Source organism: Muntiacus reevesi, chromosome 2 (assembly GCF_963930625.1).
Source record: "Muntiacus reevesi chromosome 2, mMunRee1.1, whole genome shotgun sequence".
Taxonomy (NCBI): domain Eukaryota; kingdom Metazoa; phylum Chordata; class Mammalia; order Artiodactyla; family Cervidae; genus Muntiacus; species Muntiacus reevesi.
Genome location: NC_089250.1, coordinates 120,316,107 through 120,532,623, shown reverse-complemented (window position 1 = coordinate 120,532,623; position 216,517 = coordinate 120,316,107). Strand labels below are relative to the sequence as shown.

Sequence of the window (216,517 nt, the reverse complement as noted above, 5' to 3'; positions counted from 1 at the left end):
GTGTGTGTGTGTGTGTATGCCTAGGCTTCCCAGGTGGTTCAGGGCCATGCAGTGAAAATCAACTGAGAATAAACTGCCATGCAGGAAACACAGGTTCAACCCCTGGGTCAGGAAGATCCCCTGAAGAAGGAAATGAAAACCCACTCTAGTATTATCACCAGGAAAAGCCAATGGACAGAAACCTGGTGGGCTACAGTCCATGGGGTACAAAAAAGTCAGACGTAGCATGGCAACCAAACGGTATATGGAAGAGAGATGTAAACGATACTCAATATCCTGTAACACGAGTCAGAACTGCCATCATCTAAAAGTCGACACATAATAAATGTTGGAGAGTATGTGGAGAAAAGGAAACCACCTTACACTGTTAGTGGGCTTATAAATTGGTTTAGACATTATAGAAAACTGGAAGTTACTCAAAAAAACTAGAGGTACCATATGGTCCAGAAATCTGTCTCTTGGGCATGTATCCAAACAAATCTCTAGTTCAAAATGATACACGGATCCCTATGTTCACAGCAGCATAACAGAGTAGCCAGAATATGAAAACAACCTCAACGTCCTTTGACACATGAGTGGATAAAGAAGATGTGGTATATATAATGGAACATTACTCAGCCATACAGAAGAATGAAATAATGCCGTTTGTAGCAACATGGATGAAACTTGAAGTTACCATAGTAGTGAAGTAAATCAGAAGAAGACAAATACCACACGGTATCACTTATGTGGAAGCTAAAATACAACAAATGTACATATCTACCAAACAAGAAGACTCAGAGAACAGATTTGTGGTTGCCAAGGGAGAGGGAAGTAGGGGAGGGAAGGACTGGGAGTTTTGGATTAGCATATGTGATTGAGTATATAGGATGGATAAACAAGGCCCTACTGTATAACACGGAACTATATTCATCATCCTATAATAAACCATAATGAAAAAGTATATGTATAACTGAATACATATACACTCTCCTGTATACCAGAAACTAACACAGCATTATAAGTCAACTATTCTTCAATTTAAAAAAATACCCCTCAGTAACAAAGACACAAAAGTATTCAGAAACCATATCCAATAGCACGTAAGTATATACATCATACATACATCATGATCATGTAGGATTTATCCCAGGAATGCAAGGATGGATCAACATAAGAAATCTGAAATCTTTTTTTATGAATGAAGATGGCGCCAGAGGTGGAGAAAGAAGCTGCTGCCCCTCTTAAAGCCAAGGCTACAGTGAAGGCTTTAAAGCCAACAAAGCAGTGTTCAAAGGCATCCACAGCCGCAAAAAAAAAGATCTGGACATCACACACATTCTGACAGCCCAAAACACTATGACTCAAGGCAGCCCGAATATCCTTAGCAGAGCACCCGTAACAGAAACAAGTTTGACCACTATGCCATCATCAAGCTCCGCCTCCCCACTGAGTCAGCGGCGAAGGAAATAGACAACACACTGGTATTCATTGTGGATGTCAAGGCCAACAAGCGCTAGATTAAACATGCTGTGACTATGATGTTGACATGGCTAAGGTCAACACCCTAATCAGAACTGATGAAGGCATATGTTTAACTGGCTCCTAACTACAATAATGAGTCCAACTGGCTAATTCTAAATATAAAAGTTTTCACTGTATAAAAATGAAGAAATCAATCTAATAAACCCCATTAACTGAACAAAGGGGAGAGGGGACACAACCTCAATTGCTGTGGGAAAAGCACTTGACAAAATTCAAGATCATTTCTAAACATAAACATTTATGAAAAACCCACAGCTAATATTATACTCATTGGTGAAAAATAGAAAGCTTTCCCTGAAGAACAATGTTCTTGTTTTCACCCTGTTATTCTACATTATACTGGAAGTCCTAGCCAGAGCAATTAGGCAAAAAAAAAAAAAAATAAATAAAGCCATCTGAATTGGAAAACAAGAGAAACTGTTTACAGATGACATGACTCTATATATAGAAAATCCCATAGAACATACATATACACACACACACACACATTCTACTGGAACTAATAAATGAACTAAGCAAAGTTGCAGGGCACAAGACCAACACTCAAAAATCAGTTTTCCTATGCATCAGCAAAGAGCAATCTGTAAAGGAAATTAAGAAAACAATTTCACTTACAATAACACCCAGATGAATAAAATGTCTCGGAGGAAATAAATTTAACCAAGGAGGTGAAAGCCTTATAAAGCTATAGACCAATGGAATAGAATTGAGAGTCCAGAAACTTCTTTGGTCAACTGATTTTTTTTTAACATTAGTGCCAACATTATTTGTATTAGTGTCCCAAGGCTGCCTTAAAGTACCACAAATTGGATGGCTTAAAACCACAGAACTTTTGGGACTTCCCTGGTGGTCCAGTGGTTAAGAATCCACCTTCCAAAGCAGGGGATGTGGGTTTGATCCTTGGTTGGGGACTAAGTCTGGGTCACAACTACTGAGCCATGTGCCACAGCTAGCAAAGCCTACGTGCCACAACAAAAGATCACACATACTTAACGAAGATCCCATATACCACAGCAACTAAGACCCACCACAGCCAAAAATAAATAGCTTATCAAACATTTTTTAATATACACATGGAACTTTATTGTCTTGTAGTTTGGGCTGCAATAAATTGAGGTGTCAGCAGGACCATGCTTTCCCTGAAGCCCAAAGGGAAGAACTTCTTACCTTTTTCTAGCTTTTAGTGGTGGCCATCCAGTCATGGCATTCTTTGGCTTGCAGCTGTATCACTCCAATCTCTGCTTCTGTTGTCACATGGCCATCGTCCCTCTGTGTGTGTCTTCTTATAGGGACACCAGTTATACTGGACTAAATGTCTACCTTACTCCAGTATGACCTCATCTTAACTAGTTACATCTGCAAAGACTGTTTCCAAATAAGGTTACATTCTCAGGTACTGGAGGTTAGGACTCAGACATATCTTTTGCAGCGGGACTCAATTCAACACATAACACCATCCAAAGGAATAAGAAGAAACACTTCCAACAAAAGGCATTAGGACAACTGTATATCTACGCACAAAGGAACAAATTATGACTTCTTCCTCACTCCATGTATAAAAATTAACTCAAAATGGATCAAAGACCTAAGTACAAGAGAGAACACTGTAAAGCTATAAGAAGAAACCATATTGATAAATCTTCACGGCCTTGAATTTGGTAATTAATTCTCATTTTTTACTTAATTTCATTCTATTTCATTCCTTTTTTATAACTTCTATTTGTATTCTCTATTTGATATTAATCTCATACCTTCCTTTAGTTCTTTAGATCTGATTTCTTTTAGCTCTTCAAACATGTTTAAAATAGTTGAAGTCTTTGTCTAGTAAGTCCATTTTCTGGGCAGCTTTAGGCACAGTTTCCATCCCACACACACACTTTAAACCAATCATAATTTCTTTCCTTGCATACCTTTGTTTTGTTTTTGCTGAAAACTAGACATGTTAAAAGATATAAAGTGGGAACTCTGGAAATCAGATTTCACACTCCTCCCCCCAGACTTGCTGTTGTTGAGTGGTTAGTGACCTTTCTGAACTAATTCTAAACAGTCAGTTTTCGGTGTTGCGTGGAGCCACTGAAATTTCTCCTCAGTTAGCTTAGTGGTCAGCTAATGACTGGACAGAGATTTCTTCAAGGACCTAGAATCAATAGGTCTCCTATCTTTGCCAAGACTCTGTGCATGCTGGGCCTCACCTTCCACACTAGGCCAGGCAATTTACAAGCTGGCCTTGGTCCTCACGTCCTGCCTGCACAAATCCTCAGGGTTAAAGATGAGAACCGAACCTCAGGCCCTCTCAGGACTTCACTGAACTATGGCCTCACACTTGTGCATGGCCTCACACGTGTGCATGGCCTACATTCCCAGCAGTATGTTGGGAATCTTCAAAGTATGTTGGGAATTTTCAAAGTCCCGAAAGGACATTTTAGCCCCCAGTTTTTCCTTTTAAACTGATTAAAAAAAAAAAAAATTTTTGCTTAAACTGTTATTTACCACCTCATACTGCCTCAAGTCCAAGGGAGCCCCTAATCCTTCTCATTCACCAGAGTCTTTCTTTCTTTCTACCACTAAGAGGCTCTGTTTTACTGTTTTTCTTGTGTTTTAGTATAGAGCCCCAGTGGTGACTTACTGACAAAGATAGTGGTTTTGTTTTGCATCTTCTTTCTTTTGTTGTTCCTTGTTGAACACTTTAAAAGCAACATCTACCAATTAAAAAGGGTTCATTCCAAATATCTAATCTTTGCAACTTTCTCACAATATCTGAGGCACTTTGTCCCCACCTCTACAAAAAACGTTAAATTTGCCATTCTAATGTTTTCGGGGGCCTTGGGATCTGCATTAGTGTGACATCTCTAAACCTGACAAGTCCTTTCTAAAAATTCAGAGAGGTCTTCATTTGTTTTGCTGAATTTCTTGAAACCCTTTTTGTTTTGGTTCTCCTTTATAATGTTTTGCCAAGATGCATTCATTTTCTAATAAGGGCATTCTTCTTTCACCTGGGTCCCAATTTGGTTCAGCTGAGGGTACTGCCAAGTGGGCTTTGGGCGTAGAGGATCCTCCCTATTAAGGAAGGCTGCAATCTCTCCACTTAAATAAGCCTGAGAAACCCCGTGGGCTAATCATTTGCACTTAGGCTCCCTATGAGATCAGGCTTCCCTGGTGGCTCAGACAGTAAAGCGTCTGCCTGCAATGCCAGAGACCTGGGTTCGATCCCTGGGTCAGGAAGATCCCCTGGAGATGGGAATGGTAACCCTACTCGGCTACTCTTGCCTGGAAAATGCCATGGATGGAGGAGCCTGGTGGGCTACAGTCCACAGGGTCTCAAAGAGTGGGACGTTACTGATCGACTTCACTTTCACTTTCCCTATGAGATAATGGGGAAGGGAAACTGTCTTCCCCTGGGAGTGGCTTCTGGCCCAAACTGAGGGCCTGTCAGATCTTCCATGACACCAGACCAAATACTTGTGCCCAAAACCTAACACGGGATTTCCTAATTGACCCCTATTAGGAAGGGAAGTCGTGAGCCCCAGTGCCAGAAATTGGGGCTGGATAGGAATGATAGGTGCTAGAGGGTTGGATATAATTGGCATAATGGCCAGAATGGCTGGGACAGCTAGCTCAGCCAGAGGAGTTAAGGTTTGAAGCAACATATACTCACTCTCATTTCCTTCATTTTCCCTGATGTAATAGCACAAATGCTTTGCACACAAAGGATTTCATCCCTCTTCTCCACTTCTTCACAAAATAGCTATAGAATCATTCGAAAGTCATTGTGGAGATGAAGTAAGAGATGAGGGTTCAAACCCTGGGTCAGGAAAATCCCCTGGATGAGGGTATGGCAACAAACCCCAGTATTCTTGCCTAGAGAAACCCATGGACAGAGAAGTCTGGCAGGCCACAGTTCATGGGGTCACAAAGAATCAGACACAACTGAAGCGACTTAGTACACACTCATACACGCACCAGAATTTTAGGAGTTCCATATAATTTCTAGAACATGTATGTTACTCATCTTTACACATGATGTAAATGTGGTTTTTTTTTTTTTCCCCAGCATTACCATGCTTATTTTTTAAGGAGTTCTGAGAAAAAAATTGTTCAAAGTACCGCTGTGGACATCATTTACATATGATACACTGCAAGAATTTTTATCACCCCTTATTTGACAATGCTTCCCACATAATTTAACATACCAAATAAGCCTAATTAGTTTAATATTCCTCTGAGACGGAGAGAAAACAAATAATTTGAGATGTTACAATCCTCAGGAAAACCTCAAAGTTAACTAGTTTCAAATGAACTTCATTTAGAATTTGATCTTTGGGAAGTTTATCAAAAGTATCAAAAGTTTTAACCAGCGATAAAAGATCTCAAAAAAAAAAAAAGAAAAGATCTCAGTAGCAAATACAGATCACTTAAAGAAACAATTACCAAAAGGATTTTATTACTTTAAGAAAACTTTGTCCTCTTAGAGAACCAAATTCAGGTTTTGCACCACTTTACCTTTAAACTCTGCTTTCTTAAATTCTATCTTAGCTAATCCCAATCACACACAAAAAACTTTCAGCGTTCTACCTCCAAAAACCTTACACAATATTCTATATGCATATTAATCTGTCCCTCACTTTTTCCATTCAGAACAAGCTCTAGAACAAAATCACATTTTTCCCTTTAACAAAATACACTTTCATGCCTCATACCTTTTTTGCTAAACACACACACCCTACATCTTACATACTGAAATACTCTCCTTACAGTTCTTAACCTTAAAACCTTAATCTCCAGTGAAAACCCAGGAAGTAAGTGTAAAACTGTCAAATCAGCATTTCCTGATTGATGCACTTACGCTTCAGTCTTTCTCTTCTAAGAAGGCAAAAGTTGGTAAATTTAGACATGCCTGGCAATTAATGTTCTAATATTTTATCCTATTTGAAATGAGCTAGATAGTCAATGATCCTCTTCATTTAACTTAGTTTCAAGTTACAAAAATCGAGAGAGACTATTTCAGGTAGACATTCCCCAAATATAATCATCCCTATGCTCTGTGCTGTGTGTGGTAAGGCGCCTCAGTCACGTCTGACTCTTTGTGACCCCATGGACTGTAGCTTACCTGGCTCCTCTTCCATGGGATTCTCCAGGCAGGAATACTGGAGTGGGGTGCCATGCGCTCCTCCAGAGGATCTTTGCAACCCAGGGATTGAATCCTCCTCTCTTATGTCTCCTACATTGGCAGGTGGGTTATTTACCACTAGCGCCACCAGGGAAGCCCAATTATTCCTCTAGAATTTACCTAAAACTTTTACTTCATATACCTCTATTTTATTTACTTAAAAGCTTTGTCATTTGTTATTTTTCTTGCTGACAAACTCTGTAGCAAGAACAGGTCTTCTTTGATTTCTAATAAACTTAGGTACAATAAAAGTAATATACTTAATGTTGATGACTCTAAGCACAAATCCATATAAATCAAACCGACAAGCTTACACAAACTTTCATACCAGATGTTAATTCAATACTGAATATTTCCTAGATCATATGAACCCAAAATTCATTCTAGCTAGTTTCTTTTATATTTGAGTATTTATGTAAGTGCTTAATTTCCTTTAAGCTAATTCAATAGATGAACTTCCCAGGTTGGTAGGTGCCCAATATGCCAATGGAGATCAGTGGAGAAAAAACTTAAGAATGAAGGGATGGAGCCAAAGCAAAAACAACAACCAGTTATGGATGGGACTGATGAAAGAAGCAAGGTTCGATGCTGTAAAGAGCAATATTGCATAGGAACCTGGAATGTTAGGTCCATGAATCAAAGCAAATTGAAAGTGGTCAAACAGGAGATTATTGCAAGAGTGAACATCGACATTCCAGGAATCAGAGAACCAAGATGACTGGAATGGGTGAATTTAATTCATATGACCATTATATCTACTACTGTGGGCAGGAATTCCTTAGAAGAAATGGAGTAGCCATTATAGTCAACAAAAGAGTCCAAAATGCAGCACTCAATCTCAAAAACGACAGAATGATCTCTGTTCATTTCCAAGGCAAACCACTCAATATCACGGTAACCCAAGTCTATGGCCCAAACAGTAACACTGAAGAAGCTGAAGTTGAACGGTTCTATGAAGACTTACAAGACCTTCTAGAATGAACACCCAAAAAAGATGTCCTTTTCATTATAGGGGACTGGAATGCAAAAGTAGGAAGTCAAGAAACACCTTGGGCAAACTTGGCCTTGGAGTACAGAATGAAGCAGGGTAAAGGGTAATAGAGTTCTGCCAAGAGAACACACTGGTCATAGCAAACACGTTCTTCCAACAACACAAGAGAAGACTCTACACATGGACATCACCAGACGGTCAACACCGAAATCAGACTGATTATATTCTTTGCAGCCGAAGACGGAGAAGCTCTATACAGTCAACAAAAACAACACCAGGAGCTGACTGTGGCTCAGATCATGAACTCCTTATTGCCAAATTCAGACTGAAATTGAAGAAAGTAGAGAAAACCACTAGACCATCCAGGTATGAGTAAATCAAATCCCTTATGACTAAACAGTGAAAGTGAGAAATAGATTTAAGGGACTAGATCTGATAGAGTGCCTGATGAACTATGGACGGAGGTTCGTGACACTGTACAGGAGACAGGAATCAAGACCAACCCCAAGAAAAAGAAATGCAAAAAAGCAAAATGGCTGTCTGAGGAGGCCTTACAAATAGCTGTGAAAAGAAGAGAAGCGAAAGGCAAAGGAGAAAAGGAAAGATATACCCATTTGAATGCAGAGTTCCAAAGAATAGCAAGGAGAGATTAGAAAGCCTTCCTTAGCGATCAATGCAAAGAAATAGAGTAAAACAATAGAACAAGAAAGACTAGAGATCTCTTTAAGAAAATTAGAGATACCAGGGGAACATTTCATGCAAAGATGGGCTCAATAAAGGACAGAAACAGTATGGACCTAACAGAAGCAGAAGATATTAAAAAAAAACTGGCAAGAATACACAGAACTGAAAAAAAAAAAAAAAGAATACACAGAACTGTACAAAAAAGATCTTCACAACCCAGATAATCACAATGGTGTGATCACTCACCTATAGCCAGACATCCTGGAATGTGAAGTCAAGTGGGCCTTAGGAAGCATCACTATGAACAACGCTAGTGGAGCTGGTGGAATTCCAGTTGAACTATTTCAAATCCTGAAAGATGATGCTGTGAAAGTGCTGCACTCAATACGCCAACAAATTTGGAAAACTCAGCAGTGGCCACAGGACTGGAAAAGGTCAGTTTTCATTCCAATCCCAAAGAAAGGCAATCCCAAAGAATGCTCAAGTTACTGCACAATTGCACTCATCTCACATGCTAGTAAAGAAATGCTCAAAATTCTCCAAGCCAGGCTTCAGCAATACGTGAACCATGAACTTCCAGATGTTCAAGCTGGTTTTAGAAAAGGCAGAGGAACCAGAGATCAAATTGCCAACATCTGCTGGATCATCAAAAAAGCAAAATAGTTCCAGAAAAACATCTATTTCTGCTTTATTGACTATGCCAAAGCCTTTGACTGTGTGGATCACAATAAACTGGAAATTTTTGTTTGTTTGTTTTCATTTATTTTTATTAGTTGGAGGCTAATTACTTTACAATATTGTAGTGGCTTTTGCCATACATTGACATGAATCAGCCATGGATTTACATGTGTTCCCCATCCTAAACCCCCCTCCCACCTCCCTCCCCACCCCATTCCTCTGGGTCATCCCAGTGCACCAGCCCCGAGCACTTGTCTCATGCATCCAGCCTGGCTATCTGTTTCACACTTGATAATATACATGTTTCGATGCTGTTCTCTCAAATCATCCCACCCTCGCTTTCTCCCATAGAGTCCAAAAGTCTGTTCTATACATCTGTGTCTCTTTTTCTGTCTTGCATATAGGGTTATCGTTACCATCTTTCTAAATTCCATATATATGCATTACTATATTGTATTGGTGTTTATCTTTCTGGCTTACTTCACTCTGTTTAATGGGCTCCAGTTTCATCCATTTCATTAAAACTGATTCAAATGTATTCTTTTTAATGGCTGAGTAATATTCCACTGTGTATATGTACCACAGCTTTCTTATCCATTCATCTGCTGATGGGTATCTAGGTTGCTTCCATATCCTGGTTATGCTGCAATGAACATTGGGGTGCACGTGTCTCTTTCAGTTCTGGTTTCCTCGGTGTGTATGCCCAGGAGTGGGATTGCTGGGTCATATGGCAGTTCTACTTCCAGTTTTTTAAGGATAAACTGTGTAAAATTTTGAAAGAGATGGGAACACCTGACCTGCCTCTTGAGAAACCTGTATACAGGTCAAGAAGCAACAGTTAGAACCGAACATGGAACAACAGACTGGTTCCAAATCGAGAAAGGAGTACATCAAGGCTGTATATTGTCACCCTGCTTATTAAACTTATATGCAGAATACATCATGAGAAATGCCGGGCCAAATGAAGCACAAGCTGGAATCAAGATTGCTGAGAGAAATATCAATAACCTCAGATATGCAGATGACACCACCCTTATGGCAGAAAGTGAAGAAGAACTAAAAAGCCTCTTGATGAAAGTGAAAGAGGAGAGTGCAAAAGTTGGCTTAAAGCTCAACATTCAGAAAACTGAGATCATGGCATCCGGTTCCATCACTTCATGGCAAATAGATAGGGAAACAGTGGAAACAGTGACAGACTTTATTCTTTTTGGGCTCCAAAATCACTACAGATTGTGATTGCAGCCATGAAATTAAGAGATACTTACTCCTTGGAAGAAAAGTTATGACCAACCTAGACAGCATATTAAAAAGCAAAGACATTACTTTGCCAACAAAGGTCCGTCTAGTCAAGGCTATGGTTTTTCCAGTGGTCATGTATGGATGTGAGAGTTGGACTATAAAGAAAGCTGAGCGCAGAAGAATTGATGCTTTTGAACTGTGGTGTTGGAGAAGACTCTTGAGAGTCCCTTGGACTGTAAGGAGGTCCAACTAGTCCATCCTAAAGGAGATCAGTACTGGGTGTTGATTGGAAGGACTGATGCTGGAAGCTGAAACTCCAATACTTTGGCCACCTGATGGGAAGAGCTGACTCATTGGAAAAGATCCTGATGCTGGGAAAGATTGAGGACCGGAGGAGAAGGGGATGACAGGCAATGAGATGGTTGGATGGCATCACCAACTCAATGGGCATGGGTTTGGGTGGACTCCGGGAGTTGGTGATGGACAGGGAGGCCTGGCATGCTGCAGTTCGTGGGGTCACAAAGAGTCGGACACAACTCAGAGACTGAACTGAACTGAAATCAATAGAGCTCTTTTACTAAGTAATGCTGGCATTTCTACAGTCTATAACATATACAAACACACACACACACACACACACACAAGGATCTCACAGTTCCCACTCCAAAATTTCAGCCCTGAATCAGGTACAACAACGTAAAACCTATCAGTTACAAAAGAGGTTGGCTTTTGGCAAATGGGGCAAATCAACATCACTGGTATAGATGGCTAAACGCTTTTTACAAATATTTATTTTACTTCTATTTGTAACTTTTGGTGATTTTAGGAACGAAGTGGAACCTTTCTTCCTGAGAATGTCCCACTTTTAGACAAGAGGAGACAGGGTTGGGTTTCTTTTTTTCCTGTTCCTTTCCTCCATTTGACATGATTAAGAGTTTCAAATATCACAAAACTGATTTGGCTGTAAATAGAGAGACAGTACCAAACAAAATGAAATGACAAGCAGAAAATCCTAAGTAAACCTTCAAGTTTGGTCTTGGGGGTGTTGCATACGCCAACAACATAGTATACCATAAATGAAGTACTTAACACAGCATGGAGAGCAGTACATGGTACACAGGGTCCCAAGATAACCCTGCCTAAACCTCTTGTGGGGCTCCTAACAGGCACTGTGCTCACACACTGTTATCAGTATGATAAAATATGATCTTCCTCTCACCCAGGGGTTCATAGCTGTAATCAGATGACTTATCCAAAATGAGCTTCAGAGAACTTTCTTTAGGGTTAGTTCAAATATTCCCCAATTTTTTTTTCTTTCAATCTTGCAATTACATGTTTTTGTATTTATTTATTTTTAAAATCAATTTATTAATTGGAGGCTAATTACTTTACAATATTGTGGTGCTTTTTGCCATACTCCAACATGTGTCAGCCACGGGTGTATATGTGTCCCCCCCCACCCTGTCCTGAACCCCGCCACCTCCTTCCCTACCCCATCCCTCTGGGTTGTCCCAGAGCACCAGCTTTGAGTGCCCTGATTCATGCATCAAACTTGCACATTGAAACATCCATATTGCCATATGTAAAATATTCCCCATTTTTAAAGATGGAAACTCAACACAGACAAAACACAAACCTCACCCACAATGCTAGCATCCAAACGAGCAAAGGAGCTGGTTCACGTGTCCAGTAAAAGCCCAACATCTCTACACTTTCCAGCAGGGCACCCCACTCAAATATAAAACAAGTTGGCTTATTCCCAAGGAAAAGCCCCAAATGAAGAGGAAATAAAAGTTTCCGGCTGAACACACCAGAGCAACTTGCCCTACTGTGTGGATGGAGCTTGTCAACTCTTAAATGTTGATTTGTTGCTCCAACTGTCAAGTTCTGGGTAAGATGATGCTGCTTCGGGGAATTTTGAAGCCAAGATTCTCAGTTTAAGTGACCGGGCAATTGCTAGGGCCTTACCTGAAAACTCCCCAACAAGGGCTGGCTAGCCATGAGTAGCAAATCTTGAACTCTAACAAATTTTGGTGTAGCTCATGCTGCTCACCACACTATAGGCCGGTAAGTGGGGAAACGAGTTGTTGGGGCAAGGATTAACGGCTTTATTCAGAAAGCCAGCACACAAGAAGATGGTGGCCTCACATTCCAAAGAACCATCCTGCCGGAGGTAGGGTTCTTTTACACTAAAAGGGAAGGGAGTAAAGTCAAACACTTCCTGGTTCCCACCAGCCTCCAGGAGAGATGTGTTAACTTCCTCCTCCCTGCAGTCATTCACCGGTGTGCCTGGTCAGCATGTTCCCTGAGCGCTAAATAAAGGTATTTTAGCTTAATGCTCATTACCTGGGAGGCAGGTTTTCCAGAGATGGGCCCTTACCTCTAATTTAAGCTTACGGGCAATATCCCTTTAGTGATCAACTTGTAATAGAATACAAAGGTACTTCCCTATTACACTGGTTTTCAACTATGAAACCAGCAAACTTTAAGTAGCACTTAATTAGGAAGCAATCTTCAATAAGCTAGAATGTGGCCTCCATAACCACATTTCAAAATATATCTGTATTGGTTTTCTCTTAAATTCAAGCATCATTTACATTTATGTAATAGAAAAAGTGAAGATTCCTCATATGTTCAAAGAAACACAGTTAATACTTGACATATATATATATACATGGCTAACATTTGATACAAATATATACATATATATACTCTACCAGTTTTCTTCCATTCTGTTTGCTTTGAAAAAAATGAACTAGTTCTACATACATATTTCACAAATTACTAACTCATTTATACGTGTTCCCTAATGATTTATGTACATTTTTTTTCATTCTTAACAGCCACCAGAGATACCAAAACACTGCAGTGGGCGGCCTATCCCTTCTCCAGCGGATCTCCCCAACCCAGGAATCGAACCAGGGTCTCCTGCTTTGCAGGTGGATTCTTTACCAGCTGAGCTACCAGGGAAGCCCCTTAACAGCCACAGAGCATTCCATTTCATAGAAATGCAGTAATTGTTACCCAGTCCTTAGATGGCCATCTAAGCAAAAGTTCCATTTTTCATGCTAAGGCATTAAAAATACATTATAAGTAATAAATGTCAATTCTATAGTGTGTGTCAAACCTAATAAGCACAGTTAAGCTTGCCAACCAACTGATTTCTGATTATCATTTTAGGGTGTTTCCAATCTCGTATTATCACAAATATGTCAGGATGTATCCTCACCCTTTGGGCCTCTGTCTGTGCACCTGAAGAATCAAATACACTCTGCGAAGAGGAACTGCCATTCAAAGAGCCTGCTCTGACTGACACTAACACTCAGAATTCACATCCTTTTGAGCTTGGGTTTGGATTGGGAGAATTCAGGTGTCATCAGAAACCAAACCAAGATATAAGGTCCAGACCCAGCTGGACAGTAGCAAATGTTTCAAGCCAGGACACTGGATATTTCTGGGCCATTCAGAAACTTGTGAAGCCAATTCTGAAAGAGCATCAGAAATATGGTGAGCAACTAACTAGTTCCACAAAGCACCTTTTAGAGTACTGATTCATTCATGGCAGGAAGGAGGGAAGGCCAGGCTTTCTTGCCTACTACAGCCAATTTAAGCCTAACCCACGTCTCTGAGCAGTTGACAGAGGCTCCAACAGGGGGCAGATTCAGTTTCTCCATGACAGTCATGATTCTGTGACTATCCAGAAGAAACAGTTCTCTAAAGCCTCTCTGAGAACATGAAGCAGCTCAAACTGCCTGATCCTGCCCAGCTTAAGTTGGTCTGTTATCTTCCCCGACTTCTGTAAGAACATTTCAAAGAAAACCCAAAGAACACATAAGCTGAACTGCGGTCCTTTCTTGGGGTGTCCTTGAAGCACTGAGGTGTTTTTTAAAGCTTTGTACAGTTTCTGGGGAAACAGTCTTTTTAAGAGATGTAGCACAGACACTACCAGTCCTCAAGAGCTTCTTGCTGACATGAGAAATCATAAAGTGAGAGCAGCACATCTGATTAACCACGGGGAACTATGTGACCCTCAGTGGAAGCCAAGGTGCTGGCCTCTTGTCCCCGCAGAGGGGACACTCAGGACACAGGCAATGTTTCCATCCAAACAGGAACAAATCCAGGGCTCAGTGTACACATTTAATCTCAGCTTTTTATTGTGATTCAGGAAGAGCCTGATGGTGGCAGGCAAGCTCACTGTCCCAGTTTGCCCAGGCCTTCTGCTGCATGCGTGACAGCATTCGTGACTGTGTTGGTCACTGTCTCAGTGACTTCTTTTACCACTTTGTCCCCCGACTCGTGGGCCTTCTTTAAAGCATCAGCAATGGCTGTTGGGAAGGAAGAAGAAGAAGAATGTCCAGGTGAGCAAAGAAAGCAAGTCACTCGCTGGGCTGGTGTCACCTGGAGTGTCCTATGGGATGTGGCAGTCTTACTGGGTTGCACCCTGCAAGAGTTGTGGGACAGGGCATAGCGCAGCTCCTGGATGAAGGCATTCACACTCGCTTTTATTTCTCCAAACAGCCTGCATCTCTCCAGCTATTAGTGAGATAGGGCATCTGCTTGTGGGTGTACTGCCTACTCAGGCTTCATTTTTCTGTGAACTGTCTGTTTATATCTTTTGGTCATTTTTATATTGGGTTATCATTTCTACTACAAATATTTTTGTTCAGTTTGTGGTTTTTGATTTGACTTATGGTATTTTTTTTTCACTATGGAAATTTTTTAAGTTGTATACTGTCCAATTTAGGAGAAGGGAAAGGCAACCCACTCTAGTATTCTTGCCTGGAAAATCCCATGGACAGAGGAGCCTGGTGGGCTACAGTCCATGGGTTGCAAAGAGTCAGACACTACTGAGCGACTTCACTTCACTCACTTCATACTTTATCACTAGAGAAGGAAATGGCAACCCACTCCAGTATTCTTGCCTGGAGAATCCCATGGACAGAGGAGCCTGGTGGGCCATAGTCCATGGGGTCATAGAAAGTCAGACACGCCTGAAGTGACTGAGCACGTACTGTCCAATTTACCTAATATTTCCTTTATGGCCTTTGGAGTTTCTGTCATCATTAAAAAGATCTTCCACTCTCTGAGATTATGCCAAAATCTATGTTCTTTTCTATGAATTTAATAATTTCATGTATTTATATTTAAGTCCTAATCCATCTGCAAACTATTTTATCGTAAGGAGCGAGACATACACAAGCTTTGTATATTGTGATACAGAAACATATAAACAAACATATAAATATTTAAATAAATACATATTTGTACACATATAATTTATGTCTCCAATGTTTTGTGCCAGCACACTGCCACCTGATCTTTTGTGACACCATCCTATTAACATTCCACAGAGAGGACTATCAAGACGGCTCGTGCTTTAGCAAAGTGCAGTGTGAGAGCTCAGATGAGCGCAGATAATTGTACACCAACTGAAAGGAAGCAACATCGGGGTCAGGGTTTGACCTGATTAGGCAAGGAACAGGTGGCTGCCAGCACCCAGCTTCCCTCCTTCCCACCCCGAACTTGGCCTTACCTTTCTCTCCAGCCTCCTTAGCATGATCTATCACCTCCTTCACCACTCCCTCCACAACGTGAACTGAAAAGATGAGACAAGCCCAGAGTGAGAGCACAGTGTAAGCTGCCTGTCCTCACAGCAGGGCCCAGACAGCCCTGGGTATTCCCAAAGGGCCTCAGGGATGCTACTCCCCCCAGGACAGGACAAGCTGCTCACCAAGAACTCCCAGCTGGCTTCCTTCAGAGACTGGAGTGGGACCTGGCTGCTAGCAGCCAAGCTGTTGAGGGCACAGGGCTCTCCATGTCCCTCACCCAGCAAGGCCTAGAATGCTGACTATCAAGCCTTCCTGTAGCTGGGGACCTGAAGCTAAGGCTGGGCCTATTTCCCAAGTCACCACGCCTCTCAGGTGAGCTGCTGTTCTGTCTATGGCTGGATGGAGGCCGCAGCAGGAGGCTGAATGTCAAAGTTTCACCACCACCACCATCACTCCCCGCTCACGGCAACACCAAGTCCCCCAAAGCAATTCCTCCAATAAGACAAAACTCTCTGCCCTCCTAGGGTGGTAACCTGCTAGAACTGAAAGATGTTGGGTCAGAAGAACTATTTCAGATTCTAGCTCCTAGAATTAACTCCACTGTTTGGGTTCCCTTTGTCCATAGACTGGAAGTAACACAGCGCTCAGAGAGCTGCTCAAGATGAAAGTCGACTTTGCAACAGCAGGTGCAAAGCTAAAATGAAACACAGACATGTTTGCAGCCATTTAGAAAGAGAACAGCAAACTTGGGCACAAGCTGTTTTTCACAAAATGTCAAACGGGTAGGGCTTGGATCAGCTTCTCTGTATCCAAGGGCCTATGCACAAAAAAGAGTTTCTGGGGACTTTGAAGAAACTGAAAATGTCCTTTGTGTAAACTCTGGGGGCTGACTTTAAACACAATCAGACTTGGTGACTCTTAAGCAAGAAATCTTTGAAGCTTTAAAGTTATGGTGAAAAATTAAAATCCACCTTCCTTTTCCTATAGCACCTATAGGATACTTAGAATAAGCTCTTTTACCATGAAAGCCTCCCACCCCTTGCCAGTTTCCAGAGGCAAGGAGTCAAGTCACCAGCTGCTCACCCAGCATCTTGGCTCCCCTCCTGCTACCAGGGGCCTCCTCTGAGCTGCCGCCTCCGTCCCACAACCATAGACCCCAGGAATGCATCAAGCCCGGTGGGTGGGAGACAAAACAGGTCTGATCAGGAGGGTTGCTGGGGCAGTGGACCTCTCATGGCTCCTACTGGTTTAGCTTCTACAGTCCCCTACCTCCATCCCTATGGAGCTGATCATCCTTGGTTCTCCATGGGGTCAAAGCCTGCCCCAATCCTGTTCGGATCAGCTTTTCACTGGCCCAGTCAAGTCTATCTTGAGTCCTCCCAGTGGAAGGAACAGTGCAAGGGGGAAGGAGCCCCGGGGTCCTTACCAGCTTCCTCAGTGGCCTTCTCTGTGCGGTGGGCCAGGCCTTCAGCAGCTAGCTTCCCCAGGCCTCCCAGCATTGTGTGGCAACAGGTGGTAATCAAGCAGGATGCTGGGGCTTGGAGCAGTCTGCTTTTATAGATGCCTCTGATGCCTGGCCTGGATCCGGGACACAAGCCCTCACCCTGGTGGTGAGTCAGCACAGGCGGCAGAAGGAAGAAGCTGGGTGGGGCCACCCCAGTGCTGTGGCTGGGTAAGTGATCCTCTGGCAGCATGAGACCCCCACACCCCATAACCTGAGACCCTATGAGGGGCAGGGACCGGGGGCATGAGGCCGGACAGAGCTCGGTTCTCAGACATACCCCTCTCCCAAGGCAAGAGGCCTTAGTGCCCTGTGGGGTGAGAGGCATTTGGGGACCTCAGCCCTGCCAGTCCCCTGGACTCATGGCAGTCTGGGCACAGCTGTGTATCCAGACAAGGCCGAGAACTTTCAGCCCGCTGCCTACTATCCCTCGGGTGACCTAGTCAGGGTGTAGCATTTTGTGAGCCTGGGGACCCGGGCAGCCCCCAGGCCAGGAATACAAGTGGAGTGGAGGCTGCTGCTCTCCCTATTCCCAACAACTCAGCTCAGCAGAGTGGCCTTGCAGCCTCCACTGGACAGTCTGGGGGAGTAGGGAAAATGAGGGCCATGCCTGGCCCAAGGTAGAAAAGGTTGCAACGCTGACCAGAAGTCTAGTCATCCCTGACTTGCAGTTACCTGGTTCTCACTCATGGGAGCACCTGGGTGGCCCAGCACTGAGGCATCCTGCAGGTAAGTGAACCCAGTCTTCCTTGCACCTTGGGGCCTGGCCTCTTATGGAAGCCCTGTGAAGTCAGAAGTGCCCACCCAAGAGGTCCTAGGAGAGTAAATGGAGGACCCCACCACCATCTGGGGGTGTGCTTCTGACTCTAGCAAGAGTTCCCAGAAAGAAGCTCTACCAGTCCCTGAAACATTACACACTTAGGGAGCCAGACTGCCTTCCGAGTTACTCAGGGTGGAGAGAGATGCCTCAAACCATGTATCACATGCTGCTTCCCTTAGTCACTAGCCCAGCTGAGCCTCAGTTTCTTCATCTATAAAATGGGGGCAGCCATGCCTTCCTGGCCTTGTCACTGATAGTTGGTGGGGTCAGGCATGCAAACTCTTGGTAAACTTCCATTCCCACCCTCTTATCAGTGATGTGCTAGGGATGCTAGCTAGGTCCATGCTGCTTGGCAGGGAGCCCTGATCAACCAATGGGTGGAACAAAGAGTGGCAGGGGTATAAGGCTGCCTCGGAGTGAGAGGGCTTGGAGATGAGACACCCCCAACTGGCTAGGAGTCATGGAGGGAAGGCCCTTTCAAGGACTTGCTCATAAAGTCCAGGCCTGGGGCAGGAGTTTGAGGTTGCTCCCCCCATACCGGCTTCCTTACCCCTCAGAGGAGTCCAGAAGGGAGTGGCGGTGCCTAATTAGTGTTTACCTGACATAGGCTTAAGGAGTCGAGGCTCTCCCACATTCCTGAGTGGTGCTGGGAGGCCTTGGGCAGTGGCCAGCCCCCCCGGGTTGGGCAGTGGATGCTGTAGGCAGCAGGAACTCTGGGTCACAAGGCCATAGCCCCACACGTGCCATAAGCAGGAGTTGATCAGGTCTTAAACAATTTGGAGAGTCTCTTTAAGATAAAGAATATTACTACTAATGTGAATATATATACACACACACACACACACACATATATATATATATGTTTGATCCTGTGGACTCAGAAGGGGCCATGAAAGTGAGGGGCCCTGGAGTTTAAGCAGGTCTAGATGACTCTGGCCTCCCTGTTACATCCAAATCCCAGAGAGTTCTGCTCATGGTATTAGGACAACACTGCCAAGGGTGGGGGCACTTCTGGGACACGGTTGGCAGGAACTGGCCTGAGAGATCACAGGGACGTTCCCTGGGCCCATCAAAACCCCCTGCCTCTTTCCTCTGAGGCTGTGTGTGTCCTTCATCCCCATGTGGGTCCTTTCTGCTGGACCCATGGATGGATGGCGGTATCACCCACGAGTTCTGGGATGGCTCCCAGACCCCACAACCCCACCCCACCAGTGCTCACCCTTGGGTACTCTTCACTGTGGCTCCCTCCTTGGGAGCTCATCAGCTCCTTGACAGGCCCATCAGGGCTAGGCCACTCAGCAGGACTCTGGCCCCAGTCCCAGCTAGGAGCCCTCTGGCTACACTTTTCCTCCTCCCTGTCAGACTGCTGTTACCTTCACTACATCCCCCGGCCCATGGGACCCTCTCCTCCTTAATGCATGGCCCTGGTGTGAGCACCCACAGTCCAGTGACAACATATCATGCCCCAAATCTCCTGACAAGGCTGGGTTCAGGTACAGATCCCAAATGCAACAGAGAGAGGGAAGGCCTGGAGAGGCCAAGCTGCCCAAGACTGGATTTGGGCCCCAGACCTTGGTGCTCTGGCCCACTTCTAGTCCCACCAGCCTTCCCACTGTAGCTCTGAGCAGCTCCCTGGCCTCTCAACACAGCCCAGCCCATCCGGGCTCCCAGAGGATGGACTCCTTTCCAGCCCAAAGAACCTAGGACAGGCTCACACCCTGCTAAGAAGGATTCTGGTCTAAGGGGTTGGGCTTGGGCTACTCCTACCTGGATGAGGTTGGGGTGACTCAGGTAGGAACCACCCCATCTGGGAAGAAGCCTGTCATGATGGGTCCCAACAGAGCAGGCCTTGAACACAGGCAGCCAAGTCAGCCTGTCCTGAGTCAGAAGGTCAAGTCCTACACTCGGGGCTGTGAGAGTCGAGCTTTGACAAGAGTCAACTAATTCTTCAGATGGAATCTGCTCAACGACCTAGGTCTGGCAAAGGACCAGATGACTCCATCATCAAGTCAAGGAGAGCCAATTTTTCAAAAGCAATTTGCCAACTGAGCAATTAACAGTTCTGGGGGGAAAAAAAGTTTAAGCAGCTTAAGTATGCTTAAACACCTAGGGCTGTCTCACATCTGAAGCATGAAAAAATTTTTTTTTCCTGTGACTGCAAATGTCATGAACAGCAAGGGTTTTATAACTGTCATCCTACCTATGCTTTCTCCTACTTCTACTTCATGGATTTGATCTCCCAGTACCTACAGAGCCCATGTATCTTGTACACACAGACCCCTTCCAGTCACAGGGAAGCCAAGAAGAGATTCCCCGAGACTTGGTTTGTCAGTCACCAAAAGACTTCCCTAGCAACCCAGCTCTCATACACCCATGGGCAAAGGGCACATTCAAGGGGTAGCTGAGGAAATGGACAGTTCACAAAGGTGTGGGCAGACTTAAGGGAGCCAATGAGGGACGGTGAGGCTGCCAGGGACTTTGAGCAATGGGGGTTATTATATCCCTTCGCCTGGAGGGGCTGTAGACCCTGATGAGAGCTCCAGCCATAGGAGAGGGTCAGCAGACAGCAGCTGCCACCGTCAGCGGAGGAACAAGGCCACTGCCCAACCATGCCCAGCAAGAAAGGAGCAGGAGAAACAAACTCCTCTCTTCTCCATCTCCTATTGCTATCCCCTGCAGCTGAACCCAACAAGTCCCGAAGGTAAGGGAGCCTGAGTAATGTGGTTCAAGAAGCAAGTTCCCAGGGTGAGGGCAGGGAGTAAAAGGCAGAGAGTATGTGGATTCTCTATAAACAGAGAACACCAGCTTAGCCTGCCAGACTTCCAAGTCTGGAAGCAACAAGACAGCAGCTTAAATTCTAAATAGTCCCATTTCCCCTTCCTGAAACTCTCTGGGGCAACAAGAAACAACAACACAGCAACAAACACCCAGCCCAGCCATAAATAAATAAATATTTTTTAAAAAGAAGAAATTCCAGTGAAATAGAAATCAGACTTACAGGAATTATTCAATCTTCTGTGGCAGAAGGCACCGCAGCCATATCTAGAAGACACTCAAGGAAGAAACTGTGAGCTGAAAACTTCAAAGCCAGTTGAGGATAAAGTATAAAGGCTACAGACTAACATTTCCACACATATAGGAACACAGAATATGGTTCACATGAGGTCTTCTTTCTTAAAACTTTTTAACCTTTTTAAAAATAGAAAATGCCACACACAAAAAACAGAACACCATAAACCCTCATGGACACACTGCTATAACCCAAGGGGCCTAGCTATACAATTCTCCGTTCACATCCCAGACATCTTCTCAGTTCATCTGAAAATATTTCATTCTTAAGGAAACTTCTAGAAGACTAACTCCAACCAACCAAGAGATAATAGAAAATATCTCAGAAGACCAATGGCAGGCTGCTTCTAATATCTTCAGTTACAGATCTAAGACAAGAAAAAGGTGTGGAGGAATGGAATGTAAATGCTATGTATTTTCACAAAGTAGAAATGAGACAACTAACAACAAGCCAAAAAAAAAAAAAAAAAAGGAGAAAGGGAGAGAAGGTGGAAAGCAGAAAACTCTGCCCTTCTCATCTATAATTTGATGGGAATCAGAGCTAAAGTCCAAAATGTGATGTTAGTGACTTTGTGTTTGGCTAGTTCGGGAACTGGGATTTGGAGAATCAGGAACTACCTGAGGAACTGTTAATGGGAGAATTGTCTTTGGAGCCCTGACCAAGACCCAACAAGTGCAGTGGTCACAGCCTTCTTCTCCTCAGCCTATCTGGGTTTCACTAACTTCATGAACCTCATGGAGACAGGCCTGCGCTCCTACAGGCTCCCATGGCTCCCTAGCACCATGTCCACCTTGTCCCAGACACAGAGCCAAAGACAAGTCCAACCTGGCCCTATCCCCAGGGCTCGGTGTGGGGGAATCGAGGAATACAGAAACAGGCATCTGCACAGCGCACGGGAGCATCAGCCGCACAGGGGCAGAGGGACGTGGAAGGGGCTGCGCTGTAGAGATGGTCCTAGAGTGAACCCAGCAGGCCAACTCTGTCATCTGGGAGGAGAACCAACGGGCCATCAGCCCTGCTTTCATCCGGCAGATGTTGCCAGAGCCCCTCTCGAGGAACGGGGCGCGCACTAATCAGCACAGAGGACTCGGTTGCTGCCTGTGGACAACCATCACAGCCAAGCACACAGGAGAGCCACTCATTAGTATGCAAGTGTGGAAAAGTACACTGGCAGTGGCTGGACCCGTTCTGTGTATGTTGGGGCCGATCTGGGAAGCTGAGATCTGAAGGATGAAAGGGCAGAAGCCACCTAGACAAGGGTGATTTATGAGGAAGGATGGGCAGCATTCCAACGAGAAAAAAAACAGCACACACACAGACTGAGGTGAGCTGAAGCACGATGTCAAAGGGAATGAACAAAGGTTAACATGGCTGAGACTGAGAGCGAGGGGGTACTGAGGAAGAAGGCTGAGGAGGTGAATGAGACTGGCAAACGAAGGACCTTAGTATCACTGAGGTAACATCAGGATTTTAGCTTTTCTTTGTAATAGACACCTACATCACAGCAGCTTAAACGATGAGAAAACTGATCCTTTCGCCTAGTGTGTGGTAGGGGCAGGACTGGTTAAGTTAGGGACTCAATAAAATAACTTGGGATCTAGGTTCTTTTCATACTTCTGCTCTGCCCTAATCAGCAAGTTGGCTTTTCCCCAGGCTCCTTCCTCCTGAGGTTAGAAGTGGCTGCCAGAGTTCTAAGCATCATTTTCAGTCACAAAAATGTCCAGTGGAAGAGGAAGAAATGCTTCTTCGTCTTTTTTTTTTTTTTTTGAGGATGAAAAACCCTTTCCTAGAAGCCTCCTGGCCCTCAGACCCAACTCCTCCTCTCCTTGGTGTGAGATGGCTCACACGCTCATTCCTAAGGCCAACAACACTCAGAAGGAAAACAGGATTAGGAAGGATTGCTGGGCCAACTGGGATTCCTCCTGAGTCAGGCAGGGGAAGGTAGCCTACCAAAAAGGATCTGAGGGCTCTGATAGTTCAGCCCCACCCTCCTCTGGGTGTGGCCCCACATGATCTCTCCCATCCCTGGCATCCTCTTCTGGGGGCAGGGGCTCCTGGAGATGCTGGAAGCACCTCCACATTACTCCAGGTGTCTCTTCCAGGACCTTCCCTTTAGGTCTTGGCCCATTTTGTAGACCAGGTGAGGCCTTCTTTGGGGAAGTCAGAAACTGGAACAAACCATGAAACTGAGCTTGGCCCTGGGGTGAGGGTGAGAGACATTAAGGATTAGAGAGGAAATCTATTGCTTCCTTGGGAGGGATCGCGGATTGGAGAAATGAAAGGTCCCCTGGGCAGATGGTTACATACATACATAACCTGGGCTGGTGGGTGTGAAGGGGGTTGGGGGTGGACACGACATTGCCCCCTGCTGGCAGGTCGCCGAAGGCCTCTAGGAAAGCCGGTCTCGAGTGTGAAGCAAAGACGACTTTTTTTTCTGTCAGTCTCCCCTGAACTGGAAGTGCCTTGTAGCCAACATCTTGTAGCCAGAGGTGAAACGGCATGACTATGCATGTCCTCGTCCAGAAGAGAACAAGATCATACGGACGGAGGGAAAAGTGTGTGCAAAGGCGGGGAGGTGGGGAAAGAGAATGGGGCGTCACCAGCCAAGGTGTGGCAAGGGTTCGGATGAAGAGAGCCGCTAGCGCCCGGCGCCAGGGCTGGGCTTATCCTGTGGCAACGATGAGTCACCCACCCAGAGCTGGTATCGCGTGCATAAACACGTGGACACGTGCAGGGGAGGCTGGAGGGAATAAAGTTTACGCGAACTCTAGACCGTCTTGGGGATCTGCCCGACAAAAACGCCGGCCTCCACCCTAGGCCAGAAGATACTGGTGCATCCGGAACGGAAGGGGTGCCAACGGGAGTGGTCTAGCGCGCGCACGCACTCTGCCGGGTGCCTGCGCTTCACGCCCACGTGCACCGCGCTCACGTGCACCGCCCTGTGCGCCGCAGGGCCCTCCCGGGGGGCGTGTCATGGGCGGGGCTCTTGGCGGCCGCGCCAACCAAGTCAATCGGGCGGGGCCCAGGTCTTCGGGGCGTGTCCTCGCCTTCCGGGTCCCGCCCGGTGACTCACCGCTGGGTGCGGCAGTCGCACAAACACCGGACGGGCTGGTTAGAGTGGCTAGGGCCAGAAACACTCCCCTGCGTCCCCTGTCTTCCCCGAGAGTTCCTGCCGCGTGAAGTCCTCGCCGGCGCCCAGCTCTGGATTGCCTCGATGCTCCCAGCCTCCTGGCTCAGCTCACTGGGAGAAGTTCCCGAGGCCGTGGCCGCTGAGCCGCTGAGTTCCCCCGCCCAGAGCTGAGCTCCTGGAGGATCTGGGGATCGAGTATGCCCTTTCTAGGAAGGGCCGGGTTTCTGGAGCTGGGAGAGCGGTTTTGGAATCGGGAGCGGGGAGAGGCACGTACCTAAATGGGGTTTGAACTTAAAATAAGGGAGAGTGGGGATACGCGGTTGAGAAAAGGAAAAGGAGTTCTTGGACAATCAGTCTGGGTTTCCTCCGAATTTGGAATGCCAGGACTCTGTCTGGACTAGGGGCTGAGTTTCCGGGCTGAGGCTCTGCTCTAAGCGAGGGAGGGCTGGGCCCACTGTGGAAGGAGTCATGAAGTGGGCACAGGGTAGGAATATATGCTTTAATCAGGTGGCCCACCAAGAGCCTGCCAGAGCTCTGGGCCTCGAAGGGAGTCACCCATGTCTCCCTTCTGTCATTTCAGGAGGCCAAATTTTTTCCCAAAACCCGAGAAAGTTTCAGAGGCCTGGTTAGCAGTCTTGTCGATGGTTTCCTGGGTAGTCTTGGCAACCTGGTCCATGGCTGGGGAAGGAAGGAAAGAGCAGTTGAGGGCGGGACCCCGGGGAACCACAGCCATGCAGGGGTTAGCCTCCCCTGGGGCTCCCTCCCCAGGATGCAGTGAGGATAGAGGGTCTGCAGAGGAGAGTGTGTCTGGACAAGGGCTGGGTGGAGTATGGAGGTATGCTGGGGCTATCCACCCTCTTGCCCACCAGCCCCACCAGACCTTTCTGCCCTGCTTCTGTGGCCTGATCCACCACTTGCTGAGCCGCTGTTCCGGCCGAAGTCACTGGAACAGAGAGATGTGGGTTTTAGCTCTTGAGATACCATTAACCACAGGGGCTCCACCTGCCTACCTCATCTGTTCTCTAGAGTGGTCTGTCTTACATGCCCAAGGATGGATGCCATTAAGGTAAAGTCCTCTGACCAAGGCCGCTCAGTCAGTGAGGGGCATGAGCCCTTTCCATGACTCCAGGGTATTATTTTTGTTTATTTATAACTCTGGGCTCCTCCCCTCTGGCTTGCTTCCCTTGTGATCCTCAGGACTGCTGAGAAAATATCCAACAGAGGAAGGAAGGCAGGGCAGGGCCAGGCTGGAATTGGCATCTGGGCTGCGGCTGGGCATGGCCCAGGAAGAACCCTGCCCCCTTTAGCAACTTCTCCCCTAGAAGCTTGGCCCAAATGCCTGAATTCCCACCACTGGGACTTCTACTTTGCAAGGCATTCTCACTACCTCCTCTCTCTTGTGCCTCTCCCCAGAGGGCACACAAGCAATGATTGCCAGTTGCCTCTATGGGCAGGCAGCTTAAGGCATTAGGAAATGAAGTGCAGGAAATAGGTGAAACTTCCAAGGTCAGGCCATCTCCTCTATACCAGAGTTTATTCCTATGGAGAACAGGGTTTCCAGGAGCTCAGATGTGTCCCACCTGCTGGGTAGGCAGACAGGTGCTCTGGCCTTCAGCGATCTAACCCATCCTCGCTGCTAAACAGTAAAGGGCCTACCTTACCCAGACCCTGGGGGCTGGGTACACAGGGGTCAGGCAGGCCCTGGATCTGCTGCTCACAGAAGTCCCTGGGTTCCTTGTCTGACATAGCACAGTCAAGACCACAGGGAAGGAGCCTTTGCATTCAGCCTACAGATGGGAAAAGTGAGGCCCAGAAGGAAGGGTGCTGTAAACAGAGGCTTCTTGCTACCATTTTAGCCTAGGGGAGCAACTGTTCGCTTTCCTAGGGCACTGATGAAGGAAGGGGTGGGTTTAGGTGTTGTCTGCTGACTGGGATATGCATAGGACTGATTGGGAGCCAAGGGAGGCTGAGCTGGAACTGGAACAGGTGCTGCTGGTGTGCCCAGAGTCTCCTCACACCCCCTAATCCCCAGTCCATCTTCACCCCTTCCTGCCAGGTGTGTAACTCAGGTCTAAGGAGGAAAGAGCTGGGGACAGAGACTAAGACTAGTGACCTGCCTCGGCCGCTTGAGGGTGGGAAGATCCTCTGGGTGAGGACTTAAGAGGAAATTAGTACTGGGGGGAAGGGAGGAGTGCTCAAAACAGAGCCCAGTGGGAATCTGGAGCTGCTTCCCTCATCCCATCCTGGTTCTATGGGCCTCTGGGACCCTGGCGGGCAGAGATCCGCTGGGTGGCAGGAGTCCGATTTCCCTGTGGACTTTCTTCACTCTCCCCTAAGGGCCCAGGTGGGGCCACTCCCCGCCTTCACAGCCTCCTCGGATTGGCTCTGGCAATGCCCAATGCCTCACCCCGCCCAGGCACCGCTGTTCTCCCCCTTGCCTCAAGGCATCATTCCTGGGCTGGTCGGGGTGGGCGTCCTGCCAGGTCCCTGCAACTCCAGAGAGAGCCGTTCCTAGCCGGAGCCACCCCACCCCCTCGACTTTCCGGCTGCACAGTCCCCTGGCTTGCGCCCCCCAACCCCCGCCTCCATCGGGTGTGCCCGCATCGCGCTCTCTTCTCACCGGCTTCCTGGGCCGCCCCCTCCACTTGCTTCTTCAGGTCCTGCAAGCCCTTGCTGGCCATGGCTGCGGGGGGTCTGCGAGTGGTTAAGGGTAGCCGCAGCGACGTTGGATCCTGCTCAAAGAGGCTGCGACCCGAGCGCCAGCTCTGGTTTTTAAGGCGCCCCAGGGCCCGCCCCTCCCCGCATGAAGGGGGGTTGGAGGGGGCGCGGGGCGGTTCCCAGCACTCGGGCTCAGGGGAGTGACCGGGCCCTGCTCCAGTACCCTCCAGCCCGAAAGCACATCCTGGCCTCAGGCAGACCGTGATGGGAAAGCGGGGAGGTGTGCCAGCTAGTGTCTGAAGAGGGGCTCAGGGCTGCAGAGGGGCTGGATCAGGGATCGGGACAGTGGTTGGGGGCACAGGGGGCGCACCAATCTTCCTCCACCGGGTGGGCGCGACTTTTCCTCCCTGACCCTGAGGATTCCCCATCCTGGGAGGGGTGAGGGAGGTGGGGATCAGCACCAGGTGGAGTTGTAATTAATAGCAGCTGCTTTTTATTAAGTGTTTACTTTGTGCCTGGCGCTGAGCAAACGCTTCCTTTCTTGTGTAACCTTGACAACAAGCTCTTGGAATGGGAGTTGTTAGTAGTTTATAGGAAGAAGATGAGGCACAGAGGGTGATTTAGGTCTCACCAAAATTCACATGGCAGGGACTCAAGTCTGAGTCGGTGGGTTATAAACCCTAGGGCCCTGACCAAGGCCAAACCAGCGGGTCCCACGCACTCAGCCTGGACACTGCAGACTGGCAGATGCCATCGCCCAACTGCTGCTGGGACGGGGTGGGATGGGGGGGTAGTGCAGTGGGGAGACTGTGGAGTAAGTCCCACCTCCATCCATTGAGGCCAGTCACTGGAGACCACGTGGCGCTGATTGGGGACCACACAGCCCCAAGTGGAGGGGGAGTAACAGAAAGGGCCGTCCATGTGTGTCCAGCCCAGGCAAGGAAATCATTGTTGGTCACCAAAGCCCCAGGGCTTGAGCGGAAAGTACTCCAGACCAGTAAGGGAGCGGCCTAGCTGCAGGTTGCTCAAGTCAGTTTTCCCGGGACTGAGCGCGAGGGGCTGAGGGATGGCCGGAGGGCCTCGGAGGACGGAGGGCAGTTAGTGACTGGCGTGTCAGTAGGGCAGCCAGGGATCCCAGGGACAACAAAATGAATCCTGATGCTCAAGGCCGCAGGTCAGGCCACCACCCACCCAGCGCTCTTCCACTTGAGTTGGCCATTGGAGCCTGGAGGCCACCCCCTCAGCCTGTGGCTGGACCCTCTTTAAGGCTGCTCTCTGATTAACCCTTTCTGGGCCCGTCTCTGCACGTCTATCGGAGTCCCCCCTATTTTGGAGCTCTGGGAAGTCCCCGCTTACTCAGGTCCCCTCAACTGGCCCACACCCTGCCTCTAATAGGTAGGGAGGAGTGACTAGGTCATGGAGGGTCAGCCTCTGGTGTGGGGGTATCTGGAGAACACACACACATGAGAAATTGAATAATGGAGGATTTCTGGGCCAGAGGAAGGGGCAGGCCCTGAGATCTGGTTAGGGGGACGGAGATTTGGTGGGGGGAAGGGAAACCAAACACAGACTAACAAAGCAACTGCCCCGCCCTGTGCCCATCCCCCCCTGCTGGGAGCCTGGTCCAGCCCTGAGCTCTAAGGGTCAAGGCGCAGCGAGTCCACCTGACTCTTCTTCAGTATTCTGGAGAGCTCTCATCCAGCCCCTGCCCCAGGCCTGCCAGCCCTCCTGAAAAACCACCACTAATCCCTTTAGCCAGGAAGACCTTTTACACTGCTCCAAGTTAGCTCATTGCTGAGCTGCTGATGCTGTTTGGCACCAGGCCCTGTGGGCAAAGAATGAGACAGGCAGCAGCCTCTATGGGAGGCTGCCCAAGCAGGTGATAGGAGACAGCTGAGTGGTTCTAAAGCAGCAGGCACTGAAGTCAGACCCCTTGGTTCACATACGCGCTAGAGCAAGTTCCTTCATCTCTCTGAGCCTCAGTGTCTCAAGGTTGAGACTCATCAAGCCTCAATCCTTGATGGTGGGGGGCACAGTAACAGAATCTCCCCCAGGGTGTTATGGTGAGGATTAAATGGGCTGATGGATGCCTGACACTCAGCTGAGGGTCCATGGTTGGGGAGGGTGGGAATGGCGGGTCCTTTAATCTTGCTAATTCTTACTCATCGTTCCAGTTTCATCAAAAATATCACAACCCGGGAAGACTTCCCTATAACAGATTAAATGAAGCATCCCAGTTTGGGCCTTGTAGCACTCTGTATTTCCCTAACATGACACCATACTTCAGTGTCATTGCTTGTCAAATTCTCTCTCTTTCCTCTGCAGGGAAGCAAGATTTGCCACTCTAAAATGTCTCTTTGAAATGCAGGTTATTTCAAGCTAAAAACAATCAAAGCCCAAAAGACTCAGGAAGAAACTTTGACCTTTCCCCTTAGTTACCTAAAGAATTAAGTTACAGGATCTGTTACAGTAATAGAACTATCACCATGGATAACTAGAACATGAACTAGGTATGTAGACAGGCAGAAACTGATAAAAGTCAATTTGCTAAAAATCCTCTCTGTGTCCCATTGTCTGTACAAGGCCCAGCAAACATTTGTTTACCAAACACTTGCTTTCCATCTTCATGTCAAATGCCTTCCTCCCCAAACCACTAGCCCCAACACCGTCTTTTGTCTTTAGCTAAAGATGATATTTTAGGTGAAGGTTTCAGCCATTTTGATGAGTTACTCAGTTTTTTTTTGGTCTCTCATGTATACATGCTATTGAAATTTGATTTTCTCCTGTCAATCTGTCTCATGTCAGTTTAATTCTTTGACCAGCCAGAAGAACCTAGAAAGGTAAAGGAAGATTTATTCTTCCCCAACACCTCCAAGATTCTGGGCAATTGAAGAAACCATATCTAGTTTGCTTAGTTTGGTTCCTTAGAGTCAAACGCCTCACCTGATACATAGAAGATGACTGAAAAATCTGTTGTAGCAATGTTGGAGGAGGTCATCAAGAGGGTGTAACCACTGGCTGCCTTGTGAGCCGGACCTGCACAGTCAGCGGCTCCTCACCCTCTCCCCTGCCCTTGGAATGTATGTCCTGACTACAAATCCCACATTAGTGGCCATTTTTAGGACACAGTCTTGAGAGAGTAAGATGTTGTTGAAACCCTCTTGAATTGAATATATGACCGCATTCATGTGTGCTAAGTTGCTTAAGTCGTGTCTGACTCTTTGCTACCCTATGAACTGTAGCCTGCCAGGCTCCTCTGTCCATGGGATTTCCCAGGCAAGAATGCTGGAGTGGGTTGCCATTTCCTTCTCCAGGGGATCTTCCTGACCCAGGGATTGAATCTGTGTCTCTTGCATTGCAGGCAGGTTCTTTACCGATTTAGCCATCAGGGAAGCCCAAATATATGACTGACTCCAGTCAAGCCCTCTATTAACTTTTAAGATTCTGGCGGGTTGGGGCATAGGTCTATTCATCTTGTGGCGACTAAAACAAGTCTCATATGTGTGTTCTCTTATTACAATTGCCACCTACCAAGACAGGTCACCTGAGGCTTCTTGGAGGAGAGGGATGGGGAGAGAACAATTACTCCTCTAGGGAAGTCAGATACAGCCCCACAGAGCTCACAGCACATAACAGAGGGCTTAAAAGTAAAGCACACGGCAGGTGCTCATGGGATGGGGAAGAAGCTTCCTGGACCAGACAACTTCGTTGTTTGATCACAGGAACAGGTCCTAAATATGTGTCTGGGGGTGGAGGTGGGAGTTGGGACAAGCAGCAGGGACCCTTCCACGTTCCTTCAGTAGAGGAGAGGGTGTCGGGACCCCAGGAGCCCCATCTGGTATCCTTCTCCTGCAGTTACCTGAGAGGACCTGTCTCCTCCGCTTTCTCTCAGGCACACCCAGCCCCTCGGGCCTTCTTCCTGGGGCATGCACAGGCCTGCTGATGAGCAGTCTGAACCTGGGAGCAGGAACACCCTTGACCGCCCTGTGCCTCTCCAAGACCCTTCACTCCTCCCATGGTAGGGTTTGCACGGCTGGGAGACCAGCAGCTCACTGCTCCTTTCTGCCTCCTCAGCAGTGGATGCCCATGACTGGTGAACTGGGATACAATGAAGCTCAGCTGTCTGACTGGCTTTACAGCCCCCAGGGCTGCCCTTGACCTCTGCTCTCCACCACAGAGGGAGGATGAGCAGGTTAGGTATGGACTCAAGCTTCAGCGCCCCCAACCAGAGCTGGAGACCTGGGTGCTTTGGGCCCAAACTGGGTGTTAAAGGAGAAGGAACCCTGCTCTCCACTTAGCCACCTCTGAATGAGACTCCAGGGCATAATGTCCATAGTCTTTCATGTAGGACAACAACCACTCAGCTTGTTTTGAAATCTTGGAGATGGTGGCATCTGCTGTAAGGCCACTGCAGCCCACACGGTCTGGGTGGACGTAGCAGAGCATGCTGCGAATCAGCTGTGTGGCTCTGGGGTCAGGCCACCTGGCCTTCTGCCAGGCCCCAGCTTCCTAGCTCTGTGCCCTGCAGCAAGTTATTTAACCTCTCTGTTTCTTAGTTCAGTTTCGGTGAAACTAGGGACATGCTAACAATTAGTTTTGAGGATTAAAGGAGGTAAAGCACTTAGTACAGTATCCCACACCTGGGAGGAGCTCAACAAATATTTTGACTCTTTTTCTCTCTAGGCGGATGCTTCCGCTCCTGTCTCTCAATTGTTGTGTTTTCTTTTTTTTTTTTAATTTTGTATCTGTGGGTTTTTTCCCTTTTTTTTTTAAATTTTTTATTTTTTTTAAATTTTTTTTATTTTTCAGTGGGTTTTGTCATACATTGATATGAATCAGCCATAGAGTTACACGTATTCCCCATCCCGGTCCCCCATCCCACCTCCCTCTCCACCCGATTCCTCTGGGTCTTCCCAGCCCACCAGGCCCGAGCACTTGACTCATGCCTCCCACCTAGGCTGGTGGTCTATTTCACCACAGATAATATACATGCTGTTCTTTCGAAACATCCCACCCTCACCTTCTCCCACAGAGTTCAAAAGTCTGTTCTGTACTTCTGTGTTTTCTAATGATACTTGACAGGACTCTGCTGAAGGAAGGGAAAGCCCAGCTCCAACCTGGTAGGGAGCTCAAGGCTGGGTGGGGACAAGAGGGAGGAACTCTGGGTCGTGTCCCTCTTTGCCAAGGAGGATGCAAAAAGTCCTTGCTATGAGTTTAGACTTCACATCTTTGAAAGTTACTATCTGCTTCAGGGAGGGGTGCTAGGTGTCCCTGTTCCCAGAAGGACAACTGGCTTCAAGGACACACTCCAGGAGGACCCAGGAAGCCCATCCTCACCCCCTGTCATCAGTGGGGTCCATCCCTGGAGGGTGAGTCGAAGCTCAAAACCTGGGGCATCCTGGTCTCATGCTCCAGCAGACAGCATGTTCTTGAGGTTGTTTGCAGGATCCAAAAAGCAGGGCCGCCACCTCCATGTTAAAAGGCAATGGGGGGGGGGTGGCGGGTAGGGGAGTCTCTGAAGGCACTGTGTGCTCTCAGAAGGTGCTAGAAATGCCCAGTGTGTCCCTGTAGCATACCTGGCCCAGCTCCTGGGAGGGTCCAGGGGGCATCTTCATGAATAAGGCAGAACAGAAAGAAGAATGAGCAGGTATACAGTGGGGATTTGAGTTTTATTTGAAATCATTAAAATCATAAAAAAAAAAAATTCACAGCAGCATCTGTGGGGTCAGAAAGATCAGAGGGTGGTGGGCAGGGATAAGGTAGGGAGGTGAAGGCAGTGGTGGTGGTAGCATGGGAGGATGGGTCTGTGGGGAGCTGGAGGAGGGTGTGGGGAGCTGGCAGCTCTGTAGGTCATACTCCAGGACCAGACACTCCTTGTGCCAAGAGGGGATGGCATGCTCCTCAAGGCCTCTGCAGCTCATGGCAGCCTTCTAATCTCCCCCACTCTTGGTCTGGAAGAGACAGTGACTTTCACATATGGCTCTGGGGCTCCACATCTCAGTGGTTACCCTGGCTTGGGGAGGGGGGAGGAAGGGTGTCATCTATGCCCCTCTGCCCTGAGGAGGCTATTCATGAGGGGATCTCACACTCAGGCTCAGGGGGCTGAAGGTCAGGAGGCTCCCCTGTGGGTTCTGGGGCCCTGAGAGGGAAGCAACTTGCCCAGGGACTCCTGTGTTACCCCAGAGGTGCAGCTCCTACCTCCTCAGCCACTTGCTCTTCCACTGTGGCTGCCTCATCCTCCTGTGAGGGGACAGGTTTCTTCAGGGCCTCCTGTGGAAAAGCAAAGGGGATGTGGCACCAGGTGGAGGGTGCAGAGCTTCACCACTCTGACCTCAAAGAACAGAGGTCTTCATCACTGTACCTGGAGGGCCGGAGGGGAGGGAGGTGTGAAGGCCAGACGGGCCTTGGAGGTGATAGAACCTCATGTAAGGATTCCCAGTGGGGACTCTGTGTGATGATGCCAAGGCCTTCGGGGAGTATCAAGTATCCTTGAGCCCAGCCTCACCCCCAGAAGCTAACAGTGAGTCCTTGACAGTCCCTGATTGGTCCTCCTCCATGAGCAAGCCTAGTGATGTGGGTGGGGTGGGCAGTGGCCTCTGAAGCCCTAAGCCTGACCCCCCCCTCAGTGTTCCTGAATCACATGACCATACACCCTTCTCCTACTGTGATCCTCAAAGACCCCTGGAAGGAAGGGCATGTTACCACTGTTCACATGGGGACCCGGTGGCCAGAGAGGCCAGGTATTCAACTCAAAGCCTCAGAGATCAAAGCCGTGGGGCCTACAGGGATCAGGTCTAGCTTGCTCCAGGCCTAACCCTATCCACAGTAGCATGAGGGCCTCCCTCTTTCCTTCTCCCTGCCTCCTGAATGGGCAGTGGGCTCAGGCTGGTCCCTCAGGTGGGACCAGCAGGGGTTATATAATCCTCTCCCACTTCCTGTCTCCTTCTACCTACCTACACCCAACCAGACCCTTGCCTGAGATGGCGTCCTGCCTTGGGGCGGTCGTGTGATAACTGACAGCTGGGGCCAGACTGGGTGATCGGTTTGGACCCTGGGCTCAGCACCTACCTCTGAGGATCCTGCCACCTCAGTACTACCATGATGACATCCTGCCCTTTGGTGGACTGAGGCAGCCAGAATTGGGGCAGGCTCCTCAGACAAAGTACAGGTGGCCACGTATCTAGTCCTGCTGCCCCAGGGTGGGTGCATGAGGCCAGGGGCATGAGTAGTCAGACAGATGGGCAGTGCTGCATCCTTCTACAGTTCACTGGACAGTGAGTCATGGATGGTTTGGGGACGTCACCAGGATATATCTCCCTTGAGGTAGCCAAGGACTCACCAGCCCTCCTCCAAAGTCAGAGAGGAGTGCCCAGGCTTCTGCTCAGAGCCCTTGGGGGCAGCCTGGCCCCATTCTAAGGCCTCTTTTGCTGGGGGGTGGGTGAGGGAGGGGCCTGGGGTCTCCTGGGGGGTACATTTGGGTCCTACCTGGGGTCACTGATGATAATGATGATACAGTCACCTCCTTCTATTGTGTACTCGCCATAAGCGAGGTAAAGCTGCTTCACAGGGTCTGTTTCCCTGCATCATCACAGGCCAGTGGGATGGATACTCAGCACACGCCCCCAACAAGCATTTTACAGCTGATAAAATGGAGGCCCAGGGAAATTGAGTAGCTTCCCAAAGTCATATAGCTAATAAGAGCTGGGAACTAGGAGAGGAGGCACCTGCCTGCTCCTAGAGTCTGGCGATCCTATGACCTCGGTGCTGTCCCAAGCCAGAGGCAGGGTCACCACCTACCCTTCCACTAATCTACTCCAGGGATTCTTAGTGCTGGGTGCCTAGGACTCCACTGGCCCCTAGGGGCCTGTGCCAGTTGGGTGGAACTTTCTAAACGACATCTGCTTACACAGCTGGGAACAGCTCATCTCTGGAATAGGAAAACCTCCTGCCCCAAAAATGAACCGGCTCCCACCACAATCTCCTCCTGACTCTCACTCAGAGTCTCTCTTCAGAGCATAGACTTTGAAGCCAGGCTGCCCCAAAAAATTGCCCCTGTGCTCTCCGCTGCCCAGCACACACACACGTGAACTCAGACCAGGCACAGGCGCCCAGGCACGTACACATGCTCACAAAGACAGAGGCAGAGGGTGTGGTCAGAACCTCACTCTTTTCTCGTCACCAGGGGGCGCTGCTTCCCTGCACCTCCTTGCAGGAGGTGGCCCAGCTCAGCAGGCTCTGGAGGGAGGCTGGACTCTGGGTAGGTGGTGACTTGGCAGCTCTGATCTGGTGTCCACTGCCTGCGGGAGGCTGCCTGTCACGACATGGGGCTCACAGGACCCTGCTTTGGCTAGTAAAATGTGTCTCCTAAATGCTGAGCACCATCAGGTGGGTGTGGTTTTGAGCCTCACTTTCCAGTTGGGCTCCCCACTGCCCCACACACAGGGGTGCTTGCGAGGTTCCCGGGATGTGACAACACCAAGCATAGACCAGGGCCCCTAAGTCTCTGTTCCCCTGTACATTGCTGCTGCTGCTTAGTCGCTTCTGTCGTGTCTGACTCTGTGTGACTCCATAGACGGCAGCCCACCAGGCTCCCCCGTCCCTGGGATTCTCCAGGCAAGAACACTGGAGTGGGTTGCCATTTCCTTCTCCAATGCACGAAAGTGAAAAGTGAAAGTGAAGTAGCTCAGTTGTGTCCAACTTGTAGCGACCCCATGAACTGCAGCCCACCAGGCTCCCCCATCCGTGGGATTTTCCAGGCAAGAGTGCTGGAGTGGGGTGCCATGGCCTTCTCCGCCTTGTATGTTAGTGGGGTGATAATGCTTCTTCCCCAGCTGGCCTCCCTGGACCCCGGGCTAGGGGCCGGATCTCACCTTGCGCACCACTCCAGAGGTGACTGCAATGTTCTCCGCCTCCTCCACCGTCTTGGTGGCCACAGTGTTGACACTGGAGACCACGGCCTCACTCACGGCATTGGCCTGCTCCTTGGTCTTCTCAGCCACTGTGGGAGGAATCTGGCAGGCTTTGGCCCTGACCCCACCCAACCCGGTTCTGGCCTGCCCAAGTCAGGCCAGAGCACCCCTTTCCCTGGGCACTGAAAACTCTGGCTCTACTGGAGACCTAGGCTGTCCTCTTTCTGACTCCAGGGAAGCTCTGACAATGATCAGGTGGTCCACCCTGGGCCTACCTCCAGATTCTGGAGGTCTGGATCCTAGTACAACAAGGGGGGAAAGAGGGCTCCCGGCTTGGGCCTTTAGTAGACGGGTGCAAAAGTCTCTGGATGTCCCACCCTCCATGTCCCCTGGCCCTGGGTCACCTCACCTGAAGTCACACTCTGCACAACACCCTCTTTGGTCTTGACTCCTATGGAGGAAATGGAGGCGTCAGCCCAAGCCCACTCCAGGTGTTGGGAGGGGAGTGGTCAAGGCAAACACACCACAGAACAGCTGGACAAGCTGCAGAGTCGGTGGGGAGTAAGGATGGTGTCTGGGGGCCAGCCATCCTTTCAAAGGCCACTTCCTGCCGTGTCTGGAGGAAAGGGATGGATGGGAAGTGGACAGGACAGGATGCAGGGATGAGAGAGATCAGGCCTGAGGTAGGGTCTGGTGGATGGACCTCTAGTGGGTGTGGCCTGGGCCTTGGAGCCGGGCTTGATAGGGTCAAGAGCTGAGTCATCAGCTTGGCCTCCCCTTTGAAAGGAGCTGATGGGGGAGGGGGCTTGGGAGCCTGGCCAGGATGCTGAGGGTCGATCTCATCTCTCCTGAGGCACCCCTTCTTTCTAGGCAGGGCGGGGACCTATGGCCTGGCTGCTGAGTACCTGCTTGCTCAGCCCAGGGCTCCAGTGTGACTTTTTATCTGAGTCAAGAGGCTGTGGGTGATACTGGGGTGGGGGGTGCTGGTGTGTAGTGGTGTATGCATTTGTGTACGCACAAACAGGCGTGTCTGAGGGTTAAGTGCCTTTCCTGCTGTCCTGCCCCAGAGACCCCTCAACCCCAAAGAGGCCCAGACAGACAATGGGGTGTACAGGAGAGTGGGGGTCCTCTGGGCCCAGGAGTCCTCATCCCTCCCAAAAATGCCTCCCTGGGATCTGGGGATAAAGTCCAGTCCAGGAAACTGAGCGGCCACTAGGCTGCCCCTCCCTGCCGGGCTCTGCCACGCCCAAACTCACCCACATACATGACACCCTCCTTGGTCTTCTCAGCCGCCTCCGTCACCCCCTGCTTCGTCTTTTCCACGGCACCCACCACACCCTCCTTGGCAATAGAGAAGCCCTTCTTGAAGACGTCCATGGCGGCGGGCAGGGATGGGAGTCTGACTCCCCAGACGAACTGTGACTGGTGCTGGCTCGAGTGCTGCTGCAGCCGCTGTCCCTGTGGCTGCCTCTTATTGACGCCGATGAAATATTGATGATGCAGCAGCGGCTGATGGGAGCCTGGCCAGCCCAGGGGTGGGGGCGGGGAAGGAGGGAGGGAGGGAGCAGGCCTGTCCCCACCTTCTCCCAGGGTCCCCTGGGCCTATGCTGGCTCCAGCCTCCCCTCCTGTCCCCTGCCCTCCCTGGACGGGCCATAGCAGGTTGGACACATCCTTATCCATCACTGCCCCTCATTCATTTGCCACCCTGTGCACCTACAGGGGCGACCCTGACTAGGTGCTCCCAGGCCTGGGGCTGTTGTGTCTGTGTACTTCTGGGGCAGGGAGGGGTTGCAGGGGGGTAGACACAGAAAAGAAAGGCGCCCCTGCTACCAGGGTCCCAGGTAGGGCAGGGGCCAAGATCAAGCAGGCCTGTCAGGCATGAGTGGCCAACCTCCCGGACTGGCCTGGCCTGCCCAACTTCTCCCCAGCACCGTGAATGCCCCCATCCTGGGACTCGGGCAAGGCCAGGTGGAAGAACTGGGCCACAAAAGGCTAACCCACGGCCTGGGCCCAGCTACAGACTGTGTGACCCTAGGACAGCTCCCTTCTCCATCTGGGCCTCCACCCACCTGCTGGCTCCCACAGCCCAGCGGTGAGAGATGCTGAGTAGGCATGAGTGCCCCCCACGTCCTGGCCACCAACATGGATGGGCAGCAGGTTCCCTGAGGCTGATCTGACCACTTCCTCCTGACACGCTTCCTTCCATCTCAACACTGGCGCACTTCTTCTGATTCCCATGGGGACGGGCTTAGTGGGACCACCTCCCCCTGTGTCTCCCACACCCAGTGTCCCTGACCGAGTCCTCCTCGGCCACAGGAACTGGCCTACGTTGCTGGCTGCCCCTGTGGGGGCCAGGCCGAGGGTGAGCGGGGCCGGACGGGACTCACCGGGTGGGCCGGCCCAGGCCACTTCCTCTCTTTGTTGTCCCTGCTTTTTTTTTTTCCCCTTCTGAGACTTAACTTAAAGACGTCACCGGCACCGGCACTTTCTGGAGTCACTACAGAAGCTGAGTCTGCCGCAAGCCAGCATGATCCTGACACTGCTCATTGGCCTGGGGGGGCCCCTGGGCTGGGGGATGCTGGGGACCTGGGCGCAGGCCCCCGGTACCAGATTCTCTGATCCACACCGCCCTCAGCTCCCTGGGGTCTGGAAGGCAGAGGCTGAGGACACCGGCAGGGACCCTGTCAGACGGTAAGGAGGGCCTGGACCTGGGGGAGGATGTGGGACAGGATCTCAGTCCCAGCTCAGCCAAAGCAGGGGCTCTCGGGACCTCAGTTACTTGTATGTGAAATAGGTTTATACCATCTATCTGCTGAACCAGCTGTGAAGCTGAATGAGGCACTAGAGGTCATGTTCGCCTTTAGAAGATCACCCCCAGCCAGTCTGGACTGGGCACCCCAGTCCCCCAGGACCTAAGGACCACATGGAGTTCCCTGCCTGACCCATGGCAAGGAATGGGCCTGGAGGTTGGGCAGGGCAGGAGCACTTGACACCATCAAACACCAGCATGGGGGATGCTGAGGGGCTGTAGTTCCGGAAGTTTCCAGCTGGCCTGGGAGTGGTTCCTGTTCTTGGGAGTCAGTTCTGAAAGCTGAACCCGGGTGAGGCTGGCCTGGCCTAAGCGCTAGAAGACAGACACCCCTGGGGACCAAACTTGGATCTGAGTGCCTGGGGAGGGGCACGGACCCTCAGCCTGGCCCTAACAGCTAAGCAGTGAGCAGACAGGGTGCTCTGCTCTATTTCCAGAACAAAAAGGAGGCTGCGGCATCCAGCGAGCTCTGCTTCAGCACCCATCTGGAGATGGGGAGAATGGTCTTAGGACTAGACCGGAACACCATTTTCTAGTCTGTTTATTTGTCCAGGGTCAGGGATCTTCCTGCTGACAAGCTGCTGATTATGTGGGTCCCTCCTCAGGGTACCCCTCAGTCAGAGCAGCAGGTGCCATTTATCGAACCCATCTCTGGGCATCTTGCCAAGTGTTATCTCTGTTAATCCCCTCCTGATTATAGGGGAGCCTGAGGCTCAGAGAGGCTAAGCAACTGGCCCAAGATCACACAGCTGAGGAGAACTATAAGCAAGATCTGAGTCTGACTCCAGAGATCATACTCTGGTTCTGGTCCCAGGGATGTCTTTTCCCCCCCCTCCTCCATCCCCACCCCACTCTTCCCACCTCCACACACAAACCAGACTTGGTTGGGAGCATCCATGTGGATTTGGAGGGTGAGAGGGGCCAATTTACAGTCACCAGAGTCTCCTGGGCTGGCTGAGTTTCACTGTCATGTAGGCCTGGCCCATATCTGCCCAGGACAGCTCTCATATAGCTCTGATGCTTCAAGGTGAAAGTGTTTGTTGGACACTTTCCCAAAAGCAGACTGGACAGGGAGAGGCGGGAGGACCAGACTAAGCGAGTATGCACTGGCCTTCAGTGATGGGGGGGTGGCCACGTGGAAGGAGAGGGAAGAAGTTGGGCCTTGAGAGACCACCCCCCGCCCCATTCCCGGCTCTGCTCAGAGCTGGGAGTACAGGTGGCTCTTGGCAGGGGAACCCAGGCTCTGATTTCAGGACCAAGAATCCAAACTTCCCTCCCCAAAGCCATCAGCCCCTGTTTCTGAGCAGCCTACCTCCCCCTGATGAAAGGGAATATGAGGGGCTCAAGAGGATGGGAAGGACGGAGGAGATGTCTTCTTCTCTCCCACCCTCTCACCCGCACCGGGGCTATGGGGAAGGTCTGCGTTCCCTTAGGCCCATGGAGGGTGGGTCTCTGGACTGCTCAAGGCCTGAGGGAGTCACTCAGCCATGGTCCCAGTGGTGTGGGTGTGCACACAAGGGCACTCTGGCCCGGGAAATGCCCAGGCAGGAGTCTGAGGGCATCCCTGATCCCAGACCCTCCAGGAGCTCCCAGCAGGCCTGCTGGTCTCCTGCCCACAGTTCAGAAGCTGCAGGCCCCACAGGTCAAGCTGAGGTTGTCAAGGCCTCCGGAGGGGCTGGTGAGAAAGGAAGGAAGCACAGCACAGCTTCCTCAGACTGATTGCTTCCCGTGGTCCCACGAAGGGAGAGGCGGAAACGCAGCCCCAGCCCCGCTCCGGCCACAGGGGAAGGGGAGGCAGAACAGGCTCTCCGCACTCAAGCAGGGGCTCCACACCACCCAGCTCAAGCCTGTGGCTCTTCCCTCACAGCTGCTGGAGCCAATCTGCCCTGCATTTGTCTCTCCTACCTCTATCTGGGGCCTGGGGCCAGGGCAGGCATTGGACACAGACCCAGATGAGACCATTTGCAGGGAGAAGCTTGAACAAGTCAACCTGATGCCGGATCCCAGGATGAAGGAGGAACGAGGTTGGTGCTTCCTAGAGCCCCCAGGACCCAGTAGAGCTGGGCCCAGTGAGCCAGCGACCTGGGCATTTGGACATTGTGAGGAAGAGGGTTTCTCTTTGCTCCCAGGCTTTTGTAAAGCTGGGGAGAGCAAGAGGTTAGGATATGGGCTCCTCAGATGCAGGGCCACTTCCCAGGCAGGACTTGAGTCTGCTGTGGTGAGTGAGTGAAGTTCGCCCAGTTGTGTTCAACTCTTCGCGACATCATGGACTGTAGCCTGCCAGGCTCTTCTGTCCATGGAATTTTTCAGGCAAGAATACTGGAGTGGGGTGCCATTCCCTTCTTCCAGGGATCTTCCCAACCCAGGAATCGAACCCACTGCTGTGGGGACTGAGCCAAGACCCAGGAAAGGCATCCTATCCCTACATGGTATGGCAGTACTGCAAGGTTGCCACTCCACTTTAGATGCTGGGAGGCTCAGAGGGGTGGGGCTGCCACCTAGCGCTATATGACTGCGGTGGCTCAGATGATAAAGAATCTACCCGCATTGCCGGAGACCCAGGTTTGATCCCTAGGTCAGGAAGGTCCCCTAGAGAAGGGAATGGCTATCCACTCCAGTATTCTTCCACAGGGAAAAAAGAGTCGGACACAAAGAGTTGGATATGCCTGAGCAACTGACACTTTCACTTTCAGGCCTGCATTGGCTGGGCTGCAAATCCCAGGTGTCCTCAGTTTTGTCCTGTTTTGTCTCCTCTAAGGGGGGTGGGAGTCTAGGAGATGCTCCTCCCAGCAGCCCAGCTGGGCTAGTCACCAGTGTCAGTGTCGCCACAGGAAGTGTTTCCAATTGTTGCAGCTGGGAGCTTGTGGCCCAGAGAAGTCGTGCAGTCACACAGGAGCAGGGTGGAACCCTGACTCTGGTCTCTGGGCCATGGCTACGCCTTCCGCCCTTGTATCTGTTCTCCAAGGCACAGAGCCCTGGGCGCTAATAGGGAAGAGACTCACTGGCCTGAGCTATGCTCAAGGAATCCTGGCTCTGGCTGGACACCAAGTGGGCCTTGGGCTCCCCTGCTCAGGCCCCTGTGTGGCTCAGAGACCAAGCCTGGCAAAATTCTCCCCTGGAGTCATCACATTCACAGCTGCATTCAGGGCCTCAGAAAGCAAGAATGTTGAGAACACAACCTCCTTCACAGACAGGCTTAAGGGGCAGTTGGATGTGGGTTTTACTGGCCGGTTAAGAAGCACTTAAGTGCCCCAAAGGGCCACAACAGCAGCACATTTATAATTCAGGAGGCTTTGGCTAACAGCCATTTCCCTGCTTGAGGTTTTCTCTGCCTTCCTCAAAGCTTCCCCCTCACCCCACCCACCCCCGCCCCCAGGGAGGGGCTAGGAGTAGGAATCTTCTCCACATTTCCAGGATGGAGGAAGGGCCTTGCTCAAGGTCACCCTGAGTCCAAAGACAAGCAAGGGAGGAGAGTCCAGGACTCCCAGATCCAATTAAAAGCTCTAAGGGGGGCAGCAGACTCTCTCCTGCCTGGCTGGGGGCATCAGGTCAGGCCAGGTCAGAGGCCCAGGACAGGCCCAAACCAGGCTGGAGACCCCCCACACTCATTTCTAGGCTGGCACCTGCCTCTTGGTAGACCGCTGGGAGATGAGGGTGCCAAGAGGGCCCGGGCGCCCAGCCAGGAGGCAGTGAAAACAATGGGGCACTTCAGCGAGCAGGGCTGGGGGCTCAGTGGACCAGCGAGAAACTGCCAAGAGCTGTAGGAAACCAAAGCAAAGGTCAGGAATGTTCCCAGGGCTTCTGGGCCAGCAGCCTGTACTGTGCCAAGGGCATGGAGCTGCCAAGGGAGGGGAGTATGGGCAGGGAGAACAGTGGCCACTGGAGCCTGAGGTTTGGGCAGGTCTGGAGAGAAAGTTCCTGGGCAGGAAGGGTGGGCAGCACCGCTTCCAGTTCTAGGAACTTGAGGTGGAAAGTCCCGGTCACTCCCAGCCCAGGCTGGCCCAGACCCGGTGTTCTCAGGGTGCAGACCTTCTGGATCCTCTGCCGCAGTTCAGAGAGCATGTGAGAAGCAGGGCTTTGTTACAGTGGGTGTTTCTTAGCCTCCCACTATCGACATCTGGGGCTAGCTCTTTGTCGTGAGGGAAGGGGCTGTGGCCTCCTCCCACTAGATGCCAGGAGCATCCCCATTCCCAGAGCTGTGTCAACCATGTGTGTGTTATGCTCAGATGCTCAATCATATCTGACTCTTAGCCCGCCGGGCTCCTCTGTCCAAGGATCTCTAGACAAGAATACTGGAGTGGGTTGCCATTCCCTTCTCCAAGGGATCTTCCTGACCCGGGGATTGAACCTGTGTCTCCTGCACTGGCAGGCAGATTCTTTACCATTGTGCCGTGTTGCCAAATTCAAATGAGGCAGACCACTTCTCCTTCCAACCCATGTCCCACTGAGAACAGCTGGTTTATAGAAATACTTCTTCCTAGATCTGAGCATGTTCCAGGAATTTCCACAGGACCTTAAACAGGAGGTTTTAACAGGAGACCTTAAACAGGCGACCACCTTACTTCCACCCAGGTCCTGACCTCTGGGCCCAGCTCTTTCACAGTGCACAGTTTCTGTGTTGAGTGTGTACCCTTGCTTCCATCCTGATTTTCGTGTGCCCTTTCTACCATTTAATTGTCCCTTGGGGATTTACGGGCCCCTTCCCGATCTTTGATGTATCTTGTGCCAACATCCCACTGTTTTCTGGATTGATTTCATTTTATTGGTTGCACTGCGAGGCTTGTGAGATCTTAGTTCCCTGACCAGGGTTCAAACTCCTGGCCTTGGCATGGAAAACATGGAGTCTTAACCATTGGACCACTGGGCATTGGGCAATTGACATCCCATTGTTTTTATTCTTTGACATTAGAGTTGGTTGTGACAGTTAGAAAAGATACTCCTCACTCGTCTTCCAAGATGTTCTTACTTGTTCACCTGCATTTTGTCTTCCAGGTGGAAATTATTTTATTTATTTTTTTAGTGATATACACCCATAAGCAAGACTTAGAAAACTCTGGAATGGTGGGTCAAATCTGGGTCCCCAACTGCTTTAAAAATAAAGTTTGATTGGAATGCAGCCATCCCTGTTTATTTACATATAGTCGATATCCGCTTTCCTGCTACAACGGTACAACAGCCAAATTGAGTAGATGCAACAGAGTCTGTATGTCCTGGAAAGCCTATGCATCCTTCCCCCGCACAATTTTCATTTTTCCTGAAATAAGCAATTATCTTCATTTTTGTTTTAGTTTTGTCCTTTTGCTTAGTTTTCTGTGTCTTTGTCCTCATTCAGCTCCAGACTCTTGGCCAATTGTCCATGTCTGCCCTTCACTTTCATTCCATTCGGTGTTTGATCACTTATGTTCTCTTGGAAGGCCTCTCTCTCTCAGAGCTTCCAACCATGTTCCAGGTTGGACCATTGCTCACGCACCCGCTGCCTGTCACGTCCTGGGGTCTCCCTTCTCATTTCTGTGCCGGAACTCCTGTTTCCTGATGCTGTTCTCCCGTTTCTTGGTGTTCTCTCTTGTTTTGGTGAAGCACTTCTGGCAGAGTGGTCCTCAATCCTGGACTGTGCCTTAGAATGACCCATAGAGCTTTAAAATGGCGATGCCCAGGCCTTAATCCCAGAGAATTTCCTTTAACTGCCCTGAAGTGGGGCCTGTAGGGTCATTGTTTTAAACTGCCACAGGATGCTTCTGATGTGAAGATTTGATGGCAAGATTGCAAGCTACTGATCTAGTAGCTCTCTGATGAGGGTCCTGGGGCAAGGGGGAATGCTTTAAAATCTGGCTTGTGGAAAATATCTCCATTTTGTGCTCCTTAAATTGACAGTTAGGCTGAGTATAGGATTCTAAACTGGAAATAATTTTCCTTCAGTATTTTGAAGGTGATTCTTTACTATCTTTTAGTGTCTGGTATTGCTGTTGAGTAGAGGAGGAAATGGCAACCCACTCCAGTATTCTTACTTGGAGAATCACATGGACAGAGGAGCCTGGCAGGCTACAGTCCACGGGGTTGCAAAGAGTCAGACACGACTGAGTGGCTAACACACACACACTGATTGCTGTTGAGAGGTTCAAGGCTGTTCTAATTCCTGATGTGTATGGGAGTGGGGTGGAAGGGGGCTTGGAAAGTGTAGAATCATTCTCAGTCCTAGAGTTCCAAAATTTCACAATGATGTGTTTTGCTGTGCATTTATTTTCATTGTGTTGTGGTAACGGGTGGGCCCTTTGAATTTAAAATTCCAAGTCCTCTTCTGGAATATTCCTTCGGTTGTTTTTTGTTTTCATCAATGATTCCCTCCTTCTGTTCTCTATTTCTGGAACTCCTATTGTTCGGATGTTGGGTTCCCAACATGGGTTCTCTATTTTTCTGATCTTTTCTATCCTATTTTCCATATTTTCCACCTGTCTGTTTGCTCTTCTTTTAGGGAAATGTCTTTAACTTTATCCTCTAACTTGTCTATTGAATTTCTTTTGCCTTTCTACCATTATAATTTTAATTTCAAGTGTTCTTTTTTGGGGGGCTCTCAGTGTTTTGCCCCCATTTTTAAAGTAGCTTCCTATTCTTGTTTCTTGGATGCAATAAGTTCTTTTGTCAATCTTGGAATTAATGCAAATTTGGAGGAAGTTCTTTTCTTCCTGCAATGTTCTGGTTTTCTTCAAGCTGATTTTCTTCCACTTGCTTATTTTGACCTCCCTCTTTTGGAAGAGGTTTTCCTCAGGGGTCTTTCTTGGATGTCTGCCCACTGAAGAGCAGAAAGGTCAGGTAACTGACTGGAAGCTGGGTGGATGGGTGGGGCTCTGTGATCTGTTTTGATAGAGGATGCTCTGCTGGCTAGCTCACTGGGGGAAACCCCTGGTGTCAGTCTCTTTAGATCTTTCCCCTCGAGTGGGGAGGTCATTTTCCTGACAAGCCTTTTCAGTCTGTAGCCAAGAGGGTTCAGGCTGGCTGCACGGCTTCTGAGAGTCAGGTGGGAAAGCAGGCTCCAAATCAATATGTCGCCCCATCCCCCTACGCACCAAGACCCTGATGTAGCCACCTGTGTCTCGCCCCCTCCCACCCTTCTGCACCCAGGAACCAGGGTGGCTCTGGAATGTCACTTCCTGTTTCAGCTCCTCCATGGCTCCCCATGCCTTCAGGACAGAGCCCTGTCCTCAGCTGGCACTCAAAGCCTCCCCAGCCTGGCCTCTCCTTAGCAGCCCTTTCTCCATCCCCACAGCCAGATCTCCAGTGAGGAACAATGTCAGTGGCAATGGGAATGGGGGCCGGCTGCCAGGGCTGCCAGAAGGCGGCAGGACAGCAATGTTCACCAGGCAGCTGGGAGGAGGCAGGTACTTGTTACTCACTTGGAGGAGGGTGTTATGATCTCCATCCTATGATGGGAAACAAAAACTCCCTAAGTGCCTCACTCAAGGTCACACAACCAGAAAGTGTGAAGGATTCAAACCCAGGATGCTCTGGATTCAAACCCAGGAGCAGCAAGCACCACACTGCTTCCCTGGCACCAGCAGAAACAGGGAGAGCCCTTCCTGACTCCGGGGGTAACTCCATGATGTGGGGAGAGGCTCCTGAACCTCTCTGTGCTGACCTGGGAATTGGGGTGCTTCCTGGAAGGCAACGGAGCAGGTGCCCTTGAAGGCAGGATCCACAGGGCTTTTGCTCTGAAGCAGCAGGATGAATAATGCAGAGCCCTTCCTTCTCAGGCTAATGGATTCCAGAATCTCTGGGACTGAGTGGGGCACAGAGGCAGGGACTGGGCGCTCTGTTCTGGCTCCCTGCTGACCTCTAGGAAGTGTGGAGATCTGGCTGTGGCTCAGCAGCCCTCTCTTCTGGCTTTTTTTCCCCAGTAACTGGTGCCCCTACCAGAAGTCCAGACTGGTCACCTTCGTAGCTGCTTGCAAAACTGAGAAATTCCTCGTCCACTCACAGCAACCATGTCCGCAGGGGGCTCCAAACTGCCAGAAGGTCAAAGTCATGTGAGTGCGGTGGAGCAGGGTGGGCTACTCATCCAGGTTCTGTGCCGGCTCACCCTAGAGTCTCTGAGCTAGCCCTCTTCCCCCAGGTACCGCGTGGCGCACAAGCCGGTGTACCAGGTCAAGCAGAAGGTGCTGGCCTCCGTGGCCTGGAGATGCTGCCCGGGCTTTGCAGGCCCCAACTGCCAGCACCATGGTAGGGTTCCCTGTGGTCTCCCTCCCCCTTCGACCTCTGACCCAAGAGGTCATGCAGCCCCTCTAACCTCTGGAGTTAATATCTGATGTTTCTCTGCAGATCCCATGGCAACCCCTGAGCCTGAAGATCCAGGTGATAGCCTCCAGGAGTCTTGGGATGGGCCAGTTGACTTTGAATCTGGTATGTTGCTTTCCTGGAAGGTGCAGGAGGGACAGGTAGAAAGATCTCATGTGCCCAAGCCCGCTGTCCTCTGATAGGGCAGTGCCATTTCAGGGAAGCTCTGTCCCCGGAATCGGCAGGGGTTCCTCTGAGGCCCTGTGTCACCTCGCCCTCACACCAAAGCGGCAAGGTTCACACGGCCCTGAGTTACCTGCCTGCTGGCCAAACACATACCCTTTTCCTTGACCCTATTTTCTGGGCCCCTCCTTGCCCCCTGAATTTCATCAGCCCCCAAGGTCTGGAAGAAGCCTCCCTCCAGCCCCCCTAACCAGGGCCAGGAAGCCATGTTGTCCCTGGTCTTGAGTCAGCACAGCAGAACCACCTAGGGACACCATTTGTGAGGCCTTTCAAGGCTGGACCATGGATGGGAATGTTTCATCATGTGGTGAATGCCTGTCTATTGACAAGTGCTGCCTAGAATGATGTGGAGAAGCTGTGTCCCTAAGACTGAGGAGGAAAGTGAGCTTTGACGGATCAGTCATGTTTGAGGTCAGTGCAGGGGTCAGGGTGAGGGCTCACTTGCCATGCATCTGTCCTAGAGTTAAAGGCTTCTAAGCTCCTGCTCAGAGGATTTCAGGACACACATCCCTCCTTTCAATCCCCAAATTTCCTCTCTGCACCTCATGTTCTGCTCAGGCCAGGGAAGTCTGACACTTATGTGTATTCAGGTCATCCAGCTGCAGAGATCCGGAACACAGTGGAGCAGCAGGAACGCCGACTGAGAGATCTCCAGAATGACATCCACCAGATGGCAGACAGCCTCCCAGGCCTGTGGGAAGCCTGGGCAAGCAACCTCACAGTGGCAACAACTGAAGCAAATCAAACAGAGCTTGGTGAGTGGCAGGTTCCCAGGGCTGAGGAAGAGCCTGGTCATGTCCTAGGGGATGAGTGGAAGGGGAGGCAGGAAGGCCCAAACTTCAGAGGCCCCCCCCCCCCACACACACCCAGTCTCCCCCTGGGGAGGGTGCCTGCTCTTGTAGGGATTGTATGAACACATGAATCTGTTGCAGAGTTTCCAGCCAGATCCTTGGAGCAAGTGCTAGTGCCCCACATCAACACCTTCCTGCAAGGACATCTCAGCCCCATGTGGAGAAGCTTCAACCAAAGCCTGCACAGCCTCTCCCAGGTCGTAAGAAATTTATCTCTTGATGTGGAGGCCAACCGACAGGCCCTCAAGAGGGTCCAGGAGAGCTCTGTAGCCAGAGCTGACTTCCAGGAGCTTGGTACCAAATTTGAGACCAAGGTCCAGGAGAACGCCCAGAGGGTGGGCCAGCTGAGGCAGGAGGTGGAGGACCGCCTACATGCCCAGCGCCTGTCCATGCACCAGTCCCTCTCAGAGGTCCAGACCGATGTGGACATCAAGTTGAAGAAGCTCCTTAAGGCCCAGGAGTCTGCAGCGATCAATAGTAGCGTGGTCCTGGCAGTAGCAGGGGCAGCAGCAAGGCCGGAGCCAGAGAGCCTGAACGCCAGGCTGGGCCAGCTGCAGAGGAACCTCTCTGCCCTGCATGTGGTCACTGCCCAGAGGGAAGAGGCGTTACAGAGCACCCTGGCAGACATGAAGGCCACCCTGGCCCGGCACGTGGATGAGATCAAGGAGCTGTACTCGGAATCGGATGACACCTTCGATGAGATCAGCAAGGTGCAGCGGCAGGTGCAGGAGCTGGAGGTGAACCATACGGCGCTGCGAGAGCTGCGGGTGATCCTGATGGAGAAGTCACTGATCATGGAGGAGAACAAGGAGGACGTGGAGCGGCAGCTCCTGGAGCTCAACCTTACCCTCCAGCACCTACAGGGCGCCCACGCCGACCTCATCAAGTACGTCAAGGACTGCAACTGCCAGAAACTCTACTTTGACCTGGATGTCATCCGGGAGGACCAAAGGGACACCACGCGAGCCCTAGAGGAGACCCAGGTGAGCCTGGACGAGCGGCGCCAGCAGGACGGCTCCTCCCTGCAGGCCCTGAGCGACACGGTGGCCTCCCTATCGCTGGCCATGGACACGCACCAGGCAGAGAGTCAGCGGGCGCGGGCTGAGGCTGCACGGCTCCGGAGCCAGCTGCGTGCCCTGGGCGGCGAGGTGAGTGCGCTGCGGGCCAACGAGACCGAGATTCGCCGCGAGATCCGCCAGTTGCACAGCTCCTTCTCCGCCCTGCTAGAGGACGCGCTGCGGCACGAGGCCGTGCTGGCTGCTCTTTTTGGGGAGGAGGTGATGGAGGAGATGTCCGAGGAGGGGCCTGGCACGCTGCCCCTGCACTACGAACAGATCCGCGTCACCCTGATGGACGCGGCCAGCGGGCTGCGGGAGCAGGCTTTAGGCTGGGAGGCGTTGGCCGCCAGGGTGACTGCCTTGGAACAGGCCTCGGGGGCCAGCGGGCAAACCGCGCGTTTGGAGCCCAGCCGGGATGCTTCACTAGAGGAGGTCGGTGCGCTGGACCTGGCTGGGCTGGCGCAGGAGCTCCAGCGCCTGAGCTCGGACATGGAGCGTGTGGGTCGGTGCTGTGAGGCCTCCTGGGTCTCCTCCCTCAATAGCTCCCTCGAGGGCCTTCGCGGGGAGCTCTCCACGACTGAGCGCGGCTTGGAGAGGCACCAGCGCCTCTTCCACAGCCTCTTTGGGAACTTCCAAGGGCTCGTGGCAGCCAACGTCAGCCTGGACCTGGAGAAGCTGCAGGCCATGCTGAACAGGAAAGGGAAGAAGCAGCAGAAAGGCCTGGAAGCTCCCAAGAGGAGGGATAGGAAGCAAGTGGAATCTTTAGAGGATGCGCATGTCAAAGGGCCAGCGCTCTGGGAGGCAGGTGAGTTCCTAGGCCTGAGAGGAGGGTGGGGTCTAGGATTGCTATCTGCCAACAGCTCTTCCGCCTCAGAGGAGGCAGGGGTGAAGGAGAGCAGGATGACCCTCAGTCACCACTACTCAGGGCTGCTTTGCCTTTGACCTACCTTCCATTCAGAACTAGGCAGTATTAGGAGTATAAGCTACCTGCGGTATCAGGAGGTAGAAGTCACAAGACTGAACTGTCAGTGAGCAGGCCAAGCCCCACCACACAGACATCTGAAGCCCATTAAACACCAGCGGCTGCTTGCCACTCCAACAGTAGGGCTGGGGGTGGGGGTGTTTCTCTCTTCCATAAGTGAAAATGAAAGTCGCTCAGTTGTGTCAGACTGTGACCCCATGGAGCCTACTGGGCTCCTCTGTTCATGGAATTCTCCAAGCCAGAATATTGGAGTGGGTAGCTATCCCCTTCTCCAGGTTGATCTTCCCAACCCAGGGATCGAACCCAGGTCTCCTGCATTGCAGGCAGATTCTTTACTGTCTGAGCCACCAGAGAAGCTCTCTCCTCCATAACCACACCCTCAAACCCCTCAATCTCAGCCTTTCGCCCCATCCCACTGCACCCACCACATGTCTTTAAGCTTTCTCTTATGTACAAGTGAGTGTGTGGATAAGGTATGGTGTCATCTGCCAGGGGCAGCACCCCACAAGTACAGGGAAAGGCCTTGGGATCCAAAAGGAGCTCATCTGAGACAGCTCAGAGAAACCCAGTCCAGCTGTCTCTAGGGAGCTGGCTCTTGCCCTGTGAAAGGCCCTCAACGGGTCCCTACAGGGCCCTGGGAAACTTGGTTCTGAGGCTGAAGAGATGAGCAGCCAGCCTTCCTAGCCTCCCTGAGTATGGCCCTGGGAAGTGGACCCCTACTCAAGTGGCTCCCTTGCCAGAGAAGATGGCCTTAGGGCTACAGCTACCTCCTCACCTAAACACGGGGGTGAGGACGAAGCTGCCATCTAGGCTGTGTATGCCTGGTGAGGCCTGGCACGCGGGTAGTCTGAGGCTTCGTGGAGGCTCGTACCACAAGCCTGCCCCACTCCCACTCGCTCTCCACGACGGCCCCACAAGCCAGCATCTCCGTGGGAGCAGTGGACATATACAGCTTCTAGCACCACTTGCGTCTCAGTTTCTTCCTCTGTAAAAGGGAGAACCCCTACCTACAATAAAGGGTTGCCGGTAGGACTAGTAGATACATTTGACAAAAACCTAGCACAAGGCTGAAAATTTACTAGAAACATGTCAGTTTTCCCATTTCTCCAGTATTTTCATGGCTGTGGCTATGAGGTTACCCATCACACTCACATCTTTTACCCTCTTGTGCGTAGTGCAAGGCCTCAAACTGCCTGATAGTTTAAGTATCTTGAGTTTACCACTGAAATATTAAGTTTTTTCCTTAAAATTAAAAATTTCATATGGGGCGGCCATCGAGCTCGACCCTATGCTCTGCAGGGAAGCGCGCTGATTTCCCTTGCTGGCCAACAGTGAAGCACAACCCTTCCACTTCTAAGGAGCACATCCAGCCACTGGCTGGCTGGGGCCTCCAGCAGAGGGCATGCTAGGCTGGCCTTCCTTCAGCGGGGCAAGTGCGCCACCTGCTGGGTTCCGGGAGAACTACAGAGCCACCAGCAGCACGCAGACGGGAAAACTATTCTCTCAGAAAAATTTCCAGAACTAAAGAAAAGCAAAATTTTGTCATTTTGTTGCTGTTAGACCTAGAGGCTAAGTGCTGGGGCTGTCGTTCTGGGACTCAAGTCTTCTATGCAAATTCTTCCTGTTGGGCCATGGTTTTATCCCAAGAAATGGGGAGCTTGGTCTCCACAGAGGGGTGGAGGGGGCACAGAGCCCTTAGCTTAAGGGAACAACGATGGAGCATGTGAGGAACGTGACCTTATCAGTGTGGAGGCCAGGATGGCGGAGTCGAGGGGTACTGGGGAAATGAACACATTTTCAATAGGTTTCCCGTATTTTTCATTTGCTTCTTTTTGTCCCCCTTCTCTAAAAGGACAGTGTTTAAAAAAAATTAATGCACATTTAAAGCCCCCATCCACCAAGGCTTCCTCTGGCTCCAGGCCTCTTGTGTGTATTTTACCCTCCTCAGACTTATTAACTTGGTTCTTCAAGTGGAAGAACCCCAGAAGTCAGGAGACCCACAGCTAGCTCCTCCCAGTTTGGCCATTTATTAGTGTGTCGTCTGGAGCAAGCCTTGCCTTTCTGGGCCTGTTTCCCCTCCCTGGGTTCGGGTACAACATTTTGAAAATATTAACATGATCAGCTTGAAAGGACTTTTCTTGCCTGGACCCACCTTCTCTTTCCTTCTCTGTCAAGGGTTCTGTGATAAACATCTAGTAAGAACCACTCTTCATTCCTTAGTGATCTCACCAGGGTTAGCATTTGAGGAGAGGTAATATTTTCTTTCCCCTGGGATCTCAAGATCCCTTGAAGGTGGCAGGAATCTGGGAGTCAAGAGACCTAGGTTCCAGATCCAGTCTGTCATTGACAAAGCATATTGCCTTAGATGCCACTTACTCAGCTTCCTCATTCAGGGTACTTTTCTCTCAAGTATGTTGGAAAGAAGGATCAAACAAGAAAAAGCTTTGTTAAAATGTACACCAGTACAGACAACAGACTTGTATTTTCCTGTCAACTAGTGAAATGCTGAGAATTAGCCAGTTAAATCCCAAGATACACTGCTATTGGGAATATCTAGGTTATCTAGAAATAGTGATCTCTCTCTCATGTTAAGGTGAGGAAGGTAGGGCTCGGTATAATTTCCCACCTGAGGGAGCAAGGGACTGAATCACTGATGCTTTCCTCCTGTAATCCAGGCTCCCCTGTGGCCTTCTACGCCAGCTTTTCAGAAGGGACCACTGCTCTGCAGACAGTGAAGTTCAACACTGCTTACATCAACGTCGGCAGCAGCTACTTCCCTGAACATGGCTACTTCCGAGCCCCTGAGCGTGGGGTTTATCTGTTTGCAGTGAGCATTGAATTTGGTCCGGGACCAGGAGCCGGGCAGCTGGTGTTTGGAGGTCACCATCGGACCCCCGTCTATACCACTGAGGAGCAGAGGGGTGGGAGCCCAGCAACAACCTTTGCTATGGCTGAACTGCAAAAGGGAGAGAGAGTGTGGTTTGAGCTAACCCAGGGATCAATAATGAAGAGAAGCCCGCCAGGCACTGCATTCGGGGGCTTCCTGTTGTTCAAGACCTGAGTACCAAGCACAGCTCTGACCAGACACTGTGGACTTGTCCAGCTCTCCTTGGCCTGGGACTCAGGCCAGGGTTGGTCTGGAGACCATCCAGTTGGTCTAGCTTTTCCCTGGAAACCTTCTCCAAAGACAACGTGGTATTTGTGGCCGCTCTCTAGATGCACTGGGTCTGGCTGTTTCTTAATGAGAAAGACTGGAATGCTTCTCTCCGGGCAGGCCCTGGTCCGGGTGTGTGAGCCTTGGCTCGGTCTGCCTTCTGAGGCTGCACAGCTTGGACTCCAGTTCTTGGCCACACCTTTCTGCAGCTTCTTTGGTGTTTCGCTCCTCCTGTGGTTGGAAACTTACATACAATACTTTAAACCTTTCTCCTGCTTCCTCTTCATCTTATGCTAGAAAACCATTCTTTCCCAAAAATAATATGTTTAAATGGAAGTGACATTTGGGACAAAACTGGAAGCTACTCTCTACCTACTACCAAGCAGGAGGAGGAAACCAACTGTTTGGTGACTATCAGTCAAAAGTGGAGACAAAAGACCTGGTTGACTTAACCAAAGGAAACACACATTAGTATTTTTTCCTTAGTTTCAGTCCTTCCTTGAATTTACTTTGTAACTTTAACTTTACTCCCTTTTCTCCCTGCCTCACACAGGGTAAAGGCCAAGCCATGACAAACATGAACTAAAAGTGTATAGCCTTTACTTTTTTTGCTTTCTACAATAGCTTATGACCACCCTGGTTCTTATTATCATTTCTCAACAAGAAGGTAGCTGAGAGAAGAGAAGGAAGATGGTAAAATCCCCCTCAATGAATTATCAACTTTGGAATAAAGTGATGCCCTTCAGATCTGGTTGGTTTGCAAAGCAAACCAGTATGGAGAACAAAAAATTTGGTGAAGTAGTAGAAATATGGGGCAAAGTCAAACTATTTGGGATGTGACTTCACAATTTCAGTTAACACTACCTAAAACACTCAGAGGCCGCTGCAGTATCCACAGAATATTGAATTACAAAGTACAGCTTAGAGTTGTAGTTATTCCTACACTATTAATGTATGGTTTTCAGAAAGTTACAGATCCTGAAGAGAACAGGCTTGAGAAAGCAGTTATCTACTTGTCAGGAAACATTTTTATTTTGGGAGTAGGTATGTTATTTATTGGATATACCTTTGTCCATAAGAAAACCAGATTGGTCTGGGTGATGAAAAAGGACAGAGTTGCCTGTGAGGGTTAACAAGGTTCCCAGCCCCTCTCATTGTTTCCAGGGCTCCTGAATTCAAATAATTTGTCCCTCAGAATTTCTAAGCTTGGTGTGCTCAATGTGCTAAAATATCAGTGTTAAAAGGAACAATATGCCAGCTACATTGCCACTGACAGTTTGACCTTGGGGTAAATCACAACCACTCTTGAACTTTTTCACCTGTGTATGAGGTGGTCAGTCTAACAACTCTAAATGTTCTGGTGTTTTATTATCTTGACCACAGGTTTGACTCTAGATTCTTTTGTCCTTCATTCTGGCCAGGGCCTCCTGCTACTGCAGCTCAGCTGCAAGAGTAATCCTGACACCAGATATGACGTATTAGGGCCACTCCTGACCAAAGACTGGAAAGCCAGTACCAGGCCACCCTTGCTGCTAGGAAGACCATGCCGTGTCTTCTTTCTGTTCAGTCCTGCTGTTACTGGTCAGGCTGTGCTAATGACGAAGTGAGACATTTAGGGTAACACAATCTGATTTACAACTTTCATTTGGAATTTACTGCACATAATATGCAGAGTGGCTTATTATGAACTGACATCCTCTATAAGGGGCACATGTCCTTCAACCCGCATATGGCTGGTGCTATTTAACAGGGAAGTTATAAATGAAAAGTGCTAACTGGTAAACTCTTCCAGAATCATGGATAAACCACTCCTGAAGTTTCTGGGGTAAGAACTGGAAACAATGGTTCTTTCAAATAGAGCGCTTTCCATGCAAATTTCACAAAATCTTAATATCAAGTTTAAGTATAAATTTTGCTTAAATACTTCTATAACTAGGACCTCAGATTATCAAGAATTCTGAAGTTCAATGGATCTATTTTCTTTTTATGATTTTTTTTTAATGTGGACCATCTTTAAAGTCTTTATTGAATTTGTTACAATACTGTTTCTGTTTTTTGGGGGTCTTTTGTTGTTGTTGTTGGTTTTTTGGCCATGAGGCATATGGGATCTTAGCTCCCCAACCACGGACTAAACCTATACTCCTTGCTTTGGAAGGCAAAGTCTTAATCACTAGACTGCCAGGGAAGTCCCTAATGGATTTCTTATTTCTTCCATTAATGTCTCTGGGTAGAGAGTCTGTTTGAGTGCCCCCAAAGGAGACCCCCCATCACCCAGGCAAGTGTTAAAACACCCTTCATTTGTGGCATCCAGAACAAGACAATGACTCATGCACAGAGTGGTTATCAGAATTCCCTAAACCTGATGGTAAGAAAAATACACAAAAATATCATTGAAAACTAAGAATGGTACCGTAAACATATCAGGAAATCTTAGTTAACTCCTATAAAACAGGAAGTACAAGGGAGAAACTAAAAAAAGAAATAGCAATAGGAAGTCATAAATCAAAACACTTGAGAGACGGGAGTGATTTTGGGGGATCCCTGAACTCACACTCAGCCCTCCTTGGTCTGTGGAGGAGGGGTAGTTGCGGCAGCCTGAGCTAATAAGCAGCTGGCGACAGTGGCCTCCATCTGGAGCTGGAGCAGCGCCCGCCCGTCAGTCCCGAGAACAGTCACAGGGCGGCTACTGACACCTAGAGGCAAGAACCTCCCATACCCAGAGGATGCGTGTGACTTTATCACAGTCAAGACTGCTGGAGGAAATCCTGAGCTGTGTCTCCACAAACCACAACATGTCAAAATAACTCATTTCAGAAACATCATGAAGAGGATATATGGTCTATTAAAAATGTTGGTTAAAACTCCCTTTTCCTCTCATACTCTGAAGCTCCTCTCCTCTCCCATGATGTTTATCTTAAAAACTCCTCTCCCAGCTTCAGACTGAGCATCATTCCTCCATGAAGAAAGCTCCCCCAAACCTGGCCTGACAATGACAAAACTCTTTTCTGCTTGTAGAGGTAAACATGCAGAGCGGGGAAAGCCTGAATCCTCTTGAGTAGATTAAGAAGAGAGGAAAGGATTACTTATTTTTGCTCTAACAGAAAGTTCCATCACTCCGTGATAAAAGCAGGAACCCAAGGAACATAGAACTGGGTTCAGCAAGGATTCACAAATACACAGATGAGCAACAACCTCAAACTGCTTAACATAAGCGGAAATCCAGTGTCCTGAACGAGAGGTTTCAAACTCAACAAACTGAGAACTTTGGAATATATAAATCTCTATAAACAATACAGGAAATTGGAAATTCAGATTGATTATTTGCCACCTAGACCCTGGTTCCTAATTATCATCCTCCCTAAAAGGAACCAAAGAGAAATGGCTAACTCAATGGCAGGGGCAAGGAAAACACCAGATGAGCCCCAAAGTAAAAAGTGCTCAAAAACAATGGATATGCGTCAAAAGGACTCAAGCGCCACCTTGATGAACTCAGAGTAGCCAAGTCTGGGTCAATTTGAGCATCAAAACAAAAAATGACCTAACAGACTATAACTTATTGAATGAGAGTCCATACTGACAATAAAAAATAAACAAAAACAGAGGATTTATTCCTTGTTAACAGAATGCCAATCAATAAGTGTAAATGTAAAAATGGAATCAGAAAATCACCAGTCTGTAATCACTGATTCATGCAGAAGTTATCAATGGATGTTAAAATGCAGTCTCAAAGTATCTCTCACAACATGCTAAGTACAAAAGGAAAACAGGAAATTGACAGCAGGGAAACTAGGTGAGTAGCACCTTAAAAAGGGCTCATCAAGGACACCATCAATGAGATACTGATGCCATGGCATCCTGGTGGGATGCCCTGAGGACACAAACATCATGTCCACAAAATTGCAGGCCTTTATTCTGGAAAATCTTGGTGTCACAAGAGACAAAAGCTAGAGAACTATTTCAGATTAAAGAATAAGGAGACAGGACATTTAAATGCAATACAAGATCTTAGGCAACTTATGGACCAGGAAAATGTGCTAAAGGACTTCACTGGAACAACTAGCAAAACCTGAATAAGGTCTGCAGACTATGGTATTGCTGATAATCATTATGGTATAAATGTTAACTTTCCTGATTTTGAAAATTGTATATAATTGGCTATATATATAACAGAGTATCGCTGAAGGATTCAGGGGTAAAGAGGCATGACCTCTGTAATTTACTCCAAGTAGTTCAGAAAAAAGTATATGTGGATGTCTGTATACAGACATTCCAAGATGAGCCTCTGCAATTCTTGTATACATAAAGAATGGCAAAGCAGTAAGTGATTTGTGTGACAAATGTAACAAAACGTAAGTTTATAAATCTGGATGAAGTGTAAATGGCAACTTTACTTTACAAAGTTACTTTTGTAACTTTTCTTGAAGTTTGAAATTTTTTCAAAATACAAATAAAGTTGAAATAAAATGTGGTTGTTGAAATAAAACACTCAGTAGGTGGGCAGCAAAGCAAAAGGCAGGATGAAACATGAAAGACATGTAAGAAATATGGAAGCAACATCCATGGGACCTATTATTTGTCTAAAGCAGTTCTAGAAACAGGAAAGTAAAAGGGAAGGGACAGTAGAGAAGTGATGGAAGAAAAGTTCCTAAGGAAAGATTAACAGGACCCAATTAGTACTGAGAAACAGAATGAATATATCTAGACATGGCAAGTTTAAACTTTCAAACATCAAAAACAAAAATTAAACTGTGTTCCCTGAATGAAAAAGGTTAAGTTAAACCAGAAAGGACTGAATCAGACACGTATCAGACTTCTTACTGGCCACAGGGATGCTTGGAGATCATGCAGCAGAATCTTCCAAGTTAGAATCTCTCTTCAACAATACCACTAGCCAAGTGTGAAGGGACAGTCAATTATTAATAATAAAAACTGCTTTTAAAGTGCCTGATTGAAAAGATTTCCCCAATAATGTTGGTTCTTTTTTTTGCCACAGCTTTCCCCTTCCTTCTTCTGGTGGTTTTCAACACTTACTTAGACTTTAGTCACATAGGAGAGCACAGAGAATGGAGCAACAGCTGTGCTTCAACTTGATTCTAAAGCTGCTTTCAAAAAAGGCTTTCCCTACCTAAAAATAAAAGAGGCCCGAGTTCTTTCTTCCTCTTGCTTAAAAATACTCTGAATGTAAGAATTTCATATTGACTTTTAAAACAATGGTAACATTTCCTGTTCCCTGTTTAAAATCTAGGTCATTAAGTGTGGTGGGGGGTAGGGAGCACTGGGGCATCTAGAATCATTCTGAATTTCACTCTGAGCAAGTAACTGGACAAGAACCAGGAAGATAAAGTTCAGAGCAGTAGCAGGTAGGCCATACATACTGCATCTAAAAGAGAATAACAATTCAATAGCAATTCAAAAGATAATTAGGGATTAATCTTTCAGCTCTAGTCTCTGCTTCTATCTGAAATACTGTTTTTTACGTACCTTTGTACTTGAACTAAGTTTTTGCTTCCTGATTCCCAGCTTCAGGGTGACTTGCCCATCTGCTCTTACCATGAGCTCAGAGTGTTTAACTCCCCATGACTGCAACAGTAACACTGCCATTAGATGGCCTCTGCCTATACTTCTGGCCAGTCACCTGCAGTGAACTGTGTCCACTTTGGCTGTACTGCTCCAAGGGCTGAAGTCAGGGTTTTTTTTAGAAATATGCATCCAACTGAAGTATGAAGTACCAGAAATGGTTCATGTACTAGCAATAGGCAGGTAAATATTTCTCCCAGAGAATGAAGACTTAATGACTGAATTTGTGTCTGCTTAAAACTACCTATAAGGATTAGGCTCTTCCAGAAGAACAGTGTCTAAAACAATTTGGCTGAGCAGGATCTAAGTTGAAGCATACAAGCTCTTAGTTGCAGCATGTGGGATCTAGTTCCCTAACCAGGGATTGAACCCAGGCCCCCTGCATTGGGAGTGCAGTTGTGGCAACCAGACCAGCAGGGAAGTTCAAGTCAGCTTTTTAGAGATGGAAAAAAGGTTGGCATGTACTTGATAGGCCCCAGAAATCCCTGATTCTTCTTTATCAAGCTGCACAACATGCTATTATTTCAAGAAACTGTCTTACATTGACACTAAATGAGGATAAGGAGTCTGTAATAGGGTATCTCCCAACATATATATATTTTTTGTGGGGGGAGACATCAACTAGTCCCAAATCTCTTATGAGGATTTAACATGTTCAAATGCCGAAGAAAAGGCATCACAAGGCACACTGACTGAATTTACACACAGCTGAAACCAGCTCTGGTAGGTGGTGAGGCCAAGCGCAAGAAGGAAAATGACGCTGCTACAGGAGAGAAGGAAAGCTCCCTTTACTTCCCTGAAGTTTAAGCTTTAAAAAAACCATTTGCTGCAGCAGGAACACTAAGGTCAGATAAATGGACTCCACTACTCTTAAAAGAAGCTAGTTTCAGGCAAGAAATCAGGCACTCTATTAGCAGAAAGAGAAAAAACTTGCAAGAAATTACCTGGCTAGGTAGTGACATGAGCCCTCTTACACTGCTCTTGGAGAGTGTAAATGAGAAACCTTTCTGGACAGCAAGGTAGTGGTATTTATCAAGAATCTCAGATTTTTTTTTCATCTTGAAGAACTTTTGAAAGTTCACATCCATTGTTTCCACTTTTAAGAGTGTAACCTAAGAAAATAAGTATATGAAGATTTATATACAAGGATGTTCAATACATTGATTATATTTTCTCAAACAATGAAAATAACCCAAATATTCAACAGGGAATTATAAAAACAAATTGTTCCATCTACTTAGTGGAATGCTATGTAGTCAATTTTTTAAAAAATTATATTTTCAATTGATATGTAACCACACACTGTGACTTTAACATTGTAAGAAATATGCAGCAGCAAAAAAGATTGAAAAGAAACAATCAAATGTAAGTAGTGGCACAATCTGGCAATAGGATTTTGAATGATTTCATTTGTTTCTTTATTCTTTCCTAGGTTTTCTAAAATTTCTATAATGTGTACCTATTTTTAGAATTAGAAAATAAATTTTAAGGAAAATAACCCTCAGCTATAATAGGCTTGTAATTTATCTTATAATTTATCTACATAAAGGAAAGAGTGTGTGGTCACTTACCTGCCTGTGTCCCATACTGGGTTTCTGGTAGACACAATGCACATCTCAGGGACAACAGTATGTACGCTAACTTATTTGTTATTTCACCAGACACGTGGCTTCTGACACACAATATAGTCAAAGTAGAGTTTCACAAAACACATCACTAAAGTATACTAAAATAAGGTTATTTACTTAAAAATGATACATTGGATGTAATCTATATATAGAACAAAGCGATCAATGGTAAACTTAATAAGGCACCTTTTAAACCAGATGCTGTACAAAATACATTTAGTGTATTACATATCAAAGATGAATCTATATTTTTGGTGTTTTACAATTGCATAATAAAACTGCCTGTTTTTAACCCTTTTCAGTGTTTATGTACAACTTTCCTAATTAAGCTATAATGATACTTTCATTTTATACAATATATACTACATTTTAGTTTTTAAAATGGGCAAGGACAACAGTCACTAAATGGGCTTAAATAATTCCACTGAAAGCATAGTACAGAGCACAAGCTAAAATTACAATATATTTAATCCTTTGCAAAAGCAGTATTCACATACTTTCCTTATGGGACAATCATTACATGTAACTTCATGTGATGCTGCCCTAGATTTAATTTGATTTTTATGAATATGTCAACTCTCTCTGCAATTTTCACTGTGACTCTCATAACAGCACTGAGGCAAGAAGATAAACTGCTACATTACTATTTTAACATCTGACCCAAGCAAACAATAAATATTACCACTTTTAAACAGTACAAGAGCTGCAACAATTTTTTAAAAAATTAATTCATATTTCTGCTGTTGAAATTATCTTAGATATTTAGAAACATTTCAAAACAACATGAAACACAGGTAATTTAATTTATAAAATCTTGCCTGGAATAAATTATTCAAATTTGATCTTGGGCCAACTTAGAGATGCATGATTCTTTAAACACTGAGTTCCATTTTTGTTCTAAACAAAAGCAAAGCATCTGGGGGAAAATAGGTACCAAATTTTTTTTATACAGTGAATAAATTAAAAATCTGGCACATCTAGGAAAACATAATTTTCAAGAACCGTTAAGTCACTTTCTAAGGTCAAAAACACTCTTGAAATTGGAAAGGCAATATAAAATGGTGATTGCAGTATCTTTTATGAAAACAATTCCAGAAAAAACAGATTCAAATTTTATGCTTCAGAAACTTGTCCAATAAGAAACACAGGGAAAGCTCAGAATAGACACACTGCAGTCAATCCTAGTGTGCCTTTGATTCTAGAGATGTTTACCAGCAGAAAGAGAATTCATAAGGAGACTTTTCTTTGAGGGAAGATTAAGCTGTGTTGTATTCAGGTAGCTTTGGTTTTTTGTTTGTTTTTATGTTTTACTAAAAGGGATGAGAGACAGAAGTCACAAATTTTTAAGATGCTAAGTTGTAAGCAGGACCAAATAATGACTTCAAGGGTTTTACAAGTTATCTATGGTGCTATGAAATCCTTCCTCTTTTACTCTTTAAATATGAAGTCAGAAACTTAAGAATAAAAGAGGAGAGAAAAAAATAAGTTTCCTGCAGCTGTTTTGTAGGCTTCAGAATTTCAAATATGACATCATTTGCTCTTTAAAGATCATTAATATTAAAAAACATCTTTTGTTAGAAAATACTTTTATTGAACAAGTTTCTATAGTTAGTCCTTGATGTCATTTTTAATAGATCAATTTAATTAAAAAATTATAATGGTCATATATTACCTGGAATTTTTGCTTCCACATAATATTTTAACAATTCTAAGAATAGTTTGCCTTTCTTTACATTTTCCTTTATTAGGATGACAAATTATTTTCAAGATTTATAGTTATCAAATAAAAAATAAATCAAGGTTAACTTTAACTATATCAGAGCTCATAATTATTCTTAAATTACATGGCAAGTTAGATTAAAACATTTATATTTCTCAGTATAGTGATGGGGACAACATTCTCAAAGAGCAAGTTATTGGGTACTATCAATATATAAATTTACTTATCTTGATGAACACTCCAAACTTTAGTTATGTTAGATGGTAAACTATTAAACTTGGTCAAAACTGTTAAAGCAAATTTCAAATTTGTGAAATTTGACCAATATATCGAGTTTCATCCTTAAATGTTAATCACATTTTTGGTAATGGACAGATACGGGCTCTGATTCCTCCACTTTGAAGGTTTTTTTACTATGTTGTTATGATAATCACATTTATTTTATACAGTATTCAAGAAAATCCTCACTTTATGCATCCATGAGCTGTTTGTTCAGAGTAAGACAGCAATATTTAAAAGGCATTACAGAAATATAATTTTAATAAGTAGATCAGAGTTACTCCTTGGGAAAACAAGGCATCCATGAAATATGTATTATATTCAAATATGTTATTGAATAAGAGCTGTATGGTATAGATACAGGTACTGACTAGATATGGAACTTTTTGCCTGACCCTTCACTGTTTTCACAAACTTATGAAACTGAAATTATAAAACTAAAAATTTTAAATGATTTAAGTGTCTAAAATAGTTGATGACAAATGTGTATTAACTCGTGAGATAGAAATTTCTAATTTGAGGATCCTTTCATAAAGAGAACTGAGATGATGGCATCTTAATGAAAGTCTATACCTAAAGTTAAACAAAGTCCTAGATTTGATATACTGTTTTGAATTAATTGTGAAGATTTCACATGCAGTTTCTACTTTATATATTTTTCTGATGATCTTTTAATGTTTTTCCCTTAAGGATGGGATATGAGGTACACATGAGCTGATTTCTATAGTATTAATGTATGTACATGTATAAAATATGGTTGTAAAGGAGCAGGTATTTTGCAAGTAAAGCATATTACACACAAACTATAAATAACTTCCCTTTTAAAAGTTACTGAGAATAAAGAATACAGAACATGGTTATAGGCACTTACATTGCTATCAAATTCATTAATTAGTATTCACTTCAATAAGAAGTGTTTTCTTTAGAAGGTTTCATGGCATTGGAAGTTCCAACATTGGACAGGATGCTTTTCATGACAGTAATAACAATTAACAACAAAAAAAGTTTGTGGTGGGAGGAAAACAATCCAAATTTACATACACTTTTAACTCCTTTTGGCCTTTATATTAACTTTAATGTTAAAAAATAAAGTTGGTGGAGAAGCTAGCTCACTTGCAAGGTAAATGGCTTTTATGCGATTGGCAAATCTCGGTCAGATAATGCATTTTTAAAGCACAAAACCCACAGCCACCAATATCTTCCTGTGCATTCACAAATTATTTTCTTCTAATTCAAATGGCAGCAGAGGAACTCTGGTATGCACGTATGTACACAGACACACACACCATCATCAAGGCATGAGAAACTATCATAAACTAAGCAGTACTGTATCCCAAACAGACCATAATCCATAGGCTGTTTACAAAGGTAGAATACAAATAGATTAAATTTTTTTCAGGTAGAAGGCAAACGTGTATATTTCTCCATCTCTGCTGAATTCATTTATCTTCTCAAGGCTTTCACAGAAAGCACCATTTTATGAACAGGTAATTCAGTACCCAGAGTTTGACTGGAGACTTATTAATCAGGATTGAAGTCTTGATGCAGTTCATAAAAATCCAATAAAAAAAAGGCATCAAAAACCACATTTAAAATAAAGTTGTCCATATATAAAGAATGAAGTGTTTAGAAGTTCCCAGCTTGTATTCTACAGAGTACTGAAAGGTTTAATATTAGCAGCCTGTGAAGGTGTAGTGAGGAGAGTCTGAGAACCAAGTTAACATCCTCATTCTATTCTAACTCCACCCATTCCTTGGGTGAAAACAGTTCTTGCAGTCTAGAATTTCTCCTCATGATTTTTTATCTGTCAAATCTTTACATCTTGGGATTCAACCATCTTGGCAAGTGTCTTCTTGATTCTCAGAGCTGTAAGTCTGGAGGCTGGATTGTGAGCCCAGCATTCTGACATTAGCTTCAAAACTGCTCGTAGACACTGAAAAGTAAAGAGAATGTCATGACTGGGTAAGTGTTTTTGGCAACACTCAGCAATCACTTCCTGAGAGGACTGAATCCCACTTACTTCATCACTGTTCCATCGATTAGACACAATTGGCCGCAAACGTTTAACACACACAACCTCACGCATATCTTCGTATGACGGATCATTGGGTACCATGTTATAATATGGCAACTGGTACTCTTCTACTATTCCTGCAGTGAGTGAGAAAACAGTGGGCACAAAAATGGTGGCTGGAAAAAACACATCAATCCGTTCAGCACTTCTTACTGAACTAAGGAACTATGATTCCTCCATAAAGAAGAAAAGATAACTGAGTAGATGATTCACGTTTAACAGTAAATGTATGTTCTACTCTCCTTTTAAAATATCTGATTATTTTCTATATCACCACCATAGTTGTCCATACTGAACATACCAATATCCCTTAAAATAAGCAAAGTGAACCATTCAACCTAAATTTTTAGTCTTATTTTTTTATGTACACAGTTGCTTCTACTAATAAATGAGGTGTTTTTTTTTTTTTTTTTTTTGGTTTTTTTCCTGCAGTAGAAAGACAACGTATATGTAGAAATGAGTTAATAAAGCAGACCCGAAATTGCTATCTGTATAAAATGTCTGCTTACAAGATTGGCACTTAGCTGCTATCTGGGAACTTGCCTGGTAAACAGCTCTTTACTCATATAAATGAAAAGGGTGGCCTTTGTACCCAGACTATTTGTGCAAACAATATAATTTATGCTGACCACCTGCTTTCTTTCTAGAAGTTTGGAATTTTGATACATGCCAGGCAGAGGATGCCCATGTGACCAGCCTCCAAAAAAATCTCTGGGTACTAAATCTCTAATGACCTTCCCTAGGTGACAATATCTCACATTTTTACAGTTCACTGCTGGGGAATTAAGCACATCCTGAGTGACCCCACTGGGAAAGGACTTTCAGAAGCTTCTGCCCCGTTTCCTCTGAACTTTTGCCCCACGTGCCTTTTTTCTCCCTTCGCTGATTTTGATGTGTATCTTTTCAGTGTAACAAATCTTTGCTATGAAGACAACTGTACCCTGAATCCCGAGAGTCCTAATGCAATTACAGAACAGAGAGTGATCCTGGAGATCCCTGACACAGATGACATCTAAATTATACAACTGGAGCGGTTATTTTCTGAATGATGAGTATACAGACATAACCAGAGACATGCTACCTAAACTCCTACCTCCTGTGATACAACGACGAGCCATTTCCCAAATGATCAAGCCAAAGCTATAGATGTCAGCCATTATGTAGGGCTGGAAATGGTTTTTATTCAGGCTTTCATCTAGCACTTCTGGAGCCATGTAGCGTTTGGTACCCACCCTAGTATTCAAAGGTACATCAACTTCATTTGTGTCACTGAAACAGAAGACAGAAAATGTCCAGGTTGAGGGAAAAGAAGAAAATCGTTTCTCCTCTATTTTCGCTGCATTGTGTAACAGTCAGAATTTGTCTCTCTCTCTATGTGTATGTGTGTTCGTATACACAACTAAATAAAATGAAAATCTATCTAATGAGTCTACATTTCCTTATCAGTCAGTAATCTTTGGGGCTAGATGTATTTTGAAATTTAACATCTTTCAGATTTTAAAAAAGTATTATACTCTTTAAATATATGCTATATATTATATAACATCTCCAGCAGGGTCTGGAGCAGTACTGAATTAAAACCATTACTAATAAGTCCACAGTAAAAAACTAAGTATGAATATTCATAGTTAACTGAATAAATAAAGACAGTAAATACCTCAAATCAGTTCAGGCCAAGTTTTGTCACCAAGTAAGTTCTGTGTCTCTCTAAGGAAGAGAACAGTACTGAATATAAAATGTGGTAGATAATTATGTCCTAGGACAAGTGAATGTGAAAATTGAGAGGCATCATTTGCTTTTTTCATTCTCATGTGATCCTTTGTGATTTAGGATTACATTTTTTTCTTTATGGGTCCAATCAACTTAGTTCTATTGTGAGTCATGTTTACATAATCATATTGCAATATTTATCTTTTTTTTAAAATTTTGGGAGTATATTTTAGAGTTTGAAGACATGAATGACTTTTTTTTTAGGTTCCCAAATCTGTTAAGATTTTGGAAACTATTCTGAAATGGACATCAATATAAGGTACTTTATATTTTCTTAAATGGCATCTGATGAATACTTGAGCCAATAAAAACTCCCCTGAGAGAAAAAAACAATAGGATAGAAAACTGCAATAATGACAGAAGAAGATTAAATTTTTTGATGTTTGCTTTATTATGTACTTTAATTTTATGGCCTGACATGAATTTTAAAATGTGAAATGGCTGCTGTCCTCTAGAGTTATAACATTAAAACAATTTCAATGGTTTCCTAAAAATGTGGATATTCTTGTTGTTTAAAAATATTGACAATATCAAGTAGGGATGAAGCAATGGCATACATAAATCTTGTTTATGGGAGTATAAACTGATGCACATTTTCTAAAGGGAAAACCTATTAATATAGTTTAATATATACATACTCTCTGTCTAGCCCCTTCTGTAGAAATCCATTATGAGAAAATACTTTTACAAGTACTCTGGAATATTATATATGGATAAAATACAATATTCATTGAAGTACTTTTTAAATAATAGAACTGGAGGCAACTTTAATGTCCATCAGTTGGGTCATAGATGGGATAAATTATAGTAATCTATAAAATGGGAAACTTTCCATACTGCTGTTAAAAAGAGTAAAGATCTATATAAACTGAAGTAAATGTCTAAGACAATAAAAAGTAGGAAATCAAGAATTTTGTAGAGTAGGATGCAATTTTTGTAAAAAAACAAAAACCACAATGAGAACAAAACACTAAGACAAACCTCCCCCCAGAATCCTAATTTATAATTATATAAGCACAAATACATGCTTGGAGGGCCTCCCTGGTGGCTCAGATGGTAAAGAATTTGCCTGCAATGCGGGAGACCCAGGTTCAATCCCCGGGTTGGGAAGATCCGCCAGAGAATGGAATAGCAACCCACTCCAATATTCTTGTCTGGAGAATTCCATGGACAGAGGAGCCTGGCGGGCTACAGTCCATGGGGTCGCAAATAGTTGGATACAACTGAGTGACTAGCACATTCACTTTACTTTTTTTCACATGTTTGGAGTCCCACTGTCCTGAATACAAAAACAAACAGGTAAATATCTTTAGGAGACTAAAATAATTCCAAAACACCAGGCAAAGAACCACTCACCTGTTGAATTTAACAGCAAGGCCCAGGTCAGCAATACAGCAACTTCCATTTTTCTTGATGAGGATGTTTTTGCTCTTTAGGTCTCGATGAGCAATTGCAGGCTTTCCTTGAGTGCCATAAATTTCTGTGTGGAGATGGCACAGACCACAGGCAGCCGAATAAGCCAACTTAAGCAGGGCTCTGGTGTCTAGTGTAGCACATTTCAGGAAATCATAGAGAGATCCGTTTTCATGGTAGTCAGTAATCAAATAGAGCTGAGTCCAAGAACCTGTACCTTTAATGTCTGCTGCTATAAAACCTGTTCAATAAATGAGTTTAAAAGGTTAGTTATCAGAGGTGGCTAGGAAGAATAAAAGATGCTCATTCAGGATACTGAGAATAACTTGGGTATCATCTATAGATAATATAAATTTAACTTACCTGACAACATCTCTTGAATGTATTACCCAAATTTTTATCTGTCATTTACACATAAGTCTATACTTTTGTAATTAATTTAAATAATCTTAATCATAAAAATGATAATATGACTAAGAAAAAGATCACATATATAATAACCTGAGGGAATGCTGTTAATCTACATGATTCCCTAAGCATCAAGAGCTATGAAGAAGGAATGTGGAAGACGCTCTTCATTTCAAACTGAAAAGCGGACACATTAAAAAGTTCAGTTCAGTTAAGTTCAGTCACTCAGTCGTGTCCGACTCTTTGTGACCCCATGGACTGCAGCACTCCAGGTTCCCCTGTCCATTAACAACTCCTGGAGCTTGCTCAAACTCATATCCATCAAGTCAGTGATGCCATCCAACCAACTCATCCTCTGTCATCCCCTTCTCCTTCTGCCTTCAGTCTTTTCCAGCATCAGGGTCTTTTCCAATGAGTCAGTTCTTCACATCAGGTGGCCAAAGTATTGGTTAACTAAACTATGTTCTATGCTAGCACGTCTCTCCCCTCACCCCCATTTACACAACAGCAAAATAACCCAGGTATAATTTGATCAGTACAGTGCATAAACTCATCTACCTCCCCTGGCTTCTTTCCTTCCCTGGCTTTCTTTTCAGCTACAATTTCCTTGCCCTTTACTTTAGAGTTAAGTTCGGTTCAGTTCAGTCGCTTAGTCGTGTCCGACTCTTTGCGACCCCATGAATTGCAGCATGCCAGGCCTTCCCGTCCATCACAAACTCCCGGAGTTTGCTCAAACTCATGCCCATCAAGTCGGTAATGCCATCCAGCCATCTCATCCTCTGTCATCCCCTTCTCCTCCTGCCCGCAATCCCTCCCAGCATCAGGGTCTTTTCCAATGAGTCAACTCTTCACATGAGGTGGCCAAAGTACTGGAGTTTCAGCTTCAGCGTCAGTCCTTCCAATGAACATCCAGGACTGATCTCCTTTAGGATGGACTGGTTGGATCTCCTTGCAGTCCAAGGGACTCTCATGAGTCTTCTCCAACACCACAGTTCAAAAGCATCAATTTTTAAGCGCTCAGCTTTCTTCACAATCCAACTCTCACATCCATACATGACCACTGGAAAAACCATAGCCTTGACCAGACGGACCTTTGTTGGCAAAGTAATGTCTCTGCTTTTCAATATGCTATCTAGGTTGTTCCTAACTTTCCTTCCAAGGAGTAAGTGTCTTTTAGTTTCATGGCTGCAGTCATCATCTGCAGTGATTTTGGAGCCCCCCAAAATAAAGTCTGACACTGTTTCCACTGTCTCCCCATCTATTTCCCATGAGGTGATGGGACCAGATGCCATGATCTTAGTTTTCTGAATGTTGGGCTTTGAGCCAACTTTTTCACTCTCCTCTTTTACTTTCAACAAGAGGCTTTTTAGTTCCTCTTCACTTTTTGCCATAAGGGTGGTGTCATCTGCATATCTGAGGTTATTGATATTTCTCCCAGCAATCTTGATTCCAGCTTGTGCCTCTTCCAGCCCAGCGTTTCTCATGATGTATTCTGCATATAAGTTAAATAAGCAGGGTGACAATATACAGCCTTGACGTACTCCTTTTCCTATTTGGAACCAATCTGTTGTTCCATGTCCAGTTCTACTATATTCAACTAAGAGTTCGATCCTAACTAAGCTAACGCCCACTTGCCCATCAATGCCTCATCACATCTGCCTTTTCAGCCTGGTTCACTGACAAGCAAGTTCACGATACTGGCTTTCTTTCCTTCTTCTCTTATCCTCCCTCTCTTCAGAAGGTCAGAGTGCTGAGTTGAATAATAGCCCTCCCTGCTGCAACCAATTCATGTCTACCAGGTCTCTATAAATGCGACCTTATTAGGAGACAGGTCTTTGTAGATATAATCAAGTTCAAGTGAGGTGAATACTAGATTACAGTGGATACCTACTCAATGACTAGTATCCTCACAAGAAGAGGGAAGTTTGGACACAGACACAACGGGGGAAAGGTCACGTGCAAACAAAGACAGATACTGGAGTGTGAAATGCTGAAGACAGTTAGCTGGCAATCACGAGAATCTGGATGAGGCAGGAAGAGTCCTCCCCTAAAGCCTTCAGAGAACCTGAACCTGCCAACACCTTGATTTTAAACGTCTGGCCTTCAGAACTCTGGAGAGGATTAAGTTTCTATTGTTTTAAGCCACACAGTTTGTGGTAATCTTCAATAAGCAGTTCTAAGAAAGTAATACAATTAGTGTAGGAAACTATTAGCAACATGCTATGCACTCTCTAAAGTAAAGGGCAAGGAAACAGTACCTGAAAAGAAGCCAGGGAAGGTAGATGAGTTTATGTGCCATACTGATCAAATCATACCCAGGTTATTTTGGTATTGTGTAAATGGGGGTGAGGGGAGAGACCTACTAGCATAGAACATAAATGAGGCTACATCTTATAGAGGTGGGGGGTAATTTCCTTTACAGGAGGCAAAAGTACACATAGTTAAAGTTACCTAGAAAATTGATTGTTTAAATTACCTTTTAGAGACTTTTAAACAAACTGAAGGTCTCTGGCAACTCCTACCACAAGTCTTATAGAAGCCGCTTTTCAAACAGTATTTGCTCACTTCATGTGTCATGTTTTGGTAATTCTCAAAAAACTTCAAACTTTTTCATTATCATTATACTTATTATGGTGATGTATGATCACCGATCTTTGATGTTACTACTGTAGTTGTTTTGGCATTTTTTAGCAGTAAAGTATTTTTACACTAAGGTATGTACATTGTTTATTAGACATAATGCTACTGCACATTTAGGCTACAGTATGGTATAAACAACTTTTAAATGCACTTGGAAACCAAAATATTTGTGTCATTTGCTTTATTGCTCTATCTGATTTATTGCAGTGGTTTGGAACCCAACCCCAAAATATCTGAGGTATGTATAGAGATTGGCTGGTTGTATTCAGGACTGGGTTGTATTTAAAGTATGTATTCCACTAGGTTTCCTTTAGCCAAATGCACATAGCTAAGCTCACTTATGTTTTCAAGCCCTTGAGCTAGGCTTCCACTAGCATCCCTTTAACTTTGTAGACTATGGAACTAAAATCAAATGTGTACTCACCAAGTATGTTTTCATGGCGCATTAGCACAGTTTGATAGATCTCTGTTTCTCGAAACCAGCTAGCTTCTTCAGTGGTAAAAAACACTTTGACTGCCACTTTCTCACCACGCCATTTACCCATCCACACTTCTCCATATCGGCCTTTACCAACTTGCCGAACCATCTGAATCTGTTTGGCAATAGTTCGCTGAACCTTAATAGGAAAAAGTATAATGAGAAGTATTAAGATTGAGAGAGTGGTTTAATAGGCCAATCCATCAAAAAGGATGGTATACACTACCAACCAACTCCAATATTAACATTTATGTAGTTGGCCTCTGTATCCATTTTGCATCCTTGTAAATGGAAGGCTGGCTGTAATGGACCTGAGCGTCTCTACATTTTCATATCTTCAAGGGATCCTGGAACCAATCCCTCAGGTAAATCCCGAGGGAAGACTGTACTGTATTCAGAAGATGAAACAATGTACAATATATTCTAAAATCACAAAATAACAATCTGTCAGTGTGACAGACTGTTTGCAGAAATTGTCAATATAATTCCCCTCTAGTACACACAGTCTTGGGTAGTCTCCCTGCCCAGACTCTGGACTTGGCTACATGACTTGCTTTGGGCAGAAGAATAACAGCAAAAGTATTAAGAGAACAAGTGAAAAGTCTTTGTGCATTGGGATTTGCCCTTTCTTGCCATTTTAGGGCACTCTGTAACCAAAATGAGCAAAACCATACCAACTATTGGCCATGTACATAAACTTTACCATTTGGGTCTGGCTGATCAAATTCAGAAAAAGAAATGCCAAGAAGACCCACAGTATCATGAAAAGTAAATGTTAGCTGTTTCAAGTCACTGACGTTTCGGGTGGTTTATCATGTCACAAAATCCAAAATGACAGTTAAAAATGTTCAACTCAGTCTGTATGTAAGATCCTACACGATCTGGCCCTTGCCTAACTCTTCTGCCTGATCTTTCACTCTAATCCCCCATGGGCACCCCTCTTATTTATCTTGTTTCAATTTTTAGAATTCAGTCAAGCTCATTCCTATCTCAGTCTTTTTGTATGCATAGTTTCCTTAAAAGTATTATTTCTCTCTTAAAAACTTTCATAGCACATATATATTTCTCAGTTGCTGCACTTATCACAATTATAACTACTTGTACATATATTTGTTTGAATTCCATCCCCCACGACTCACAGAACACAGATATTTATATAGGACAATAACTTTAGTACAATACTGCTTTCATCAGTATTTGTTGGATGAAAGATGCACATAAATTGCTACCTTTCATTTTCAGAAACATTTTCAGCCAATCTAAACTAATAAAATGACACTGACACTAAGGTCCAGGCTGGAAACATAGCTAAAATGCACTAGATTTATGAGTATTTAAACTGACTTACTTCATATATCACTTATTACAAGATCCTTTTGTGATTTCTTTTTAGAAAGTTGGAATTATTGAGGTCTAATTTATATATAATAAAATTTACTCTTTTTGAAAACTGTGTGTTGACAAATGTATACAGTCATATAACCACAACCAAACATCACAATTAAGATGTCGAGTATTTCTATAATTTAAAAAAGTTTTACCGCTTTAAAGTCAATTCCCTCCCCACCTACCTTCAGTCTTTGGCATCACTGATTTCTTTTCTGTCCCTACAGTTTTGAATATGACATAAATGGAAACATACAATAAGTAGCCTCTGTGTCTAGCTTCTTTCATTCAGCATAAAATACTTTGAAATGTACTTCGTTGCTGCTGCATGTATCAGTAGTTTGTTCCTATTTACTGACAAGCAGTATCCCACTCTAAGAATTACTGCAATTTATTCATTTACCAACTGATGGATTTTTGAGTTGTTTACAATTAAAAAAAAAATCGAAAACATTTACTTGTTTATTTATTAGGCCACATGGCATGTGCAATGTTCCCTGACCAGGGATTGAATCTGTACCTCTTCCCAACTCCTGCCTTCCTGGAGATGGAAGCACGGAGTCTCAACCACTGGACCTCCAGGGAAGTCCCCAGGCTGTTTACAACTTATTATAAATAAAGCTGCTATGAACATTCATAGTCTTTGTATGGAACATGTCTCCGTATCTTTTCTTTTTTTAAATTTATTTGGCTGCGTTGTGTCTTAGTTGTGGCATGCAGGATCTTGACTGCTATGCACAGGTTCAGTAGTTGCAGCTCGTGGGCTTAGTTAACTGCCCCTCAGCATATGGGGTCAAGACAACCAACCACGGATTGAACGCATATCCCCTGCATTGCAAGGCAGACTCTCAACCACTGGAGCACCAGGGAAGTCCCTGCGTATCTTTTCTGTAAACACTTAGCAGAGGGACTGCTTCACTGCATAAAAAGTCAACTATCAACCTGCTTCCCACAGTAGCTGTGTTTTACTTGTCAATCAGCACTGCATGAGATTTCCAGGTGGTCTATCTTCTTCCCCACACTTAGTACTCTCAGCTTTCACCAAACCAGTGAATGTGCAGTAGCATCTCACTGTGTCTAATCTGCATGTCCCTGATGACGCTGAGCATCTTTTCATGTGCTGTTCACATCTGCCATCCTTATGTTTCCTTTGGGCAAGCGACTGTTCAAATCTTTTGTCCACTTAAAAGACTGTGTTTTCGACTCATTACTGAGTTGTAAAAATTCTTCATATATTCTGCAACACAAATTCTTTACCAAAACTCTTCTGCCAGTTTGTGACTTTATTTTTTCATCTTCTTAATTGTATCTTCTGAATAAGAGAAGTTTGAAGTTTTAAGAAAAGACCAATCTATCATTTTTTAAAATGACTTTTCCTTTTGTGTCCTAAGAAATCTATGCTCAGTTATAATAATTTCCTAAAACATTTTCTTTTAAAGGTTTTTTACTTTTATATTTAGGTCTATGATCCATTTCAAGGTGATTTTGCATTGTATATGGAGTGAGGTAAGGGTCAAGATTCACCATTTGGCAAATGGATACCCAATTTTTCCTGCACCCTTTGTTGAATAGACTCTTTTCCTCACTGAATTACTGTGGTATCCAAATCGATTAACTACATATGTGTATGTTCATTTTCAGACTCTATTCTGTTCCACTGACATACACATTTATCCCGATGCCAGGATTAAACAGTGTTGTCTAATGTAGTTTCACAATGAGCCCAGAAATCAGATAGTGAAACCTTTACTCTTTTTCAAAACTGTTTTGGCTCTTCTAGGTCCTCTGCATTTCCAAATAGTCATTAGAATAAGCTCATCAATTTCTACAAAAGTTTGCTCTGATTTTGATTTGGGCTGAATTGAAACTATAAATCAATTTTAGGTTAACTGAAATCTTAATACTGAATCTTCTGATAAAAAAATAGGATATATATACATCTCCTTATGAATGGTTTTGTTAATTTCTTTTGGCAATGTTTTCTAATTATAAGTGTACAGGTCATATATAAATGCTGTTATGCTTATTCCAAAAAATTTCAAGTTTTTAATGCTATTTTAAATGATACTGACTTTAAAATTTTAATCCCTACTTGTCGACAGTGTATATAAATTCAATGATTTTTGTACAAAGACCTTATTATGCAATCTTGATAAACTCACTTATTGGTTGTCGTCGTTTTACATTATCATTCTTGACATTTTCTATGTAGACAATCATGTTGTTCACATATGAAGACAGTTTTACCTTTCCAATTTAATTACAGAATTACCGGATTCAATGAATTTTAAAATTAGAGATCAATGGTTTAAACACATCCAACTAAACAAAGCATTTAAAATCTATCTGGGTTTCTAGTTTTATTATAAGTATCCCCTTCACCCTTAAATCTAAATATTTCTATACATATAACTCTTTGAGAATTACCTACATCTCCCTTTAACATTATTTTTATGAATTGTATTTCCGTAATATAGTTTCGTACCAGGGGAAGTATCTTCTTATGAAGATGATCTGTGGGAGTAACTTCTCTTTGATTTCAGAATCTGAAATAGTTATATTTCTCCTAATTGATCAATTTAACCTTACAGATGCAAAGAATTTTATACCTGATTCCTCAAGATGGCTGTTAAAAATGTGTGAGCTAATGTTAACACTTATAGAGCACTTCATGACCACACTTTCTCTCTTAACCTTGCTTGCAGCTCTACCTTACCTGCCTATCCTTTCTTATTTCATATTTCTTATTTCAACTAATTTAATCTTCTAACCATCTCCCTTGTCACTCACCTGGTAAAGAATTCGCCTGCAACGTGGGAGAGCTGGGTTCGATCCCTGGGTTGGGATGATCCCCTGGAGAGGGGAAAGGTACCCACCCCAGTATTCTGGCCTGGAGAATTCCATGGACTGTATAGTCCATGGGGTCACAAAGAGTCGGACACAACTGAGCAACTTTCACACCATGTGACAATACAGTCTGTATCAGTAAACCATTCAGGCTTACATGACATTCCAGCTTACCAATAAGGGTAGTCCAGATCCACTACCAGAACTTTGTGACTGGTCAATAAGGTCTTTTAATGATTCTCCAACTGGAATAAACGCTTCATCTTGTTCAAGATCACGATTGTAACGGCGTCTGCTTGAGATGCTCTTGCAATAATGTCTTTTATGTTAAAAGAGCAGAAGATAACTACATTAAAATTCTAAACAATAAAATTCTAAGGTAAGAAAAATCTCGAAGTTGTTGACACTATCATCATTCCTTCATCACATGGGTTCATAACCAAATTAGTCTTATCATAGAATAATATATCCTGTTAAAATAACATCCAGAAATGGAGTTTCTGAAATAGAGAGCTATATACTACCTTAAAATGAAAATATGTCCATGGTACATTGGCAAGAGAAAAAACTGATTAAAAAACAGCATGTGAAGTTTCACCCTCACTATAAACAGTTTAAAATTATATGTATCCATACTTGTCTGAAAGGATTAGAAAGGATATATAACAAGTTGTAAATAATAATTATTGCTGGGGATATAAGAATATACATTCTCTGCTTTATATATGTTTTTTCATTTGAATTTATCATCGTAGTTTTACATCATAATGAACAATAAATATACTCCCATTTTTAAAAAGGGTAAAGGAATTTACGGAAAAGAAGTCAAACAAGTTCATTCTGATATTTTTAAAGGTTTTTGAAAAAAACTTCAAATTATGAAATGTTTCAAACATTTAAACAGTAGAGATTAATTTAATTAGCAACCATGTGTAAACCATTTAAATTCAATAAATAAAGTTATAATTTTTAAGATATATTTTAAATAAACATTAAAATATTTGAAATTTCACTGATAATTTCATTTTCTTCTTTTAATTCTAAGAGACAAACACTGTCTTGAAGGTGGCTATAGCCTTCCTATCTATGTATTTATACCTTTACCATAAAAAGTATACACTCACACACAAAATTTTTCCTCTGGATTAAAATTTCTGGATACTAATTTCTATAAATGGCATATGTTGTATTAATATTCTACACCTTGTATAAAAAACTCCTCATGTGTTACGTATTTATCCATGTTGACACATGTTAAAAAAACAGCTCATTTTTACTGATGTTCAGTGCATAAGGCATTGCTCTGTGACTGACTTCAACTTTATTAAACTCCTAAGAGATAAGTTGCAGTGTTTCCTTTTTACAAAAGAGGAAACCATAGGCCCAGGGCTCATCATATGCTGCAAGTCAGACAGTTGGCTAATTATTCTCCAATAATGAGGCAAGACCCTTCTGAGTGCTAAAGTCCCATGAATTATGAGGTTTTCAAGTCACATAGCTGATGGGAAGAGACACTATTCACAGCCTTGTGTGAGCACTGATATAGTTTCCTTCGATCTTTTCAGGTGATCTTTCTCAGGCTTATGTGGTTTTCTCACTTGAAATCACTGATCAAGATCAGCTGAATGTTCTATGGGACCATTCTGAAGACGTCTTTAGGGTTCTTTCTCTATGAAAACTCTCTCCTTTCCAGCACTCTCTACCTACGAACTATAGCTGCTACTCTCGCCCCAGACTCTCAGCTGTATCTCCTCGACTCAAGAGTGCCTGTTGGGCTCCACGTGAGTTCTTCCTGTGTCCCGCAATCAGAAATTCTTTTCAGGGAGTAAGCTGGGCAGTAACAAGACTCACCTCATTTGTTTCCTGTTGCTCAGGGATCAGTGTCCTTCACGGCCTGACTGGCAGCTCTTAGTACGTGATTAGGGTTTACTGATTACAGGTTTCACTGTAAGATAATCTGCTTAAGCCATTTCACTGGGCTTACTGGAGGCAGAATATTTAGGTCTTTTTTTCTTGGGCCAGATGGATGTTCCCTAAGAATAATCTTCTTATACGTTATCTAAAGGGAACAAGCTTGGCTAGCACAGTTCTGGACGGCTGAGGAACCCAGAGATTAGTATGTAAATATTCACTTTACCTCCTTATTTTCACTATACAATTTACCTCACCCTCAGTAATGGGCTACCACGGATGAGAACATTTTTGCTCTTTCCCCGAGACAAAACTTCTAGCCTTTTGTTCATGATCAAAGTCACATGCTCATTCAGAATAAGTACAGGGATCTCAACATCAGTGGTATCTGACAACCAAAATGGCCCACAAAATTTCTCACCTTCTGGTACACCTGTCCTTGTTTAATTCCCTTCCATAAAGCACTAGGGCTGACCTGGGTGACCAACAGAATATGGATGGCAGAAGAGATGGTGTGACTTCTGAGTCTAGATCACATAAAGCATGCATCTTTCACCCTGGTCTCTGGACCATTCACTCTGCATGGGAAGCCAGGCTTCCTGCTATGAGCAAGCTCATGCAGGCAGCTCTGTAGAGAGGTTCATACTGGAGGAACTAAGGTCTCCTGCCAACTTGTGAGCCTTGAAAGTGAGCTACCTTGGAAGAGGATCTATCAGCTCCAGTCAAGCCTCCAGGTGAGTACAGCATCTGCTGACATCTGATTGAATGTCACGAAAGATCCTGAGCCACCCAGTCAAATCACTCCTGAAGTCCTGACCCACAGAAACAGTGAGTGGTAATAACTGCTGTTTCAAGTCACTAAGTTTGGGAGTGATTTCTTAATATAGTATTGCACAACCAATACAGCATCTGACCTTCTAAAAATAGACTTTCAGGCAATCCTCTCAGTTTTCCTGCCACCCTCAACTTAACTTCCAGAGGTAACTAGCACTGCCAACTCTTGAACTTCTTAGGGGATTTTATAGCACAAATTGGTTGCTGTTTGTCTTCCTCAATTTCTAGCCTGGGATTCAGATATTTAGGTCTATACTCATCCATAAGCTTCACAGATTCCACAGCCTTTTGCTGTCATCTTGTCTCTCTGTCCTAGTTGAACAAAAAATTTTAAAACTCTTTACTGCTGTTTTAGTGAAAGCAGCAAAAGTTAAAAAGGGTGCTCTATCTCTGCCAGTATAACAGGTAAAAAATAATACCTCAGTATGATTTTAACTTACATTTTTCATGAGTATTCTTGAGTCATCTTTTTCTTTTAAGAGCCATATGTATTTCTATTTAAACAAACCATATGTTCATTTTTGGGGGGGCCTAATTACCAAATTGATTTTTTTTCTTTTTGATTTATAGAAGCTCTTTATATTTGAGAAATCAGCTCTTTGTAATATAAGCAGGGGATATTTTTCACTGTTAGACTGTCTTCTGACCATTTATAGTGGTTTCTACTACATAGTAAAGTTTTATTTTTATGTAGTTGACACCATCAATCTTTTCTTTTTTAATTTTAAGGGTTTTTTTTTTTTGGCTTGTAAGTTTTGTGTCAGATTCAGATTATTTTAAAAAACTATTCCAAGGTTGTTCTAGTATTTTAATCATTTCACCTTATATGTGTAAAATATATATATATATATGAATTTTATATCTATATGGCTAAATCTGGCTAAACTTTATTTCAGTGTACAGAACTGACTCAACTTCATTATTCTCCATATAGCTATCTACTCCCAAATCCATTTACTGAATAAGCCAACTTTTCCTTAGTAATCTGAAATGTTACCTTTATCACATACTAACTAACTTTACATACTTGGGTCTACTTATAGGTCTAGTAGCCAGTTCCACTGATCTCTCAGTTTATTCATGTATCAGTCAGATAATGTTTTATTATGAAATTTATGCCCTCCTCTCATCACTTTTCACTTCTGGCAACTGTCTTCTGAAATCATTGACTAAATGCAAATAACTCTGAACCACCAAATAACTAAAGAAGGGTAATATATAAAGTTGATTTCCTGGGATAGGTTTTAAATATTCAGCCATAAAAAAGTTCAGTATTCTATAAATAAGGAAATCTTAAGTATTCGTGAACATAACAAGAAGTATAATGTTGTGTCCAATTAATTGACTGGTAGTAAGGTCCTCTGTTCACTGAAGAAAACTATAATACAGCTAATTAAAGGAAATATAACCAGAGAATACAAATTAATGGTTTCTGAAATACATTCAGTGTCAATGGTTTCTGCCTACTGGCTTTAAGAACAACCGTTTATATCTACTATTCAACAAAATACTTTGCATCAAAATAATTATCTTACTTGTAACAAAAGCAGCTGGAGAAGATGATCATAGCAATTATGCAGACAGCCATAGAAATGAGCAAAGCCAGCCATCGAATGCTGCCATCGAAAAACGGACCTGACAGTGGAAATAAACAATAAAAAAGATGTATTACATCTTAAAAGGAAAAAAATAACTTGTAGTGTTGAACTCTAGAAAGCCTGCTTATTGTTAAAATCACAGAAAATAGTTTACTGAGATTTACAATGACTGCACTTTTCTCTGCTAACCTACCTATAACAACAGGGGGCAGTGTAGGTTGTAAATACTGGTTACATAAGTTGGTCCGACAACATTCTATTGTCCGGCGTAGCTGGGCTTTTGGTGAATCCTAAAGGAAGAAAATTAGAAAGGATTTGATATATGAGATTGATAAATAACTTTTAAAATATTCATAAAATACAATTTCTAATTCAGTGAGTGAAAAGGACCTGCCAAGTTTATGTGTGAAAAATGATATGGAAAAATTTGAATCTGTGGTGAAATGGTATTGTGAAGACTCTAAAATTTTTTTTTCTAAAGAAGAATGTATTATGTGGTGTCTGAGAACACTAGTCTATAACTTCATTACAAATAAACAAAAGTGTATATATATTTTTAACCCAAAGTTTGGCATTTCTTAAGATATTACTATCTATTATTAATAAAACAGTAAAGTCATGAGATCTTTTCTTAAAAAAGACGGGGTAAAACATTTCATTACAATGACAAATTAGTAGGGTAAATATGACTCATGGTAGTACCGAGACTTAGATGGATGAGACTAAAGATCTGACTAAAACGTGGAGTGCGTCCTGGGCCAAATAAGTTGCACATTATAAAAGGTAGTCAAATAGGCAGAAGATAACAGATGATTTTGCATATAACAACTATGTTGAAACTAATGAACCTGATACAGAAGAAAGTAAGTATATGTGGTGAGGGTAAGGGCAAGATATAGAAACAGTACTTCTGATAATTTTTAGAAACCACTAACCAGATATGTGTCCCTAATAAATCAGAAAATGAGCCCAGGAAAAGACTGCAGTCATGGGAACAGATGTCAACAATTATATATGAAGTTTTATTTAACCAAAAATATAGTATTTGAGAAATTTTTAACTTGAATGCTGACATTTCAGCACTGCCTGGAAGAAGTGATATTCTAGACCAAAACAGCAACAGAAAGGAACTGTCTTGTCATTATAAAAATAGCAAGAATATAAGCAGAAATTAACCATGTTAGTCTTAAATATCGGAGGGCCAGAAAGGAGACACCTCAGCATAATTGGGTATTCCTTTTAAAAAGGTGAATATGACATTCCGTAAGGGAATCTATATGGGATTCGATAAGGGACTTGAGAGTCCCCATAGGAGAAGATGGGTCAAGAGTATTTGGAAACCTCCAAAAGCACAAGTTTTACATTTTAACTGAATTTTAAACTTTCTAACAAACTTTACTTTTAAATTATCATAAAAAGAGACAAGGAAGACATGTCAGAAGTTACACAAGTGATTCCGGGGGGAAAAAAAAATCCCGGATCTAGAGAAAACTTACATGAAGAACGGAATGAAGAGTACATAGTTAAAGATGAATAAGAAGAAGTGTGATGCACCCAAGAATAGTCCCAGTATGCTAAAGTTCAAAATGAGCTTAGCCTTGCAGGACAGAAAATATAAAGAAAAATCAGCAAAGGGTTTTTAGCAGTGCTAGAAGAAAGACTACCAAGCAACAGGTGCAGAATTGCTGACAAAATAGTAGGTAATGGAGGACAAAGAAAAGAAACATTTCCTTAACTCTCACTTTGCTTCCGTCTTCTCTATCAGGGATGATTACAGGTATGAAGAAGGCAGACCAAACACCAGTAAGTGGGACTGGTATCCCAGAAGTATGCAGAGACCCTACAATGTTTCTGTGTTCTGTGTGAATTCCTATCTTCTAAGCTCCAACGCTTTGGCCACTTGATGTAAAGAGCCAACTCATTGGAAAAGACCCTGATACTGGGAAAAATTAAAGACAGAAGGAAAAGGGGGTGGCGGAGGATGAGATGGTTAGATAGCATCAACAACTCAATGGACATGAATTTGAACAAACTCTGGGAGACAGAGGAGGATAGAGGAGCCTGGCATGCTATAGGCCATGGGGTTGCAAAAAGTCAGATATAACTTAGTGACTGAAGACCACAACACAAAGCTAGATGAATTATTATCACAGGAAGACGAGAGCACTGGGAAGAAGGCTGAAAGAGGTACGATTCAAAGATTTTAGAAACGAGAAGTGTCGTAAACTAGATAGCTAAATGTTATATTACTTTTAAAAGGGAAAGAAAGACTTTGCCAACAACAGATTAGAGGCAGCATAGTATTATGAAAACAACAAGGATTCTGCAATCAAATAGCTTAAGTCCTAGCTTTGCCATTTATTAACTTTGTGACCCTGAGCAATGAACTTACTTCTCTCTGGGCTTCAGCTTCCTCTCCTGTAAGATGGAGGATAAAAAATACCTACCTTACAGGATAATTGGGAGAAAATGAGATAAACTGTACCAAGCACTTAACATATTAAATATAAACAGTAAATGTTCAATAAATTAATTCTTCTTCCTCTAGTGAACGTGACACGGATCCCAGTCAAGATTCTAGAATAAGTCAAAAATGCTTGCAATCTCTGGGAAGACTCAATGTGGCTTCGCTGAGAATAAGTAACACGAGACTCATATCTTTCTTACATAGGTTAACTATATATCTGGGTAGGCAAAAGTTAAGCGTGTCTAGATTATGATGTTGGTCGACACAACCTTTCTGGGTTCCTGCACTCCCCACTGCCATGCCCCACCTAAGTCCATTTGTATCTCTGGTTTTATGTTGGCAATAAAAATTCTTGTGGGGGAAAAAACTCACTTGGCATTCATGAAGTAGAGGAGATGCTAACTTACTTGGTGAACCTGAATGGGGGGTGGTGGGTTAGGAGGTGTTACAGGAGAAAGTAACTGAAACCAAATTATAAGGAATGGCTGTGCAGTTTCTGAGAAATAATTCATCCTATAGGAAGAGACAGAAGAAGCTAGATTTACCCTACAGAGACTGGATGGTGTGAGGAAAAAATCAAGGCCTGGACAAAGAATGGTGACTATCACTTGAACCTGTTTTGATCCAAACCTGACAGCATGTGAAAGCATTGGGAGGAAAGGCTTAGGTGCCAGCAGAAGAGCTGTTCTGCTCAGGTTAGGTGCCAGGTAAATTACAGTGATATGTAGCAAGATACACAGAAAGTAACCCAAGTGGTGGTCCATATTTTTTGTCTGTGTAACCCCTAAATCACCAACTCAGTGGACATGAACTTAGGCAAACTCCGGGAGACAGTGAGGAACACGGAGGCCTGGTGTGTTGCAGTTCATGGGGCTGCAAAGTCGGACACAACTTAGCGACTGAACAACCACCCCTCTAAATCAATTCTGAAACACAATGTATTCCCCCATATATTTTTAGGCTAACATCTAAAATTTTTCATTATAAATAGGTGCAAGAATGTATTGATAACACCCTACTTATTGCACATTTTAAAATAAAGTTAATAACTCAAATCTATTCAGTAGCATCTAAATAAAATAGCAATTCAATACCCATTATCACTATTTTAAAAAATAAATGGACAAATTGGAAAATTTTATAGTATTCCTTTTTCTCCTTATGCTAGCTATTTCCTTTCCACATGTTCCACAATCATGCCTTAATGTAATGTATCACAAGATAGAATTCTCCACCTCAAAAATAAACATATATAAATATAAATTAACCTCTTTTACTTCCTGTGATAGGATGTCTTTAAGTCTTAAAAAATTATTCTGGCTTGATTTATCATCACAATTATTAGTATAAAATTAATCAAAATTACATGTACATTATAACCTTTACATAAAAAGAAAATTTTATTGGAAAGGTATGAGATAGACAGGACTTAAATAAAACTAGTTCATAAATTCATGGACAATTACTTATTGCTAAAATGAGAAAAGTCTGGCATTTAACTTTATTCCTATTTTTCTCTTTTCCTCTTTTTGTACTAAGATTTTTTGATCACATAAACAAAAAGATGGCAATGGAAGGATTTGTTGTACCATTGTCCCATAATTCTTTGAAGACCTTCCAATCATATGACAAAGATCTATAATAATCCTACTATGAAAAGTTATTTTATTTTATTTATTTTTATTTATTTATTTATTTTGAAAAGTTATTTTAAATGAAGCAATTTGGTTGAAAGCAAAAAATGAAAAACTACCAAACACGCAAATATATTTGTTATCCCCATGTTCCCCACACTAAGATTTTGAATTATAACAGCATTTGGGAACTTGAGGATTTACATTTCAGGCCACTAATCAGGAAATTGTGAGAAGGTTGATTGTGAAAAGGAAGGAACAGAGAAACTGCTCAAGAAGTTCCGGTCTCAGGCAGATAAATATTAAGCAATAGGATCTATGGAAGTTCAGGGTCTGTAAACCAATTCCCTTAAAACTGTCTATGTGCCTAGAGATCCTCATGTACTGTAGCCAGTGTGCACTCAGGGATATGTGTAATTCAGTTGAAAGCCTGCTTTCAACTACATTATCAATATGGTTAAAGCTAGCATTTATTAAGTCCTGACTGAAAAAAAAAAAAAGTCCTTATTATGTGTCAGTTGTGCTAAACTCTTGGCACATACGCCGTCTCTTATTTGATTCTTACAGGAACTCTTTCGCTAATAAGAAAACAACAAGAGAGTACAGCTCCTTGCTCCAAGTTCCACAGCCGGTTAAGAGGCAGCACGTCCACCTGAACACACTGCCAAGCTTAATAACTAAACTATACTGACATATTCATTTGGGACATGCCTAGTTGAGGGGGCCTGTGAGGCACTGGTTGTTACTGCCCAGCTCCGTGCTCTAACCATAGAGAGGTCTTTCGTCAACATTTTTAAGTGATTCAAAAGTATATTGAAATGTGGTTGATAAACAAAACTGGAAGAGACAAAAACAAATCAGCATCTCCTGAATCCTGACAGGAAAAGGCAAAAGATTAATTTTAATACAATGAACAACTATATGACAACCATGTAACAAAACTCATTCCACTCTCATTTAGCTATCTGTGTCAAGAAACCCACAGCACCAATGAAGAATGAAAGAGAGATGGCTGAGCAGTAGCATGAACGAAAGATACTGGGATTTCAGCTGACAAAAAACTTAGTATCTTATTTAAGAACAAGGTATGACAAACCTCTAACATGAAATTTTGCTGCATTCAGGAGAAGGAGTTACTAACTCTTTGCTTGTTTTTCCTCACCAGACTATAGTCAATTCTGCATATTACACTGAGAAATGGAAGAGTGAGCAACTCTAAAGCTGATGCTGTATAAGGAGTAGTTGAGGTTATTTTGAACAAATATTTTCATTGGGTAAAACTATAGTGTATGAGGAGTAAAGTAATACAAAAAGACTTCTTCACATAGTAAAGGGCTACCATGTTAAAAAGGGATTCAATTTGTTCTCTATGATCCAAAGAAGTACAATGGAAGAGAGATGTGCAGTCATCTGGAGGAAAAGTTTTCTAAGGATAAGGTCAGGTCATTACTACAAATGAAACAGGTGGGCTTGAGATGTAATGAGCCCCTCATTGCTAGAGGTGAAGCAAATAGAAAATAGGATGCAATGTTTGTGACTGTGTGCATTCGTGTATGTGTGTAAAGTTTCTATCAATCCTGAGAGTTTCTCACTGATTTGAATAATTTTCTAAAATAGGTGAGGCTTAAATTTGTTAATAAACAGTTCTCTCTGGAGCAGTTTTCAAAAACAGTGGAAGGATCACCTGGGGCAAAATTATTATACAAGATTTTGAAGAGATTAGGCTTATAACCCAAAGCCATCAATATGTTCACAAACTATTGCTAGTCCTCTGACTCCTTTGCTGTGCTATTAAAGTAACTCCACTGAGATCTCCTTACAAGGGCTTAACATTTCTAAGTTGTCTCGGAGAGTAATAAAGGTTATTACTCGTCATTTTAAAGTCTTTCTAGTCCATTTTATAATGTACAAATAAGTGTGACAGCATTATTTTTTTACAGGCTTAACAATTTAAAAACAGATGATTTACAACTTTTTTTAAAAGTAAAATAATCTGTCATTTCAACTGACACAATCATATAACCTGAAGTAAGAGCTAAGCTTCCTCCAATGTATTTGTTCCCAGAACACACAGCAATATGCCGACCAGGCACACTTCTCCTTGGGGAGTCAGTGCTTTTCCTGTGGCCCCTCCCTTCTTAATTTCATAGGCCTCAAATTAGACTTACCTTGCACTGAAAATCAGATCCTTCATATTTCATACACCCTGAAGCTAATGTGGTTTCTCCTTGGTCATCTTCTTCTATGATGGCAAAGCAATGCCCATTAGTTCTAAAAGAAAAAAAGCCAAAAAGACAAAAGATCAACTTTAGATCGGAAGGTACTAATTAAATTTCAGTTTGAATGTGACCAGTTGATGATGGCTTTTAGTGCTGAATAAGAATTATATTCAGTGTGATTTACTGGCAAATCCACATGCATTTTTAAGGCAAATAAAAGTTGTCATATTTGAACTAAAATCTAGAGGTTGAATAAAAATCTAGTGTCAGGCAGTGAAGGATTTCTTTTAAACAAGTCCCCCAAATATGAAATACTATTTAACTTTTCTTTGCTAATCATAGTCATGTGATCACAGAAAAACAATTTATAAAGCTTTATAAAGTAGATAATCTTTAATGCTTAAAAATATACTTAAAAATAACTTTGTCTCTTTTCATCCATAAGATTTTCTGTATTCCCACACTATACACAATATTATGAATAAAAAAGACTTCTCTGCGAACCATAAAAATAGATTTAATGACAAAGAAAAGTATATTTGGGAAGATCTGACTAACAATGATCCTAAGAGGCACTTTTTATTTAATGAAAATATTTAAGGAAAAAAGGAGAACTTTTGAATAGCTGAATTTTCAAGAAATATATATAAATATATTTGTATTAAATAAAATGTTATTTTAGTATTAGTATGCCAGAATTTTCTCCTAATATATTCAAGCTTTAATGAGTAGAAGAAATAGCTAAAAGATTCTTTGTGTGTCCCTCCTTACTATTCATATCGGTAAGTGTATTGTTACAGTTAAAAGAATCTCGCAGAATTTTTCATTTTCTGAAATGAGAAAATATTAAGTGCGACAGGATGAAATTCTGTTAGAACTGATCACTAAGTTTTACTCTGGGTTACCCAAAGTGAAAGTGAAGTTGCTCAGTCGTGTCCGACTCTTTGTGACCCCCATGGACTGAAGCCCACCAGACTCCTCTGTCCATGGAGATTTTCCAGGCAAGAACCCCTTGAGTGGGTTGCCATTTCCTTCTCCAAGCCTCTAACAAATAGCTCACATGGACCAGGTATGAACTACAGATAAGAAGTCACCTCGTAATATAATAGGGAACACCCTCCTAACACAGACCAACCAGTCTGTCATAGTAAAGTCAACCACTACCAGAACAAACAACAAATCTAAGATATGGTGAACTATTATACAATTTCAATATTTTGTATGTATACTTCTTGGCTATGTATCTGTTCACATTCAAAGAGCATAAAAGTATGAGGAAAGTACAAAACAAGTCATTGATCATTATATCTTAATAACAGGGAGATAACTGACTGATAGTCCTTCAGGGATTTTTTTTTTTTTTGACTAGTAAGACAATTAATTCTTCACTGTCCCCTAAGAATATGGGACAGAATTACATGATATATAAATATTAAACAGTTAACATAAAATTAAGTAGAAAAATTAAAGTGGTTATATAAAGCAGATTTAGACTGGGGGTTCACTTATAAGAAAATAAAATTATTTAACTATCACAATGTCATTCTTGGGAGACCTGTAAAATATTTCAACCAATTTAGAATTACAAGGTTTATGTGAATTTTCAAGGTTTCTTTTTAATAATCTCTAAGTTGTCTACAATGAGCATCAAGAACTTTCTGATAAAAAGATCACTAAACAAACCGAAAATGACAGATGAATACCAGATTCCTTTTATCTCTTTTAAAAGCTATATTACAATGTTACTCTAAGAAAATAACCATCAATCATTTAATAAATGTCCTATATAAAGAACAAGAAACTTTTGGCTCTTTGGAGAGATACCATATAAAGTTAGAGAAAAAAATTTAGACAAAGTAAACGGTTCTTAAAATAATAGCACTAAATGCAAACCTATTCTCATAACTTTAAGAAAAAGCATAAAATACTTACATGCATGTGTTATTAATAGCATCATCTGGGCAGTGTCCTGAGCAATAGCACTTTAAAAAAGGCAAAGTATCCTCTGGTGCTAAGGTTACTCCATTTTCTGACTTTTTCTGATCGGAGTCTGATTTCATCCCAGTACCATGGAGCATACTGTCTAGACTCTGCCCTGTATTCAAATGTGAAATTGTAAATGAACCATTTCTGAAAATCTAATTCTTTTATTCCAATTTTTTAGTGAGAAGTTTCTATGCTTTCTTGTTGCATTAACTGTAGTTGTGTGCTTTTAATTAAAAATAAACTTTATTTATATGATTACATTTATTAACAGCCTAGAATGCACAGAAAAACTACCCCAGCTCTCATGGAATACATGGAGATGACTATGTCACAATTTTTGCACTAGTGAAAGACAAGAGTGGCACAAGGTAGAAAATGGTCACAACTTGTAAGAAAGGTACAAAATGGAAAGCAGTTTCAGAAGAGTGAGATTATTTCCAATCATTAAAAAATTGACAAATTATGGTTCCTTTTAAAGACACTTTGGTTCAAAACTTGTGACTAGCTTTAAAAAAGTAAGTTCTTTATTTGTATGTACCTCTATGTGAAAGTGATGTTACTAAGCATTTTGCCCTGGATTTTAATTGCTTAAGTAAGGGAATTGTGAGAGCTTGGGGACTAATCGTATTATCTGGTGCCTTTTATTCTCAAGGTCACTGGTTCAAATCCAGACTGTGCTGCCAGAAACTGAAGGTTACTTGTAGGGCAGTAGTTACAGCATGGAAACAGAACTGTGTTCTTGCATTAGAGTATCGTAGCCTCACATGACACTTACTGTCATATTTGGTACTGATTCTTTCAGACTGAAAGCAGAACAGAACTAAAGCAGCGTTTTAGTAATTCCTCCCTCTGAATCAGTGAAATCAGCTAGGCTACTCCTTGTGGGGGTAGATCTCCAGAGAATAAAATGTAGAGCCAAACAGGTATAAAATATTAAAGAGAATTATGTATGTATCTCATTATAAATGTTAAATAAGTGATTCAAGGCATAATGTGAACTTGACTTAAAATTTAGTTATTCTGGTGAGAACTACTCAAAAAAGAAAAAATAATGTACATACCCATGGATAACCAGAAAAGAATGTGCTGCTAAATAAATTTTAGTGATTCCATGCCTTAAATTTTAATAATCCTCACTTAATCCTTTAAACTGCTACAAAACGTAGACTTCATTTATGTTAACATCAACAGAAAAAAAAGGGGGTGTGTGTGGGGGGGGAAGAGTTTCAAGAATGGAAGAGATCTACTGGGCAAGAAACGAGGAGACCTGGAGTCTGGTCTACTATGCCCCTGCACCATTTACTGAGCTGGGTGATTACAGACAACCCATGTCACGTCAAGCCTCGTTTACTCAGTGAGACCACAGGACTAGAACACTTCTGAAGTCTCTTAACCAGCTTTAAAATCCCATTACAGTTACAGAAGGAAGCATCAATTTACTATGGAGACCAAATGGCAAATAATATGTGCACATAGCTGGTTTTTAAAAAATCTAGTGACACACAGAAAAAGCAGTATAGTATGGCAGAAATAACACTGAAATAACAGTGAGAAGTCAAGGGTTCAAGTCTTGAATATCTCAACTGATAAGTTACTCTCTCAACTTCAGGCTTTTATCTATAAAAAATGATGATAATAATTTCCAAGTAAGAGATTATATATAGATAAAATGAATGCATAATAAAGGGTTTAAATATAGAAGTGTATAAATGAAGATAGTACTAAGAACAAAAAAATTATACTAAAAGATCACCAATAGGTGGAAAATTCAAAGTTACATGATGGTTAACACACATAACTTCCTAGAACACTGAATTTAAGAGCTAAAAATACTTTAATTGCAATAATTTGCATCTGGGGTTTATATTATCTCAAATATTTAATTAACATAACACTAACTAATTAGAGGCCAACTATGTGCAGGCAAGTTACTGAATGCTGGAAACTGATCTGGTTCTTGAGAAACTTGGAAGAAGGCAAAGATGTATGTGTGTGGAGGGGATAAGTACATAAATACAATTCAGAGAGCGTTATAATACAAAGGTGCTATGTAAACAAAGGAAGGAGCTAGTAACACAAGCTCATTCTAGGGTGTCAAAAGCAAAGAAACCTGAGCTACACCTTCAAGTTGTAAAATTTCACCAAGTACAGGTGCAGATACAAAGAAAACAGTCTCTCCACACTCTCCCTAGGTTTAAATAAACTTTGTTGATGGTTTCTAGATTTATCCCTTCAGCCTTGACTTAAGTATCTCAAAACAAACTCATCTAAAATGGAATGCTTCACTTTTCTCCTCAAACCTGGTCCTCCCCAGGCTCAACCTCCAAAATGTATCTCACTTTTTCTCATTTTGGTCCAATTCCACTGCCATTTCCTGGGCGCATCATGTCACTTCCAAAATAAAAGAATCTTGACATTGATCTCCCAACCTCTGTTTTTGCCCCCTCCAGTCAGTTTCCTACATAGCAGCCAGAGTTATCCTATAAACCTAAATCTGATCTCATCACTCTTCTGCTTAAAACGGTTGAATGGCTTCATATACACTCAGAATAAACTTCAACCTCCTTCACCATGCCTACTGACACCCCACAGGATTTGGACCCTGTGGACGTCTCCATCATCAACTCACAGCACTTCCCCTCTATCATGCCCAGACATAAAGACCTGTGTCAGTTCCTAGAACATGCCAATTTCTTTCTACCCACAAGTCCTGTGTTTACAAAGCATAAAATTATAAGTTGGGGGTGGGCTGAAGCTACAGGTTATGTATGTAACACCACTCTAGCAATCTGTAGTAATCTCTAAGAAATAATTTTTGCACACAGTTTTTAGTTCTTTTCATTAAGAGCAAATATTTTAATCTTATTATTTGAAGGCAAATAATAGTTATCAAAGACTAACCTTCTTTGAAAGGAAATGTTAACAAATTTTGCTTTTTGTCAGAGAAATACAGTGCTAAGACTTTTCATTTAAATTTGTTAACTAAAACCCAATTTATTCCATCTAATAAAAGTTTATTGGGACTTCCATGGCAGTCTAGTGGTTAAGACGCCAACCTTTCACTACAGGGGAAGCAGGTTTGATCCCTGGTTGGGGAACTAAGGTATCACATGCCACATGGCATGGTCAAAAAAAAAAAAAGCTTATTATGTAACAACTTAAAATGGGGAATGAGAATTTTGTATCATACTGTGGAGATTAAAAAAATTTAATACCAAATACTAATTACCTGGGTAGCAAATGTTACACTAATGTTACTATTAATTTAACTCATCTTAAAACTATGACAGCTTTGATTGGTACTGATCAACAAGGTATGTAATAACAGAATTAAAATAAAGATGTTTTATCAAATAATGTAATGTTTCACACAAAAAAGCAGGTTTTGCAAGAGCACTCGCGTATTCAAGCATGGAAAAATAAGGGTACTAAACCTAAGACAAAATACAAAAGAAGCTAAGATTTCATTATTACATTCATTCTTTAAAATGAAAATTGAAAGATTTATGCTGTTAATCATAATTCTTTTCAGCAGATATTGTCACTGTGAATAAAACATTATGAAAAAAATCTTTAAAGACATAAACTTAAGAGAACAAAGATTTTAGTAAGTTTTATAAAACCATTTTGTCAAACAGCACTCTCTTCAGTTGAAAATACTGTTCTAATTAAAGCATACAGGAAAAAGCTCATGTGTAAATATATAGCCCATTTGATCCTAAGAACCATCACAATAACTTCCTATTTGGGAGTTCTAGGCTGTAAATGCACAGCATAGAATTACAATACTGGTCATAAATAAAACTTTTGAGTACTCAATTTTAATATTTGGCACATAGACATTATATGTATGTTTTCAAACTCTTTTAACAACAATGCTTTTTTTTAAAAAAAAAAAACTGTTTATTCCTTATTGTAATTTAAAGGAGAGGAATTTTAAAACTAAGTCCTGAGTATCTATTATCCTATGTGTCAGGCACTAGGTCAGCTACTTTACTTTATATTTTACCTCATTTAATCCTCCTAAAACCTGATGTTGCATATCATAATGCCTATGTTACAGATAACAGAATAGGTTCAAAGAGGCTGAGATTTTATAGAGACTTGGAAATGTTTTTGCCTTAGTAAAGCTCAAAAATTACTTAGTGTCTATCCTGTGCCTCTACACTTAAAAGCTATTAGAACAGTCCTAATAATGAGTGTTTTTTTATATATAGAAATAAATGACTAAAAAAAGAGGTACGATTGCTTAAATGAATTTACCTTGAACATGAGAAATGACGAACAGATAGGCTCCCAATAACCTGATGTAAATGTATAGCTGAGTCATTGTTCAATTTTAACGTTTCCTGTACAGTGTTACCTTTAAAAACGGGTCTTGTATGGTCACTAATTTAAAACACTTTTATTCAATCAGATTTTCTTGTAAAAAGTCTCAATCACTTAACAATGATTCCAACTTCCACTGCTTTCTTCCTGACTCCTGAAAAATAAAAATATTAAAAAGGAAATGAATATAACTGAATTCTAATAGGTTTCTAACTAAGAGAGGAAAACAAATACCCAAATGTATCCTTAAACAATAGAGTACATTTTCAAAGATTAAAGCTATCTTCGTTTAAATTAAAAAAAAAAAAGGCACCATAATTCAAAAGCTTAAATAATTTAGTAATAGGTTGCCACTTCTGACCCTAAATTAACCTTTTGTAAAAAAAGATAAGAACACTAATAATCTCAATAGTCTTTTCTGGTTGCTCTAAATAAAACACTTTTAACATCATTAAGAAAATTTCTAAATATATTAAGAATAAAGCAGGAAGAGCTGAATTTAAAACACTAAAGAATTAATAATCTTTCAATCTCAGTAGATGTGATAAAACACTTTGAGTCTTCTAATAATTTATTCTATAGATAGAAGAGAAAGTCCATCTAGAAAAACATTTAAATATGCAGTGTGCTTCATCATTAAAGGAAAAACAATAGAAATATATTTTAAATAAAATTATTTCCATAAAATATTACAAATCTGACTTCATTAGGAGAAAACTGAGCTTTTAATATGGATGACATGAAACATAACCTCTCCAATTAAGGTTTGACAATTATCAAATAGTTAACAGAAAAAAAAGGTTAGTGTGTATAAAAATGAATATGATTCTGTTTCTCCCTCATTCTACTGGTCCAGGCAACTGATTTTACTGACTTAAACCTGAACTATACCTAAGTGAAAACGGTTTGTAAAATAATTACCATGGCATGAACTCTACCATAAATAAATCAAGATTTCTATTTTAACTAATATTTTTTCACTCTAACTAGCTCTCCAAAGGCACTTTGAGAATTGAGGAAATAAGGTTTAGAGTGAGATGTCATTTATATTTTGCATTTTATATATATGGTTTATTCTAAAATCTCTGCAATTTCTCACCTCTCTATGACATTAAACTGCTTTTCATCAACACAATGCTGAGAAAGTAGGAGGTAAAGTCTAAAAGTATTACAGAATAACATCTCTAATATGACTTTAACAGTATTTTTAAGAAAACTCATTTCTTCAAATTATGGGATTGTGATTCTAGGGATACCTCTTCTATGATTCAAATTCAAAGGAATTTTCCAGTATATTTCCAACCCTGATCTCTCTCCTTATTTCTATATGCCTATTAACTACTCTGCTAAGATTGCATTCCATCTGCCCAAATCAAACTCATTAATTTTCCTTCCCATTCCTCTGGACATGCCTTCTCTTCCTCCTCCATCTGCTGTCACAGAGGACGGTGGTACCATCTCTCCAGTCACCCACGCCAAAACCCTGGCATCATTCCTGCCTCTATTCTTCTTAATAGCTCTCACTCTCTCCCGATACCTTCACACATTCATTTACTACTCACTTACCAACAGTGTTTTCTGAATATGTATTATACATTAATGCAACAGGCTACAAATAAAAATATGACAGGTTCTGCTTCAAGGACATAGTCTTGGGCAGAAAACTGACTGTTATGACTGATTCCATCTTTCAGTGTCACTGCTTCTTCATCAATTTAAGTGAATATGTGGTCTTGCCTCATTAGAGGTACAGGCAAGTCTTTCTGCAGTCAATGAGACCCTAGGCATCTGTACACTTACAGTCCCTTTCAAAGGAAAGGGATCATGTGTGATTCCTTCTACACAAACATCTGCAACTCTACCACTCTTGGCCCAAGTTTAAATCTTGGATCTGCCTTAAAGAAGTAACTGCACCTGTCTGGATGAGTTTCCTCATCTGTAAAAGTGGAATTATATTAACACAATTATTCTGAGAACTAAATGAGGTAATACCTAACATATATTCACCTCTATGTAGCAGACTATTATGAATGCTTTGAATATATTAATTTACAGAACCATTACAACTATCTTACAAGATAGGCTTATTATTTTAAATAATAATTTTATAGATGAGGACACTAAGGCAAGTGGAGTTTAAGGAATTTATCAAAGATTACACAGTTGGTAAGAGGTAGGGCCATAATTCTAATCAACAAGATCTAATTTGGGAGTTCATGTGTTAAATGCTACCCTAAATTGCCGTGCTGGATATTTTATGTACATTACTTTTTCACAGGAGAATTTTTCTTTTTTTTTTTCACAGGAGAATTTTTCTTACCCCCCCCCCCAAAGGAGAATTTTTCTTTTCTTGTACATTACTTTATAAAGTATTTAGAAAAGCCTGCTACAGGGTAGGTGCTTAAAAAAAAGTTTCTTCTTCTCCAACATGTTTATAGCGTACATGCAAACCTTGTACAGGAAGTAGCGGGTGCTACCCATGACATTCCCAGCTGCAAGATATTTTTATAGACTAAAAACTCTCCAACAACTTGTATGGAGAACAGGGTAAAATGGCTTCAAGAGTTTCATTGTAATCTAACAAAGAAAGCCCCTAATCTTTAAAAGAAAAATGTTAGGTGTTAGCTGACTACAAGCTCAAAAAGCATCAGTGCTTAAGACCAACTGCTAAGAACAAAGACAATCTAATCAAGCGCTGATAGAAGAACACTGCCATAGTCCAAGGCGTAACCATAAGAACATGGCCACAGTCAAGGGAGTAACCATCTTACTTTATTCCATCTGGTCAGGACTCTTAAATATTTTAGAAAATAACAAGAATGCAAAGGATAGAGAAATGACTACACTTGAGATACAACTGAAAGGACCAGGGATCTTTGCTCACAGAATATCAAAGGAATAAACTGTGAATGCACCTCTGTCAAGGACATGACAGAAATGATGGAAAACAAGACTAGACCAATTAAATGATTCATCAGATTCCTTCCAACTCTTAAGTTCTGAGTAAACAGTGTTCCTGCCAATGAATATTAATTTACTTCCCAAATATTTATTAAGTGCCTATTATATACACAATTCTGTATATAATAGTAATATAGTGACAAGAGCAAAACAGATTGAACCTTAATGGAGTTCACAATCAATAAGACAATTAAAACATTAAACAAGACAATACAAATGATACATAATCACAATTTGAGGGAAGTGCAAAGAAAGAAAAGTGCCAGGTCCTATAGGATAGACAGGTCAAGGGAAGCAATGCTGAGAAGTGACATTTCAGGTGCAACCTGATGAATACAAGAATTACTTACTCAGGTAAAGAAACAAGGCTGGAGAGGGGGATTGGAGGCACCAGAACAGACTGCACAAAGATTATGAGGCCAAGAAGAGCAAAGAAGAACAGTGTTTCTGAAATGTTGAGAAAGAGGATTAATATGGTTGAAGCTGAGGCTCAAGAGGCAGAAAAGGCAAGGACCAGGTCAGGCAACATCATGTGTGGATCTGGGATTGAAACGTAAGTGGGATGGGAACGTAGTTATCTGGTTTCTATGCAATGGACTGGAGGGAACAAAGGAGAAGCAAACAGACCACTAAGAAGGATATTGTAGCAGTTTAGGAGAGGGACAATGGTGGTTAAGATTATGGCAGTAGTGCTATAGTGGATGGAATCAAGACATACTTCACAAACAGATTCAGTAGGCCTTGGTAATGGATTAGATAGAGGGGTAAGGGAGAGTGAGGAGTCAAAAAAAGAAAATCCCTATGTTTCTGGCACCAGCAATTACTGAAATGGGGACAAACGGATTTTGAAAGGAGTGGGAAGAAGAGATCAATGGTTCAACTTTTGAGACTAAAGATATAAATCTGTTCTGTCAACAGCATAGAGATATTTAAAGCTATGGTCTTGTATGAGACAGCCTTCTAAGAATGGAAAGACAGAACAGTGCCAGAACACCAATGTTCATTCAAAAACTGTATTAATAAAAGCATTAAAATCATATATATTTATTTGGCATTCACCAACAAAATAAATTCATGATCCAGGCTCTGTCATGTACAGTATTAATGCAGTGTGTATTACCATAGTTGGGATATAAACTACTATTCATAAGTGATATTTTTCAGTTAAAAAACCCCCACCAATCTACCAAAAGATCACTATGGTGATCTAAAGTAAGTTCACAAATACTCTGACACTGTCTTCAAAAGATGAAGCCTAATTCCCTCTCTTGAATTCCCAATGGGCTTAAAGACTTATTTCTAACAAACTAAAATAAGATGGAAATGACAGATGTTGTCTTCTGAGACTAGATCATAAAAGGCATTTCAGATTCCTCCCTAGTCACTCTTGAAATACTCTGAGGGAAGAAGCTAGCTGCCATGTAATAAGGACACCCACACAGTCTCATGAAGAGGCCCCCGTGGCAAAGAACTGGGGCCACCTGCCAACAATTCCGTAAGTGAGCCACCTTGGCCGCGGATCGGTCAGTGCCAGGGAAGCTTTCCAGTAACTGCAGCTTCACAGATATCTTAACTACAATTTATGAGTCCTTAAACTAGAACCGTCCAACTAAGCCTTTGGTGGACTCCTAATGGCTAGAAAAGGTATGAGATGATGATAGATGTTGGATGTTTTAAGCTGCTAAGATTTTTGGTAATTTGTTGGGCAGTAGTAGGTAACATTCATTGCTATAATATAGTCATTCTGAGAAATTTGTTGAAATAATAAAAGCCTAATCACTTTAAGTTATTGCACAGTCAACCAAAAGGCACGAGTCTGAAAAGCATAGTTAAGTCAGAGTATAACAATAAAAACATAACAAAAATAGGGAATTCCCTCATAGGCCAGCGGTTAGGACTCTGTGCTTTAACTACCAAGGGCCTGGGTTGGATCCTGGTCAGGGAACTAAGATACCACAAACCTCATGGTGCAACCAAAAAGAAAAAAAAAAACAAAGGTATAACATAAATAGTCACAATGCCCAAAGAACTAGCTGGATAATATAACTAACATCTTTCTTTCAAAGGAGTAATCGAAAATATGTTCTTTATATTTAAATGATCTCAGCAAGTAAGGTTTATTTTTTGTGGGGGGAAAAACTGTCCCTAGTTCCACACTATACACTATTACATCTGCCTTTTTAAACTATGGAATCCATAAAGATAACATCAGTTTTGTGTTCTACATAAAGGCACTTATTTCATATAATACCCTGGCAAACTGAAGAAAGTATATTCTGATGTCTACTGGTTTCAAAATCAGCTCCACTATTTATTTGCTATGTAATTTGGGGGGAAGTTATTTAATCTATCTAGGTCTCGGTTTCCTTAGCCACAAAATGGGAACAGTATTACTAACCCAAATGAGTTAGCACCCTGGATCTAAATATTAAGCATTCAGTAAATACATGTCAATTGTTACTGTTGTAATTAATAATAAAAATACTGATGACTTCCCCTTTATTTGTTCCAGCATATTAACTTTTTCTATAATCATAATGTAACAAAAATAGTAAACTTATTTCGCAACCATTCCTGAAACTGAGTACTTTTATAATCCTAATACCTGAAAATAAAAGTATTTTTAAATTCCTAGAATAGTTCATTGGAATTTTTCTATTAAAATTAAAAATATCTGATCATACAACGTTAAGAAATAAGTAAGTGACATCTGAAATGCCACATGATCAAAATTTTAAAATGATGCTGGTGTTTAAAAGCTATTATTAGTTAGTCCAAATAGGAATCTAAATAGATTACTTTCCTTTCCTGTATACATAGACTGGTGGCTTCTTCTTCAGGAAAATAAGACTATGACAACATTACTCAATAAAATATAAATTATTCTTAAATAAAAAAAAAATTTAAAGCTTCGCAAATAGCAAGAAAGCTAAACCAATAGTTCTATCAGGATAAAAAAAACCCAAAAAACAGGAAAAGGCCGAAGTCAGCTGAAAAAACAGACTAAAGTCATTCTTTCCGCTTCCCGTTAAGCCCTCCACCCTTAATTTTTACTTTCTAGTAGTGAGGTTTGGGAATTTTCAACAAGCTGGCTAACTGCCAACTCCATAAAGTAGTAAGGAGAAAACTCTCCCTTCCAGGGGTCCCTCCCCCTAGGCAGCTCCAGGCGCCTGGTCTGACAAGCTTTCTGAGAAGGACTAGACTCATTGCAGACTTTCTGGCTCCACAGCCATTGTTTGCATGGCTGCTTTGCTCCTGATCCAGAGCCTGGATTAGCATAAGAATATTGTCTTTTCCCTTAACAAGCAACTCATCCATCTTTTCCCCATTTCTAACTTCCACCCCCATCAATCCCTAAACTAATATATACATATACAAATGGAGCAACACTATTCAGGTTATTTTTATATTAGTGTAAAAAACAGTCACTCAAATTTAAACACAAAACCTTAAGAAAATAACATGCTTAAATAAAGTTATGTGAGTTATCTGTGGTAATACATAGGAATCTCATCAAAAAGTCTGCCTTAGAGTCCATGCTGTGAAAACTTGTGATGGGTAAGACATTCATAATGAGGTCTTTTGGGAAGTCAGAAAAAGGAGCAAAGAGAACCAATCTTATAGCTAACTTCTGACCTACAGTAGGATTAGGGAAGTCCCACTTTATAAACACATTTCTAATTGTAGTGTCTCCATCCACCCTGAGGTCACTAATTTTATCAACACCCCTGAAATTACCTTCTCACTAGACCTTCCCTTTTTCCAATGTTCAATTATTTATTCAAAGTAAATTTAACATATTTAAACCTTTGTTTTTCTGCTCAATTACCCTCTCTTCATTCAATATCTTTTACTTTCCTTCTGTGCCAAGAAACTGTTCTCAACACAAGTAAAATTCTTCCTGGAACAGAGATGCAAGACAAACTGGTATGGCATTATTATAGTTGATGTGCTTAGAAGTTTTATATCCCTCACTAGGGGCCTCAATATTAGATGTACAAATAAATGCTTCTTGGTTTATTAACTATTTTAAGAAACAGGAGATAATCTATTTTCAAAATACCGTTCAACAAATTCACTAACCTAGTTTCTTCACAGTTTTTTTGTTTGTTTAACCATATTAAACAAAAAACCTCACAAGTAATTAGAACTAGTTTATGCTGTCTATTCATTTGTACATCAGTGGTCAGAAAAGATTCTTAATGCCAGCAGTTAATTGAGGGGGTCTGGGTGTTAATTCTTCTGTCTCTCCTCTAGAACAAAGCACAAATGACAAAGAAATAAACAACAACAAAACAGGCAGAGCAGTTGCAGAAATGCCTAGGAGGGATCAGAATCTGGTCACCCCAACAGGGCTTTCCCAGTGGCTCAGTGGTAAAGAATCCGCCTGCAATGCAGGAGCCACAGGTTCAATCCCAGAATTGGGAAGATCCCCTGAAGGAGGGTATGGGCAACTCACTCTAGTACTGTTGCCTGGAGAATTCCATGGACAGAGGAGCCTGGCAAGCTATGGTCCATACGGTCACCAAGAGTTGGACACGACTGAAGTGACGGCACACACGCACACAGGTATACTATGGGTAACGGTAAACAATACTGTGTTTGTTTCTGCTTCGCAGAGTCGGACACAACTGAAGTGACAGCACGCATGCACGCACGCACACAGCTATACTATGGGTAATGGTAAACAACACTGTGTGTTTCTGCATAGTATTTTTACAGAGATAAAATCAGTGCTATGTGGTTAGTGACTGGTTCAAGGTAGAGCAAAAGACAGATCTAGTTCTTTTATGCCAATTAAATGAGAGAAACTCATATACAGTATTTAGTGGCAACTTTATGTTGTTAGCATATTACCATTTTTATAATGTGCAAGTTAGTTTTACATGTATTACACCATATATTGGGCTTCCCTGGTGGCTCAGATGGTAAAGTGTCTGCCTACAATGCGGGAGACCCGGGTTCAATCCCTGGGTCAGGAAAATCTCCTGGAGAAGGAAACACAACCCATTCCAGTATTCTTGCCTGGAAAATCCCATGGATGGAGGAGCTTGGTAGGTTACAAGTCCATGGGGTCTCAAAGAGTTGGACACAACTGAGCGATTTCACTTTCACACCATATATAGATGACCATTACAGTAAGTAAAATTATTCCTACTTTTAAAGAGAAGACAAGTTCAAGAAGCTAAAGTGACTTGCTGAGTTCTACATAGCTAGTAACTTGAAGGAAAAACTACAACTCAGGTCTTTATTCCCAAGTGCAGTGTTTTATCCAGTAAGCACACAAGTAAGTACCTTAAACCTGGTGGCTCAGTCAGCAAAGAATCCACCTGCAATTTAGGACACCTCCGGCTCAACCCCTGGGTCAGGAAGATCCCCTGGAAGAGGGCATGGCAACCCCTCCAGGATTCTTGCCTGGAGACTCCCCATGGACAAAGGAGCCTGGAGCCTGGCAGGCTACAGTCCACAGGGTTGCAAAGAGTCGGACAGGACTGAGCGACTAAGCACAAGTACATCAAAAGGGAAATAGGAAGCTATTTTCTACTGAGCCATGTAAGATTTTATTTCATCATCACAGAAGAGAATGATGCTCAGCAAAGTTAAGAAACTTGCTCAAGTTCACAAAACCAGTAAGTGGCAAGGCTGCTGCTGAGAAGGCCCAAATTCTACTCGTTCAGTCAAGAGTGATAGATAATGAGGAAAAAAAAAAAGAAAAGAAAACTACAGTGCTCCTTATTACACCATTGCTTTTCAGCAACAACAAAATAATACCCCCCCCCTCAAAAAAAAGAAACAACCAAACATCCTAACCACTGTTATGTGATGCTGACCTGGGACAGGTTTTTTACCTGACAACAAGTCTTTTACCAGCTGGCTCCTTGACAGGTTCTGGCAAAATGGGAACTAGAGAAGACTGGAGGAAGGAAGAAGGAACTTCCATCTTCCTGATTTTGTTTGTTGTTCCGGTCAGAGCTACCTGAATAATATCCTTTGCCATGGTTGCAGCAGCAGATTCAGTTTTCAGCTTCCTTCTATACTCCCAGAACTAGCCTTGTGGGCCCTGTTCAGACCTAGATGTGCCTACACACCAGGGTTTGAGCGCCAGTGCTTCAAGATCCCAGAGCAGATCCTCGGGTGCCGGCACAGCTGGGCTCTGAGCTCCCTTCATAGAGGACTGGGTGAGGGCTCCACAAGGGCAGTTTTTCCTCCAAGCTTTTAGGTTCTGAAACCTCAGCCTTTAGGGGTGTATTTGTTCCCACAATTAGTATTTCTGTTTAATTCCAATGTTCGTTTGGCTTTTTAACCCTCCAGTACTTGTGCAGTTAATTCCCTACACCAAATTCTGTTAAAATAACCAGTGTGGTTTCAATCTTCCTGACTGGGCCCTGATTGATACAAATATTTTCAGAAAACAGATCTCAGAGAGCAAGTGACTGACTATACCCACACATACCACATAGACATTTTCATATACATTCATTTCATCAAAGAGGTCTAACATTTCCTAAGTGCTTATAAAGTGAGCTTTAATAGATATTCAGAGAGTATTTTAAGATATTCTGATTTTAGGAATGAGTTCTTCTAGACTCAGTACATTTTTTTCTGACCACAAATAATTTTAACCTATCAAAGTCAGAAATTTGTTCAAGACTAGTTGGTCCTTCTATTCTAACCCATGTTACCCAAGTCAAAATGCTTGAATTTGGCTATCAAAACAGATTTCTCTTCTCCTTAGTTAGCAACATTACATTTAATAAAAAACTTTTGTAATTAACTTAGTAGAACCCTGTGGCCAAAAAAGTTTAATTGAAACGCTAAATCAATTTTAAGGAGAATATATCTAATCTCTAGAACTAGGGAGAAAAAAAAAAAATCAAAGCAGAACTTCAAGAAAAACAAAGAGCAAACCCATATCTCAGGAAACCAAATCAAAGTATGTGTGTATTTATGCTCTTAATATGAAACAACACTTTTTCAAAAAATCACACTTTTTTTCAATTTTGTACCTCCCTAAGAAAATCTGGAAACACACAGGTAACTTTGGTTGGACCAATAACTGGGGCATGACAGGATACACAGTAACCAGAGACCAAAATGGAAAATACAATGCAATGTGCAAAGACAATCCCTCAAATCAGAGAACTATCTCAACCAAATGCCAACAGGGCTCTCCTTGTTGAGAAACACCTGTTCTTGACTAGAACGACCAATCAGATTCCTTTTTTTTGGCGGGGGGGGGGGGGGGGGGCGGTGAAGCAGCACTGCAAGGCTTGCAGGATTTTAGTTCCCTGACCAGGGACTGAACCTGCCCTAGATAGTTAGAAGTGCAGAATTCCAACTACTGGACTGCCAGGGAATTTCCCAGATTCCATCATTATCTGAAGGCTCCTCTGAGGTGCTAGATGTTCAAAAAGCAATAGTTTTAAGCCTCTTAGAAGCAAAATTATCTTAAACTAATGTCTGAATGCAACTTTATTTTTGCTTTTTTTTCTTCTCATTCAACCACTTTACAAAAACAATCATATTCTTGCTGTGTTAACCAAAGAGATTGTACAACGCAAAAGGAATTTAAAAATCAAATGTTTTTCTCCACTTTTTCTCTATCTATAGCTTTCAAAAATGCAGTGTATACAGGTTTTCTGAAGCGAGGCCCCACCTAGGCCAAGCCAATTAGCGTTTTCTATCTTCTATGCCACAATGAAAAGTTCAGGGGTAAACTGTTCTTACATAGTGTCTAAGGTGGCCAGTAGAGACAGTCTTTCTTTCAGATTGACTATGAATAAGAAAATTGCTGCTGCTGGCAGCTATGTTGGGACCTGAAGGGAAACCAGAGGTAGAGCCAGGAGACTAAAAGAAGCCAGATCCTTGGAGCTACCAACGAGCTGCTTTAGCAACTCTGCCTGACGTCTGAATTACTTAGGGACTTTTCAATTAACAGCCAATAAATTCTCTTTATTTTTTAGGTCAGAGAGAGTCAGTTTTTCTATTATAACAGAAGATTAAAGGAGAAAGTATACTTGAATATTCCGAGTTAGGTCAGTATAAAAGTAATAGTTTTAGCCAAATATCTCAGAAAAGATACTGGATAACGCATATGCCAAAAAAAAAAAAAAAGACTGGTACAAGGTAGAATTACTTCTAAGAGAGAGCGCACACAGCATAAAAATTTACTGAATATAATTAGCAGCTATTTAATTTACTGCTCCGGTCTTTCTCTTTTTATCCCCAAGTCTGCTGCACCCTCAGTCTTTCCCAACACAGCAGCCTCCCTACTTCTAGTTCCCCAGACCTAAAACCTTTCAGTCACTCTTGGCAACTCCCTCCTTCCTTCTCATACTCCACAGTCCATGAGATCAGCAAATCCTGTTGGTTCTTCCTTCAAAATATATCGAGAACCTATGTACTTCTCATGACTCCACTGTTCTCTCTCTGGTCGATGCCGCTAACACCTTTTGCCTGGATTACTGAAAAAGCCTCCTAGAACTGGACTCCCTGCTTCAACCCATATCCACCCACAGTATATTCTCAACACAGCAGCCAAAGTGGTGACAGAAAGCAACTAGATCGCATCACTCCCCTTTTCATACCTCCCAATGGTTTCCCAACTTACTCAAGTGTAAAAGCTGACGTTTACAACAGCCAGTAAGACTCCAATTCCTCTACTTCAGCAGCAAGGGCCTCCCGGTTCTTCAAACACGTCAGGGATGGCCCTACTGCAGGACCTTTGCACTAGCAAGGTCCTCTCCCTATGGCATTCCTCCCCAAGACATCTACCTGTATGACTTGCTACCTGACCTCTTCTAAGTGCTTACTCAACATCCCTTTCTTATTTAGTGTTCCTGCGCACCCTATTTAAAACTGTAATCCCATCTGCATCCCTGGCATTCCCATACTCCATCCCTGATATCTTTTTTTCTCTTTAGCACTTGTCACCCTGTAATTTAATATATAATTTATTATTTGTTTTATTGCCTGCTACCTGCTCCAGAATGTACACTCTGTAGGAGCAAGGGTATAAGTCTACTCTGTTATTTCTAGCAACTAGAACAGTGCTTGGCACAGAGTTGGTACTAAATAAATATTTGCTGAGGGAATGATTGAGTACAACAGAAGGAATTAAAACGTTATGCCAATTCCTTTTACTTTCATATACAAACGAGACTTTCCCATAAGGGTTTTGCTGTGGGTAAACTATTCCATTTCCTTATCTCAACACAACTGAAATGATACAAAAACCACACCACTTCCTTTGGTTCACTTTGAGTCCTGACTTGTGTCAAGATCCAGTAAAAAAAAAAAAACACAATTTTTTCCCACTGTTTTCAGTGGATACACTCAAGTTTAACATACAAATTAGAAGGTCTTAAGAAAGACATGTTTAAGGAAACATTGTTTCCCAAGATCTAAAATATTGCTTAAGGCAAACAATGGCTTCGGTTATATCTGACAATACCCCACAGTTTTAGCAAGTAAAATAATTGTGGAAATAACCACAGACAAAAAGAAAATACAGTCCTTTTGGGGGAGCAAACAACGTGGTCTGATGAAGAGAATTTCAAAGCATTATCTACACTCAACTGCAGAGACACTATCTACACTTAAAGCAGACAAAGGAAGGGTTCAAAGGTAATATTTATATGTAAATTGAAACTCACCAAAGGCCCTGAATAAGAATAGAAGGTGTTAAAATCAGGCTGCTAACAATTCTTCCCTGACAAGCATGAACCACAAACTATAGGGAACTAAACCTTGCAAACCTGTAGGTCTAAGAAACAACACTCAAGATTACAAATTTGGGCGTATTAATGTGAAACGCTTGGAAATCTAGGAAGTTTTCCGCTTTTTAGATAAAACATCTCCCTTTTCTTTACACTGTCAGAATGTTTTTTAGGTTAAAATGTGCTAGTTTAGAGTGTCTTTAGGAAGGAGTTCTGTGGCAGACTTGACATTAATATGTCCTTTTTCCCCCTCTAGTATCCTTTTTTCAGCTCTAAGATACCTAGTTTAACTACTTATCAACTTACACTTTTATTAAAGAAAGGATTGTAAGTAACAGTCTTAGAGTCAGGAGACCTAGGATTCAGTTGCAAATTCTGTCTAGTTGGTTAGTTGATCTTGGAAAACTCACTTCCATCTCTAGACATTAGTTTCCTCATCTGAAACAAAATAACCATTTTATTAAATTCATTTATTAAAATATATAATACAGTGAAGACTTCTATCTCTCATATCCTATTAGTCTATATAAACTACACTCACTGAATACAGTGCCTCAAAGACATCACCTAAGAATTATCTAGGCGCTGAGTAAAGCAGGCCAAGTATCACTGAAGCTGCACACTTTCTCTGGAACTGAGGGAACCACTATTCTGACTGGCATTTAACAGTGCTGTCTTTATATACTTTTATACTTTATGTGGTATATATCCCAGGCAATATTGTTTGACATACTGTCAAATTTGCTACAGATGTATAAAAATTGTATCATTCTATTAATATGTATATATTTTAATATTCTGCTTATTTTTCACTCAATATTGTGATTTCCATCATAGCCACACATAGCTCCTTTTAATTCATTTTCATTGTTATACAGTGTTCCATTTTTCTGAGAGTGATGGACATTTAGGCTGTTCCCATGTTTTGGTATCGCAATAAACGCTGCAATAAATAAACCAAAATAGATGCTTTTGTTACTGTTGTTTGGGTAAATAATTCTGAAAGACAGATTTCTTGGAAGTGGGATTCTGGGTCTAATGGTAATTAGGTAGATATTTTGGTAATCCCTTCTGGGACTGTACCATTTTGTACTTCCAAATGGCATAAGAACAATTTTAAAATACTGCTGAAGGATGGAGAATAAACTTAACATATGGAAAAATATACTATATGATACACAGAAAACCTCAAGATCATGTATATAAATTCTTCCTAAATTAATCATAAATTTAATGATATTCTTTTTCACATTACAGTCCCCTTTTATTCTTTATTTGCTAAGAGTTTTCATCATAAATGGGGTTGAATTTCATCAAGTTTTTTCTCCACCCACTGATATAATCACAGTGGCTTCCTCCTTCATTGTGCTAATGCATAAATTAATTAGCAATAATCCATATTAAGAGCTCTCTTAAAGAGTAACCCATCTATGGTAGTTTTAGGATTCACAACTTCATTCATATTCCTCTTTTCAAGAGATGGAATCTAATTACTTCGAAAGTGGCTGGACTGAGTGACTCCCTACTAACAAACAGAATAAAGTGAAAGTGACAAAGCATGACTTCTGAGACTCAGTCTTCAAAGGCAATGCAGCTCCCTCCTTGCTCTCTTTCTTGGGCCATTTATTCTGGGGAGAGTCAGATGCCATTGTGCAAAGATATTCAAAGAATCTGTAAAGAGGCTCATGCAGTGAGGAACAGAGGCTCCTGCCAACTGCCAAGGGAACGTGCCATCTTTGAAGTGGATTCTCCTCCAGTCAAGCTTTCAGATGAAGGTAGCCCCTGCTGACATAACTACAGTCTCACAAAATATCCTGAACCAAAACCACCCAGTAAATTGCTCCTGAATTCCTGTAAGTTAATTTAAGCTTTCATCACCTCAAGTCTCTAGGTTTTAGGATGCACCGTTATGCAGCAATAATAATTAACACACTAACATTCTTGGATTTCTGGGATAAAATCTGCTTTGTCATTATTAAATAATAATTATCTTGTCTGGTCTCTGTGCCTGGTTCCGGGGTAACCGGAGTGTCTTTGTTATTTACAAGCCTCATGGATCACACTTGAGTTTATGCTAATGAATGACTCAGGATGGGGGCTGGTCACCAAAATGACCAGTGATATGATTAGAGGGTTGGGGCTTTGAGCCAGTCCAATCTTGAGGGAGTTTGGATAGGGCTAAAGATTGAGTTCAGTCAAGTGGCCAGTTGTTCAACTGTGGCTATCTAATGAAACTTCCATAAGAACAGCACACCATGGCTCAGATAACCTTCCTGGCTAGTGACATATTGATACACTGCCAGGATGACATATCATGATTCCAAGGGAAATGGGCACGTAAGCTCCACATCTGGAACCCTCCCCAACCTCACTTTGTATGTCTCTTTCATTTGCCTGGTCCCAATTTGCATCTTTATAATATTAAGTTCTGTGAGTCATATAAATGAACTGTCAAACTGCGGGGGTGGGGGTGGGAGGGTGGTCATGGGAATCCTCCTGGATTTGCAGCCAGTTCAGAAGTGTGAGTAGCCTGGGAACACCCAAACTTGTGACTGGCATCTCAAGCGAGCACAGTTTTGTTGGGGACTGTGCCCTTAAATTTGTGGAGTCTGACACTTAACAGTAGGTAGGCAGTATCAGAATTGTATTGCAGTATCATACACATGATCATGTTTTAATAACACCACTGGATTTGTTTTGCTAACATTTTGTTAGGTTTTTTTTTTTTCATTTTGTTAGCTTTTATATCCATGTTCATAAGAAAGACTGACCTATAATTATTTTCACATATTATCCATGCCTGCTTTTAGTATCAAGGTTATACCTACTCACATAGAATAAGCTGAGGAACCTTATTTTGCTATTCTCTTAAATAGTCTGCATAAATCTTGACATATCTACCACATGAATAGTTTAACAGAACTCACCTTTAAAATTATCTGAGCCATGGGTTTATCAGGGAGTGTACAGGAGGAGGCAGATCTTTACAACAAATTAAAATTCTCAAAGAATAAAAGAAATATCTAGGTTTTCTGTTTAGCCATAATCAATTTTATTAAGTAACATTTTAAAAATTGCTTTATTTAAATTGTAAAATGAAAAAAAGAAAAAATATTGTAAAATGTATAGGCCTAAAGCTATTCAAGGTATCTCTTATTTTTAAAAAATCTCTTTTATATCTGAAGTTATGTCCTCCTTTCCATTCCCAATACTACTTGTGCTTCCTGGGTTTTTCTTGATCTGTTATTCAAATGGTTTGTCCATTTTATTAGTCTTTTCAAGAAACCAACTTTTGGCTATGTTAATTCTCTCCATCATATCATAGAAGTCTTTTCCCCCATTAATTTCAAACCCAATTCTATCACTCATTATCTAGAAGCCTCAGTTTTCTCATCTGTAAAGTGGGAATAATAATAGTACCTACACCTCACAGTGTTGTTACAAATGAGATAATCCTTGTAAACGATATGGAACAGTGCTTAGTACATATAACAAATACTCTACAAGTGTTAGCTTTTATCTTTATTATCTATTTTACTTCACTTTATATTGCTGTTCTTTTCCTAGTTTAAATTAGGGGCTTACTTTATTAATATTTTAATCTTTTAATACATCTACTTCTGCTTTATTGACTATGCCAAAGCCTTTGTGTAGATCACAACAAACTGGAAAATTCTGAAAGAGATGGGAATACCAGACCACTTGACCTGCCTCTTGAGAAACCTGTACGCCAGTCAGAAAGCAACAGTTAAGAATTTGACATAGAACAACAGACTGGTTCCAAATCGGGAAAAGAGTACGTCAAGGCTGTATACTGTTATCCTGCTTATTTAACTTATATGCAGAGTACATCATGAGAAACGCTGGGCTGGATGAAACACGAGCTGGAATCAAGATTGATCAAGAAATATCAATAATCTCAAATATGCAGATCACACCACCCTTATGGCAGAAAGTGAAGAAGAACTAAAGAGCCTCTTGATGAAAGTGAAAGAGGAGAGTGAAAAAGTTGGCTTAGAACTCAACATTCAGAAAGCTAAGATCATGGCATCTGGTCCCATCACTTCATGGCAAATAGATGGGGAAACAGTGGCTGAAGGTCTGTCTAGTCAAAGCTATGGTTTTTTCAGTAGTCATGTATGGATGTGAGAGTTGGACTATAAAGAAAGGTGAGTGCAGAAGAACTGATGCTTTTGAACTATGGTGTTGGAGAAGACTCTTGAGAGTCCCTTGGACTGCAAGGAGATCAAACCAGTCAATCCCAAAGGAAATCAGTCCTGAATATTCACTGGAAGGACTGATGCTAAAGCTGAAACTCCAATACTTTGGCCACCTGATGTGAAGAACTGACTCATTTGAAAAGACCCTGATGCTGGGAAAGACTGAAGGTGGGAGGAGAAGGGGACGAGAGAGGATGAGATGGTTGGATGGCATTACCGACTTGATGGACAGGAGTCTGAGTAAACTCTGGGAGTTGGTGATGGACAGGGAGGCCTGGCGCGTTGCAGTCCATGGGATTGCAAAGAGTCGGACATGACTGAGTGACTGAACTGAACTGAATGTAAGCCTTCAACACGTCACACAAGTTTAATATGCCCTAATTTTCTTTATTGTTTAGTTCTAGGTGTTTTCTGACTTGCATTATCATTTTATTTTTGACCTGTGGGATTTACAGAGGTAGGTTTTTAAGTTTCCAAATGCGTGTCTGTATATACTGTTTGTCATTCAGTTTTAACTTAAATGTATTGGTTGACAAAAAATAAGGCTATGATCATTTGAACTGTACAGCCTAGTGAATGATAACAATAAAATGCTAATTTCTAAACCAAACCTAACCTTTAAAAAGGGCTTCCCTGGTGGCTCAGTCGGTAAAGAGTCTCCCTGCAATGTGGGAGACCTGGGTTCAAACCCTGGATCGGGCAGATCCCCTGGAGAAGGGAATGGCAACCCACTCCAGTATTCTGGCCTGGAGAATTCCATGGACAGAGGAGCTTAACAGGCTACAGCCCAAGGGGTCAAACAGAGTCGGACATGACTGAGTGACTAACATTTCAATTTACAACTTTTAAAACTAAATGACCTTGTCATGGTCTCTGCTTTAAAAAAAATCTATGAATATTCTCATTTCATAGGACGGAATTACCAAGACATAAGAAAAATTGTTATGATCTGGCCTCTGCCAGGCTTTCTAACGCCATCCTCCCACTCACTTCTCATACCCTTACAATGATCCAACTATAGTGAAGTCACTGAAGTCTATTTACAGGCACCCCTTTTAGACTCCTTTGCACATTCTTTTTGTTCTTTCCTTTGTTTCCCACCAGGTTAACAACAATTCACTCTTCAGACCTGTTCTACTCATCATCTGTGTAAGCAATCTCTGATTCCTACATATCAGGCTGAGTGAGCTGGCCTATCTGTACTTCCAGTGTACCCAGAACATGAAGCACAGCTGTACCATAGCTCTCAATGAACACCCATTCATAAAGTATTTATTAATTATTTGGTATTTGCTTCACACCAATTATACAATAGTAAATGAAACAAACATGATCCCTCCTCTCATAACACTTATTTAATCAGATGTTTTTTGACTTATCTTGCAGCACTTGTAATCTCTACTTTCTAGCACGTTACTGAGCAAAACAGTAAGTGTTCAATAAGTGAATGAAAGAAATAAAAATATTAGTATCTTAAGGGAAACATAATTGGGGAATTAAATCAACTATAAAAATCACATAATAAACTCTAAAAGTTCTTTATAAGTATACTGACATCTACCAACGCATCTCCAAACCTATTGCCAGTTACTACTGATGCTGGGAGGGATTGGGGGCAGGAGGAGAAGGGGACGACAGAGGATGAGATGACTGGATGGCATCACCGACTCGATGGACATCACTTTGAGTAAACTCTGGGAGTTGGTGGACAGGGAGGCCTGGCGCGCTGCGATTCATGGGGTCAGAAAGAGTCAGGCAAGATTGAATGACTGAACTGAACTGAATTGAACTGAACTAAGCCAACAATCCTAGTACTAGCTCAGGAACTTTGCTCCCCACCTTCTGGTGATTTCTACATGGTAGAGAAAAGAAATTTAAATTCAAGTCACGAAAGGGGAAGCTCAGTATACTCAAAAGCCCCCCTTGGTCCAATATTTCTGGTTTATTTCATATTTTAAACTATCTGTGCTCTAAGTTTATTTACTTTTTCTTACAATACTGTTTTTATACCATGAAGTAAGAAATCTAACATGTCATACATACTTGACATGTACTAATTCATTTAATCCTCACACTGACTTTGAGGCAAGTATTCTCATTATGTATAATTTTATAAAAACATATCCTAAAAATCAATAGCCTGATGGTAACATAAAGGTCAGTGAGATGCCAACTGGGTGGAGGGGAGCATGGTAAGGAGGGGAATGGGATTAGGATAGTGAAGAGGGCCTTAGGCCTTGGTGCATACTGTTCAGAATTGTATACAAGAACTTATGCATGTCTCATTTATGTAATCTTTGAAAACATTTTTAAAACTGTTCTGAAAAGAGACAATTAGACCTCCTCTGACACTTAATCACAAAAAAAACAGAACGGAAAGTGGAAGAGAGGGAGGAAAGGAAGGAAGCAGATGAATTCAAAAGTTAAACTAGAATTTCTATCTGAGACACCTACATTGGAAATTACCTTACAAACCACTGAAAATATAAAACAGTGGAACAGGAGAGAAGCATTGGGATGGAGGACAAAGACAGGAATTGAAATGTCACTAAGAAAGTGAAAGTGTTAGTCAGTCAATAGTGTCTGACTCTTTGCAACCCCCTTGTCTCACCAGGCTCCTCTGTCCATGGAATTCTCCAGGCAAGTATACTAGAATGGGAGAGGGGAAAAAAGGAATATACTAGAGTGGGTACCCATTCACTTCTCCGGGGCATCTTCCTGATCCGGGGATTGAACCCAGGTCTCTCACACTGCAGGCAGATTCTTTACCGTCTGAGCCACCATAAAAGACGCTACTGGAAACCTTGTGGCATGCTCTTCCCACAGTATCATATGCAGCTGCAATAACACAAACCACTACCTGAATCTAAAAGCATCCAAACTGGAGAATGATCAAGTAAGTAAGCAAGGAGAATATAAATCAAACTCAAATTGAGAAAAGAATAAAGGTGTATTCATTGTGAGGAGGCAGTCTGAACTGAAGAGGATGAGAATAAACTGTCTCTGTCTCCCTTTCAGGAGAAGCACAGCAATCAGAGAGCCTGAGGGCAAGACCTGCAGGATGTTTCTGAGACTACGAGTTGTAGATTTCTCTAAAGAAAACAGTAGGTGTGGGAAAACATTTTCAATGGAGTCCATGGAAAGACCAACAGTAAAGATGAAGCTCATTTTCAAGTTGGAACAGCAACCGCTTTAGTGCAATGTAGGGCCCTCTAAAGGCTGCTCATCTAAAAAATAAATCTCTAGCAGACCTAGAAGCAACTGTCATCTGCCACACTGCTAACAGACCTTGCAGTTAGGAGGGCTTAGAAGCACTGAGGACTCCTCCCAGAGCTTCAAGGAATGGGTAACAATTTGTTGGTCCCTTTGTTATCAGTCCACAGAATAGAAACAACTCTGTCTTTCATACCTACTAGTTTGTCCCTGAATAACAGATGCCTACAGCCAGAACCCAAAATTTTGGAATGGGCCTAAAAAAATACAATTCATTTAAAGGGAATTCAGCTAACAGAGGAAAGGCTAAGTTGAAGATCAGAATGGGTAGCTTCTAGTTAAGCGGAACTATTAGAAAAGATTGGGTGAAAATGAACATCCAAGACACCAAGATGGTGTTAGCTGTGCCAGTGAAGAAGAAATTCACAGATGTCAAAAAAAGGAGCTGCCAAACTAGATACTGATGTAAGATTTTACCCCCAAAAGCACCCTCAGAGCATTTCAAAGAGGTAACTACCAGTGTAACAACAAGTAATCAGTGTAACAAAGGGAATACCTTTGGGGTTTCTATGATCCTAGCAGCTGACAAGCTTCTCAACCACTGTGTTTCTTACAAGAAACTCCAATATGAACACATACATAAGAACCACTGATGAGGGCCCAGCGTGAAGGGAACAGTCTGCATTTCTTACCATGACCATCTTTGCCCTGTACCTCTCTTTGAGGAACTTGATATCTGCTGAATCCTTTTATATCCTAACTGAGAATTAACGTCCAATGAAAGATGAGTGGTACATTTTAAAAAGATTAAAAAAAAGAAGAGACTGGGCAACTGAGACTGACAACTTTATTTTCAATATACCATGTTGAAATATTTCTGAATATTGCAAAGTCCTAAATCAACCATCAATTAATAGTTGAAAAGAACTTTAATAAAAGCATTAAAACTAGTCAGTTTAATATTATGAGGTAGCATTATCTCACTATAAGGTATTTCTCTAAGGACATAATCATACTAACATTTATTTATTAATATGGAACCATCAAATTCTGCTTAATGAGTATCTTCACAGGTCTCCATTCATTTAGGAATAAATTCTAATAAATGAGATACCATCTTTCAGTAAGAGTGTCAGAATTAGACCTGCAGAAATACCTCAAACATTTTTATATTTTACTAAATCTTACACAGCATTAAAGTGTAACAGAAGATAAACATGTGCAGAATACTATTTATCTCTTTTCAAACTACTCTTCTAAAAGATGCAATACTTTCCTTTCTTTTTTTAATAATATCTCCTTTTCACTATGCTAAGGCTTGAAAAACAATGTGCAAAAGTATTTGTTATATGTAAACAAATGAAGAGACCAGCAATATAGCAGAACATCACTGGGTTAATGTTTCTTTGAACTTAGGAAACTTGGATTCAACCAGATTCAAAGAATTACTTCTGTTTGCTCTTCACTATGCCCAACATTATTATCCCTGCTATCCAGATAAAAAACGTGGGCATCATTATCTCTTTTCAATATCCAGTCACAAATCAGTAACCCTTCTTCCTTCATAACATACCTACTCCTGTTTTTCTTTTCTATTTCTGCTATCATCACTCTGACTGAATTGTATTACCTCAAGCCTAATGACTCCTACAACCTTACAAGCTCCCTGAGTCCTCACTCCATTTCTCTAACATGAAGACCGTGTTCTTTATTTTTTGATTTCTCCTCTGTGACTGTTGTTACACAGATCAACAGGAACCCCCAAAAAGTAGTATTCTGTAAAACAAAAATTAGTGCTCTGGGGTCTTAAACTAGAAGAATAGGGAAAAACAAGTCTGGAAAAAAATAATATGAGCAGGAGGAGGAAAAACATGGGTCAATTTTAAATCATCAGCTGAAAAGTATCATACATGCAAAGGGTTATGAAGAAGAAAATTAGATATTTGCTGAATAATCAATGCTTAAAGGTTTTTGCAACTTCAGATAAGTTGATCCCTACCTTAAAATTCTCATTACTTCTTGACTGAAACAAGAGTATCCTAATTGTGTCTTGGCTTTTGGTATCTCCCCCTTCCAAACTATCATTCACATTACTGCCATATTAATTGTAACAAACCACAATTATGATTCAAAATACCTCTGTTAAACTTTCTAGAGACTGCCAACTACTCACAAAATGAAATCTAAACTCCCTACCATGGCATCCAGAGTTCTTCACAAACAAGCTCTCTTTCAGCCTTGTCACTCAAACCCTCTCTCACATCCTGAATTCCAATCATGCAAAATTACTTCCTCTGTCTTTTGTACATTCTATACATTTCAAGTTTCTTCTGCTTCCCCTGTCTATAGGATTTCCCAGGCAAGACTCTGGAATGGGTTGTCACTTCCTTCTCAAGGGGATCTTCCTGACCCAGGGATCAAACCTGCGTCTCCTACATTACAGCAGGTGGATTCTTTACCACTGAGCCAACTGTAAGGCAATTCTTTTCCAATTCTACTCAATTCTAAGGCAATTCTACTCATCCTGTAAGACTCCACTCAAATACCATCTCCTATGTGAAGCCACTTTGACAATTCTCTCCTCTAACAATATTGGTGGAGCCCTTCTAGGTGATACCAACATACTTTCCCAATCTCATACACTTTTCAAATTGCATTAACTTTGTGTACTCATCTCTGAACATATTATTCTTTGAGAGTAAAGTAAGGAACTCATTTTTACTGAAGATTTTGTATTCTCAGCGCCTAATACAGTTCTTGGTGTAGACCAGGTGTTTAGCAAGTGTTTAAAGAGAGAAAGAAGTGGATGGATGTAAGCAAAGCTTACACTCTGCTTAATGCTACACTGTTGAGAGACTTTCTTATTAAAGGAATCTGTCCTTACTTTGATAGGCTGGCAAAGAGTCACTGACAGTACAGGCAGAATTATACCTTTTAGAAAATAGAAGCTGGTAGCAATTGGTAGATAGAAAAAAAGAGTGAGCAGACACACTAAGTGTGGAGAGTTCTTCAATATTTCAAGTGAAATGCTGAAGAACTTAAACTTGGATGATGATGAGAGAACTAGAAAAGAGATGATGAAAATATTCATGATACAGAGGTAAAGCTGAAAGGACCTGATCTCTGATTAAGAGTAGGAAGGAAAAGATAAAGAATCCGATTCTGCACTAAGACTGTGAGCACAGGTGACAAAGAGGTCTAATGACAGAAGTGGGAACACCGTGTGTGAAGCAAGCAGTCGAAAATACGTGCTGAAGCTTAGAATACTGTCATAGCAGAAATATGAGGTTGAGAGAGATCATTTCAGAGGTAATTGCTGAAATCAAGAAGTTAGGAAAGACATTAAAGAATTTCAAAGATAAAAATCTTAGGGAAGGTCATTATTTAGTAATAGGAGGACAACTATTCTTCAAACAAAAATAGGAGGAAAAAGGAAAAAAAAGTTGAAGGAGTAATTAAAGAAGTGTAACGAGAAAAGCTCAGGGTTATAGAAGCTACCAGTATTTCATGAAAGGAAAAATGGCAACTAACACAGTGATCAAAGAGTGAAACCTAACAAAAGACAAAAAACAATTAGAACATCATGACTATTCCTCAAAAGAGCAAACAGACCAGCTTAGAAGGGACAGGAGGATGAATGAATGCTATAAGGAAGCAGAAGCAGTGAGCAAAACTATTTAAAAGAGGAAAAAGCATAGTAGCTAATAGTAGCAAACTCTATTTAAAGAGAAAAAAGTATAACACATGTATATGTGTTCTACCTTTTTTTTAAAAATGCACATCCCTAAAGGATTAAACCTTTTATTGATAATCTGAGTCTCTATGGATTTGAAAATAATGAACTTGATTTCTCTATCCACATTGTCTTAGAATGGCTTCTCCCCTGTCCCTGCAGTTTCCACTTCTTTCAATAAATTCTATCTCCAAAGATCTGTTATTCAAAGTAACAATTTTATCCTAAATTCTAAATATGTGAAAGTTTCAGAATAATGTAAACATTCATTTTAATATAATCTTCTATTCTAACCTGATTTGTCATCATCAGAGGAAAGAAGTAATTATATACATCATTTAATGCTTATTTTCTCCAATTAGAATAAAGAAAGATGTATTAGTAATAAATACTTTTTACTCCTGAAGACGTTCAACATTTATAAGGAGATAAAATGCTGTAGCTACTTAAGAACTCATAAGGAAGGTGATTCAAGAATAAAGATAACAAAGTTGCAATGATAAAATAGGACAATTTTTAATTGCTAAGAAATGAGAATTTTCACGTTAATTATATTCTTAAGTCTTTTTCTTACCTCAAAGATGTGGCTAGATAAAACTGTACTTCCAATTTTCTCCAAACAGCTTTGACCTATGCTTCCATCTCATGAATTCCAAGACAGTATTAAACTGATGCATATTTTCATAAATCTGTTTAGAAAAAAAGAATACATTTAAGATTGAAAGAATGTTTATTTACCGGAATAACACATGTAGAAGAAATACTAAAATTTTATCATGTATAAAACTGTATATTTTTAATGTAAAGTTCTATATATAGCACTTTAGAAACTATCACTTTACAAACCTTTGCTCAAAGATGTTCTAAATTTTGAGTATTTTCAACTTTATAACATAACAGATCTGTGGAAAAAATTACTCACATGTGAATTTCTATATCAGCCTAATAAGCTTTAGTGGGGGGAAAAAATCACATTTCTAATTGAAAAACAAGAACATCAGAAAAGGCACTAAAATTTACAACTCTACAATATTAGGATTCCTCCTTGAGAAAAATATATTTGATCACCCAGCTAGCATTTCAATTTTATCACAAAGTCTCAGTTAGCAGTTTTAATTTCAGGCAAATGTCAACCTAGAATATCAGGATCAGTGAGGGTCAAGAATTAATTGCACTGCCAGTTCTACATTCATGGCATAGGTTTCAACTGTGTTACTGCTGCCATTAGTAACCTACTGCTTTAAGAGATAATGTTCATAATATAAAAGAAGGAAGCTATTAAAATCTTTAATTTATTTAAAGACAGGTGTGCTGCTTATTTAGGGATCACAAAAATAATTTCATTGAAGGTATCTTTTAACTGAAACTTCAAATAGCACAGTATTCTGTTTCCTATTGTAAAAAGAAAAATTTTAAGCTGTATGAACATTACATATGTCCCACTGAAAGGTCAAAACGCCTTTGTCTTCAAGTCCATTTAGAAGTATCATTTGTGTCACACTGAGGTTTAGTAGTCTTCGCAATAATGACTAAATTCATGTAAACTGGGGCAACTTGAAACGGTCCAGCATATCAGATAGCCTTTCTTAAAGACCAGAGTCTCCACTCAGCAGACAGGCTGCCATAGGGCCATGCTAAATCTTTCATGGTCCAACTAAAGACAGACCAACCCTGAAAGCAATTAGTAATGCTTTGCCTGCATTTAGAAGCCTTCAACAGTCTTCCCAATGCAGAAGTTACCTATAGCTTCACCAGGTCCCTGATATTTTTCAGGATACTCATATGACCAAAACTTAGACCATCATTCAGAGTAACAAAGGAGGGTAGTAATGGAGACCTGGTATTTAGCATTCCCCGCCTCCCCCCACCCCATGATCACAGTCTTAAAAAATTTACCTTATAACAATAATAATAATTTAAAAAATGCATTGTGTTTCCACTTTAGAAAAGGCATAAAGATTTCCCTCCAAAGCCATTCTTTGCCAACTCTTCCCTAAGGGCTATGGAAGAAGAGAGGGAGGAAATCACTACAATAAACAAAGCTCACATTAACGTATTCTCATAAAGTTTTAAAGTCCAATCAAAGTGACTATGTTTAAAAACATATGGCCTGATTCTAGTTCTACCAGATATTTCCAATGGATCAAATAATAAATAAAACTAGCAGGTAAACCACTTACCAAGCATTGTTTATTACAGCACTATTTATTACAACACTTTTTCCTTGGTGTGAAAAAAAAAGTTACAAGCTTTAGGCTAAATCTAAAATTAATTAAAAAGGAAAATACATAATCAAAAAGACTCTTCAAATATACCATCTGCAAAGTCCAAGACCCTGATCTATCCTCCTTCAATCCTCTCACATGTACAAAGACATGACAAATCATAAACTTCAGAAAAGCATTTCTAAGGATTGAATTTAAGACCGGCTAAGGAAAACCACATAAGATTTGACTTTACTACTAACAGGAAAATAAAAGACAATCAAAGGACAGGATGTGCTTCACGATGCAGGTCTGCAAGCCACTTTTTACATACTAGAAATTGTGAGTCAAAGCAAAGCTTTTTCTAACTTTTGCAATTACAGTCCTTTAAGCAGAGATCTATACCATACAGGCACAGAAACGGAATTCACATAGGCAAAATGCTTGCATCAGCTTTAATCACTCAGTTTATAAGATACTGTGCCACAGGCTTTTAGCACTAGGAACTGTGTTTAATAGTCACAACGGATCCAGTCAAAACCAAACACTAAACAATTTTAAGTATTAATTTCACCAAAGATTTTGTGCCTGAAATTTTCAAGTTTCTTAGGTCTAGAAAATACATTAAGGAAAAGGTAATTCTTTTAAAAACACATTTGAGCTTCTTAATGATTCAGAATAAATGAAAACTGAATCCTTCTGGATATATTCTAATACTTTCTAACTCAGAGCTAACAGTGGTATTTCCTCAAAGTTAGTAAGTATTTGCAAACATGGGAAACATTCATTTTAATCCCATAGTGCCTTTACAAAAATCTTTTTCTTTTTGCCATCAAAATGAACACATCCCTCTCAGTTTTGAAGCCCTTCAAAATTATCAAAGTGGTTAAATCTTAAAGCACTGGGATAGCTTAAAGATCACTAACCACACAGAATCCATCAGTGACAAACATCAATTATGGATATCATAGCTCTCTTTGAAGTATTAGAACATAACCCAATAACAGCTATATTAATAAGATAAAAAAAACTAGTATAAACATGGTTTTGATACTCAGTCTAAGACAAAATCTAAGATTGTTTTTCAACGTGTGAAAGTGAAAGTTGCTCAGCTGTGTCCGACTCTTTGCAACCCCACGGACTAAAAATTACATGGAATTCTTCAGGCCAGAATACTGGAGTGGGTAGCCTATCCCTTCTCCAGCAGATCCTCCCAACCCAGGAATCGAACTGGGGTCTCCTGCATCACAAGCGGATTCTTTACCAACTATGCTATCAGGAAAGCTGATAGCTTTTCAATGTGTACCAGATGTCATAAAGTAGTAATTTCTTAGTATTCACAAAATCAGATATTGATTATATATTTTTCCTTCCACCACTTCAAATTTCTCCTTTCTTCATTTCCCTCTCTTAGAATTCATAAAAAGCATCCCACATACTGTACAAGTACTATTATAAACATCACAGCTGCAATTAAAAAACTATTTTTAAAAATAAAAAATTATAAAATAATCATTTTGCGAAATACCTCAGCGGGGCTCTTAAACTAAGGGTACAATTACTATTAAAACCTCTGGTATATTAACTGAAAAACTCAAACATTATGCTTCAGAAAACCATAGCATAGTTTTACTGTAACTCTAATAGTATAATCTCAGAGAAGGTAATGGCACCCCACTCCAGTACTCCTGCCTGGAAAATCCCAAGGACAGAGGAGCCTGGTAGGCTGCAGTCCATGGGGTCGCTAAGAGTCGGACGACTGAGCAAGTTCACTTTCAATTTTCACTTTCATGCACTGGAGAAGGAAATGGCAACTCACTCCAGTGTTCTTGCTTGGAGAATCCCAGGGACAGGGGAGCCTGGCAGGTTGCCATCTATGGGGTCGCACAGAGTTGGACACGACTGAAGCGACTTAGCAGCAGCAGCAATAACAGTATAATTTAGATTAGTTTGGAATGCATTTCTATAAAAAAGAATGTAATCCACTTAATACAGAAAGGGAAGGTCAACTTATAAATAGATTCTGTTCCAAACGTTCATTTATAAATTGAATATAAGCTTGATTTTGAAACTTAAGATGCCTTTTCTCATAAAACTAAAGATATATACAATGGCATTAAACCCCAAATACAAATGAACTTTAGTGTATAATTCTATGATAGCACTCTTCTGCCTAAGCATATTTTCATATCAAGCTCTAAGTTTCTTTTTTTTCATTGAATCCTAGAATTCACCGGCTGTGAGGGACTGCGCAGAGGCGTGGCCGTGAGGAGTTACCCCTGGCCCAAGAAAATTCAAGATACCAAGGGAACATTTCATGCAAAGATGGGTTCGATAAAGGACAGAAATGGTACTGACCTAACAGAAGCAGACAATATTAAGTAGAGGTGGCAAGAATACACAGAAGAACTGTACAAAACAGATCTTTATGACCCAGGTAATCATGATGGTGTGATTACTCACCTAGAGCCAGATATTCTGGAATGCGAAGTCAAGTGGGCCTTAGAAAGCATCAGTACGAACAAAGCTAGAGGAGCTGATGGAATTCCAGTTGAATTATTTCAAATCCTGAAAGATGCTGCTGTGAAAGTGCTGGACTCAATACGCCAGCAAATTTGGAAAACTCAACAGTGGCCAAAGGACTGGAAAAGCTCAGTTTTCATTCCAATTCCAAAGAAAGGCAACCCCAAAGAACGCTCAAATTGCCGCACAAATGCATTCATCTCACACACTAGTAAAGTAATGCTCAAAATTCTCCAAGTCAGGCTTCGGCAATACATGAACCGTGAACTTCCCAGATGTTCAAGTTCGTTTTAGGAAAGGCAGAGGAACCAGAGATCAAACTGCCAACATCCACTGGATCATTGAAAAAGCAAGAGAGTTCCAGAAAAATATCTATTTCTGCTTTATTGTCTATGCCAAAGCCTTTGACTGTGTGGATCACAATAAACTATGGAAAATTCTGAAAGAGATGGGAATACCAGACCACCTGACCTGCCTCTTGAGAAACCTGTATGCAGGTTAGGAAGCAACAGTTAGAACTGGACATGGAACAACAGACTGGTTCCAAATAGGAAAAGGAGTACGTCAAGGCTGTATATTGTCACCCTGATTATTTAACTCATATGCAGAGTACATTATGAGAAACCCTGGGCTGGATGAAGCACAAGCTGGAATCAAGATTGCCAAGAGAAACATCAATAACCTCAGATATGCAGATGACACCACCCTTATGGCAGAAAGTGAAGAGGAACTAAAGAGGCTCTTGATGAAAGTGAAAGAGAAGAGTGAAAAAGTTGGCTTAAAGCTCAACATTCAGAAAACGAAGATCATGGCATCTGGTTCCATCACTGCACAGCAGATAGATGGGGAAACAGTGGAAATAGTGGCTGACTTTATTCTTCTGGGCTCCAAAATCACTGCAGATGGTGACTGCAACCATGAAATTAAAAGACGCTTACTCCTTGGAAGGAAAGTTATGACCAACCTAGACAGCACATTCAAAAGCAGAGACATTACTTTGCGAACAAAGGTCCGTCTAGTCAAGGCTATGGTTTTTCCAGTAGCCATGTAAGGATGTGACAGTGGACTATAAAGAAAGCTGAGTGCTGAAGAATTGATGCGTTTGAACTGTTGTGTTGGAGAAGACTCTTGAGAGTCCCTTGAACTGCAAGGAGATCCAACTAGTTCATCCTAAAGGAGATCAGTCCTGAGTGTTTATTGGAGGGATTGATGTTGACGCTTTTAACTCCAATACTTAAATACTTTGGCCACCTGATGGGGAGAGCTGACTCATTTGAAAAGACCCTCATGCTGGAAAAGATTGAGGGCAGGAGAAGGGGACAACGGAGTATGAGATGATTGGATGGCATTACCAACACAATGGACATGGGTGTGGGTGGGCTCCGGGAGTTGGTGATGGACAGGGAGGCCTGGTGTGCTGTGATTCATGGGGTTGCAAAGAGTCGGACACAACTGAGAGACCGAACTGAACTGATGATATAGAGTATGATTTCAACAAATATTAGTTGCTCTGAAGTACTAAATAGGAACAACTTAGTGATATGAAACTAAGCTGTCCAGAAAAACTTACCTGTCTAATCAACAGAGAATCAAAAGGCATGGGGAAAAAAGTTTCTTTCAAAAGAAATAAGACAAAAGAATATTTAACACCACGGTTAAAAAATTCTAGTATAAACCAAGGAGATTCAACCAGTCCATCCTAAAGGAGATCAGTCCTGGGTGTTCATTGGAAGGACTGATGCTGAAGCTGAAACTCCAATACTTTGGCCACCTCATGTGAAGAGTTGACTCACTGGAAAAGACCTTGATGCTGGGAGGGATTGGGGGCAGGAGGAGAAGGGGACGACAGAGGATGAGATGGTTGGATGGCATCACCGACTCGATGGGCATGAGTTTGAGTAAACTCCAGGAATTGGTGATGGACAGGGAGGCCTGGCGTGCTGCAATTCATGGCGTCGCAAAGAGTCGGACACAACTGAGCGACTGAACTGAACTGAAATCAATTGTGGCAATTTCCGTTCCTCCTGCCAATGAATGCTTTAACAATAAGCGTCTGATGCAATTCTGGCCAATAAGAGACTAACTTTGCTGAAGAGGTTCTGGGAAAGGTTTTCCTGGGCTGATAAAAAAGACACTCAAGTGAAAATATGTATTTTTTTCCAGGCAACTTTGGGTTTGAATTGTTAAGTAGAACTATGACAGCCATCTTAGGATCATGAGGAAAGAGAAAGTCTAAGAGGACAACCCAACAGAAAAGCAATGACAGCACTAAAAGATGGAAAAAACCTGGGTCTGTGGTGATGCTATTTCAGTTCAGTTCAGTTGCTCAGTCGTGTCCAACTCTTTGCGACCCCATGGATTGCAGCCTGTCAGGCTCCTCCGTTCATGGGGATTCTCCAGGCAAGAATACTGGAGTGGGTTGCCATGGCCACCCCCAGGGGATCTTCCCAATCCAGGGACTGAACCCAGGTCTCCTGGATTGCAGGTGGATTCCTTGCCAGCTGAGACAGCAGGGAAGACGTAAGGGTGGTATCATCTGCATATGTAAGGTTTATTATTTCATCTTGTGCTTCATTTAGCCTGGCATTTCACATGATGTACTCTGCATATATGTTTAATAAGCAGGGTGACAATATACAGCCTTGACATACTCCTTTCCCAATTTGGAATCCGTCTGTTGTTACATCTCCAGTTCTCACTGTTGTTTCTTGAACTGCATACAGGTTTCTCAGGAGGCAGGTCAGGTGATCTAGTATTCCCATTTCTTTAAGAATTTTCCAGTTTGTTGTGATCCACAGAGTCAAAGGCTTTGATGCAGTCAATAAAGCCAAAGTAGATGTTTTTCTGGAATTCTCTGGCTTTTTCTATGATCCAACAGATGCTGGCAATTTGCTCTCTGGTTCCTCTGCCTTTCCTTGAGCATCTGGAAGTTCTCAGTTCACGTACTTTTGAAGCCGAGCTCGGAGAATTTTGATTCTCTAAAATTTTGATGCTTCTATACCTAAATGAAATAATTCTAGAATCATTTTATTAACTTGGATCTTAAGGAGATCGAACCAGTCAATCCTAAAGGAAACCAACCCTCAATATTCATTGGAAGGACTGCTGCTGAAGCAGCAGTCCAATACTTTAGTCACCTGATCTGAAGGGCCGACTCATTGGAAAAGAGCCTGATGCTGGGAAAGACTGAAGGCAAAACGTGAAAGGGGTGGCAGAGAATAAGATGGTTAGATAGCTGACTCAATGGACGTGAATTTGAGCAAACTCCAGGAGACAGTGGAAGAGCTTGGAGTGCGCTCCAGTTCATGGGGGTCACAGAGTGTCGAACATGACTTAGCAACTGAACAACAACAAAATTTACCCTTTTATTATTTATGCAGTTTTCAGTGACCAAAAGTAACACAGTGGATACAGCCATTTAGGAATAGATACACTATTTATTTCAATGAATTCAACTGTTATTTATAAAGTGGTAACTCTCCCAAATTTATATTTCAATCCAGAGCCTTCTTTTGAACTAGATAACGTATTTCTAAACTATCAAACAGCTGTATTAAATATTTATTCCAGTGATATATCAAGAGAACAGAATATAAAAATGATCATCTACCAACAACAAAAAAAAATGTTTGTGCACCCATACTCGATTTTCTGGCTAATGACAACACCATCTACTTAATAGTCAATGATGAAAATCTTTGGGTCACTAGTCCCACGTCCCTCTGCTTTACTCATTGTACGAGGCAGTTATTACATGCTGCCTGTTCTGACTCTGATGTATCTTTGAAATCTGTCTCCCTCAACTCTACACATATCTAGTACAGTCTCTCATCTTTTGTGGTGCACATCTCCATTCTTACCTCTTGCACTGCACTCATGTTTGTGAAATACAACCATGCTTCATGAAAAGATTATAAACATCCTAAGTCATTCGGAAACACAAATGAAATCTATGATATATCACTACATACCCACTATAATGGCTATTCTCAGAAAGACAGACAACATTAAATGTTGGTAACGAAATGGAGAAATTGGAACTCCCATACACTGCTGTAAAATGATGCAGTCACTTTGGAGAAAAGCTTGCCAATTTCTTAAAAAGTTAAATGTAAGCAAAACCTAACCGCAAGATCCAAAATTCCCTCCATAGGAACCTACCCAAGAGAAATGAAAATAAGTGTCTATATAAAGACTTACATAGGGCTTTGCTGGTGGTTCAGACAGTAAAGAATCCACCTGCAATGCAGGAGACCTGGGTTTGATCCCTGGGTTGGGAAGACCCCTGGAGAAGGGAGCAGCTACCCACTCCAGTATTCTGGCCTGGAGAATTCCATGGACAGAGGAGCCTGCAGGGCTATAGTCTGAGGAGCTGCAAAGAGTCAGACACAATTGAGCAACTTTCACTTTAAAGACTAGTAGGCAGGGTGTTCCCTGGCAGTCCAGTGGTTGAGACTCTTGAGCTACCACTGCAAGAGGTGTGGGTTCCATTCCTGGTCAGGGAACTAAGATCCCACATGCCATGGGCCACCTCTCCCCAAAAAGACATATACAAATGTTCTCAGCAGCATTTCTCATAATGCTGGAAATAATCCTAGTGTCCATCAGCTGGTGAATGGATAAACAAAAGGTGGCATCATCAAACAGTGGAATATTATCGGGTAATAAAAAAACAAAATACTGATACATGTTACAACATGAATGCACCTCAAAATATGCTAAATAAAAGAAGCCAGATGCAAAATACTACATACTATATGATCCCATATATACAAAATCTTCAGAAAAGCCAAACTGAGATACCAAGAAAGCAAAGCAGTAGTTGCCTGCAGCAAGGAGTAGGAATGGTAAATTTGGAGTGGTGATAAATGTTTTAAAATATTCATAGCAAAACCCTAAAAACTTACTAAAATAATAAAAATGTAAGTACATTTTAAAATTTTTCAATGATTTCCAATTATGTACAAAATGAAGTCCAAATTCTTTAGGAAGACATTCACAGACTGCTATAATATATTTATAGACTGCTTTCAATGTATTTAATCTGCTGTCTTCTGTTACAATCTCTGCCATGTGGCACAGCCAAAGAGCAGAAAGAGAAAAAAAAAAAAGACTATGCTGAGATACTACCAACACACCCACTGGAACAGCTAAAATAAAAAAGTGACAATACCAAGTGCTGACAAGAATGTGAAGAAAACAGATCTTTCATACACTGCCGTTGAGAATATAAACTGGCACAGCCACTTTGGAAAATGGTTTGAAAGTTTCTTTAAAAACTAAATATACCCTTACGTGTAACAAACTGCATTCCTGGGCATCTATCCCAAAGAAATGAACATGAATGTTCACAGCAGCCTTATTCTTCTGACAATGAAGCATAAAAATCACTTCCATATTATCATTTTAATAAATCCAATTCAGTTAGTAGAATAATCTACCACTCATTTTTTTCCTGTAGAATTTTGAGAGATTATCAATAGATCATTTTTTCACATGATAGGCAAACATACCACACTACATATAAACAACAAAATTTTTGCTATTAGGAATTATCAGGAATTGATTCTAGAATACTAAGGGTTCACCACTTCTTCTAAATGTGCGTTGTTGCACTTTCTCAAATGAAGAATAAAGATTATTTAGAATTAACATTATGAACACCAGTTACAGAGTTATGCTACAATATAGTGAAATCATCAGAGGCTATTAATACATAATGCTATTTGCTTTGGTACTAAATGGTCCCACAAGAGAGTTGTGTTTATTTACTTATTTACTTGCTTGTCTGCTTGTTTCAGCTTGCATCCCCAGGTTTTCTTATTTTCTTCCCCTTGCTAACAGCTACCTAGAATGCAAGTTTGCTCGTATAATAACAGCACCCTCTCTTCACTTCTCATTTACATCATCCCTGTACTAGCTTAACATAGCTCTATGTTTTGAAGTCTATAAAAATAAAAAGGCTGCATATGACAGCCTGAGACTGAAGGTATAATACTGAACACATCTACTATTATGATCAAATAATTTTTATGTTGTGATAATGTAACACTTTTTATAAGATCTCTTCAAGGAGAAGGTAAAGATGAGACACCTAAATGAGTCAACCCAGGAAAAAACAAAGATGAGTGGAGCTACAAACTATAAATACATTTCAGATGGCTGCTCAACATTTCCAACAAGTTGCTAAGCTCAAAATACATGAAACAGAACTTATTATTTTGTTTTTCCATCTTCTCACAAATCTGTTCCTCTTGAATTCTTAATTTGGCGTAATGTACAACTGTTTACAAGATTTTTTTTTTTGCCATTACCAAGTAAAATTGACAGTATATATACCCAAGACCCCAAAATCCTACCTCAAAGTATATATATAACCTGGGAAACTTTTTGCACGTCTGCGAGAAAGCATATACAAGAATATTTACAGCAGCATTTTCCTAACAGCAAACCTAAGTGTCCAACAGCAGTAAAATGGGTAAATTCTAGTAGATTCATATAAAAGAATTACCACATGGTAGCAAAAATGAATACAACTCAGATAATGGTATCAATATGAATGAAATCTTGAAACCGTAATGCTGAACAACAACAAAACAAGTCTAAGAAGAATACATATATACAGTATAACTCCATTCACATAAAACTCAAAAACAGGAAACACTAGGAAACTGTATGCTAAAGGAAAAACAGAAAAGTGGAAGACCTTAAGGAAAACTAACAGAACAGTATTTAACAATTTAGGATGATGGTTTCCTCTGGGAGGGAAAAGCCATGGGCATCTCAGAAGCTGCCATCACATTTCTTGAGATAGGAGATTGCGACAGACAGATTCATTTTTTTAGTAAAACTCTGTAAAATGTACATCTACATCATACGTACCTTTGTACACAGGATAGATATTAAGAGTAAAAATTTTAGTTTAAACTGAAGTAAGTATGGTTAAGTGTGCAGTAGTTTGAACATTCTTTGGCATTGCCTTTCTTTGGGACTGGAATGAAAACTGAGCCAGGTTAAAAAAAAAAAAAAAAAACTGGGGAAAACAGGGACTTTATACATTACGAGTAGTAATTTTACACATAGATTTCAGTTTACAATGTCAGTAGGACAGACATTACTAAAATCAAATATTGACAGATCTCCAAGGAAATCCCAGAGATCTTACTTTCATCAGTAGATTTTAAAACATTTTTTCCTATAAATTGTAAGTTATTCAACAGGATCAAAAATTACACTTAGCTTAACAGACCAGAGATTACAGCTGTGCTTCATAAACAGAGTATTATAATCAATTCAAAGGCATATGGGCTTTAAAAAATTTTGTTTAGTAACTCAATTATACTATAAGTTGCAAAGTTTCTGATACTGCTGAGATATATATATATAGTAATACCAATAGGATTTTATTTTATTTTTTTTATGTTTAAGCAGATTCTATTAATATTTATTATTTTAACCTTTATCAGTTTGGGTCTCAAATGTATTGGATTTATGTGTTACTTCTGTTTGTTTGTTTTTTAAATGGTTAGTGCTTTTTTTTTTTTCATTTATTTTTATTAGTTGGAGGCTAATTACTTCACAACATTGCAGTGGGTTTTGTCATACATTGACATGAATGGAGTTACATGTATTCCTCATCCTGATCCCCCCTCCCACCTCCCTCCCCATCCCATCCCTCTGGGTCTTCCCAGTGCACCAGGCCCGAGCACTTGTCTCATGCATCCCACCTGGGCTGGTGTTCTGTTTCACTATAGATAATATACATGCTGTTCTCTCGAAACATCCCACCCTTGCCTTCTCCCACAGAGTCCAAAAGTTTGTTCTGTACTTCTGTGTCTCTTTTTCTGTTCTGCATATAGGGTTATCGTTACCATCTTTCTAAATTCCATATATATGTGTTAGTATGCTGTAATGTTCCTTATCTTTCTGGCTTACTTCACTCTGTATAAAAGGCTCCAGTTTCATCCATCTCATTTAGAACTGATTCAAATGAATTCTTTTTAACGGCTGAGTAATATTCCATGGTGTATATGAACCACAGTTTCCTTATTACCAATAGGATTTTAAAACATCCTACTTAGCCAATAGAAGAATGTATTACTGTATCAACCTGGAGGGGTGGGATGGGAAGAGAGATGGGAGGGAGGTTCAAAAGGGAGGGGATATATGTATACCTATGGCTGATTCAGGTTGAGGTTTGACAGAAAACAACAAAATTCTGTAAAGCAATTATCTTTCAATAAAAAAAAATTTTTTAAAATAAAAGAATGTTTTAAAATCTGTTTCTCCGATCTACTTCCTAAAGAATGCACACCCACATTTTCAGGATTACTAAGGCAAGGAAGTAAGGATGGAATGAATTCCTTTAAAACATAAATAGTTTCCTTAAAAAAATAATTACATATCCTGAAAATGGATAACTATCCTATTACCTAAGGATGTACTGGTTGTCAGAATTTAATCCAATTAACCTGTGTTCAATATTTGGCTTTATTATTATTTACTAAAAACTTGAAACTACGTTTATTAAATATTCAATTGTCATTCATCCAAATGTGTGCATCAATGAAATTAAATAAATGACATTCTAGAAACTATAGAAAATAAAATTTTCAATTAAGAGAATTTAAATTCATATAAAATTCATCACATGTACAGGCATATGCAAACTAATCATTTCCAACAGGGGTGGGAGATATTTCCTTTAAAAGGGACAGTGTTGCTACATGTTCATGGGTGGGTAAACATACAGAGAAGAAGTTTTAGCTGCGAAGCTTGCATTTAAGTTCTCATCTCTATGTGATGAGGGGTACGGAGCTAATTACCAGACAACACTGTCTTTTAAATCATGAGTCACATACCTAAGGGAGGGGGTTGTAAGCAGGATAAGCAACAACCAGGGCAATCAACATTTTAAAAGAAGCAACAGCAGGTTTTGAAGTTTCAGACAGAAAATCAGAAGCAATTATCTCAATATAATGCATATAATCCAACAGCCTGACTACGGATTATCCACCTTCTTGCAAAACATACCTATACTTTAGGGACTAAGTTTGTGAAGCTAGGTATGTTTGAACTTCAGAGAACAGTTCTATTCTCAACAGGCCAGTGAGATTGAAAGAGAGAAATAAAAGATTACTTGATTTTAAAACATTCAAGACACAGTTCCCTGCTGACAAGCAACACTTAATCAACTTGAGGAGGTAAGCCACCATATATTAAATCTTAAACAATAGTACCAGATGACAATACAAACACTGTCATACTACCATACATGATGATTAACTGAGAAGCAAAAAAACAAACAAACCAAACTTGCTTCAGAGGTGGAAAGATCACTGTGGGCTGAATTTAAAATGGTACTTCTGAAGACTGGTCAGGATTGATAGTGTGCAAGGAGGGAGGGGTACAGGCTCAGATGGCCGTATTACTGGGAGAGCTGGGGTGCACACAGCTGGGAGGGTGCACTGTGCCTGGCCATTGTGCCACCTGGGGCCCAGATTCTAGAGTAGTAGAGCTTAATAATCAACACATGGTCTGAACCAGATGATAAGTCTTCCGCCACCGATGAAGCCAATGTCCATAGCAGATATCATACTCGTTTTAGTCTTCCTTACAATCAAGCATCAAAGATTTCACAGTCCGTCTTAATACAGAAATCCCAACAGCCAAGATGTCTGAAATCAATCTACCATTCCTTTAAGAAGGAGAGGATAAAGAAAAGAACACATGGGTAAGAACAAGGACTCTGGAGCCAAACTAAGTACCAAGGTTGGAAACCTGGCTCCAACAGATTTGCTGTTGCTGTTGTTCAGTCGCCCAGTCGTGTCCAACTCTTTGCCACCCCATGGACTGCAGCACACCAGGCCTCCCTGTCCATCACCATCTCCTGGAGCTTGCTCAAACTCATGTCCATCAAGTCGGTGATGCCATCCAACCATCTCATCCTCTGTCGTCCCCTTCTCTTCCTGCCCCCAATCTTTCCCAGCATCAGGGTCTTTTCAAATGAGTCAGTTCTTCGCATCAAGTGGCCAAAGTATTGGACCTTCAGCTTCAGCATAAGCCCTTCCAATGAATATACAGGACTGATTTCCTTTAGCACTGACTGGTTTGACCAGCCCAAGGGACTCTCAAGAGTCTTTTCCAACACCACAGTTCAAAAGCATCAATTCTTCGGCACTCAGCTATCTTTAAGTTTCCCTGGTGGCTAAGACGGTAAAGCGTCTGCCTACAATGAGGGAGACCTGGGTTCGATCCCTGGGTCGGGAAGATCCATTGGAGAAGAAAGTGGCAACTCACTCCAGTACTCTTGCCTGGAAAATCCCATGGATGGAGGAGCCTGGTAGGCTACAGTCCACAGGGTCACATAGAGTCGGACACAACTGAACCACTTTCACTTTCAGCTGTCTTTATGGTCCAACTCGCACATCGAGTCATGAATATTGGAAAAACCAAAGCTTTGACTATACAGACCCTTGTTGGCAAAGTAACCTCTCTGCCTTTAAATATGCTATCTAGGATGGTCATAACTTTTCTTCCAAGGAGTAAGGGTCTTTTAATTTTGTGGCTGCAGTCACCATCCAGTGCTTGGAGCTCAAGAAAATAAAGTCTGTCACTGTTTCCATTGTTTCCCCATCTATTTTCCATGAAGTGATGGGAACAGATGCCATGATCTCAGTTTTCTGAATGGTGGGTTTTAAGCCAAATCCTTCCTCTCCCCTTTCACTTTCATCAAGAGATTCTTTAGTTCTTCTTCGCTTTCTGCCATAAGGGTGGTGTCATCTGCAAATCTGAGGTTACTGGTATTTCGTCCAGCAATCTTGATTCCAGTTTGTGCTTCATCTAGCCCGGCATTTCGCACGGTGTACTCTGCATATAAGTTAAATAAGCAGGGTGACTATATACAGCCGTGACGTATTCCCTTCCCAGTTTGGAACTAATCTGTTGCTCCGCGTCCAGTTCTAATTATTGCTTCTTGACCTGCATATAGATTTCTCAGGAGGCGGGTCAGGTGGTCTGGTATTCCCATCTCTTGAAGAATTTTCCAGATAGTCAAAGGCTTTTGTGTAATCAATAAAGCAGAAGTAGATGTTTTTCTGGAACTCTCTTGCTTTTTCAATGATGTTGGCAATTTGATCTCTGGTTCCTCTGCCTTTCCTAAATCCAGCTTGAACATCTGGAAGCTCATGGTTCATGTACTGTTGAAGCCTGGCTTGGAGAATTTCGAGCATTATTTTGTCAGCGTGTGAAATGAGTGTGGTTCTGTGGCAGTTTGAACATTCTTTGGCATTGTCCTTCTTTGGGACTGGAATGAAAACTAACCTGTTCCAGTCCTGTGGCCACTGCTGCGTTTTCCAAATTTGCTGGCATATTGAGTGCAGCACTTTCACAGCATCAGCTTCTAGGATCTGAAATAGCTCAACTGAAATTGAGCTCCACTATCACCTCCACTAACTTTGTTTGTAGTGATGCTTCCAAAGGTCCACTTGACTTCACATTCCAGGATGTCTGGCTCTAGGTGAGCAATCACACCATGGTGGTTACCTGGATCATGAAGATCTTTATTGTATAGTTCTTCTGTGTATTCCTGCCACCTCTTCTTAATATTTTCTACTTCTGTTAAGTCCATACCATTTCTGTTCTTTATTGTGCCCATCTTTGCAAGAATGTTCCCTTGGTATCTCTAATTTTCTTGAAGAGATCTCTAGCCTTTCCCATTCTATTGTTTTCCTCTATTTCTTTGCAATGATCACTGAGGAAGGCTTTCTTATCTCTCTTTGCTATTATGTGGAAATCTCCAATCAGATGGTGCATCTTTCCTTTCCTCCTTTGCCTTTTGCTTCTTTTCTTTTCTCAGCTATTTGTAAGGCCTCCTCAGATAACCATTTTGCCTTTTTGCATTTCTTTTTCTTGGGGATGGTCTTGATCCCTGTCTCCTGTACAATGTCACAAACTTCTGTCCATAGTTGTTCAGGAACTCTATCAGATCTAATCCCTTGAATCTATTTGTCACTTCCACTGTATAACTGTAAGGGATTTGATTTAGGTCATACCTGAATGGTCTAGTGGTTTCCCTACTTTCTTCAAAATACATCTGTATTTTCCAATAAGGAGTTCATGATCTGAGCTACAGTCAGATCCTGGTCTTGTTTTTGCTACCGGTGTAGAGCTTCTCCATCTTTGGCTGCAAATATAATCAATCTCGTTTCTGTATTGACCATCTGGTGATGTCCATGTGTAGAGTCATCTCTTGTGTTATTGAAAGAGGGTGTTTGCTATGACCAGTGCGTTCTCTCCGAAAAACTGTTAGCCTTTGTCCGGCTTCATTTTGTACCCCAAGGCCAAATTTGCCTATTACTCCAGGTATCCCTTGACTTCCTACTTTTGCATTCCAGCCCCCTATGAAGAAAAAGGACATCTTTTTTGCATGTTAGTTCTAGGCAGTCTTGTAGATCTTCATAGAACCGTTCAATTTCAGCTTCTTCAGCATGCCTGGTTGGGGCATAGACTTGGATTACTATGATACTGAATGGTTTGCCTTGGAAACAAACAGAGATCATTCTGTCATTTTTGAGACTGCATCCAAGTACTGCATTTCAGACTCTCTTGTTGACTGTGAGGGTCACTCCATTTATTCTAAGGAATTCTTGCCCACAGTAGTAGATACAATGGCCATCTGAATTAAATTCGCCCATTTCTGTCCATTTTAGTTCACAGATTTCTAAAATGTCAATGTTCACTCTTGCCATCTCCTGCTTGACCACTTCCAATTTACCTTGATTCATGGAGCTAACATTCCAGGCTCCTACGCAATTCTGTTCTTTACAGAATCAGACTTTACTTCCATCACCAGTCACACCCACAATTGGGCATTGTTTTCACTTTGGCTAAGCAAAGAAGAACTAAAGAGCCTCTTTAATGAAAGTGAAAGAAGAGAGTGAAAAAGCTGGCTTAAAACTCAACATTCAGAAAACTAAGATCATGGCATCTGGTCCCATCACTTCATGGCAAATAGATGGGGAAACAGTGACAGACTTTATTTTTTTGGGCTCCAAAATCAGTGCAGATGGTGACTGCAGCCACAAACTTAAAAGACACCTGCTCCTTGGAAGAAAAGTTATGACCAACCTAGAAAGCATATTCAAAAGCAGAAAGTCAACAAGGTCCGTCTAGTGAAAGCTACGGGTTTTCCAGTAGTCATGTATGGATGTGAGAGTTGGATGATAAAGAAAGGTGAGTGTGGAAGAACTGATGCTTTTGAACTATGGTGTTGGAGAAGACTCTTGACAGTCCCTTGGATTGCAAGGAGATCAAACCAGTCCATCCTAAAGGAAATCAGTCCTGAATATTCATTGGAAGGACTGATGCCGAAGCTGAAACTCCAGTACGATGGCCACCTGATGCGAAGAGCTGACTCATCTGAAAACACCTGATGCTGGGAAAGATTGAATGTGGGAGGAGAAGGGGACAACAGAGGATGAGACGGTTGGATGGCATCACTGACTCGATGGACATGAGTTTGAATAAACTCCAGGAGTTGGTGATGGATAGGGAGGCCTGGTGTGCTACAGTCCACGGGGTCGCAAAGAGTTAGATACAACTGAACTGAACTGTTTTTCATTCTTTCTGAAGTTCTCTCTCCACTCTTCTCCGGTAGCATATTGGGCACCTATAGACCTGGAGAGTTCATCTTTCAGTGTTATACCTTTTTGCCTTTTCGTACTGTTCATGGGGTTCTCAAGGCAAGAATACTGAATTGATTTGTCATTCCCTTCTCCAGAGGACCACATTTTGTCAGAATTGATTTTTTTTTTCAGTATTTCTTTATCAGTGAAATATGAAAATCTCTCTTACTAAAATTGCTGGGCTAGTGGGAACAAACATGAAATATGAAAGATTTCATATTTCGCTAATAAAAACAATAAAAAAATCATGACATGCATTTAGGTTTATGAATGGTCTTATAATAATCTTAATGATAGCAAAAGAAATAAAACAGAAATAATTTAAATAAACTATAGTAAATTCACATATTATTATGACAGTCAACATTAAGTGCCAAGAATTATTTTTTATATACTGTCTCATTTATTAGACTACCCTGATGGCTCGCTGGGCAAAGAATCTGCCTGCGATACAGGAGACCATGGGTTTGATCCCTGGGTTGGGGTGATCCCCTGTAGAAGGAAATGGTAAAATACTCCAATATTTCTTGCCTGAAAAATCCCATGTACAGAAGAGCCTGGCAGGCTACAGTCCAAAGGGTCACAATGAGTCGGGCAGAACTGAGCAAATTAAGCACTCATACACACACACACACTCACACCTCATTTATTACTTATAGCAACCCCAGGACATAGATAAGAATTAGATAAGAATGCTATCTTCATTTTCCAGATGAGGAAATTGAAACCAGAGTAGCAACTTGCTCAAGATCACACAGCTAGTGAGTATCTAGAGCCAGGATTTCTACCTGGGCAGTTTAACACTGTCAATTTGTGTGGCTACCATATTGTACTACAGAAGAATAAGGACAGTAACAATATATTTAAAACAGAAAAAATCAGATATCAAAACAATAGACACAGTATGATCCTTCTTTTATTTAATGCATTTAAAAAATGGAATAGCTATGGTCCCAAATTTAACACTGGGTATCTGAGAGATGACATTACAGTAGATGATCACCTTCTATATATATTTTTCTGTATTTTCCACATTTTGCATTGCAAGGTAAATTTTTTAAAATGAGGTTTTAAAAAAAGTAAAAAGATAGTGACAATTTCAAATACTCCAGAAAGCACCAATAATTTTAAAAAACATGGAAGCAGCTGTTAAATTTGCTAAATGGGTCGCTGACAAATTCAAAGGAAGTGGTGCAGGGAAAATGGCAACAGCAAGGAAGAAGTATGTTTAAAAAAAGTGACAGAAGCTATTCAGGTTTAGACTATCATTTTGAGAAGTTCTGAGATGAGAAGAAGAATGGTATATAACTTCAAGGCAGTAACAGTGTTAAGGGAAGATTCTGCTGGTATATTTTCAATTTCAAGGAAATTTGATCAGGATTTTAATCTAATCGGAAACAGTCTGTGAAGGGTGGATATCAAAATAGACAAGGGGCAGGAAGTCTCAGAGGACAAAGATTTAGCTTTCAAAAAGGGGAAAGTTCTTGTGAGACAGGAGAGGAGAGAAAGAGAGGAGATCTCATAAAAAGAGATCTCTGAGGTCACGGAACTTGCATTTGGTACCTTCAAACTCTCCAAGAAAAAGAGTGAAGTCATTTTCAATAACTGAAAAGGTGGGGATTAGGCATAGGGAGAGAAGTATGGAGTAGTGGGGAAAAAACCCACTGGAAAGCAATTTTGGGTTTACTAATTTTCCAGAACAAGCAGAAATCATCTACCTAATTATCACAAAACCATAAAAGAAAGTTCTGAAAAAAAAAAAAAATAATTTCTTCACAGTTAGGAGGCACATTAAACCGCACCATTCAAAATGAGGAGAATCTAAAAAAAAAGTTTAAAAAAATTTTTTTAATTAAAAAATTTTCAAAACAATTAAAAAAACAAAAAGCAAAAAACAAAATGAGGAGAATCTGTGGTATACCTAGAGACAACACTGCCTACAGATTTTGTTTTAACCAATGGATTCAAAATGTTATTTCAGTATAATAAATGTAAAAATTACTAACAAGATATTTTACTTTCTTTTTTCATAGATAAAACTTCCAAACTTGATATATACTTTACAATTAAAGCACATCTCAATTAGGATTAGCCATATGTTAAGCACTCAGTAGCTACATATGGCTAGTGGCTACCATATTAAAATAGTACAGTCTAAGTTACGCTGTGAAACAAATAATTCCAAAATTTCAATGACTCAGCACAACAAAAGTCTACTTTTGTCTCATGTAAAATGTCCAACATAGGAAGGTGGATCTATTTCACAGTCAGCCAAGGACTCAGGCTGACCACTGTTTCTGTATTAAATGAAACACATGGCTAGGTATTTACTTCCAGATGAAGAGAAGCCAGAGACTGCTTCATGGACTTTTCACTATGTCAATATAGAAATAACACACTTCCCCCCAAAGCCCACTGGCCAGAATCAGTCACATGACACCACCTAACTTAAAGGAAACAAAGGAATTAAATGTTCCCACATGCCTGAAATGAAAGAACTAGATGTGAAAGAGCACTAAGCAGTCATTACCACAGGCACTGAGCTGTGAGGACCAGTGTTGGACAGAAAACCTAAGACCTAGATTCTAGGATATAACTGGTTTTTATCAAGGTTTTTAAACCTGTTTTTAAGCCTGAACTCTCACTACCATATTAGATAAAATCAATGCCTGCAATTCTGGGATCCTGACGGGAATGAAAAATGGTTATCTTGTTAACATGAACCTCTACAAGCCAAAGAACAAATAAATACTCACTGGAAAGAACACTAGGCAAATCTGAAAATACAAGTAAAACTGGGGACAGAGGGAGAGTTGATCAATCCAACTGTAGATGACAGCAAAGGAGCTATACTGCATAAAGTTTGAGGTTGATGTGGTAGACAAATCTCTCTGAACTTGGAAAGTAGCCAACCAGGCCTCCCTTGCATGACAGAGCCTCACAATGAAAGAAAAAGTGCTGACACTGAATACAAATTGAAAAGGAAAAGTACAAAAGAAACAACACAAAGAGAAGGCTCCCATAAAAGGAATGATAAGAGAACCAGGAGATCTCAGAAGGCAATTAACTAAATTCACAAACATAATAAAAACAATTCTATCAAGTTAAAAATGCTATCCTGAATCACTATATGCCTTCTAAAAAATTCAGGAAAACTGACTCCAAAATGACCCACATGTCGTTTTGTGTCCAGGGTCAAATCTCATACAAGTTATTAGGGAAAAAAAATACAGAACAAAATGACATCCCTACAAAAACTAAAGCATATCAGAAGAGCAGAAATACAAAACTGATAAAAACATAGACTACTAAAAGGCTAAAATAATAATAAAAAAAAACCATAAGGCATGAAATCACATTAGAACTGGAGAAACTAAGAAATGAGAACATGACTCAAAGAATTTGAATTAAATTTTTAAAAATTTTGGACAAACTACTATATGTAAAAGAAACAACAAGGTCTTACTGTATAGCACAGGGAACTATACTCAATATCTTGTAATAAACTATAATGGTAAAGAATCTGAAAAATAACATGCATGTTATATAAACATACATATATACATATATATATATATATGTATATACCATTGTTGCCACTGTTTAGTCAATCAGCCATGTCTGACCCTTTTGTGACCCCATACAACTGAATCACTTTGCTAAACACCAGAAACTTACACAGTACTGTCAATCAACTATACTTCAATAAAAATAAATTTTAAAAAATAACCTGAAGACTCCTAATGGGCAAAGATGGGATAGCTGAGTCTAAGAATCACAATGGACTGAATCCCATCAAATGTGTTTAGATCCACTGAGTTCCTAACAACAGAAAAGAATGGGGGGTTGGCGGGGGGGGGGGGGGGGGGGCGGGCGGAAATCACCTCCAGAGAAGACAGGAAGGTAATTCAGTATTTTAGAAACTGTTATAAGTGACCAGTCATGGGGGACTCCCATATTTGTGAGTTTTTTAACCTCCAGCTCTACCAGGTCATCACAGAGAACAGTGGAGGAAAAGATGTGATTAAACCAGGGGACAGGAAAAATACCATTTTGAAATATGCCAGAGTATTCTGTATCTTCTTAACAAGACTTGCCTTTAAAGAAAAAATATTTGATCAGAATTCAAACTTGGGTTTCTTCAGAGTCTAGTGAGCCAAGAAAGGAAATAGCAAACTCTAGCCCCGTCTAGCCTTTCATGTCAGGGAAAGGGGAAATAAAATCAAATTATAAAACAACTAAGAAGCACTTGTGAAGTTCAAAGTCCAAAGACAAAAGCTCACTAGGAAAGTGAGATCTACAGTCCAGAAGCACAGGATCACTGAGAAACAAAGCTAAGCACAGAACTACAGAACACTTCCTCTCACCCCACACCTTAACACCACAATTGCTGTTTAGTCACTAAGTCATATATGACTCTTTGGAACCCAACTGATTACAGCATGCCAGGCTCCTCCGTCCTCCACTATCTCCCAGAATTTGCTCAAATTCATGTCCACTGAGTTGTGATGCTACCTAATCATCTCATCCTCTGTCCTCCCTTCTCCTTTTGCCTTCAATCTTTCCCAGCATCAGGGTCTTTTCCAATGAGTTGGCTCCTTGTATCAGGCAACCAAAGTATTAGAGCTTCAGCTTCAGCATCAGCCCTCCCAGTGAATATTCAGGGTTGGATTAACTGTCTGATCTCCCTGCAGTTCAAGGAACTCTGAAGAGTCTTCTCCAGCATCACAATTCAAAAGCATCAATTCTTTGGTGCTCTGCACTCTTTATGGTCCAACTCTCACATCCATATATGACAACTGGAAAAACCACAACTTTGACTATACAGACCATTGTTGGCAAATACTAAAGGTCTACTTACAGCAATTCCTTTTACCCAGTATATTATATGTGGTTTAGCAAGAAAAAATTACAAGGCACACTAAAGGCAAAAAACAGTGAAGAGACAAGAGTAAACATCAGAAACCAGACTCATATAGCAGAGGTGATGGGATTATTAGACTGGGAATTTAAAACAACTATTCTTAATATTATGCTATGGGCTCTGATGGGCAGTATAAACAATATGCAAAAACAGATATATTACATAAGCAGAGAGAAATTCTAAGAAAGAAGCAAAATGAAATACTAGCAATCAAAAACACTGTAACAAAAATGAAAAGTGCCTTGGTTGAACTCATTAGTAGACTAGACAGGGCTGAATAAAGCACTTCTGAGCTTGCGGATCATGTCAGGAAAAATCTCCAGAACTGAAATGTAAACAAACGACCCCCCCTCCCCCAAAAACAGATAAAAAAATAACAGAATATCAAAGAACTGTGCAACGACTATAAAAGATGCTACACATGCAAAAAGGGAATACAAGAAGGAGAAGAAAAAGAAACAAAGAAAGGAACAGGAGGACACTTGAAACACTAATGACTGAAAATTTCTCCAAAATAACATCAGACACCAAACCACAGACCCAGGAAGTTCAAAGAACACCAAGCAGGGTAAGTGACCAAAAAACTATATCTATATACATAATTTTCAAACTACAAAAAACGGAGTATTAAGGAAAAAACCGTGAAAGAAAATAGAAGAAAAAAACAATTACCTATAGACAAGCGAAGATAAGAATTACCCTGGACTTCACAGAAACCATGCAAGCCAAGAAGAGAGTGCAATGAAATATTTAAAATGTCAAGAGAAGGAAAAAAAAGAAAAAGAAAACCTAGAGTTCTATACCCTTACATGGAATATTCACTAAAGCAGGCCACATTCTAAGTCATACCTTAACAAATTTAAAAGAACAGAAATCATATAATTATCTCTTCTCAGACTATCAAGGAATTAAACTAGAATTGAAAACAGAAAGATACTTGAAAAATCTCAAAATACTTGGAGATTAAACAATACACTTCTAAATAGGAAATGAGTCAAAGAAGAATTCTCAAGGGACATTTAAGAATAATTTTAACTAAGTGAAATGAAAGTACACATTTTCAAAAATAGATGGGAAGTTATAAATTTCTGCGGACACTGTTGTCAATTGACAGAGGGTTCTAAGAAAAGCCTGGCAAAACTCTAGGAACCACAATGTACTTTACTCACTCATAAGGAAATGCATACTTTGCTTTATCATCACAATTTGCAATTAGAAAAATGCAGTGACACAAACCTTGAAGAAATGTCAACATTTTTTCAGTTGAATTCTAACAAAATAAAATGCAAATGACTAGTGAGAAATAATTTATCTGCATTAACCCACAGAATACAGAAGACTTTGTTTGTTTCTTTGTTTTGTTGGTGAAATACCAATAAACTTACTTTGGCTTATGCCTATTCAACTGAAGTGTAAATGAATCTGTGAATGTCACCCAGGACCAATGAAAATAACAAATGCCTGTATCTTGGTTTCTATATATTGTTTCTCCATTAAGAGAAACCTAGCCTCCTGAGAGACATAGATAAGGGCACAGAAGGTCCAACATGAGCCTGGAACACTAGTATGTCAGGAAGTAAAGAAGAGCACACAAAAATGATAAGGCCACATCCAAAAGACACCAAAGCCAGGATGAAGGGACTCCCAATATCAGAACCTGGAACAATACAAACATCAAAAAACATAAAGGTTGTAGATGGATGGATAAAGAGGATGTGGTACATATATACAATCGAATACTACTCAGCCATAAAAAAGAACAAAATTTTGCCATTTGTAGCAACATGTATGATTTGGAGGGTATTACGTGAAATGAAATAAGTCAGAAAGAGAAAGATAAACACTATATGATACCACTTTTTGTGGAATCTAAAAACATACAACAAACTAGTGAATATGACAGAAAAAAGATGACTCACAGATAAAGAGAGCAAACTAGTGGTTACCAGTGGAGCTGGGGTAGGGGGGCAGTATAGGGGTAGGAGAGTGGGAGGTACAAACTACTGCTGCTGCTGCTAAGTCGCTTCAGTCGTGTCCGACTCTGTGTGACCCCATAGACGGCAGCCCACAGGCTCCACCGTCCCTGGGATTCTCCAGGCAAGAACACTGGAGTGGGTTGCCATTTCCTTCTCCAATGCAAGAAAGCAAAAAGTGAAAGTGAAATCGCTCAGTCGTGTCCAACTCCCAGCGACCCCATGGACTGCAGCCTACCAAGCTCCTCCATCCATGGGATTTTCCAGGCAAGAATACTGGAGTGGAGTGCCACTGCCTCCTCCGACAAACTATCGGGTATAAGATAAACTCAAGGATGCACTGTACAACACTGGGAATATAGTCAGTATTTTTTTAATAACTGTAAATGAAAAGTTAACTTTAAAACTGCATTAAATTTAAAAAAAATTAAATACAAACAACAACAAAATAACCTAACAGTTGTAATGGACTATAAGCCATTGAGTAAAGAAGAAGCCCATTAGCCCACACTGATATAGCTAGACAGAAAGACATGAGACGGTAAGGGTTCTTACAGTACAGTGCAGGATGACTGCTATTGTTGATGTTTAGTCAGTCATGTCTGACTTTTTGTGGCCCCATGGACTGTAGCTTGCCAGGCTCCCCTAATCAGGCAAGAATACTGGAATGGGTTGCCATTTCCTTCCTAGGGGATCTTCCCGACCCAGGGATCAAACCCACGTCTCCTGCATTCCAGGCAGATTCTTTACTGCTGAGCCACAGGAAAGCCATGCAAAATGATAATGTCTAGTAAGTGATGAAATTGGAAAACTTCCATACTACAACTATAAATAGCAAAGACCAGTTACCTCTAGAGGGGCAGTAGAGAATTTTATGGGAAGTAAGAAACTTGCATGGTATTCAAGTATCTCCCCACAGTTTGTTTATTTGTTGTAAAGAGGGAAATAGTGACAATACAATGAAGAATCCAGACAACATCTTCACCAAGTGATTAAAACCAACATTACTAATGGCAAGTAAGGTCAGATATATCATGCTTCTGAATGTGGGAGCCTGAGAAAGGAAACATTATCATTTATCTAGAAGTCTGGCCAGAGATGCATCACCTAAATCTAATAATGAGAAAATGTCAGATAACTTCAAATTGAGGAATATTGTATAAAATAACTGGCTTGCATTCTTAAAAAATGTTACTGTCACGGAAGACAAAGGACAGCTAAGTAACTGTTCCAGGTTAAAAAAGACATGACAACAAAAACAATATGTGATCCCAGACTGAATCCTCTACTACAGGGAGGGGAGAAATAGTCTAAACTTAAAGACTTGAGAGATAATCGCGGTAACAGACAGAAGTGTAATAGATTAAAGTATCGTACCAAGTTAAATTTCCTGAATTCAATAACCTAAGTGTGAATATATGAGAATATCAGTGTGAATATATGAGAATATCACTGTTTTTAGAAAACAGAAACTAAAATAGTAAGGGTAAAATACATACAACTTCACCCTCTCAAAGAGTTTATCAAAAATAAATTGTGTACATGTAGATTAGGTAAAAGAAGGAAGCAGAGAACCAGAGAACAATGCAAATGTGGGAAAATGTTAAAACTTGATGAATCTCCATAAACAGTATACAAGAGTTTCACTATGTTATTTGCATCTTTTCTAACTATGAAGCAATTTCAAAATAAAAAGTAAAAAAACATAAATGTATTAAGTTTACATATTATAAACCTAACCTCCAGTACCTCAGAATATGACCTGGTTTGGAGATATAGTCTTTACAGAGGTCATCACTTAAAATTGGGTCATTAGAGTGGACCTGAATACAATATGATTGGTGTCCTTATAAAGGGGGGAAATTTATATAAAACATATGAAAAGAGACAAGGAGAAGATGGCCATCTACAACCCAATGAATGCTTGAGGCTACAAGAAGTTAGGCAAGAGCCCTAGAACAGTTCCTTCCCTAGCAGCCTCAGAGGATTCATGGATCAGGTAACAACTTGATTTTGGCTGGTTAGCCTCCAGAGCTGGGAGAAATTAATTCTCTGTTATCCTAAGCAGAAACAAACAATTAAAACAGTAAAACAACAAACACCTACAGGACATAAGGCTAACATATTTTCACAGACGTCTGAGAGATACTTTCATCAAATAAAGATGTTTAAAGAACACAAATATCTGAATTATTCACTACTATTCACCAAATAAAGACTGAAGAAATAATCAAACATTCATCGTGCACTGTAAAAAAATCATGTGATAAAAAAACTAGCCAAACTCAATGCACTACCTTATAAGTGCTTTTAATGTCAACTAAACCCCAAGTATATTAAAGTTGATTTAACAGTTATTTTTATTTAAAGATATGTTTAAAAATTTCCCACTAGAATTAATGAAAAATTATTAAAACTAAGAATTAAACATATGATTAGCTTAAATATACAACTTTTTCATATATTAACAAAAGCTTACAAAATGAAAAAATAATCTTTCACATCATCACCTAAAAATAAAGAAGACTAATAAGGAGTGTATCATTTTATGAGTTAAAAAACTACAGACTGTACAGATATCAGTTCTACCCAAATCTATCAATAAATGTTAACATGGTTTTGAATGGAATCAGACAAAAAGGACTCTAAAGATATTTGGAAAACTAAACTGTGGAGTATCCTAAAATTCTGGAAAAGTAACAAAGAAGTATTTGTCTTACCAAGTATTAAATTATACTGAAAGCTACAACAATATAAAAGAGGAGAGTGAAAAAGCTGGCTTAAAATTCAACATTCGAAAAAGAAAGATCATGGCAACCAGTCCCATCACTTCCTGGCAAACAAATGGGGAAATAATGCAAACAGGGAAAGACTTTATTTTCTTGGGCTCCAAAAAAAAAAAAAAATCACTGCAGATAGTGACTGCAGCCATGAAATTAAAAGATGCTCACATCTTGGAAGAAAAGCTATGACAAACGTAGGCAGCGTATTAAACAGCAGAGACACTACTTTGTTGACAAAGGTCCATATAGTCTTATAAGTACTGCGCGCTAACCAATTGAGCCACTGGAGTTCCTAAGGGTCCATATAGTCAAAGCTTTCATTTTTCCAGTAGTCATGTATGGATGTGAGAGTTGGACTATAAAGAAAGCTGAGTGCCAAAGAATTGGTGCTTTTGAACTGCAGTGTTGGAGATGACTCTTTAGAGGCCCTTACACAGCAAGGAGATCCAACCAGTCCATCCTAAAGGAAATCAGTCCTGCGTATTCACTGCAAGGACTGCTACTGAAGCTGAAACCCCAATACTTTGGCCACCTGATGCGAAGAGCAGATTCATTAGAAAAGACCCTGATGCAAGGAAAGACTGAAGTCAGGAGGAGAAGGGGACGACAGAGGATGAAATGGTTGGATGGCATCACCAACTCAATGGACATGAGTTTGAGCAAGCTCCAGGAGTTGGTGATGGACAAGGAAGCCTGGCATGCTGCAGTCCACAGGGTTGCAAGAGTCAGACACGACTGAGAGACTGAACTGAACTGAATGAAAGTAGCATTTGAAATGAATAAGGGTGTTGAGAGAATCTGCTGACCATTTGGGGTAAAAATAAATTGGATCCTTTTACCTCATGCAACAAAATTAATTCCAGAAAAAATGAAAGGTTAAGATGTACAATGTGAAACTATAAAAAGAACTTGAAAATATTGCAATGGGGAAGGAATTTCTAAATTTGACATCAAAAGCAGAAACCATAAAGAAAATGGCTGGTGTAAATTGTTATTAAAGATAACACTGAATATATATTGTTTTATGTAGCTATCTTAATAAGTCTATAACATTATAATTATTATTATGCTTCGAGAGTTATGGCTAGGGCAGTGAGATCAGAATAAATTATTCTACCCATACAATCTCATTTTAAAGAGAATAATTTTAAAATGTGATTGGACAGCTGGCTTTTTCTATAACAGTTAGGAGGTTATCTGAGTAAGAAAAAGTACTTAACTGCTTATTTTTCCACATTTCTGTGTTTGCTACCTTCAGTTAAAATGGAAAATATCTAAAATGTGGGTTACTTACTATAATTTGCCATCAAGTTAATAAAATGGTTGTAAGTTTTTTAAATTGATCAAAGTAAATATTCCAGGTGAAGGAATAAATACCTACAAGGACTTTTTTTTTCTCCTTCAGACCCAGCTGGATATGAGTACTCACTTGCACCTCAAATTATGTTATAAGCAAATACTCATTCTGCAGGGGAAAAAAATGCATATTTAAGTATGATAGTTAATGTCAAGTTCCTAGATTCTCCTCCCTTCCCTTTATACCACACTCATTCAAACATCTGCATTTGCAGTATGGCAGAAAGAAGTATTTATAATGGAGTTCAAATTCTTTAACATGATTATTTTTACTTTTGAAATCCTCTTTTTGTCCCTTCACCAATTGGCCTAAAGTGTCAGATAAAAACTACAAAACCTGAGTTACGATACTGAATTTAACATGACTTAAGGGCTTAGATGTAAGGGCTTAAACCAGCAAGAGTTCACTCCTCAGCCCTGAGTATGCTTCTCAGTCACCATTTGGACTTCAGTGCAAGACTTGGAAGGCAACAGATTCTTATTACAGCAGATAGGACTTCATGCAGAGGACTCAGCTGTGTCAAATATCACTGAGCAGTTGACGATGACGACAGAAAATCTGGCACATGGAAGCCACCAATGACACTTACGAAATGGTTTTCGAGACATTCACTTCAGTTCAGTTCAGTTCAGTGACCAGTCGTGTCCAACTCTTTGCGACCCCATGAATCGCAGCACGCCAGGCCTCCCTGTCCATCACCAACTCCCAGAGTCTACCCAAACCCATGTCCATCAAGTCGGTGATGCCATCCAACTATCTCATCCTCTGTCGTCCCCTTCTCCTCCTGCCCCCAATCCCTCCCAGCATCAAGGTCTTTTCCAGTGAGTCAACTCTTCACATGAGGTGGCCAAAGTACTGGAGTTTCAGCTTCAACATCAGTCCTTCCAATGAACACCCAGGACTGATCTCCTTTAGGATAGACTGGTTGGATCTCCTTGCAGTCCAAGGAAATCTCAAGAGGCTTCTGCAACACAATAGTTCAAACACATCAATTCTTCGGCGCTCAGCTTTCTTCACAGTCCAACTCTCACATCCATACATGACCACTGGAAAAACCATAGTCTTGATGACGGACCTTTGTTCGCAAAGTAATGTCTCTGCTTTTGATGTACTATCTAGGTTGATCATAACTTTCCTTTCAAGGAGTAAGTGTCTTTTAATTTCATGGCTGCAGTCACTATCTGCAGTAATTTTGGAGCCCAGAAAAATAAAGTCAGCCACTGTTTCCACTGTTCCCCCATCTATTTGCCATGAAGTGATGGGACCAGATGCCATGATCTTACTTTTCTGAATGTTGAGCTTTAAGCCAACTTCTTCACTGTCCTCTTTTACTTTCATCAAGAGACTCTTTAGTTCTTCTTTGCTTTCTGCCATAAGGGTGGTGTCATCTGCATAGCTGAGGTTATTGATATTTCTCCCGACAATCTTGATTCCAGCTTGTGCTTCCTCCAGCTCAGGGTTTCTCATGATATACTCTGCATATAAGTTAAATAATCAGGGTGACAGTATACAGCCTTGACGTACTCCTTTTCCTATTTGGAACCAGTCTGTTGTTCCATGTCCAGTTCTAACTGTTGCTTCCTAACCTGCATACAGGTTTCTCAAGAGGCAGGTCAGGTGGTCTGGTATTCCCCTCTCTTTCAGAATTTTCCATAGCTTATTGTGATCCACACAATCAAAGGCTTTGGCATAATCAATAAAGCAGAAATAGATGTTTTTCTGGAACTCTCTTGCGTTTTCAGTGACCCAGTAGATGTTGGCTATTTGAACTCTGGTTCTTCTGCCTTTTCTAAAACCAGCTTGAACATCTGGAAGTTCATGGTTCACTTATTACTGAAGCCTGGCTTGGAGAATTTTGAGCATTACTTTACTAGCGTGTGAGATGAGTGCAACTGTGCGGTAGTTTGAGCATTCTTTAGGATTGCCTTTCTTTGGGATTGGAACAAAAACTGACCTTTTCCAGTCCTGTGGCCACTGATGAGTTTTCCAAATTTGCCGGCACAGTGAGTGCAGCACTTTCACAGCATCATCTTTCAGGATTTGAAACAGCTCAACTGGAATTCCATCACCTCCACTAACTTTGTTCGTAGTGATGCTTTCTAAGGCCCACTTGACTTCACATTCCAGAATATCTGGCTCTAGGTGAGTGTGAGTATTCACACCATCATGATTATCTGGGTCATGAAGATCTTTTTTGTACAGTTCTTCTTTGTATTCTTGCCACCTCTTCTTAATATCTTCTGCTTCTGTTAGGTCCATACCATTTCTGTCCTTTATTGAGCCCATCTTTCCATGAAATGTTCCCTTGGTATCTCTAATTTTCTTGAAGAGATATCTAGTCTTTCCCATTCAGTTGTTTTCCTCTATTTCTTTGCATTGATAGGATTTGTGAATTTTTCATTCTTCATGTTGCTTGGCATTTGAGGCAGCATCATGTGTTCAAAAATAGAACTTGTTCCAAAACAATTGACATGTGGCTCCCTATATTGCTTAAAAATCTATGACTGTATGAAGCAAGGAAGATGCTGAAAGTAACCTGTGAGAATAGAGATGCGTCTGTAGAATCTTGTTATTTAAATCCTTAAATGAATATATTTATATATTTAAAAATTGGATGTAGGTAGACTTCAAAGAAAATGGGAAAATGAAGGTAAATTTCATGAGATACTTTTTAGTTTTGACTCTTTTTTGTATTTGAGCACTTTGTACATTTCCTGTTTTTGTTGTTGTTGTTGTTGTTGTTTACATAAAACCATTAATTGCTAGTAAGAGCTGAGACATTTTGGACATACTTTCTTAAGCATATTTTTAACACTTTTGTATCTATTCCTATGGTACTGAATTTTTTACTAGAAAACTGACTGATTTTAGTGCTTTGCTTTTGTAGCTTCCTAACCCATGTTATTTTTATATTTTTGCAAAAACCAAGTAATAGACAAGTTTGTTACAATGTCCATGCTTCACAAATTGATACTGTTTTTAACACATTATCAATAAAAGTAGCCTTTTAACCATTTCCTCCACATTATTTGATAAATGTTATTGGTTTGGAGTGTTTCTAATTTTTATGAACACATTTTTTGTTTATTGAGTTTTAGAGTTAAATCCTGGTAAGGATTTTACTTTTTAAATACTGAGGCTGTGTATGTGTGTTTTGTAGGGAAATGAATGGCTTTAAAAGCATCAAAGTAAAGACTTACACTAGTATATATGAAATATAAATAAAATTATGTAGTAATATCATTTTAATGTAAGCCTTCAGACTGTAATATTTTTGAAGGAGCCACTTTATGTTGTCTTTTTACCCCCCAATTATATTGAGGTTTTACCCCAGTAATGTCTTTTTACTTAAAGTTACAAAACTGAGTTAAAGCTGTCATAGCACCCTGGTTCAAGTTTCTTTTCTTGCACTTATCATCATTGTAATTAAATTATAATTTGTACAAACATTTATTAAAAGATCTGTTTCTGTTCTTAGAAACTGTGAAACTTGCTGTGAAGAGGGGATGTTACCTGGCTCCTTACGTGGGCCTGGCCCAGGGTCTGACCTACCTCACACGCTTAGTAACGTCTCTGTGGCAGCAGCCAGTCTTCTTTGTTTTAGTCATCTTTAATTAATGGAAAAAACTTTGCTTTTGTATTTTAGTCTTTTTAGAGGCCCTGGATAGAAACATATTAACCAAAAAACAGAGCTGACTTCAATTTTACTTGTCTTGAAAATAAGACAAGTATGACTATTTCAATGATTACAAGATCAATGAAATTGAAGAATTTATTAGGAGTTGAAATTAAGGTTCAGCTGTTTTTTCAAAGGATATCATCCTTCAGTACTTTTACTTTGCATTTTTGTTACTGTGATTTATGATGGTTGTAATTATTCTTGATTGATGATACTTGTCAAAAGCAAGCCTAGCCAACTATTTATGCTGGATTCTGAGATTTGAGAAACAAAAACTGAGAAGTCTGTGAACTGTTGTGAGTTGTCTGTAAAATGAGATAATATGCTTCACAAGGTTATTTAGGTTTTAATAAAATATCCAAGTGTGAGTGCATAGTAATGCGTCTGGCACACCACTGGTGTACTATAAATGCTAATTATGCTGTAGGTGTAAGAATACTACCCTTCACAAGAGTAACTGAGAATTTAAAGATGAATTTCTTTTCCATTCCAAACAATATTAAAATGCAAATTTGGTATAATACTGTAAAAAAGATATTTAATGTCAATTGGTAAGATTAAATAAATATTAAATATTAGCCTTACTTTGAATCTCTGAATGCATGTATTACAGAAAAACTTGTGACATCCCTTTTTGGAGGCAAGAATTACCTAAAAACAAGAAAAATGTGGAAAAAAAACAGAACCACTGATTCTTTAACCTTAAAGTTGTAAACTGGTTGCCTGTCAGTTAGATTTGGCTTACAGGCATGTTATACTTCGCTTACACTATATTTTTTAAATTAGTTGCAAACAAAGGTGGGAGATTTCACAAAAATAAAATCCAGCTCTGTGGCTTATTTTAAAAGCTGGAAGACAGGCTGCATTGGACTTAATACGTTCCCTAATTGCAACCATCAGTGGAGGTAAGGAGAGGATACTCTTGACTGTCTGTGTTGTCTTCCCAATCCTAAAGTGACAGTGCTTTTTTGATTTTATCAAAAAGGAAACCTAAAACGGAGTCATTTGTGTTTTAAGAAAAAATAAGAAAGCTTCTCATTCTTTGTGAAAATAAAGAACATTTCTACATGTATCTGTCAAAAGTCACAGTTTAGGATTAATGAAACAATCATAGTATAAGAACTGTGGTTAATATATGTGGAAAACGTGTAATGAAAAACTTTTACTAGAAAACAAACTCAAACATCAACAGGGACTTTTTTAAAAAATGAGAATAAAATAAAATTAGTGATGCTACTGTGAGAAAACAGCTTATACATTGTTAAGAGAAATTTCCTCGGCCTAAAATCTCTTATGTATGTTGAATTAGAGTATTTAGAGAGCAAAGAAATTAGAATGTTTTAAGCAGCAGTAATTTGGAAATATGAGTTTATATGGAAATAGTGTGTGTTAAAAATAAGACCAAGAAATTTACAGGGCAGCTTCTACTAAATTATTTCTCTTGAGGTTGATGTAAGCACATAGATAAATACCACCTAGTTAGCTCTAGTCATTTTGATATTACTTCCCTGTTGGCTCAGACTTGAGAATTTTGACTGTTTCTCCTCTCTTTTCTTTAATCTTTGCATCTTCACTGGCTTATTTCCAGCAACAAATAGTCTCTTAGTGTAGACTTAGAAAAGTTTTCTTCCAGCCTTTTGCCTAGTAGCCACATGCATCCTGGAGTTGTCTGCTTGCTGTATCTTCTCTCCCTTACCCTCCATTGACTATTTAACCTACTTCAATCATTGATCTACCTGTTTACCACCTAGAGTCAGCCATCCTGGAATGTGAAGTCAAGTGGGCCTTAGAAAGCATCACTATAAACAAAGCTAGTGGAGGTGATGGAATTCCAGTTGAGCTGTTTCAAATCCTGAAAGATGATGCTATGAAAGTGCTGCACTCAATATGCCAGCAAATTTGGAAAACTCAGCAGTGGCCACAGGACTGGAAAAGGTCAGTTTTTGTTCCAATCCCAAAGAAAGGCAATCCTAAAGAATGCTCAAACTACCGCACAGTTGCACTCATCTCACACGCTAGTAAAGTAATGCTCAAAATTCTCCAAGCCAGGCTTCAGCAATAAGTGAACCATGAACTTCCAGATGTTCAAGCTGGTTTTAGAAAAGGCAGAAGAACCAGAGTTCAAATAGCCAACATCTACTGGGTCATTGAAAACGCAAGAGAGTTCCAGAAAAACATCTATTTCTGCTTTATCGATTATGCCAAAGTCTTTGATTGTGTGGATCACAATAAACTGTGGAAAATTCTGAAAGAGATGGGAATACCAGACCACCTGACTTGCCTCTTGAGAAACCTGTATGCAGGTTAGGAAGCAACAGTTAGAACTGGACATGGAACAACAGACTGGTTCCAAATAGGAAAAGGAGTACGTCAAGGCTGTATACTGTCACCCTGATTATTTAACTTATATGCAGAGTACATCATGAGAAACCCTGAGCTGGAGGAAGCACAAGCTGGAATCAAGATTGTCGGGAGAAATATAACCTCGGCTATGCAGATGACACCACCCTTATGGCAGAAAGCAAAGAAGAACTAAAGAGTCTCTTGATGAAAGTAAAAGAGGACAGTGAAGAAGTTGGCTTAAAACTCAACATTCAGAAAAGTAAGATCATGGCATCTGGTCCCATCACTTCATGGCAAATAGATGAGGGAACAGTGGAAACAGTGGCTGACTTTATTTTTCTGGGCTCCAAAATTACTGCAGATAGTGACTGCAGCCATGAAATTAAAAGACACTTACTCCTTGAAAGGAAAGTTATGATCAACCTAGATAGTACATCAAAAGCAGAGACATTACTTTGCGAACAAAGGTCCGTCATCAAGACTATGGTTTTTCCAGTGGTCATGTATGGATGTGAGAGTTGGGACTATAAAAAAGCTGAGTGCTGAAGAATTGATGCTTTTGAACTGCTGTGTTGGAGAAGACTCCTCAGGGTCCCTTGGACTGCAAGGAGATCCAACCAGTCCATCCTAAAGGAGATCAGTCCTGGGTGTTCATTGGAAGGACTGATGTTGAAGCTGAAACTCCAATACCTTGGCCACCTCATGTGAAGAGCTAACTCACTGGAAAAGACCCTGATGCTGGGAAAGACTGAGGGCAAGAGGAGAAGGGGGTGACAAAGGATGAGATGGTTGGATGGCATCACCAACTTAATGGACGTGGCTTTGGGTGGACTCCAGGAGTTGCTGATGGACAGGGAGGCCTGGCGTGCTGTGGTTCATGGCGTCGCAAAGAGTCAGATGTGACTGAGTGACTGAACTGAGCTGAACAGACTCAGCTTTTCTATCCCTTTCCCAAAACCATCTTTAAAAGGAAGAAGAAACCAAAATATCAGTATTCTAGTCAGTCCATATTAAGAATCTAGTATCTTTAAAGGTTTCCAGTATGTGTGATTGAAGCCAAAAAGAGAAAAGACGTGTGACTAAATTTCCAGCATTTACTTCTGCTTCACTGACTATGCTAAAGCCTTTGACTGTGTGGATCAAAACAAACTGGAAAATTCTTAAAGAGACGGGAGTATCAGAACACCTTTTGTCTTCTGAGAAATGTGAATGCAGGTCAAAAAGCAACAGCTAGAACTGGACATGGAACAACAACAACTGCTTCAAAATTGAGAAGGAGGACATCAAGGCTGTATGTTATCACTGCTTTTTAAATTCTATGAAGATGAGACTAGTGCTCAGGGCTGGTGCACTGGGATGACCCAGAGGGATGGGATGGGGACGGAGGTGGGAGGGGGGTTCAGGATGGGGAACACATGTAAATCATTGCTGATTCATGTCAATGTATGGCAAAAACCACTACAATATTGCAAAGTAATTAGCCTCCAACTAATAAAAATAAATGAAAAAAGAGAGAGAAAAAAAAGAAAATAAAAAATAAATTCTATGCAGAATATCTCATGTGAAATGCCAGGCTGGATGAAGTTCAAGTAGGAATCACGATTGCAGGAAGAAATATCAATAGCCTCAGATATGCAGATGACACCACCCTAATGGCAAAAAAGAAAGGAACTAAAGAGCATTTTGACGAAGATAAAAGAGGAGAGTGAAAAATCTGGCTTAAAACTCAACATTCAAAAAACTAAGATCATGGCATCCAGGCCCATCACTCCATGACAAAGAGATAGGGAAACAATCGAAACAGTGACAGACTATATTTTCTTGGGCTCCAAAATCACTGTGGGCAGTGACTGCAGCCATGAAATGAAAAGACACTTGCTCCTTGAAAGAAAAGCTATGACAAACCTAGACAGTGTTTTAAGAAACAGAGACATCAAAAAAAGAGAGAGAGAGACATCACTTTGCCAACAAAGGTCTGTATAGTCAAAACTACGGTTTTTCCAGTAGTCATGTATGGATGTGCGAGTTAAATCACAAAGAAAGCTGAGTGTCAAAGAACTGATGCTTTCTAATTATGGTGCAGGAGAAGACTCTTGAGGATCCCTTGGATTGCAAGGAGATCAAACCAGTCAATCCTAAAGGAAATCAACCCTTAGTATTCATTGAAAAGACTGATGCTGAAGCTGAAGCTCCAATACCTTGGCCACCTGATGGAAAGAGCCAACTCAATGGAACATACCTTGATGCTGGGAAAGACTGAGGGCAGGAGGAGAAGGGGGTGACAGAGGATGAGACGGTTGGATAGCACCACTGACTGAATGGACATGAATTTGAGCAAACTCCAGGAGACACTGAAGGACAGGGAAGCCTGGCACACTGCAGTCCGTGGGGCTGCAGAGTCAGACACACTAAGGGAAGAGCAACAAACCTGCAGCACAGTCAAACTGTTCACTCTCCTCGTGTCGGTAGGCCAATACTCACCAGGCTGTTTTTAAGATTAACAATAATGGCACAGCATACCGTAGAAACACAAGTGGTAGCTAGTATAATTATTTTAAATCCGAGACAGAGAATAAATGCTTTAGGAAGAAAAATAATAGTACAAACTGGCATTGAAAGCTTTATGTTGTTGTTATTTAGTTGCTAACCTATATCAGATTCTGACCTTGTGGACTATAGCCTGTCCATGGGATTTCCCAGGCAAGAATACTGGAATGGGTTGCCATTTTGCTGTCCAGGCGATCTTGCTGACCCAGAGATCGAACTCAGATCTCTTGCAACTGACTCCTACACCGGCAGGCAGATTCTTTACCACTGAGCCACCTGGAAAGCCCAAAGGCCCAATAGAACCACAGAAAAGCAGGAAATGAGCAAGAGCCCCGATGAAATTAAGCTTCACAGAAAAGGTAAGATTTAGGCTGAGTCTACCAAGAAGGCTTGAGAAAGGGACTGCGTTAACAGAGAAGCAAAGGTAAGACTAGAGAATTAGGGCCACAGAATATCAAGCCAATTTGACATCTTATCATTGAGCAAAAATATGTAAACAAATTAGAACTAAATCATGAGCTAGAGAGAACAAAACCTGTATCAACAGGGCACAGCAGAATAACTCACAATGCCCAGTCACAAAGTTTTACGCAGCTGTGTCTTTTTCTTCTTCTGGAAAAAGTGTGAGGGGACAATAAGTCTTATTTAGAAAATACAACACCTACTCTCAAAATACTAAAAAGACTGATATAAATGAGACTATATTTCTGTGAGATAATCTGACTACTAATAATAGCGACTTTTTCTGAATAGTAAGCAGATTGATGAATGTTATTAATACTTAAAATGACCTAGAAAAGGAAAAAAAACAATACTTTTTAATGGACTGATAATGTTTAACAGAGGTATAAGTAGTTTACAAATAGTGCTTGTTTCTTAAACTCTCAGAAATGGAACCAGTTATATATAAACATGTATTTATTATGTATATTCAAATTTTAATAACCAATTTTTAAAAATGATTCCTTAATGGTAAAAAGAAGTACATATATATATATATACACATACTAACTAAAACTCAGAACTGGAAACATTACAACATAAAACTGTTAAATTAGCATTCAGAATATGACACTGCGGATTTTACAACACTTTTTAATGTGAAAAATATTTTTAGTCTTCATTTATCTAAGAGTAGCAAGAAAATAAAAGAAATAACTTCTTCCCATCACATTTGTAAAACACAAGGTCAGTTCAGTTCATGCCATTTTACGCCAGGAAAGTTTTTTTTTTCCCTCTCAAAATAAAATGTAAAACACTTTGTAAATTCAACTACATATTAATTTGAGTTAAATTTGTGTTTAACTTCAATATTAAACTATAACTTGCAGGCCTCTCAGAAAATTATCATTTTTAATATGTTTGAATATACAAAGGAATAATCTTCAGGCAAACCTGAAAGCTAAACTATACAAAAGACTTTAAAAGAAAAAAGTTAAGTAGCAATTTCTACAAACATTTAAGTTAAAGTGGTTCTCTTTTGGGGGCCCTGCCAGGGAAAATGTCTAAGTGTCTGGCTCCCTAAGTGGGGGCAGGGTTGAAAATATTGTGGCAAATGCATATTCTAGCCTTGACACTGTGGCTCCAAACCTGAAGTGCAGTGGTAGGCCTGCAACAAAGAATGTGTAACCTGATCTCTTTTCCTTCTCTCCTCCTTCACAGCAACATTTAGAAAGTAATTTAACCTCTCAAAATGGCATCTTTGTGCTACTTAGGGGGAAAACATCTATTCACTATTACAATGTAAGGAAAAAAATAAGAAATCAAACCACTTTAAAAAAATTATTTTTGCCTAATATACAGTGATATTTTTATATCAAATATTGAGTACATAGATAACCCAATTATAAATGAAGACTTTATTTCTTTGATTTGAACCTCTACTTCCCCAGGATTCCCTGGTGGCTCATATGGTAAAGAATCCACCCACAATGCAGAAGCCCCGAGTTTGATCCCTGAGTTGGGAAGATGCCCTGGAGAAAGGAATGGCTACCCACTCCAGTACTCTTGCCTGGGAAACCCCATGGACAGAGGAGCCTGGCAGAGTCAGACGTTAACCCACTCACCTCCAAGAATAACAAATGTAGCTCAGATTTTAAGAACAATTAGTTTTACTAATACAAGCATTTTGCCTCTGTAACAGAGACAGTAATTAACTACTAATTTTTAAAGAGAAAATAGTTTAAAATTAATTCAAATAACCTAGATAAATTTGAGTTTTATATCTTAGTGACTAAAAAAAGTCATGCAAGTTAATATACTTTTAATTCTCATATATCTTTTCATTTATCATTATTTAATAAAAAGGAGACAAGTTAAGTCTGAAAATATGGGAAACAACAATAAAAAAATTTGCTACACGGGGATCAAAGAATATACTAAACACTCTCAGCACTGACCAAATAAAAATCAAGCATTCCAAAATTAATACCAGCAAAATTTTATATTTTTTATACATCTCACAGCAATTCTATATTCATGAGTTATTTTGAGCCTCACAACAATCTTTTGAGTTAGGAGGTCACAAATTTGCTTAGTTGAGACAGTCACAAAAAAATAGGTAAAAGTCTCTTGACTCTAGTCTATAGCCTTAAACTATTATTTGTATTTCAATATATTTTAGTACACACTCTTATCCCCCTTTTTCCAGGTTCAAAAGCAAATAATTTGCCTAACATCACAATGTTAATAGATGGAAGGACTCCAAAGTCTTACCACTTAGCCACTATTGCAGTCCTCACATTTATCAAAATAAATAGAAAAATCAGGTTTAACGTTATGTATCTAACCAACTGTGACAGCAGAATAATGGTCCTGAAAGACATCCACATTTTAATCCTTGGAACACATAATATTACCTTACATGACAAAAGGGACTTTGCAGATGTGATTAAGGGCACAAAGCTTGAGATGGGGAAGTTATTCTTTCAGGCTCAATCTAATCAAATGAGTCCCTAAAAGCAGAGTCTTTCCCAGCTGTGGCTATAGAGAGAAAGAGAAGACAAAGGGTCAGAGTGATGAGCCCTTACTGGCTTTGAAGAGGATGATGAAGGAGGCTCCAAGCCAAGAACTCTGATTGGCCAATAGAAGCTGAACAAGGCAAAGAATAGGAATCTCCTCTAGAGACTCCAGAAAAATGCCATCCCTCAGACAGCTTGATTTTAGTCTAGTGACACCTGTGTTGGACTTATGACCTACGCAAGTATAAGATAATCAATTTTTGCTGTTTAAAACAGTAAGTTTGTGGTAATTTATTACAGCAGCAACAGAAAACTAAAATTGTAATGTATAATTGACATACAGACTATGTGTTCATATCCCTTCAAAACGTACATGTTAAATTCTAATGCCCAGTGTGTTGACATTTGGAAGTAGAGCCTTTGGGAAGTAATTAAGATTATAAAGGTGGAGCCCTCATGAATGGAATCAGAATTCTTATGAAGAAATTCAGAGAGTTCCCTTGATCCTTCTGCCACGTGATGATTCAGAGAAAAGATGCAGTTTATGAACCAAGAAGGGGACATAAATAATCCTTCATACATTTTAAAATTGACATCTAAAATCTTTCAGAAATCAGATAACTGTAAAGAATATGATTTCTGGCACATTGTAAATACTACATTCTACATAAATCTGTAACACCTCTCTTAAGTCTGATCAACAGAATCCAAACACCCACCCATGGTGTGATCTGACACCCACCATGATCCATTGGAAAATAAAAAATTCACAACCTTGTTTCCCCTCCTTGAACCAGTATCATCTTATTCTGTTAGCCCTGTATGTAATAATTTTTATGTTTGAAAGTCTATTATTAATCACTCATCATATGTGCAGTTTGAACAGAAATTTCTTTAAAATTTCCTTTACAATCAGTAATTCCCTAAGAGTTTAAATAATTATTTGGGATTCAATTACCATTACTATTAGTATACATAAGTAATTTAAATAACAAACATTACAAATTTGATAATGACTAAACATTAAAAGTAAAAATTTTACTGGAAATGTATCTGTGAATGGGCTGGATTGAGCTTTTTTTTTTTTTCAATTAATTCATTCATCTGTTTGAGTTGTTACTGCTAAAATGAGATGATCCAGTGTATCCCTACTTTTTTTTTTTTTTTTTTTAGAAAAAAAAAACTGAGAGGACTTTCCAGGTGGCACAGTGAGTAAGAATCTGCCTGCAAATGCAGAGGACACAAGTTTGATCCCTCGCTGGGGAGACTTCACATGTTGCAGAACAACTAAGCCCATGTGGCACAACTTCCGAGTCCAAGCTCCAGGGTCCACGACCTACAGCTAACGAGGCCCTGTGCAGCAAGCACCGAAGCAGCAAGCCTAAAGCCTGTGCTCTGCAACAAGACAAGCCATTGCAATGAGATGCCCTTGCATAGCAACAAAGACCCAATACAACCAAAACCAAATAAACTTAAAAAAAAAAAAAGAAAGGCACTGAGAAATTCTATTCATATTAACAGGTGAATGGAATAAAAGGAATTTTACCAGTAGAGTCACACAATTTCTAGAGTCGCACAATGTAAAAAATTACTTGAGTTATTTATTGAAAGACATTACTGTGATTTATTACCAAAAATACTTTTAATGATTTAGCTAATAAATTGTTTATTTTTTAATACTGAAATTGAAAAATCCTTCAAATTTGTTCAAAGCGAAAAACTGGAAGCCATTAAAGGATTTTTTCCCTTTAGAGTTGCTTACTCTTACTATACTAACACCAACATCTGGAAACCACCATTTTAGGGGTCCTTGAAGTTTTGTATCACCACACATGACTTGCATATGAACCTTTCATTCTGTGCATTGTTTAGTCTTTGGAGATATAATTCACATATCATAAAATTCACTGTTGTAAAGTGTGTAATTGTTGCTTTGTTGTTGTTTTAGTCTCTAAGTTGTGTCATGGACTGTAGCCCACTAGGCTCCTCTATCCATGGGATTTTACAGGCAAGAATACTGGAGTGGGATGCCATTTCCTTCTTCAGGGGACCTTCCCGACCCAGGGACTGAACTCACTGGCAGGCAGACTTTTTACCACAGGGTCACCTGTGAAGCCCATACAATTCAGTAGTTATTAGCATATTCAGAAGCTGTTTAAATATCACCACTTTGTAACTCCAGAACACTTCATCACCCTATAAAAGAATCTTGTAACCATTAGCAATCTCACACAACCCCTCCCCAATCCTAGTCCACTTTCTCTATGAAGTTGCCCATTCTGAACATTTTGTATAAATGGAATCATATAATACGATCCTTTATAACTAGCTTCTTTCACTTAGCATCATGTTTCCCATGTTAATCCATGCTGTATGTAGCATGAGTCAAAATTTCACTTCTTTTCATGGGTATTCCACTGTATAGGGTATATTCCAAGGGTATATTCCAAGGGTATATTCCATGGGTATATTCCGCTGTATAGGGAAACCACACTTTTATTTCTGAAGGGACATTTGAGTTATTTCCATTTCTTGGCTATTATGAAGAATGCCACTATGAACCTTCATATATATATATATATAAATAAAATTTGTGAGTTAACGTATTTTTAATTCTTTTGGGTATATACCTAGCAGCAGAATCACTTGATCAAATGGTAACTATTTTTTAACTTTCTGAGGAACTGTTAATCAATTTTCCAATGCAGTTGCATCATTTTAATTCTCATAAGAGTTCCCATTTCTCCACATCTTTATCTGCTTGTTTAAGTACAGCCATTCTAGTAGGTATGAAGTGGTATCTCATTATGGATTTGACTTGCATTTCTCTGATGATTAATGCTATTGAATATCTATTTATTTTCTCATTTTGTTTCTTATTAGCCACAAATACATCATATTTGGAGAAATGTCTATTCAAATCCTTTGCCCATTTTTAAATTGAACTTTCTGTTTGTTAGTCTGAAGTGTTCTTTACATATCCTGGAAACAAGTCAATTACCACACATGATTTGCATATCATTCTGTGCATTGTTTTACTCAACTCTCATTCTGGGAATTGTTTACTGAACTCACTAGAAAGCCTCCTTTGATGTACATGAGTTTTTAACGTTGATGAAGTCCTAAGCTGGTTTTTAATGCTGATTAGAGTCCTATCTTTAATGCTAATAAAGTCTTCTTTGATGTCATATCTAAGAAATCACTGCCTAATTCAAGGTCACAAAATTTACATCTATGTTTCCTTCTAAGAGTTTCATGTTCTTACGTTTATATCTTTGAGTTATTTTTGTACACGTTATCAGGAAAGGCTCACAACAAACTGTAGAAAATTCTTAGAGACGGGACTATCAGATCACCTTACCTATCTCCTGAGAAACGTGTATGGTGTCAAGAAGCAACAGTTAGAATCAGACATGGAACAAAAGACTGGTTCAAACTGGGGAAAGGAGTACGTCAAGGCTGTATACTGTCACTCTGCTTATTTAACTCATATGCAGAGTACATCGTATGAAATGGCAGGCTAGATAAATCACAAGCTGGAATCAAAATTGCCGGGAGAAATATCAACAACCTCAGATATGCAGATGATACCACTCTCATGGCAGAAAGCAAAAAGGAACTAAAGAGCCTCTTGATGAGGGTGAAAGAGGGGAGTGAAAAAGCTGGCTTTAAACTTAACATTCAAAAAACTAAGATCATGGCATCCGGTCCCTTCATTTCATGGCAAATAGAAATAATAAAAGTGGAAACCATGACAGATTTTATTTTCATGGGCTCCAAAAATCACTGCAGATGATGACAGCAGTCATAAAATTAAAAGACACTTACTCTTTAGAAGAAAAGCTATGACAAACCTAAACAATGTATTAAAAAGCAAAGATATCACTTTGCCAACAAAGGTCTGTATAGTCAAAGCTATGGTTTTTCCAGCAGTCATGTATGGATGTGAGAGCTGGACATAAAGAAGGCTGAGTGCCAAAGAACTGATACTTTCTAATTGTGGTGCTGCAGAAGACTCTTGAGGGTCCTTCGGACTGCAAGAAAATGAAACCAGTCAATTAGGAAGGAAATCAACCCAGAATATTCATTGGAAAGACTGATGGTAAAGCTGAAGCTCCAATATCTTGGCCACCTGATGGGAAGAACTGACTCAATGCAACAGACTCTGATGCTGGGAAAAACTGAAGGTAAGAGGAGAAGGGGGCAACAGAGGATGTGATGGTTAGAGAGTATCACCGACTCAACGAACGTTGAGTTTTGAGCAAACTCCAGGAGATGGTGAAGGACAGGGAAGCCTGGCATGCTGCAGTTTATGGGGTGGCAAAGTCAGACACAACTAAATAACGAGGTACATACAGGTCCAACTTCAATCTTCTGCAGTTGGATATCCATTTGTCTCAGCACCACTGTTCTGCTGTCAAAGAACCGTCTTTTATTCCCTGAGGTATTTACACCACAGGGCAAATGCATCAAGGTAAGAAAGCAAGAACAGGAGAAGAGTTAAGCCATTCTTTTGCAAAAGAGAAAAGGGGAATGGTAGAAAGCAATGTAGGAAAGAAGAAACTGCTTGAAAGACCGATTCACAGGAAGGTCAACTTTAGGAAAGACCATGTGTGGAAGTTTAGGGTATGTAAATTAACTCACTTGAAATTATCCATGTGCTGAGTTACCTGGAGGAGCTTCTGTAACCACCCTAGGCCCAAGATCAATGTTTAAATACTGCTCTGTACTACTGTCTCCTAAGATTCAGGGGAAAACATATAGTTTGTGAACAACTTTTTATATTTTAATGGTGTGAGTAATAACATGAGATGGGACTTAGGATGAAGGTAGTGCTATGTGAAGGCCTACAGGTGTTTCACACATTCAGCCAAACAGAAAAGTTCATTTCCATTCCCCATTTTACATGAAACATATCTGGCTCAATATGCATTAATGGGACAGAATTCAAGTTTTATTTGATAAACAAGAAGCACTAAGAAATTCTGCTGAAAGCCCACTAGTTTACTCATCTTATGAGTGAAGTCCCTCAGTCGTGTTCGGCTCTTTGTGATCGCATGGACTGTATAGCCTACCAGGCTCTTCAGTCCATGGAATTTTCCAGGCAAGAGTACTGGAGTGTGTTGCCATTTCTGTCTCCAGGGGATCTTCCCAACCCAGGGATCGAACCCGGGTCTCCTGCACTGCAGGCAGACGCTTTACCATCCGAGCCACCAGGGAAGCCCCATCTTATGCCTAGGCTCCCTCAAAATAAACTCTACCAAGACCATGGATATAGAATGCCATCACTGAATAGAAATTTTAAGGGTCAAACCCTTAGATCCATGGTATACCACTACATGGAATAAAATTACTTTCCCCTGAGACTGATCTACTTTATGATACTGGCAAAACAGATGTGTTATTTCCTCTTATCACATAACTGCCAGTTTAAAAGACGTGCAGTCAACAAAGGAAACTATAAGCAAGGTAAAAAGACAGCCCTCAGATTGGGAGAAAATAACAGCAAACAAAGCAACAGACAAAGGATTAATCTCAAAAATATACAAGCAACTCCTGCAGCTCAATTCCAGAAAAATAAATGATCCAATCAAAAAATGGGCCAAAGAACTAAACAGACATTTCTCCAAAGAAGACATACAGATGGCTAACAAACACATGAAAAGAAGCTCAACATCACTCATTATCAGAGAAATGCAAATCAAAACCACAATGAGGTACCATTACACGCCAGTCAGGATGGCTGCTATCCAAAAGTCTACAAGCAATAAATGCTGGAGAGGGTGTGGAGAAAAGGGAACCCTCTTACACTGTTGGTGAGAATGCAAACTAGTACAGCTGCTATGGAGAACAGTGTGGAGATTTCTTAAAAAACTGGAAATAGAACTGCCATATGACCCAGCAATACCACTTCTGGGCATACACACCGAGGAAACCAGATCTGAAAGAGACACGTGCACCCCAATGTTCATCGCAGCGCTGTTTATAATAGCCAGGACATGGAAGCAACCTAGATGCCCATCAGCAGATGAATGGATAAGGAGGCTGTGGTACATATACACCATGGAATATTACTCAGCCATTAAAAAGAATTCATTTCAATCAGTTCTAATGAGATGGATGAAACTGGAGCCCATTATACAGAGTGAAGTAAGCCAGAAAGATAAAGAACATTACAGCATACTAACGCATATATATGGAATTTAGAAAGATGGTAATGATAACCCTATATGCAAAACAGAAAAAGAGACACAAATGTACAGAACAGAATTTTGGACTCTGTGGGAGAAGGCGAGGGTAGGATGTTTCGAGAGGACAGCATCCAGCATCGAAACATGTATATTATCTAGGGTGAAACAGATCACCAGCCCAGGCTGGATGCATGAGACAAGTGCTCAGGCCTGGTGCACTGGGAAGACCCAGAGGAATCGGGTGGAGAGGGAGGTGGGAGCAGGGATGGGGATGGGGAATACATGTAACTCCATGGCTGATTCATGTCAATGTATGACAAAAACCACTACAATATAAAAAAATAATATAAATAAATAAAGAAAGAAAGAAAGAAAGAAAAGACGTGCAGTGTATGTAACCTTGGGGCTATTTCATTTCTTATGCCTTTAATTGGGATTATATACACACGGCATTTTTGCATGTGATGACCTAAGTAGGCCAAGTATTTCTGCCCATGTAAACAAACAGTTCATTGCCTTTCAGTAAGGACTTAACCAACAAATCTATATTTTTTTTTATTGTGGATTAAAAGTTTGTTTGTAGAAACAAACTGTTGTTTTCCATTTTAAATTTATTTTATTGGTTTTTATTGTATAGAAGTGAATTAGTTTTCAAATTAAATTTAAGTACCCAAAAATTTATCAGTGTTTTCTCTACTGTTGTGTTGTTCCTGGACTATTAAATACTAAATTTAAAATGTGATTCATGCATATTACTAAGTGAAAAAAAAAAAATGTGATTCTATTTCTGTAATCTTATTCAATTTGCTTAATTATTCTGTTTTTTTAACCCAATACTAGTTATTCTACTTGACATGGTTCTACTCTGATTTGAGCTAACACACATTTTCGAGTATAAAATCTATAATGCAAATATTGGATGGTAATTTGCAATTTTAAATCTGATATTCTCAGAGTAATAAAGATAACATTTCAATCAAATAAAATCTGATTATTTAATAAAGAATGCTGAGAAACTAATGAACAATCGGGCTTTAAAAAGAGATTTGAGCCCTTCATCATTCCTTAGACTGAAAACAAACTGCAGCTAAAAAGATATTTAATGTAGAGGAAAACAGTTCTGCTTTTGTTTTATAATATCAGTCTCAGACAAGGGGAGGCAATCTAAGACTGACATGTTAAATTATTAAGGGAAAGAAATAAGCTCCTTTTAGGAAAATTTATGTTTCTCATTATATCTGCTTCTTAGACATCCAAGAAAAGTATAAATCTGCATTTCCAAGTAGGGGTTCATGTTGGAGATTCAAAGTGGAGCACCACCAATACAGAGACGGTTTCAAAGCTTTGAGGTCAGATAAGCTCAAAAGGGAAATGAGTATGGCTAAAAACGAAGTACAAGGACCAAGCCCTGGAGGCAATCCATGACAAAAAAGACTGAGATGGAAACTAAAGAAGAGTAAGTGGTGTTGAAAGCCTGTTAAAGAAAGTGTTCCCAGGAGGAGAGAACAAATGACCACCTGTGTCAAATACTGTTAATAGGTCACATAATTCAAGGATGAGACAGGAAAAGTCATGGCTAACCATCACAAGAGCAATTTAGGCAGGGTGCTAAGAAGGAAAGCCTAATTAGAGCAGGTGGACACCTATGACATTGGGATGAAAAAAACTGGAAGCAAAGTACAGACACTTCTTTTGGAAAAAACAAATAAAAAAAGGAGAAGGGAATAGAGAAAAGTTAAAGGGGAAAGGGATGTTAAGAAAGTCCACATTGCTGTTGTTTAAAATGAAAGAAGAAAGGGTATGGTGGTATACAGAAGAGAACGATTTTGCATCATGTAAGAGAGAAGGGATTGAATTAGAGGTGAATGGTGGTTGTGGCACTTCCTAGAAGCGCAGTCAGTTATTACATAGTAAGAGAGAAATCAGAATACATGAAGCACTGATGAAAAGAGATGGACACATGCAGTAGCAGGAACTTTATAGATGTTTTTCTGTATAGCATCTACTTTCTCAGTGAGACAAAAAATAAAGTTGTATAATGAGAGTAAAGAATGTGGAAGGTGGTGTTGTAGGTTTCAGGAGAAGTATAAATGATCACCTAGGTCAGACAAGGTGAGGGAAGTAAATGGATGAAGAACTAGTGCTGAGCAAAATTATGGGTTCATCTGACTTTAAAGATCATTAACTGGAAGTAACACCAACAGCAAAATTAACTCTCCAGCCACTTTCAGTGTAAATGCACAATCAGAGCATCCAAACAAGAAGCAAATTTTGACAGAACTGAAGGGAGAAATAGTAATACAATAATAGTGGGAAATTTCACTATCTCACTTTCAACAAAGGATAGAACCACCAGAAAGAAGATCAATAAGAAAACAGAGGATTTAAAAAACACTATGGACCAACTGGATCTAAGAGACATATGCAGAACACTCTATGCAACAGGATCAGAACACAGTCTTCTCAAGTACACAGAACATTTTCCAGGATATATCACATACTATGCCACAAAACAAATCTTGACAAAGTTAAGAATGTTGAAATCATAACAGATATCTTTTCTAACCACAATGAAACTAGAAATCAATAGTAGGAAAACTCAAATATGTGAAATTAGACAACACACTCTTGAACAACGAATGGTCAAAGAAGAAATCACAGAGAGAACTAAAAAGTACCTTGTGACAAATGTAAACAAAAACACAGCGTGCCAAAAACTTACATGATGCAGCAAAAGCAGTTCTAGCGTGAAATTTTACTGCAGTGCATGCCTATAATTAAGACAGATCTCAAATTAACAATCTAAGTTTACACCTCAGAGAACTAGGAAAACAAGAAAATAAACTAAAAGTTATAAGAAAAAATAAAGATTACAGCAAAAATAAAATAGAAAACAATAACAAAAGGAAAACATGCATGGAATTTTCAGGAAAGGTCAACAAAATTGACAAACCCTTACCTAGACTAACAAAAAGAAGAGAGAGGAGCCTCAAGTAACTAACATTAAAAGTGAAGAGGCGATATTACAACTGACATCATAGAAATAGAAAGGATTTAAGAAACTACTATGAATAATTACACAAAACAATTTGGATAACCAAGAAGAAATGGATAAATTTCTAGAAACATACACACTACCAAGACTGAACCATGAAGGAAAAGAAAACTCATGCAAACCTGTAAGTAGTAAGGAGACTAAATCAATAATCAAAAACCTCCCAACAAAACAAACAACCCAATTAAAAAACAAGCAGAAGACTTGAATAGACATTTTTTAAAGATATAAAGATAGCCAACAGGCACAAGAAAAAAAACTCAGCACCACCAATCATCAAAGAAATGCAAATCAAAATCACAATAAGATATTACCTCACACCTGTCTACAAACACTGGCAAGGATGTGGAGAAAGGGGAATACTTGTAAACTTCTGGGAGGAATGTAAACTGGTGCAATCACTATGGAAAATAGTATTCAGTTCCTCAAAAAAACTAAATATAGAACTACTATGTGATCCAGCAATTCAACTCCTGGATATACATCTGAAGAAAGTGAAAACCTAATTCAAAAAGATACATGCACCTCAATCCTCACAGCAACATTATTTACAATAGCCAAGGTATGGAAGAAACTAACTGTCCATCAATAGGTAAATGGATAAAGAAGTGGCATACACATACACACATAAAATAGAATATTACTCAGCCATAAAAAAAGAATGAACTGCAATTTGCAACAACCTGGATGGACCTAGAGGGTATATGCTTAGTGAAATAAGTCAGACAGAATAAGGCAAATATTGTATGATATTGCTCAAAGGTGGAACCTAAAAAATAAAGTGAATAAATATAACAAAACAGACTCACAGATACAGAAAAACAAACTAGTGGTTACCAGTGGGGAGAGGAAAATGGAGAAGGGCAAGATAGACGGAGGAGATCAGCAGGTACAAACTACTGTGTATAAAATAAATAAGCTACAAGGGTAGACTCTGGGGGCTCAGATGGTAAAGAACCTGCCTGCAATGTGGGAGATCTGGTTCCCTGGTTTGGGAAGATCCCCTGGAGAAGGGAATTGCTATACACTCCAGTACTCCGGCCTGGAGGATTCCATGGACAGAAGGGCCTGGCAGGCTTTAGTCCATGGGGTCGCAGAGATTCAGACACAACTGAGTGACTTTTACTTTCAAGCTACAAGGCCATATTGTATAGCACATCATATATATCCATACTATATTTCATACTAACTATAAAGGGAGTATAATCTATAAAATAATGACTCGGACTTCCCTGGAAGACTCTGCATTTCCACTGCATAAGGCATGGGTTTGATCCCTGGCTGGGGAACAAAGATCCCACATTCTGCACAGCACAGAAAAAAAAAAAAAAAAGACTGTTGTACATCTGAAACTAATATATGTAATGTAAATCAATTATATTTCAATTTTTTAAAAAATGCCCTAACAAAGAAAAGCCCAGGAGTAGACGGTCTTAGTGGAGAATTTTACCAAACATTTAAAGAATTAACGCCAATCCTTTTCAAAGTATTCACAAAAACTGAAGAGGAGGAACACTTTCAAACCCATTTGATAAGCCCAGCACTATGCTGATATCAAAGCCAGAAAAACAGAGTACTAAAAAATAAAACTACATACCTATATCACTAACGAATATAGATGTAAAAATCCTCAACAAAATACTAGGAAAGAGAATTTAACAGCTTAGTTAAAGTATAATACACCATGACCAAGTAGAATTTATCCCTGTAATGTTTTACCCAAAACATAAGAAAATCAATAAATGTGATACACCATATTAACACAACTTAGAAAAAAAAAAAAATCACATGATTATGTCAACAGGCGCAGAAAAAGCATTTGACAGAATTCAACAATCCTTTGTGATAAAAACACTCAAGCTAGCAATGGAAGGAAATTATTTCAACATAATAAAGGTCACAGAATTGACCCTCAAATAGTGTGGGTTTGAACTGCACAGGTCCATTTATAAGTGATTTTCTCTTAATAAATATGTACCAGAGAGCTACATAATCCTCAGAAAGAGAACCATGAATGCATAATCCCAGACTTATTGTACGTTAGTCCCTCAGTTGTGTCTGACTCTGCAACCCCATGAACTGTAGCTTGCCAGGCTCCTTTGTCCATGGAATTCTCTAGGCAAGAATACTGGAGTGGGTTGCCATTTCCTTCTCCCAGGGAACTTCCCAACCCAGGGATTGAACACAGGTATCCTACCTTGCAGGCAGATTCTTGTCTGAGCTGCTAGGGAAGCCCACAGACTTACAAACACTGTTAGGGTCCACACTGTCCAAAGTGATCTACAGATTCAGTTCAATCCTTATGAAAATCCTAATGCACTTTTTGCATGTATAGGAAAAGTCATCTTAAAATTCTAGAGAATCTCAAGGACTCCAAATAGCCAAAATAACCTTGAGAAAGAAGAACAAAGCTAGAGGCCTCTAACTTCTTGATTTAAAAGCATATTACAAAGCTATCGTAATAAAAAACTATGGTGCTGCCATATATGCAGATCAAATGTAAAGACAAACATACAGATCAATGGAACAGAACTGATATCCCAGGAAAAAAACCCTTGCATATACAATCAGATAATCTTCAACAAGGGTGTCAACACTGCACAATGAGAAAGGACAGTCTCTTAAACAAATACTGCTAGGAAAAGTGGATAACCACATGCAACAGAATGAAGGAGGATCCTTAACTATACCACATACAAAAATTAACTCAAAATAGATGAAAGATTTAAACATAAGATGAGAAACTATAAAATTCTAGAAGAAAACATAAGGGGAAAACTACATGACACTGTAATAAACAATGATTTCTTGAATATGACATCAAAAGCACAGGCAACAAAAACACAAACCTCTGGCCAGCTTCAGAAGGAGAAAAGAGAAAACACCCAAATATATGCAATAAGAAATGAAAGAGGAAAAGTAACAACCAATACAAAAATATACGGCAGAAACACAAAAAACCATAAGAGAATATTATGAAGTTATATGCCAATAAATTGGACAACCTAGAAGAAATGGACACATTTCTAGAAACACACAACCTGCCAAAACTGAACCAAGAAGAAACAGATTATTTGAACAGACCAATCACTTAGAAGTGAAACAGAATCTATAATAAAATAAATAAATTTTTTTTAAAAAAACCTTCCTTTAAACAAAAATTCAGAATAGCCTTATTGGGGGATTTGACTAAATGTACAAAGAACTTAACACCTATCTTTCTCATACTATACCAAAAAACTCACAAGGAAGGAACACTCCCAAATTTATTTTATGAAGCCACCATCACTGATACCAAAACCACACAAAGACACTAGCACTTTGAACCACTTGAATGTAGGTTCAAAAATCCTCAACAAAATATTAACAAAACAAATCCAACAATACATAAAAAGGATCATACACCATTATCAAGCTCTATTCATTCCAGTGTCGTAAGGATGGTTCAGCATACATAAATCAATTAATATGATACAACAGATCAACAAAAGGAAAGAGAAGAATCACATGATCATCTCAATAGGTGCAGAAAAAACATCTGACAAAATTCAACATTCATTTATGATAAACATTCTCACCAAAGTGGGTACACATGGAACAAGTCTCAACATAATAAAATCCATTTACAACAAACCCACAGCCTACATAATATCCAAAGGTGAAAAGTTGAAAGCCTTCCAACTAAATTCAGGAACAAAACAAGGATGTTCACTCTCACCACTTCTATTCAACATAGTATTCGATATCTATTCAATAGTCCTAATCACAGCAATCACACAAGAAAAAGAAATTAAAGGTATCCAAACTGGAAGGGAAGAGGTAAAACTGTCACCCTTTGTAGAGGACTTGATACTCTATATAGAGAACCTTATAGCCTCAATATAAAAACTATCAGAACTAATAAACGAAGTCAGCAGAGTAGCAGGATACAAGATGAATATACAGAAATCTTTACACTAACAATAACATAACAGAAAAAGAAACTAAAAAAAAATTCATTTAAAATCATTTAAAAAATAAACACTTAAGGATAAACTTATTAGCCAAGGAGGTAAAGATCTATATGCTGAAAATTATAGAACACTGATAAGGAAACTGAAAATAATTTAAAGAAATGGAAAGATATTTGATACTCTTAAGACTGGAAGAATTAACATTGTCAAAATATCCAAACTATCCAAAGCAATCCACAGATTCAATGTAATCCTTATGAAAATACTCATGACATTTTTCATAGAACTAGAACAAAAAAATCCTAAAGCTATATGAAACCACAAAAGACTCAGAACTGCCAAAACTATCCTGAGAAAGAACAAAGCTGGAAGTATAACCCTTCCAGACTTCAGACAATATTACAAAGCTACAATAATCAGAACAGCAGGCACTGGCACACACACAAAAAAAGATATAAAGAACAATGGAACAGAATAGAGAGCTCAGAAATAAACCCAACATCTACTGTCAATCTACAACAAAGGATGCAAGAATATACACTGGAGAAAAGATGGTGTCTTCAACAAGCTGTGTTGGGTAAGCTGGACAACTACGTGTAAATCAATGAAATGAAAACACTCCCTCACAACATACACAAAACTAAACTCAAAATGGTTTCAAAACCTAAATATAAGAATGCATGCATGCTAAGTTACTTCAGTCACGTCCAATTCTCTGTGACCCCATGGACTGTAGCCTGCCAGGCTCCTCTGTCCATGGAATTTTCCAGGCAAGAACACTGGAGTGGGTTGCCATTCCCTCTTCCAGGGGGTCTTCTCAACCTAGGGATCGAACCCATGTCTCTTATGTCTGCTGCATTGGTAGGCGGGTTCTTCACCACAAGTGCCATCTAGGAAGGCCAAATATAAAAAAGGACACCATAAAACTCCTACAAGAGAACCCAGGGAAAACATTCTTGACCATAAATTGTACCAATATTTTCTTAGATCAGTCTCCCAAGGCAAAAGAAATAAAAGCAAAAATAAATAAATGGGACCTAATCAAATTTAAGGGCTTTGGCAAACCAAAGGAAAACACCAACAAAATACAAAAACCTATGGAATGAGAGAAGATATTGGCAAATGATGTGACCGACAAGGGGTTATCATCCAAAATATACAAATGGCTCATAGAACTCAATATAAAAAAAAAAGTTTTTTTAATGAGCAGTAGATAGACCTAAACAGTGAAGTGAAAGTTGCTCAGTCGTGCATGACTCTTTGTGACCCCATGGACTGTAGCCTGCCAGAATCCTCTCTCCAAGGAATTCTCTAGGCCAGAATACTGGAGTGGGTAGCCATTCCCTTCTCCAGGGGATCTTCCCAACCCAGGGATCAAACCCAGGTTACAGACATTTCTTCAAAGAAGATATACAGACGGTCAAAAAATGCTCAACATTGCTAATCATCAGAGAAATGCAAATCAAAGCCACAATGAGATATCACCTCACACCAGTCAAAATGGCTATCATCAAAAAGTCTATAAATAATAAATGCTAGAGAGGGTGTGGAGAAAAGGGAACCTGCTTAGACTGTTGGTAGGAATGTAAATTTGTGCACCACTATGGAAAACAACATGGAAGCTTCTCAAAAAATTAAACACAGAACTATTTTATGACCCAGTTATTGCACTTTGGGGTATATATTCAAAAGAACTGGAAAAAGGACTTTGAAGAGATATTTGCACAATCATGTTCATTACAGCATTATTCACAACAGCCAAGAAGTGGATGCAACCAAAATGTCCACCAACAGATAAGTGGATAAAGAAAATATGGTATATAAACACAATGGAATATTATACAACCTTTAAAAATAAGGAAATCTTGTCATATGCTATAAACATGAATGAACCATGAGGACATTATGCTAAGTTAAATAAGTTAATCACAAAAAGACAAATACTACATGATTTTAGTGACATATGGAATCTAAACTAATCAAGCTCATATAGAAACAGAAGGTAAAATGGTGGTTGCCAGGACTGGGGTAAGGAGGAAATAGGACACTGTTGCTCAATGGGTAGAGTTTTAGTCAAGCAAGATGAAAAGTTCTAGTATAACAATGTACGTATAATTAACAATACTGTACTGTACACTGAATAGTTAAGGGGGTAAATTATGTTGTTGTTGTTGTTTTTTAACAACAATAACAAAAAGTTACAGAGTGGGCACAATTGGATTTATCTAGCAGTAGAGTTTCTCAACTAAGAAATGTAGCAAGCAAGGGCAAGGGTGCTGAGTATTTGCAACTGAACAATTATGACTGATCATAGAATTTAAAATGAATAAGGAGATGGAATGGGACATAAGGGGGCTGTGGTGAGAAATGATAAAAACAACTCAAAGGGTCAATGGGGTGTAGGCCCCAGTGAGGTAAAAGAATAGTTTATATCAAAAGACATGAAATGAAATGGTGAGAAGTGATAATCAGAGAGTAGAGTACTTGAAATTGAACTTATGGGGGGGGGTTTCAGTTACTATAATTAAAAGCACACTATTATTGAATAATAGATCTGAACTATGACCACAGGTGGCTAAAGTAGAGTGGAAGGCACTAGAAGAGGTAAATAAACTAAGAGGCCAGGAAGGTAGTTGTAGAATCACCCATCTAGATGTTGAGATCATCAAGGATAGAATAAAGCAGTATTGAAGTTAGCTAAATAAGATGAAATCTTCACAGAATAGAGAGAGAGTAATGGCAACAAAGGTCCATCTGGTCAAGTTCCCTTGGACTGCAAGGAGATCCAACCAGTCAATCCTTAAGGAAATCAATCTGAAATCAATCCTGAATATTCATTGGAAGGACTGCTGCTGAAGCTGAAACTCCAATACTTTGGCCACCTGATGCGGAGAACTGACTTATTGGAAAAGACCCTGATGTTGGGAAAGATTGAAGGTGGGAGGAGAAGGGGTCGACAGAGGATGAGATGGTTGGATGGCATCACCGACTCAATGGAAATGAGTCTGAGTAAACTCTGGGAGTTGGTGATGGACAGGGAGGCCTGGCATACTGCAGTCCATGGGGTCACAAAGAGTTGGACATGACTGAGCAACTAAACTGAACTGAAGCCAAGGTTCAATGGAAAACTGCAAGGGGCAGTAGTAGTAGGTGGTATACTACCTGATGAGACAACTTAAAACCATCTCTTTTGTTTGATCCCAAGTAAGGCGAGAGGGAGAGTGGTGCAGAAGTAGCAAAGAGGGGCAAGGAGGATAACTCATCTCCAGGACCAAAGGAGAGGTGATCTGCAGAAGAATCAGTATCCTCTGGTGTGAACCAAGTTTCACTTGCAAGGGTTCTTAATCAGAGGCCCATAGCTCACAAAATTCAGGAGATCCATGAACTTAGATGAGAAAAAAATTACATCTTTAGTTTTACTAACCCCTAACTGAAATTTAAACGTAATTATTTATAATTATGAGAGTAGGCAAAGCCCACAATAGTATCAGCAGTACCTGTAACTTTGTAACCAAAAGAATCAGATATGCTCATCAAATTATACTGATGCAGATAACTCAGAGTATTATTTATGTTCATCATTATTTAAAAATTAGGGCAGTTATTAAAACCCATCATTTAATGAGTTAATAAAAGAAAATACATATTACTATATCTTAAAACTTTTTAATTACTTTAATAGTAGTATTTCAATATAATTGGGTTTCCTCTGTAATCTGGTGTATTTTATTTTACACATTTAAAACATCATTTTACACATTTAAAAACAGGGGGACCCAGACTGTCTCGAGAGCCAGAAAGTGAACAGAATGGTCAGAAAAGAGGCACCCGGGAAAGGCTTCAGACTGGAAAGCAGCAGCAGTAAAGGCCCTGTCAGAGATCACACCGAGTCTTACAGAGAGCAAAGGTCAACATGAGGTTAAAAACAATGAGAGAGATACAGAAAATGTTTTGTGAAAAAGGCAAGCTGCAATACAAAATGCATGATACCACCTGTATGAAACATAGGTGGTATCATGTATTGATGGAAATGGAAATGTATTTTTGTAAATGGAGAGAAAATTTTAAGATACATAAAGTAGCAAGAGAGAAGTAAAGAAGAAATTTCACTTTTCTGTATTGTTTGAATTGTTTACTACACACATGTATTGCATTAAAAAAAAAAAGAAACTTAGTTGTTTTTAGGGGAATCACTTTTCTATTTTCTTTATAATTTCTTTGGTATTCTTGTAGGACACTAGCTAGGCCTCCAGGGAACTCAGTGATACATTCTTGAAAGCAATGTTGTCCAGAAACATTTTTTTTAAAGCAGGGCGAGATGGACATCACAGGGAATAGTTTTAGCTATGTGGGGCTGTCATGAAACAATCAGCCTTGTGTTATCCCTTCAAACATTTGACTTTTGGACTGAAGCAAACAGGAAATTGAAAGCTTCATCTCCTGCAGCTCTCTTCGTGATTCAAAGCATGTCTGGAACAGGTAACTGCCAAGCAGGCTAGGACTAACAGGCACTTCTTACCAAAGAAAGCAAACACTGATAGCACTTACAAGTTGAGCTGCTATTGCTGGTATATAATGAAACTGATTTTTTTCATTCACAATGTATACAGTCACCTTACTGAACTCATTTATTAGTTTTCCAACTTTATCAATTGATTCCCTTGGTTTTTCTAGGCAGATTATATGCTTTGCAAAGGGCACATGCAAAGAGTACAAGTTCTGACTCTCCATCTTTCAAATATTTACAGACATACCTTCATTTTATTGCATTTTGCAGATACCGTGTTTTTTACAAATTAAAGATCTGCGGCAACCCTGTGTCAAGAAAGTCTATTGGTGTCATTTTTCCAACAATATTTTGCTCATTTTGTGACTCTGTGTCACAAAATCACAAAGTTTTTCATTATTATTATATCTGTTATGGTGACCTGTGATCTCTGATGTTACAATTATAAGTGTTTTGGGGCACCATGAACCATGCCCACATAGACAGCAAACTTACTTGATAAATGTTCTAAGTGTTCTCACTGCTCCACCAACCAGTCATTCCCCCATCTCAGTCTCCTTGGGCCTCCCTATTCGCTAAGACACAACACTGAAATTGGGCCAATTAAATACCATACAATGGCCTCTAAGTGTTCAAGTGAAAGAAAAGTCACACATCTCTCTCTTTAAATCAAAAGCTAGAAATGATTAATCTTAGTAAGGGAGGCATGTCAAAAGCCCAAAAAACTAGGCCTCTTGCACCAAACCAAGAATCAAGTCGTGAAGTGCAAAGGAAAAGTCCTTGAAGGAAATTTAAAGTGCTGCTCCAATGAACACACAAATGTTAAGAAAGAAAAACAGCCTTATTGTTAACATGGAGAAAGTTTTAGTGGTCTGAACCGAAGATGAAACCAGTCACAACATTCCCTTAAGCCAAAGCCTAATCCAGTGCAAGGCCCTAACGCTCTTCAAATCTCTTAAGGCTGAGAGATGAGGAAGTTACAGAAAAAAGTTTGAAAACAAAAGCAGTTTCATTAAGTTTAAGGAAAGAAGCCTGCATTGCAAGTTCAGAGTCTTAACCACTGAACCACCAGGGAAGTACCAAAACTGCCTTATGTTGGAAGAAGATGCCATCTAGGACTTTCATAACTAGAGAGGGGGAAGTCCATGCCTGACTTCAAAGGTCAGGTTGACTCCCATTAGAAGCTAATACAGCTGATGACTTTAAATTGAAGCCAATGCTCATTTACCATCCTGAAAATCCTAAAGCCTTTAAGAATTACGCTCAATCTACTCCATCCTGCTCCCCAAATGAAACAACAAAGCCTGGGAGACAGCACATCTGTTTACAACATGGTCTATTGAATGTTTTAAGCCCACTGTTGAAGCCTATAGCTCAGAAAAAGATTCCTTTAAAATATTATCACTCACTGATGTGACAGACAGGGGCTTAATCTCCAAAATATACAAACAGTTCACACAACAACAACAAAAAAACAAGAAACCCAATCGAAAAATGGGCAGAATACTTTAATAGACAATTTTCCAAAGAAGACATACAGATGGCCAGTAGGCACGTGAAATGACACTCAACATCACTAGTTTTTAGAGAAATGCAATTCAAAACTACAATGAGGTACCACCTCACACTGGTCAGAATGGCCATCATTAAAAAGTCTACAAATAATAAATGCTGTAGAGGGTATGGAGAAAAGGGACTCCTTCTACACTGTTGGGAATTTAAGTTGGTGCAGTCACTATGGAAAACGGTATGGAGGTTCCTCAGAAAACTGAAGACAGAATCACCATATGATCCAGCAATTCCACTCCTGGGCATGAACCTTGACAAAACTATAAGCCACAAAGATAACATGCACCCCTATGTTCACAGCAGCGCTATTTACAATAGCAAAAATATGGACGCAACCTAAATGTCCATCAACAGATGAAAGGCTAGGAAAGCTGTGGTACATATACACAATGTAATAATCATCACATAGTACAATGGAACAGTAATCCATATACAATGAATTACTCAGCCAGTAAGAACAAAATAATGCCATCTTCAGCAACATGGATGCAACTAGAGATTATCATACTAAGTGAAGTAAGTTAGAAAGAGAAAGACAAACACTGCATGATTATCACTTGTATATGAAATCTAAAATATGGCATAAATAAACCTATCTATAAAACAGACTCAAAAGATGTAGAAAACAGACCTGTGGCTTCCAAGGGGGAGAAGGATAGGGGAAGGAAGGACTGGGAGTTGGGGATCAGCAGATGTAAACTGTTATATACAGGATGGATAAACAACAAGGTTCTACTGTATAGCACAGGGAACTATACTCAACATTCTGTGATAAAACATAATGGAAGAGAATATTTAACAAATAACGTCTGTACGTGTATAACCGAGTCACCCTGCTATACAGCAGCAGGCGGCACAACACTGTAAATCAACCACACTTCAACTTAAAAAAGTAAAAAGTAAAAAACAAAATACTATTGCTCGTTGACAAGGCACCTGGTTACCCAAGCGCTCTGATGGAAATGTACAATGAGTTTAATGTTGTTTTCACGCCTGCTAACAAAACATCTATTACTCAGCCCAAGGATCAAGGAGTAATTTCAACTTTCAAGTCTTACTACTTAAGAAATACATTTCAGAGGCTTCTTTGATGGCTCAGTGGTGAAAAATCCACCTGCCAATGTGGGAGGCTCCAGTTCAACCCCTGGTCCAGGAAGATCCCACATGCCTCAGGGCAGTTAAGCCCCAGTGTCACAACTACTGAGCCTGTGCTCCAGAACCTGCACTCCTCCATGACAGGCCACTGCAACGAGAAGCTCTGCAACAACTAGTGTGGGCCCCACTCTCCACAACTAGAGAAAAGCCCTCACAGCAACAGAGACCCAGCAGAGTTAAAAATAAAATTAAAAAAAAAAAACACCCCGAAATATGTTTTGTAAGGTTATAGCTGCCATACACAATGATTCCACTGAAGAATCTGGGTAAATTGAAAACCATCTGGAAAATATACATCACTTAGATGCCATTAAGAACATTCATGATTTATGGGAGGAGGTCAAAATATCAACATTAATAGAAGTTTGGAAGAAGCTGATTCCAACCCTCATGGATGACTTTGAAGGATAGAAGGCTTGAGTGGAGGAAGTAACCACAGATGTGGTAAAAACAGCAAGAGAACTAGAATCAGAAGTAGAGCCTGAATATGTGACTGAATTGCTGCAATCTCATGATAAAACTTTAACAAGTGAGGAGTGCTTCTTATGGACGAACAAAGAAAGTGGTTTCTTGAGGTGGAAAATACTCCTAGTAAAGATGTGGTGAAAACTGTTGAAATGATAACAAAAGATTTAGAATATTACATACACTTATTTGATAAAGCAGCAGTAAGGTGTAAGAAGATTGGCTCTAACTTTGAAAGAAGTTCTACCGTAGGTAAAAAACTATCAAACAGTATTGCATGCCACAGAGAAATTGTTCATGAAAGGAAAAGTCAAACAATGCAACAAACATCATTGTTGTCTTAAGAAATTGCCAGACACCCCAACCTTCAGCAATCACCACACTGATTAGTTAACAGTTATCAACATTAAGGTGAGACCCTCCACTGGCAAAAAGACTGACTCAACTGAAGTTGCAGATGTCAGTCAGCAATTTTTAGCAATAAAGTATCTTTAAAAAATTAAGGTATGGATGTTGGGTTTTTTTAGACAATGCAATTTCCCATTTAGTAGACCACAGTGTAGTATAAATATAACTTTTACCTGCACTGAGAAAACAAAAATTCCTTTGACTTCTTTTATTACCATATATGACTGAACAACATTAAGACACATGCTCCACTGAGGTGGTCTGAAACCAAACCCGCAACATCTCCAAGGTATGCTTCTATACCTTTCTTTACACAAAACTCCTCAGGCAGAAACCTCTGGTTAAATGTTTAACAGTAGCTTTAAAAATGAGCTCTTAGAGTAACATGGAAATTTACATTACCATATGTAAAACAGATAGCCAATGGTAATTTGCTGTATGGCTCAGCAAACAGAGGCTCTGTATCCATCTAGAGGGGTGGGATGGGGCAGGAGATGGAAGGGTGGTTCAGAAGGGAGGGGATATATGTATACCTATGGCTGATTCATTTTGAGGTTTCAGAGAAAAAAACAAAATTCTATAAAGCAATTATCTGTCAATAAAAAAATAAATTTAAAAAAATGAGCTCTTAGTATTCCTCTTCTCATGGAAAATATCTTGCCAGTTGTATTTACTGTATGCTTCAGTAGGTTTCATCTCATATTAGGTTAAGGAAGTTTCTGTTCCTAAACCTAGTCTATCAGAACTGCTTACTGAACTTTATCTAACAGTTTTTTCGTCATCAGTTAAGATGATTATACTGTTTTCCTCCTTTGGTTATTAATGTAGTGTTAATGGTATGATGTGGCGACTGAACAATAACAACAATAGATTTCCTAAGGTGAAGTCACCCTTGAATCTCTGGGACAGCTTGATCCTACACCTTTAATATACTTTTGGGTTTGATTTGCTAGTATTTTATTTGGGATTTTACAATTCGGTGATGAGAAGGGCCTATTGTTTTCTTTTCTTGTGCTATCCTTTTTGTTGTGAGAGTTAATGCTAGTTTCACAGAGTATCTTCCTGCATTTTTTCTTTCCTCTGGAAAAGATGTATAACAGGAATTATCAGTTACATTAAAGTTTTATAAAACATCTGGCCCTTTTAAGGATGTATCATTTTGACAACTTTTTCTATTTCTCTATCAGCTACTGGATTATCAAGCTTTTCAGTTTCTTCTAACCATTTCATTAATTTATATTTTCCTAGGAAATAATCCATTTCATCCAATTTCTAGGATATGTGGCATAAAGTTGCACATACTATTCTATTACAATACTTTTATCTTGGTATTTATAGAGTCGTCTATAGCTTGATTTTAACGTTTGCTTCTACTTCGTTTTCTTCTTAATCAGACTTGTTCAGAGTCTGCTAATTTTTTATTTTACTCCAGTTGTTTTGGTTTCCATTAACTTCTAACTTTATATTTATTATTCCTTCATTCTATTTTATTTGACTTTGTTGTTTTAAGTCAGGTAAATTGAATACTTTGTTCACTCAGTTTTCATCTTTCTTATTTACTGATTTTTAATTTTTATGAATTTCCCATGGCTTTACTGATATTACATTGTGCTCTCACTGTAATTTACTTCTAAATTGTGTGACTTCAGCTATGACTGTCTCTTTAAGCTATTTAAAAGCTATGTCTCGCTTTTCGGATCCGCCATCTGCGGTGGAACCGCCACCAAGATGCAGATTTTCGTGAAGACCCTGACGGAGAAGACTATCACTCTCGAGGTCGAACCTCAGATACAACAGAAAATGTAAAGGCCAAGATCCAGGATAAGGAAGGAATTCCTCCTGACCAGCAAAGACTGATCTTTGCTGGCAAGCAACTGGAAGATGGACGTACTTTGTCTGACTACAACATTCAAAAGGAGTCCACTCTTTATCTAGTGTTGAGACTTCGTGGTGGTGCTAAGAAAAGGAAGAAGTCTTACACCACTCCCAAGAAGAACAAGCATAAGAGAAAGAAGGTTAAATTGGCTCTTCTGAAATACTTCAAGGTGGATGAGAATGGCAAAATCAGTCGCCTTCGCCGGGAGTGTCCCTCAGATGAATGTGGTGCTGGAGTTTTTATGGCCAGTCACTTCGACAGACATTACTGTGGCAAATGTTGTCTGACCTATTGTTTCAACAAACCAGAAGACAAGTAATTGTATACTGGTTAATAAAGATATGAGCTAACAACAACAACAACAAAAGGCTATGTCTCTTCCTCCCCAACACACACACACACGTAGGTGTTTTTGTTTCAGATTTATGTCTCTGTTTGTTGTTTTTTGGAGGGAGGTAAGGCATCCTGTTGCTGGTCATCTCTATGGCACTGTGATCAGAAAACACAATCTGTTTGTTTCTTGCTTTCTGAAAATCTGCTGATTTTCTTTGTGGCACAAAACACGTTCACTTTGAGGGACTATTCCATGTACTGGGAAAGCATATATACTCTCAAGAAGTAGACTGAGAAATGGAAAGCCACTGAATACCAACAGTTATCTTCTCTCTCCAAAACTACACCTTATTTCTTCAATGCATCTGATTCATTCTTCTCTCTACAGATAAATTTCTCAATACTTAATTATTTGAATCCCACCACCCTGATTGGGAGCAAAGCTTCTGTGTCTAATGGCCTAAGCACTCCAGTTGCCAGTGGCCCCAAAGCAAATTCCTAGGCAAAATAATCCAACCAACCCCACTTGAATTTGAGGTCCATCCTCACTCTACTCAACTATGGCCAGGAAAACCAAGATCGTTGTTAAGATTTTTTAAAGCTCACCCACAGCCAGGTCTCCTCTACTCCAGGGACATGAAAGAACTATACTTCCTTATTCCCTTGCAGTTAGGTAAAACCAAATGACTAGTTCCTACTACTGAAGCTACATAATTGCTGGTTACAAGATCCTCCAATGTTCTCTTCCCTTCCATAGCAACCAAGAAAGCCATGTGTTATTGAGAAACAGCTACAGATGGTAGAACCTCTGATAGGTTTTCTCTCAACTGTTTATACTTGACCTAACCTGACTATGGGATGAGAAACAAACTTCACTCTGTCAAGCCACTGAAATCAGAGAATTTTTTTCATTACTGAGGCATAATTTAGCCTATTCTGATTAACAGTGTCCTGTTGATCACTACCTCCCACAGCTGCAGGGAGGTCAAGTTCTCTGATATGTACTCTATTTATAATAAAATTGACATCTCTAGTACAAATGAAATTTTAAAAAGAGAGTCTTTCTTTTCTATAGCCTCCAGTTTTTTTCTAAATATGGCATATATTGTTTCCACAATCAGAGAAAAATACTCTTTAAAGAGCTAATAACAGTTTCAACGGAATGAGCACTTAAGTACTAGAAACTTAAAAATTATCTGGTCTAGTCCTGACCACTTCCATTCTAGAGAACAGAGAACTAAAAAGTATGTCCTGAATGAGGCTATCCAATGCTATATACCAGACTAAGGATAACCACTCAAGTCTCTGGATTAGTCAGTTAAGATAACACATTTTATTTTTTTTATTTTTTTTTTTTTTAAATATTATTTTATTAGTTGGAGGCCAATCACTTTACAACATTTCAGTGGGTTTTGTCATACATTGGCATGAATCAGCCATATAGTTACAAGATAACACATTTTAAAATTTATTTTCCCATTAAAAAAAAATATACTTTCTATGATTTTCCATGGGTCTCTTTCCCTACTTTATTCTAATTTTTTATTCTAAATTTTACATATCTTACCACATTCTCAACCTACGTAAGCTTAGGTCCTCTACTAGCCATTCTACTAGGACCCTTAAACTGTTCTTTCCGAGCACCAATACCACACTGTCAGGACAAAACTAGGTGGGTTTGCATTTTTTTTTTTAATGATGGTCTCCCCCATTAAAGCATAAGCTCCATAAAAGCAGAACTCAGGGCGATCTTCATTCACTACCGTGTAACCAAGTCTGGATAGTCTTTAGCCTGTAACAGTTGCTCATTATGTACTTTTCAAGTTGATTTATACTTTACAAGTCCTAAAGACTTAGAAATAATTACCAATACTAAATTGATCATCTCAGAATTGCATATGCTTCCTCAAGAAGACTTTCTTTCTCCTTAGAAAAGTTAAAGGCTCTATGGAAGGGCCACGAAAAGCCACCTAGAAATCAGGTAAATTAGGACTCAAGCTTTAGGAGGGAGGGAGAGTTCAAATGTACTAGTAAAAAAAAGTACAACTATTGGGGTCAATCAAACCTTTCCTCCTATAAAGGGATAAAAACATAAACTAAAATTCCTCCCCCCAACCCCACCCGATAAAACTCAAGACAGGAAATCCCAATCATTTTAATTTCTTGAGATGGACCCTTAAGTTGTTTATTTGCAGCCTCTCTACTTTTATAATATATATTTCTAAAGCTATAACATTTCCTCCAAGTACAGAATTAACTATATCCCCAGATTTGAAATCACATGTATTTTCATTATTTTTGAATCCAAAATAATTTTGAATTCTTTTGTAATTTCTTTTTTGACCCATGTGTACTTATTTAAAAATGTAATCTAATCGCTTCTCGGCCTTTTGGCTAAGATCAGGTGTAAAAATGCAATCTAATTTCAAAGATCTTCTCATTATTTTTTGTTACTGGTTTCTAATTTAATCCCACTATCATCAGAGGACACTGTGAATGATTTCAATCCTTTGATATTTGTTGAGGCTTGCTTTAATGACACAGTGGGTCACACTCTATCCATATTGGTGTGATGTTCTCTATTAATTAGGTTATGTTTTTTGTTGCAATATCTGACTTTCTGTATCTTTATTAATATTTTGTTTGCTAGTTTGATCAGCAGTCAGTGTGGTTATGGTCCTTGATCTAAAATTTTAGTTAACTTATACAGTGCTTATGGTGGGTCAGATACTATTTCTAAGATATAAAATACATATATATATATATGCTCCATGAAAGCAAAACTATATATATATATAAATTTAAAACCACTCCAGGAAGCAGAAGCCATTATTCCCATTTTACAGATGAGGAAATAGACACAGAGATGTTAGTTTACCAAAATTGCTGATAGCCCAGCTAGGAAGAAGCAGAGCTGGAATTTAAACCCAAGCAGAGTCCATGCTCTAAATACTATATATTTATAACACATGATCCTAAGATAAAATGTTTTCCCTCAAGTAGAAAAAAATTTCACTGAAACAATAACCCCCCCCAAATGGTTAAGACCTATGTTTTTATTAGAAATGATTAACACATAAATGTTTAAAGAATACAAATATTACATCCTCCAGTATCAGGGCAAACTATGCAAAAAATATGAATAGAAAAACAAGACTGAGAACTATACTAAATGTCAACAATGGTTATTATGAAACATTGGAGATGTGTTTCCTTTTAGTTCTACTCTTAGTGTTTTCTAAATCCTTGAATATGTATCACTCTTATAGTAAGTAAAAACTAAAAAGCATTCTGTAACCACCAACTTGAGTGCTCTGTCTTAATTTTCAAGAGATAAAAATGTTAGCAAGACAAATTCATCAGAGATACAGGATGCTAAAAAGTGCTTTGTAAACTATAAAGCCATTCAGATGTTAGTAATTATAAACATTTCAAAACTAAATAAAAGCTTTTTTACATCTTACCCTTTTCAAATTTCAACTGTTTTTAAATGCCCGATGATTTTAAAAATTAAATATTCTGTCTAAACAAATTCGTAAGAGTTGATTTTTGAAGGGCAGAACATTAAATTACCACACATCCCTGAATACTAACAAAAACAAAAGCAACCAACAAATTCACAACAGTATCATACTCTTTTAGTATCACTGAAAATCCCTTGATCTGCAATTTAATAAAATGCTGATTCAGTGCTGAAGATATAAATAGGAAACTCAAATTTAACCCCCTAAAAATGATCGCTATTTTTGGAAAAGTACTTTTATAACTCCTTAAGAAAAGGGAATAATTCATTTAAAGATGACTTAATACACATTGTAACATTAAAAATGTCCATATCATAATTAGCTTAGTCTATTTAGGGTACATTTCCCTTTCAAAGTTTCTTTTGCTATTTCTGCAGCAGAACCTATGAACAAAGAACGCACAGCTGCCTTGCAGATGTATAATTTCAGTGTTTAGATTCCATTCTTTCTAGCTTCATTCTGCAAGAGGTTTTGGATTTTCTATTTCCATATGGTTTTTGACCTCCCTCAGTTTAGGTTCTACCTCCCCACATCTTACTCTATTTTAGCCGATTACTACAGAAAAACACTTCAAATTTGAAATGTCTTAGTTTTTTTAAAACTTGCACAGCTGAAAAGAGGAGAATCTACAACAAAAAAGATGAACAGATAACCAGAATAAGACAGTCCAATTTCTAAAACTTTGTATTTCTATTTAGGTAACTCCTCTCTCTATCCCCTAAATTCTAAGCTTCTTGTACTTCAGGTTCAGACATACACAGTTCAGTTCAGTTCAGTCGCTCAGACACACACGCTTAATGTATGAACAGAATTTCAGCTTTACTCACCTAATTTCATCAAATTCTTGTTATGGCAGAAACATTAAGCAGTAAGATATTTTTTAAAAAACTTATACTATGTATACCACAATGTTTGCAGATGTCACCTTTGAGTAGCATGAATGTAACAGACCTTTACTCTTTTCTCGGGGCTTCTCTGTGTTTTACATTTGTTCGGTAAGCACTACTTCTGCAACAAGGAGGCAAAAAAGCCTTCTGTTTGTTTTAAAGAAAAACCTTCAAGGAAGAAGATTCACAAATGTCTACATATCATAACCACTTAGACAAAAAAATTTTATGGAGCAACATAAGCAATTTAATAATCTCCCAGAGGACAGTCTCAGCAACATTAATAGCTAAAAATCAGGTTTCATTTCTCAACCTATTTGACGCCAAAATCTTCCCCCTAGATGAGCTTGTCCACTTTCATTTTCAACTGATGTGGCAGTACTGCTAAATCTTTTTTCTTCCTGTTCTCTCACAAGATAGATTTCAAATGTATTCTAAGAAACAATACAAATAACATAATTATGTTTTACAAATATCTACCCAATTTCAACTACTTTAAATAAGAGTAAAAGCCATGATAAAGCTGTGAAAAAAATTTGTCTGATCATCATCAACAAACTTATGTCTTAGAAATGAGATATACAATAGAGCACTAATTTAAAAAAATGTTTACGAAAAGGGTTCTGGATGTTTAAAAAATAACTAATCCACTGACTTTTTACTATCCTTTTCTTTACAATGCAAAGGAAACATTAGGCCTGGCAAAGAATGCCAATCAAAAAGTTACCCATGAGAAGTTTCAAACAAATCTTAAATATTAAAAACAGAAGCAGGATTAATTGCTAAAAGTCAATCAAATTTAACCCATCAAATATAAAAACATTTAGTCTTTGAGTGGAGAACATGTTTTACCAGGTACCTCAGGCAACACTACAGCAAACTCAGGCAAACTGATCTCCTTGTGGAGAACACAAAATACAAATAGGCAAAAATAAAGTAAAACATGTACTTGACTGTGTGTAGTTCATGTCTTCATATTAAAATTATCCTACACCATTTGAGAACAAATATAACTTTGTGGTCAAGAGCATGGATTCTAAAGTCAGACTACTTGGGTTTGAATCCCAGCTCTGCCACTTACTTACTTAAGCTATTCAAACCTTGACAAGTTATTTAACTTCTGTGCCTCATTTTTCTCATGTGTAAAAAGGAACAGATAACAATATCTGTATCATATAATACTTATAAGGATAAACGACTTAACATGTACAAAGTACTTAAACTAGGGCCAAGTACACAGTAATGTTAGGTATTATTTAATCCATCTTGATCTTGTATTTATAGTTCTACATTACTGAAACTGAAACCCATTTATCTTTTACATGTGAAATATGAGTAAAAATTAATTTAAAACTTTATAAACTGAAAATATCATATATAAACTGATGCTTTTTATCAAATCAGTTTTACTTTAATGGCATCATCAACTCAATGGACGCGAGTCTGAGTGATAGTGAAAGACAGGGAAGTCTGGCGTCCTGTAGTCCATGGGGGTCACAAAGAGTTGGACACAACTGAGCAATTGAACAACAATGTTTCCAAGGTTCAATAAACTCCAAACTCCGTAACAACTAAGGAATAAGATATTTTAATTAATGCTTCAATTTAAAAGATTACCGTTTTCAGTTTATAAATCTGAAAGTTAAATAAAGCATCCTTAATACTTAATACTACATTATACTGAGCAGAACTGGAATAAACTTGAAAACAGAAACATTAAGAAAATCAAACGATTGTGTATATACCATAATAGCTTTTATGGAGAGAAAAGAATGAGTTCTGGTGTCACGAGGGACTTTAGTAGGAACTCAAGCTGACATCTGTGTAACTTTAATAAAGGGTCTGAAATTGGTAAAACATGAGAAAAGGTTTTATTTTTTCTCCAGTTTTTACTCCAAACTATGATTTGCCCAATTTCCTTTTCCTAGTCCTTGATGGCATCTGGGACAATTCCTTCCATTTTCCAATAGCTTTCAGTTATTAAAAAGTCCAGGCCCATTTACTGATATTTAAATCTTTAATCCTCAGTCTTTCAATCACCTCCTTCATCTCCAAATTCAGGCTTCGCCTATGGTCCAAGAAAGTTCAACAGAAAAGGGGTGTGGTCTGGTCTATTTGTGGGATGGGGCACAGGGAGAGAACAAAATCAACAGCTCAATATCTGAGCTCCCAGTGGTCTTCTGTGGTTGCTGCCACTTTCCTGGCTAATAGGAACTATACTGTCTGTATCACAGGTTGTCAAACGGCAACTTTTCTTCTGGGGACAAGCTGAAACTATCTGATAACTAAGGGATGAGGAGCTCTTACCCACTGCACATTTTCCTAGCTAAAGATTTGTTTCAACTCAACCTCTTCTAATCTCTGCTCCCCTCTTCAGCAGCCCAAGCCCTGTCAAAATGACTGAAGCCTGGTTACATTCTGCAGTACCACTTGAACTACGAGAAATTCAAAACAAATACAGGCTATTCCACTGTCACCTTCTCTGTCCACAATGAGCTTTCTCTCCAGTTTTCTTTATCCCCTGTTCAAACAAGCATAGATAAACCAATCAGGTGCATGATGACTACTCATCTAGGTAATGAGATGTTCTGCTCTACTTTTGCTGGTACTCCAGCAAAAAAAAAAAAAAAGGTGGCGGGGAGGGGGGCGGGGGGGAAGAAGGGTATTTATAAGAAAACAAATAACTTTAAAAAGATTCAAGATTCACCTTTAGGGAATACATGGAAGAAGAGATCTTTTTGTGACAATGGCAGTTCAGGTGTGATATCTGCTTTTCTTCCTTTCCTCTCTAATGAGAAGAGTCAATCTTCCCTGGTTTTGAAACTCTAGGAAAGAAATTACACCAACTGACTTCTGAGAGCCTCTGACAAGCCTATTATCAAATGCCTTCAGCTCAAAATAACTGTCATGCTACAGTGACACAGTCTGGACCCGCTTCACCATCAACACATACAAATACCTGGATGCTTACTCTGTACAAAGCACTGAACTAGTACTGTTGGCGAAACAAAACTTTTCAGGACAAAATTCAACCAAGGAGCTTATAAAATATACAGAGCATAAGACAACATAAACTTTTTATTCTCTTGTTTTTTAATACTTTTACAAAAGCAAATGAATTTTTCTACATCACGAACAAAAGTAAAAAACAAATGACAAATAAAAAAGCAAATGCAATGTGCCAAAGAGTTGATATACCATACAAGAGTTTCTACAAATAAGTAAGAAAAAACTAGATTAGAAAAATGAACAAAGGACAGAGAAATGCAAAGTGCCAAAAGAACATATAAAACTGCTCAACCTTATTCATAATCAAAGAAGCATAGATTAAAACTATAATGCTGTTTGTTCAGCTGGCAGACTGGCAAAAATTAAAACAGACTGATGTTACTGTGCTGAAGAGGGGAGGGGAGAACATATGCAAACACTTGGTTGGAAAGTGAATTGTTATGAAGATTTCACAGAGCAGTGTGGCACTGTAGCAAACCTGTATGGCTCTGTAAATGCATTTCTAAGAATTCATCCTAGAAAATAAAAATACTCTCACAGGATATGTACAAGCACCACAGCATTGTTTGTAATGCCAGAAAATTGGAAATAATCTAAATATTCATCAATAGCTGATTAGTACATTAAGGTATATTCGTAAAAGGGAATACTACTCAGCTACTAAAAAGAATGACAAAATTAATATTTACTGACATAAAAGACTCCTGCCACATATTCAGTGAAAATAGAAAGTTAAAGAAAATGATGCATAGTATGACCCCATTTTTTGGAAACAGGGAAAGGGGTTAAGAGGAAGAAATGAAGACAGTGGAAAAGAAAAGTTACCTTTATCTTTATATTACTTTTAATAGCAGTAATCTCTGGAGCGCAGCGCAGGATTACAGAAGACATTGACTTTCTACTTCCAGGCTGTTACTGTTTGACTTTTCAACACAAATATGCGTAACTTCTTTAAACAGAAGAAACAAAAGAGAGGGTCCAAGGTACCAGACAGGGAAACAATATTGGAGGTTCACTTGATTAAAAACTGAGAAGGCTTCCAGTGAAGAAATTTAATATATTTAATGATGGTACAAGAAAAACCAACTGCCTTCAAACAATCATACACAAGAGCGAGCTTTTAGCCTTGGACCACTGAGGACGGCTTCACATAAGAGACAAGATTCTCACTAGGTTTTGAAGAACTATGATAAGCAAAGAATGGGAGGAGGAAAGGCAGCACTCTGCAATAGAATGCATCCTTGAGAATTTTTAATAGCCACATTAAGAAAGCAAAAAGAATCAAAAATTAATAATATATTTATTTAACCCAACATATTCAAAACAGTATTATCAATATGTAATCAAAACTTGTATGGTACAAGATATTTTACCTTCTTTTTATTGCACCATCTTCAAAACCTGGTGCATACTTCAGACTAGCCATATTTTGAATATTCAACAACCACACGTGGTACCACAGTGGACACTACAGATCTAAGGATTCCAAACTCACATCCAGTATTGGATATTTAGGTGACAGAGGCTAATAAAAACAGTGGGAAGTGAATGAGGCAGAAAAGGAAAAAGGGGCCAGAGAAGAAGGCCAGTATGGGACAATTTTAATTTTATATTGTAAGCAAATAAGAAACCAGAAAAAAATATTTAACAAGTAGAGATGATCACTAAAGCACTATTTTAGGAAGATTAACTTTTTTCTTTACTCAAGATACACACATATAAATACAGCAAGCAAGTCTTTTTCTCAACATTTTTTATTATATGAAAGATTATTGAAATTGATAACAATAAAAGTTATCTGTCGTCAAGTGACAGTATTTTGTTGACCTGATATATAGACACTTTTGAATACTGTTCAAATTTTTATTTCATGACATTTTTAAATGATTTTTGAAAAATAAATAAGTTTAAGAATTTCACCGAAAGTTAATAGCCTTAACTTTAGTATTTCCCAACAGGACCTCCTTTTAGCTAGAAATCTAAATATCCTTAGTTAAATACAAATTTAAGACATTCAAGATTTTACATTCCTGAAATATATTACAAAAATTTTAATCTCAAGTAAGAAAGCTACCTACAAATGTCAATATACACAAAACAGCATGACAACCACGCAAGTCTCCTCCAGATTTAACTTCAGTATTGAGAGCCTATAACATTTCAGTGAGTTTAGGTAAATTATCTATCTAAAGAAAAAAAAATGGTCAAAAGAAGAGACAGGAAAGCAGGACATGGAAGAAAACCACTGGTCATATGCCATTTTCTTCATTACCCGAAATGACCACCAGGGCATAAAAGTGACATTTCAGCTAAAAATCAGAAATCCAGTGATGTCATCAGGACCAAAAACAATTTCAGTAACTAACCACTCTGCCATGAAAGTAATGTAACTTTATTTTTTTAAGTAGAAAACAACATTAAAGCTTATCAACTCCTTTCACTTTTTAAGACAAGGAAACAAAGATCCATGTAGATTTAAATACAATATCCAAGACTGCACAGTTAACTTAGTGGTAATACCAGTACTATATAGATGTTAGTTTACAAAAATTAATAGCCAAAGCCTGAGTGTTTTGCAGTTTCTTTAAAATTTTCCAAATTATCCACAACAGGTATACTACTTTTATAATTTTTTAAAAAGCAAAAAACATTTGCTTTAAAAACTACTGAATAGTGATACTTCCAGGAACACTCTCCTCTCCTTTCCAGTCCAAGGTCTCACTGTACAGGCCAGTTTCTCAGGAAAGCCTTCCAAAGCACCTGCACCCTAAACAGACCAACTTCCCTTACTACTCTTGTAAGCCACCTGTACTTCTGTTCCATAGATCGTAATGTAACTATAATTAGATAATTGTTTGTGAAGTTATTTAATGTCTATCTTCTCTATCTAGGTTCTTAAGTTGCTATTTCTCAGGGCTGTTCTAGACTCTCTGCTGTTATATACCAGGAGTTCCTGAAATGAGGTCTGTAAAATAACCATGAAATTATATATTGTTGTTGCTGTTGTATATAACAACAATCACACACTGTTATTGACTCAGTTGCTAAGTCATGTCTGACTCTTCGAGACACCATGGACTGCAGCAGGCCAGACTCCTCTGTCCTCCACCATCTCCTGAAGTTTGCTCAAATTCATGTCCACTGAGTTAGTAATCCTATCTAACCATCTCATCCTCTGCCACCCTCTTCTCCTTTTGTCTTTAACCTTTCCCAGCAACAGAGTCTTTTCCAGTGGCTCTTCCCATCAGGTGGCCAAAATACTGGAGCTTCAGCTTCAGCATCAGTCCTTCCAATGAATATTCAGGGTTGATTTCCTTCAGGATTGATTGATTTGATCTCCATGCAGTCCAAGGGACTCTCAAGAGTCTTCTCCAGCACCACAATTTGAAAGCATCAGTTCTTTGGTGCTCAGCCTTCTTCATGATCCAACTCTCCCATCTGTACACGACTACTGAAAAAACCAGAGGTTTGACTATACAGATCTTTTCAGCAAAGTGATGTATCTGCTTTTTAATATGCTGTCTAGGTTTGTCGTAGCCTTCCTTCCAAGGAGCAAGCACTGTTTAATTTCAAGGCTCCAGTCACCATCTGCAGTAATTTTGGCGCCCAAGACAATAAAATCTGTCACTACTTCCATTTTTTTCTCCATTTGCCATGAAGTGATGGATGTCATGATCACTGGATGCTGTAATCTTAGTTTTCTTTTTTAATGTTGAGTTTCAAGCCAGTTTTTTCATTATACTCTTTCACCTTCATCAAGGTGAATTTATATACTCAACTGCTATATTTGTGTATTTTTCTTCAGATACTCAAAAAATGACCTTAAAAGGGGTCAAGAACCTTTAAAATAGTGGGTTTATGTTGTTTACCTACCCAGATAGCATCACCAAGTCAACAGACAGTCTGAGCAAACTCCCAGAGATAGTGAAGGACAGGGAAGCCTGGCGCACTGCAGTCCAGTGGGTTGCAAAGAGTCAGACACAACTTAGCGACTCAACAACAACCTACTCAGTTACCTTTCTTTGAGGAAACAACCACTTGCCCATTTCACATGGCTCCAAGAAGGCTACCAGTCCCTCACTGCTTCAGTGGGCATACAAGCCAATTCTGGCAATGATGGTACCCCACATTCCATGTAGACTCAATAACAATCTCTCTATGAGACAGAATATATGCACCTGGGAAAGAAATGTTTTTTCCCTCTCTTGAACCTACAGCAATAAGGACCATATAACCCTGGAGTTACCAGTGGTCCTCTCTGCCAGATGAAAGTACCTACTGAAAACGAGGCCAAAAAAGTGCTAAGCAGAGAAGACAGATTCCCAATTACATCATCTGAACACTTAGATCCAGTCATATTTATTTCTAGTCTTTTCCCAAAAATGGGGTTGGGAGGTGGGTGGGGGGAGCTTTCCCCCCTTTAAACTAATCTGAGTTAGTTTTGTCACTTGCAAACAAAAGTCACTTTAGAGAGCCACCTAGTTCCCATTGCTGGAATATACAATTTATATGGTATTCAATTCCAAATGTCTATCTACCTCCAACTCAAACCTCTGTCAAACTCCAGACTTATATATGCAACTTGAAAGTACAAATCTCTACCTGGTGTTTCAGAGGATCAAAACGAAATTATTTTCCTCCAGAAACCAGCTCTCCCCCTACTTTTTTCATCTCAGTCAACAACACACATCTACCCTGCCAGGTTTCCAATCTAGAAACCTGGGAGTTATTCTTGACAATCCCACTCCTCCTCTCCTCCACAGCTAATTACCAAGTCCTATTCTACACCCTGATTACCTGCCACCATTCTAAGTGTGAGCAAGGATGGAACAGCTTCCCTACAAGCTTCAGTGTCTTTGGGTTTCTTTTCTCCAAACTGATTATCCACTATGTAACTCATCTCCCTAAATGGTAAATGTGACTATTTTATCCCCACACTTGACATACCCCTATTCTTCTTAAGTGAAGTGAATGTGTTAGGGGCTCAGTCATGTCCGAACCCATGGACTATAGCTTGCCAGGCTCCTCTGTCCAAAAAAGTCTCCAGACAAGAATAATGGAGTGGGAAGCCATTCCCTCCTCCAGGGGATCAACCCAGGGATTGAACCCAGATCTCCTGCATTGCAGGCACATTCTTTACCATCTGAGCCACCAAGAAAGCTCTTCAAGGAACAGCCAATTATATACAGGTAGAGCAATAGTCAAGCCCTACAGCTTCAGATGTTATTAGTGGTATGAAAAATGTTTACAGTAAGAAAACAAGGTTCATCACAAATAAAACAGAAAAGTAACAACATGCATAATATCAGGCAGGATAGCTCAAATCCACCAGTTATTTAATTTTAAATTTCTTTTTTAATTGAAAGATAACTGCTTTACAGAACTGTGTTGGTTTCTGCCAAACATCAACATAAATCAGCCATAAGTATACATATGGCCCCTCCCTCTTGGACCTCTCTCCACATCCCACCCCTCTGGGTTCTTACAGAGCCCTGGTTTGAGTTCCCTGAGTCATGCAGCAAATTCCCATTGGCTATCTATTTTACATATGGTAATGTAAGTGTCCACTAGTTTTCAATAAAAAATACACAGGAATATCTTTCCTTATCTCTTCAGTGTCTTTCCTTATCTATTCAGTAATTCATGAGTTCCATATTTAACTGCCCTTATGAACCTGGCGTAGGAACTCACTGAGTCCACCAACGATGGATTCCACTAACCATATGATCTCCTTAAGACGATGCTCTCTGCTTTCTTCAAAAAACATTACTGGAGATCTTTGAAAACATCATTTTGTTTCTTTCTTTCCAATTTTTAGAACTCACAGCCTTTTCAAGTATTGGCGATACAGCACTATTCCCAGTAGTTAAGACATGGAAACAGCCTACATACCTATCCACACATGAGGACAGATGTGGTACATATACATTGAGATACTGCTCAGCCATAAAGAAGGATGAAACAATGCCATCTGCAGCAACATGAATGGACCTGGAGGTTATCATACTAAGCAAAGTAAATCAGATAAAGACAAATATATGGTATCACTTACTTGTGGAATCTACAGTATGACACAAATGAATTTACCTCTAAAACAGAAACAGACTCACAGACATAAAGAATAGCCTTGCTGTTGCCAAGGAGTAGGAGTGTGAGGGAGGGAAGGACTGAGAGTTTGGGATTAGCAGATGCAAACTATTATATATAGGATACATAAACAAGATCTTACTGTATAACACAGGGAACTATATTTAGTATCCTGTGATAAACCATAATGGGAAAGAATATATATATATATATATGTATAACCAAATCTACACTCTGCAGTAGAGCAGAAATTAACACACTATAAAGCAACTATACATCAATAAAAATTTTTAAACGTTGGCTAAAAAACTGACAAGCATAACTATGATTTGGCAAATTATCCAAATATTTACAATTATTTTTATATTTACTTTTTATAAAACTAAGTATATGAAGATTGTTAATGATGATATATAAATACTGGATATTGTCTAAAATAATCCACAAAACTTGCTATCACAACTCTACCACAACTCCCCCCTATATAATCTGTGCCATTTTGTGAAAATTATCAACGCTTTAGAAACCTGTGAGTTCAGAAAATGAGCAAAAGAAATGAAGAGGAAAATTTGGGGGGAGTCAAGGTACCTCGAGATCAAGCTGGCGTACCCAGTTGTGAAGAGATCCCATCCAAACATATAAGTATTTCTCTATACTGCATGAAACATTTTACTTGCTAAAGAGGTTTAGCAAGCACCCTCTCCATTCACAGTATCAGTAGGGCTATAAACCATTCCCACGTAAATGGGGTTTAACTTCTTCCCAACATGTATGCTAAAGGAATAGGAGTTTTGATAAGTGAGAGAAACCCCACTCATTAATTCTAAAGCACACATATTTTCCATATCTTAGCATTTCTGAAATGAAGGTGCAGTCAATGGCTTCTTAAAATCAACTAGAGGCATATTTTCTTTATAAATGGTCTATAAAATGAGGGTGTATCTTATAGTTGACATAATTCAACACAATTCAGCATTTAATCTTGTAAGTGTAAAGAGTTGGACTGACCTGGTCAATAATGACCTTGAGGTTTCAAAACAGCATTCTAAAAGCATAACCACTAATAAAAAGTAGAAGAGGGAAGAAGGAAACACTTTCTAGATCAAAATTTAGCCTGAGACGAAATTCATTTTCCTTTCTCTCCATGGCTCCCTGCTCCTAAGATCCAAAAGTTCAATCAATACTACTATAATTGATGTCCAACTGCTGCTAGGCCAGATAGGGGTCTTTTTCCATTTATCATTTTAACACGCAGCAAAGCCAGATATAGACCCATTCTACAGTCTTAGGAACAGAGCTAGTATTTGTATAAAAATTGCTGTAAAAGATCAAATGACTCACAAAATGATACACTTAACATGTGTACATATATAACTATACACAAATTATATTTCAATAAGGTTGTGTATTTAAAAAGACGAATGAGTGGCAAAAGCCACAAGCTTTCAGTTATAAGACAACTAAGTACTAGGGATGTAATGTACAACAGTATGATAAACATAATTAACACAGCTGTATGTTATATATGAAAGTTGACAAGAATAAATCTGAAGAGTTTTCATCACAGGAATAAAAATTTTTTCCATTCTTTAATTTTGAATCTATAGGAGATGATGGATGTTCACTAAACTTACAATGATAATCGTTTCATGATGTATGGAAGTCAAATTGTTATGCTGTACACCCTAAACTTAACAGTGTTGTATGTCGATTATATCTCAATAAAACTAGAAGAAAAAAAAGACAAGTGAGCAAATGCAAGAAAAAAATATTAGATTAAAAGACTTCATACCTTTAGAAAACCCTTTCTCTCACAACCATCCAGAAGAAAATGGAGAAGACTTCAAGAAGAGTTGGAATCTGAAATGGGGCTTGAAGAATGGGCAGGACTTGTACATATGAAAATCAGCCATTTATTCATCCAAGTAGATGGAACAGTTATAAGCAACAGCAGAATCAGCAGGGAAAGAACATGGGTAGGAAGCAAAAATAGTGGAAGATACGTGACGTGAAGTTGCTCAGTCATGTTTGACTCTTTGCAGCCCCGTGGAATTTTCCAGGCAAGAGTACTGGAGTGGGTTGCCATTCCTTTATAAGAATCTGGCAAATCTGAGGCGAATCCCAAAAAAACAACTTCATTTAACAGAAGACACTGGAAACTTCTGAGTGGGGAAAATGAAAAGAACAAGACTCAAGATTAATTTAGGCAGCGATGCCTAAGATAACCTGGATAAGGAAGTAAAGGCAATAAAGTCATAACAGAAGTCCAGGTGGGATGAGAATCTGCTTCAGTTAGCAGGGAAAAAAAGACTGAAGAGGAAAAATTATGAAATATACAAAGAAATACATAGGACATAATATTGTATACCAGTATAGCAAATTAAACAATTTAAAGAAAAATGAACTTTGTGAAAACCAAGTAACACTAGATTTGAAAACTTAATAAATAAATTTCTGGAAAAATATTAAACACTAAAATTCACGCAAGAAATAGAAAACGTACAAAGATCAACTGCCATGTAATAAGCTGAAAATGGTATTCAAATTCCTCTCCAGAAAAAAAAAAAAAAAAAAAATCTAAGCTTTAATGCTCTTATAAGCGAGTTCTGCCAAACTGTCAAGTAAAAGATAATCTCAGCCTAAACTGTTTCTGAAAAGAGAAAAAGGATGAAAGTGGTCCAACTCATTTTATAAATCTATTATAACCTTGATACCAACATGTATTAAGAACTGAACCAGAGCTGGCATGAACAGAGAAAAGTGACAATTACCATGAAAGGAGAACCAATAGATGCTGACTACAGACAACATGTGATGGGATGGGGAAAGGTCTGTGTTTGGGATAACGTCGACAGAAATAAGGAACACCAGGGAAAGAAGTTTGGTAAAAACATTGTACATGAATAATCAGATATAGATATTCATAAAACAACTGGAAAAACCAGGATTCAAGGGCAGAAAAGAAATAAAGAATAGAGACTTGAGAATTATTCAGACAAAAGGGTATGAAACAATAATGTTAAAAGACCAGAGAAGTATAAAAAATGATCTGAAAATTGAAACTTGGAGAACACTTAGATTCATCAGGAAGAAGGAAGACCAGAAAGTAGAAAGGGGGCAAAGAATAACAAAGTTAGTATAATGTCAGAGAAGCCCTATTTTCATCTAGGAAATTCATATTCATCCTTCAGAACTGTTCACAGGGTTCCAAAGTAACAATTTCAAGAAGGCCTTCTAAGATTCTTCCAACATAAACCATCACTAGGTCAGGTCCTCATTTTAAGCTCTTATAAATACTCTGCACTTTAATTATACAATTATATTTAATTACAGAATTCATGTCTCCCTCAGTAGACTTTAAGCTCCATGAGGGAAAGGCACCCTATCTGTCTTTGCCTTCTGCTGCCTCCTGTGTTATGTTAAAATATAGTAAGTATTTGTTGAATGAAATGGACAGATGAAGGATAGACAAGGAAAGGCATTTCAAGAATGATGGGTTGACGCTAAAAGTTACAAAAAGTTCAAGCTGACTTAGAAAGGAGGCCCAAAAGTGTTTATTAGATTATAGGTGACATTTGCGAAGGTGAAATTCCGATAACAACGGTTAAGAAGTGAATGGATGATCAGGAAGTAAAGGCAGGAAAAGTAAATTACTCCTGGTAATGTCTCAAGTTGATTTTATGGAATGAATTTTAATTTCACTTCAATTTTGCTCTATTTTTGTTTAATGAACATGTATTACTTCTATAAGGACAACATTTTTTTTTTGTTAATATGATTTGAAAAGAAAAAGCAGCAACAAGACAAGTGGAGGGAGTAGTAAATTAAAGGGTAAACAAGTACTCTAAGAGAGTAACAAACTCCATTAAGTAGGAAAGAAAAACTGAAATAAGGTATTAACTAGGAAGAAGGACAAAACATATTCTTTCACTAAGATGGAAGGAAAAGAAGATGTTGATAAAAGGAATTCAGTAAATTCTGGAAGGAGCTCCCACTGGAAACCTCAAGGTTCTCAAGAAAGGATGAGAAGTGAAGCAAGTAGAAAAAGTTTCAAATGAGTTCTACAGAAAATGTGCAGGGGGTGGGAAACCCAAAACAGAAGCGGAATACAGGTTCTATTAAAAGGGCATTCTAAATTTCAATTGGCCTTTTGTAAAACTTCATCCCATTTCTAGCTCAGAACTGCCCTAGTTTACTTTAATTTTAAATATTTAAATTCTAGTTCACAAACTATTTCAACAACTGAAAATTGATAGGCATTAATACATTCTACTTTAATTCCGACTTGAACTGCTCTTTTGAAATAAATACAATAAAGGAGTTGTTTTCAACTCAAGCAACAAAATAGCGATCATTTCAAGTATGAGTGAACTGAAAAGCGCTCCTAAACTTAAGAGTGTTTGCAGAGAAAGGCTTTTTGTAATTGTTGCTGTTTAACTCTTCGCATGCCTCACTCCAACAGATTCCGAGTAACAGAGAAAATCTTGGGTTCAAATCTCAGCTCACTTACTCAAGTTATTCAACCTCTCCCCGTCTCGATTTCCTCTTCTAAAAAATGAGGAATACAATAACCAGGATTATCATAAGGATTAAATGACGTAACACAGGTGACCGTGCCAAGTTCGTACTATGTACTCAGAACAGTTTGCTAACCGTTTGAAAGAGAAAACTTGCAGCACTTTGACCAAATTAAAACATTCGAAAGCCTGAAAAAGCACAAGTCACAAAACGCCAGACCCCCTAACACACAGCACATTATTTTTCTTCCCGGACGCAAGCTATTTTTTTCTTGCCAAACCTTTCCACTAGGAGTCTGGAAAGAGAAAAAAAGGGTTACAGTCAATCCAGCATAAAGTTTTCAGAAACTGAAGTGCAGAATCACAACAGACATGGCAGCGGAAGCCGCGCAGGACAACAGGTGAACCTCCGAGAACCCTGGCACCTTCCCGCGAGCAAGTTTTGCAGGAGGGTTGGCAGTTCCTCCAGGCTCTACCGCCCCGTGAGACAGACATTCGTTTTCTTTCTTTTTTTTCCTTTCAGAAACGTAATAGACAAATCGTGAATATCACCCTCGCCGTTCCCGGGCGAGGGAGGTGAGCGCCTTTCCCATTTAAGGATTCAAGAATCGTCCTTGGTGGCGGCTTTCGCCCACACCGCCTCCCCAAACTCGGCCCGAAACCCGGGGGTGGGGAACAAAGAGGGGCCCGGAGGCGGGGGCGTCGCAGGGGGCTGCCGGGGGCCCGGGTCTCCCGCAGGACTGGGCCCGGGGCGGTAGGGCCCAGTCCGCCGCGGCCTGTCACAGCCTGGGCGGCAGAGACCCCCGCGGGGCAGCCGGGCCTGGCGGCCCCCAGCTCGGGCCTCCCGCGCGCGCCTGGCTCCCCCCGAAACTTCGCCCGCGGCCCGCGCTGGCCTCCCCGGCGCAGCCGGCCTCTGCCGACGCGCACACGCACTCTCCGGACAAGCCAACTCACCCGAACCCTGGGGAACTCATCCTCCAGCTCTCGGAGCGGAGCGGGGTGGGCGCGGCGAGGCGCGGGGGCGAGGCAGGGGGCCCGGCTCGGCCTCCGCCCGGGGCGTGCAGCGGCCCCAGCCCGGTCGCCCCTCGCGCGGCCGTACAATCCTCGTCTCGCGCGGACGGACACGCCGGAGCCCGAGCCTTCCTGCCCGCCCTCCCCGCCCTCCTCCCTCCTCGCTCCTCCTTCGCCGAGCGCCAGCAGGCGGATTCCAATCTCGGCAGCCGCCGCCGCCGCCGCCGCTGCGGACACTCGCGCGGGAGGGAGGGGTGGGGGGCGGCGCGGGCGCGGGGTGTGGGGGGAGGGGCGGGCCTCCGCGAGACTCGGCGCAACGCTCGCGCACTGGGAGGGCACCCGCTCCGCCCGGCCGGGGACGCGAAGAGAGCCGAGTGCGCGGCGGAAGTTGCCGAAGGGTCCCCGGGGCTAGGCGCCCTGCTGCCGGGGAGGAGGGCTGGCCGCCGGCAAGGGGGCGCCGGGCTGCCGTAGGGAGGGGGGCTTCTCCTCCGCGCGGCCCTGCCGGCCCCTCCTCATCTAGACGCCGCATCGCCGCCTTGGCGGGGCCGGCTAGTCTCCGGAAGCCGTGTGGAGAAGACGCCGTACGCGCGCCGCACAGTACTGAGCGCAGTGGAGCGGCGCAGATACCGCCGCTGCATGCTGCGCGCTCACCTGGCCCCCGGCACCTCCAGTGCTCCGGGGTTCCTTCGTGTGGACCCCCTCCCCGGACAAACTCTAAAGCTCTAACAAAAACTCTTAACACGTGAGAGCAGGTCAGCGCTTGCGGAATAAGCCTGATCGCTGAGAATTACACGCCATGGCGGAGAACTGCCCGACCGTGGTGGTAGTCGTTGCGACAAAGAAACGTACGAAGCCACAGTCCAACTATTATTTACCCGTAGCTCCCCGGCTTCTCTTTCTGGGCTCTTTGCCAACGTACCGAGGCTCAGGTAGGGGGAGTTGAGGGGAAAGAAACATTTTCGCGTCGATCCAGGAGCTGTGAGGCCTGGCCCGCCCGGGAACACTGATGGAGCCCGTGAATTCCAAAGGCATAAGTTGAGCAGCGGTGTTAACCCAACAGAACTGAAGTCAGCGGACTATAAATATTGCTCCCGTCTCTGCTTTCGCTCACTCTAGTGACCTCGGATACCCTCCGAGTCTGATTCCCTCCGTTTGGAAAACGTAAATAGTTGTCACTCCTTTTTCTCCCCATTCTTTGGAAAAGGCCATTACAAGTACTCAGTGTTCAGTATGTGAAGGTCTTGGTCTCTTTTTAACAACCAAATGTGACTTTGATCTCTTTGGTAAGTCTTTCAACGAATGCATGGTATTAAATTATCTCTTTACAAAAGATACTCTTTTTTTAAAAGTTACCATTATAAACTGTGGGTGAAAAAGAGACAAGGAAAAGAATGTACCAAGCCCTGATACTTGTTTTCACACACATTCTCCCTTAAGAGATGTTTAGATTCCAGAGTATTCCCTTATATTCTTGTTTAAATGGCTAAAATCCCTTCCATTCTTGTTAAATTTTTTGGGGGGGAGGGGGGGCCATGTTTCCCCACCAGGCGCTTTTATCCACCTTTGACCTTAATGCTTCAGATACCTTCTGTAATTCCAAATTATTTTTTCAATTCTATTTATTCTGTAATTTTTTTTCCTGAACTCTCTACCTGTCTCAGGTTTGAGAGTCATAGATCTTGCTATGTAGGATGAATGTTTGATACATGAGTTTCCCTGCATCACCTAAAATTTGTCACTTTTCCAAGTTTACTACATAGGACACCGCTTTGATGTCAAAGGATAGGGTGGACCTTTTGCTTGAGGAGATTCAGACTGATTAGCCAAAGAACTCATTGATGTAAGCTGAGCAATGTGTCATGGCAGATAAAACTATGATGAGTGTGTACTCTCTAGAGCCTAGTTCAATTTTCAGATATATGAATCAGTCTATAAAATAGACAACCTCAGGTTGAAAATTTAGTACTTCAAAATGTACAAATCCATGTTGCCTAGGTTGTGTGATACGCCACTGTAGAAATCAGAGCAAAAGTGAAGCATCAAATTTTAAGTCATCATATCTTTGCTTCTCTAGAAAAGGATCTCCTTTTCAAATTTTCAGGAACGTTACTTAATATCCTTTTGCTGTCCTTGGACAAAGCCCACCTTAGTGCCCAGGCTGAAATCCTTAGCTTTATCACAGCAGGCAGCCTATGTACTGACAACTGAGCAGGGCATGGTGTTTTCTTTGGTTCCTGGCATGTGTATGCATGCTAGCCTGTTTCTCCGGTTTTCCTGCCCACTTAAATGAACAAGAGCAGCCAGGAAGCCCAAAGAGACATCTGAACACGTATGGTCTGGCCCCCAAACTCAAAGGCAACACCTCAAGGTGCAAATTTAACATTCTCTAATGTGATAGTTTTCCTCTAAGTAGGTTAACAGAATGCTCTGGAAATGGATCTTTTTTCTCTGCATAGTCTGTTTGAGGTATAAGCCTCAAGAGTGGTAGTTGCATGCCCAAATCACATAGCATCAGTTTGGAATGCAAAATCACCCCTCTTCTACAGTTCTCAGGTCCTCAAGAACACCTGGAGGTGTTCTGATCACCTATCTTAACACCCCGACACAGCCAATTTCGTTTTCTTTGTACCACTTTTTACTGTATGAAATTACTTCATTTAATTATTTGTTTATGGTCTGAATTTCTCTGACCCACTAGCCTGTAAACTCCATGAGATCAAAAACTTTGTCCATCTCGTTCTCAACTGTTTCTGCAGAGCCTAGTATATAACTAGTGCTCAATATTTGTTAAATGAATGAGATAAAGACAGAATTTCCTTTAAGCATTTCTGAACCTTGTCATCAAAATCCAGCTTGTTTATTTATTTAATTTTCTATTTTCTTTTAGCCACACTGTGCAGTTTGCAGGATCCTAGTTCCCTGACCACAGATGGAATCTGGGCCCCCTGCAGTGCAGAACCCTAACCACTGGACTGCCAGGGAATCCCTGTATCCAGTTTTAGAGGGTGGCTTGGACTATGTTGAAAAGGAGAGGGTGAGTCAGGGAAGCTATGGGTTATACCATCTTCAGTGAAATGGACATGTCTGCTTTCAGGGAAGGTATTAGTTAGAATAGATGAATCCAAGTTAATCCATCCAAAGTCAGTTCCCTGCTATAAAGACTTTATGAGGCGAAGGTAGCCCTAAGTCATCATGGGTATGGAGATAAATTAGAATTCAGTAAGGAGGGATTAGTGAAGGGATGCCCTTGGCTGAGTGATGCTTTAGTTGTTTTCAAACCCAATATTAAATAGATAAGAGTGCTATGAAGAGTAGAGGAAACAGCTATATTATTTAGCGTGGACACTACTACATCATTTTATTGGTTAATAATACCCTGGTTAAGGTCATGGTTAAGAAGGACCAAGCCAAAACAGAAATTGTATTTAAGGAAAAAGATGGTTTTATATATATATATAATTGAGTGCACAAAATAAAGTTTAAAAATCTGAATTTGTGTTTTCCTTTGTATTGGTATAATATTTTACTTCCCATTTTATTTTTACTTGTACATAACTTGATTTTTCCCACTTCTATTTTCGTTTCTCTTTCAAAGGACTTGTTTCTTATGATTAAAAGATGGTTCAGTGAAGCTCTTGCTACAAAGTAGTCCCCACTTGGTCCTGCCTAGCCCATGGTCTCAATTGACCTCTCCCTTCTATCAGTACACACTTTACCATAGAAGCCAATCCTCTCCTGGCAGGAAGACTCTTCTCAAAGCTCCAGTCCCAAGCCCAGGATTCAGCCACCTGCTGCCTCTGCTACTTACACCAAGGTGTCCTAACCTTGGCCCCCGTCTAAGCACTGACTCACAGCCCTTTTCTTGCTCCTGAAGCCCAGGCCTTTTAACCTGTGTGGAACTCGATTTTCTCTGCCTGTGGTCTGGACTCTGGACTCTGCTCTCTGGAGTCTGCCCCAGCCCTACAACACAGACTCTGTTGTGTACCGATTGATACCCCGAGTGGTAATACTTGTTTGCCTTCAGCTTCATTTTCTAGAATTTCTCTGTCCATATTCTACATCTATCAGGTCTCCTTTCCCCCATTGCCTCACGTTGGACATCTTGATGCTTGCTGGTCTCCTGGACTACCACCTGTTGTTTGCTCACTGTTCTCCAGCTATCAGATACTACCTAGAGGGCTTGAGGTCCTCCCACCCAACACCTGGACCTGGGGCCTCCCCACCCCAGCTTCACTCAGCCCACAGTCAATCTGTCCTTCCCTATCCTGCAGCAATTCACCTCGCTGCCTTTCTCTGTCCTGAGAGCAGTGGGTTTATAACCAACTACATGTTATTTTTTAACCAGATATACATAAAGATAGGTATATATGTATATAGTTGCTTTTGTTTTTGTCTCATTAAAAATAAAATGTAATAGATGCTTGCATATATATATATGTATATTTATATATATTGTTAATATGAACATGTATAAACCATATCCAGTTCTACTTACTACTCCTAAACACTGATTCTATTCAAGAATTCTGTTGGCACTAGTAGTCCAGAAATCCTAGCTTCTGGAGCTGAGTATGGTTACCTTGTGAATGACCATTCAAAGAAAGAAAAGGTGTCATGATAAAGATTCAAGCCGAGATAACTGGGGAGATAATAATTTTGGATCAGGAATGCTGTGTCATTAACAGCCATACTATATCAACTGTACGTGCTTGACATGGTTATCTAAATATATAGGTGTAGTGTGGTGCCTCCAATGTGCATAGACATACTAGTTTCTCCACCACATATTTTGGGGTACCTAACCCTGTGCTGGACAGAAAGTTCTAGAGGACAAGAGCTGTCTTTTTCTCACTCCATCATATCCCTAGGATCTAGCCTGCTGCCAGGCACACGAGTATGTGTTCACTATTTACTGAATAAATAAATGTACTATAATGCCCAGTACATACCTTCCCCTAAAAGCTTAAAATCTCATAAAAAGAAGTTGTATACATAATTTCTTTACTTGACGTTTCTTTCCAAGTCAAGATTTACTGTCCTTAAGACAGTTGCTAATTCATTTTGTTTTCTATTGATAGATGGCCCTCACTTATTTCTTATATTTTTATCAACAAAAGCAGGGTTGATTCTTTGGGCTTGTTTTTAGTATTTTTGAGGCTTAATTTTAAAGCACTTACCTTGATAGAATGAGAGTCTAAGAAATTCTGTAATGGTAGCACAGAAGTATCACTGACTATACTTTTTTTTTTTGGCCATGCTGCATGGCTTCCAAAATCTCCAACCAGGGATCAAACCTGGGACCATAATAGTAAAAGCCCAGAATCCTAACCACTAGACCAGCAGGGAACTCCCTATCACTGGCTTTAAATTTAACATCTCTTCAACAAATAATGCTTAAGTTTTGGAGTTCTGTGTGCTCTTTAAAAAAAGAACTTCCTCCATTCTCTCATGGGGAAATAAAATCAGTTATCCAATCTATAATCAATAGCTGTCACTGTTTCTTTTAAAACGTAGGTTTTACATTTGGTTTGTTACCCACCTTAAAATCTGTCTTCCTCATTGTATGCCTGAATTATATCAGCTACCCTAATTGGTCATTCCCACTTTCACCTGATCTTGCTCAGTTTTTCCAGGTTTCACTTAATGAGACACCACACTCATCACAGTCTGAGAACCACTACTGTATGACAGTATTCTGCTAGATTGGCGTCTCCACTTCCCACGGAATGAGCCACATTCGTTTCTCCTTTTAATGCTATTCTCCTGCCTCCAATGCCCAAATACCACCTCTTGCAGGAACTCATCTTTGACAGCTCCATCCTAAACCCCTTGGGCTTTTCTCTCTATGGTCTATATCACTGACTTTTTTGGTACAGTTTAGCTATTCCTGTGTCTTTCTCAAAAATATTATTTCATACCTTTATTCACTTACATATGAATAGGGGTTTTCTAGTCTGCCAGGCTGGGGAAGGACAATACAGAAGGTATCAAAATACGCAAGGTATCAAAATAGCAGCCTTAGGCTGGAACCTACCATTGCTGCTGCTGTTTAGTTGCTCAGTCATGTCCAACTCTTTGCAGTTCCATGGGCTGTAGCCCACCAGGCTCCTCTGTCCATGGGATTTCCCAGGCAACAATGCTGGAGTGGGTTGCCATTTCCCTTCTCCAGGGGATCTTCCTGACCCAGGGTTAGAACCTGCGTCTCCTGCTTGGCAAGTGGATTCCATTGTAATAGTCAAAATTCTTGCCCCTGTTTTCAAGAGGCAATTAGTGGGGGGGGGGGGGGGGGGGGTGTCACTAACTTCTCAATGCACCTGCTGTGCTGCTCTATCCCTCAGGGTCAAAGAGTGTACTCCTGTTCCTTCTTCCCTTCTACCCTCTCCTGCCCCTGTTGTTAGCGCAGTTGCTGTAGTCACTGCACTGATCACCTCAGGCAGCTACATTGCAGGACTCCAAGAGGTGCCATCCTGCTTTTTGTGAAAGATGCTCCCTGGAGTTGCACAGTGCACAACCTGCTCCTGGCCCCATGGAACACCATGAAAGAGGATACAGGGAGCCAAGTCCCCGGCTTGCTTAAAGAACCACCTTTTTTTTACTATTAACATTATATATACCTCTACATAACATTATATATTACAAAAATACATTATATTTTATTATATAACATTATATACCTTTCAGGGCATTTGGGGGAAATGAAAGAGGCAAGATGTATATTTGTCAGAATTAAATCAATTAGAATCCCATATAGGATGTGTAATTAATCAAAATTTTCATTTTGATTTCATTTTCATCAGTGCAAATGCTCAAAACAAAAATTATTCTGTTGTTATAATAATACATCATGCCAATCAAAAATTTATATATGTACCATATTTCATCAAAATAAGATAACATTGATTATAAGCAACATTATTTTATGTACAACTAGGAAAGAAAAACACTGCCAATTAAATTATGACATATCATTAATTGTAAGACATCCTAATTTCAGAAGTGATAAAATGTCAAAAAGTGTGCATCTAAGAATTGATGAGACATAATGTGTTTTAACGCATCTAAAAGGCAAAACACCACCATATGGTCCAGTAGTAGTTTGAAATATTAAGTTTCTGGGTTTTGACATATAACTTATTTGTTTGTTATACATGATCCTCAAATAATCACACTGTGAAAGTTAACCATAAGAGCAGAGACAGTACAGTTCAACTGCATATAAACACATAAAACAAACACAAATAACTTGTGATTCAGTCACATAAAGTTTAAAAGAAATACTAGCATCCAGCCAATGTAATGTAGTATTTGGATTACATTACAAATAAAAAATTTAAGTTTTGGACAGCTGCTTATTCTGAAAATGTGTGATGACAAGGAGAATGGACATATTTTTATCCTTGGAAAAGTCAAACTAAACAATCAGAAAAATTTCAACAGTGCAGTAGAATGACTTTACATTTATCCCGGAAGCTGAACAATAGTCCTTGTTGCTTGTGGGGCCATCAGGAAAAGCCAGCTGTGGGTTTCTTTCTAGTACAATTAATTGCTTCCGCTGTATATAAAATTGAAAGAATTGGGTGCTTTAGTGCGGAAAAAGGATATCCTGTACACTGCTCCTATTTCCTCACAAAAGCTATTATTGAGCCTTTTGCCATTAATTCACATGCATTGGATTATCCTGTGATGAAAGACCAAGTGGCTTCTCATTTTTATAGTCTCTTATCTCCTATTTATTTGGCACCTCTCTGGAGATACCTGCTCTTCTCCCAAGACTGGTTAATTGCTAGGATGTCAGAAGGTAGCTAATGACTGACTTCCTTTTCTGAGACTAATTGTGAGCTCATCTCTGTACTTTTTCTTAGAGTGGCGTTTCTCATTGCTGAGAAATATTCTGAGTTCTCTTATTTTTGAAATGACAGAGGCAGCATGTTCAGTGCCAATTTTCAATCCCTGCCCACTGTTCACTTTGAGATCAGCAAGTAACTCATTATAAATCCCCTGGATAAACCTGAACGGTCCTGTATACAACAGCCATTTGCTAAGTGTGACTATGTACATTTTAAATTAGTTAAAAGGAAACCAACATTTAAAGTTCAGTTTCTCAATCTTGGCTCATTAAGTGCTCAATAGCCACATGAGGTTAGTGGTTACCATATTGGAAGAGGGAAGATATAGAACATGGCCATTTTCACAGAAAGTTCTATTGGACGGTGTTGCTATAAACTGTGATCTGGTCCCCTCAGGCCTCGTGAATAGTATCTGAACCCTGAATGGATGTTTCTGTGGTCACCATCAAAAACAAATGGTAGAAAGGCTACTTTCAGGATCATTTCTGTAGTTTGTTACTCGAGGAGTTTCTCCGAGCATGTGGAGCACCAGAAATGCGGGGCCACTGCTCACCTGGTATAAAGTTACATAAGGGCTGGGAAGATCCGCTGGAGGAGCAAGTAGATCCCCACTCCAGTGTTCTTGCCTAGAGAATTCCATGGGCAAAGGAGCCTGACAGCCTACAGTCTGTGGGGTCGCAGAGTCAGATACGACTGAGCAACTAACACACACACTCAATAAGTGTTCTTACCACACACACACATACAAATATATATATATATATATATATATATATATATTTCTTAATGGGAGAAAATTGACAAACATGCAAATAGTGTCTGTGGTATCTCCAGGGGGTGGGACTATGATTACCTTTTTCTTCTTCCTATTTATATGTGTTTTGGGGGTTTTATTCCTTTCTTAATTGGTAAAAAATCACATTTAAGATCCTTAAACCCATTCATTTATCAACAGTTTCAAATTAGGTGGTTTTATCCAACCTCTCCCTTAAGAGAGGAAGTAGTCATTTTGAACAACTGTTTCTTTAAAAATTAAACTCAGCCAGCAGTTTTTAGTTAAAAGATATGTATTCTATTCTCTTCTAGCACGAAAAGCATCAGAGAACTTGCATTTAGGATACCCTAGAGCCCTGATAAATAGAATTACAGAACATCCCTCAGGAAGAGATGGCTCGTGATCACTAGCAATCCTCTCATCCAGGTATTTGTCGGGCATTTTGCCAGGATATACATATTTCTAGACTATACTTCAGAGTCTCAGAATCAAGGCTCAACAGGTTAAGGAGGCCTATGGAGCTGAAGAGGGCTCTAGTTTTACCATTGAAAAGAGAACCATAAAAAAAGAATTCCTTGTTTCTTAAAAGTTCAGGCATGATCATACAGGTTTAATTAGGAACAGCCAGCTGTTTACAGCAAATTATAAACTGCATAAGCAGACCTCAGTGGACACTCCCAAAAGATGTCCCATGAACCCTTACTTCTCCAAGTCCAGATTCAGCAGATTTGGCTTGGTGAGGTAGGGTGCTGTGATGCCAGTCAGAGGAGTAGTCCCTTTCCACAGCTTTCCATGACCAAAGGAGAGGGTCAAGAGTACATGGAAAGCCTCTGCTTTTCTTTCCTTTTGTCCTTGAAACCTGAAGCCAATTCACTGTTTTCTTGACTACCACTGCATCCGCCCAGTAGAGAGACACTTCAGAAACAAGCTAAGTAACAGGATAAGAACACCAACTTTGAAGTCCAAATTCTGGCTGAACTTCCTAATTTTTGACCTTAGGCAGAGTTTGTCAACCCTGAATCCCAGTTTCTTCGCCTATAAAATGAGGATAAATAATATTGATTTAATGAGGCAGATATGAGAATTAACCAAGAGTATTTGGAAAACTGTTGGCATAAAATCAACACTCAATTATTTTTACTTACCTTTCCTTTTCCTTCTAGAAGGGGATTGGTCCACTGGTGTTTCTATTGAAGAGGAAGGAAAACAAACTGTAAAACTCTTAATGAGCCTTACTTCAAATACTGCCCGGTGCAGTTCAGTAATTAGTATATGAGTTCTGCTTCAGCTTGGGCTGGGTTCCAGTTCTTTGCTCCAGCCTTAGCTCAGGAATTTCCTCCTCTAGAAAACCTTTGCTACCCACTCCCAAGCTGAGTAAGTGGCCTTCCCAAGCAGTCCCGTGGCACTCCAAGCTTGTTTTTATCCTTATCGTTTACCTTGCATTCTGCTTCTCAAAACAGGGTACCTGGCATTGAGCATGGAGTACAGGATGTTATAAGGCATCCTCTCCAGAGCATCAGTTTTATCTAATAATGAGTAAAACAAAGGACACGTATATATTTTTAAGATAAGATACTAGATTATATAAGAAATTTCACAATGGCAGAGGGTTCCTAGAAGACATGTGCTCATCGTCCTTTGCTTTTAGATTTTCTTTGCAGAAAAGTTGCAGAAGCACTTATTGCCACATGACATTACACCGTAACTAGTCTCTTTCTTCCAGCAGACTATGAGCTCTGTTATGGCAGGCATTGTACCTCATTTGCCCCTGAATCACAAAACTTACCTACATAGCATGAGGCCTGTCTCAAGGTGGAGGCTTCAGAAATGTTTGTGGAGCTGAAATCAACTCTCTGTCTTCTCCCAGTACTTTGGGGAAACTATAGTTTTTCCATCAAAGTGAGCAACTTTGAAATTGTTTAACTGACAGGACTTCACATTGAGTGCCTATTAGAGAGAACACAATTCTAGCTGTACTTCTGGGAAAAGTATTTAACCTATCAGACTTTTGGCTTCCCAACCTGGTAGGTGGTTAAGGCTTAATGAGAAAAGATTCACAAAGTAAACTGAACTTGGCACAAAGAAGGTGCATGCAAAAAAGCTTCTTTAGTTTTCTCTAAAGTGACTAATTAATAACTAATTAATTCTGATCATTAATCTACAAACAAAGAGATGATTTTGGTTATTTCAGTCATTCCAAGCAACTCAAAAGGACCTGAGCCACTGCCTGGGGCTTCTTCTACAGCACCCTGGTCCTCCTTCCTGAACTTCCAACCTAATTTACCATATCATTCAGCAGTTTCCTTACTGTCTCAGTGACCAGTGACCGTCACATTAAACCTGGACTTAAAAGAGAGAGATAATTCAACTAGAAGGTGGAGAAAGGTAACCACCTATTAGGAGCTTGAGCTGCAGAGTCAGGGCCCATTTCAAGCCTAGCCTCACTAAGTAATCTGATTTGCTTTTCCAACTCTGAGGCATGTCTTGATCTGGTTCTGCAGACAAAACTGGGTCCTGGGCAAAGTTGTCAATTCCTAACTTAGAGAATGAGCCAGGGAGGGAGTCGGAATCCCCAAATGGTTGTGTCCTTCATTCTGCTGGTCTGGGTCCAGAGTAACTTTACTCAGAAACTAATAAAGCTTAAGCTTCAGGGGCCCTCACAATCAAAGGCCCCTGTTTATGCTGAGAGTTGCTTAAAATGTTCTAGGTTGAGAAGAAAAGTCAGGGTGTAATTAGGGAGCATTCTTATGTAAGCTTTTCTGATAAGTTGCCTAAGACATTTCAGAAGAAAGAGACCTAGAGAGCCGTGATTCCAGGAATTTGATTCTTTCTTCTCATTCTAAACGAATACTCAATTTTGTAATTTATTTTGTGTTTGAAATTTTATATTCTTTTTAAGGATGACTCCAAAAAACCTGAAGCTACTTTTCTCTAATGCCTCCCTACCCTACAGCCCCCCAGAAAGTCACAAATACAGGAGAAGAGTGTACAGGGGTCTCTGTCACAAAGACTCCATGAGAGGTAGACTCACCCTCAATAACTGCAGTCTATCTTCTCTCTCAGGAACCTATTGAACACCTTGTACCAATTTCCTTCCACAAATGCTGGGACCCTCTAGCATTCCCAAGTGCTTCACTAGAAATAAAAATATAAAACCTCTATTAGCTGACTTCTCCCCTGAATCTATAAACTATTTTGAAATGGTCTTTTTATACCTATTTTTATGCATTGATAGACCTGGTACTAGAGAGGGGTCAGGGGATAACTGACATGGAAAGGTAGTCTGTTAAGAATTTTTCTTTTTTTTTTTAACATTAAAAATTTTTAACTGAAGTATAGTTGAATTTCAGTGTTTCAGGTATACAGCAAAGTGATCCAGGTTTGTGTGTACATATTCTTTTTCAGATTCTTTTCCATTATAGGTTATTACAAGAGATTGAATATATTTCCCTGTACTATAAGGCATATCCTTTAAGAATTTTATTAAGATATTTTGGGTTTTTTAAAAAATAGAATTAGTTTGTGAGAAAAGGAACATGGATCCCAAGTAAATGATAACAATGATGGCATCCTTTTGCATTTCTGTTCCTAATGTCTCCAATCTAATGCCTAACTGTAGACAGAGTTCTCATGATCATTATTAGTCAGTTCAGTTCAGTTGCTCAGTCATGTCCAACTCTTTGCGACCCCATGAACCACAGCACGCCAGGCCTCCCTGTCCATCACCAACTCCCGGAGTTCACCCAAACTCATGTCCATTGAGTCGGTGATGCCATCCAACCATCTCATCCTCTGTTGTCCCCTTCTCCTCCTGTCTTCAATCTTTCCGAGCATCAGGGTCTTTTCAAATGGGTCAGCTCTTCGCACCAGGTGGCCAAATTATTGGAGTTTCAGCTTCAACATCAGTCCTTCCAAAGAACACCCAGAACTGATCTCCTTTAGGATAGACTGGTTGGATCTCCTTGCAGTCCAGGGGACTCTCAAGAATCTTCTCCAACACCACAGTTCAAAAGCATCAATTCTTCAGTGCTCAGCTTTCCTTATGGTCCAACCCTCACATCCATACATGACCACTGGAAAAACCATAGCCTTGACAAGATGGACCTTTGTTGGCAAATAAATGTCTCTGCTTTTTAATATGCTGTCTAGGTTGGTCATAACTTTCCTTCCAAGGAGTAAGCATCTTTTAATTTCATGGCTACAGTCACCATCTGCAGTGATTTTGGAGCCCCCAAAAATAAAGTCAACCACTGTTTCCACTGTTTGCCACGAAGTGATGGGACCAGATGCCATGATCTTAGTTTTCTGAATGTTGAGCTTTAAGCCAACTTTTTCACTCTCCTCTTTCACTTTCATCAAGAGGCTCTTTAGCTCTTCTTCACTCCTTTTCCTATTTGGAACCAGTCTGTTGTTTCATATCCAGTTCTAACTGTTGCTTCCTGACCTGCATACAGGTTTCTCATTATTAGTCAGATAATCTTCAAAATGTATTTTATAGAGATTAAGTAGGATCGCATTAGTGAAGTTCATAGTTTTAAAAAATACATTGTTTTAAAAAGAAAGCAAATCTCAGAACAGTATGCATAGTATGATTCCAATTAAGTAAAACACAATGTGGGTGTGTATAGTTTGTGTGAGTATATATACAAAGACAGGTCTGTGTTTCCCAGATTTCAGAAAACAACACTGTGCTGTATCCACACAGAACTAATGTTTCCCAGACTTTAGACAGCTGCATACAACCTTTCTTTTTGAATCTTGCCGCACTATGGGGCTTGCGGGATCCTAGTTCCCTGACCAGGGATCAAACCCAGGCCCCCTGCAACAGAAGTACAGTCCTAACACTGGACCACCAGAGAAGTGCTTGCATACAACCTTTTGCCAGACTTATCCAGAGCTACTTGATGAATAGCTTTGATACTTTTTTCAAAAGCTTTATAAGGAAAATAAAATGGATTCTAACAAAAGGGGACCTCCTTCACTAATAGAGTCAAATATTAACTCTTTGCAACCAGCAGGTATATGAAAACATTGTCTACCCTGACTTACAGTAGCTTACAAGGCCTTCTGTGCTCTTTGCCACCTCTCCTGTTGCTTGTTCCTTACCTCTGTCTCAAGCCCCGTTCCTTCATTGTGCCAAAGCTGTACCCTGGAAGCCTTCACGTTTTTTTCCCCCTCAACCTCCAATTTTGGTGTGGTTGGCTCCTTCTCATCATTCAGACCTCAGCCCAAGTATCACTTCGCAGCCAGGTCTTCACTGACTACTTGACCAAAAGTAGCTTATGCCAGCCCCTAATATATTGCTTTATTTTCCTGTAGCACTCACTATTTCAATTTGTACTGATTATATGCTGTGTGTTTACTGTTGGTCTCTTCCCTTTAGTGGGTAAGCTTTATGAAAGCAGGAACCTTGTCTGTACTGTCATCTTCCATCCCTACAATAGAGCTTAGCAATTCAGGGAGTATTCACGGAGTAAAAAGTAATAATTCTGAAATATTATTCAATGTTAAAAAGACATGAGATATCAAGCCATGGAAAAATATAAAGGAAAATGAAATGTATATTGCTAAGTCAAAGAAGTCAGTCTGAAAAGGCTACAGACTATATAATTCCTACCATATGACATTTTGGAAAAGGAATAACTATAGAGACAATAAAAAGATGGGTGGTTGTCAAGGGTTAAGGGGGGGGAGGGATGAGTAAGTGGAGCACAGTGAATTCTTAGGCAACTATATAGGATACTATAATCGTGGATACATGTCATAATACATTTGTTCAAACCCATATAATGTGCAATACCAAGAGTGAACCTTAATATAAACTACTGACTCTGGGTGATATGGATGTGTCCATGTAGGTTCACTGATTATGACAAATGTAGATTCTGGTGGAGGATGCTGAAAATGGGGGAGGCTATGCCTGAGTGGGGGCAGGGACCATATGGGAAATCTGTACACCTTCTGCTCAATTTTGCTATGAACCCAAAACTGCTCAGGGGCTTCCCTGACAGCTCAGCTGGTAAAGAATCCGCCCGCAATGCAGGAGACTCTGGTTCGATTCCTGGGTTGGGAAGATCCGCTGGAGAAGGAATAGGCTACCCACTCCAGTATTCTTGGGCTTCCCTTGTGGCTTAGCTAGTAAAGAATCCTCCAGCAATGCAGGAGGCCTGGGCTGGGAAGATCCCCTGGAGAAGGGAAAGGCTCCCCACTCCGGTGTTCCGGCCTAGAGAATTCAATGGACTATACAGTCCATGGGGTTGCAAAGAGTCGGACACGACTGAGCAACTTTCACTTTCACTTAAAACTGCTCTAAAAATAAAGACTATTAAAAAAGATATACTGCCTGAGTTGTCGATAGCTTTAAGTGTGTAAGTGATCACTGAGTCACGTTGCTGTACATCAGAAACTGACACAACATTGTAAATCACCTATACATCAATACAAATTTTTTTAAAAAGCTGCAGTAATGAAAACAAAAATAATGCTGCTACGAACATAGGAGTGCATGTATCTTTCAAATTAGGGTTTCTGTGTTCTTTGGATACATACTCAGAAGTAAAATAGCTGGCTCATATGGTGCTTCTATTTCTAATTTTTGGAGGAATACTGTTCTCCACGGTGGCTATACCAATTTATAGTACCACCAGCAGTGTATAAGTGTTTCCTTTTCTCCACATCCTCACCAGCATTTATTATTTCTTGTCTTTTCCATAAAAGCCATTCTCACAGGTATGAGATGATATCTCACTGTAGCTTTGAATTATATTTTCCTAATAATTAGTGATGCATATCTTTTCATGTGTCTGTTGGCCATCTAAATGTCTTCTTTGGAAAAATAGTTATTCAGATCCTCTGCCCATTCTTTAATCAGGTTGTCTGGCTTCTTGTTGTTGAGTTGTATCAGTTCTGTATGCATTCTGGATATTAATCCCTTATGAGACATACAATTTACCAGATATGGCCTTTATTATGCTGAGGAATGTTCCTGTATACCTGCTTTGTTGAGAATTTTTCTTACAAATGGGTACTGAATTTTGGAAAATGCTTTCTCTGCATCTGTTCAGATGATCGAATGATTTTTAGCCTTCATTTTATCAAGGATGTATCATGCTGATTGATTTGTGGATGTTGAACCATCTCTGTATCCCTTGAATAAATCCCACTTGATTGCAGCGTATGATCCTTTTATGTTGTTGGATTTGGTTTGCTGATTTTTTTTAAGGATTTTTGCATCTGTGTTCATCAAAAATATTGGCCTACAATTTTGCTCTTCTGTGGTGTCTTTGTCTAGTTTTGGTATCAGGGTAATGCTGATTTTGTGAGGTGTAGAACAAGCAATTTTTATTTGGTCCACAATTCCTCAGCGAAGAGGGAAGAAATTCTGGTATCAGGTAATACTACCAAATTCTGATTCACATGGTTCATACTTCTGGGATATTTGTGTAATATTTATTCTTGCTGCTGGCTTTCCCAATGTATTTTTTCTGGATGAACAAATTGAAGGAGTTTAAAAAATGATGCAAAAAAAATAATAAAAAATAAAAAATTATGCAGAAGCACGGAGTTCTGACCCCACTCTACTGCTGATAATAATAACTAACATTTGCATTGAAATTGTCTTCTCAAAGTTACTGTATTTGGCTCTCGAAATAAAATGCAGGTGTTATATTAATAGCTTTATTTTCAGGTAGATAGGCAGGCTTAGAGAGAGTCTTCGGATACCACACTTGTGGTATTAGATCAGCCTTGATCTAAACACTGGTCTTACAATATCAAAGTCCATGTTTATTTCATGGCACCTGGCTGCCTCCCTAGCTGGTTGTGTACATGCTGGGAAGCCACTTCCCCTTTCCAAGACTCAGTTCTTACATCTAGAAAATACCCAGGTGATCTCTTGGATTCTTTCCAACTTTAAATTCTGTGCCTATGAATCTTTTTTTCTCCATCATCTATTTGAAAAATTGCTAAAGCTTTAAAAAGTACTAAAATAAGATTTTATTTCTACTTGTAACTGTACAGCTATTTGAAAATCTGATCCAGGTA

The 216,517-nt window shown here is 40.5% G+C and overlaps 5 protein-coding genes and 4 pseudogenes across 7 annotated transcripts; 5 read left to right on the top strand and 4 right to left on the bottom strand.

Annotated features, from left to right (window-relative positions):
- Window positions 1–14,454: 14,454 nt before the first annotated feature.
- FAM25A (family with sequence similarity 25 member A) lies at window positions 14,455–18,195 on the bottom strand. The gene is made up of 3 exons (XM_065919928.1): window positions 17,259–18,195; window positions 15,817–15,879; window positions 14,455–14,608 (listed from the first exon to the last, which is right to left on the bottom strand). The coding sequence occupies exons 1-3, from the start codon at window positions 17,659–17,661 to the stop codon at window positions 14,475–14,477; spliced, it is 600 nt and encodes a 199-aa protein (XP_065776000.1). The 5' UTR covers window positions 17,662–18,195; the 3' UTR covers window positions 14,455–14,474.
- A 6,643-nt stretch (window positions 18,196–24,838) lies between these two features.
- On the bottom strand, window positions 24,839–27,153 carry ADIRF (adipogenesis regulatory factor). Its single transcript, XM_065919927.1, has 3 exons — window positions 26,974–27,153; window positions 25,234–25,296; window positions 24,839–25,031 (listed from the first exon to the last, which is right to left on the bottom strand). The coding sequence occupies exons 1-3, from the start codon at window positions 27,032–27,034 to the stop codon at window positions 24,925–24,927; spliced, it is 231 nt and encodes a 76-aa protein (XP_065775999.1). The 5' UTR covers window positions 27,035–27,153; the 3' UTR covers window positions 24,839–24,924.
- Window positions 27,154–32,789: 5,636 nt separating this feature from the next.
- Window positions 32,790–37,393, bottom strand: SNCG (synuclein gamma). Its single transcript, XM_065919926.1, has 5 exons — window positions 37,177–37,393; window positions 36,330–36,371; window positions 35,882–36,009; window positions 33,210–33,281; window positions 32,790–32,962 (listed from the first exon to the last, which is right to left on the bottom strand). Exons 1-5 carry the CDS (start codon window positions 37,295–37,297, stop codon window positions 32,942–32,944), a joined length of 384 nt encoding a protein of 127 aa, XP_065775998.1. The 5' UTR covers window positions 37,298–37,393; the 3' UTR covers window positions 32,790–32,941.
- A 1,006-nt stretch (window positions 37,394–38,399) lies between these two features.
- Window positions 38,400–60,529, top strand: MMRN2 (multimerin 2). 2 transcript variants are annotated; one of them, XR_010661533.1, is made up of 8 exons: window positions 38,400–38,612; window positions 46,620–46,748; window positions 46,835–46,941; window positions 47,041–47,121; window positions 47,829–47,993; window positions 48,171–49,952; window positions 52,805–59,001; window positions 59,061–60,529. XR_010661533.1 is itself a non-coding variant. In XM_065922739.1 (7 exons), the coding sequence occupies exons 1-7, from the start codon at window positions 38,449–38,451 to the stop codon at window positions 53,188–53,190; spliced, it is 2,814 nt and encodes a 937-aa protein (XP_065778811.1). In that variant the 5' UTR covers window positions 38,400–38,448; the 3' UTR covers window positions 53,191–60,529. The 2 variants fall into 2 exon arrangements, 1 of the variants encoding a protein (XP_065778811.1); XM_065922739.1 differs by having other exon boundaries at window positions 52,805–60,529.
- Window positions 60,530–60,582: 53 nt separating this feature from the next.
- Window positions 60,583–200,013, bottom strand: BMPR1A (bone morphogenetic protein receptor type 1A). 2 transcript variants are annotated; one of them, XM_065922741.1, is made up of 13 exons: window positions 199,796–200,013; window positions 116,902–117,016; window positions 92,516–92,635; window positions 88,099–88,261; window positions 86,116–86,218; window positions 80,040–80,136; window positions 79,784–79,883; window positions 75,678–75,822; window positions 71,217–71,409; window positions 67,688–67,985; window positions 65,655–65,830; window positions 64,508–64,638; window positions 60,583–64,420 (listed from the first exon to the last, which is right to left on the bottom strand). In XM_065922741.1, exons 4-13 carry the CDS (start codon window positions 88,242–88,244, stop codon window positions 64,295–64,297), a joined length of 1,515 nt encoding a protein of 504 aa, XP_065778813.1. In that variant the 5' UTR covers window positions 88,245–88,261; window positions 92,516–92,635; window positions 116,902–117,016; window positions 199,796–200,013; the 3' UTR covers window positions 60,583–64,294. The 2 variants fall into 2 exon arrangements, with proteins under 2 accessions (XP_065778813.1, XP_065778812.1); XM_065922740.1 differs by having other exon boundaries at window positions 92,416–92,635; window positions 199,796–200,012.
- Window positions 175,629–178,678, top strand: LOC136157238 (tigger transposable element-derived protein 1-like; annotated as a pseudogene).
- LOC136158159 (ubiquitin-ribosomal protein eS31 fusion protein-like) lies at window positions 180,337–180,830 on the top strand (annotated as a pseudogene).
- LOC136161945 (U2 spliceosomal RNA) lies at window positions 183,192–183,405 on the top strand (annotated as a pseudogene).
- An 8,147-nt stretch (window positions 200,014–208,160) lies between the features above and the next one.
- LOC136161952 (small nucleolar RNA U3) lies at window positions 208,161–208,249 on the top strand (annotated as a pseudogene).
- The last annotated feature ends 8,268 nt before the right edge of the window (window positions 208,250–216,517 follow it).

Bases quoted from the DNA above. Each gene is read 5' to 3' on its own strand.
- FAM25A (XM_065919928.1), bottom strand. From the start codon at position 17,661: ATGCCTCTCACCCCACAGGGCACTAAGGCCTCTTGCCTTGGGAGAGGG. The intron at 15,880-17,258 runs GTAAGGACCCCG...TCATCTTTTCAG, and splicing joins GAAGGCCACTGAGGAAGCTG to TTCACGTTGTGGAGGGAGTG. The intron at 14,609-15,816 runs GTAAGGCCAAGT...CCTTCCCAACAG, and splicing joins TAAGGAGGCTGGAGAGAAAG to CCATTGCTGATGCTTTAAAG.
- ADIRF (XM_065919927.1), bottom strand. From the start codon at position 27,034: ATGGCCAGCAAGGGCTTGCAGGACCTGAAGAAGCAAGTGGAGGGGGCG. The intron at 25,297-26,973 runs GTGAGAAGAGAG...TCTCTGTTCCAG, and splicing joins GGGGGCGGCCCAGGAAGCCG to TGACTTCGGCCGGAACAGCG. The intron at 25,032-25,233 runs GTCTGGTGGGGC...TTCCTTCCCCAG, and splicing joins CACAGAAGCAGGGCAGAAAG to CCATGGACCAGGTTGCCAAG.
- SNCG (XM_065919926.1), bottom strand. From the start codon at position 37,297: ATGGACGTCTTCAAGAAGGGCTTCTCTATTGCCAAGGAGGGTGTGGTG. The intron at 36,010-36,329 runs GTGAGGTGACCC...TTCCTCCCACAG, and splicing joins TGTGCAGAGTGTGACTTCAG to TGGCTGAGAAGACCAAGGAG. The intron at 32,963-33,209 runs GTAGGAGCTGCA...TGTCTCTTCCAG, and splicing joins AAGAGCAAGTGGCTGAGGAG to ACCAAGAGTGGGGGAGATTA.
- MMRN2 (XM_065922739.1), top strand. From the start codon at position 38,449: ATGATCCTGACACTGCTCATTGGCCTGGGGGGGCCCCTGGGCTGGGGG. The intron at 38,613-46,619 runs GTAAGGAGGGCC...TTTTTTCCCCAG, and splicing joins GGCAGGGACCCTGTCAGACG to TAACTGGTGCCCCTACCAGA. The intron at 47,122-47,828 runs GTATGTTGCTTT...ATGTGTATTCAG, and splicing joins GCCAGTTGACTTTGAATCTG to GTCATCCAGCTGCAGAGATC.
- BMPR1A (XM_065922740.1), bottom strand. From the start codon at position 92,482: ATGACTCAGCTATACATTTACATCAGGTTATTGGGAGCCTATCTGTTC. The intron at 86,219-88,098 runs GTAAGTATTTTA...TTTTTCTTTTAG, and splicing joins GCTATTAATAACACATGCAT to AACTAATGGGCATTGCTTTG. The intron at 79,884-80,039 runs GTAGGTTAGCAG...TTCCACTGTCAG, and splicing joins ACTGCCCCCTGTTGTTATAG to GTCCGTTTTTCGATGGCAGC.